General features: G+C 41.0%; 2 protein-coding genes and 2 long non-coding RNA genes across 33 annotated transcripts in view; 1 reads left to right on the top strand and 3 right to left on the bottom strand.

Annotated features, from left to right (window-relative positions):
• Nucleotides 1–58,274: 58,274 nt before the first annotated feature.
• Nucleotides 58,275–62,624, bottom strand: LOC140703086 (uncharacterized). 2 transcript variants are annotated; one of them, XR_013540756.1, is made up of 3 exons: nucleotides 62,352–62,624; nucleotides 61,258–61,372; nucleotides 58,275–60,534 (listed from the first exon to the last, which is right to left on the bottom strand). It is a non-coding gene; the product is annotated as an uncharacterized LOC140703086 (long non-coding RNA). The 2 variants fall into 2 exon arrangements; XR_013540757.1 differs by having other exon boundaries at nucleotides 62,490–62,624.
• Nucleotides 62,625–62,817: 193 nt separating this feature from the next.
• MOB2 (MOB kinase activator 2) lies at nucleotides 62,818–215,745 on the top strand. Of its 6 annotated transcripts, none has more exons than XM_020788788.3 (5): nucleotides 62,818–63,101; nucleotides 198,403–198,563; nucleotides 200,356–200,449; nucleotides 212,602–212,726; nucleotides 214,427–215,745. In XM_020788788.3, the coding sequence occupies exons 1-5, from the start codon at nucleotides 63,085–63,087 to the stop codon at nucleotides 214,747–214,749; spliced, it is 720 nt and encodes a 239-aa protein (XP_020644447.1). In that variant the 5' UTR covers nucleotides 62,818–63,084; the 3' UTR covers nucleotides 214,750–215,745. The 6 variants fall into 6 exon arrangements, 5 of the variants coding, with proteins under 5 accessions (XP_020644447.1, XP_020644446.1, XP_078239813.1 ...); XM_020788787.3 differs by lacking the exon at nucleotides 62,818–63,101 and adding an exon at nucleotides 121,235–129,948; XM_078383687.1 differs by lacking the exon at nucleotides 62,818–63,101 and adding an exon at nucleotides 166,539–168,285.
• On the bottom strand, nucleotides 97,884–125,469 carry LOC144586053 (uncharacterized). The gene is made up of 2 exons (XR_013540761.1): nucleotides 125,397–125,469; nucleotides 97,884–98,743 (listed from the first exon to the last, which is right to left on the bottom strand). It is a non-coding gene; the product is annotated as an uncharacterized LOC144586053 (long non-coding RNA).
• A 28,057-nt stretch (nucleotides 215,746–243,802) lies between the features above and the next one.
• BRSK2 (BR serine/threonine kinase 2) overlaps nucleotides 243,803–276,030 on the bottom strand; it is a 536,847-nt gene continuing 504,619 nt past the window's right edge. For 9 of the 24 annotated variants that reach the window (XM_020788805.3, XM_020788810.3, XM_072985646.2 and 6 more), the window contains 4 exons: nucleotides 275,537–275,717; nucleotides 270,898–270,987; nucleotides 259,722–259,769; nucleotides 243,803–247,059 (listed from right to left, as the gene is read on the bottom strand). In XM_020788805.3, coding sequence (XP_020644464.3) covers nucleotides 246,836–247,059; nucleotides 259,722–259,769; nucleotides 270,898–270,987; nucleotides 275,537–275,717 — 543 coding nt within the window. In that variant the 3' untranslated portion in view covers nucleotides 243,803–246,835. Of the gene's footprint in view, nucleotides 247,060–253,692; nucleotides 259,432–259,721; nucleotides 259,770–270,822; nucleotides 270,988–275,536; nucleotides 275,718–276,030 lie in introns of those variants that run through there. The other 15 variants (XM_020788806.3, XM_078383680.1, XM_020788813.3 and 12 more) reach the window with 7 other exon arrangements.

Here is a 276,030-nt window from a genome sequence, read left to right as displayed (position 1 = left end):
GTTGATTGCACTGGACTATTTTTCTCGCAGGGCACAGCAGAAGCACTTGCCCCATAGCTCCCAGTACACAGACACCCCCAGTGCTGCTGCTTTGCCTTTTGGGGGCAAAGGCACAAAGCTGCCTTTCTTAAGGTTAAAAGCACATCCTTCTTTTTCTGGTTTTGCATCTGCTCCTTTTCAGACCACATGCTGGTTTTTTGAGCCAATACCTCAGGGTTGCTTCTGTTGTTTAAAAGGAGAAATTATTTGAGATTCTTTAAGTTTATTTCTTCTGCCATTTTTCTTGTTGAACTGAAGTTTTTTAAAATAAGACAAAACTAAAAATCATACACAAGACAACAAAAGTAATCTCAGGTCCAAAACATGCAAACACACACAAATCACAGGGAGCAGCAATAACATGTTTTTCAGTAGGTTGCCGTTTTCCTGACCCTAGTAATAGTTGTCTCTTCTCTACAGATACACAAGGCAGAGGTCTCATTGTACTTACTTTACCAAGAAATGTTTCTATTAGATGCTGCAAGCTTAGAAGTGATCCTGCAGACTTGTACAGTGGTGTTTTTATAACGTAGTGCTTTACTTTCCAGTTTGTCAGAAATAATTAAAATGATGTACTTCTTCATTTAGAAAACAACTTTCAGGTGCAAGACAATACTTTCCTCCTCTCAGCCTCGTCTTTGCCCCTGTACCCAGAACAGAGCAGGAGACAACAGCCTGAGCCAGCATTTAAACCATGTAATATTCCTTCTCCACCATTTTGTGGACCCACATTAGGGATGGAAAAAGTGCTCAGTACAGTCATGATTCTTATCAGTTCGAACTGTCTTGAGGAGACTTCTTGATAAGGATTTTCCAGGACCTATTCCTCCAGGTGAAAGTGAGAGAGAAAGTGCTATCTTTTCTTATCAGAGTCCCTGTAATCTTTGCAGAGTGTCTCTGTGCAAAGCTACTGTCTCCCTCTGAGAAGCTGGGCACACGCACAGCAAGCATGAAACAACAGGTTGATTATTCAAAACAGAGGCAGACTTCTCCATACAACAAAGCTTCAGATCTTATACTGTGCATTATTTGTATTAAAGTGTTATTTATTTAATTTACACCCAAAAATGTACCTGTTCTCGACCTTATTCTCTTCTCTTGCTGAGAGTGCCACAAAATACCTCACCCTCTTGCAGGGTAAGAAGAATAACGTGTTTTTTTAAAAGTTGCGAGTCCTGAAGAAACAAGCAAGAATTTACGCCCCAGGGCCACGTGCCCCATAACTAAAAGAGTAACTAAAAAATTATATCAGAAAAATAATAAATTTATCCCTTCTTAATTTGCAATTGTAATGTATCTTAGTGATTTGCAGCTAATTTAACACTTGATTGATTCCTCTAACTGATAGCTTTCTCCTTTGTATTAAAGGATCTAAATGGGCAAAATGGTAAACTCTCCACCCACAGTCTAAATTACACCAACCTGAACCAAAATCCATGCACTTCTAAAGAATCCTAGAAAATGTGAAAACTTTAAATTGGTTGTGCTTAAATGCTGGTCCATTAAAAGCTGGAGTCTGTATTTATGCTTTGCCTCTTTTTCTGTTGAACCAACAGCAGGAAAACAGGTACTGCTATGGGACAGAACAGTTACAGAGGTATGCAGTGGAGCATTGCCATTGTATAAGGCAAAGTAAGGTTCACAGTGCAGTAAATGGGAAAGATGAAACCTCTAAGGCTCTTTAGCAATCCTGTGTTCAGCAGTGAATCCCCAGGGTATCTTTCTTTCACAAATACTTTGATAAAATGTCTACGGTGAGGCGCCAGCCAGTCACAAAATACATTTTTCAGGAAGCAAACTAGGGAGACCCAAACTTCTCCAAGAGCCTAAGTTCCAAGACACAAAATGATTAACAGAAGGCAAACTGATGAGACTCAAAGATAGTTGGCCAAAGAACTTAAGTACAAGAACAAACAGGAGTTTGAGTCCCAAACACTCCTACAAGCACAACAAAGTTCCCATTTGGCAGAAAGTAAATGGGTGATGGTGGAACACACCCACAGGCACATCGTCATCATCGTTGTCACTTCCAGGCAAAATGCATACTCCAAACACAAAACGTAGGCCAAGACGCTACACCAGCTCCCCCTCCCACCAAAAAAAAAAAAAAAAAACCCGCAGGCAAAACAGAGACACACAAAGCAAAGGAAGAACACCCACCCACACTGCCCACTAGCTTGTCTAAACTCCAGGTTGTTCTGGAAAAACAAGAGCAAAAAACCAAACCAAAAATATCAGTACGAGCAGTGAGCCTGGCAGCCACCTAGGAAGATGTCTGCTGGTACAGTGGTGCTTATGGGCACCATATAGGGTGCCAAAGGCCTAGACAAATCCTACCTCATTTCCCTGGCAGCTGCTGCCTGTCTTTGACATGGAATACTATTATCCTGACATGGAATACTATTAACCCTAACCCTTAACATCTGCATATATTGTGGATGCTTTTGTAACATCACTGCACTGCAAGTATATTTTTCTTTGGAGGCTGTATAATCCCCAGTTTCTACTCTAAACCAGAATAGTCCAACTTTTACATCTGCTTAGTTGCACAGATTTGCGACTTTTACTTCTGATAACAGTACTGAAGCTCTCGGAAATCTGTTCTTCATTTCAAGTGTAGCAGTGTCTTATTAAGGCATTTTCCAAAGAATGTTATTGTCAACAGTGAGATTATGCAAAAGCACTACAGTTCATGATGTCAAACAAAAACCGTGCTCGTTTTTTCAGTGCCACAGCATCAGTCTTGAATATCCAAACAACAAACAGTGTCACTTCAGGAAAACATAATGAGTGGCCAGTACCTTTGAGGAGCTGCCACCTGCTGTTGTTTTAGAGAAAAAGCTCCACTGTAAACTGAAGGGAAAAATAAAGTACATCTGGGTACTTAAGGTAGTCCTCCCAACATGGTACAGCATTGCTGATCATTTTCTTTAGCAGAAAAAAAAACCCACAACCTGGCCAATTGAAGGATGTTTGAAGAGCTGAGCCAAGCCAAAATTTCTACTGGGAACTACTTCTGTGAAAATCGGAAAGGGGGAGGAACTGTTGAAGGGCATAAAAAATAGGAATTTATGGGAGCACCAAAAAAAGAATACAAGGTAACATTTAAATAGGTGAACCTGACCTTCATGGATGTCCTATAACTTCTTAGGAATATCTGTACTTCAGTTTTAACTTGCCCCTTTTTTCTTGTCAATGAATAAATGTGCCAGGTGATCTCAACATCAGTTTCTCATCTGTTGTCAGTTCTTTCTCTGCCTTATTATTCACAATAGAATTGGCTATGACTCAGTAGCAACAGAAATAAAAACCAAAATACCATTTCTTAGTAGAGATACTGGATTGTAGAGACTACAAAGAGATTATGGACAATCACAATAATGGAGGGAAATTATTGGTATGTGCCTAAGAGGCAAGTGTCTTAAGAGATACAGACGAGGTCTCTAGGCTTTGATAAAAGCTAAGGAAGAAAAAGGACCCCAAATCTTTAGATGTTGCCCCCTGACCTTGTGTAGAATATGAATTATGTCCCCCAACCCCTTTTTAAAAACCCATAAAGATAGTCATATAAAGTCAAACTTCATATAAGGCTGAATGTTTGTGAGACAGTGCAGGTTGGTAAAGTTCATAATGCTGATCTTCAAGGCCATGGCCAGCTTTATCATGAAGCAGATTGCTTTTAGTGTCAGATTCTGGAGAAATGTCTTTTTTTCTGCCTCTAACGCTCCTATCTTTCTTCCTTTTTAACAATTGTTGAGTTGTACCACTTTGACTTTAGTTCATATGTGAAACTGTCTAAACGTTTCAACATCCAGGTCTTAATACGGTGAATTTCTGGCTTGCAGCACCTTCTTATGACAAAAAAACAACAACCAACCTTTTGTTTTGTGTTTTCAGTTTGTGCAGTGTTTCTTTGCTGCCCACTTGTCTCATGTGTGTGCTTGGGTTTTATTTATTACTTATTTTCCCTTTGTTTCTTCCTGTAACCCATGTGCATGTATTCTGTCTCTGCTGGACACCAACCCCTTAAAAGAAGATCTTTCCTGCCTTCCCCTTGATCCTAATGCTAATGATAATAAGCTATCAATGTTGTAATTGCAATGTATGAATTATAGATTTAAGTATTTATTATTATATTATTATGTCATTTTGCTTCTATGGATGTTGACCTTTGTTTCCTTGATGTGAATAGATACAGACCTTTCCCAGCTCCGTCTGCCCTTTTGCCTTCTATGGCTCAGATCATAGGTTAAGGCTGGACAATACTGTGACATGTTGGTCATTGGATATTGTGATCAAGAGAAGGTGAAGAAGACCCACTTCTTGTTGGAACAGGAGAGGTGTGAACCCTTCAGAGTTCTGCCATAAACAAATGCCTTCTCAAATCCAGTGAGGTCAGTGAGGAGTAAGTTCTAAAATTGAAGTAGTACTTTAGGTGATACAGAAATTATACATTTGACATTTCCTTCATTATCAAGCATTTTTCATGAGTCCCCAGATATTGTTAGATTTCGACTTCCATAAACCCCAACTAGCCTGGCCAGTGCTAAGAGACTCTGGGAGTTGTAAGCCAACTGCATCTAGGGACCAAAGGTTGGAAAATGATGTCCTAGAAGATGTGTAATCCCCAAACTGATTTCAGTGCAATGATTTTCCCCACAAGGAACTCTTGCAATTCTAGATTCATAATGGCTTGTGTCTTAAGAAGTTTTGATTTTCCAGTATAATCTTGGAATTTCAGATTTGTGTTGGGATTATGTTAGTCTAAACGGACTGGAAGAGACTTAGATCCTGGTCCTTGATTTAGCTTTCACACAAGAAATCTAGTCCTCCCTTCACTTGGTTTCTAATGCAAAAAAGGTATCATCCTGCTTTTTCCTCTGCCTTGATAATGATCAGAAATTTTCAATGGACAAAAGAAGTTCAAGGTGTATTGATTGTGAAGTCTTATTGATTTCACTAAATCTAGATAAACCTGATAAGGATCACAGTCCCCATAAAACTAAAACATCCAAGTTATCTTCTGTGAAATTCCAGGCTGTAGATTAATCTGGCTGGCTGTAAAGCATTTCTGAAGTACTAAAGAAACTGAGGCCTGTTGCTACATAGGAAAGTTCTCCACATTTCCATCCAGAATTCCAAAGTTACCTTGGAATGTGGGGTGGTCAAAACTGAGGAGGAGGAGGAGTCATCCACGTGTATTTTCTGGCAACTAGTATCTTAACTTTGCTACATTGGTAACAATAAAAACAAACGTCGTTTCCCTTCATAGCATTGGAAGAGAAAGTCAGAGTTTCTGAAAATGTCCGTGAACTAAAAATGTTTGCCTGGTTCCTTCCTATAAATCACCTTCCTGCTACAGTACTTTCCTTCTAAACCTCTGTAGGAATCAGTTTAGAACAGCCATCAAACTGACTTTGTGTTGCAATTAAAAAAAAAAATCTGGGGAAGGAGCTGCAGAATTAGGTGTTTCCATTGCAGTATGTTGTGTTTATTTATTGTTGCTCAGAACACTTTGGGGAGGTATGGAGCAAAGGTATTTTAATCTGTTTTCTCAGGAGGCATCCGTAGAATCAGCTTTGGTCTTTTGTCTACAGATCCACGTTTTTACTCCCAAGTGTTCTACTGTCTTGCAGACATTCATGGGCAAAGAGTACAGTAATTGGAGGATGATTATTGCTATGCCCCTGATACAAGTGCACAATGGAAGGTCTGAGTCTGTGACAGTCCTTGCACACAAGAGGTGAACATGATGCTCCGAGGCTGGGCAGTTTGTTTGCAAGAGTTACCTACAGAATAAATAGGTATTTGATATAAAATTCTGTGTGTTCTGGGAATGAATTCTAAGTACTGTCCAGGGTGGGGCACAGGTTAGGGAGGGGTGGGTGGTGGATAGATGCCTTGCATCCCGTTTGTAAGCTTGTTCCCTTCCTGTTCTCATGAGTCATGGTAACCAAAACGCATCCCCTTCTGCCTGCTAAAGGAATGCTGACATTGGATGTTGCCTGGCAGGACTGAGTGGTACACTCAGGCCCTGCTTTGACTTTATTTATTTATTACTGGAGGCTGTAAACAGCAGTGCTTTTTTACCCTCTCTTTCTTTTCCTTTCTTTTGTATTTGGGAACAATGTGTTGTAATAAATTCCTAATAGATGTTTTAACAGCCGGTGTCTTCATTCTTTAATGGGCCATGGGAGATTGAAAAAAAGGCGACTGAGAGGAAGAAGTCATCAGATGATCCCATCTGCAGGGCAGCAGGAAACCACAGCAATGAGTGCCATTCCTAGGAACGCTAAAATTGTCTTTTAATAGCCCCACAAGTAAAGCCCATCTTCTCTCGGGTACAGCAGCAGCCCACAGCCTCCCTTCATTAGAGGCAGGAGAAGCAGAGCAGTGCAGCTCTCATCAGATGCTGCCCCCTTACTTCCTTCCTTTTCCGTTCCTTCGCTGTTGGCTGCAGCTCTCCATCATTGTCCTTGGTCTCCAGCCCTCTTTGGAGAAGAACCAGCAGCAAAAAAGGGCTCACTTGTTTTAAAGCAGAGGACAGCTGTACTTAAAGCACTCGGGCTGCTTTGAGTGGCTGGTGCTTATGCACAAGGGTGGTAGGCTGACCATCTGTCAGGCAACTCCAATGAAGAAACGAAGGAGTTCTCACTGCCAGAGCATGGAGAGCAAGCCAGGCAGCAGTGAGAGGGAGGTGGCAGTGATGGCAAAGTGAAGCGAAAAACCAACAGTGAGAAGAGACTCACTCAGCCTAATGATAGGACCAGCCCTGGTCAGGTAACTAGTCTCAGGATGGGAGTACGCCTTTCTGACAAATGTCAGCAGGGCAGGTTCCTATCCCAGAGGACATGATGTGCTCCTTTCAGACGAAAGCACAGATGTAAAGCTTGCTATCAACAAGATTTTTCATTTTTGTGAATGTTGCCACAAAGTTCTCTGCCGCTTAAATTATCGATATATATCTTGATGTGTGTATTTGGAAAGAAAATTTACTATGAATGTTGCAGCACAATTTGCTCCTGTCTGAAGCATTTGTACATGGGTTTAAACATGAGAAGGCACACAGTGGAACACATTTTAAAGTATTATTTGAATTTTTAAAATAACTTAGGCAAAAGAATGGAACTCTGTATTAAAGTGTGCAAATATGATAAGAGGCCAGAAATAGACAAAGTAGTACATTTTGGGGTAAGGAAACCTAGTAAGTAGGTTTCATATACTTTCTGCCCATGATCCATGGAGTTCCACATTATTCAAGGTCTAGCAAAGCTGCAAGACCTTTTGGTTTGCCAAACTCAGGGCAAGGTTACACTATGGAAATAAATTGGGAGTTGGATCAGTGTTTTTGAAATCAGTTTTAAGGTGCATGGTAGTCATGTGGTTTTTGGGTTGGTATGTGCATCCTCTTGGGACAACTTTTCATGTGGGTGTAGGATATGTGGTATATCAATTCAGGGGGCTACAGAGGCTTTTAAAAATCATTTTAAAATTTGTACTGCGGAGGTTCCAGCTTCTTGTGTTTCACCCTCCTGAGGCCATGCATTCCCAGAACAAAACTCCGCACTGCTGTAGCTACAGGGAACACTGGTTGTTGGCACATCATCTTGGAACCACATTTGAGGTAGGTAGGTATTTAACTAACTTATACTGCACATCTGGTTAGTCAGGCCACTCTAAGCAGTTCAAAACAAAATAAACCACCATAACATAATAAATCATATCCACAAAACATGGCCACGATATAAAAATCAAATAAAGATATCAGTGAATTAACTTAAAAAGCAACATAAAAACGATTAATGTAAAATTAAAACATAACCATTAAACATAAACAAGCAAGATGGCAGAGCTGGTAGTTTAAGGGCTGAAGGCACGTTGTCGTGCACTCTCCTGTCCTTGTGTGGCTGCCGCTCACAGCCACTCACCATCACTGCAAAACCTGCCCCCCCCCCCCAATTGAGGTGACATGGATGGCAGGAACAAAAGCCATGTTCTTCTGATGTGGTCTGATTTTTAATAATTGTTTTTATTGTTTTTATTTTCTTCCAACTCGGATAGTACTAGGTCAATGTTACAATTAAAAAAAAAAATAGACTGTAAGCTTATCTTTGCATCACCCCCTTCTTCTCCCCCGAGGGACGTGGTGGCGCTGCAGGTTAAACCGCAGAAGCCTTTGTGCTGCAGGGTCAGAAGACCAGCAGTTGTAAGATCGAATCCGCGCAACAGAGTGAGCTCCCGTTGCTTTTTCCAGCTCCTGCCAAACTAGCAGTTTGAAAGCATGTAAATGCAACTAGATAAATAGGTACCACCTCGGTGGGAAGGTAGCGGCATTCTGTGTCTAGTCGCGCTGGCCACGTGACTGCGGAAACTATCTTTGGACAAACGCTGGCTCTACGGCTTGGAAACGGGGATGAGCACCGTGCCTTAGAGTTGGACATGACTGGACTGCATGTCAAGAGGAACCTTTACCTTCTTCTCTTATCTTCTTCAGCCAGAAGCCAGCTGCCCCAGGCACTCCGGTTTCCTGGAGGAAGAGAGAAAGAGCAGGCAGGCCAGAAGGGGTTAAAGTGATTTTTTTTTTGTCCTTCATCATGTTTTTTTTACTTTTTCAAGCTTGGATAGTGCTAGTTAGTCTTACCAATAGGGAAAAAAAGTAATAGATCAGACTGCAAGTCCAGAAACTCATGATCCTGGAATCCAAGCCCCACAGACATAATTTGCTCCAACACAGGCAATTGAAAGTAAATTGTGTTCATAATAGACTTAAAATAAACAAGCTCCTAGTGAAAACTTATTTTGTGAACAACAATGACCAAAACACACTCCATGGCTTTAAAAAAGTGCTTAGCTGCATGTCATGTAAACATATATTTTAAAACAGATTCCAATCATGCCAAATCCAATGCAACATGTAACTGCACCCATACATTCTTTCTAGCAGGTGCTTACTGAGCAAAGGTTCCACACACACCCCATAATTATTGAAAGGCAGTTCTACCACATCTTGGCAAATTTCTACATGGACAGCTAGGTATTGCAACAATCTTGTAGCAAGGAGACATGCAACATGGGGCTGGAAACCAAGCCTTATGAGGAAAGGCTGAAATAATTAGGCATGTTTAGCCTTGAGAAAAGAAGACTGATAGCACTTTTCAAATACACTCTGTCATACAGAGGAGGGGCAGGATCTGTTCTTGATTATACCAGAGTGCAGGGCATACAACAATGGGCTCAAGTTAAAGGAAGCCAGATTTTGGTTGAATATCAGGGAAAACTTTCTAACTGTTAGAGAAATAGAACAATGGAACCAGTTACCTCAGAAGTTGGTGAGTGCTCCAACACTGGAGGCATTCAAGAAAAAGATAATCACCCGGCAGATATGCTTTGATTGTATTCCTGCATTGAGCAAGGGGTTGGACTTGATGACCTTGTAGGCCCCTTCCAACTTCACTTTTCTATGATTCTATGATTTTTGTGAACACATATAAGTACTATGCATTGTGTTAGTAGCACTAGTAAATAGAAATGAGTTGTCATAAAAGCAAAGAGCTACTTAAACCCGCCCCACCCCGCCCCACAGATAGACACAATTCCTCCATTTACTAAGAAGCAGAAGCAGAAACAGTCGTCTGAAATACCATTCATAGCTTAAACCAAGCCTTAACGTACCATCCATTCATCCCTGGTAAACAAAATATCCCCACCACAATTCTCAGATGGGGAGACACCCAGCCTACAATCACGCATGCTCTAGGAATCACAGCAGGAACACTTTGTTTACACTACAAACAGGATTTCAGCCATTGTCACACATTTCAAATATCCCACCAATCTAGAAAATGAAAAACATAATGCACACAGCTAGGGGGATTTGGTGAATCCGCCAGTATCTATTATGGACCAATCATAAAGGCCTCAGTCAGAGATAGATAGATAGATAGATAGATAGATAGATAGATAGATAGATAGATAGATAGATAGATAGATAGATAGATAGATAGATAGATAGATAGATAGATAGATAGATAGATAGATAGATAGACAGACAGACAGACAGACAGACAGACTGACTGACTGACTGACTGACTGACTGACTGACTGACTGACTGACTGACTGACTGACTGACTGACAGACAGACAGACAGACAGATAGAATGTTTTTACACATCATTCCCCAAATGGCTAACAGCAATAATTAGTATAAACTAATAGAACAATGGAGAAAGTCATGGTAGTACCAAATGGCTAAGATGGAGTTCAATGCTGGAGAACTCAAAGTGAAAAAGGAGGCACAGTACCAGGAGATTCATGACATAGCTGAACATTCATGCAGGGAGCAGCAGAACCTCTCTGGTGCCTGCCATATTGTGTGTGGATTTAGTTTTCTACACTGCACTAGAGCAGAGACAAGGAACTCCAGATGTTGTCACAGTACAATTTCTGTTTTCCCTATCCACGCTGGAAAATTGTGTGTGATCATAGGAGGAGGAGTTTCTCAGCATCTGGAGAGCCAAAGGTGTGGTTGGCATTCTGAACCAGAGAAATCCCTTGGAGCAGTGACATCAGTTATTACTCTCTTAACCTAGTCAAGGAGTCACTCAGGCGGCTTTGAAGTTCTAATGGAAATCATTTTATCTTCAGAACACACTAGCAGCTTGTAAGCAAAACTCCAGTGAGAATCAATTCTTCGTTGTTGCAGAACGGCAGTAAAAACATTTAATAGCTCCTCCTTATGTGTTTTTAAGACACTGACAAATGAATCTACCCTGAGCCCTCAAGACAAGGGGAGATATTTCTCCATAAATAAATGAAAGACTATGTCCTGTCATGGCCATGGAAGCAGCACTTATTGCATATGAGCATCCTTTTTCCAGCACTCAGGCTCTTATTGACTCAGAATGGCTGCCAGACCTATAAATAAATGTTCTTGAGCTAAATATAGAAGCTATTGAAACAGGCTGCTGTCTATTTATTTAGCCTGTGCCTCCATGAGAGCCTGCCAATATTAAATCCAACATGGTTTTGCCCCAACCATGCTGTGACCACCCATGGAGGGCAGTAGGCTGAGGTGCCACAGTGGCTTCAGTGAAGGAGGTTGTCCTTTTGAATCTCTGCACAGAAAACCTTTCCAAGGTACCACCTTCACACATCCTTTTCTCACAGGGAGGGTTTGTCAGGCCAGTCATAGACAATTGGTACTTCCACATTTCTTACAGGATCACGTGGCCCAGGAGCATAAGAGGTTTTAATGCTATGGCCCTTTCCCCAGCATAGCATTTGGCTTCCCCAGTGATCTCCCACCCATATATTAATCAGCTTGGACCTTGCTTAGCTTCTGAAATCTGATGAGCTCAGCATGTTCAAGAGGGTATAGCAAAGACCTAAAGTGAGGAAAGGTTGGAAATATACGGTAGTCCTCCTTTCAGCCTGTGGCCTTGTGCTATTAATGCAGACTACTGTGCCACCTTCTCTGCTTTCTAAGCTCCCTCTGTTGACTCCACAGAAATGTGGCTGCTTCTATAGGAGTGCAAGGCAGGAAGACTTACCTTGCCTCCCAAGTGTTGTCTTCTTCTCAACAGCAGATTTGAAACAGAATAAGGAACATTTTTCTAAATAATTCATACGGAAGAACCTAATATGATTCATGTTTACATGGCCTCAGCCATAGTGTCTCAGTTTTATATGTCACTATTTGGAGCTGTTTAGAATTAAGCCCAGCAGAAGACCGAATCCCAGTCACAACTTTAAAACCTCACTTTGGGATTGCGTGCTTAGGAGCTGAAGTCACAAGGGTGTACTTTCCATCCAAGTAAATGTGAATAGGGCTGAGCATTTGTGATACTCCTGCCAGATTTCTACACCTGTATCTTTGGCAAGGGAAGAAGAAATGGAAACTTCGGATCATAGTTGTAGGTTCCAGCCAAGCCTAGATAGTTCACTTTACATTTCCCCTTGCCATCAAAGACTTTGTAGGTCAATTAATGTAAAAGTAGGTTTGTCATACTTCTGGACTTCACAAATGTTCTTTTGGCACTTCCCATTCGGTGTCTGAAAAAGGATCTGATGATGTCACAGAAGACAGCTACAATTTCTATTAGATTTCTAAGCTTGGACAACAAGCACTCCACACCATTAGACATATTATTTGAGAAACCCTGGTAATCTGGTTTTATTGATTGCAGGTGACCGTAGGTAAGTGGATCAGTGGATACTGATTCAGTGAATACTGAGGTTCAACTATACAATGAATTCTCAACAGAAAGCATATGTAGCTATTTGGGGCACTGAAATATAAGCACATGTATATATGTGAGAACCAGTGTAGTATAATGGTTAGACTAGGACTCAGCAGACTTTGGTTCAAAAATTTATTTATTTATTTATTTATTTATTTATTTAACTGGCCAATGGTGAAAATTCACTACATTGGGTGGTATGCAAAGAGGATTGAGTCACAACAAATACTCTAACCCCCAAAATTCAACACAACGCAACAAAATAGGACAAAATAATATGACAAACACATTGGAAAAATAACATATTACTAAAGATGTGCCAGAATCAATAAAATCAACTGGTGATGAGAAATTAAGCTCTGAAGAAGAAAATAAAGAATATCGAACTCAGTAGCAAGAAGTTCATAAAGTCCTCTTTATGAAGTTCTGTTTTCATGCATTTTCTGAAAATAGGGAGGGATGGGGCATGTCGGGTTGAAGAGAATTCGAAAGAGGCAGGGCTACCACCAGGAAGGCCTGGTTCCTAACTCATATGTTCTTGGCCTCTCATGGTGTGACCACTCTTAAGAAGTCAGGCTTGGGAGGAACGTGTGACACAGGTAGTGGTTCTTTGGGAGAGACCTTCTGATGCTTCCATATCATCTTTAACAGTAGCTCCACATAGAAAGCATTACTGTAGTTGGTTCTTGAGACTAATAATGCATGAACCAGAGTCATTATGGATTACATTTCCAGGAAGGGGCACAGCTAGGTGATCTGCTAAAGTTGGTAAAAGGCCAATCTAGCCACAGCAAATATTTGATATTAAAAAGAGAATGCCAAGTCAAAAAGCACTCCTAAATTACGAACATGGTGTTTTAGGGGGATGTAAGCCTCTCCAAGCCAGGTAAGCGCCCCCCCCCCCCAAACTGGTCAAGAGAACTTCCCAACAGCAAAGTTTACATCTTGCTAGGATTCATTTTCAACCTTCAGCTGGTTGAAAGTGGAGTAAAAATATTTTCAATAAAGAAATAAATAATATACCTGTTATCCCTTGTCCAGTCCATTATTGAAGCCAGATAGCACTCAAGGGTCTGGAATTGAGATGGGATGTTTATATTCATCTCCCAGGGGAGACAAATACAAATATCAAGACCACAAGTGGCCAGGCCGATTGGAACCTCCCCCCAAAACCAGGCTCTCCACTTACCACTTGTGGCACAACATGTGCAGCCATTGCTGTTTGCATCACGCCAATCAAACAGGTGCTGACCAATCTAGCATGGAGGCAGGATGATAAGTCTCCTCATTCAGCTGCTGAATGGTCAGCAGCACAGGGAGGTGGGGAAGCCCTGGCTGGGCTACTTCCACGATTGGCATGGCATGAACGATGATGGCTGTGTGCACCACACCACAAGCATTAAGTAGACGGCCTTGTTCTGGGGGGCATGTCAAATCGGCCCAGCCATCTGTGGTGGAAGTATTTGTATTCTTCTCCCCTGCATGACAAATATGAATATCCCATCTCTAGTCTGGACAGCATCCAAAGCAGATGAAAGAAAGGAGAGATAGAGCTGTGTGTCATCAACATATTGATGGCAGCAAACTCCCAATCTCTGGAGTTCACCCAACAGCTTCATGTATATGTTGAAGAGCATTGGTGATATAATCGATCCCTGTGGGACCCCATATTGAAGAACTCAAGGGGTTGAAAGCACATCACTAAACTGAACCATCTGGGTATGACCATGGAGGAAAGAGCCAGTGAAGTGCAAGCCCTCCAATAAAAGGATACTATAGTCAACAGTATCAAATGCCACTGAGAAATCAGGAACTACCAGCAAAGTACTTAAGAGGTTATCATGGGTTGCAACCAGAGCTGTCTCAGTCCCATGAGGTGTTCTGAACCCTGGTTGAAATGGATCCAGAGCACCAGTGTCCTCCAAGAACATCTGCAGCGGGTCTGCCACTAGCCTCTCAATCAGAAATGGGATGCTAGTGACGAGTCTGTAATTATTTTCTGATGCTAAGTTGGCTTTCTTAAGAATGGGTCACACAATAGATTATTTCAAGCAGGAAGGCACATGCCCTTCCTGAAATGATGAATCAATAATTTGATTGACTTATTCAGCTGTAACATCGTTGGCAGATTTTAATAGTCAGGACAGGCAAGGATCTATTAGAGAGGTAGAGGATTTGCAGTGTGCAAGCAACTTGTCAGCATCATCAAGGATTACATCTTGGCCATGGAAATTCACAAGGTGTGTGTGTTGCACTGGTAAAACCACTCCTTATGTATCTCATATACCTTGAAAGCCCTAGCAGAACAACCATAAGTCACATGCAACTTAATGGAACATAACAATACATATGTGTATATACCATACAAATCCATCTAAGGGCAATCCTTTTATTACGCCAATGCAGAAGTAAAAAATGTGCAAGCTTTTAAAATCATTACAGTACATTTTTAAATCTAAAAGGAAGCTACAAATTGCAACAGGAGAAGGAGAAGTTGGCTTCATGTTGAAGCATTTAAAGTTTGCAAGGTCAAGATCTTAAAATACAATGCAAAGAAGATGCAAACTTTCCTCAAGCTACACACACATTTATATGTATAGCAGCCACACCTCTACTTCATAAATTGCACTGTTGCTGCAATTAACTTGATAGCACCACTCTGCAGATTTCCCTTTTAAAGAATGAGCATACCTGGAAATGGAATAACAACACAGGATTACACTGCACGATCATCAGACACCAGTCCAACAATCACTCAAAAAGATAGACATAGTATTACTGGGCTGCTTTGCAGGATTGATATAAGCCACAGTTTCTCAGCTACAGTCCTACCTTCTACTGTATTGGTTTAATAATGATTCGTTTTAACTGCATTAATTGAAAGGGCAATTTTCAAAACTAACCATTTTAGGAAAGGGGAAATGCCATTTAAAACACTTGGGGAAAATTATGAATTCTTGGTTTTGATGCCACCATTTGAGGGACGGGCAGACACATGACTGTACTGGCTATTCACAGGAACTTTAAATTTAGATTTTAAAAACCTGGGACAGCAGACACTTCCTAACTGGAGAAGAAATACAGTTCTTGAAAATGGGCTAGGATGTTTCTTCTCCAAAGGGAGGGTGTGGCAGTCTTTGCTATGACTTCATTCATTGACTTAAACAACCAAAGTAATTTCCTTGCTTACAAAACATATGGGCAGAACAGGGACTGCATATTTTGCCTCATCTCTTATAAAAGGTGGCTACTGCTGATGAGCGCAAGAATTTGCCTGAAGTATGAAAACACTATACCCCGTAGCAGCTCATGTGACCTAAAATCACCAATCAATTTTTCATGCACTGTGAACACTGACATGCAATACTGAATGGAATCCAGCAATTAATATGGGAGATTAAATGCAATCTTCTTTGACATATGAACACAAAGAGGCAATTCAACAATGATTGGAAAACAAAAAAAAAAAGATTTCTTGTGGAGATCCCAAAGGTGTGGACAAGGAAGTATTTTGTGGAAATAAGAAATGATCTTGTTTCTGATCAGGTGAAACCCATTGGCATAGTCAGTCTTATCCAAGACCAAAATAGATTAGACAACAAAATACAAAGGCACAGTCCAATATACAGCAGGAGCCGGAGCCAAGTCTTAGTTAGAGACATGCCAGCTCTAAAGCCAAGTTCAAAATGGTCCCGTTTCAAGAAGCAAGCAAAGCAGAATGATAAAAAGAGAAGAATCACACTGCAAAAAGATGAATTGCCCAAGGTCATAAACAGAAGAGTAATCACAACAAGAGTTATAATAATCATATGTTTCATTGCAAAATGCAGGCAAAGATACACAATGTTTCCAACAATCTATTCAGTTTGCAACTGCAGCTTTCATGCCTGAACTCAATGTAGGGCTCAATATAGGCCAGCCTAAGGACCTTCCTGATGAGGCTTCCCCTTCAACTTTGCCAGGTTGTCTTCACCCTTCCTTTTGGGTGAAGACACCATTCCCCACCACTCCCTTGAAGGGAAGATGTCATCTTCTAACTTCAAATCTGGGCTCCTGTCCCTTCAGGAGGGGTCTCTTACATTCATTGTCAGAATCCAGGCTCTTCAGAGGCAGTCTAATTCTCTGGATTGGCTGATCTTGGAAGCTCTGAATCCTCCTCCAAAGAGCGTCTCTCTAGCATACACATGACATGCACTCCTACCCGATCCAAACAAGCATGATGCAGACTAGAGATGGGAGTATTCCTATGCGAATAAGAATACCCCCGCACAGCTGGACGTAACAAGAGCCCACCCCCTTGGGGCCGGACTGTCCACTCATGTGTCCACTGCTGCTGGCGGCTGTGCTCTCCCTTCCAGTCGCTCCAGAGCTCGCAGTCGGTTATCCACTCATTAGCCTGGCAAGGAGACTTGTCTTCCCTCCTTCTTCAGGAGTAGATAGTCGACAATGAGCTCTGGAACAATTGGAAGGGAGAATGGAGCCAGTGGCAGCAGCGGATGATTGAGTGGGTGGTCCGGTCCCAGGCGGCTGGACCCTCATTACATCCAGCTGTGCAGGGGTATTCATATTTATTTGTTTGTTTATTAAATTTATACCCCGCCCATTTAGACCCAAGTCTACTCTGGGGGTATACAAATACGAATACCCTCATCTCTAATGCAGACATTTGGACGGCAACTGTGAATGTGCCACAAACAGCACACTCAAGTACTGACATTAACCATTCAGAGGAAGCAATAATCCTCCAGAAGACAGGAGAGTAATGAAGCCATGGGAAAAGAACATGGAATGATGAAAGTTGTGGAAAGATCAAAGTGGCAGACAAATGATTAGAAGAAAGTAGGAGAAGGGATGGTCATAAAGGGAAAAAAGTGTGATATTATTTTAGAAACAGCTGTCCTGCTTCCCACACCTTCAGCGTGCCTGAGCTCTGCAAGGCATCAGTTGGAAACAGCCTGTGATTAAGAACAGCTATGCTGTGGCTCCAGCATAGATCTGCTTCTTCAGTGATTCACAGCTGGCTGATGGTGCCATTACACAAAGATGCCCATTACTCATTTGTCTGCGCTCCTCCAGGATGGAGCCTGTGCTGCACTTTCTGTACTGTTTCCAAGATGCATTTATCTATGTTCATATTGTTTTCAGCAAGGTGACCTAACAGCCCCAGTCCAAAGCTTCATCAACAACAAACACCAAATCAGAACGTCTTGAGTCCAGCCTTTTCGCATTCTCATGATGGCAATATGCTTGTTTTGCTCAAAGTCAGAAACCTGCTCTAAACCACATTGATGATTTCCTGGGGTGTCTGTGGTGGTGCTGTGGGCTAAACCGCAGAAGCCTTTGTGTGCTGCAGGGTCAGAAGACCAGCAGTTGTAAGATCAAAACCACACAACAGAGTGAGCTCCTGTTATTTGTCCCAGCTCCTCGCCAACCTAGCAGTTTGAAAGCATGTAAATGCAAGTAGATAAATAGGTACCATCTCGGTGGGAAGGTAAAACGGTGTTCCCTAGTCACACTGGCCACGTGACAGCGGAAACTGTCTTCGGACAGGCGCTGGCTTTTTGGCTTGGAAACGGGGATGAGCGCCGCCCCCTAGAGTCGGACACGACTGGACTAAAAATGTCAAGGGGAACCTTTACCTTTACTATTGCCTTCACTGCTTGTCAAGTACAGTGATTATAGGCAAAACAGAACTGACTGATTTGTTTTTTAAACAAGGATAAAGTTCATGCAAACTACTGCAGTTTGCATCATCATTATTTGAATATTAATTATTTTACTGTAGAGTTAGAAGTATATTCTCTGAAAGTTCACCTCAGCTGGGTGAGGGGAGTCCGCAGACTGCAGAGTGTATTTGGCCCCAGTAATTTACTCTGGGCTTCAGTATCATCTGATCCTCTGGTCACTCTTCTTTTGATCTCTAGACAATACTTTGGGAATCTATTGCTGTCTAACTGTTTTGTTTGTTGATATGAGAGAAAGAGAAGTAAAATGTAGTACCTCACTCAAGAGTGTGGCTTTTAGGCATACCCTGTATCCTTGAAACCATGCAATGCACGAATAGCTAATGAACTGAAATGGCTTCTCCTGCCCGAGGCATGATAGACAGATATATTCTGGCAAACTTGGGGTTGCTGGGTGACAACCTAGATACCACACTTGTCTCTTTACAGCTCCAGAGCAAAGAATAAGAAAACAGATGGAACTATGGCTTCTCCCATTGATCTCTTTGATTCACTGGGGAATTCATGGGTTGATACAAGAATGGGAAAAAGAGATGAACTATATTGTTTTGTAGAGCATTTTACAGGTTGTTTTGAAATAAATATATCCTTCCTCCTTTCCTTCTCTTAATAAATCTTTCCTATCCAGGCTATGGCACTGGCGTGGTTTGAGGCGGGGCAGCTGGTGACTTGAGCTGCAGTTCCTACTGAACTATTTCAGTCTCTGCAGGATTCTTCGTTCTGCTAAGGACGAGACCTTCTCACCCAAGCAAATATCTATCCGACTATCCAGACAGCTATAAAAGAGTGGGTATGCAGAAACCAGGGCAGGGGGGCTTCCCAACTCTTCTCCACGAAAGGATAAACCCCTTGCTCTTTCCTGAAATTTTGGGAGGGGATGCCCCCAGCTCTGGTGCCTGGATTTAGGTAATGTTTACTCCTCCCATAAGAGATGGGGGGGGAGAGATTTTGGGTATTAGGGCTTCTCATGCTAGCAGCTGGAAGGTGTACAGATGTTTCTTAATCAAGATAAGGGGGGAGGGTTACAAGTAAAGAATAATGTCATGTGAAGCCCCCATCAGATTCAGTAACTTGAAGCAAGGCAAAGGTGTGATAAAAGATTCATTGGGAACTGCTATATGTCTGGCTTTCCAGATGATGGGGGAGGTGATCATTTGGGAGATATGAAAATATTCTTTTAGCTGTTGAGCAATACACCTGTATCCAGTACTCCAATGTCCTTTCTGTTCAGCAAGAACCGGGAAATTGCCTGACACTGCTTCATCGCTGGTATCTAACACCCAGTATGTCTGTTATGTAGACATTTTGACGAGCAACTATTGTCATAGAGGTTGTACTGGCCAAGGATCCTATATCCACATATCTACATAGCAGTTCTGTCTGCGGTCCAGTATATCTGGTCATTGGTCTTTAAATAACTTTTACAAACCAAAAGTTGGGGCGGGGGGAAACACACATATTCATTGTCACCTGCACTGAGTCTGCTGCTGGATTTCACAGGAGATAACTCCAAGGGGACGTGGTGGTGTCACAGGTTAAACCACAGAAGCTTCTGTGCTGCAAGGTCAGAAGACCAGCAGTCATAAGATCGAATCAACGCGATGGAGTGAGCTCCCGTCCCTTGTCCCGGCTCCTGCCAACCTAGCAGTTTGAAAGCATGTAAAAATGCAAGTAGATCAATAGGTACCACCACGATGGGAAGGCAACAGCGTTCCGTGTCAAGTCGCGCTGGCCACATGACCACAGAAACTGTCTATGGACAAACACTGGCTCTATGGCTTGGAAATGGGGATGAGCACCGCCCCCTAGAGTCGGACATAACTGGACTAAATGTCAAGGGGAACCTTTACCTTTACCTAACTCCAATGCACCATATACAGACTGAACCACCTCTCTGTGCTTAGCAATTCATTTAGCTATAGCCTCCGGCTGGAAGGAAATCAAAGCCCACAACAGAATCTGAAGATGTGGCAGACTGTCCTTATGGAAAAGCACGTACAGCAAAACAAAACAGAAGTACTGCAATACCTTATGACTAATGGATTTATTTCAGTGTGAGATTACAATTCAAGTCCTCAGACAGGTAGAGTATAATATTTAGGCCACAGATTTATATATATATAATGTAGATGTCATGGGGATAGGGACAGAGTGAAATGAGATACAGACCCTGAGTAAGTAACTTTTGAGATGGCAATAGAATTATTAACACAGGTAATGAACGACTTTTGGAACTGCTCATTGCATCAATATAGGGAGAATAATTCATTTATGTGAATTGTCTGTAAGCAAAGATTATGTAGGTTGCTGTCTTTGAAGGTTGGTGCTATGGTTTTTTATTTTCATGAATGAATTGCTTGTGTTGAAGATTGGTTAACAAAACCATCATCACACTTGGCTCTTATTCCTACAACCATGTACTTTTTTAAATGTAAATGTCTGAGAAAGTGGAGTGTAATCGATGAAAGCTCACACTGAAATCTTAAAGGCAGGATAATTTGTGTATATAAATCTTTGGAAACACCTGCTAAATTGAGAGGTTTTCCACTGTCTCTCCTGCCACAGGCCAGGTTCCTGTTGGACAAACACTGCTTGTGCAGCATAAGCCAAAAATCATGGCAACAACATACAGTTGTTGTATGATCTGACTGTCCATTGCATGCTCAGACATGCCTGGGTTGTGCACTTGGTTACACACTCAGTTTTTGTTTAATATACGTGTAACAGTTATGTTTTGTTGATTTTGTTTGTCGTTGAAAATTTTTTAAAGTTCTGCGTTTAGGCATGTGACAGATGGCTGGCAAAATGTGAAAACTGCTTCTATGGTTATCCTCATGTGTGCATTATTTAATGACATGATATTTATCATAATATTTTACCTGCCTATTCTTTTTATTTGCCTTGTCTTAGTACTGAATGCTTACTTTTTCATTTATTATATGTGTCATTTCTGGATATGAAATTTTAAAATGAGAGGAAAAAACCTGGTGTTCATTTAAGCACCAATTCAGGGGACAATGTTTCTGTGCACCTCTAAGAACTCTGCAGTTTCCCCACCCCACCCCACCCCACCCCAAACATCTCTCCCTAACATGGGGGCTGATCTCACCTGATAATGGGCCTGGCTGTGTTGTCTCAGTGATTCTAGGAGATGCAATTTGAAAAGTTCAGATTTTGACATTCACGTTGTGCAAAGTTAAAAAAAAAAAACCTCTGTGTTTAAAAGGATAAGGTGTTTGGGTTTGTTTGTTTTTCAATTGCTGGGTTTTGTGGCTTTTAAGACAGGTATGAAAAGGAACGGGCCCGTCAGATAGGCTCCTCTCTTTTCAGAGCTTTTGCCTTGCCTTGTGGCTGAATAAGAAGCAAACACTTTGGCTCTTGCACATAGAGCAGTGAAGTCATTGCCAGCCTCCTTCCAGAAAAGACAGATTACATCAGCGTAGTGGGTCTGTGCCATGTAAACAAAACTGTACCGCCAATGCAAATGAAATCGATGGAGCCTTTGCTTGCACATCACACATCACACGAGCCTGCTGTATGCTAACATCCTCTGCCAACCTGCCAGTGCCATCAATGGCCCATTAATCCTGGGTGCAGCTCGTGCACTAGAACACACTTTTTTTGGAGGTAGGTATGGTGGACAGGCATGCTGTTTGCATCAGGTGAGCAAAGCTTGTTTGAGGATTCCAAAATTACTGCATAGGCTTTCAGGTGCTGCTTTCTGTTTTTTAGGCATCCTGGATATTGATCTCAACAAATTAGGATGATCTTACAACAAATACCTGAAATCAAGTATCCTCGATTTCTTTATATAAAAAGCACATCTTTAGGAACCATGTGCGTAACAGAGATTCTTATTCATGAAAGTAGCACACTGAGTTCTGGGATGCAGAACCCGTGGCCAACACTAGATGCAGCCCAATGGTCATGTATGACAAGTCATGGGTTGCTCAGTAATATATTACTGGAGCCAGAGTTTGGGAATTCAGTTCTCCACTGTGCATCTCAGAAGTGCCAGCCTGTGTAGCTTTTGGCAAGCTGCACAATCCCAGGGTGTCCCCAGAAGAAGGGAATGGTAAACCACGTCTGAGTAATCTACACCTAGAAAAGCCTGGAAAGCATTGCCATGAGTCAGAATTGACTTGACTGCAAAAAAATTATTATTCATTTATCTATTTGCATCTGTGTCCCTACTCTGCTGTGGCAATGAACAGCTCCATCACACACACACAAATCAAGTAAAACAACAAAGCAGGATGTTAGTGAAAAGAGGTGATATAACAATGAAAAGAGCATGTTTCTTTTTTTCTTCTGCCTGCATGTGGCAGGGTTGAGTTTGATTTGTTACACATTAAGCAGGGCAGATCAAGCTCATTATTATCCTAGCTTTTTCTGTTTCTTTATTTTGTAAATGTACGGTTCGCCTTTCTGTGTAAAAATGCTCATGAAATGAAACCACAACTTGCTTTAAAATGCAAAATACATATTGAGACCCTAAAAACAGAACAATAGCTTTTAGGTCCTGTTTGTCCTAGTCACCAGTATTAATCAGTGGGTGAAGATCAAGATCAAGATTCAGGAAGTACAGGCCTTCACAGACCACATACACACAGTGGATCCAAATATTAAGTTCACCAGGGAAGATACCAAAGACAACTAGCTGGCTTTCCTGGACTGTGCAATCTTCATAGGAACTAACGGCAGCTTAGGAATAGAAATCTACAGAAAAACAAAACACACTGATCAATACCTCTCATCACCCATTGCAACACAAACTAGGGGTTATCAGGATGCTAAACCACACAGCAAGAAACATTCCCACCACCACAGAACCCAAGAAGAAGGAAGATGGACATCTGACAACATCCCTTAAGGCCTATGGATATTCAAAATGGGCCTTTAACAATGCAGTGTCCTGAATGGAACAGTGTGAGACCCAGAGCTGATGGAAGAACCTGGTCATTCCTTACATGGGTTTGTGTGTGTGTGAGAAGCTCAAAAAGATTTTTGGTAAACACCAAATACCCGTGCATTTCAAACCCACAAACATACTAAGGCAGAGACTCCTCCACTCAAAAGACCAGATACCAAAACACAACGGGAGCAATATAGTATATGCGGCCCAGTGCAAAGAGGAGTGTTCGGAGCTCTACACTGGAGAAACCAAATAGCCACTAAACAGGACAATGGCCCAGCACAGGAGGGGCAACGGCTCAGGGCCACAATCAGCAGCGTTTCTTCATTTGAAGGACAGAAGATACTCATTTGATGGCCAAGATGTACTCATTTTGGACCAAGAAGATGGGTGGTTTGAGAGGAGGGTCAGGGAGGCCATACATGTGCATATAGAAAATCCCTCACTCAACAGGGGTGGAGGCCTTAGATACAGTCTGTCTCCTATTTATCATTCTGCTCTTTCTTCCATCCCAAGAAAGATTAGGACCACACACTCTAGAAAGATCGCTGTTAATGACCATTAATGGCCCATGGCAATGGGTGGAGAAGGACTGCAAAAGTGGGATTATCCCTCACCTCCTGTCCTCTGTCCATCTAAGGAGCCTATTCAGACCATGGGAAAGTGAAACCAAGGTGGAGGATATATCAGGCGATCTCCTACCAACTCTCCTCAGACTGAAGAAGTGGCATGTTATATTATATTGTTAATCACTATTATTTTCCTGAATAGCAAAAATTCAGGTGCAGTACTCAAGATGTTAGGGGGAAGAAAGCTCAAGGAATTTCTACTGGGAAGACATGATGCTCTCGTTGGGCTGGTGTCACAGTGAAACCTTGCATACAAGTGGCAACCACTCTGCAGTTCAACCCCCAAAGAGGTACCAAAGGATCAGAAGACATCCAAGGCTAGTGGATTTTGTCTAACTCTGGGGTTTCCGAACTTTTCACAGTGAGGGCCACATAATATATTTTTGAGGGCTGAGGGAGGGTGTGTGCATGCATGTGTATGCACGCACTCCTGCCTGCCCACATGCACACACTCCCACACATCTGCACACCCGCATGCATGCAATCCCACCCACACGCATGCATGTACTGGGTAAAAATATTTTACATAAATACATTGAGCTGGGAACCTATTTATAGTCCACACAATACATCACCCAAGTAATCTAAAAATAGTTTCAATAAATAAACATAGATGATGTTTCTATATTTACCATAATGCATGGAGTGGAGCTGGCCACAACATATCACCAGTACAGTAGGACCTCTGTATCTGCAGGGGATAGGTTCCAATGTACACACACTCTGTGGATGTCTGAAACTGTGGATAGTAGCAAACACAGCCTTCCAAATGCAAATGGTGAGCAGGCAAAAGGCAAGGAGCATGGCACTGAGGAATGCTTGAGCTGCTGGCAACCTGTCCTGCTGGAGAAAATGAAGACTTAGCTCCATTCCTCAGAATAGCCACAGGAATGATGCACCACTGCTCCCTGGCCTCAAGGGTCAGACAGGAGAGACCATGAAGGAGGTGCCCTACATTTCAGACCTCTGAATGGTTTCAGGTGTGAACAAGTTTGATCACATGTTTCCAGTTCTGCTTCACCTGCCTTGGCTCCCTGTTGCATTCCAGACAAGGTTCAAGGTTAGTTTTTAAAACCCTGAATGGTTTGGGAGCCTGTTACTTGTTGGAATGTGTTTCCCTAAAAATATCAGCCTATATCACCCAGTCTTCACAGGCTTCAACTTCTTAGGGTTGCCACACCTAGAGAGGCAAAGAAGAGTGCCTCCAGAAATCACGCCTTCTCAGTAGTGACCCCTTCCCTTTGGAACAGGCTCCCGATAGAGGCCCATCAAGCTCCCTCTCTACCATCTTTTAGGAGAGAGCTGAAGATGGTCCTCTTTCAAGAGGTGTTCCATGATATTCTCCTCTAGACCTATAGTGTTTTGTTTCCGCCATTCTTTGGGATTTGGGAATTTTTTTATTGTTGGTATATGTCTTATTTATTGATGTATAATGTGTAATCCCAAACTGGAATTAAGACTTCCGGAAGAAATATCAACAATCTCCGATATGCAGATGATACCACTCTGATGGCAGAAAGTGAGGAGGAATTAAAGAACTTCTTAATGAGGGTGAAAGAGGAGAGTGCAAAAAATGGCCTGAAACTCAACATCAAAAAAACTAAGATCATGGCCACTGGTCCCATCACCTCCTGGGAAATTGAAGGGGAAGATATGGAGGCAGTGACAGATTTTACTTTCTTGGGCTCCATGATCACTGCAGATGGAGACAGCAGCCACGAAATTAAAAGACACCTGCTTCTTGGGAGGAAAGCAATGAGAAACCTTGACAGCATCTTATAAAGCACAGACATCACCTTGCCAACAAAAGTCCGAATAGTCAACGCTATGGTTTTTCTTCTCATGATGTATGGAAGTGAGAGCTGGACCATAAAGAAAGCAGACCGCCGAAGAATTGATGCCTTTGAATTGTGGTGCTGGAGGAGGCTCTTGAGAGTCCCCTGGACTGCAAGGAGAACAAACCTATCAATTCTAAAGGAAATCAACCCTGAGTGCTCACTGGAAGGACAGATCCTGAAGCTGAGGCACCAGTATTTTGGCCATCTCATAAGAGAAGACTCCTTGGAAAAGACCTTGATGTTAGGAAAGTGTGACGGCAAGAGGAGAAGGGGACAACAGAGGATGAGATGGCTGGACAGTGTCATTGAAGCAACCAACATGAATTTGACTCAACTCCGGGAAGCAGCGGAAGATAGGAGGGCCTGGCGTGCTCTGGTCCATGGGGTCAAGAAGAGTCGGACACAACTAAACGACCAAACGAACGAACAAACGAATGTGGCTATGGAGTGGATGGGTTTTGATTTGTTCTTATTGTTCATTATTTTCTATTCTGTTCGTCAACCAGTTAGAGTAGTGCCCAGCACTAAGTCGGAGGTGTAGAAATTTATGATACAAGCAAACAAACAAACAACCATCTACTACTGTAGCATGTTAGGGTTGGCTCAGACATGTTAGGCCAGGGTGTACTATGGAGAACCACCACACATCTTGATTTTATACTTTGCTGTCATCAGAAGGACTTTCGTTAGTCTAGGCATCCAAGAAAAATGAGCTGTGTTAAATGGGGTTGAATTAGGTGTTTCTGAATATATTGACATACACTTGCTGTGTCTCTTTCACACCTACTCCCATCCGTCATAAGGACAGTGAAGTTAGTAGGTTTATTTGGTGACATTTTTACAATTATCTGGGTCAGAGTCTGTGCCACACAAAGTGATGGCAGCAAGCAGATAGATGGAGGTGACCACAGAATCAGCTAAGGCAGCAGGAGATCCATATGATTATATTATGGGAGAAAAGTTTATAGGTTCTGAGAAAGGCTTGAGCCATACATTTCAGGCAAGATTCTGAGATAGGAACACAGTGCCAGGCACCAAGCGTTATCTGCACAAACTGGAAGCCATTTCTCAGGGTATGTAATGGTCTGACATTACCTCACTGTGTCACTCCAGCTTGGAAGATTACTTCACTAAGAAAATATGCACAAACATGCACATATGTCACCACTTAGGTCCCTATCTTAATTCACGCCTGATGCGAGTGCAGCTGTATGCCAACCAAGACAGAGATTTCCTATCCATTTCCTTGTATATCTTCTGAGGAATCTGTAATACATGCAATGGGGGGGATGAGGAGGGTGGAATTTGCTGGAAAGTAACAGCTTCCTGGACAGTTGAAAGCTGCTGCTTTCCCAAGATCCTCACACAGACACAGGGAGGGATGATATACCAAAGGTAAAGAAGCCAGAAATGCATAAGAGACCCACCATTGAGAGCATTCGCAGTCGGCATAAATTGACCATTATCCCTGGTCAGACGTGTTGACCTGCATTGCTTGAGAATCTGGTTGAACTATTGCATCAGACCCTGTTTTGATGCACAGACAAATGTGGAGAGAAGCAGCTGCCACTCCTCATCCAGAGTTGCTTCCCATGCTCCTGGTGAGCTTTCAGCCCGTCATGTTAAATGCTCTATCTTACCAGATGGCCATTTTATTTTGTCCTTAATGTACTGAATCAATATACTGGTTGCATTCTGACAACCAATATGGGATTTAATTTGATTTCATAAAAGCCAAGTGTTTACACAGACAGACAGACATCAGGCAGATGTAAAAACCAATAAGCCTGCCCATAAGCAGTCAATCTTTTCTTCCAAAGCCATCTTTATAATGGCCATCATTTCATCTTGGTGTTTTGTAAGCATGGGGGAGGGAAAACTTTTGCATATGAATACAGGTGTTTCCCCTGAACCTTTTCCAATCAGCTTCATTGGGTCACTGCAAGATGTAGCTTTATAAAAGTTCCAGTGTTATAAGGGGAGACAGATGAACACTTGATATTGCTCAACTCTTTATTATCTCCTATTACATCCTCTATCTGGTAGAATAGTTCAGTGGTTTAGGTATCTGACTGCAAAGACAGAGGTTGGGAGTTTGATTCCCCACTGTGCCTCCTGGGGGAAGAGCCAGCCTGTGCAGCCTTGGGCAAGCTGCGCAGTCTCGGGGCAACCCTAGAAGAAGGGAATGGTAAACCACTTCCAAGCATTCTCTACCTCAAAAACTCTGGAAAGGATGACTGTAAGTCAGAATTCGTTTGCTAGCATGTGATTATTTTATTATATCCCCTCCTTAGTCATTTTCACTTCCAGATTAAAATGTTCTGAAGGTTCTAAACTTTCCTCAGAACGAAGGTGGTTTCAGTTCTTGGCCATTTTAGGAGCAATCCTTTATATGTGTATCTGAGGAACTTCCTTCTGAGTGTGACATGCATAGAATTGTTCTGCTTGTGTCCTTTGCTCTTGTTTCAAACTTCTATCATACTCTTTTTCAGATGGGGAGATTGTGAGTGTACACAGTATTCCAAATGCAGCTGCAGGATAGATTCATATAAAGATATAATCCTGTTACCTAGCTAGGCTGCCGTAACATCATTGGAGTAACTTTCAAAGGTGAGGTGCCTTAAGTTGAGAAATCACTGTAGGTACCTGTTGCACACTGAGTCCTGCACCTCAGCGTGCAGCAGATGATGGCCAAATCCCTGTTGTCTGGTGTAGCAAACTGCCCACTGAATCAATGGTGATTTGGTCAGTCAACTCCTCTGCAAGTTCTGTTGATTCTAATGGGCCTACTCTTAACAGTGATTTACTATGCTAAAGTAAGTCACTGCTAGAGTAGGCCCATTTGAAACAATGGACCTTACAGAAGAGTTGACTCACCAAATCCACACTGATTCACTGGGCCTATTCTAGTGCAGTTTGCTGTGCTAAATAACAGGAGTTTGGCCAATGTCTATAATAAGTTCCTAACCAGTTCTTAGCCAAATTCCTCTTACATAGCTAAGCAAATACATAAGAGGATTTTGGCACCTGTGCTATTCTCAATCTCTTCCCTGTTGCTTCGTTAGGTGCTATGCAATTTACTTTGGAACATCCATGGGTTTTTTTAATTATAAAAGCCAGAATCAGGTATTTTCGTTTAAAAAGAAAGGTTGTTGTGGGTTTTTCCGGGCTTCAGGGTGGGAATTTCAGATGAGGGTTTCTCCTCATCTGAAATTTCCACCCTGAAGCTTGATAAAGCAGCTTATTAGCAACACCTAGCGTCAGTACAAAGCAAGTGCATCTCATATTCAAGAATAGGAAACTGCGTTCTGAATTGCCTGTGGCAAGTAGTGCTCATAAACAGTATCTCTTGACTACCCTGCTAGGACCCTCAGCGTGGCATTCATCCATCCCCACCTGATTCTGTCTTCACTACAAGCCTGTGAGATAAGTTTAGCTCATAGACTGTGGTTGCCCCTATTTCTGAATTCAGCCTCATGGCTGAGGGGGGATTTGAACCCACATGTCCCCAGTCCAAGTCTGACACTATGTGACATGTGTAATTTGTTATTTTACTCATCTTTAAGTAAGTTATAAGAAGATTCCAGAACCACTGAGTGAGCATTCAGGCATTCTCACATATCCCAGGGTCCTTGCTTACATGAGTAGAAAGCTCTGTTCTTAAGATTTGTCCCTGCTGATGTAGAGAAGGAAGCCATGGAGGAGGATGGCACCAGAGACCATTCTCCATCTCCAAGGACATGCGGCAGAAGCCTCTCCAGAAACACCCGTGGCCATTATTGGAGGATTCTCAAACTTATTTCACCTGAAACAGAGGCCCCACTCAAGAGAAGGCCAACAAACAAATGCTGACCTTTTCTTATCTTGCCTTGTGACCCCCCCTCCCCAAAAAAGCATGCCTTCTGTTAACACTGCAGTAAAGCAGCACCACAGCTACTAAAACCAAAGTCGAGAGAAGGCAGAAAGATGCCGAGCAACTGTTTGGCAGCGCCACAAAACGTTCAAAACAATGAGGAAAAATAGTGAAATATAACCTTCAGAACACTGCCAAAGAGCCTGAAAAACCCACAACAACCATTCACTAGGTTACTGTGTGTGGTGGCCTAAAAAGACAGAAGTTTGAGTGCCTTCTGCACGTACCCTGAATGCAGGTCAGGACCTCCATACATAATAGGGCAAACTCAGCAGTCTTCTGACCTTTAGGTATTAAAGACAGAAGCAGCTGGTGCAACCCCCCATTATGCAAAGGCAGCTTGAGACTGGGGAAGGAAAGGTGTCCCTCCAAAATTTGGGTGAGCCCCTTCCTATTGGGTCTCTGATCCTTCCCTGCCATGGTGGCTACCCCTGCTTCTCTTTCCCCTGACTTTACTCTTTGTAGACTTCAGGTTTTGTTGTGGAGGGAAAAACCACTTGCTTGCTTGCTTGCTTGATTGTCTCCTTCACAGATATATGACCCCTGGCTTAAGCCCTTTGCTGCTTGAATCCCACATGGGGGGGGGGGGCTGCAGTCTCCTGGCTATTTCTCCCAGGTGGAGCTGTGGACAGGATATCTGCAGGTTTCTAACTTGAGCTTAAATTAATATGTGCACTTAAATTAATATGTGCACTGTTATACAACTATGTGAGGATGTTTCCACACAACAACCTATCTGCTTTAAAGTCTCTGTTTCAACTATCTGCACAACTGCATGTGAAAATAACTGCTTGGCACTGCTAAACCAGTCCAGTGTCCTGTGGAGAGTGACATTGGATCACTGGCTTCTTTGTCCAAAACAGCCCACAGGGAGAGCCGTTGTTGCTTCATATGAGCATGAGGTCATTCAATTTGCATGTGCTTGTCCTTCGCCCACCATGTAATTGCAATGTTGGGGCCACATTTCCTAAAAATGTACCAGCGGGGTATCAACTGACTGTACTTGGCAGAAGCAAAGAGGCTGTCTCTAAGGAGGTAACTAATATCTTGAATACTGTGATTTTGATAGGAAAGATCTTGCAGTCTCATCTAGAAGTAAACTCATCGAGTTACCTGCTTCCTTAGTGCAACACTTGACACTTTTATCAAGACTTTCCAGACATCTTCCAAAATAAGCCGACTGTAAGCTGGCCCTACAGCTAAGCACCCCCTTTGTTTTTATCACCATATCCACAGCACTCACAGAACCATATGAGTGCTGTGGCTGTGAATGTGTGCATATTTAGTCAACAAATGCCTGTCTTCAGCTCTGTTATTAGGATGGCAGGTATTTGGCTGCAGGGGCGTCGAGGTGGTACTAGGAAAATGTGGTCCCCCGTCGGTTGTTTCCTTCTGGCACAGGAGAGAGAGCTCTGTGTGTCCTGTATCTTATTTTGTCTCCACCGAGCAAGCCCTGCTGCCTGGTCCTCTCACCACTGATGAAGTGAGATCCAGCTACCACCCTAGTCCATTTCTAGCTATGGAACACAGGAATGGGCAACTTGACCTTTGGCTCAAGCCGCAGCCTATCTTGTAGTGGCCCTGCACGGTACCTGAATTAAAATAAATTTTGTCAGGGACCTCAGGATGTGAGGAGGGGCTAGTCTAACACCACCACCACCACCACAGCAGCTGCATTACTGTGTTTCAGTTTCAGAAAGACTCAGAAGCTATCACAGGTTTTGTTCCATGAGCTGGCTCAGGGACCCCCACAGGATTCCTGAAATTGGCGTCTGAAGCAAAAGTGCTGTATGTGCGTGTCTGTTTATCATTGCCATTACTAGTATTTATATTCCAGGTAATCCAAAATTTTAGTAGGCAAAATATAAACTGCAAACTAACATTTTAACATTGTGTTGTTGCAGCAGCAGGCAATAAGACAATATGACAGCTATGAAAGTGATTCAAAATCCAGTCAAAATTGGTTCTGTAAAACAGGCATATACAACAAATCAAGCACCTTTTGGCACATGTATTCTGTGGCTTCTGACTTCATGAAAATGGGGACACAACCTGGATAGGATATTTAAAGAAGCCTTGACTGCAAGAATAAGGCATCATCTCCTGATGAGTCAGAGCACCAGCCACCAAAAAAAAAAGGTGAGGAGAAACAAGTAATAACTCATTCGTGCCCATGCCGCCATGTTTATAAACTGTCCACAGTGAGGTTTTTTCCCCCAACAAGCCTGTCCCCTTTGACAAGACTTGCTGGAAAGAATGCTGCAGAAAGGTGGTTTCAGGCCTTCTTGTCCAAATTCTTCTTCAGCTCATCAGGCTGCGTGTCAACTGCCGCAAGGTGACCGTTACCATCACCCTTGTGTTCCACAAGAGGTATCGCATCACTCTGAGCACAGCACTCTGCCAGCCTGCCTGTCTCTGAGAGATGTGTGAGCTGCCATAGTTGCTGACAAACAGAGGCGTGAGGAAACAATACCCACGTTCTTCCTCTGCCTGAGCCAGTAGGTGCCCTTGGGTCTGGCATCAATTGTTAGCAATGAGGTCATCCTTCCATTATAGCTGACTTGGAGTGTCTGGGAGGCTCTCGGAAGCTGGACTATTGATCAGCCTCCACTTAAATGTCCCTCTGAGGGCTTTTGTTTCAGGAAATCTCTTCCTTCTCCCACATACTGTATATACTCTGTGGTATTATTCTGTGAAGGAGGAAGTGAGACTCGGATTTAAAGGAACCGTAGCTGAGAAGTGCTGATATCAAGAGAACATTCGCAAGTGTTCTGGTGAATATTAAATGTTTCTGGGCTCAGCAGTCACTTGAGGTGTGATTCTGAGTCCAGAAGTATGTTCCTTCAAAAAAAGTGGGTTTGGTCTCAGGAATGGCAAATACCCATTTTCAGTTGTGCTGATGACAAATTGGCTTTGGCTGCAACTAGATCAGGATACTGGTAGGAAAAAAAATGCTCCAATGGTTATTTATTTTTCTTTTAACATCAGCCTTGAGGAAGATGGCTTCCATACTAACAGCTGCTGGGGCAGAAATCTTGAAAACTCATTTCTCCATATTGGGCCTTTTGATGCAAACGTTTGTGAATGAAGCAAAGGGTTATTCATAAAACATGTCACTTTTTAAAATAAAAACCTCCAGCATGTTCTCTGAGAGGTGGGTTATATTTTATGACATTGTGAATGTCAGTAGGGAGTATCACTTGCTTCAACAGTGTGATTTTCCTCAGGATTGTAGAGAGGGAAGAAAAAGTTAAACCTTGCCTCCAATAATTATCAATCCCCAGCACCCTGTACCCTGTTGTACCCCAGTACTTTTTGTCAGAGCCTTCATTTTTCTTTAAAGATAAACTTCTAAAATCTTACAGCCAGCATGACTAGTAACTTTCCAAAGTCTGACTTTTGCTCACCCTTACCCTCATCTCAAGACACGTTTAGTGTCCCAGGTAGTTTGGCTGGAGACAGTGGGAAACAAAATGGCTCAGGAAAAAAACTGAGTGAAAGGAGAAGGAAAGGAAAGAAGCTACAGTGGAACTGGAAAGGATTGTCAAACAAGATGTTGCATTTTTTAAAAGGTGGAAGCTAAGCACCTGCTCCGAAAAGTCTACTCGTATAGCAACAGAAGAGAACAGTCAATGGCTTACACCAAGTACTAAGACTTCTGTTTCATCCTGCTCCCAGACCTGTGGAATGTTTTTTACTGATAGAAGCAGAACTATTAGAGAGAGGCAAACAATGGAAAATTACACACAACCTTTGGAAAAATATGGAATGCTTTAATCATGGAAAAATCTAACTATTCAACAGTTATTTACAAGGAGATAAAATGGGCAGGAAAGAAGCAGGAAGCAGGGGAGAGTTTTCCACTGAGTGGGAATCAAAAATGGATCACACATCATAATTTTACAATTTTTCTGTTTTTTGTTTTCTAAATCTTTGAGAAACTACACTAAAGAAACTTCTCCGATATGGGGTTTCTACATTTAAAGAACAACTTTTACTTGATTTATGGTAATTTGTTTTATATCTATTTTAAAGTTTTGAATTTTTCAAAAATAGTGTATATATTTATATTTATTCCACATCAAATTGGAAGAAAACAAAATCAAAAACTATGGGTTGGTAATGCCTTTATTCGGATCAACTAGAATGTCACAAAATATGAAAGCATTTGAATTTTCCAGAACTCTTTATTGGGTAAGATTTAAAAAAAAACAGGGGAAAGAAGGGGAAAAGGACAGGAATCCAAACAATTCCATCTAGCTATTTTAGGCCATGGAGATCTGCATTTGAAAGTTCCAAGATGGAGAGTAAGACTGGTAAGTTATAAAGTTGTGCCAATATTGTGCTAGAAATGCAGATTTCTATGGCTTAAAACACCTAGCTAAACTTTTTCAGACTCCCATGGTTTTCCCCCAACTCCTCCCACTTTTCTGCAAGTCTGCTGAAGAGATCTGGAGACCTCAGAAGTATGCACATTTTGTAAGTCGAGGAGCCTCATGGCACAGTAGTTAAATCGCTGTACTGCAGCTAAAGCTGTGCTCACGACCTGGGGTTCAAATCCCAGGTAGCCGGCTCAAGGTAGACTCAGCCTTCTATCCTTCCGAGGTCGGTAAAATGAGTACCCAACTCGCGGGGGGGAGGGGCAATGTGTAGCCTGCATAATTAACTTGTAAACCGCCCAGAGAGTGCTTGAAGCACTATGGGGCGGTATATAAGCAGCACGCTTTGCTTTAAGTCTGTAATTCATCCTAGTAAAAGCATTGTCCACTTGTGGGATGGGGTTTTTGTTTTAATCCTATGGTTCAACTTGGATAGTCCCTATTTATTTTTTTTTTGGAAGTTTCAAACTGGGATTTAAAAACAGAAGATAGAAGACAATGGCCAGTACCCTGTTTCAATATTTAGGTGCTTGGAACTCCATCTGCAAAGCTGCAGTGGCAACCAGACAGACTGGGCACGTCACAGCACGCAGTTGGCAGCTTGTCACACTGCCACGTAGCAGCAGCTAGAGTTAGAGTTCTGTGCATGCAGATATTGATAAATGATCAGCCAAAGCAATGCAGGAAAAAAACACCCTAAATCACAGATTATATAGGTGAAACCATAGAATATAATGGTCCATTATATGAAATAATCCAATTTTATAATACCTACAGATACCCAGTGTGGTGGACAGAGTGAAGGACTAGGGCTCACAAAGCTTGGGTTTGAATTCCCACTCAGCAATGGAAGCTCACTGGGTCTGTGTGTGTGTGTGTGTGTGTGTGTGTGTGTGTGTGTGTGTGTGTGTAATTAGTAAAACCATTCCTTAAATATCTCACCTTGAAAGCCCTATAAGGGTAGCTATAAATCGGTTCTGACTTGACAACACCCAACAACAAATACTACTTATGGAGGGATTCCCAAAAAGAGGTGCTTTCCCAATATCTCCCGTGTTCCATCAAGTGTTTTGCGATCATTGTGTGCTTGATCCTACTTGTAAACTGACTGTCTTTTGATTCCACTGCTTGTCCCCTGATTGCCACAGCCATTTGCTTAGCACGCGACTGCATAGAATGAGACTCTCTGCACAGCTGCTTGGGTGCAGATTGCAACCTGCCAGTGTGTAGATTAAAAACAAAACAAAACAAAGTGGATTGAGGCACTATTAGAGTGAAAAAAGAGAGAGAGAAGGCAACCCATAATAGAAGACGGGAGTGGCTGCTGCAGCAGTCAGAAACTTCCCGATTCTTGGCAGTTTGGGCAACTGCAATGCTACACCTCTGCTACTGTTGGAAAGTGCCTCTTCTTCTGAATAATCCTTTCTTACCACAGGACTGTGCACCTTTTTAGGTGCTCAGTCAGCATCTCCCCGAATGAGGTCCACTCCACATTCCAAGAGCCATTACGTACAGAATCTCTTAATCATTTCACAATGCAGATTCCAAATAGTTATCATCATTATACTATGGATACTGATTTTACACAAGAGAGTTTATTATTGTGAGTATTTTAGATGTGGCAATGGAGTGCTAATCTCGGTTTTTGCTGGGAATTAGAAACTAGCCTTGCAGCTGTTGCAAAAATACTTATCTGCATCCAGAGGTACTGGCTGCTTCAGCTGGATCTGCATATGTCTGACATCAAATAGAGTGATCGGACGTTTTAGACAATCCATCCTTCCCCAGACAGTCTAGTGCGATCCTCGGCCAGTTGCTTTCTGTTTCCAGATATCTTTGCACTTCTGTAGAAGAGATCCTCTTCCTTTGTGAGCTTTGATTACTCAGCAACAACGCTTCCCTCCTTACATTCACCTTGCAGACTTGCCTTGATTTCTCAGAGTCATCCCAACATTAACAGAAGAGCTCATAAATCTACTCATTCATTTTTCACATGACCATTAGATGGTGCAATTGTGTTTTATTTTTCTTATCATTAAAGCCATAAATAATTAACATTTACTTTGGCCAAAGGGAGAAGAAGAAAGTCAGCTTAGCTGTTGGGACAGGTGATGCCAATGGCCAGTTCACACAACCCATCAGACTGTGTGTGGCGTACTATAGAGGGGCACTAATGAAAGATTTCAGCAGCTTCCATGCTTCTAAAGACTGCTTTTTCTTTTGTTATCCCAAGCTACGAGCCCATTATGAGCACACCCTGTCTGATTTACAACACTGAGGATCAACATACTGTTGTGAAAAGATGATGGCTGGATGGCAGTGAAATCCTTGGGTACATTTATATGTCTGCATCAACTACATATTAAAATCTCTTGAGAAGGTTGATTGTGTGAACAGTGTGGATTTCAGGTATTCCTGTGACATCATTAACTTATTTGGTTTTCATGGGATGGTACATTTCTACTGTAATATGAAACATGAAGAAGCAGCAAATGAATATTTAAAAGTAGCAGTCAAGATGAAAATAAATTAAATAGCCTGGCTAAATAAAAATGTTTTTGCCTTGTCCTCAAAACAGTTTGATGTAACCTGTCACAGCTCAGCCTTTTTTTGGATGGGTTCCATAACTGAAATGGCTCCTTTTCCTTACATACGTTTCTGGTCACTTTTTATTAATTTTTCACACATATCAGCCATCTTTCCAAATTTGCTTTAGTCACTGTACACAGAACTATTAAAACACAGAACTTTTAAAATAGCATTTAATGGTAAAGTTGGGGGAAACCCAATTTACTTTAAAAGCATTTCTAAGAAACCCAGATAAATATTTAAAAAGAAGGAGCAAAGGAGTTCACAGAAGAGTAAAATTCAGAAACACTCAAGGGGATAGAAAAGTCCCAGAAAAGTCACGTAGTATTTGGGACTTCATGGGTGTCTTTGGGAACAGGGCCGCATGGAATGGAATGTGCAATAGAAAACGCCCACCCAAAATAGTAGTCAAGCTCACTTCCTAAACAGTCTGCACATGCTGCAAGGTTCAGCTGCAGATTGAAGACTAATCCTTGTTAGCTTTGGACTTCAACTTCCAGAAGTCCCAACCAGCATAACCAGTGGTAAAGGATTGTAGGAGTTGTAGTCCAAGCCATCTGAAAAGCCAAAGTTTCCTCACCAGAGGCTAGACCAGAGAGGGGGAAAAACACTGTCCTTCAGATGTTGTTGGACTGCAGTTCTGGTCATCCCTTGCCATTTGCTGTGCTGGATAGGGCTGAAAAGAATGTGTCCATTCCTGGGGCTGTGCCCACTCAGAAGATGCACAGCTACTTTCAGGATGGCTTTCAAAGATGGCAACATTTGTTATGTGCAACACAGCATTCCACCTTGCATACTACAACACAAAAATTCACCTGGCACAACCTGAGTGTCTTGTTTCCAGTAAGGAACCAGAAATTAGTTTAAAGCAGGACTCAGTTTCTTTGGTCTAAGCAGAGAGAAACCACCAGGCCAGGAAAATTGTGCAAAATGTTTACTTCAGTAAAACTGAACCGTGGTTTAGAAAGCAGAGTTTGGCACTGTGGGCCATCTCTTAATCTTGATTCAGTTTGCACGTGGATGGGTTGTAAGGAAGATTTGCAGTCTGGATCAAAAGCTTTGACAAATTGACTCCAAGCCATGAAGACTGTCTGAACCTCAAGAGTAAATGAGGGGGATGTAGAGCATTCCCAACAAGGGACACATCTGAACTTTCAGTGCCATTTTAGTCCCTTCCTTCACAAGTACTTCTGTCCTTTTGAAATCATATAGATGATTGGTTCTCAACAGGGGGCTCATTTACCACCAGTGGGGTGCAGAGTTACCCTAGCTGTGTGTGTGTGTTTAGTCGTTTAGTCGTGTCCGACTCTTCGTGACCCCATGGACCAGAGCACGCCAGGCCCTCCTGTCTTCTACTGCCTCCCGGAGTTGTGTCAGGTTCATGTTGGTTGCTTCGCAGACACTGTCCAGCCATACCCTAGCTGGGAGGCAGCATTTTCTCTATTCCTAAGAATTCACTCATTTAATTTATTACAATTTAATTTTTGCAGTTTAATTACTACAATTTTCAACTACTAATGGAATTACTATTTTTGCTTGTTTGCTGCTATGATTTTTCATGTCTTTGAAGCTCATTGTGAATATAATAAGAGAATGCATGAGAGCATCGCTTTCCTGGTCAGAAAAAGTGGGCTTTTTGTATGTATCAAGGTGGAACCCAGGTTCTTTAGCAGAGTTTCTGGAAAGACATAGCATATGAAAGGTTAAAAACCATTATCACCTCTAGTGGTCTAGATTCAGCTTCATTCATCCCATAACAGGCATTGTTCAAAGTGAATACTTTGTTAGTCAGATCACTTGTTAAGGATCACACACACATCTCCTCCTTTTACAAGAGCATTATTCCAATCATGTGAATGTTTCAGTGCTAGTCGACTAGAGACAGCAAACATGTACATGAAGTCATGCTGTCTGCCAGTTACAAGGCAAGCTTTTTTTTTTGCCAAATGCAGATTGAAGCTAGCTCAGAACAGTTTTTTTCCTCCTAGTGGCTCTGTGTTGCTTCTACATCCAAAATCAGCATCTTGATTAGTGAAACTCATTGTGTCCTTGAAAAACTGTGACATTAGTATTTAGCTGTTTTTATCAGTTAATGCAAAAGCTAATTCAAATGCTTAAGTGTATATTTTGCCAGTTTTGATACTAGTTGTTATGTCTTTGGTTGTTGTTAGCTACTCTGGATTTTGCACAGAAAGAAAAATGGTCTAAGTATTTAAAATAAACGTTAACTTGTTCAGGCACTGGCTCCAGGAATTCACTATTGCTCCTAGAGCCCATGAAAAACAAGCATGCTCTCAGCATATTAATGTAATCATGATCTAAGCTGCTGGTGAATCCTTCCAGCAGTTGCATCTGGATGCTACTAGGAATAAGATGTATATGGCAGGATCATACTATTGGTGAAATATTTGGTACAGCAGTTGCCATTCAGGCATTTGCTGCTTTGCGTATTTTAACCTAAACATACAAATAGTACCTCTTAAAAAAAAAAAAAAGAAAAAGAAATTAGAGCTCCTAAAAACTCCCTTAAAGTATGGTCTCTAATGTTTTCAGGCTCTGAAATTCTGAACACTTAGGCTACAGCACCAAGTTGGAACAAGCTGATTCATGTCAGAAGAGCATTAGCATGAGAACTTTACATATAGTCTATAATGTGCCGGGGGGACAGCTAGAGGGCTTGAAACATTTTGCCTGTATGGATCTAAATCTAATCCTGTTTATTTTGCATCCTTCCATTATCCTGAATAGAACATAATGACTCAGGGGATTCTGTGCTAGACAAAAGTGCATTAGTGCATCAATCCAATCATCATGGCTTGCTTTTTGCAAATGAGTACTCCTTGTTCCATAAGTTAAACATGCACATCAGTAGGCTCTTCTTCAGATAAGGCTCAATATTTGCCTCACATGATCCAGCACCATGAACAGAAGAAGGAACGGAGTGCAGACACTGTTTATGAAGACAAAAGCGACTAAAGTGGACTGAGCAGAGATTAAGAGTACCTCAATGTTATTTCGGTGGCACTAGATCACTGTTCACGGGCCTTAAAACAATTGCTTTCTGCATTGTTTTAGAATTAGTAAATGGGGTAGCAGTAAGTTGTTTTGAAGGCAGTATGGTAGGATAGCTGTGTCGAACTTTTTCCCCATCTGAGCAACAAAGCAATTCTAAGAGATGTGGAGATATTCGAGAACACTAGACACAAAATTGAAGAGACTGGGAATCCACTGTGTGCCCATTAGAGGTAGACTTTGGACTGCAACTTCCCAACCCCCCCCCCCCAGGCAGCTATGGGAGTTCTAGTCCAAAACCCCACACACCTCCACCTCTCTAGTGTCTGTGTATACAATGGAAATCAGAGCTGCTTGACAAGTTCCAGGCAAGGCCTGCTTCCTTTCTAGTTAAATTATATTTCCATGAGGCAATTATCCAGGGAAGGGAATCTGCTTTATTGCCTGCTCATATTAGATTTATTGATAGAAATCTAATTTTTACGAGAGCAGAACACACAAAGACGCTCTGGTCCTACCAGATTTTCTCTGGTATCAAGAAATGATGCCAAGCTACTTCTTCCACAAAACGTGGCTCTGAGTGTTCCTTGAAGACAAGGCTCAGTGGGAGAGTTGAACAAGAACATAGCATGTATACCCTCCCACAGGCAAGTCTTACCAAATAAGCTGGGTGGTGGAACAGGGGAGTGAGGCCAAAGTTTCTTTTGGTGGCATGCAGGGAAGCAATAGGCAGTGCTGTGACAAGTTCACTGCCTTTACTGTTCTACGAGTGCATGTTACTGAGCTAAACCTAAAAATGAACTACATGACCAAAAAATAAACAAAAGATAAGCAAAGGCAGATCTCCAGACCCCACCTAAATAAGTAAGTCTTGTCCACTAGTTAAGGCCTGACAAAGACCATGTGTCTTGTATTCACCGATGCAGTTAACAACCATTTTTATTTTGTATACTCAACTAAGCTGAAATCTAGCAAACAGATCCTTTCCCATATCTAGGTAATTGCAACTGTTATGTAATGCTGTTATGTTGTGTTCTGTTAATGAACACCTACAGGATAAAGCAGCTTGCAAATCCAACTATGTTACGCTGCTAAGCTGGCTCTTTTCAGATTTAGGTCATTTTGACCATATATGAATTTCTGAATTCTGTCTACTGCACTGCTGTGAGTTTAAATATTTTGGTTTTCTCAGTGGTGTTGGTGTAAAGCTAAAGGGAACAGTGTTGTTTTTGTTTGGTTGGTTGGCTTTGTTTGAATGCTCTTTTTATATTAATTCAAGATATTGGTTAGCCAGGAATGGAATCTATTATCTCTGCCCTGCCACTAAAATAAGTATAATGGAATTCCTACATGCCCTGTCAATAGAAGTAATTTCACCTGGAAACTGCAGCAAAAACCGCTGGATGAAAGTCTACCAACACTCAGCATTATTATTATTATCAGGCTGCAACTGATCTGAAAGTCTTGGGATTCACATTGTCAAATGACATTGAATCAGCTTCCATTTTTTGTTTAAGATAGGTACCTTTGACAGACCCTTTCCTTGCCTCAGCACTAAGAAGGCAGCAGGAAGGAATGAAAGAGTGATGTGGCTGTCAAAGAGGGTGGAGTGAGAGAATGGGAAGTGGAGCAGTGTGGCATAAAGTTAAAGGGAGCAGTTGGGAAGCAGTCAGGGAAAGTTTAGTGGAATTACAACTGTGACAGAAACGGAAGGGCATAAGAGCCTCCAGCAAGTGTAAAGCAAAGGGGCATGGGGTCATGGGATGTTTGCTCACAGCCAGTGTCATGCTGTTGCTTGGCCACCAGTTTGACAGAACTTTCTTTCCATCCACCCCACAGACTTTCAAGGGGCCTGGAAGCCAGCTGTGAAGGTTCCTTAGCCCTCTGGAGCTGATGGAGGCATGGCATATTCCCAGGACATCCCTGCCTTCTGCCCTGTGGACTTGACACTTAAGCATTTGTTTATTTAAATGAAACATACCTTCTTTTTATCACAAATGTTGCCCTCTTCCTACTCTATTACTGGCAGCCCTGCTGAGGAAAAAAAAAGCCTACGGTTTCATTGTGCCAGCTCCAGTCTGAAGCCTAGCAGAGTGCTGCTGCTGCTGCTGTAGAGTTTCTTGCTGGCATCGTTACACAGCCATTTGCTTGCCAATCAAGTGTCCTTAAATTCTGCATGAGGCACGGAAAGCAGCTGTAGTTATTTATGGAGAGGCAGAGTGGCCTGTTAAGGCTATGAAGTGGAGTGTGAGGAAGTCAAGGTGAAAGCTTCGCAAAGTTTCCTCATTCCCAATAGATCATTTTGCCCTATACAGTACAATCAAAATATCTAGAAATATAAAGAACTTGGAAAAGTTACTCTTTTAGACTATCACTGTGGAGGAGATATGAGTGAGAGTGTGCCATCTGTAGTGATTGAAGCAGTAATGGAGGAAATGGAGATCAGTGGCACGAGTGAGCGTGGGGGAGGAATGATGACAGAGGCGGGAAAACAAGAAACGGTAGCTGAGGAGAAAAGGAGGAAGGCAGAAGTTTGTTTGGTGGAAGAGAGGGCAAAAGGAAAGGGGGAGGAGCAAAATGTGTCAATGTGGGAGGAAAGTATAAATAATCAGGGTGAGCGTTGGTTTGGAGCAGAATTAGAGAATTGGATGAAAAAGAAGGAAGAAGAGAAACGCAGAGAGCTGGAGTACAAGGAAAATCAAGAATTGCTTAAGGACTTTCCTAATCTTAAGTTGGGTGGGTTACTTCCGGACCCTCCACTTAAGGTAGAAGGAGGGACAACATTTGAAACACAGGAGTTGACGGTTGTAGTGTTCCCGAGGGGACAGGGGCATGGGAAGCAAGTGATCCGACCTGATGGGAGATACAACACCCCTCCAAAGGAAGGTGACTGGGCTTGGCACCCATGCTGCAGCATCGTCTGTGCGGTGCGGAGTGCTCCTCTCCAGAGACCTACGGATCAGAAGCAGTTTGGCTGAGCACCCTAGTGAATGCGTGTGAGTTGGGGAGGGAATTTGTGTCCCCTAGTTATGGCCTGTTGCCAGAATTAACATGTTTTGACCAGATTATGAATACTGTTGAAGATTCTGGAACTAATAAAATAAGACATGAGCATTGTTAAAACGTCTCCGATTTTATTTTCCGCACCAAAAGAGGAGTTGCCTGAAGTAGAAAAAGAACCCGATCACAATCACTCCCAGAAACCCACAGCCAAGATGGTCACTTTTTCCTCCAAAATATGACAAGAGACAAAGAGAAAGAGAAACAGAGTGAGAACAAAATGTGTTTTCACCAAGTTAAGCTATACACAACCTGAGGTTTCTGCAATACTGGATCATCAGCTGTTCTGCAAAGAACATTCTTTGCACAAGAAACTGATTGAATCCAGCATCTTCTCTCCTTTTTCAGCTAGCAGGGGGAAAGGGAGAATTATTAGCTCTGCCTGAATTTGGAAAGGATTTCACTAGCCAAGAGGAAGTGGGAACTCAAGTGGAGTGGTTTTCTTCTTATACAATTGCTATTAAATTTCCATTCAGTGGAACCAAATCTAATGGCTGGATTCTGAAATTAAATGACAGACATCAGTCCTTATCTGACCTGGACTGTTTTTCTTGAATCCCAGGTCAGTAGAAGTGGATTGTTGTTTAACATGCTGGTTGTGGAAATTTGGGGGCTATAATATAAACAAGGAACTTTTCTCAGCTCTGTGCTTGATTCGAGCCCAAGACCACAAGCTACTGAACATATTACGTATTTTATGTGTACTTAGAATGGTGATGCTGAGAATTCTTGTTTGATTGTAATATTTTTTCTTAATATATGTAATAAAACTTCATATCTTCTTAATATCTTCTTAGACAACCTGCCCAGTGACTTGTTTGCTCTGTACATGTATCAGAGACTTTCCTAGTGAAGGAAAGGACAGGCCAGTTTTGGGGCTTCTATTTTCATCGACCGAGTCTCCTGAAGACAGGATGGGAAACTTACTCCCACGACAGGTATGCTTCTTTTCTCTGCTGTGCAGAAAAAGAAAGAAGGGCTGGTGGCAGCAGTTGTACTACTGAGACTCTCCGGTCTCATTCACTGGTGCTTCGAAGAGCTTGGATACCACATGTTGAGGTGCCCATTTAGCCTCTGCCCATTTTACATGGTTTCTTTAACCACAGAAACTGTCTGAAAGGGAAGGCTGCTGTACGTTGGTAGCATCTGTATGAGATCCCCACCCCACTAGAATTCTGGCTTACACGTCCCCATTCCCCACAAGGCAGTTGGATTGTGGTGATTGAAGAGATGACATAAAAGGTGGGGCTAGTGAATTTTCCTCAGCAGGTGTGCATACCGCATGCTTTAACACACCAGTGCTCCAGGGCTTTATCGCTAGGCAGGGTGATTATCATCCTCTCACTGCTCAATTATGGATGGCTTCATCATGTTATTAGATTCAGTTCTTGTAAAAGTACAAGTATAGCCTCATCTACTGTATTTGAGAAATTGATACAGAATGGTGTGATACAATATGTAATAGTTTCTACAAGACTGAAATTATTAAAGACAATACTAGTAAGAACTGTGTGCCATCAAATCCATTCCAACTCCTTTCCAGGGTTTTGAGGTACAGAAGACTTAGAAGTGGTTTACCATTCATTTCTTCTGAGGGTGCCCTGGGACTGTGTGCAGATTGCCCATGGCTGCATAGGCTATCTCTTCTCCTAGGAGGCACAGTGGAGAATCAAATTTCCAACCTCTGGCTATACCACCTAAACCACTGAACTCTCCAGCTAGCTATTAAAGAAAAAGATTTTTTTAAAAAACCATTTTCAGCAACAGTGCTCTACAAACATGCTTAGGAGATTGTACAGTGGACCCTCGACTTATGAAGGTCCCTACTTACAAAATTTCGAGGTACGAAAAGCTCTGGCCGCAAAATTTTAGTTCGACTTGCGGCCGGAGCTTTGATCTACGAAAGGCAGGGGGAAAAGGTGGGACAGTCAAAGCCACCCCCACTGCCCTCTGCTTACCGTCCCTGCTGCCCTCTGCCTTCTGTCCTCACAGGGACAGAAAGCAGAGGGCACCAGGGACAGGAGACAGAGGGCAGCGGGTGCAGCTTTGGAAGCCCGGGATTTTTTTTTTCTTTGCCTGGAACGGATTAAATGGTTTTCAGTACATTCCTATGGGAAGTGGACCCTCGACCTACAGACTTTTCGACCTGCGGCCACTGTTCCAATACGGATTAATTCCGTAAGTCAAGGGTCCACTGTACTGTAAATTATGTATTTAAAACATTGCTGATCTGCTCTTCTAAAACACATTACTAGGGATTTTGCAAAGAACAAAAACAAAGCAAAATAAAGTTAAAAAATAAGCAGTATGGTTGGAATTACAGTTGAGAAGACAACGAGGGCAAAATCACTGTTGTAAAGCGGTGGCGGCGGCAGCAGCAGTTAAAAAATGCATATAAAAGCTGCTGGGAGACATGTACCATGGAGCCGAGGTGGTGACTATCTTCCTTTGCAGTTTGCAACATATCATCATTGCCAGCATGGAGAATCTATTTAATTGTGCATGGCACACTTACTGTTTTCCAAATCAACCATGGATTAAAATGTGTGTCACATAACTGACTGTCCTATTCTTACTACAATGCTATGCTCAGTAAAACTGGAGAGAACCTATCATTTCTCCCCCTAACAAAAATACTCTTAACAAAGGGTAACAAGAAAGCATAATTCAAACAAGGGACATCTGTTCTCTAGTGTTTGCAGATAATGATGGATCAAGTCTCTGCATAAAGGATAATTATTTTCAGCAGATGGTTTATCACTATTTAAAAAATTGTAATAAGTAGGGAAAGGAAAATGATCCTTGCAGTAAATTATATGATTTCAGCAGAATGTTTTTTTCTCCTGTACAGGAGAAAGTAATTTGCAAATGAATTGGTACTTGCTCTTTAAAACTGAAAGAGGGATCATTAGTTGTGATCTCATGGTTTGTCACGTGGGGGAAAAAACTGGTGTTATTCCTCATTCATTGGGATTTTTATGCTGAGATAGCCCTCTTCTCATAAAGATGCACCTATGCTTGGGAAGGGAGGCACACTATTGTTTACAGAATGCTATTATCTGCTTTCATCTGCAGCCTGTCACTGAGCCCGGCATTCAGAAGAGAAGGAATTGCCGCTGCTGGTGGGGTCAAGGAGAAGCATTACCTAAGATTTCCAAATGAAAGACTCAGCATGCAGCTGTGACATCTGTGCTGATTTTACGGAGCCACAGGGTGGGGCAGCCTGTATTACACACAAGGAGGCAATGCCCAGAGTTAAAGGAGGGGCAGCCCTTAAAGCAGGAGATTTAGGGCCATCCTAGCAATTATTTAAATTGAAGGATCCAGACTGTGTTGCTATTTTCCCCATCTGTCAGAGATGGGCAGTGCTCTGTAATGGAGCTGCCTAACAAATGCTGAAATGCAAATGGCCAGAATCCTGTTGGTTAGTAATGGTGAGAAAAGGGCAAGGGTGTACACTACAGTGGCAAATTGCCAGTTAACGAGTTAGCACCTGACTTGATGCAGTCATGGCAACTCATTAACTAGCACCCATTTTGGCACAGTGACCATCTTATTTGTGTGAATCCTCTGGCACACACTGGACAAAATCCAATATTCTGCAGCTCAAACATCCAGAACTTTCCTCGTGTCCCTTCTGGTCTGCAGTTCCCTGCACTGTATCCAGACTAGAGCATTTCACTGCCCTCTACACTTTATTTTATGCTACATGGCATTTGCAGTGGGGAAAGGGGATCACCCTATTCCTGATTTTGCTGGATCCTATCATTTCACCAATAGATGTCCAGCACTGGAATAGAAATGTGTTGCAGCTGGGAGGTGCTGTTCTTGCTACTGTTGCTGAGTCTTGAATTTTTGGTTGAATTTCTCTAGCTGCACAGCAGAATTGCGAGAGATTCACAGAGCAGAGTAGCTTCAGGTTCCCCAGAACAGTTTACCCTCATTTCTCATCAACTGGCACATACAGTCTTAATAACTCACTCTGAGACATTTGTAATAGAAGGAACAAAAATATTTAATTTACTTACAGATCAACAGCAAATTGACAAACATAACTCTTTTTCAGCAAACAAACTTCAACAGACAATAGGGGAGGAGAAGCAACAAAGAGCAGAGAAGAAGGACTCTCTTTGAATAACACCGCTGCCCAGTAATTGGCTGTGGCTCTCTATGGATGCAATACATCTTTTATTTGGTCTTCCTCTTTTCCTATTTTCTTCAACTTTTTCCAGTGTTATTGTCTTTCCTAATCATTATTGTCTTTGCATGATGTGCCCAAAGTATGACCGTCTCAGGTCATTTTTGCTTCTAGAGAGAGTTCAAGCTTGATTCACTTTTTGGGGGGGTCTTTCTGGCAGTCCAAGGCATCTACAAAGGTCTCCTCAAAACTGGGAGATAATGATGCAGAATGTAAACATTAAGAAAGCTAGTTACAACAACTCATAATCAGCTCAGAGGGCCACAGTAATTTCCACTGGGAAAGGATTCTGTGACCTTTCTCTGCTTTCCTTTGATAAAAATATGTGTATGTGTGTATTTTATATTTCTTTATATACTTACATCTGCCCTAATACAGTCACAGTTGTCACATGTTTTATAATACTGTACTGTGGGGACCTCTTTTTTTATGTGCCATAAATCCTTATGCAAGTTTACACATATATTTAGTATGATTTTCAGCATTAAATGTTTGTCATGTCTATGATTCTCTATGGATATATATCCACTGATGGAAAAGGCTTCAGGAGTTAACCTCGAGGCAAAATCCGGAGCTGGAGTCCCGAAGGCAGCATGTGTCGTTCTGCCAACTCCTGCGACATTGCTGGAACCAGTTGTATTTGCTCTTGCCTTTCCATTGGACCATTTCAGCAATGTGTAGAGGGGGGATCTGCTGCTTGGGTAACAGCCTATCCTCTATATTACCTTACCTGGGCTTCATGCTCTGGAGAGGACACTCCTCGATTCAGAGCATGTTACCATAGTCTCTCGAGACTGAAGGATGCCTATGCTATGATTCTCTATGCTTCGGATGACAATTCAGCAAAATGGGCTATTTACAGGAAAAGTCTGTCTCAAAAGGTTGCAAGAATCATAGCATTCCATAACATGTTTAGTATCTGTTACTCAGTGGGTTCCAGACCTAATGCTCTTTCTGAAACCAACCAGCACTTCACTGTTGGTAGGAGAAAGCCCTGTTTCTTATTGACAGAGAGGAAAGACACATGTATCTTACGTTGATTGACTGATTATGAAGGAAAAAACAAGGGATAACCTCCTCCTTATGGATAGTTATTCTCACAATGAAAATGTTGTACTTCTGTAGTTTTCTAATAGAAGATGTTATGTCTTAATAAAACCTCAGTTCTTTTCAATTATACACCTTATCTTATCTTTAGATGCTTTGTATCTATGATCCATCTGTATTTACTTAGATCTTGCATGAGCTGGAACAGAGCTGGAGCAGGGGAATTATACCAGAAAGATTTGGATATACCAGACAACCCAGATAATGTGTTTGCTGACCTTGAGCCAGACATCCTGCAGAGTGAAGTCAAGTGGGCCTTAGAAAGCATGGCTAACAACAATTCCAGTGGAGGTGATGGCATTCCAGTTGAACTATTTAAAATCTTAAAGGATGATGCTGTTAAGGTGCTACACTCAATATGCCAGCATGTTTGGAAAACTCAGCAGTGGCCAGAGGATTGGAAAAGATCAGTCTACATCCCAATCCCAAAGAAGGGCAGTACCAAAGAATGCTTCAAATACAATACAATTGCACTCATTTCATACATCAGCAAGGTTATGCTCAAAATCCTCCAAGGTAGGCTTCAGCAGTATGTGGACCGAGAACTCCCAGAAGTACAAGCTGGATTTCAAAGGGGCAGAGGAACTCGAGACCAAATTGCTAACATGTGCTGGATTATGGAGAAAGCCAGAGAGTTCCAGAAAAACCTCTACTTCTGCTTCATTGACTTTGCAAAAGCCTTTGACTGTGTTGACCACAACAAACTATGGCAAATCCGTAAAGAAATGGGAGTGCCTGACCACCTTATCTATCCTCTGAGAAATCTATACGTGGGACAGGAAGCAACAGTTAGAACTGGATATGGAACAACCGATTGGTTCAAAATTGGGATGGTTCAAAATTGGGAAAGTAGTACGACAAGACTGTATATTGTCTCCCTGCTTATTTAACTTATATGCAGAATACATCCTGCAAAAGGCTGGACTGGAGGAATCCCAAACCAAAATTAAGATTGCTGGAAGAAATATCAACAACCTCCGATACACAGATGATAACACTCTGATGGCAGAAAGTGAGGAGGCATTAAAGAACCTCTTAATGAGGGTGAAAGAGGAGAGTACAAAAATGGTCTGAAGCTCAACATCAAAAAACTAAGATCATGGCCACTGGTCCCATCACCTCCTGGCAAATAGAAGGGGAAGATATGGAGACAGTGACAGAGTTTACCTTCTTGGACTTCATGATTACTGCAGATGGTGACAGCAGTCACGGAATTAAAGGACACCTGTGTTTTGGGAGGAAAGCGATGACAAACCTAGACAGCATCTTAAAAAGCAGAGACATCACCTTGCTGACAAAGTTCTGCATAGTCAAAGCTATGGTAAATCCAGTAGCGATGTATGGAAGTGAGAGCTGGACCATAAAGAAGGCTGACCACTGAAGAATTGATGCTTCTGAATTGTGGTGTTGGAGGAGACTCTTGAGAGTCCCCTGGACTGCAAAGAGAACAAACCTATCCATTTTGCAGGAAATCAACACTGACTGCTTACTGGAAGGACAGATCCTGAAACAGATGCTCTAGTACTTTGGCCATCTCATGAGAAGAGGAGACTCCCTGGAAAAGACCCTGATGTTGGGAAAGTGTGAAGGCAAGAGGAGAAGGGGATGACAGAGGACAAGATGGTTGAACAGTATCATTGAATCTACCAACATGAAATTGACCCAACTTCAGGAGGCAGTGGAAGACAGAAGGGCCTGGCATGTTGTGGTCCATGGGATCATGAAGAGTTGGACACAACTTAACGACTAAACAGCAACAAGCATGAGCCACTTTGTTGCTGTAAGTGAATTTATTTGGCAACCTTATGTTATGGAAATCTTGAAAGTTCTACTGCTGTAGCCACCTATCTACACTGGTGCAAACCCTATGGAAATTACTACACCTGTTTCTGCCCCTCTCCTTCCTGAGAACCTGTGGTCTGAATAGCCTCAGGCCTTGGCCTCTGTTTTTAAGATAATGCTTGTGTTTTTCTTTATTTTCAGCAGGCAAAACAAAGACAAATAACTAATGTGAGAGAACAAAGGAGAACAGCTAATTAGAGAACACATGCAGACCAAAGAGTTGACCACTTCCACATTACCCAGAAACAGAAAATACACCACCTCATACAAAAAAGGGACAAGATTTAACATAACATTTGGACATATGGCATTCATTCCTATCTATGGGAAGTTGGTAGCATGGCAGCATCAGAATGACCAAAGTTTATATATGCCATATATTTTAATTGCTAAATAATAGTATTTTATATAATAGTTGTGCCAGAGCTAGAACTGGTGATATTTAATATTTGTAAAGTTTCTTTACACTATCAAACTCCTAGTTTTGAATAAATGTACATTGAAACTGTAGATTATTTTTATAGCTCTCAGTGAAGGATAGAGCTTGATGATTTATTAAAAGGCAGAGTATGTACACATGTTTAGTAGCATGTTGCCTGGTTGACTATCTCAGCATGAATTCCACACAGGAGGTCAACAATCAGACGGCTCACTGACATGGCAGTTCCTTCTACAGATGTTGTTTCTACTAATACTTTCATAATCACTCCCCTTCTAAGACCTTTCTCCAGTCTATGGAAAATAATATAGCCCCTGCCTGACCAAACCCCTCTCAGCTAAAATGTCTTAGAGTGGAGAAGACAGTCGGTGACCAAGTCATCTGTTTGCCTTCTCAGTGTCCACTAAGAGGGCGTCTGTCCCACTGTTTGGTATGCTGATGAGTCAGGTCGGTCTGTCCTTTTTTTTTTTTTCCAGCATCCTCATGTGACGTGGCCAAAGCTGGACTAACTTTATTCCAATCCGCATTTGTTTTTGAACCCATCAGGGTTTTTTTTTTGCTATTATAGTACAGGATAGATGGTTCCAGTTTAGTCTGTCCCCAGTGAGTATTTAACAGACTAAACTAGAGGCTTGCAGCTCCTTCTGGTGTCAATTTCCAGTATTCTGAAGTGGCTTACAAGCTGCTTCAGGATATCAGAAACGGGTTTGGGGAAGTGTTTTGTTTTTGTTTGTTTTTTTGACATCTGCTAGATAGCTGCTGATGCCATGAATCACTCTATTGAATTTTTTTTTATTGTTTGCCTTTCTTTGTGTAGCTGATTGAAACCATGGCTGTGGCCAATTTCTCGATTGGCAATATGCAGACAGGCAAAGAATCTTTTTTTAAAAAAAATTAACCAAGCGATTAATTGTATCTGTAATGATCTAGAAGATGAAAAGAACTTCCCCTGACCCTCCACAGACAATCAGGGGAAGAGCTTAATTGACAGTAGATTGGGCTACAAAGAGTTATTTGCCGTTTGGTCAGGAGGAGTGTGCCAAATGCTACATTGCTCCTCCCTCAACTCACTTGAACCTTTGTGGGCCAATTTAGTCCATACCAAAATGGCCAATCTGGACAGGCCCTCAGTGTATTCTCCAGGTACTAACTGTTAATGGACAACTTCAAGCCCATGTTCTACTTCCATTTGAATTGTGACTTTAAAGTAGATTTAGAGTAGTCAGCTATTCAAATAGATGACTCTTCACATAGTGCAATACATCTCTTATTTGGACTTCCTCTTTTCCTGTTAGTGCCCTCTTTGAAGGATGGACACATGGCCACCCTATATCTGACTTACACATTACAGTGTATATCAGCCAGGCAAGAGAGCATCATTACACTGGGAGTGGCCAATATATGGTCCTTATTGAACATGATCCCCTACCCATCTTGTAACTTTGACTGATGAATTTCAAGGTCTGGTCACACCCAATTGCATTTTTGTTTTAAAACAAGATGCACAGAGTGTGCATGCTTCGCTTTAAAAAAAGAATTGTCTCCTAGAAATTTTAAAAAATAATACTTAAAAAACCACAATTTTTTCTTAATTGTAAGGTTTATGCCACCTGCACAAAATCAGATGGTTTTGTTCTTTTTAAAAAAATGTTCAGGTTCAAGGCCCACCAGAGGGAATGGTAGAACTAATGCCATGCTCATCTTTCCTTTAAACTGCAACATCCATATTGGAGGCAAAAGAACAGAAACAGAAGGACTGACAAAAATCTGTAAGGATGTCAGTTTTTGCACTCTGTGGAGTCTTATGGTGAACAGAAAAGAACAGGTTGCTTACCTGTAACTGTGGTTCTTCAACTGGCCATCTGTAAACTCACACCAATGGGCTCACTGTGAATATGGAATTCATCTTGGAGCCTTCAAGAGCTGAGTTGAGGCATTTTAGTGGGAGTTCTGCCCCCTCTAGAGCAGGGGTCAGGGAACTTTTTTACCTTTTACCCCCCAAAAAATTTATATATGCCGACATTACCCCCTTGATTTGAAAGGAAGTAAATAATACATTATTTGAATTAAAAATATTATTGAATCTACACAGGCCGTGTACTGAACTAGCAGGATGCACCAAATTTGATAAACATGTGGACTATTTTTGCTGGAACACATTGCACTCCAGTCATGGTGTGGTATAGGGAGTAGTAAGGTGTCCAACGTGCCTAGCAAGTTGCATTAAATTTTGGCTAGCTCGCAGAGGATTTAATCATCATCAGTGGCTGCCAGAGTGGTGCTAGCAATGACATGCTTGCTAGAGACAGCCAACGCAGAATTGGGGGGGGGCTTTCCCTACCACTTTAATCATTCCATGTCTGGTGTGCAAAAAGGAACAAACCAGGCTAAAGATCATGTCACACACTCTGGTGCCACAGCCCAATATCAAAGGACCAGTGTGCTTTTTTTTAAATCATCAATGGAAAACTCAACAGTGGTCAGAGGATTGGAAAAGATCAGTCTACATCCCAATCCCAAAGAAGGGAAGTGCCAGAGAATGCTCCAACTACCATACAATTGCACTCATTTCACATACTAGGAAGGTTATGCTCAAAATCCTACAAGACAGGCTTCAGCAGTATGTGGACCAAGAACTCCCAGAAGTACAAGCTGGATTTCTAAGGGGCAGAGGAACTCGAGACCAAATTGCTAACATGTGCTGGATTATGGAGAAAGCCAGAGAGTTCCAGAAAAACCTCTACTACTGCTTCATTGACTACACAAAAGCATGGCAGAAAGTGAGGAGGACTTAAAAGAACTTCTTAATGAGGGTGAAAGAGGAGAGTGCAAAAAATGGTCTGAAGCTCAACATCAAAAAAACTAAGATCATGGCCACTGGTCCCATCACCTCCTGGCAAACAGAAGGGGAAGATATGGAAGCAGTGAGAGATTTTACTTTCTTGGGCTCCATGATCATTGCAGAGGGTGACAGCATCCACAAGATTCAAAGATGCCTGCTTCTTGGAAGGAAAGCAATGATAAACCTAGACAGCACCTTAAAAAGCCACCCTTCCCCCTCGCCTTAATTCAAAGTTTCTCTTTTGCTTGCCTGTTCATTTTCAAAGTTTTGAGTCAGTCTCTCTCCCTCTCTCTTTCTCACACACACACATCCATCCATCCATCCACACTCCCTCCCACCATTTCCTCCCTCCCTCCATTTCCTCCCTCCATTTTGTATATTTAAATAAGCTTGATGAAGTCCTCGGTCTCTCACACCTTTCTTCCCTCCTTTCCCTTGCTTGCTCCTTGAACCTCTCCCTCCTCCTGCTTGTTTGCAGTCATTTCCGGAGGAAGCAGTCATTCAGAAGCCCCAGATTGATTTATTGCCCAGGGCTAATACCCAGCTGTAGCCAATTAGGGAGGCTTATCTCCGATCTGTAAAATAAGGGAGGATTTACTAGTGCCCTGCTGCAACGAAGGAAGTAACAGGGAGAGGTGGCTTACAATTTGATGTTTGGCTGCAGAGGGTGGGGGTGGGATGGAGGGAGGTAGCAGTCTGCTCATTACCTCCAGGATTCTCACTTTTACCCAATTTGGAGTAATTTACCCCTGTTTCCTGACCTATGCTGGAGGGTATGGCCCATTCCATCCTGTTCGCTTCAGTTTGGCTCCACCATAAAGATAGGAATATCTGGGAGGGGAGGTGGTTGAATTGTGTGAGTTCACAGATGACCACTTTACATATCACAGTTCTAGTAAGCAATCTGTTTTTCTTTGTTGTGTGTCATGAGTGCTTCCAAAGACCTGGAACCTGAAGGGTTAACTGTGGCTGAAGAGAATGTGGAGAGATCAGAAACACCTGAACCACCTCCAGATTCTCCTTCCACAGCAGACAGACTTCAGGGAAAGACTTAGGACCAGAAGATCAGAGGATCGCTCAAAGGCTGTCCACAGAAACCTACGTGCATCTAGTCCTGAGTATCAATAGGATAGAAAGCTTTCCAGCAGCTCAAGGAGCTGTTTTACTATAAAACAGCTCCCAGTGAAGCCAGAAATTCTGTGGAAACAAGGAGTCAAAACCTTGGCTTGCATCCACGTTTCTTGTATCGTGTTCCTGACCCTGAACTCTGGACTCTGCCCTTGAACTACGCTGGTATTGGACTTCGGACTCTGACTCTGGACTACGCTGTGTATCGGACTCTGGACATTAACACTGGACTTCCTTCTGTGAGTTGATTTATGGACATTGGCTTTGCATTCTTGGTATTCTTGACCCTGGACTGGTTTATCGGACTTCGGCTGTTGTAACCCCCAGGAACGTGACATTGTGGTCTCTGTGAAAACAAATGGGCAAGTAGCGAGCTTACCTTAGAGAGAAGAGTATATGTCACTGCAGAATGGATGACAACATGTCCCTGCCAAAACGTGCATCTAGATGAGTCCTTCCGTCCAGGAAATAACAGGGCCCCTTGGTAAGTGTTTGGGTCCTAGACTCAAATCCGAGTCCAAGTCTTTGGTACCAAGTCCTGAGTCCCAAGACCAAACTCTGAGTCTCTACTGAAAATAAGCTCCCCCCACCCAGAAAAAAGGAGGGGTAGGAGGGATCCAAATCTCAAGTCAAGTCCAAGTCATTGAAAAAACAACAACATCCAAGTCTGGTCTGTGTCAAGTCACTGGTGTGACTTAAGTTTTGACTTGACAGTGAGTTCCATGACTTGAGTCCCCTGGTGTCTTTTGAAGGTGCCAGACTGACTCCATGCTGCTACAGCATATATCTAGTAGGGGAACATCTCTAAGGAAGGCTGTTGATGCAGCTGTTGCCCCAACAGAATGGCCATCATAGAAAGCATGGAGGAACCATATATATGGGGGCCTCATGCAAAGGTGGGTGAAGGGAGTTCCCACCATAGTAGTCTCTCCTGTGGGGAATATTAAGAAAAGGACGCAGGGACAATGATGGGTAATAGAAATCAGCTCCAACACAAAGGCACTGTTGTAGCTTTAGATCAGAAGTGGGTAACTTGTAGCCCACTAGATGCAATTGGACTGTAACTCCCATCAAGCCTAGCCGGTACAGTCAGTGGTTCTTCAGATGACAGTGAGAACTGCGTTGCTTACAGGATGTATTTGGCACACTAGGGACTTCTGGACACCCGTCCCCAGCTTTTCCAAAATGGAATTGTCATTACAGCAACCCTGAAGCCTCCAGGCCCACGACTGGCTGTTTTAAGGCCGCCCTGACCCCCATACACTTCCTGTTTTAGGCCTGACATGGACTTTAAGCAAAATGTTGGTTTGCAACTAAAGAGCAGGTGAAACCTGTTGAAGCCTCAGGATGAGTGGCAATGTGGCAGGTGGACAGTGGCCCACCCTTGCCTCAGATGATCAGAAACTCATAGTGGCCAACTGAGAGAGTGTTGGCAGCAGATTGGTTTTTAAGAATGCTTTTGCCTAAGCCTCTTCTACTGGGCGGGGGAGGGGATGAGAACATAGGGATCAAACTTACCCCTCCCCATAGAAAACTGTTTATGTGGCAGAAGAGGTGGCTGTTTGTACAGGCAGCAGTAGCAATAGTTTAAGGATTCTGCCTAGTATTCACTGACAGAGCTGGCCAGATAGCTCAATGAGTTAGGGGTCTAGCTACAGAGCCAGAGGCTGGGAGTTCAGTTCCCCGCTATGGATCCCGGAAGAGCCAGCCTGTGTGGTTTGGAGCAAGCTACACAGTCCCAGGATATCTCCAGAAGAAGGGAATGATAAGCCACTTCTGGTTTACCAGTCTCTTCTCTTTATACCTAGAAAACCCTGAAAAGGTTTGCCATAAGTTAGAAATGACTTGAGGGCTCATGATTCACCAATGGATAAGCCAGACTTTGGAAAAGTTACCTTGCTCAGTAGAACTCCCAGAATCCTACCTTGAACATGACCACTGGCTATTCTAGGAGATTCTAAGAGCTGTAGGTAGTCCCCTCAAAATCAACATTTTCACACACTGTGGGTGGAGATCATGGCCATCCGTTTTCCTTCATATTACAAAGAAAAACAGTGCTCCCAGCCATTCACAATCAGCAAGTGATTACGAGAGAAAAGATCGGAAAATACCATGGCAATATAAAAAAGGCAGAAGGAAGATCAAGCATAAAAAGAAAAACAAGACCTTAGTTTTCAGAAGAGAGGAAAGTCATTAGTAGTTTAAATACAGGAGTTGCACAGTGGAGTTGTACAGTGATGTGACTTACATATATATATATGCACATATATATGTGTGTGTGTGTGTGTGTGTGTGTGTGTGTGTGTGTGTGTGTGTGTATATATATATATATATATATATATATATATATATATATGTATGTATGTATGTATATGTATGTGTGTGTGTGTGTATATATATATATATATATGTATGTATGTATATATGTATGTATATATGCATATATGTATGTATATGTGTGTATGTGTGTGTGTATATATTAGGAAGGCAAGGCAGCTAAGTCATAATTCGAGACAACAAATTCATAAAGTTTTCAGTCAAGTGTACACAGTGGTAAGTTCCGCCAATGGGACTTACCTCCGCTTAAATGCGTAAGACGGTAATTTCTAAATGACAATGAAGGAACAGAACAGAGTTATAAGCAAGGGCAGAAGAGTTCGTTTTTCAAAACAGGGGGCACAACCAGCCTGTTCAAATTAAGAAAGAAAAACATAGCAGCAGTTATAACAGATAAGATACCCAGTGTGTGTCAGACAGAATGCTGGACTAGGATTCAGGAGATCTGGGGTCAAATTCCAACTTCTTCGCAGAAGCTCACAGGGGAGTAGCGGGGTGGCAATTCCAAACCACTCCTTAAACATCTCACATAGAGTGGAAGGTACCGTGAACAGCTATAGCCAAGCAATGCATCAACATCACCCACAAGACTGTGAACTGAAGACAACAACTTCATCCATCCAGCAAGTAAATACTGTAGTTTAATTTTGCCATAATTGGTTTATCTAGTATGTAAACTAAATTTCACTCCAATTTCTTTGGGTGCTTGCCCCTGAGCCATAAAAGAAACTCTGTGTTTCAGTCTTAAGACAGGCATAGTACTTGATGACGGACAGTTCTTTGTCTAACCAGTTTGGGGCTTTCTAACCCGCAATGAAATCTGCCATCTCTGAATAGGTTTTTCACCCCTCATTTGGAGATTATTTAAAAGTAAGAACCTAGTCCAAACATCTGGCTATGGATCTTGGCACTTTCCCCCCTGCAACACCCCCAATTCTGATAAAAACTCATATGGAATCAAAACCTAGTCTCTCTTTGTAAGATTTGAGTGGTCTAAAAAAGGTATCACAGGATTGCTGAGGGGTTTAGATATCTACCTGTGAAGTCAGAGGTTAGGAGTTTGATTCCCCACTGTGCCTCCTGTGAGTAGAGCCAATCTGTGTGGTCTTGGGCCAGCTGCACAGTCTCAAGATGCCCCCCCAGAAGTAAACCACCTCTGTGTATTGTCTACCTGGAAAACCCTGAAAAGGTTCACCATGTCAGAGTTGAGTTGATAGCACACAGTTATTATTAATAAAGGTATCATCCACCCTTGTCTTCAGATTGTGTACAAACGCCACACGGTTTTTATCTTTCTGGCTCATATGCTTTCAAGAACCTTGTCAGCTCATGACAAGTGACAAATACAGACAGCAAGCTGTATACATGTTAAGTATAACATGCTGGTGTTTTCACAATCATGGAGTAAAGAGAAATACAAATGAAACCAAGCGACAAGAATTCCTTGTGTATGGGTGTGGTTTCTTTGTCTTTGTAGCTGTAGACCACACCTTCCTTTATGAGCCTGCTCAAGTGTTCAGATAATCAGGAAAGTCCTTCCTCTCGGTCTCTCCACCTTCCCAGGTGTTTGGTGGACACAAGAGAGGTCTCTCTCTGTTACTGCTCTGAGACTCTGGAATCCCTTCCCATAAGAGGCCAGGCTGGCCCCATCATTACTGTCCTATCGCAAGCAGGCAAAAACCTCTCCTTGAGTGAATGGCTGCCAGGTGGGCCTTTTAAAATGGATCATTGTACCTTATTCCATTGAATGTGTTTTGGTGTTGCTTATGATTTTTGGTACTGTATTCACTGATCTTTTTAATATTGTATACTTACTGTTGTTAGCTTAAATACTGTATTTTAATTGTTGTAAGCTTCCTTGGTCCTTTTAAAGGAGAAAGGCAGGTAAAAATAGTTTAAATAAAAATTAATTAAAAATTAAATAGATATATCATTGCACTTCACATATTTGCATGCATATTGAACAAATACAAGAATTAAAACATCCAAGAACTAGAGACAGCAGATCTAAACCACAAATCAAGGAATGAACTGAAACATTTTATAAAGAATAATATTGGAAAGAGGAATGTTTACATCTAGGAATTTTGTTGGGAACACCCCTTTTCAGCCTTTCATTTCTATGCAGATGTAACAAGGGTGTGATGATGTTGCAGAAAGGGCCAACAATGAGTTCTCACTTGCTACTCCACCAATTTATTCCCTGTATGCAGAAGCACAAAAAGGACAAGGGAGGTCTGTGTTTTGTGATGGCACCAGTGCAATCGTTGTTAGTGGGATTCTTGATTCCACTGACATGGCAGAAATTCATCTTGGTCATTTCCTTCTTCTAGCAAATCTCTCTCATAGCGGATCTGTGCATAGTAGCATACCTTAAAGTGAAATTCTCTCAAGCTGCTACACTTCTGGAATGGTCACTTACTTGCTACACCCAAATATTTGTGTCCCACAGAGCACTAAATGCTGTGTTTCGCATTTTAAAGTATGTTGTGATCTGCCTTGTGAAGCAATTTACCATGAAATGGTGACTATAATTGATGAAATAAACAGCATCTAATAGGTAACAGAAGGGCAGACTGGGGAGAAGGATGATTCTGAAAACAACCCAGATAGCCAATAATATTACAAAATGGCATCCTTCATGTACAGTGGAGTCTTTGATTGCTCAGTTTAGGGAAAGTAAAAAGATTCTAAAAGTGAACAGCAGACTGGAATCAGAACTTTTAGATATCCAGCTTCCCTATTCTTTTTAACAGAAAAGGGGAGCTGCATAGAGACTAATTCAGAGACCTAATAAGACTTTATCTGTTTTTTTTTATGGATCTAAAAATGGTACCTGTGCAGTTCATGTTTCAAAATTTATTCTGAACCTGAAATTGGAGGGGAAATGAACTTCTATCTCCTGAACCTAGACTACTTTTAGTGGGTTATATGTCCTCTAGTATTTAGGAATCACAACCAAAGATGGTTTCTGTTGACTTTCTACCTAAGGAACCTGAGATGAATTTCCAGCTTAGAAACCAGGTTTCTATTTAAAACTTAACTGCCCCTTATGGGACAATGCTTACTTAGCATATAGCCAATCTAAGAGACAGATGGTAATAATAATTAAAAAGTATTGACATTTTTAGCTTTTAGCAGGAGTTAATTATATCACTACAACAGCCCTGGGACCAAGTTTAAGACTGTTTCAAATTCCAGATATTGTCATTTTTGGCATGTTTCACCATATTGCTACTCTTTCCCATCCTTTCTCATTTTGCTTATCCTCTGTCCTAGTAAGCAACTTTGGAAAACTCAAACATTTGCTCACCACTTTGTGACATGCTGGTTGGTCCTAACAAGTATTGCCTTGCTCATAATTTTAATTCCCTCTTCCAGTGGATTAACAGACCTCTGATACTTCTTATCCCCATAGTATACCATTATTTATGGAAAACCTGATAGCATGTCAACATCCTAAAATAATAGAGTGAAATAGATTCTTCCTGAGATGCATAGTCGAGGTCTCCAAGTATGTGTTGGCTACTGCACACTATCATAATTTAATCTGTCTTCCTCTGCCTTCCACTGCACCTTCTGCTGTAGTCACTGCCAGCTGCTTTTGTTAAAATGTCAGAATAAACAAGTCTGAAGCTCTTGACTAAGGGAAAATAGTTTGGTTGGCCAATGATGCAGGGAGAGGTTATGGTGGAAAGCAGTGGGTGGGTAAAAAGATATCATCTCACTAAGTCTTCCCATACATCATCCCCCATTCAAACACTTTATATAGAAGGAGCAAGTCCAGGGGTTTCAGATTCATGCTGACTCCATGAGCAGTCCAAAATGTATTTCTGAAGTAGGCCCCATGGATTTCAACAAGATTTATTCCCAATTAAATATGCACTGAATTCAGTAGAGATTGGTGGATCATTAATAGGTTTAAGTTTGTACTTTAGAGAACCCATCTAAGGTGACGAACTTATTTTGGGAAGAGGGTTCAGTACCTTGGATAGCCACTTTAAAATCTGGACCAAATCTTGGCACAGTTTACTGATGTTGCAGCCACCAGTTCCCACTGGCTGGATTCCAATGCTATTATACTTGCAGAAGGAAACAGTATGATCTGTTCACAGGACTACAACATATTCTTAATACTTTTTGTCAGTTGCAATAAATTTATGGTATTCCATAATATTAATCTCTCTCAGTACATAAATGAGACAAAAGCAACATGGGAGTATGGGAAGCTGTGAGAAATCTGGACGTCTTCTATTTTTAAATCTCCACACTTGAGAAGATGATCTGAAACAGAACAAAACAAAAGGTTAACATGTAGTATTTGCATCTTCAGCACATCTTGGAATATTTAGAATCTATTTTGTTTAATTTTATGGACCACAACATGCCAGGCCCTTCTGTCTACCACTGCCTCCTGAAGTTGGGTCAATTTCATGTTGGTAGATTCAATGACACTGTCCAACCATCTTGTCCTCTGTCATCCCCTTCTCCTCTTGCCTTCACACTTTCCCAACATCAGGGTCTTTTCCAGGGAGTCTCCTCTTCTCATGAGATGGCTAAAGTATTGAAGCCTTATCACAAAAACCAAAAACCAAAACCAAAAAAGCAAAAACTAGAAGATGAACTGGATTTTTCAATTACATGAATGGTATAATTAAATCTGAACTATATCGACTAACGATAAACTGATATGTGAGATTAAGTTTAAAAAAGCAGTGATAAAGATTAATAAATTTAATGAGACATGGGACGACTTTATAAATGCCATATTGAATAAAGAAAGAGGACAAACACTAGGTCAAAAATATATGTATTTATGGAAAGGATAAGGGATCTTTTAAAAAAATGAATGAAACATAGCTGTAAAATATATATATATATGTAGTGTATTGTATTAATGAATGGTCCCTGGGGTGAGGGGTGCACTATTGCTTTGTTTCCCCCTCCAAATGTAAACAAATTAAATTTAATCAAAATATATATATTTAAAAAACACATAGTACTTGCTTTGGTTTGGAAGGTTTCTGAACACTCAGAAAACCTGTAACAAAATCTTCATCTACACTGATTTCAACCAATTTCTCTTCCAAGCTCACAGCAGCTTTGCAGCAGGGAGGGTAAGCTGATGAACAGGATGAAAGAATATGTATGATTCATATAGTTCACATTATTTTGAAAAAAATGCTAAACATTAAACTCATATATTTAGCATTAGTGTTTTCTAAAATCTTTCAGACACCAATTATAGTTACATCAAGGCACTGGATTTAGGGCATGGTTACACTTTTAAAATAAATTGATTGATGGACTGGGGTTTTTGAAGTCAATTTAAAGTCATGTAGTTCATTGTGCTGCTTCCCATTCTGCATGAATTTGTAGTACAGCTATATGAATATAAAATATGCTCAGAGATAGATTAGAGTGAAATAAAATAAAATTCCAACAGAGTGTCATAAAATGCAATTCATGGTGCAATTCTAAGCATGTCTATGCAGAAGAGAAGCTCAACTGAGTTCAAAAGGAAATATCGTCTAGCTGCCTAGAGTACAGAAAGATAAACAGTGTGGTGTAGTCATGGATAGAGTGACAGACTAGGATTCAGGAAGCCTGGATTCGAATCCCTGCTCAACCACAGAAACTCACTGGGAGAGCAGAAATGGTAAAACCAATCCTTAAATACAGTACTGTACCTTACTTGCCTTGAAAGCTCTATTAAAGTCACTACAATTTGATTCTGACTTAATCGAACATAACAACAACAAATGTACAGAGGATGGGAACCTAACAACAAAACCTTCCTTTCATTAGCTGTAGTCTTGAAAGTTCCAGTCTCCAATTTTCATTTTTCCTTTTGTTTCCTCAACTAGCAGAGGTAAGGTACATACACACTTAGTGCAAGCATGTGCCTGTCTATTCAAAATGAAGTACAACCAAATTCAATGGAATCTAATCACGTGTGTACAGTTGGTGCCACTTTAAGTACTTAGGAAATAGTAGAATTAATTGCATGTGCATGTAACATTCTAACTGTACAATCTTAGTATAAACCACTATGGAGGGATAAATCCCACTGAGGTCAATGGAATTTAACATCTACCTACGTGATTATAGGATTACAGCCCAGTCAAATAAGAGTACACTTGACTGCATATATTTCCGCTTCTTAGAAGGTAGGGTACCAACGCTTCTGCGAGTCGCACCTTTTCACTTGGTTTCACACAAAATGTGAACACACCCACCTGTTACAACGCAGCCTCCCCTTTTCGCCTGCACGGTCCACCCACCCCTCTCTCTCTTTTTTGCTTTGAGTTTGTGGCTGGACTACATTTCCCAAGAACTTTTAAGAAAGGGGTCACTTCCGGGTTGCCGTAGCCGGGCCTTGGAGAGGGAGGGGCGGGGAAAATGGTGTAGGAAAGGCTTGTGTGTTTACTTCCGGCCACCCGAGAAGAGTTGCGAGTGCTGCTCGCTCAGCCCGGCTGGTTGGCTGAGGGAACCCGGCGGGCGCTGCCTTGTGGGCGGGTACCTAGCGGAGCCGCCCGGGGTTAGGGGAGAGGAGGAGGAGGAGGAGGAGGAGGAAGAAGAAGAAGCGGCAGCAGCGAAGAAGAAGAAGAAGGCGGCTCTGAGAGAGAAGGGGGGGGGGAGCAGCGCCAGGCGCGGAGAAGGTCCGGGCTGGGACAAGCACCCATGAGCCGCCTCAGAGGCCGGAGCGGGCGGTGAGGAGCGGAGCTCAGGCGGGCAGGCAGCTACCCGGAGCCGCCTGCCTGCTCGCTCGCCCGGCCGGCCGGCCCAGCACCGCGGCGGCGGCGGCGGCGACCAGCAGCAGCAGGCGGCGTCATGGACTGGCTCATGGGGTAAGTCGCCTCGGTGAGTTGGTGGGTGGGTTGGCCCGTCGTCCGGCTAAGCGAGGCGAGGGAAGGCGGTGGGGGGTTGCGCTGAACTTCCTCGTGGAGGGCAGGGTCGGAGGGTCTGTGTAGTAGCGGCAGCAGCCTTCCTGGTCTGAGCTGTGGAGTAGCGGGATGGGGGACGCCTCACCGAGGCTTGCCCTCCTCCTCCTCCTCTTCCTCTCTTATGCCTTGGGTTTGGCTTTGGCTTGCAGCTGGGTCAGATCTCTGTGCAGGAACATGTCAGTTATTCCGGAATAGTGTTCAAGATGACTTGACTTAGATGAATTCTCTTGCTGCTAAGTAATTCCCCCGTTTTCCTGTTTTTCAGTCGAGGTGGCCTAAAGAGTGTGTCTAGGGAGATAAACATGCCGCTTTTCTGTGCATTTGTATTTATGCGTTGTGCACATGGGCACCGAATTGGTTAGTGTCCATGTCTGTATCAAATGATGACTTCACTTTGAGTAGTGCGGTGTCAAGAATTGGACAGTAGTTCTAGGATAAACGCATCGTGTGTTAAACGTTATGATCTTCTGTCAGAGTGTTTTGGAACTTTTTTCCTGTTGTTTAAGTATGTACCTTTCTGTTCCGTCCTTTAAGAACCAGGGATTATACAGGAAAACACAAGGAGTGTGCTGTGGATTATGGGGGAGGGGGCTAGGAAGAAGGGCAACAAATCTTGACTCCAAGAGGAAGGTGTAGGTAGCTGAAGTTACCATGGAAACCTTAACCCTGATACTGCACCAAGTTGTCAAGGAGGAATTACTGTACTAGTCTTGGGAGTCACAGTAAGGGGCTATAAAGGTGTGGTAGGAGCAGCATGCAAAGTGCTCACTTGGCTAGGAGTCTGCTCTGGGCTTTTTTTGGGGGGGGGCTCTGGTGTATTTATTGTTTAGAAAGTGAAAGATTGGCTCAAATGCCAGTAGGTGATATTTTCTAATCAGAAAGCATGGAGCATCACAGCAGTTGGTTTGGGATGTTGTGTTGCTGGACACCAAGAGATGCAAAGTGGTCAGTAACGCTTGTTTTGTTTATATATTGAAACATTTTAAAATTGCACTTCATTTTTGCAAGTACTAGGGTAGTGTACAAATCTAATTAAAACAGCAAAATCATTAGAACCATCCCCCCACATGGTTGAGACAGATTTGTGCTGTAATGAGAGGTTACTTGGCAAAGAAGTATTAAACACATACAACTTATTCAGGAGATTGAGAGTTACAATGTTCAATCACACTAGGAGGGAAATATTTAAATATTAGTGCTCATAAAGGTGCAAGTGGGCTGGAAAAGGAATATTATTTAATTTGTAGAAGGAGAAAAGAATGTAGTATACAAATCTTGCTGAAACTCATCAATATAGTAATAACTTGGATTCTGATAAAGCAAGTCTCAGCACATTTCTGTCAACTTAAACTTCTCTTTTTGCACACCATATGAAGGTGTGACTTCATATCACACCTTAAAAGTTATTCAGCAGTTATCTATTTAGAATTTAGGAGATCCTGTTGGAGGTAAAAAGATAAGTGAAGAATTCTTGCTGGCTATGTTGGTATCCTTGTCCTGGGCAAATTATTATACTGTCAAATGCATCAGTTTATGATATGTGCTGCCAAGTTTCTTTGCTTTATACAGTAAATATAGTAAAGCCAAATTACTTGACTTTATACAGTCCAGATCTTATTGGACTCTTGTTCCCATTAGCCCCAGCCAACCTTGCCAGTGGTGGGAGAAGATGGGAATAATAGCCCATCAACATCTGGAGGGCCACAGATTTCCCATATATAATGTATAATCACTATATCAGAGTATTGAGAAGTATTCTATGTTCGTCAAGGGATGAAGAGTACTGAACAATTGCAGAAATAAGCCGAAATGAATACCATTTTAAACATTCTGTGTTTTTTTATCTAGAATGTACTAAATTAGTGTCTGTCTTAATTTGCACATATAGAAATGTGTAGTGGTCTGTATTGGATGAAAATTTTGACTAACATATTTAGAAAGTGTTACTTGCTAGAGCATTTGTTTTTGCCCGTCTTGCTATCCTTGTGTTTTTGTTTTCTATCCATCCTGAATTCAGTACTGGAGTATGTTCTGTATTCTGACTTCATTTTGCCTGTGTGTTTGGCTTTCAGTGGCAAGCATAGATTGCATTTATATTTTGAAATCAGGAGAATTTGCAATTTTTCTTATTCCAGGTTTTCAGCTTTCTGAGGCTGGCAGTCTCCAAAATTAGCTTTTGAGTAATTATTGAAAATCTTTGGGGCAGAATATCTTGATTGTGAAGTCAGTCCAGCTCTAACCACAGTTAACAGATTAGAAACATCCAAAGGCTAAATTGTTTCTGCCCCTCTGTCTCTTGCACATGAATTCATTCTTCAGAATTAAGCATATCTTAACACTGTATTTTCTCTTACTTAGGTTTGATCAAAATTTGAGGGTTGTTTTATTAGCCCTGTATAAAGCAAACAATGATTAGAATTTAAATGCAGCACATTATGTAATACAATGCCATAGTCTAAAACTGAAAGAAAAGATGGATGGAATTTGTGTAGGGGAAAAGTGTGTGAGGATGCAGACCACATCTTAACCTTAAGAAATAAGGAACATTATTTACACCAAGCCTAATAAGAGGAAGAAGAATTTAAAGGGTTCTTAGCAGAAAGTAAATAAGGTGTTTTGTGCTTTGTTTTAGGAGACATTTATGCATTTCAATGAGCATATGTGCTGCATTTACAGTACTAAGAAATAATATGGTTTGCTGACCAGGCCTTCAGTGTATATTTTTTTCTCCCTGATTTGCTTATGTTATTGGGGGAGTGAGTTAGTCAGCCTCCTGCAAGCCACCAAATTGTCATGACCTTTCATGGCACTGCTGAACAGTGTCATATTAATGTCAAGGTTACTGACTTAAGGGTGTGTACAAATCCTGTTAGTCTGTGCAGGAGTTGCACTGGATAATGGTGATACAGTATGTTATATAATATGCTGCACTTTTAAAATGCTGGGAATTCAAGTGTTCCAATTTTTTTTGTAGAAAGTAAAACATTTCTTTCACTGCAATTCAGTGTTGCTTCAGGGTATTGTGCACTTAAATCTGATAACGGATCTATTGAATTGTCTTTGTTTTATTTTGGAAGAGCATTGATTGGGCTGAAAGATTACTGGTTGGTAGCTGCTTCAAGAGTCACAGATAAAGACATCTTGTTCTTTGAGTTATGTAATTTTTCTTTATTTGGATTCAGAGAAAAAAACTTACTGAAAATTGTAAATACTGAATGTTTCAAGAGCATAGCTGTGTTACTGTGGAGTTCCTGGCAAGCATTGGGCAGCTTTCATTTCCAACACAAAGTTAGGTCAGAGCTTGGCCTATTGTAGGCCTTGAAGCCTTCCATCCCAGTCTTTCTCCAAGTGAGCAAAATTTAGGTGTGTTTAGATTTGGGTCTCTCAGGTGGAACTCTCAAAATGGACAGTTTTGGGATTTGGAGCTGAAAAAAAATGGAATGGTGTATCCCTAATACACAGCGTGAATGATTCCTGTTTCCTGTGAAGTGTTTCATCACCCGCTAATTACTGTCCTCACCATTCCCTGGGCCTGTTGAAGACCTTCGTACCCTGTTGGATGGCAGAAGCAAAAAAAGGTTAGACCTCATCCATTTCTGCAGTGACTACCAGGTGGCCTAAAAGAACTGTTTGGACAAACTCTGCCCCACCTTCCCCAGACTTGTTTAAAGCTTATTAATTGTGAAAGAGAGCAGGACACGCCTTGCCTAGCCTAGACGACTTGCCTAGACATTTGTGCTATCAACTTCTGAAGGAACTGTAATTCTGTTTGAGAGAACTATGTTCTGTGCTTCCTGCCATGCTTATAGGCTGTGTTATGAGAAAGAAGCATTAAATAAGTAACATTCTTGTACATATTCATGTTTTGCTTTCAGCACAGATAATGTTTGTATTTTAAAAGGCTTGAACTGGTCAGTATGTATTGTGGTTAACTTGCATTAGCTATAACGTATAACTGAATAATTAGAACATTGAAAAACACTGTTTAAACAATTCGAAACCATATCCTTGCTTCTGTGATAGAAATATCTAGGGTGGTGGTAGGCAGCCTGTGGCCTCCAGACAATACTAGAATTCAGCTTGCATTGGTTAAACCTGGAATAGCCTGTAGTTAGGATTATCAAAGCTTTTGTTCAGTGGCACCTGGAAGAACACAGGTTACCCACTCTGATATAGGACAGCTTTTTCTTGCATTTTGCATGTCTGGCATCTTCAGTCTAATCTCTCTAGTGGAACTGTGAGGTAAAATGGAAAGTGTCTGTTGAGAGCTGTCTGCCCCTGGGAGTAATCTGTTGAGGCTTGCATGCTGACAGAAAAACTCCTGATTTTTTTTTTTTTTGCTAACCCCTTTCCTTTCCTCTTTGCCTGAAACTTATGGGAAAAGGCCAGATTGCAAGTACTCAGTTCAAAACTTAGTAGATGGTTTACCCAACCTTCTAATGCTCTCTCAATTGTGGCACTCCAGTTTTCATCACTCTTGCCTTTAAGCCTTTGCTTTTAGAGATCTTCTTTGGCTGCATTGCTCAAATGTTCCCCAATTCCCTGCCCTCCTCTTCCCCATGTTTCAATTCTCTAAAGTGGAGCAACCATTTAGCTATCATAACTACTAGACATTAACATTCATTTTCATAAATTTCCTGGGCTAAGCATTTGTCTTTATTACATATTGTGACAGCAAATCCTGTATGTATTATGCCCTGTGTAACATACTTTTGTCTAGCCTAAATCTGCTGGTAGTCAATTTGTATTTTGTCAACTAACACTTGAGCTTCTTTTGACACCTCTTTCTTTGTCAGATGTCTTGGTTGAAAAAAAAAGCTGTTTAGGTAAAGCATCTAACCTATTTCATATAAAAGACAGATGCAAATAATGCAGATAAATTGAATGATAATCTCCTTGACTTCTTCTTGCAATCTCTCACTTTGATATCTAACGTCCCAGCCACCTCCCTAGTGGATATCCTGCTTCTGATTTTTCCTCCTGCAGTTTATTATCAGAGTACTACTCCTAGTCATCTTGTGTCCTTATTTATTTTCTTCATTTGAATAAGGCCTCCACTGTTACAGGTAACTGTCTTGCCTTGACTTTATTGCTTCCTTGACTTTGTTGTTAACTACTCTGGTGTTCTCTAGAACTCAGCTAAACCTTTCCTAATTTATAATCTATAATAAACATTTTATATGAATTTCATTAATCTGGTTTCAAATAATGCTCAAGTATTTATTTATTTATTTATTATATTTATACCCTGCCTATCTGGTCATTTCGACCACTCTAGGCGGCTTACAACATAAAAACAAGTTTAAGAAAAATTTATAACAAAACCTTCCCAATTCTCCCTTCAATTTTCTTTTAACAGATCCCATCATTTTTTTTAAAAGTTCCCTATCATTAAATCTATACATTTTATGCTGGACATTTGACTCATTTTTCCATTCATATGCATCTTTAATTTGAAAGTCATAGTGACTGTTCTTGAGCAGTTTGACAATGTTTGCAACATATAAGAGAGTGAGGGTTAAGACAAGATTGTCTCCTTTTAGACAATTCTGTTATTTCTCTTTTATTGCATCTTCATTGAAAGTTCATAATGTTACTTCCAGCTACATCAGTTTCCCTTGTGACTGAAGATATTCATCAGTGATCAGTGGTATTGCATAAACTTGTTCTTCTTCCTTTGATCTTTTGTTACTGCTTCTGCCATTATTAGGAAAGCTAAAAGTACCCTAGATATGTAAAAACACTGTTCCTTTTCGTGTGTGCAGTTAATGACATCTAGGTTGATACAATCAAAGTGATTTTACATTGCAAGAAACTGAACTTTTAATTTTTTTAATTGGAAAAGTATTTCTAGTAGGATACTAATGGATTCCTGTCATATTATTTTCTGTTATTCTCTGTGTTGGTTTGCAAGTGTGTGCACGTATGTCATTGAGAAACCTCTTGATCATACTGTGCTTATTAAAATAAATATCTACAGAACTGTCAACATTTTAGAATTATTTTGAATGGTTTTAATACTGTGTGTAGCTAAGAACAGCGAAGGAGTGAATCATGTAGTGTAATTTGCTATGAGCCTGGCAGCTACCCAGAACAGTTTAACAGATTAAAGCCAAACTAAATATGTACCTTGTTTGAACATAACAGCAATCTGATAAAGAAAATGTGGAACTGAATCTTTAAAGGTGATTAAGAATCTGTACATCTGTTGGGACATTTTATAAAGCTAAAATGTATTCTGAAGAGCAGATTGGGAATTTATTTGAACACAGTGGTAGGGTTTTGCCACACTTTTTTTCCTGCTTGAAAGTGATTCTAATCCAGGTTAGTTGCTGCAGTGAGGTGGCAATTACTTCAGAGGACTTTTAGAAAAAAAAATAGTCATTTTGTTAGTAGAAGAAGTTTCCAACCATCTTAAAGTAACTTACCCCCTGAACATGTAATGCTATGCCAAGGCCATTTTGATTACACAGATGGTCCATAAATGTTATCTTTAAATTTCAGTTTAAGCAGATGTTTTCATCTTGTGTTTCCCTTGCCTCTGCTGTTTTCATGGGCATTCTTTCACCTTTACAAGTTGAACTTTTAAATATCTCAAATATAATATCTCATTACTGGAAAGATTAATTAATGAAAATGTATTGACTGTCATGTGCCATTAATGTTCAATACAGTATAAGAGTATGTAATCAACTTTAGTGATTAGGGTAGCTTATTTCAGGGCTTAACTTTAAATCTTTGCTCATATCGCTGTTTTGATCTTTGCATTTGAAATCATTAAGTGATTCCATCAAACACTTTGCTTACCAGTTCTCTCTCTCTCTCAGTCTCTCTCTCTCTCTCTCTCTCTCTCACACACACACACACACACACACACACACACACACACAGAGAGAGAGAGAGAGAGAGAGAGTGTACAGTATTTGTATTTACAGTTCAGTATTTGTATGTACATCAAGAACGTTGTGGAACAATGGTTAAACTGCAGTGAAGACTTTGCTCACAACTTGAGTTTAGTCTGTAGACTTAACCTTCTGTCCTTCCCAGGTCAGTAAATTGAGTACTCAGCTCGCTGGGGGGTGGGGAGCAGTGTGTAATTAAATTGTAAACTACCCATAGAACAGTTTACTGTATATAAGCAGCACATTTTTATTTAGTGCCAAAATAATATGAAAGTGATAAAATTCTTCCCAGTGTGTGGAAGAAGATAAAGATGAGGTGGGAGAGCAGATCTGAGATGACAAAAAGGGTGGATGCTTTGATTGAGTGATTGATTGATTGCCATTTGTGGGCTGCCTTTCTCCTGATGGTGAAGGGGGCACTGGGGACATAGAGTAGGAATGTGAGGGCTGCTAATAAGGAAAACCACTAAATTTGTTCTGATTTAGTCATTATAGTTAATCAGGGAATTATGCTTTCTTGGAAGAATGAGATTTCCTAGTGTTCAAAATACTGAGCATCAGCAATGTATTTTTCTCTTTTTTCCTCCATTTTTTCCCCTTAAAGGGCCGAGTAATAAATTTTAAAATTGGTACAGTGGTGCCTCAACTTACAACCGTTCTAAATACGACTATTTCGAATTACAACCAGCTTGGGCCGCAAAATTTTGCTTCGACTTACAGCTGAAGCTTTCAGTTACAAACACAATAAGGCAGAGAAAAAAGGCAGGAAATTCAGAGTGCTAACTGTAGGTAGCGAAGAGGCTGCTTCTTTGGGGCTCTTTCGGCCCAGCAGTTAGAGAATGTGCAATTGGAGGAGGCTGCCTGATAAGGTAAGGTGCTGCTTTCTGCTTTTTAAAAACTGTTCTTGGTGGATTTTGCAGTGTGGTTTTGGTCTGGGAGGATTATGTTTCTGTGCTTTGATGGGTTTTGGGGGCTTTGCTTGTTTTTTGGGTTCCCCCCATTTCTGATGGGTCTTGCATGCTTCCCTTGCTTTTTGCTTTGTTTTCTTTGCATTTCCGATGTGCGCCCTTTGTTTTCTTTGCATTTCCGATGTGCTCCTTTGTTTTCTTTGCATTTCTGATGTGCTCTCTTTGCTTTTTTCTTTTTGTTTTTGCATTTCTGATAGGTCTTGCATGCTTGATTGCTTTTCTCCCCCCCCTTCAGCCGCAAGGGATGGGTCTTGCAGTGATTTTTTTGTTTTTTGTTTTTCTTCGGCCAGAATGGATTAATTGCATTTCAGTACATTCCTATGGGAAATGGTGCTTCGATTTACGACCAGTTATGTTCATCTTCTGGGACGGATTATGGTTGCAAGTCGAGGCACCACTATATATCAATTGAGTGTTTAATCTGCATATGATTTGTTCTGCTTTTGTTTTTGAAAAGTTTGAGGAGCAGTCTTCAGGAACTTTACTGTCATCCACAACAAATTTGCTGTAAATCTGGGCATGATTCTGTGTTCTATGTTCAACTGTGGGGATCATCCCAAAGTCAACAGAGGCTTACCAGAGTGTAAGATAAACCAGGAGCAGGAGCAAGTCAAACCATACTAAAGTTATGCAGGCCAACAGAGAGAGTCTGTAAACATAGTCAGGCAGTCCAAAAGTCTCCTGCACAACAAAGAATAGTGAGCTGTCACTTAATTGGACAGTATAAAAATCAATTAACTTATTAAAATAAAAATAAGTTGTTATGTGCCGTCAAGTTGCCTCTGACTCATGGTGACCATACAGATCAGTCTCCAAAATGTCCTCTCCTCAACTGCCCTGCTCAGCTCTTGTAAACTTAAGCCTGTGACTTCCCTTAGGAAGTCAGTACATTATTTTGAATCTTCCTCTTTTCCTGCTGCCTTCCGTCTTTCCCAGCATTATTTACTTTCTCAGCTAACATTGCCTTCTCATGAGGTGCCCAAGGTAGGACAGCTTCAATTTCAGCATTTTTGCCTCAAAGATAGTTCCATCTTGATTTGATCTAGGACTCACTTGTTTATCTTTCTGGCTTTCCAGGGTATCTGCAAAACTCTCCTCCAGCAGCATTTTTCAAATGAATCTATTTCCCCCATGTCAGTTTTCTTTACTGTTCAGCTTTCACACACATATATAATGATTGGGAAGATGTGCAGACCCCCTACTTTGGAAAAAAAAACATATTCTCCTAAGGATGTATTCCCTGCATTTGACTGCTTTGTCTTGTAGCCTCTCTGTCAGCGTTTGTCTTTATCCTTTGGCATTGACATGGACTGCAGGGGAACACTGTGCTCTTATTCAGCTCTAGAGTTATTCCTATCTAGGAGTTCAGGTTCCTGGTCTTCCAGGTTCCCCTGTCATCTGGAAATTTGGCCTCCCAGGTCTCTTTGGGTCAAAGATTTGGCAGTTCTTCATCAATATTGGGTTCAAGGGTCCCTGACCCATTTTTACTTCATGATGAATCTGATGTGCTGCATATTAAAATACTTAATTGTTAATCTAAAATTTTTCAAAAACTGCTTTTTGTTCTTATATAATTTGTATTCAGTAAATATCAGTCTGTATTTCTGTTCACTTTAAGTTGTGATGTTTAGACAGAACCCCTTATATTCATTTATCTGATTTTAGTGGAATTTCTGGGAAAAAAACAAGTACAGTCTTGCAAAGTTAGGGAAGAATTTTGACCTCTGGAAACCTCTTGTTTCTTGGTGTATACAATTATGCACTTACTGAGAAGTTTCTCTTAGTTTAGCAAACTGCAGAAATGTAGTGGTGTTTCACATATGTTACTGGCCACATTTATTTATGATCAATTAAGGTTTCAACCAATTGAGGCTTTTCTCTGGTAAAAATGCTAAAAAGCATAATGTGGATGCCTGGTGAGTCTTACCAGGGAAAGTGTTATACAAACAGGGTGTATCCACTGTGTACATCCTGTACTTGTTTTTTTTCTGCCATACTTCAGATGAAAGCACTTGGAGGACAGCCTTAGATTACATGTGTCCTTAGATGCACTTTTCATCTCAAATACACAGTATACCTGATGATACCCATTACCAGAAGTATATTGCAAGGGACAGTGCAATTCATATTATGACGGAACTGTGAATAGGAAAACTCTTCTAATATGTAATCATGGTGATTTCCACAATAACAAAATGCAGAAAACTGGTCTGGCATCTCATTAGGATACCAATACTGCATTTGAACACTATCTGGTTTCCTCTTTTGCATGTCTTAATCACATATTGGGATATGTGAATAGAACTTCTGACCTTGCAGCTAATTACAGTGAGTAGACTGTATCAGCATAAGATGGTTGTGAAAGAGGGCTCTCTGTGTTACAATTTTTTTCTGCTGTTCTTAATTGCAAACAGTGTTGTTTCTGCACACTTCTCAGGATATGCACCCTGAGACAGGAAATGGTGGTGTAGAGAATCAAAGAAATATTAACTAGTTCTGTTTACATCTGACAATGCTTTTTGTGACTGTTGTTTCTAGCCTTATAAAGATAGTTGCAAGACTTGGAAGCTACTTTCTGCTTGTGACTTAATAAAAATATCCTCCATCCTTGTCCTATGACATGTTAGATAAATGGCAAAGTCCTTGTTGGTCTCTGAGGTTGGTAGTCAGAGCTGCCTTGGCTTCCTTTAAGGAGAAAAATGAGGTAAAATATTTTGAATAAATAAATAAAATTAGTAAATAGAAGTTCTCTTTTGAAAGAAATGGAAGCAATGCAGTTCTTGACCACTATGTGGTCTCAGCCGAAGAAGTATCCTTCTCATGTTGTTTCTTTTCTAGCTCTTGGTTGAAAAGAAAGTCCTTTGTATGAAGATATTCTTCACATCCAGTTTTCCAGCCTTGCCCATGCTGTTTACTTTGCATTACTCATGGATAATCTTTACAGGGCTCATAGCACAGTTTCCTGCTGGCTTCATGGGAGTGCCTGCCAGAGAGAGTTGATGCCTATGGCTGTTTCTTCTCATGTGGTTGTATGGTTGGTCTATAACCTCTTATATTTTATTATCCTGTCATAGGTCCTGTTTTTAGGCTTGTGGTTTTGACAAATTGGGATGCCCCCCTATCTTTTTAAAAAAGTATCTAGGAAATCTATACCTTTTAAATTTTGATATTTTTGCCATCTTGGATTCTTACTATAAGTTTATTGGTTTCACTGTTTTTAAAAATTTGTAATGTCTCCCAGAGTAGACATTTGGTCTAGATGGGCAGGGTAGAAGTCTAATAAATAAATAAATAAATAAAATTATGGTTCTAGGCTGATGGAGAGCTACATGATTTATGTTAATATCTCATAGCCATACATTTTCTGTTAATGCTCTTATCTGCAAGTAAATATATTAAATTTGGATCTTTTATGTCGAGTTAGAGACAGCCAAAACATACATGTGGCTATTGTGCATTGAGTGACTTCTAGTGCACTGTGTGGTTTTATTTTCATGTTATATATGTGTGTGTGTGCATGTGTGTATAGTTTTGCTTGAGATAAAATGTAGTAGTATGTATAGCAATCAAACTTATTTATTTATTTATTTATTAGATTTGTATCCCACCCATACTCTTAACTTAAAAGTAATAGGTATATTAAGTATTTTCACCTCCCTCCCTATCCTTAATTTTATGGCTTCTAAAAATGATTTGTACATTTTAGAAGGGTTTCTTGGATGATCTTGCAGCAGTTCTGTTTTTTTGCTGGTCCATGTAAGATTTGCATCTGTGGAAAGATGGTCCAATGTTTATCTCTCTTTCACACACAGAAGATGTACTAATGAATGATTTAACTGTTCAGATGGCTTTGAGGGACAGGACTACATTTTAATTAATTCAAAAACTTTTGCTAAAGTTGGTCATAGAGAGATGTACATCTTCCTGAAAACTTTTAAACCATAAGGGGATTTTTTAGTTGTGTTCTTGGACACATTAAAGCAGGGGTATCAAACATGCGGCCCAGGGGCCATTTGCAGCCTTCCGGATGATAGTTTGTCGCCCCCACCTTGCCTGCCCCCCCCCGAAGCACTTACATGTCCTCTGCTGTCAAGAATCAAAAAAAGCCTCACCTCGCTCACTGGCTGTTCTCCAAGACAGTGCCTCTTGCACCCTCTATCCAGAACTGCAGCCTGCCAGCCTGTCTGTCTGCCGGCTGGCAGGCTGCAGTTCCAGATGGAGGGTGCATGAGGCACTATCTTGAGGGAGAGCTGGCGAGCGAGGTGCGCTGCCAGCCCTTTTCCCCGAGCGCCCCAGTGTGGAGCTTGCTTCCGGCCTGTGCTTGAAGAGCGTCTCCAAGCTGCCAACAGCAGCTGCCGCCGCCGCCGCCTCTTCCAGGGAAGCGGCTCTCTGGCTCTCTTTCTCGGCACCCCCAGCACCAGCCTGACCAGCAGCCACCTCAACGTCCAGAGGTGCTTCCTCTTCCTCCTCCTCCTCCTCGTCCTCCTCGTCCTGCTTCAGCCGCTTCGGCTCTGGAGGCTGCCTGGGCTCGCCTCACAACGTTTGCTCCTCTGTCGTGGTGGGGGTGGCTGCTGCTGCTGAGTGTGCCTTTTTGAGGGGGCCCTCAGAGGAAGGTTGCCAGACCTCTCTCTCTGTGTGTGTGTTTGAGTTCGTGCACGCGCATCTGTGGGGAGCCTGTCCCATTCTGTTTAATTTCGTGGGTACTGGTGGAGGCTTTTCTCCTTTGGCAAGGCGAATTCTGTGAGGGTTTGTTAAAATTTTATGTCTTGCCCTCCCCTCCCCCCACTAGGCACTTGCCTGCGCTCCCTCCCTTCTCCGCTTCTTTGTCCTGCTGCTGGTGCTGGTAGTGAAGAAGGAGCCAGAGGGGGTCATGGCCGGCTACAAGGGCTCGTGCGTCCCTCCTCCTCCTCCTCAGAGCCCCAGCCGGGCTAAGGAAACTCCTGGGCGGCTTCCTCGGGCTCTTGTTCCGCTTGGTGGAAAATCTGATGCAGCCCAGCCTCATCCAGACTCTGCCTCCAGCGGCCCCCAGGTAAATTGAGTTTGAGACCTCTGCTTTATTTGGTCCTGAATGGGCATTGCCCGATCATAGTTCCATCTTTGTGCTGACAACTGCTTGACTGATGGTACAAGGAGTAGAGTGCATTTCTTTTTATTGAAATGGCTTTCTCCTTACTGTTTATTAGCATAAGGTGTTGAAGATTTTGAAATAATACACTATTTAGAGATTACCACAATAACATGCTGTCAAGCTGATTCCAATTTATGACAATACTTTTCAGACTTTTCTCAGGATAGGGTACTCAGTGGTTTAACAATCCTCCATTTTGGAGGCATTTTCGGATTGTGCAGTTTACACAAGATTGTGCAGGCTGCGTCATATCCTGGAAAACACATGAGACTCAAATTCCCAATGCAGCCAGGTACTCGTCTCACAGAGCTATTTAGCCAGATAGAGGTTAATATAAATGATAACAAACATAATGTTAAATGAAAGGCTAAGAGATTATTCTTAGACTAAGTACAGAGACGAGGGAATCCTGCTCCCCGCCCTTCTAGCGATCAATGGAAATGGAAATTAATTGTTATTTCTTGAATTGCTTATATAGTTTTATATTTTTTTAAGGAGAATATAGCACAGGAGAGTTTCCCATAAAGAGTGAAACTAGTGTGGCTGTTAAAATAATTGTTTAATGTATGTAGGATTTCCTTAAAATGGGACAAGTATGCTCAAGAAGTTGCACACTTCCCCCCCCCCCCCCGCCACAAGCTGTTAAGCAGGGTTCTCAGGAGAGCACTGTATTCGATTTGGCTGCTGACCAGGAGATTTTCAGACCTGTTGAAATGTAAACTGAACAAAGAAAATAAGTGAACATATATTTTTTGTTCTATTTTAAGAAGCTTCTGAGTGCTGAAATGGTTATATCTGCTAGTAATGGTAAAATATATATATATATTTTGTCACAATGAGAAATGTTTGCTATACTGTTAAATGTTTTCTGGAGAACATGGGCAACATACCCCTACAGAAAAAGCAACTGAAAGTCTAGGCTTTTCTGGCTATGAATGGAGATGGAAATATTAATATGATTTTGGCTTGTAAAATAATAGTTCAGAAATTTCTGTTAATCAGATCCTGACTTTTACAGATCCATATTTTGTACTCAGTCCTTTTGAGACAGTCTTTTAGAGCTCTTATTTGGTCTTCTGCTCTTTTATCACTTTGAATTATTTATTATTCTTTCAAAGCACTTTACCATGATAATGAGTTTGGTTCTGACCTTCAGCTTTGCAGTACATACTAGCCATTTGATCTAAAACTGTTAATTTATCTTACGTGCATTTGTCACAGAGCAGCTCTTTAGTACTACTTGGTGCAGATTGGTATCCTTGCTGTTTTCTAGGCAGCATTTTGTGACCAAAATCTGTGCTTTTCTGAGCATCCAGAAGAATTATATTGTAGGTCTTGTAAAAATGATGGCTATTCTTTATGAATGCACACCAGTATAAATCTGGAGTTACTGTTGAACAGAAAATGAAGTCTGTTTGATCTACTTATGTTTGAAGGAAGGGGACAGGATAGAGAGAGAACCTAAGGTTCATTGCAGCTTCTTGCAGTTCACCCACATTATTTGTTTTAAAAATTGGTAGTCCTCATTTTCACTTATGTCATTGCATCTGAGTTGGCCCATTGTAGATGAAGTGACAAGCCAAACTGTATACATGGCTTGTCATTACATCCTAACTGGGCTAGTGTCACAGGTGAATGGAAATTTCTAGTACCAGAGTTAGTATTATTCTCTGTACAGTATTGCTTTTCTGAATGCACAAGTGAAAAGTGCTCTTGTTTCTCAAAAGCATCTGGTTGGCCACTCTGTGAACAGAATGCTGGACTACATAGGGTTTTGGTCCTATCTAGCATAGTTTTTCCTTGTGCCATTAACATAAGAGGTTATTATCTTGGTTTCAGGTTGTCTATATGAGCTGTGGATACTGGAGAAACTATAAAATTATATAGCTATGGCTAGAATTTTCTGCTTTTTTTGAAATTTTGGTATAGTATATAGGGAATACAGTGGTGTCTCGCTTGACGACGTTAATCTGTTCCAGCGAAATCGCTGTAGAATGAAATTGACATCAAGTGAAAGTAAAAAGCCCATTGAAACACATTGAAAACCACTCAGTGCGTTCCAATGGGCGAAATACCTCAGCGTCCGGCAAAGATCCTCCATAGGGCGGCCATTTTCTGGTGCCTGTAATACGAGGAATCTGTCCTAAGCACAGCAGGGAGCCATTTTGAACAGCGGGCGGCCATTTTGAAATCCAACAATCAGCTGTTTTCTGATCATTGTAAAGCGAAAAATCGGTCCCCGAAGCAGGGAACCGATCGTCATGAAGTGGATTTTCCCCATTCAACCATCATTTTGCGATCGTAATAGCGATCACAAAAACCTCATCGTGAAGTGATTTCATCGTTAAAAGGGGTAATCGTCAAGCAGGGCACCACTATATATCTATGAAGATTCTCAGTCATCCAGGTGAAGCTATCTGGAAGCTGAGTCATGGCAACTGGGGTTGAAATGTTTCACTACTCATCCAAGTAGCTTCTTCAGTCCAAGGAGAGTTGGTCGGAGACCCCTGATATTTTCTCCATGGTCGCTTCACTTCCCCCTAATCTGAATAGTCTCTTTAGATGGAAAAAGGACTGGGTTGAGTGAAAATCCTACTTCTGCAGTCCTTGTCCACCCATTGACATGGGTCGTTAATAGTGGCCTTTCTCGTATGTGGTCCTGATCTTTCTGGGCACCAGAAAGGTCATTTGATGATCAAGATCTACTCATTTTGGACTGAGAAGATAGGTGGTTTGAGAGAGGGGTCAGGGAGTCCATACATTTTTCATATAGAAAATGCCTCACTCAACAGGGGTTGAGGCCTTAAATACAATCTGTCTCATATTTATCATATTTATCATGCTGTCCTTTAATCCCTCCCCAGAAGGATCAGGACCACACATACCAGAAACACCATTGTTAACGACTGTCAATGACCCCATGGCAATGGGTGAAGGACTGCAGAAGTGGGATTTTTACTCACTACAGTCCTTTGTCCATCTAATAAGCTTATTCAGACCAGGGGGCAGTGAAACCAAGGTGGAGGATATATTGGGAATCTTCTACCAACTCTTCTTAGACTGAAGAAGCTCCTTGGATGAGTAGTGAAACACTTCAGCCTAATAAGAAAGAAGTCCAGTTGTCATGACTCAAATTCCAGATATATAGGAATTTTTTTGCATAAATCAGAGCAGTAAGATATTCTATCTTCTTTCTATTTGTTGTATGTTAGCTTTATTTTGGCAGTAGCTGCTCTTGCATCTCATAGAATCATAGCATCATGAAGTTGGAAGGGGCCTATAAGGCCATCGAGTCCAACCCCCTGGTCAATGCAGGAATATGAATCAAAGGATATCTGCCAGGTGGTTGTCTGAATTTCTCTTGAATGCTTCCAGTGTTGGAGCACTTACCACCTCTTGAGGTAATTGGTTCCATTGCTGTACTGCTCTAATAAGAAGTGTTTCCTGATATTCAACCAAAATCTGGTTTCCTGTAACTTGAGTCTCCTTAATATTTGCATATTTTATAACCCATAGGCATGCTGTTGCTTTCGTTATTTTCCAGCCTCTGTATTTTATGTAGGGAAGACATGTCTGTGCAAAGCACCTCCTGTTCACCCTGTTCTCAGACATTGCTGTTCTAAGATCCTTCTAGTTAGAGTGTGGCTTCAGTATACCTGTTGCTCTTAAACTGCTTAACAGTAGAATAAATTAAAATGCTCATAATGTAACAGTTCAATCACATATAAATGTGCCCATCTACACAGTGAAGGATATGGTATTGGACAGAAAACTAAACGACATTCTGTTTAGAGTTCCCTTTAGTCATCTAAGAAAGCAGGAATAATACTTATTTTATTTGTAGGCACAGTAAACAATACTTAAGCATTTCTGGATTACTGCCTCTTGATGCAATCTTGTCGAAAGGAATTTACAATTTGATAGAAATATACAGATATTTGATCACCTTTTCAGGCCAAAAGGGCTTACACCTCGGCTCATTTAGTTGGGATTTGAATGTCTGACACTGTGACTGACTGTGAACTGAATTCCTTGTTAAGTTTTCAGTTTAGCATTGGAAACATAATTGTATATCACTAGAATTTTAAGACCATATTTTATTGATACATTTCTGATTCCTTGTATCTTAAACCTGTTGTTCCTACCTACAGAGTCAGATCTGAAATGTATTCAGTCAGTCTTCTGCTTGAATGCTGATGTAGCTAATTACTTGGCTAACTCACTGTTTTGGTTCTGAGGAGGTGGTGTGGGAGCTATAGAGAAAAATTCCACGGATTCTCTCATCAGCCAGTTTTCTGATATTTTCAGTGTATAAGTTGCATTTGTGAAAAAACTTCTAAACTCAACAATTCAAAATAATTGTAGCAACTTGAGCAATGTGTGCTCTTTTGAAATGGATACTGTATTTATAAATTATACAGATTCTGCAGCAGTGTAAACTAATTTCTTCAATTTTTCTGTGTATGATTTGTTAACATGGCTCTGAATGCTCTTAAAAGTAACCTTTTCATTGCTTTTATTTAACAGATGTTACTTGACTGAGACATTTTTAAGAAACTTTTAAGAAAAGTTGCTTAAATCCCTCAGTGCAGTTCATAACAAAAACCAAATGTAAAGGCGGTATTAGATTTCAAAAGGTTAGTGTTTAGTGTAAAGTATTGCTTTTGGTGGGAGAGCTAATCACATACATTAGGAATGACAATACTACCAGAATGTCAGACTGTCAGTCACCCAAATGTAATATTGATTATTGATGTTGTGTAACTTTATACCTCAGTTTTGTTACAGTCAAGTAAAACACTATGACTAGTATCCAGCTGGGAGTGAGCAGAGAATATTGATGAACCTATGGAGCTGCTGTAGCAAGAGCAGAGATCACACCATTTAAAAGCAGTGGGGCTTCTATTCACATAGTGAGTGCAAGCTTCAAACAGGCTTAGTTTCTCACATAATAGACCACTTTTTGAGTGATAAGAAGGAAGATGCTTTTTCCTTGTGTTTCCCAACTTCCTGTGTGAAAGTATTTCTGGGCCTCAGTGTCTGGCTGTCTCTGTTTAAATAGCTTTCTGAAATAATAATACAAAGATAGGAAACAATGAACTTGTAGAAAAGGCTAGGCAAGAAGAAAGAAATGGTTTTCCCATAATAAGTATTGCACAACAGAATATTACAGCATGCTTTTTTAAAAAAAACAACCACTAGCCTTTTTTTCTCCAGTGCCACCTTTGCAGTTGATAAATATCAGTGTTTTTCATCTTAAATGAATGGGAAGGTGAACTGCAGTTGGGGGCTGCCAGCAAAGGTATTGTGAAGTGAATCTAAAAGTCACCTCCACATTAACGCATGTCTGATTTGAAACAGACACACTAGTTGTGTGTATACTTTGGTGAACTGTTGTGATTTTAATGCTCATAATTAAATTTTAATGCTCATTTCCATAGAAATTGACAGTGAGGCAGGATTTGTCACCTAGAAGAGTCATGACTGCTGAACAATGAAAAACCTGTATTTTTCACTCCATAAGACGCACCTCTCCATAAGACGAACCAAATTTTTAGGAGAAGAAAACAGGAAAAAATAATCTGTTTTCTTCTCCTAAAAATTGGTGAGCCTTATGGAGAGGTCCATCTTATGGAACACACCCTAGGACCCTTTCGAGGCTCACCCTGCCCCCCCGGGGTCAGAGGGGGCAAAATCGCCAGCTTCTGGGAGTCTTCTGAAGCTTCCTAAGCCTCAAAAGACTTCCAGAAGCTGGCAATTTCACCCCCCTAGCCCCATGGGGGTGGGGTGGGGGGAGCATCGCAAGGGTCCGAGTGAGCCTTCCAGGACCCTTGCTACATTCCCCCCACCCCCGCACGGGGCCAGCGCGGGCGAAATCGCTAGCTTCTGGTGCTCTTTTGAGGCTTGGGAAGCTTCAGAAGAGTCCCAGAAGCTGGTGATTCCCCCCCTGGCCTAGTGGGGGAAAGAGTGAGCCTCCAAAGGGTCCTAGGGTGTGTTCCAGGACCCTTTAGAGACTCACCCTCCCCCCCCCAGGGTCAGAGGGGTGAAATCGCCAGCTTCTGGGACTCTTCTGAAGCTTCCCAAGCCTCAAGAGTCCCAGAAGCTGGCGATTTCGCCCGCGCTGGCCCCGTGCAGGGGTGGGGGGAATCTAGCAAGGGTCTGAGTGAGCCTTCCCGGACCCTTGCTATGCTCCCCCCCCACGGGGCCAGCGGAGACAAAATTGCTGCCTTTGCTCCATAAGACGCATAGACTCCCCCCCACATTTTGGGGGAGAAAAAGTGCATCTTATGGAGCAAAAAATACAGTATTTGCAAACATATTAGAAAATGGTTGTTGTGGGTTTTCTGGGCTGTTTGGCCGTCTTCTTAAGGCTTCTCTTCCTAACGTTTCGCCAGTCTCTGTGGCCAGCATCTTCAGAGGACAGGAGTTAGAACTTTTAGAAAATGCTTGATGGATAGGGAAGTTTAGGAGATTTGAGTACAGTAGTTCTTTTTTGTGTGTAAATGCATTGGTTACTTTATCAGATATTCGCTGTAATCTTGTGCAGTTCTGTGACTTCAACACAGGTTTCATCAGGCAAATAGCTATCAATAAAAGGCATTTTTGGGGTACAGGTGACAAAGCCATGTGCACCCTGAAATCACCAAAAATCACTGTTTTATCAACAGTGAATTTGACAATAATGATGACATCAGTACAGTTGAGAATTTGATCAATAGGATTTCAGCTGCTAAATGAATTTCGCTGTTGGTGGTTCCAACCTCAAACTTTTAAACTATCACATAATTAGATAAATTAGCATTAGTCCACACTTTCATGTGCTATTTGTTTGGGCCCACTAACAGCTTAGATTATGGGCATGGGGAAGGATTTTAATTGTCTATCATTTTCAAAAGCTCTTTTTTGATAAATTATGTTTACTTGCTGTAGTCAGCCAAGCAAGTAGCATATATTAAACCTTAATTTAGTGGAATTTGAAAAGTGAGTTGGGGGTTTGGTGAATGGAGGAGTGCTAAGAAGTGAGTGCTTAAGGTCATTTTTATTTAACGCATGTGCCAATCTTTGTTTTATTCCAAGGTGTAAGATGACTTTCACAATCTAAGTTAGGTGGGTCTTTTTTTAAAAAACTTACTAGTTATTAGGACTAACATGCAATTGTGAAACTTGTTGCAATCAATAAAAGATATAAATGCATACATTTTCATTTACTGAAAGAAATGGTTAACTATGGCTGGGCATTTAACTGTCAATGAATACTTAGTTTGAATCAATCATATTTGTCAAATGATCTTGTCAAATAACACTGGCCAAAATCCTGTTGCTTAGTGTAGTAAGTTGCATCAGAGTAGGCCTATTAAATCAGTTGGGATTTAGTCCTTTAAGTTTCATCGATTCAAATGAGCCTACTCTAAATATGACTTACTAGACTAAACAACAGAATTTTGGTCACAGATGGAAAAAGAGAGGGAAAGGGAGAGAGGACATTACCACTTACAAGGGCATTCATGGCTACAGAGGCTTGACTGTGATCAAACAGACCTCCTCCCAATTTTGTGTTTTGAGCAAGGTTCCCTCTAAGCTGGGTGCACGCACGCACACATACACCTTTGCCTCTCTCTGCGCAGCTGTCTTCCTCATCTGTGCAGCAACTGCATTAGGTTCTGGTCTTGACGGAACCCTGCATGTGGGGGCGGGGTGGAGTCATGTACGCGCACAGGCAAAGTCGCAAGAGAGAGAGAGAGGCAGAGCCCCACCCAGTGGAGCTGAAAGTTAGAGGGTACATTTGTTTTGAGTAAGCATCAGTAATCTCTGTCCTGATTCCTATTGCTTTATCTGTCTTGACAAAGACACAGCATCCCTTTTTATGCCACTAAATACCATGGTGCTTCTATAGGGCTTCTATAAACTGATGACAGCACATAACACACAAAGTTAGATCATTGTTGCTGCACCTCAAAAAAGACATTGTGGAAATGGAAAAGGTGCAGAAGAGAGCAAGAAAAATGATGACTGGGTTAGGGCACTTACCTTATGAGGAAAGGCTTTAGTGTTTGGAGCTCTTTAGTTTAGAGAAAAGGTACCTGAGTGGGGACATGAGTGAGATGTATTAGATTAGGCAGGGGGTGGATAAAGTGGATAGAGGGAAGCTCTTTTCCCTCTCATACAATACTAGAACCAGGGGACATCCATTCAAAATGTGTGTTGCAAGAGTGAGAACAGACAAAAGAAATGATTTCTTTACCCACGTATTGTTAGTCTGTGGAACTCCTTGCCGCAGCATGTGGTGATGGCATCAGGCCTAGATGCCTTTAAAAGAGGATTGGACAGATTTCTGGAGGAAAGCCCATCACAGGTTTCAAACCATGATGGGGATGTAAAATCTCCAGGCTTAGAAGGAACATACCTCCAGATGCAGGGGAGTGGTATCAGGAGACAGGTATCTAGTTGTCTGGTGTGGTCTCATAGTCATCTGGTGGGGCTGCTGTGAGATACAGGGAGCTGTACTAGATGGGCCCTTGGCCTGATCCATCAGGGCTCTTCTTATGTTCTTGTAACAAAATAGATGATATCTGAAGATCCTCCCAAGCCTGAAGCTGCATGGTAAAGCTTCATGTGTAGTGAAATAAATAACCAAATGCAACTGTTTCCCACAAAGTTATGTGATGCCTAGAGTTTTAAGTATGATAGTCTGACATCTTACTCAAGCCTTAGCACTATAGCTGCACAGTGCTTATGGAAGAGAGTCTTTATTTAGCTCACTAGAATGATTAGCATTTTGGATAGAAGCAAAACACTTGCATAGCATTCCAGTATCTTCAGGGATAAAAATAAACTATTCTATTTTTACAGAGTGAGTGCATGATCCCCAGGTTCTTTTGTGACACTTTTTAATAGATGTGATCCAAGAAAAATGTTACCCCAGTCTTTCTGAACACTGTTTATCTTGAACGCACTGTGTACTTTTGATGGAATAGCAATATCTAATAGACTCTAGACATCCTTTGTTCAAAATTGCTGATGGTCTCTGTAGACTATCTAAATATAAAAACTTTTGTTTTTATATTTATATAGTAATAATTTTACCTCATAGTGGTAAAAACAGCATCATATTCCACCCCCACCTCCTTGCCCCCCAAAAAGGTTTCCGTTTGGGACTTTTTTAACCTGATTGGTAATGTGGCCCTGGTTGAAACAGCCACTTGTACCATCATTTCTCCTGGCCAGCAAACTGAATTCTTCACATGTCATTTCATTTCACACTTCTGCTACTCATACTCCACATGATACTCTGGTGGAACGTACCTGGAAGAGATTTACATCTCCTCTCTTTATCCACATGCCTTAGATATACAAGTCAATTCAATCAGTTCTTATTTAAGGTTATAGACTGGCATTCACTGTTGGAACCTTGAAAATGAAACAGGTTGAAATCAACCATATTATTTAGGCTAGGAAGTGAGTTAGGAGAGGAGATGGAGAATAAATGCTCAACTTGCCTTCCCTCTGTTGGTATCTGTAGTACTTTGTAATTCCTCCTGTAGCTCTTGCTGGGGGATATGAGGAGCAGGAAGGAGTGATCCTGATATACCAATAGATTTGCATGCTGCTCCCGGTAAAAATATAAAAGGCTGCACCAAGGTTTGATGCCTGCAGGCCTTATTGTAAATAACATGTTTTTCCTTTAATTTCACAATAAAAACCCCAGTTCTTCTATATCTTTTCTAGAAATTGAAAGGAGGGGTTGCAGGATACATCTATTCAGCACACACAGAAGCTGTTCTTATGAATGTTTTGGTTTCTTGAAGTTGAATTTGTTCTGGCTGCCTTGTGGAGCATTTTCATTTCCCTTGCCACTTCTAAACTTTTTATACTGCTCCGTCCTCCAGGCTGACAAGCAGTCATCAATACACTTGTTACAGTTCTTAAGTGTACTGTGACAGTTTCACAGTCCTCCAGTGTAGTGTAAAAAGGAGCAGCATAGGTTTATTAGAAGCAGCTGTTCCTATGCTGTAGACAGCTACATGGATGTAGTAGAAGGGGATGGAGCTGGTAGTTTTTACAACAGATTAAGCAATAATTAGTGCAACTTGGAAGTGTACCCTTGTTAAAGAGCGACACTTAAAGGCAAAATAAATTGAGTATCATTTCTTTCAGCTCTAGCTTTGGACAATTTTGCAGCAGTGCTACTTCATGATATAGTAAATCTCCTACATTCCAAGATTTCTTTCAGTGAATGCTTTTTGTAAGATAATGGACCTGAGCTATAAGAAGGCAGGTTTAGGCTGAATATCGGGAAAAACGTAACTGTTGATCAGTATGATAATAGAACATATTACCTCAGGAGGTGGTGAGCCCTCCAATTCTGGAGGCATTCAAGAAAAAATTGGACCAACTATCTTTCAGATCTGCTTTGATTTAGATCAGTGGTTCTTAACCTTGGGTTACTCAGGTGTTTTTGAACTGCAACTCCCAGAAACCCCAGCCAGTAGAGCTGGTGGTGAAGGCTTCTGGGAGTTGCAGTCCAAAAACACCTGAGTAACCCAAGGTTAAGAACCACTGATTTAGATTCTGCATTGAGCAAGGGGTTGAACTTGATGGCCTTATAGGCCCATTCCAACTCAATTATTCTATGATTTTATGATTTACATATTAAGCATGGGCCTTGTTGGGCTCTTGGTGAAATGATTTTGGAATATAGTAACTTGGTTGGAGTGCTCAAAGCAACTGAGCCTTATCCTGGGAGGTAAGAAGTCTGTTCAATTGTATTTTTTCTTCTCAAATGGAGGTGCAGAGTGTTTCCTAAACCTGTGAATGCATAGAAAGTAAGGGTATTAAATAAGTGATGGATTATTTCAAGAAGGCAATTTGAGAAAAATCAAGTCTTTTGCTTGCTTTGAGAAAAGCTTTTCGCTCAGATGCTTTGTCTTCACACACTTGTTACTAGCTTTACTCATACAAATTTAAATGCAGATTTGCTGTACCATTCTGTACTTGTAGACAAGTAAGCTTACAATACTCTTTCAAAACAACACTACTAATTACACCCAAAATTCCTGAAAGTTTTCTGTACCTTGGTTCAGTCATCAGTCTCAATGGAGGCCGTAGCTAAGAAATCAGTGGAAGGTTCTCATTTGGCAAGTCAGCATCAAAGAATTAGAAAAGACCTTTAGGAGTATGGATGTGTTAATATAAGGCCAAGATCATTTGTCCTGTGGTATTCCTGAATGCATGTGACAGCTAGGCAATAAAGAAAGATGACAAGGGGGAAATGTTCCAAACAAACTGTGATATTGGAGCAGAGATTTATCCAGGGATGGGGAATTGGGTCATGGGACTTGCTGTCAAGTCAGGCTTAAGTCACACTGGTGAATCAACTCGGACTCAATTCGGTTTTGTTTTTATTCAGTGACTCATACTCGACCCATGATCTGAACCAAACCCAGGCCCTCCTTTTTTCTGGGGGAAAAAGCTTGTTTTTAAGAAGGACTTTGGCTTGGGACTTGGGACTGGGTGCTTAAGACTTGGACTCAGACCTAAAGACTTGCCAGTATCCTTGGATTTACCCTGGGCTGCCAAAAAAAGACAAAGAAGTGGGTATAAGAACAAATCAACCTTGAACTTTCTGTAGAAAGTGACTATACCAAGGGGTATATTATGAGAAGAGAGGATGTGCTGTGGGGGGTGGGCAGGGGGAAGCAATGTTGGGGAAAGTTCAAAGCAGTAGAAAAGGGGAAAATTGAATATGAGTGTGACCTATAGTTTGCTGACATTAGTAGGTATGTTAATGATAGGACATTCTGGAGGTCATAATTCATAGATTTTCAATATACTGAAAATGGCTTGACAGTCTACAACAACAACAACTAATTATACAAGTGTATAATTTAAAAACCACCTATTTAGGCTTATCTAAAAATCTGTTTAAACTTGCATGGCCTTCAAAGGAGACTTGAGCTTTGACTCGGGCAAGACCAGATATTAAGTGTGTCCTCTCTATACTCTTTTCATATTTTACATCCAGAAAATGCTAACAAAAGATTTTCATATTTTACATCCAGAAAATGCTAACAAAAGATAACTCCGTAGTGATGGGAAGGATGTGGTCTATATAGTATGTAGAGGCTGAAATATTTCAGAACAGTCTATAGAAGATAAGAATTGTACCATTATCTATACTGCTTTTCTTGAGTTGCCAAAGCACTTTACATCAACATATGTTAGAAACCTTAGTGCATCAGTCCATCTTAGAAATACTAGAAGATGGTTCTAATACAATCCCCATAATACACGATTATTTGAGTGTGTGTGTGAGAGAGATGCAAGAGTGCTTGTTGAATACCATAAAATTAATTCTTATAAGAGTGTTGAACTGGGGATGTCCAATTATTTGCCCATGTTCTTGATGATTATGTTCTAGTTGCTGTGTCAAATAAGTTCTTATGTAAAATGATTTGTAGTAAAGGTAATATGAATACCCCCCAATTCACTTTTTTCTGAATTATTTGTCTTATTTATTTATTTATTTATTTATTTAATTTAATTTAATTTAATTTAATTTAATTTATATCCCACCTATCTGGTCGGTTAAGACCACTCTAGGCGGCTTACAGCATAAAAATACACAAGAAGTATATACTGTATATATATATATATATATATATATATATATATATATATATATATATATATATATATATATATATATATATATATATATATATATATATATATATATATATATATATATATATATATATAAGGTTTTTACATAATAGAACACATTTCAACATGATGGGGCAAACAGTGGGGAGAGGAGGAAAAGAAAACATCAGGAATTGACTGGAGGGAAAGCCTGCTGAAACATCCATGTTTTTAATTGATTTTTAAAGATACCCAGCGAGGGAGCCACGCGAATCTCCGGAGGTAGGTTGTTCCAGAGGCAAGGAGCCACCGCCGAGAAGGCCCGATTTCTTGTCTTTTCCTTACGGGCCTCCCTCGGCGTTAGGCTCCTCAGCCTCACCTCCAGATTCGCACGAGTGACACAGGTACAGTTGTGTTCAAAATTATTCAACCCCCACTGAAATTGAATGTTTTGGCCATTTTGACATTGATTTTGATCATTCAGTCATCTTGCTTACATTTACATGAAAGAGGCACTTGTAGGTCAGAGAAATATAACCTTAAGTTTATAATGAAATAACCACAAATGTCTTTTCTGTGCTCACATCATTATCAGTTTTTATTCAACCCCCAAGTGACATTCAATCTTAGTACTTAGTACAACATCCTTTTACAGTTATAACAGCTTTATACGTGAAGCATAGCTTGACACAAGTGTCTTGCAGCGATCTACGGGTATCTTCGCCCATTCTTCATGGGCAAAAGCCTCCAATTCAGTCAAATTCTTAGGCTTGCGCACTGCAACTGCTTTCTTTAAGTCCCACCAGAGGTTCTCAATCGGATTTAAGTCTGGTGACTGCGATGGCCACTCCAAAATGTTCCAGCCTTTCCTCTGCAACCATGCTCTAGTGGACTTGGAGGTACGCTTGGGATCATTGTCCTGTTGAAAAGTCCAACGTCTCCCAAGCCTCAGGTGTGTGACGGACTGCATCACATTTTCATCCAATATCTCCTGGTACTGAAGAGAATTCATGGTACCTTGTACACGCTGAAGCTTCCCTGTACCTGCAGAAGCAAAACAGCCCCAAAGCATTATTGACCCTCCGCCATGCTTCACAGTAGGCAAGGTGTTCTTTTCGTCATATGCCTTGTTCTTCCTCCTCCAAACATAGCGTTGATCCATGGGCCCAAACAGTTCTAATTTTGTTTCATCAGTCCACAGAACACTATCCCACAACTTTTGTGGTTTGCCCACATGACTTTTGGCATACTGCAGTCGACTCTTCTTATTCTTGGGAGACAGCAAGGGGGTGCGCCTGGGGGTTCTGGCATGGAGACCTTCATTACGCAGTGTGCGCCTTATTGTCTGAGCTGAAACTTCTATACCCACATCTGACAAATCTTTTTTTCAGTTCCTCAGCAGTCACATGGGGACTTTTCACCACTCTACGCTTTAGGTAGCGCACAGCAGTCGAAGTCAGCATCTTCTTTCTTCCACGACCAGGTAGCATTTCAACAGTGCCCTTTGCCTTGAATTTGCGAATGATGCTTCCTATGGAGTCTCTTGGTATGTTTAACTTCTTTGCAATCTTCTTATAGCCATTGCCCTTCCTGTGAAGACAAATCACCTCTTCTCTTGTCTTCCTGGACCATTCTCTTGACTTCACCATGTTTGTAACCACACTAGTAAATGTCTAGAAGGAGCTGAGTATCACAGTCATTTTAAAGCTGCCTAATTGGTCCTTATTATGCTTGATTGGTGCTCGGTGACATCCACAGGTGTTTTCAATACCTGATCGAAAACACCTGAATGAACCTCTCTTCTTCAGAGTGGTAGTCTTTAAGGGGTTGAATAATTGTGGCAATGAAGAAACCACAAAAGAAACATTTACTACTGTATTACATAAACAATTGATGTTATTTTAGTTGCATTTGGTTCTTTAAAACGTCCTTGTAGGATTTCATTCTGAATACAATTCCAAATGTACACTATAGTCCCTAAACCCCTTTACAGCATTGGGGGTTGAATAATTTTGAACACAACTGTAGATCTTGGTGGGAGTAGGCTTTCCGCCAGGTATCGAGGTCCCTAAACGTTAGGGCTTTGTAAGCATCAACACTTTGAAGTCGATGCGGAACCAGATGGGCAGCCAATGCAGTGTGGCCAGAGTGGGTGAGATGTGTTGGTATTTTTTCACTCCACTAAGTAGCCTGGCCGCTGCATTCTGCACCACCTGGAGTTTCTGCAACAGCCTCAAAGGCAGCCCCACGTAGAGCGCATTACAGTGGTCTAATCTTGAGATTACGAGCGCATGCACCAAGGTAGTGAGCGCCTCAACATTGAGATAGGACCGCAGCTGGGCTATCCACCGAAGATGAAAAAAGGCGGTACGGACCACCGATGCCACCTGAGTTTCCATAGTGAGCGCCGGGTCCAGAGGATCCCCAAGCTGTGGACCCCATCCTTGGCGGGAAGAGTCACCCCCCCCCAAAAGAGAGGGAGTTTCCCAGGCCCCCAACTGTGGGGGCGCCCACCCTCAGTACCTCCGTCTTGTCCGGGTTCAGCCTTAGCCCGTTTTCCTGCATCCATTGCAGTACAGTCCCCAGGCAGCGCTGAAGGGACAGAACGGCATCTCCTGCAGTAGGTGGAAAGGAGATGTAGAGCTGAGTGTCATCTGCATACTGATGACACAAGGCTCCACACCCCCTGATGACCCCACCCAGCGGCCTCATATAGATGTTGAACAGCATTGGGGAGATAATTGACCCCTGTGGGACCCCACAATTGAGATTCCACGGGGCTGAGAAACTCTCCCCAAGCTGTACTCTCTGGGGGCGGTCCTCCAAGAAGGAACGGAGCCAGGCCAGTGCCAGGCCACCAATTCCCAGCTCAGAGAGCCTCCCCAGGAGGATACCATGTCAGTGGTATCAAAGGCCGCTGAGATGTCGAGGAGGACCAGCAGATACACTTTGCCCTGTCAGCCTCCCTCAACAGGTCATCAAACAGGGCGCCCAATGCCATTTCTGTACCATGGCGCGGCCTGAAGCCCGACTGAAATGGATCCAGGGCATCTGTTTCATCCAAGTGTGCCTGGAGCTGGTCGGCCACCACCCTCTCGACCACCTTGCTTAAGAAAGAAACATTGGCAACGAGCCTATAGTTGCCAGTTTCGTCCGCCGCCAAACTGGGTTTCTTCCTAATGGGCCTAATGAGTGTCTCCTTGAGGGCAGATGGAAACCTGCCCTGAAGGAAAGACCCATTGATTATTACAGTGGCCCATTCCGTTGTTGTAGGCCTGGCTCCTTTGATTAGCTAGGCCGGGCAAGGGTCAAGGGAGGAGGTGTTGGCACGGCAGCGATCAAGCACCTTGGCCACAGAATCAGGCGTGACAGGCTGAAAGGAGTCAAAGGTTTCCGGGCAAGACAGAGCGCTGGACATCTCTGCTCGACTCACTGTGTTCAGTTCCTTCTAATTTTCAGCCCCACTGGGCAGGGCTCTGCCTTCATGGAACCAAAGGGACTGGAAACGATTGCTGTGTGTGCATGGAGGAGGAAGAATGCTATGCAGAGGGGGCAGAGTCATACACATGCGTGCAGCTGTACACCTTAGAGGGAACCTTGATTGCAGGATGTATACATGGATCTTTGAGCCATGTATACATAGCAAAAAAAGTAAGGAAAAATGCTGCAGAAATAAAATCCCGCAATAGACACAGAGAAGAAATAAAGTAGAAAACAGGGTATAAAGAGGAGAAATGGGTCAGGTCCTGTTCCTGTGATCTGCCCTACTCAGATTTTGCATGGGAGACTCAAGACAACCATGGCAGATTCACACTTTACAGACATGACATTTGCAGTCATGTTTTAATAGCCTTGACACTGTTGTTGTTTTGTTGTTTAGTCATTTAGTCATGTCCGACTCTTTGTGACCCCCATGGATCAGAGCATGCCAGACCCTCCTGTCTTCCACTGCCTGCCGGAGTTGGGTTAAATTCATGTTGGTCGCTTAGATGACACTGTCCAACCATCTCATCCTCTGTCGTCCCCTTCTCCTCCTGCCTTCATACTTTCCCAACATCAGCGTCTTTTCCAGGGAGTCTTCTCTTCTCATGAGATGGCCAAAGTATTGGAGCCTCAGCTTCAGGATCTGTCCTTCCAGTGAGCACTCAGGGTTGATTTCCTTTAGAATGGATAGGTTTGTTCTCCTTGCAGTCCAGGGGACTCTCAAGAGCCTCTTCCAGCACAATTCAAAAGCATCAATTCTTTGGCGGTCAGCCTTCTTTATGGTCCAGCTCTCACTTCCATACATCACTGCAGGGAAAACCATAGCTTTGACTATTCGGACTTTTGTTGGCAAGGTGATGTCTCTGCTTTTTAAGATGCTGTCGAGGTTTGTCATTGCTTTCCTCCCAAGAAGCAGGCGACTTTTAATTTCGTGGCTGCTGTCCCCATCTGCAGTGATCATGGAGCCCAAGAAAGTGAAATCTGTCACTGCCTCCATATCTTCCTCTTCTATTTGCCAGGAGGTGATGGGACCAGTGGCCATGATCTTAGTTTTTTTGATGTTGAGCTGCAGACGGTTTTTTGCACTCTCCTCTTTCACCCTCATTACAAGGTTACTTAATTCCTCCTCACTTTCTGCCATCAGAGTGGTATCTGCATATCAGAGGTTGTTGATATTTCTTCCGGCAATCTTAATTCCGCTTTGGGATTCCTCCAGTCCGGCCTTTCGCATGATGTATTCTGCATATAAGTTAAATAAGCAGGGGGACAATATACAGCCTTGTCGTACTCCTTTCCCAATTTTGAACCAATCAGCCTTGACACTAGCCTACCACAATGCATTATGTACATGACTTATTCTTCAAACTAGTGCTCATGCAGAATATGGCTGCCTATCAGAAATACAGCAGCGTTTGAATAGCAGCTTTCTATCGCCTTCCAAACAAATTCAAATCCTTTGAATTAGAAAGTCAGGTATGGAAATCATTCAGAATCCATTGTTTGTCACTTCTGAAGTGAAGCTCAAATGAAGCTAGCACTTTCCAAAGCCCTGAATAATCCTTTGGTGCTTTGGATGTTTAAATAGTTGAAACCGTTCCTGATTGGCATAAAATTCAGAAGCAGATTCAATGATTTTAAAGAATTTGTAAATGAAAGAATGCAGTGTTTTGACCTCTTACATATTCAAGTCCATAGGTATATAACAAAAAAATTATTTTAATTAGAATTTGATCAGAAGATGTCATGGATAGCAAATTGCAGAACTGTTTTTGTAATTTACCCTTCTCTGTTTTTTTTCTTCCTGTGTTTGGAGAATGAATAACCAAAGTTGACTCTTGACATACCACTGATAATCAAGGAGTTCAGAAAATTTAACTGTTGAATTGGATTACAGTTTGGTTTCTGTGGCTTCCTGGTTATATGACAAATATATATATTATACTGTTTTAGGTACCGAGTTTAGTTCTTCCTGTAGGATGATGTCTCTTTCCCTCATATTAGGAGGGAAGGAGAAGCAAGACTATAGGTTATGAAAACATTTGTTACATGTTCAGTCAGACTGTAAACAATGTTGTGCATTGCATTTGATGCTGTCCAGGCAGTTTAAAAACTGAGGTGAAGCAATGTGCAAGTAGTTCCTCAGTAAGGTATGTTTGTAGCTGAGGGATTTTGGTAAATACCTGGAGGAGCTGTAGGGTGCTTTTTCGTAAAGAAATTACAACTTTGAAAGAAGTAGCTATCAGAGCTGCTGTTGAAGGGGCATGTTCCTCCTCCAGAACATAGATTGCTGTCTCATGTTGCCTCAAAGCGAGGCTGATCTTTACAACACTGTTTGGAAAACTGGTATTTTTCTTTGCCGTGTTGCACGCACGCACGCACGCGCGCGCGCGCGCACACACACACACACACACACACACACACACACAGAGGTATTTTTCTTTGCCCTGTTCCACACACATCCCTCAGCGAGCCCACATTCAATCCTGTCAGAATTGGAACATTTTACAATAAGTAATGAGCTTGGCAAGCACAAGAACTCTGCTTGCTGCCAGAGTAAAGCATACAAACAAGGAAAACAACAGTATCTCCCTCCTTTCTCTCTCCACCCTTTACAGTGAGGTGGCTGGCACCACTGTGCCCATGCTGCAAGCAGGATAGAATGTCCTGCCCATAGTTTCATACAGATGGCCTGGAATCAGTCCACACTGAGCAAGATGGGAGTATCACCCACTGTCCAGCCTGCTGTTTGCGATTAAATGGGAAAATTGTGCGTCTAATTGTCTTGTTTGTTTCAAGAATATTGGTGTGAACTGTTCATTAGCAATATATTCTACATGCAAGGAGTCTATCTAAAAACATCCAAGGGATGTTTTTTGTAACTAGAGGGTCAGATCATAAGTGCTCATGGAATTGTGATGAATCATTGAATTGTTTTAGACTCATTTCTGATCTTGGTAAACTGCAGGAGGTTAGAATTAAAGGTACAGCACAGCCAACCTTATGAAGAACAATAAACCAAGTTGATATCACTCAATTTTGTATAATTATTTGAAGACTTTGGCTTCTTAACCACTTCTTAGCAAAATTGAGATCCATAGCTGTGAACCAATTTAGTTTAGTGTTTATAGAGTTCTGGGATAGGATTAGGGGAGAACCTGGGTTGAATCCTCACTTAACTAAGCTATTAGACCTTGGGACACTTGCTGTCTTGACACAACCTATCTCACAGAGTTGCTGAGAACTGGGGTAAGGAGATAACCATTTATAGCATTTTAATTTGCATGGAAAAAAGATGGTTTGTGGAAGATGGGCACATTATGAAAAGGCAGGATTCACTTGAAGAAACTATAATGTTGAGAGAAGTTGAATGCAGCAGGAAAATAGGAAGGTCAAATAAGAGTTTGATAGACTAAATAAAGAAATTCATAGCCCTGATACTGGAATTGCTGAGTGGGGCTGTTAATGGTAGGACTTTTTGGAACTGATAGAACTTCTTAGAGGTCCCATAAGTCAGAAGTGACTTGACAGCTCATTAAAAACAAAAACAAAAACAACAGTAATTTCAGGCATCTTAAAAAGGAGCAGAAGGCAAAAGACTGTAGTTATTATCAAGCTATGATGTTAGCCTTTTGAAACAAAGGAAATAAGAATATTTGCTTTACAATATATTTTTAAAGACTTCTTACCATACAGTAGGACCCCATGTCTGTGGGATTGGTATCTGCGGTTTGACGCTGCCCTCTCTATAACATACAAGGATGACCCCTTGTGGCCTTTGTCCCATCCCCTTGTATGTTGTATATACTTTAGGGTTCCCCTCATGTCCACAGTTTCAAGCATCAATGGTAGAGCGTGGTACTGATCCCTGCAGATACAGCGGTCCTAATGTAGCTTCTTTGATTGCAAAGCATCTGTGGTTTTGTCCTTGTTTTTCTTATGATTTGCACATTTGTTAATGTCATAAAGACAAAAGTTTTAACTATTCTAGTAAAAATAAGGACTTAAGAAGGACTCGAGGCATTGAGATTAATAATAGTTATATGCTGCCAAGCTGCTTATAACTTATGGTGACTCTTCTAGTATATTCTTAGTATAAAGTGCTCAGAAGTGGTTTGCCAGTCCCTCTTCTGGTAGCACTATGGGACTGTTCAACTTGGCCAAGGTGGCAGAATAATTAACCTTATTAATTGCAAATGTTCCAGATAACTTCAACCACTCCCTCTTTCAGGAGGTACAATGGGGATTTGAACTTCCAGACTCTGGTTCTGCAGCCCAATGCTCTTAACTCAGTGATCTAAGCCGGTGTTCCCCAACCTTTTCCGGTCCGTGGACCGACTGGGGAAGGCGGGGCACCCCCCCCGCTCACGCACATGCGCAGACAAGTGCTCTCTCTTGCACGGGCGGGCGCGTGCCTGCACAAGCGCCACACCACCATTTGTGCATGCACGCGGGCCCGCATGAGCGCGCGTCGCCATTTGTGCATGCACACGACTCATGCACATGCGCAAACAGCATGCGCTCATGCAGGCGCATGTGCAATGGTGTGGCACTCGTGCAGGCGAGCCGGAGCGCGCGCACAGGCGCAAATGGGTGGCACAGGGGTGAGTGCGCACGGGGGCGGGGGAAGGTCTCTCTCGGCGGCCCCATCTGGCCCAGGCCAGGGACCGGGACCAGACCGGGGGTTGGGGATCGCTGATCTAAGCCAACTCATGCATTCGGATCAGCTACAGGTTAATACTGTCTCCAGGACAAGGAATAGGAAGATGTACAAGTTATCACATAATGAATATAGAGTGTTTGAATTCCTTATAAAGGTGAGGCACTTTTGCTTGTCAGGACTAAAATCCACCTTCAAATTTTGGACCTTGATTAGTACTGGCAAATTAGTTCATAACAATAAAAAGGAACTTTCTGCTACTGTCTTGTAAGTAGGAGGACAGATCATAAATGGTCATGGAATTATTTCATAAATTGACTGGGAAGGAAATGTGGTCATTCTTGTTCTGACTATCTTGTGTTTGCCAGTTGCTTCACACTTAAACCTTATTATATTTTACGCGCTTTACACCTAAACCTGATTATATTTTAAGCTTTAAATGGCTGTTTAGCTTTCATTTTGCTGTATGGTGGTCATATAGTCCTGGGGTGCACTTTGGAGATTTATATAAATACAAATTAGTTGAGATTCAGCCCAGTAATGTGAGAACAACTGAAAGTAAATGTCTCTAATGGATGGTCCTGGGAACACTCTCATTGTTTTTTGTTTCAACCAACTTCACAGCAAACTCCCAAAATTTTCTTTTAAAGTCAAAGGATTTTAAGAAGTGCAATTAGCAATAGAAGACTCTTTAAAGTAATTTTGATTTGCTGGCTAACTTGGTAGTCACTACATAATACTGTACTTTGATAATATACATTTCACTCAAAAGAAAAAAATGAACTGAATGGGAGTGTGGATATTATCTGGTTCTGATGTTAAATGTTCTGATCACTTGGAATCAGCAGTAGTTACTTCTTTCTTTACTGATTTGCACATAGATAGCAAAAGTCTTTTTTCCTCCTCTTGCAATACTTACATTTTTCTGAACACTGTAGAGGAGATGGTATGACCCAAATATGCCTTTTGGTAGAAGCACAGGTTCCTCCAGAAGTTTTTAAACAGAGATTGAATAGCTATATTTAGGGGTGCTTTATCCTTCAACAACACCTTCTTGTTCTAGTAGTCACCCATCTAGTCTTTCAGAGTACAGTAGTGCCTCACTAGACAGTTACCCCGCATGACAGTTTTTTCGCTAGACATTGACTTTTTGCGATCGCTATAGTGATTCGCAAAACAGTGATTCCTATGGGGGAATTTCGCTGGACAGTGTTTGGTCCCTGCTTCACAAACCAATTTTCGCTAGACAACGATTTTGACAGCTCCCTCCGTGCTCGCAAAACAGGTGTTTTCGGGACCTAAGCGATTTAAACAACTGATCGGCGGTTTGCAAAGCGGCTTTCCAAAGGCCAATCTTCGCTAGACAATGATGATTCTTCCCCATTGGAACACACAGGCTTCAATGCATTCCAATGGGGAAATGCTTTTCGCTAGAAGACGATTTCACTAAACAGCGATTTCAGTGGAATGGATTATCATCGTCTAGCGAGGCACCACTGTATATATTAATGGGATGTGGGGGCTGGGGATTGTGAAAGTTGTCACCTCCTACTGATAAAAGGCACTCTTCTGTTCACATAAGGCTTTTGCTGGGCCCAACCCTTTTCATCTGTTGCCCACATACCGTATCTTCTCTAGTGGAGGTTGTTTATTCACAGGATCGTCAAAACTTGGAAGCATCTTGGTGTTGCGTAATGACATCTCTAGTAAAAGGGTTCTTCATAAGCGTTGTTCTGTTAGGTGTTTTGATGGTCATTCCTCTGTTTCTAAAAACACAATGATTTTAGGATGCTTTATTATATGCCCATTTAGTGCACTCTAATTTTGACATGAGTACTTTGAGCCTAAACATGGTGCGTTTTTGAGACATTTTTATCCCTGTTGAAAGAAGATGTTTCAAAATAATAGATGTGGCCTATCTCTTTGCAAAGGTTAGATTAATATTGATGACAAATGCATACACCCCCTTTTTCTCTAAAGAAATAGTAGATGACCTTGACTTTGTGTTGACCTGGGCCAACTCCAGTTGCAGGCTGCAGATCTCCTTGCAGCTCAGCTTTTCACGAACCATACTTTCTTGAATTTGTAACTAGAGACACATGCTCCTCATCTATATTCAAAATGTGTTACTTTAGAATTTGTGGAACATCAGATTCAGAGCAGCTACAGTTGCTTAGGTGCAGAAATGAGAGCAGATAGCTTAGGTGCAGAAATGAGAGCAGATAAGAGATGTAGTTATCTGTAAGAAAGTATTGAGTGGGATTTCTTTCACTCTCTGTTTGAAGGTAACATTAAGACTGCTTTTGATACACTGAAATTACAATAAGGAAGTGACAAGAAGAATTCAGAGATGTGCTGTGGAATGTCATTTTTCTATTATCACTGTTCACACTCTCAATGCTGCTAGGAATGCCACTTTTGGAAATTAAAGAACATGCACTTACAACTCATTAATTTATAAAGTTTGAACCCAACCTTGCCTACAGTCTGTAACTTTCACCTGGAGCCTATCTGCTCTTGACTTGAGGTTTTATTCACTCAGAAAGCCAGTAGTTGTGTTGTGTGAAGATGCATGTGTGGAAAAATAAGAGGAGGAAAATTCCTGTTTATATTGGAGATACATACAACAGTCATATCCAAAATAGATTTTTGCACTTGGTTGATGCTGTCCTTCTCACACAAGGAGGCTGTAGGGTTTTTCATCATTTTTGGATTTCTTTTTGCCTTGTTTTGATAGCATTTTAGGAACGTAAGCCATGATGGATCAGATCAAAGCCTGTTTCATCTAGCGTTGGGAAAGTATCAACAGGATATGAGTGGGGCAGCACTTTCTCTTTCACTTTCTCCAGCACTGCTTTCTGATTATTGAAGGTGATACAGAGTCATGTCTGACTAATAGCCACTAGTGGTCTTAACCTTCATGAATTTATTCAGTTTCCTTGTAAAGTCATGTAGATTCACGGACCCAAAGGATTATAGAATTAGAAAGAACTCCAAGAATGATCTAGTGGAACTTGTACTGATGCAGGAAATTCACAGGCAGAGGATCTATAACAGATAGCCACACAATTTCTGTTTACAAACTTCTGTATAAATTCTTCTTCAGCTGTTTCCTATTTGACTCTGTCTTGGAAAGTCTTTTGTTCCATGGTTTCTACCATGAGAATAGAAAGAGTGCCCTTGGAGACTGAAGTGTTCACAGCCTTTTTTTTTTTTTTTGGAGTATTGTTACTTCTAATGCTATATTTCTGTTCATTTATTCTTTTGCATAAGGACTGATTTATGTATGTAACATGCAGTAAAGCATGACTGCCAAATTATGCCATATGGATTTACTATGCTAAATAAAATTTGTTAGGTGCTGAGTAGAGATGGGGGTATTCGTATTTATACGAATATGAATACCCCCACACAGCTGGAGTTAACAAGGGTCCGGCCTCCGGGGCTGGACTGTCTACTACTGCTGGCTGTGGCCCTGTTCTTCCTTCCAGTATTTCTGGAGTGCTCAGTCAGGTAGCCGCTCATCAGCCTTGCAGGGAGACCGATAATCCCTCCTTCTGCCAGGAGTGGCTAGCTGACCGGGTGCTCCAGAGCGATTGGAAGGAAGAGTGGGGCCATCAGCAGACGCTTGAGTGGATGGTCCAGCTCCGGGGGGGCTGGACTCTCATTAACTCCAACTGTGTGGGGGTATTCGTATTCCTTTACAAATACGAATACCCCTATTTCTAGTGCTGAGCAATTTGAGAAATGTAATTCCTTCTTAATACAGAACTCTTTTTTTTCCAGCAACAAACTAATTTGGAAAAGCAACCACCTCAAATTGTTGAAATTTCCATGTAACTTTCTGGAAATGTCACCCAAGGAAGTAGGCAGTGTCCACAGAAACCTGCATCATAATAAATATTTCAGTCTTTCAAATGCCATAAAACTCTTCATTGTTTTATACAACTAAAATAGTTTCCTAAGAAAGCTCTAAGCTCAAGAGTCTACTGAATTTCATGCTCATGTTGTCCACTATCATCTCTTAACTGGCTTCGGACATTTTGCCCAAAAATAGTAAGTGGAATTCTTGTCATGTATATGCTTTCCTAATTCCACGGGGTCAGTACCAGACTGTTTGCCTGATGGAAGTATTCGCAAAGAAGCATTTTAAGTATTTATTTCAACTGTTTATATGTGTCTTTTCTGAGAGCCATTGTATGGAGGACTGGACATAGATTTGGAAATTCAATGAGGGTTGGCATTGGTAAAATGGTCTTTGACCATTTCATATACAGTACATTAAAAAGTCTTCTAGGCTCACCACAGGTTGAAAGTGAGGCAGTGACACATAGTAACAATGTCCTATTTGTTCAGGCATAACTTACAATTATAAATAAAACACAGTGAAATGTAAAAATAAGGTTCAATACAGACTTGTTTTTTCCTTTTCGTTTTTTCCTTTGAAATCTAGAGCTCCTTTGCTCAGATCAAGATGTTTCTTGGAGAGCCTGGTGGTAGCAATAGGGAGGGAGGAGGCCAGGAGAACTGGAAATCCAGGAGCTGGAGCATAGGCAGCACACCAAGCTGTGCAGTTTCTCTCATCCCCCAGGGCGCTGAGTGTTTGGTGCATGTCAGTCTCCCTGACCCACTCTATAAATAAGATACTCTGTATAATGACTCAGCTGGATACAGTCCTCTTTCTCCTTTGAAACATTCTGATGCTAAGTGCTCTAGATTTTTTAAAAACCTCTTCTTTTCTTTCTTTATTGTACAGAATTGGCTGAGATCTACCATCTTATTTAAAATCTGATTTCATTGTGAAAGGACAATAAAAAGTGTTTGGAAGAAATGACACATCACTTTGGAAACACCAGCAAACCAATAACGGAAGCTGAGGTTAAACCAAATGAGAAGCTATTAATATTTCTTTTGCTTTTTAAATGGTATTTTTCTTCAGTAATTTTTTTTATAGATGAGCACTCATACACAACAGCATAGCTTGTATTTCAACTATCAGGTTTCACTTTTCTTCTCTGCAGTTAATGCAGCAATTTTTAATGCAGCAATTGCCATATGCAAAATGGAAACAGAAGGGCAAAAAGAGTTAGAGATTGGACTTTATTTATTTATTAAAAATATTTATACCTTGCCTTTCTCCACAAGAGGACTCAAGGCAGCTTACAGTATCAAAATAAACAATATAAAAACTGGAAATATTTTTAATTACTTTTTACTGTTTTAAAGTATATCAAAATTCAGATCTTAATTTCCTGTGTGATATAATTATTCAGTAATTTGATATCACTTCTGTGTGCCCATATTTTAAGATTAGAATATAGTCTTGATGCTATAATATAATTCTCATTAAAATTCCAACTTTTACTTTCCATTTGAACTTCAGCATTACCCAGCAGTAATGAGTTTTTTTCTCATTTTGCCAGTAGTTGAATGCAGATTTTCTCCTTGAAAAGTGAAAAGGGGCAGAGGTTAATAGCTGAAATGCTAGTTATAACACTACTGAGGCACTAAAGGTTTCTTTACTGTTTGGAACTATCTATGAATTTCATTTGCTATTTCCAGTTATCTTTATTACCTGGGATGTGTGACATTTTTAACAGCAGAAGTGAGAGCCTTCTTAGCCATCTACTCCTCATCCAGCCCATTATCATTTTGTTGTTCAAGTAAATAACTGTTGAAACTATTAAATGTTGCCTGGGTTTGATAATGGGCTGGGTGAGAGTCAGCAATCTGAAATTAAGCCCAGATAAGATGGAGGTGCTCTTAATTGTAGAAAGTCTGGCTCAGGGAATGGGGTGTACTCTGGTCTGGAAGGACTTGCACTCCTTCTTAGGTTGATGCACAACAGTTTTTTGAATGGTACTCGTGACACTGGATACAGTTCAGGTTTTGGGATATAACATGATATGATCAAGTATTATGTTGAAACTGTAAAAGGAAACAAAGTCAGGTAAAAATCATTCACAATAACTAAATACAGTGGTGCCTCGCTTAAAGGGCGCTCCATTTAGCGACGAAACCGCATAGCGATTACGTTTTTGAGATCGCAAAAGCGATCGCATTGCAATGTTTTAAATGGTTTTTTTTCGCTTTGCGATGATTGGTTCCCTGTTTCGCTTACCGATCATTGCAAAGCGATGATTTTTAACAGCTGATCAGCAGTTCCAAAATGGCCACTGGGTAAAAAAAATGGCCACCCGCTGTGTGTAGGGACGGATTCCTCGCTTAAGAGGCAGCGAAAATGGCCGCCGTGTGGAGGATCTTCACTTTAAGCTGAGTTTTAAGCCCATAGGAACACATTAAACTGGTTTTAATGCATTTCTATGGGCTACCACGAGGTAGCCTCGTGGCACAGTGGTTAAACCGCTGTACTGTAGCTAAAACTGTGCTCACGACCTGGGGTTCAAATCCCAGGTAGCCGGCTCAAGGTTGACTCAGCCTTCTATCCTTCCGAGGTCAGTAAAATGAGTACCCAGCTTGCTGGGGGGGGGGCAATGTGTAGCCTGCATAATTAAATTGTAAACCGCCCAGAGAGTGCTTGAAGTGCTGTGGGGCGGTATATAAGCAGCATGCTTTGCTTTTTTAAAATCGCATAGCGACAAAATCGCTTAGCAGCAATTTTTGCTGCACGGATTAACGTCGCTATGCGAGGCACCACTGTATACTATGTATCCAATGAATTGGGTATACAGTAGCTGGACATCAGTGCAGAGGTTTTCATGACATTTGCAGGAAGGTACTGTATGTCAATTGAGGCCCTAAGAACAGAAATAGCTTGCCAATCACCTGCCAGTTCATTCACATTCAAATATTGTTACACCCCAAGGAAGGTGCTTTTATCCTGCATATCTTATTCACATTAGTGTTCAGTGTTGTATTTGTATCTTTCAAGAAGTGTTAAACTGCTCACTTGTCAATTCTAATTATTTTGACCCTCATGTTTTCTCTACACAGTACACACATGCCGTGGAGCTATATATAGAAAAACAAATAATGCTCGCTTATCTGACATCTTCATTGCCATTTGATCAGGCAACGAATTATACCAATGCAGTCTCAATGTTGCTTGTAGTAAAATAATTCATGTTACAGTAAACAATGGCATTAAATTGTTTTTTTCTGTTCTGATAGCTACTTTTAAGAGATGAAAATATTTAATGCTATAACAGGAAGGGTTATCACATAATTTGCTTGTGAAATGTGGGCAGAAACAAAGGCATACTTACTGCAGGTTATATTTAGAGAATGATAACATTCCAGAGATTTTGTCTCTCAAAAATTGTGTGTGTAGCCTTTCCCTCTATAAAGTGCTAAATGTTTTTTGTTCACTAGGGCAGTGGTTCTTAACCTTTGTTACTCGGATGTTTTTGAACTGCAACTCCCAGAAACCCCAGCCAGCACACTTGGTGGTGAAGGCTTCTGGGAGTTGCAGTCCAAAACTCCTGAGTAACCCAAGGTTAAGAACCAGTGCACTAGGGGGCAATCAATATTAATGCTCATCAGCTAAGTTATAGTTCAAACAAGCATGAAATCTTTTCTAGGATAAAGAAAACTATTCATCTCCAGACTATTCATTTCCAGAAAAATTGGATTTTTTTTGCATTCAAAATTTCTAGAACTTTTACATATCTAATAAAGTGAAGAGTTGGCTGCTGAATGTTTCTCATTGAGGGATTTTGTACTCTGCTAAGAGTGAGGTTTCTAAACTTTAGGAAAATAAAATCCATACTTCCAAAATAGCATATTCATCCATATTTGGCAGTCTTATGAAGTGCAGACTTAATGGTGAAATATTTGAACTTGAATTCAATCATCTTCCTCAGTTGAGTAATATAATGAGGTCCTATTTTGTATTGTAAGGTCACAAAAATTACTAGCATACAATAATTTTTATTAGGCCGTTCATGTCTGTTAATCATTTATGACTTTAAGGAGAAACATCTATGTGTTTCCTGCTTTGCTGCCTGTTTTTTTTTTTTTTTTCAGTTACAAGCTTTTTGGGGTCTATTTGCAGTCCAGTTTTATATACATCAGTACCATTAAAGAGAAATATTCAGGAGCTGTAGAGTGGGTTATTATTAATGCATCAAAACTCTTAATACAAAAACGTGACTCTTTAGTATTTGTTATATACATATATATACACATATATACATATATATACATATGTGTGTGTGTGTGTGTGTGTGTGTGTGTGTGTGTGTGTGTATAAATATATAAACCGTCGTTATGTGTTATATCACTTTTCATTGTGAGTTGAAAATGAAACACCAAGATCATTATATATTTTTGAAACTGTGTACTAGCAATTCTGCATCATTCCTTGATTGTTGTGTGTGGATATATTGGGAATGTGCAAATAAGAAGAATGCCCTTTGTTAAAACATTAAAACAAAAATGCCTACATAATGCAAGGAAGGGTGGGAACAGTTGACACAAATAGCATTTTTAACTTTGGCCTTGATTCCCGAATGTTTGGTTTGCTCACAACTTCCAGTTGGGAAGTTCTTAATGGGATTAAATTCCTTTTCATGGAAGTCCAAATGTTGAACTGTTTTGCAGATGTTACCTACTTAAACTTGAAAATACCACTTTTCAATTAGCATCTATTGTAATGATTATAGTGGACTTGTGGAATTCCAGGGATGCAGTGGAATGGGATCCAGAAGCTGTTTAAATTTAATATTGTTACATTTTGAAGGAATCTGGCAACAAAATTATGCCTCTGTTTTGCTGATACTTATCTTAGTTCTCATAGTTCTCCTTGTATATTTTACAACTTTTTACTTCTCTCTTTTTTGTTATGTTCCTTTGTTTGTGGTTTTCATTCTGTGCCTTTTTGCACAGTGAAATGGAAAGCTATGAAGTGGCAGAATAAGAAGAGTTTGTTGCTCCAAATTAGCATATTCCTTTTTTGACATTTGTCCTCGGAACCCTGAAACATATGTATTTCTCCGAAGTATCTCAGCTACATTTAGAAATAGTCCACATCAGTGGCTCTTATCAAGTTGTATCTAGAAACAGATTGAGAGACTGTGTGTGGTTCCAGTTACATCTAAAAGTCATAGATCTTTCTTGGTGGAATAATTTTGCTGCCCATTAAGCACCTCAAAAACCTACACTCACCCAGAAAGACCTTTGCCTGCCAGGAAACACTGGAACAGTTTCCTTGTTTTTAAAGTAGAAACAAGATGAGGTACTGAAGGCGGTATGGAAAGCTGGCCTGTAGACTTGTGTTTCTAGATTTCTGCCTGGAAAATTCCAGGAGCATTCTGGGAGTTGGAGTCCAAAAAATCCAAAAGTCCAGTCTTTATTCAGCAGTTGTTTCTCTCGCAAGAAACTAGAGAATTAATCAAGGTTTGAATGTATTTCCTTGGTTTGTTGTGAGGGAAATAATATGCATCAGCACATTGCTCACAGTATATAAGCTAGGACTCATATAGATACCTGGCTTATCATGTGGCCAGTGTAACACTTGGGTACCATTATCATACAGTTTAGCTGTATGATAGTTTCCCTGTGTGTATGGTATTAGCTGATGGTGATAACGAGTTTGCTCTTTGGTACAGCTTATAAATTTGCTATAGGTGGTGATCAACTTCTAGTAAGCTTTATCCAGTGAAATAGAGCATTTGCACACCTTTAATACAGTAATCAAATTCCAAAAATTTTAGTACCTATATGGATGAATTTGTGTCCACAGTTTTTCTTTCTTTCAGAGTCTAACAAGGAACTGCAAAACAGTAAAGGGTTTTCTAAATAGTATGTGTATGTCAAAATGAACAAAATATATTATATATAAAGAACTCCATGCTTAATTATCTTGCTTGATTGCTTTCTTTGGGCACTAGAGGGCATCAGTGAACCCAGTAAGTTATAGAGCCGTTGAATAAAAACGGTACAAATAAGTATCTGAGTGTCCTTAAAATTAAATGTAAGTATTTTATTAAAATCTACAGAAGTTGCTCTACAAAAATTCTCTATAAAAGGTTGTTATTTTATTGAAGAATTGAAAACTCTGTGATACAAAGGTTTAAAAATGCACACCTGATCTTTCTTTCTTTGCAAATTATGTCATGATTTTGTGGCATGAGTTTTTGTTTTTTAGGTTTAAGCATGCAACTTTTGAATCTAGTGACACTAAAAAGGCTGGCAAAATGCAAGAGAAACAGGATTAGACAAAATCAGAATTCATTATGTTCGTATATCCTGAAAAGTAAATGCAGTGGAATATTGGCAAATACTGTACAAGTTATTCTATTTCATTATGAGTATTTCAGTAGATTTCTCAACCATCTTGAGCCTGAATAACTTTTGAAGCCCATGAACCCCGGGCACTTCCTGTTCATACCAATAGTATTCAGCATAAGATCTTTGGTACAGCTTACATTTGATACTTTAAAAATTGCAATGTCTGCATTTTTTCACTTGGTATGGCATATATTTCCCACAAGATGGGGTACATTCTCTGTTCTGAAACAAGATTATGTAATTCTTTGTTGGAAAAAGTCTGAAATAGATTGTTGGGAATTTCCGTTTAAAAAAAAGTCTAAATAAAACATAGGCAGTAGAACGTTTTGAAGACAAATTGTTTGGTGTAAGCATTACTGATGTGGGACAGTCACTTTAAAGCAGTTTACTCCAATCTGATGCCTACTTAATGTGTTGTATTAAAGTGCCCATACTCTTGCAACAATCTTACTGCAAGTCTGCATGTGTATTGCTGCTTCTGTAGCAAGAGAATTTAGTCATGGAAATGCAATCTCATGCTCAGTAATAATTGTAGTAATAACAACTGAATTTGTTTGATTCCAGAAGGCATTCATCACAAATACAGAGTTTCTGTTAAACATAGTTTATCTGAGGTTTTAATTTTGAGAACTCACTGAACTTGTTACTGCAAATTACAAAATGGTGTCTTAAGGGAGAATGCTATCAAACCCATTTCTCTTATCCCTGAAATATTGCACCATCATATCATTTTATTTTTCATTATTTTAGTGTGGAAAGGATAATAAGATATAAAGAAAACTATCACCTCCTAGTGCTGGAAGATTCTTTTCTAGACCTCAGAAAAGAATTTTCCAGCACTAGATGATAGTTTTCTGTATATCTTTTGCACATTTCTGTGAAGCTCATGTTCAAGAAGATTCCCTTAAAATAAGGAATTGATATCCTACAGGTGGTGTATTTTTTGGTATGGTAATCAGCTTCATCTGTACTACTGCCATTTTCATTTATCCTTATTGAACTGTGTAGAGCTCAACAATAAAATTCCTTTTTGACAGTTGAGGATTATTTTCTTTTGGGCACTGCTGTAACTGCTATCTGTTATAATTAGCAGGAGGCATCTTACATTCTCGAAGTGGCTCTCTTATTCTTGTACAGGCAATTACACATGTAAAATGAAAGAAAAGAGTAGTTGATTGTGTCCTGTTTGGCCGTACCTAGCCTGAGTACTGGGGGACCTAAATATTACCTCATAATTCACTAAAATAACTGCATTTATACAAGGTGAATGCTTGGAGATTTAAAGCTATTTGCTGTGTGAAATAAAGCATGCAATTAAATCTTGATTTGTTGTTGTTTAGTCATTAAGTTGTGTCCGACTCTTCATGACCCCAAGATTCTCTGTGAATCTTGATAGTAGATATGAAAGTCTGGGCCACTTTTACATAAGGCCTAAGTTGTTTCTGTTAGACAAAATCTGTTTGAATCAATGTTCTTGTTGCAAAGGATGGTCACAACTTATTTGTTGCACCTACTGGGGTAATGCAGTGTGTGTGTGTGGGGTCAAATGGCTGCAACTTAAGAAGTTAGTGTAGGCATTTGCTGTTGTGTTACAGTTCACATGATTCAATGTACTTAAAACCAGTGGGAGTCAACAGAACTTCTTCATTTAACAGAAAGCATACCTGTTCCTGTAGAATCAAACTGAGTAATTCTACTGATTCCATTCAAGGTTCACAATGTTGCATTTCAAAAATAACTCATATTACTTACTAAGTCTTCATCACCAGGTCGCCTTTGTTGTTGCTCTGATCGCTCAGGAAATTGACAATGTTGCACATTACTAATGCATTGTAATACAGAGGAGTAATCTCTGGTTCCCGTTAGTGGTCAGTCTGATTCTGTGCCTCAGAAATAGTTATAAAAATACAGAATGCAAAACCAAAAGAATTGCTACTTATGACAACTGAATGGTGTAAAATCTGAAAAATTCCTGTCGAAATGCCTTTTAAAATGGCTTGGAAAGCAACATTTGAAAGTACCTTTTACTCATTATAGCTAAATAGTAACATCACAATTATTTGTTACATTACTCACTACCCAAAGGAAATGTCTACAGGCAACCACATTAACTTGTGACTAGTTAGCCCCTGGCCTCCCAAAGCTTTCCATTCCATATTCACATAATTCCTGAAGTGCTTCCTTGACTCCAAGGAACAGCTTTTTAAAAGTAGATGGAGCTTGTACAATGGAGCCATTGTTGACTGCAGGGCAAAAGATCCAATAAAAACAGTGCATGATGGTTCATTAGAACCAAGTTGTTGTGTTTGTTGTGGCCTTTCTCATTTGCTTAGATTCTGGTTGTTTTAAAGAAACATAATGCTTTAATTCCTGTTACACAACTCTTAAAGGTGTAAATGGTGATGATGTCACCACTTGACAATGTTAATCCTTAATTCAGTGTAAAACTTCCTATCTCATCCTCCTTTCAGGTTCTAAAGCTCCCTAGGGATTCCTTTTGCCCTGGGAAAGTCTCTGGGAACCCTGGAATTGTGGGGTGGGGTGGGAAATGAGGTTTTAATATTGGAAAATTGCTGCCAGATAACCAGTGACAGGTTTGGATCCAACTGGTGGTAATTTCTGTTATTAAAAGTTTCCCACTGTCTATCCTAAGGCTCCTGAAGACTTCCCTATGGCAAAAGAGATCCCTAGAGAGCTTTGGAACTCCAAGAGGGAATAGGAGGTTTTGAGTTAAATTCAAATAATATTAATGTCTCTAGGTGGTGAGAGCATCACCATTTATCTGCTATAGTGCCAACTGGTTGTCAGCCATTATATAAGAATCTTAATAAGCACGGGATGCGTAAAATATGTGTAGCTGAGATAAGTATTTAAACCTGAACTTAAGGATTCAGGAGAGCTACAGGAGCAAAAAGATTGCTATTGAACCATGGGAAATGGGACACTGCATACTGTCTGCCTGTTGATTCAAAAATAATCGAGCATTTTCAGGATAGCTAAACTTATAATAAGAGCCAGTGCAGTATAAGCAAACAGAGTGTTAGACTAAGACTCAGGAAACCTGGGTCCAAATCCCTGCTCAGCTATAGAAAATCATTGGTTGTTGGCAATGGTAAACCACTCCTTGAACATCTCACATATCTCAAAAACTCTATTATGGTTGCCTTTAAGTCAGAAGTAACTTGATGACAGACAACACAGACTGACTTAAGAATACTTTAAATACTTTTTGTAGTGCAGTTGTCTTCACTTAAATAAAAGTATAATTGTCCTTATCTCACATCAGACTGTGTGTTTGTTATAAGTTTATTTTTATCCCTGTAGCTTGGTGACATTGCCTACATCTTGTGTCATGTAGGTGCCTGACCTCTACAGTATTACAAAATAACTTTCTTCTTCTCTTGTCCCTGCCCTTAAAGCCTTCTATGCATGGGAGGCTGCAGTGGAAGGGGGAGATTGTCCTATCCCAACTCCACTGATAGAGGCAATTCCAGCAGCAGTTGTATTTGTTAAATCCTGGCTATCATTTAAACAAACAAATAAACAAACAGAAGATTCCTAAGTATATCTGTTTAGGTGTGATTGCAGTCTCTTTTTTTCTTTGGACCAAATAGGAGGAGTAGTTCTACTGGTCATGGTGGTGAAGGGAGGCAGTGGTTGGGTTGCATGTTTGGATATATTTCTGGAAAGTGCTGTTAGTTATGTGGCTCAGACCTATATGTCATTTTCTGACAGATACAGCACGGATGTCAGGGCAGTCTAAATGACAGAGGATGACTCTGATACTTAAAGATCATGGTTGTCTAGGAGAGACATTTTTCCTGGTTGGTTTATTCGAAAAGGTTTTGGTCTGATAAATTAAAATAGCAACCCTGACATGGAAGTCCACTGTCTTCCTGGGGTAAGTTGCTAACTGCAGCCCAACTCCCAGATGAGGAGGGATTTTATTTCAAGAGAAACAGCAATAATATGTGGTTAACCTTTGGTCTCTCATTTGTTCATCCAAATGTCTTTTCCTGCAGAAGTCATCAACAATGGCAAACAGAACATTGTATGTATTTCTCTCCATGTGTGAATCTCACAGTTTAGCCTTATATTAGCTGAATAAATTACTGACTATGTATTTCTTTAAAAACTCACCTTAATAATACATCCAAAAGCTAAATTCCTTTGCTTCTTATTATATTCACTTTCTTACAAATCTGACTTAATTTTTAAAACTCATTTATTGTTTATCTACACTATGTAACTCCAGCTATTGCTTTAAAAATTATATCAAAAGTAAATCATACAGATGTGGCTTTCATGATACCCTGTTTCCCTGAGAATAAGACTTACCCTGAAAATAAGCCCTAGTGTGTGTGAAGGAGGAGGATGTGTCAGTGAGCCATCCGTAGTGATTGAGGCTATTGAAGAAGAGAGAGAATGCGAGAAAACAAAGAGAATGTAGGGTTGACAGTTACACCAAAGGCGGGAGAAGTTGAATCCAAAGAAAAGGCAGGAAAGAAAGAGGTTTTTCTGGTGGAAAGGAGGCGAAGCAGGAGTTGACAGTTTGGGAGGAGGATATAAATGAGGAGGGTGTGCGTTGGTTTAGCTCGGTAGTAGCAGAGTATGAGAACAAGAGAACTGAGCACGGAGAAAAGCCTTCGAGAATATAAGAACCCAGGGGCCCTAGAGAGATTTCCCAAATCTAAGAGTTGCTACCAGAACCAGGTGCAGGAGAAGAGAAACCAGTCCAATATGTGACTAGGGAATGGACAGTGATTGTGGCGCCAAGAGAACTAGAACTACAAAGAGAAGCCAAGATCGCGCACAATTGGTTCTACGATTGTCCTGATGAGAGAGGCTGGATTCGTCACTCCTGTTGCGGGACTGTTTGCGCCCTGCGGAGCACTCCTCGTACAACCGACTACAAGGAATGGCGTGGGAAAACTCACCATTGAGTCTCTGGGACTATGGGAAAAGCTTTGGTTCCGTGAGTTATGGCTTGTTGCCCGAGTTAAGGTTGTTTGATCGTATAAGTAATTGCTGGAGGAAGAAGGTGTCAAAAGTGATAGTTTGAAAGTTATTAATACGTCTCCCTTTTTATTTCCCGCGGAAATGGAGGAGCCACCCAGTGAAAATAAAGAACCCATTTACAGTGTGATTTTTTAGAATGCTCGTAATATAAGACCTACCCCTAAAATAAGTCCCAGTTAAGTGAGACCCTACTCTCCACCATTTTGCGGCAATCAGAAGAAGATGGTATTTGCATAAATGTAGATTGTTGTCCATGAAAAAAAATCCCCTGAAAATAAGCCCTAATGTGTTTTTTGGAGCAAAAATTAATATAATACCCTGTCTTATTTTCGAGGAAACATGGTAAAAAGTCTAGAAGTAGCCACTATGAAAGACAGCGACCAAGGAATTTGTTTGTCACTACTGCTGTTTTTTTTCACTAGCACATAACTTAATGCCTTATATTTTCTCTCTGTAGGAGTTTGTAGGCTTAACTGGGTAAGAACAAAATATTTTTAATTTTTTAAAAGTGCTTTTGCTGGAAAAGTCCTGGATTGTCCTCCAAGGGCATTTTAGGCAATTTTGCATCCCAAAGCCCTGGCCTCCCTGCCAGATCTTTTTACATTTAAAAAAATGTTCACAAGAAGAAAGCATTGAGGAATTTTTCTGTTTAAAAACATTCTTTTAGTGAAATCCATTTTTTTCAGTTAACAAAAGATGATCATAGCAACCTTTACAGTATATAACCAGAACATTTAAAATGTTTGTTTAAATATATAAATAAGTGTAATTGGCTACACTCCTCCCATCTTAGCTTCAGTCCCTTGAGAGTATAGCCATGAGATTCCTCAAATCTGAAAAACAGCTCTTGGCCCTGCTGAAATTGCTGACCCCAGCTGCTATACAAGGATATCTGCAAGCCGGATCTGAAGGCCTTAGGAATGGATCTCAACAGATGGGAAACCCTGACATCTGAGCATTCAGCCTGGAGGCAGGCAGTGCATCACGGCCTCTCCCAATTTGAAGAGACCCTTGTCCAGCAGGCCGAGGCAAAGAGGCAGTCCCGGAAGCAGCAAAATCAGGGAGCTGGACAGGGGACAGATTGTACTTGCCTGCAATGTGGAACGGATTGACACTCTCAAATTGGAACACTAGACGCTGTTCCAAGTTCTCCATACAGAGCACGTTACCATAGTCTTTCGAGACTGAAGGATGCCTAATCAAGTCAAGGAAGTCCATAGCAAGAGAAATTAAGTACATTTTTGAAGGCACAATCATAGCATTTTGGAAGATGATGCCTTTTTTCAAGCCCATTTGATGTAGTATGGTTTGTCTTCACTCAGATATCTAATATATTGCAATGCCTGCATTGTGGTGTTCTGTTGAAGATCAACCAGATTGTAATTTCAGAATGTGATGATTAATATATGTTCTTTGTACATGTTTAGCATTGGGGCTTCCATGCATCCATGATTTAATCCCCATGTAGGTATCTTATTTTGAGTCATACAAAGATCACAGTAGCATCATATGGACAATACTGTATTGTTATAAGTGTGGTGGATATGTAGACAGAAGCGTCCGAAATAACTGCTCTGGCCTGTTGCTTCTTAAGCCTATTGTGGTTCAGAGATTTGTGCTATTTTGACATGCAGAAACTTCCTGCAATGGTGTGGATGTAGTTTATATACTGTTATGGAGTGGGGTGTTAGCATACAGCAGCATGCTGTGAGGATTTGGTGTGTCTCTGTGCTTAGATTTCAGAAGCATTTGTGAAACAGTATGCTTTGCCACTAAAGAGCACAACCAATTGTAGCCATGTGGCAATAATGAAGTCTTACTAAATAACCCTTCTGAAGACCTCACTGTAATATTGAGTGAAAAGTATGAGTATAATGTGACAGTTCTTCTCTGGTCCATTTAACTTCCCTTTATAGTAGTCACCTCCTAGTTGTGTGCTTGGGTCTGTGATCGAGAGATTGACAAATTCTTCAAAATGGATTGCTGTTTACATAATCAGGCAAAAGTTTGACATGTGATCGACAAGCGGATAACATGCTCCTACTATAGGAAAAACTGTGTGCATGAAAAGTTTACAGCGTGAATACAGTATCTTGTTATCCATTCATATTTTGAAAGCATTGTTCTGATGAGATTAGACATGTATTTGTTGACATTTTAAAATATGGGATTGCATATTTGCCTTTAGAATTGTTAGCTGAATTGTTAGCTGACCAAGTAATGTTGATTTTTCTGTCTACTTGCCATTGAAAAAAATGAGCTTGCTCCATTGCGTGGATTTGATCTTACAACGGCTGGTCTTCTGACCTTGCAGCACAGAGGCTTCTGTGGTTTAACCCGCAGCGCTGCCACGTCCCTGTTGACTATAACATTAGCAGTGGCCCAATTCCTATTAGTTATTTACATGCACACAAGAAGAGCAGTGCAAGTTACTGTGACTACTTGAATAGGTGCTAGTTGCATGCCTGGCAGCTTCTGAGGTCCTTTTGTGTGCACGTAAAGAACTGGCAGGATCTTCACCACTGTATGCTTTACTGATCTTTCTCTTCCTCAGATATTGGTACTGATGGCATTTAATATCTCAACAAGGCTTAATACATTGCACATCATTAGAAAGTAGCCTGTGTATAGGAAGCATGTCTCAGGTCCACATACTGTACAACACTTGATATCTGTTTCCATTGAAGCCAGAATTCAGTTTTGTTTTGCAGATTCCTGGATCATGTGTCATTTAAAGCAAAATAGGAATCATGTTCAGCCAGCATTTTAATTAAACAGTATTCTCTAGCTGGCCACATGAGCAGCAGGACTTATCAATATTAATGTTTTAAAAATTGTTTTCATATAGGATATTTTATATTGTGTTTTAATGTTTTTAAGTTTTAATATTGTTGTATGCCACCCAGAAGCCACTGGTAATGGTGCAGCTAAAAATACTATAAATAATGAATGAATGAATGAATGAATGAATGAATGAATGAATGAATGAATGAATGAATAAATAAATAAATAAATAAATAAATAAATAAATAAATAAATAAATAAATAAATAAATAAATAAATAAATAAATAAATAAATAAATAAATAAATAAATAAATAAATAAATGGCGAGTATACTTTGTTCCCCATTGCCATTGAAATTGGGGCATTCATCTCCCTCCCTTTTGCTTGGCCCTCTGTTGTGCTAAACAGCTTGCTTCAGATAATCTCCCAGACTCATGTATAGGAGAGCTGCAGAAGAAAGGGAAGTCGCCGAAAGCATTCAAATCCAGCAGAAATAAATCATTGGATGCTGTCCAGTAAATCCTGCCTTGTTTTGTTGACTTGTAATGGCACTCACACACTGCCACTACCTGTGTGTGCTGCCATGCAAATAACAACCATTCCAAATCACAATGCTGAGTTTGGGGCTGGCATTTAAACTTTTGAACAGAGATGTCTTTTCTTGGATTATCCCTATCATTAGTGCAGGCAAAGAGCCAGCGTTCCCATTTTCTCATAGCTGTAACTCTGCCAAAGCTAAGGGCTTACTTCAAACTGCCCTTTTAAAAGTGAGAATGTTTCTGATGAAATACAACTTAGTTTACTTTGTGGATGCTACATAATCTGTGTGTCATAACAGTGACCAATAGTATATGTGAATATACAGTATATGTGAATATAATATGTTACAACTGCTATCTATAAAATAATAAGCAGAGCTCATAAACTTGTAAGGGTTTTATATTTAAACCACAAATGAATTAAAAGGTTCATTGAGCAGGTAGAAGCAAAATATAAGTATTTCAGGATGTAAGGTTCTTCAGCATACAACCATAATCTTTTACTTTTCCTCCCTGTAATTTAAACACTTTCTCTTCCATAGATAGATAGATAGATAGATAGATAGATAGATAGATTGATTGATTGATTGATTGATTGATTGATTGATTGATTGATTGATTTCCCCCCTCAGGAAATTTCAGTGGGACATGAGATGAAATTTTGTCATTTGGGGGATTCCAACACCATTGGCTGCACACCAAAAATGTACATTAACTTTTTTTTAAACATGAGACGTCTTTTTTCAGTTAAAAATTCATTTTAAAAACAAAAATATTTTGGAGGTGTGGATTAGATGGAGTAGTTGTCATAATGGCTTTTTGAAGCTTCCGCAAAAGCTGGTGGCAGAATAAGACAAATGATTAAGAAGAGAATGCCACAATAGTTTTAAAAGATCAAGAGCTTGTCATGTTCCGTACAGCCTTGAGCATAAATTCATGACCACCCACGGCCATTGTTAAAACGAAGGCACCCTCCTTTTGCTGCATGAATCAATTGTTTATCTGCATTAGAACTGGTTTTACCACCTGAATAACCTGCTTTTCATGTTGTTGGATGCCTTTTCCTCCATCCTTGGCACTTCAGAGTACTATCAGGCACAACCTGGCTTTTATGAATATTTTTAATAATAGAGGCTGATATGGTAGGGCTACTTAAAAGTCATTTAACTTGGACACAGTTCATTGACAGAGAATAAAAAAGTGTACTAGTTTGAATTGCAGTGAAAATTGTTAAGTGATGAAGGAAGAGTAGGAAAGGCACAAGATAAGTACTGTATATGAGACTGCAACATCCTCCTGTTTAGACTGATAATGCTTCAGTAGAGTTAGATGAAATCTGATAGTTCCTCCATTCTTCTATGGATCAGTGAACACAAGAAATTCCTGTTTTTTATACAGGTCTAAAAGTACAAGAGGCAGCACTTGCATGAAATCATGTCTTTTGTGACTTGTATACATTAGTTTTGTGCAATTTTGTTTCTCTGGTGATCGTTTAATTTACATTGAAATGACTCAATAAAATGTATAACACTTAATGACTGGATAATATCGGCACAATATAGTGGAATGTACCTATGGTTTGTCCAGTATTGTCTTTTGAACTTACATTGTGGATGAGTGTCCAGAGTAAATAAAATGTCAAGAATCCTTGGTGTCCATTGAACGATTTTTGTCTGTGCTATAAGAATTTGCTAGAATATGCCCAATAAATTAGAAGGCTAGATTATTGCTATGTTTTTTGCCCGCCCAAGACATAAAGTGACTTGCAAAAAACAAAGTAACCAAATACAATTAAGGAGCCAAAATGATGAAATCAAGAAAAATAAGGCAATATTTACACTGTTCGAAAGCATTTTTTGTTCAATGATTAGTCCTTCCGTGTGCTGTGAGCATATGTGTAAGAAAAAAAATCTAGGGAAACATTATTGAAAGTTTTATGTTCCTTCACTGAACCCTGCCATCTGGACTGGAGATGAATGGGCTGTTCCTGGAACATACAGAATTCCAGAGGGTAAAGATAAGGTCCACTATAGTCAATGGAGACAGGGGTTTAAAACTTGAGAGGGAGAGATGACTGAAGCAGCAAGGAGAGTGAGAGTAGCTGAAGTCTTTCCTTAATGTTACCAGTATATCTTCTAGTTTCCTATAATGTCAGTGCAGTCAGTGCTATGGCATGCTTCCTTCCCAAAATAGTGGCTGAAATCCTACTGCAGTTACTCAAACAGCGTAACTTTTGGAAGCAAAATAACCAAAGAAAATCGTGTGATCTTCACACTACAAATATGGAAAAAGCTGTAAGAAATCTCTGTAGATGTTTTCTGTTACATTCTGAATCAGGCAATTCAGTACACAACAAGTAAGGTCTACGGACTTTAGTTTATGACAGTTCACCTCTAAAAGTTATGCCATTTGTATAACTGCAACAGAATTTCAGATGTCGTATAGAAAAAAATGGCTTATAGTTTCAGATTTGAAATTCAAAGCATAATATTCAAATCTTCCTATGTTGTATTAATTATATTTTTAAAAGGTATATTATACGGAACATAAGACACTGTTTAGTTGGAGAGACTGTTCCTGAAGCAAGTCAAGAGCTCTGTATGTAAATGATATTAGATCAATAATAAAGGAGAGCCACTCTGTTTAGTAATTAGTGTTGGACTAGGACTTAGAAGACCTGGATTCAAATCCATTCTGACCCCGAGAAATTCACGGGATGGGAGTGGCACTGGTAAAAACAGTCTTTAAATAGCTCACATGTCTTGAAAAACATAGGAGAGTTGCTGTAGATTGGATGAGATCTGATGGTACATGTAGTGACTGCCCACGTCACTCATGCTATTCATATTCATGACCTAATTTGCATTAACCTATGAGAGGGATGGAGAGGCGGAGTCAGCAGCTACATGAGGCTTGGCGGAAGGAGGAGTAAGATAGAGCTAATTAGGAAAATAGGTAGAGAAGGTGGTAATGGGATTGCAAGAGAAAAGTATGTACTGAGAGAACTGTTGATGAATTGCTTATGCATAATGTATATTTGAAAAACTTCTGTTATTATTCCGTCTGCTTCACTTCAGCAAATAAGTTCTGTTTCTGTTCACAAGACAAGTGTTCTGATGTACGTCATTTATGCTGTGGATTGAAGTAATCCATTGGTAGCAGCGAAAAGAGAATGTGACGTGTGTGTTCTAATGATACCACACTGATTAGAAAACTATAGTTACTTGACTGTATCTCATTATTTTCTGTAATAAGTCTATTTTAATACTTCTGTAAATCAATAGAATATGTTGTAAGATATTTATACCTTAAAATGACAAATATATAGTAATAAATGTGTTTTGTCAAGTTGATTTTGACTTATGGTGACCCATTCCAGGGTTTTCTAGGTAGAGAATACACAGATGTGGTTTGCATTTGCATCTTCTGGGGATTATGCAGCTTACATAGACAAGAGCAAAAGAGCAATTTGTGTAGCACAGAGACACATTTTGGGGAAGAGAGGTTTCTGTAGGTTAATTCATGTTTGCTTTTTCAATTAATAATGCATAACTACAGTTTTCTAAAGATTGCTCTTTCATAGCTCGTAAATGTCTGTTTATTACGGTACTTTTGTCCTCCTTTCCCGTTGTATGGTTGTCAAAGCAGCAGTTGGATCCAGAATTAAAGCACTCATTTTACTTTGTGTTCAATAAAATCATTGTATTAAAAATAACAATAAAATACAAAGAAAAAATGTAAAGAAATCTAGCAGTGACTCAAATTAGAAAAGGCCTGCCTTGTTTGACACTACCTTCCTTGCCTGTGTAATAGGCATGGAGGGGGGAGGGCACATCTCAAGAGGCATTTGCAATGTGGCAGCTGGAAAGGCTGTCTCCTGGAGGCAGTTGCCTTTGTCAGCTCACTGTGAGGCCTTCGAAGAGGAATAAAGGTCACATGAATGTGAGGAAAGTGGTTCCTGAGATGTTCTGGTCTCATCTGTTGAGGTCTTAAAAGGTAGAAGTCAGCTTCGTTAATAAAAATTTACAAGCAAACACTCAACTAATGCATATGATAAAACTAGAATTCTGGTTATTTTTAGAGAGAGGTTACGGTACTGGAGTCTTCCCCAGCCTAGCACCTTCCAGATGTCATGTATTGTAATCTGGTACATCTGGAGTATATTAAGCTGGGGAAAGGTGGTATGCTACATTTCTACGTGTAGTGTGTATTGCTGCTCCTCTGTTGAGGTATAACCTGTTCCATACTCCCCATTTTAGACTGTAGAACTGACAAGTTTGAAGCAAATGAAAGGTTTAGTCTTCCTTTTAATGGTTGTGCCCTTTCCCTCAGATAGGCAAGATGCCTTCCAGATATTTTTCTGAAAGGTTCTCTGCTCAAATGTGAGCTAAAGGGAATCGGGCAACAGTTCTTCTTTCTTCCTAAGTCAGTTTTTTGCTCTCTTTCCACAGTACTGAATGTTCAAACATTCCTCCTCCTGGATTGTGTCACTGGCTATATTTTGCAGCAGAGCCTTTTATACCGGCTGGGAGTACTTGGGTGGAGCAAGTTGGCAAACTACACAGCTTCCTGTATCTGGGCAAATGCTGCGCCTGTACATAATTACCTGATTGTTACTTTTCTCTGGTAGGAGGTGAAAAACCCTCCAATAGATTGCAAGCTCTACTCCCTCTCCTCCTCTCTACCAAATTCATGAAACGTTGTGAATTTTGCTCTCTCGCGAATAGTAGTTTAACATCAGGGTTATGTTAGCCACAGTCCAGCATGCTGTTTATCATATCAGTCTGTACTCCTAGTGTGACTTAGTTGGTGGCTGCAATTGGATCTCTTAAACATAAGACTGTAATTTCTAAGTAATTGTGTTGTGAAGTTGCACATTTTTTGAAAAATCCTTATGGGCTGCTGTGTTGATCAATTTATATTGATCAACACAGCAGCCCATAAGGATTTTTTAAAAAATATTATATTATATTTTAAAAATATTATAAACCTGTAAATATTATAATCTGTCATTCAGTCTTCAGGTAGTTTTAATATGATCTGCATTAAAAAAAATAAGTTTGGCCTGTCTGTTGTGTCAACTTTTAAAACAAATTATCCACTGATAATAGGGTGCTGTGAAATTGAACCTTGATGGGGAAAGTGACATTTAAAAGTTTGTGTTTTTTAACACATGCCAGTTCTACAAAATACATTTTCTGTTTGTCTTTTTCAAGCTAGCAGTTCTTAGTACTTAAATATACAGTGGTGCCTCGCATAGCGAGGTTAATCTGTTCCGGATTAACCTTCACTATAGCGAAACATCGCTAAACGGAAATAAAAAAGCCACAGAAACGCATTGAACTTTGTTCAATGCGTTCCTGTGGCTTTAAAACTCACCGTTAAGCGATCTTCCTCCATAGCGCCGCCATTTTCGCGCCCTCGGTAAGCGAGGGCAGGGCGCGAAAATGCGGCGCGGACCTTCCGGCGGCCATTTTGGAACCGCCGATCAGCTGTTCTCCCCCGCTTCATTATGCAATATTCGCTAAGCGAATCACTTAGCGAATATCGCGAAGCGAAAAAACGCCATAGGGGCCATCGCTGAGCGAATGCTCCAGCGATGGCCCAGAGCCCCTCGTTAAGCGATTTAATCGCTCAACGGGGCACTCATTAAGCGAGGCACCACTGTAGAAGTATCTCATTTCATTCATGTGAAGCCTGCCATTTCACTTTCTTAGTAGTGGTCTCTGTGAATGCACACAAATGGGTTATCCTGCGCCTGCGCAGGAACGTCTGGAAGATTCTAGAGCTTAAGAAAAAAGAGTCAATTAGCTCCCCCCGCGGGGTATATAAGCCCCACCTCCTCCATCTTCCTCTCAGTTCCTCTTTTTCCACCATTCCTGTAGGACGTAGGAAGAGCAGAGCTATCGACCGTTAAGTACTTAGCTAGCTAGCTACCTTTTTCTCTTGTTTTATTATTTACTTTATCTTACTTTAACGGTTATTTGACAGAACATGCTGATTTTAAGTTACTTCTTTTGTTCTGTCACGTTTTTCTCCCCTTGATCAACGATCCCTCTTTTTCTTTTTTGTTTATGGCTCCTCGGGGCTTCAAGCAGTGTGTCGTCTGCTCCGAAAAAATCCCTTTATCAGACGGACACGATAAATGCTTGTTTTGTCTTGGAGAATCGCATCAAGATCAGTCTTGCTCTGCTTGCAAAGGTTTTTCAAAGCAAGCAATTAAGCTGAGGCGCCAAAGACTTCGAGCTTTCCTTTACGAAAAGACACTGTATCCAAACATGGAAAGCGCCTCCCTCACAGCACTGTCCCCTCCGCGTCCTGAGGCTTCTAAACAGGACTCTTCGGCAGACCAATCGCTGCTTACCGTCTCTGTGCCGGTTAAGGCTAAGGACGCTTCCAAACTGCCAAAAGCCAAAAAAGAAGGCTACCGATAAGCCTAAGAGAGTGAAAAAAACGGCTAAGTTGCCTGTTGTACCTCCTCCCACTCCTTCGATATTGCTCGAGGAGTCTTCGAGGGAAGCAGTTGGACTCTGATACAGAGGAGCACATTCCTTTAGCCCAGACGGCTCAGGAACATATGTGCATGCTACCAAACTCAGGCCGATTTGAAGCTGAGCCAGACACCAGCCAGGCCGTTGCCCATTCAAGCCCTCGATACTCAGGGTGGGCTGATACCGAGTCTCCATCTGAATGGGAGTCTGATCATGAAACTCCTAGGAAGCATACCGCAAAGCGCAAAAATATTGCTCCGTACCAGCATCGGGATTGAGGCGATGAGTACCGTCCACAAGGACTACCACAGTTTGGCCACTCTTTTTATGCTGCATTCCAACCGTGTCCGTACCCAGGCTACGCCTATCAGCCGGAGCCTCAGGCACAAGTACTGTGGCACCATACCGTGGCTTCCTCTATCCCGTGTCAGCCACATACTCAACAGGAATACTCTACACCTCAAGCACCATCTCGTAAGAGGCAGTTTCCCATGGTACCTACAGCACTTCCCAAGCATGCTAAGTACAGTGGAGGACATTCTTTGGTTCAAGCCACAACGCTCTACTCTGGTCCTGATGCCCATGATACCGTGCCCTTCTCCCAGTCCACCCATTCGGATGTGGAAATGGCACCAGAAGACGCAGTACCGAGGTGTTCTCCTTCGATTGCCTCACAGTCGTCTAATCCATCTACGGTGTCCACCGACTCTGACACTGCTGTCCAAGGCTCGTCATCTCAGCCCTCGTCAGAGAACTTTTCATCTTACGCACAGCTGATTATGCGGATGACGAAAACCCTACAGCTTGATGCACAAATTTCTCAACAAGAACGGGACCTTGTCTTCCATGATATGGAACAGGACAAAACCTCTCCTCCTAGCCTCAGTCTCATTCCTGCTCTGTTTGAGCTGGTAAAATCTTCTTGGGACAAACCTCCTACATTGGTACAGGTGTCATGCAAGCTTGAGCACCACTATAAGATTCATGGTTCAGACTCTGACTTTCTGGCCAAGCATCCTTCACCCAATTCCATTGTGGTCGAAACTACTCAGTATAAATCCCATACCAGATCATCAGTTACACCTGTTGACAAAGACGGAAAGAAATCGGACACCTTTGGTAAGAAGCTGTATTCGTTCGCTGAAATGCTGATTAAAATTGCTAACTACCAGGCCGCCATGGGCGCCTATCAGAAGCACTTGTGGGACAGGGTAGTTCCAGTACTGCAATCACTACCTGACCCTGCAAAAGCAGAAGCCCTTAACGTTTATGAAGAGGCTAACACCCTTAGCAGGCAACAGCGATTTGCTGCAAAACACACAGATGACATCGCTTCTAAATCCATGCTGACTGCCATTGCTGTTAGACGCTACGCTTTGCTTAGAACAGCCAACATCCTTGAAGAGACCAAAACCAAGATCGAAGAACTTCCCTTTGATGCTGCGGGACTATTCAACTCTAAAACTGATGAGACTATGGACAATATCCATAAGATGAGAAAGACAGCGAAATCTTACGTACCATACCAGCCATATAGGTATCAAAAGTTTGCCTACAAAAAGCCACAGTACCAATCGTCTACTCAGTACCAGCCCTCTCGGTACAGTAAGCAAAAGCAGGACTGCACTTACCAAGTTCAGCAGCCTCCTACACCGCTGTTCAAGCAACAACGCTTTTGTAGCCCTAAGCAGTCCTTTCACAAGACTCAGCATAGGGGTAAGCAATTCTCATGAATCTACCTCCTGTACAAGATTATCTCCATTCTTACGAGAATGGAAAAACATCACTACTGATAAGTGGGTCCTTAGTATCATTCAACATGGATACAGAATAGAATTTTTCCGCATCCCTCCACCAAATTCAATCAGGCCTACTCCCTTTTCCAAGCCACTGCATTTGGAAATCTCATCCCTGTTATCTAAAGAGGCCATAATCCAAATTCCATCTGACAGTACCGATGGGTTTTTCTCACACTACTTTGCAGTCCCCAAGAACGATGGGGGTATAAGGCCCATCACGGACTTAAGAGACCTCAACCGGTACATACTTCACAAGAAATTCCATATGCTCACCCTTGACTCCATTCTTCCCCTCTTGTTTCAGGGAAACTGGTTTGTCACCATCGATCTGCAGGACGCATATTTCCATATCTCCATCCACCCGTCTCATCAAAAATTCCTCCGGTTCCGGTTCCACCACGATACCTTCCAATTCACTGCCTTACCGTTCGGGCTTTCAGCGGCCCCCAGGACATTCACAAAATGCATGGCACCAGTCGTTGCGTACCTACGAACCCAAAGGATAGAAATCTTTCCTTACACTGACAACTGGCTTCTGGTGGCCCGATCCTATCACGAAGCACTCTCAGCCACAAGATTCACCCTGTCCATTCTAAAGAAATTAGGACTAAAAATCAATGCAAAAAAATCCAATCTCATACCTTCTCAAATAGTCTCCTACATAGGAGCAACCTTGGACTCTGTTCGCACAAAGGCCTTTCTCCCACCAGAACGGATTTGAAAGATCAAAGCAGCCGTGCGCAAGCTCAAGCTGTGTGCCATACGTACAGCGCACTACATCCAACATGTTCTAGGGCTCATGGCATCCACTACCGCGGTGGTACCATATGCCAAACTCGAACTCAGACCCCTGTAGTCTTGGTTTATCATCCAGTTCAATTCCGTGACAGACCCGCAGTCCAAGAGGTTGAGAATCCTTCCTCAGGTCACGCGGGGCCTCGCCTGGTGGTCCAGCTCCAACAATCTGTCACGGGGAAAACCGTTCCGCTCTCCTCATCTGTCCATACAGGTCGTCACTGACGCCAGCCCCTCAGGTTGGGGTGCACATTGCCAGAAACTCCGTGCTCACAGTCTTTGGACCCCAACTCAAAAGACCTTGCACATCAATCAGCTAGAAATGCTAGCCATCATGAAGGCTTTTCAATCCTTCCTCCCTTGCATCCAAGGCCATGCCATGCAATTAGTAACGGACAATACCATAGTGATGCACTACATCAACAGGCAAGGTGGAATGCGATCACCGCGTCTCCTCCAGCTGACCATCAAGTTTTGGAAATGGTGTCGCTCCCACGACGTTTTCCCACAAGCGATCCACATCGCTTCCAAAGACAATTCTCTGGCGGACCACCTGAGCAGGCTCCCTATCAGGATGCACGAGTGGGCATTGAACCACACAGTCTTTCGCGATATCTGCGCATGATGGGACAGCCCACCCTGGACCTTTTTGCATCCCACTGCAACACCAAGTGTGTCCGATGCTGCTCCAGGGCGGGCATGGACGCCGCCTCATACCATGGTTGGGGGAACTTATGTACCTGTTTCCTCCAATACCGCTGCTTGTCAGGACTGTGACCAGGATAATGCGGTACGGTACAGATGCAATCCTCATCGCCCCTTGGTGTCCGAAGCAACCGTGGTTCACTCACCTATCAGACATAGCACAAGAAGTTTACCACCTTCCTCAGATACCATCCCTCCTGTTGCAGAACAACGGGGGCTCTCTTCCATCCCAATGTTTGGTTCCTTCGCCTGACGCTTCTGCGAGCTGCTAGACCATGCACGAAAGCCCTCTACCTCACACATATGAAGGTAAATGGAAAGCGTTTACCAAGTTTGCCCAATCTAAGGGCATGACCACGGTGCCAGCTTCCCTACGCACGGTACTTACCTTTCTGCTGCATCTCTTCAATTTGGGACTTAAAGTTTACATTTCAGCGATTGTAGCACACCAGCCTCCTTGTTCATACTCTGCGAGGCTTTTTTTCCAACCCTACACTCAAAAGATTTTAAAAAGTTCTCCAAAACATACAACCACCCTCCCAAACCAATGGTCCCTTCCACTGGTCTTAGGGGCCCTTATTAAACCTCCATTTGAACCAATGGCTACGTGCTCTGAAAAACTTGTTTCCTTGAAGACAGCTTTCCTAGTAGCCATTACTTCAGCCAGATGAGCAAGCGAGATTGCTGCCCTAAGGTTGGACCCTCCGTACCTGCAGATGCACCCAGATAAAGTTACCTTATACATGGACATTTCCTTCTTACCAAAGGTGGTGTCAATTCCATGTCAATCAGCCTATTGTGCCCCCAACCTTTTCCCCGTCTCCAACTACACCGCTGGAGCATAAACTTCGTTCTCTTGATGTTAGAAGGGCCCTTGCCTTCTACCTACACCGCACCAAGTCCTTCCAACGCTCTCCGCGTCTCTTATGTTACCACGGACCACGCAAAGATGCGCATGCTTCTTCTCAATCAATATCATGGTGGATTGTTCAGCTCATTCACCTGGCTTACCAGCTGGCCAAGAAATCCCTTTCAGAGGGCTTAAAGGCACATTCCACTAGAGCGGTTTCCACCTCGACAGCCCTATTTAAAGGTGTCCAACTGCAGAACATTTGCAAAGCAGCCACCTGGGCTACTCCTCTGACGTTTGCCTGACACTACGGACTGGATGTCAGAGCCAGAAATGATGCGGCATTTGGACGGGTGATACTGTCATCAATGATATCATGATGGCCCTCCTGCCGGTGAGTACAACTTGCTATTCACCCATTTGTGTGCATTCACAGAGACCACTACGAAGAAAGTTAGGTTACTTACCTGTAACTTTGGTTCTTCTAGTGGTCCTCTGTGAATTCACACATCCCTCCCTTCCTCCCCTCTGTCCGTCACGGTACCGTTCTATGATACCATGCTTATCTAACTTAGGGTAACAGTGGATTAGGAAACTGAAAGGAAGATAGAGGAGGTGGGGCTTATATACCCCGCGGAGGGGGGAAGCTAATTGACTCTTTTTTCTTAAGCTCCTGAATCTTCCGGACTTTCCTGCGCAGGTGCAGGATAACCCATTTGTGTGAATTCACAGAGTACCACTAGAAGAACCAAAGTTATAGGTAAGTAACCTAACTTTTTCAGCACTTCACAGTACTGTACATATAAGTACACTTTGTGTGCATGTGTTTGTGCAACCTCCCCCCTCATAACTGATTAGGTTTTGATTAGGTTTTACACCCTCACTCTCCCTGCAGTGTTTAACAACCAAAAGAACATTTTTCAAAAGTAGGAGTGGACTTCTGACCACTTCCGGTTTTGTTATTTTTGTCTCTGCATTTTGGGCAGTCTGTGTACTCGCCAGAGGATCTTAGCAGCATAAAATTGATCCCTAAACCTGCAAAGTTGCTCACTGCTCTGCTAAATATTGCAAAGGGGGGAAAAACCTATGTGTTTCTTGACTGATTTGCTTTTGGCTTCATGTCAAAGTTCTTAAATTCTCTATGAGAGTATACTTTCTGTCATGTTGTCACTATCTTATTATATACTGTATTAGGTGAAATAAAAAGAAAGAAACCAACCCAAATTCAAGTATTCCTATTCGTTGAACTTAAAATAATTAGTGTTATTTCTCTTCAAGAGATGTGGAGTGTGGCTGGCAGAAGCTGAGATCCCTGCTAACCTCTCTCCCCTCCCCCATATGCTTTCCCAGTCCCTTTTTTAATGTTTTTCTTCGGAGCCAGCTTATATAATTCTGTGTTGGCACACTTTGCAGCATTTAGCAGAGTTTTAAGTCAGTCCAGGCGGTCCAGTGGAATGACACACACAGAGGCAGCTTCTTCCCAACACCATGTATATTTACAAGTATATACACAAGTTCTAGCAGTGCATTCCAACAGCATAACAGCATAGCACTCATCAGGAAGAGATCCAACACTTATACACATGTCTTACACATTTATGTTGGTGTACATTTACACACAGCCAATCAGGAAGGACATTACATCACTAAGACATTACTTTATATTACAATACACATCTTGTGTCTCAGCATGGAGTTCTATATGTAGTGTTGTCCGGTAGCTTGGGAATATTCATTCTGAACGTAATGGTAATTAATGAAACATTCATAAATAAACAAACAAACATGAATGTAACATTCAGAACAGCTTGAACAATTTACTATTCCTTGTGGTTGAAAAATATTGCATCCTTCTGCCAACTGTCTGGGCTGTTCCCATATACTGTATCTCTTTTTGGTTCTTCCTGTAATTTTGTTCAGACATGACACATAAATATGGGGAAAGTGTCAAGTAAGAAAGGATTCTACCTGTCCATGGTTTTCTAAGTCACACAAAATGAAAATATGTGCTATCCACTTCCTGTTCTTTTTATTTCCTGTTCAAAAGGAGGCCTAATTTTGCAGTGTACTCCTCTAGATCAGACTCCTTGTGCTACCCTGTCTGTCCCTTACTTGTATCTTTTCCTTTGGTTTCATTCTTCTTTAAGCAAGTCAAGACTTGGTCCTGAATAATTCTTTATGTGAAATGGGGATATAAAAAGATGTTATTCTCATACTGATATTGGAGCATTTTCTAGAAAATGGTAAAGTATTTTAAAGCTAGCTTTTAGTATTCTGTGAAGTTACACTTTTCTTCTTGTAGCAAATGATACACTCCCAAGGTTGTTAATAATCTGGCATCTGCATCATCTGAGTTGCTTAATGGTTAGGGCACATATAATCTTACCACTTCTGAATATTTTTTGCCCTCAGAACCTTGTGAAATGTGGTGTTTGAAAGTTGATTTCCCTCAGTTCCAAAAACATATTCATTCCAATAAAGAGAGTCTCATTTATACTGTTCTGGATTCTTATCAGATAATACTGAATTACTATGCAGAAGGTACTTTGGTGTAAGGATTGTTGTAAACTTCTGTAGACAGACCATAATGTCCACAGATCTCTCATCTCGGTGTTTCCCTCTTAGACATATTTATTGCCCTCTTGCTATTTTCCCCAGCATATCATGCTATCTGTATACGTATAGTATTTGGTTTAAACTCTTCTACAAAGCGTCTTTGTAGTGTGAAGCAACCCCTCGTACTATGATTCTAGTGCAGCTGTTGTAGCTCTGTCTCAAAATAGAAAGTCTTGATCTGTTCATGAGTATTTTTAAAATTATGTAATGGCTGCAGTTTGGTATTTTAGATACTGCATGGATCGGTGGCATAGTGTTCAGTAGTGGGGGGGGCAATGGACTTACAGTATATAGGAAGAGAATCTGAGTAAACTCATCAGAGACAGTGTGATTCAGTGTGATTTATGCAGGGGCAGCTTGCCCAGTACTAGCATGCAGATAGCATTCCCTCTCCCCCACCCCACCCCACCCCACCCCACCCCACCCCACCCCACCAGTATGGAAGAGCAGTCTATATTGTGCATTAAACAACAGCTTACATTTTGCTTACAAACTGAGTCCTGGCTAACACTTTATCTAATTACTCTATCCCACTGTACTCTCCTTTCTGATTATCCTCAGCTTTATCTCTTTTTGACTTTAAAGAATAAAGGTGCAAGATATTCTACCTTTTGTCTCTTTTGCCTTGTTTTCCAGCTCTTTGAATAATAAGTCAACCAGAGTAGAGAGGAAGAAGAATCTTTGAAGCTGCTTGCAGGGTAATTAGAAAAGGGAAGGAGAACATATCAAACTCAATTTTTCTGCAGGGTTATCCTTTGAAACTTTTGAGAGGATATAACATTTTTTCATCTCTTCCTTGCCCTTTGCTTCAGCTGCCAAGTTATTTTCCTTTTTGGAAGAAGTTTAATGGTCCTGCTCATAAAGAGGTGGAGTATTTTACATCCTCAGGCTCTTGTTTTGCCTGTGGTGATTTCCTTCCTCCTAATTGGTGGGTTTTGATTGTTCCCATCTGATGACTTTCTGAAACAGGAAAGAGATTCCCTAATCAACAAAGGCCTTTCTGACAAACAGGTGTTTCTGTTCTCAGAGTAGGACAAGCTCATTTTGCTCTGGATTTTTTCCCTAAAATTTCTTTCTGCTAGCATGAAACTGAAGAGGAATGGGTCTTATACACTGAACAGGTAAGGAAATATAGATATCTCCATTATTTCCCTGCTGCAGTTAACATTAAAAATTATGAAAAATTGCTGGTGCCCAAAATTAAAATAAAAAATGTTCTTCTAGAATACAAAAAATGTTTTCCTGAACACATTACAGTTTCCACAGGAGTAATCTGTTTAGAGTGTGTCTATTCTGTTTCTGAATTTAGAATGAAGTATGCTTAAAAACTGTTGGAGTTTTCTTTTCTCTTTTTCTTTTTCCTTTTCCTTTCCTTTTTCCTTTTCTTTTCTAAACGCTTTACAATTTTTGTGTCCCTTAGCAATGACTCATGAGTTACATTGCCTTATTAGGCCCCTTCCAACTCAGTTCTTTTATGATTCTGTTGTTTCTTGCAGAAAACCAGGGTTAAGAGAAAGTTTGGCCATGGTTACACAGTGAGTTCAGGGCAGGTTAGGCCACATTGGTTCTTCTACATCAGGGAGTGACAAGATGTGTTGGTAGTTGAAAGGAGACTAAAAAGACTTAAGAGTTGCTGCTTTAATATAAGCAGTTCAGACTTGCCTGCCAGTTTTGTACGCATGTATGCAATCCCTATACTTTTTTAACTTCCAGAACAATTATGGAACAGAGAGTACTTTCTGAAGTTATAACCTCCTAGAACTTAACCTGAGACTTTGAATTTCAGGAGAGAGATTGAGATACAACTGGAGCCGATATAAAAGTCATATTCATTTAATTTTATGTTATATCTATGCTATACTTAGTATACATACATTTTGTATTGTGTTGGCTGATAAAAGCAGAAGCATGTTGAATCACAGGTTGTTTGAAGTGTGGGGAACACCGTATTTCATTTCAGCTTCTCATCATGACTTAATGCTCACCAATTTCAGGGTCTGCAAATTGCATAATCTTGGAAATTTTAAAATAATAAGTGGAGGTCTAGAGAATGGTCTATTTATGAAATTTAGATACCTTAAAATGATTTTTAGCATTTAGAATGTTTTTAATGTTGATTAATATTTAATTGTATTTTAAAATGTAATTTTGTAATATATTTTAAACTTATTATTTTGCAGTTTTAATTGTTGTAAGTCACCTTGGATCCCTTAGGGGACAAAGACATAATATTAAAAATATAATAAATACACTTTATTCAGGAGTTATAGCACATATAGATATTTGAAGAATTGTAATCATTCATTTTTGAAAGAAAGCTTTTGCTGTTATGTGGCACAGACTATTATGTGCAGAAACATATTTTAATTGCTGAGTTTTTTAGCCTCCTGAATACCAAATACAGTTTTACAGTAAGAAGTATTTCGAGTAGGTTGTTTAAATCTTTGCCTGTATCTTCCATTTTGATCTGAAGTTGTCATATCCATTTTCTTCTTTTAGTAAAGAATGTTTATATTAATACTAATGTTCTTAACTTCTGTGCATAGCAAATATAATCAGAGGGGTTAATGTTTCACACATCAGCAGTGGACACAATATTCATAGACCTCTAGTCTGTAAAGACAGTGAAGATAACAATTAGCAGTTGCAAATGGAACCAAGGCTTTGAATCCATGAATATGCACGACTAAAGAGCAGTTTAAATGGATAGAATCCAGTTGCCAATTTGTACTCCATAAGTGAATGGCAGAAGTTGGAGTGACAAATTGTTGTTAATTAACAAGATGCTGCTTGCATTCCTAGGCACAATCCAAAGTCAATTCTTTTTCCTTAAGTGTAGCATGCATCTAGATAGTCTTATATTACTATGGGCATTTGTATAAGGGACTGCTGGATAGCTTGGTGGCTTAGGTCCTGGCTGTAGAGCCAGAGTTTGGGAGTTCAATTCCCCATTCTGCTTCCTTGACAGGGGCTGGACTTGATGCAGTTCTAGGATGATGATTATCCCCCAAATTTGTTTTTGTCTCATGTCATCATTGAAAAAAAAAATGTGGATCAGACCATGCCAGTCCCATAACATTTTCTGTATTTTTTTGTTGATCTAGTCACAAACTCAGTTTAAATTTGCCTCTCTTTTGGTAAGATCCTCAGTGTCATCTTTAAAATCAAGTGCTCCAATTTCCATTTTGCTCTGAGGCTTTTGTTCTACAGTCATACATATGTATTGTCCCTCTCAAAATGTTTCTGGCATGCATACTTTTCCAAATAGTTCTCTAGCCTCTTTTAGTAGGATCATGTCCTGCTTACTGCATAGTTTTGCACCCCAATTTATGAATGTTGCCTAATTCCTACTGGCTTCCTTCTATAGATCATTTTAAAAGCAGAAGAAAAGCCTTGCTGGATCAGACAAAAACCTGTAGTCCCTTATCTGAACCAAATTATTGTCTGTGGGAAACATATAAACAGAATCAGAATGCAGTAGGATCCTTCTGTTTCATGTTTCCCACCACACAATTTTGAGGAGAATGCTTCCTCTGATGCCTGATATAGTGTATCCCATCATCTGAATTAGCTGTTGATGACTTGATCATACATGAAATTGGTAGTCTTATTCTCTAAGCTGTTCTGCAGCTTTTAATATTAAGCAGCAGTAGCTGTCTGGTTAAATTTTAATTCAAGTGGAGCCAATATCTTAATGCAGGGTCAGGTTCTTCCAGATAGTCACCAGTGCCTAGGAAATCCAAATCTTTCTGAAAACACCATCTCCTCTGTCCACTAAGGGCTTTTCTCACTTCCATCTCTAGTTGTGTATCGACTCTTTCCAAAAGTATCATGGTGACAGAATATGATAACTTGACTGGCCTACTGACTGCACTTGCTATAAAATGCCATTTTGAAAATTCAATACTGCCAGATTTTCCTGTGTTTAAGGTGCATGGCTCTAGTTTTAAGAAAAATATCTTGTTTCTAAGTTAAGCGGTTTATGTAAGAGAGAGATTCTCAATTAAATTTACCCATAATTTATGTTTATTTCATCACAGGTGGCCTCATACGAGGCATTATGTAACATTATGTAATGGAAAAGGTGCCAAAGAATATAGCTCTTCTTGTTTAGCTAAAGCTTTTAACTTGTCAGCAGAAAGACGGTTTGTCATTGCAAACTTTGTCCTCTGATATCCCATGTTAATAACTGGTTGCAGGGAGTTGCAGGGGTTGGGGAAGGATCCTGAGCAGCTTGATAGATGGTAGGAAAGCTGAGGAGAGGTAGCACAGGTTAAAAAAAAATCTGAACTCATCATCATCATAATGATGTGTTGTCAAATCAGTTCTGACTTATTGTGACCCTTTTCAGGGTTTTCCAGGTTGAGAATACTCTGAAATATTTTTCAAGCATAACAATCCTTTGGTTGTTGTGGGTTTTTCGGGCTCTTTGGCCGTGTTCTGAAAGTTGTTCTTCCTGACGTTTCGCCAGTCTCTGTGGCCGGCATCTTCAGAGGACAGCACTCTGTGCTCTGGTTTGATCCCTAGAGGAGTGTGGCTGTCCTCTGAAGATGCCGGCCACAGAGACTGGCGAAACGTCAGGAAGAACAACCTTCAGAACACGGCCAAAGAGCCCGAAAAACCCAGAACAACCATTAGATCCCGGCCGTGAAAGCCTTCGCGAATATATAACAATCCTTTGCATGTTTCTCTCAGAAGCAACTCCTGTTCAATTCAATGGGAATAATTTGGGGTACATACTGAATATAAAGGATTGCTTCTAAAATGACAAAAATTAAATGGTGTAAGCTACCCTTTGGGTAGTGTGAGCGGCATATAAGTTAAATAAATAAGTTAAATAAATAAATAAATAAATAAAACCTCAAAACACCTTCATTTTGAGGAATGTCTAGGACCTTTGGAACATTTTAATCTGAAAGTGAAGATGACTAAGGAGGGGATATAATAAAATAATTATGTACCATTGCATCAATTCTATACTTATGGTGATCCTTTCCAGTTTTTTTTTTGTTTTTTTGTTTTTTTTTGAGGTAGAGCACACTCAGAAGTGTTTCACTATTCCCTTCCTCTGGAGGCATCCTGGAACTGTGCAGCTTTCCCGAGGCCAGACAGGCTGGCTCTGCTAGCAGGAGACACATAGGGAATTGAACTTCCAACCCCTGGTTTTGCAATCAGGTACCAAAACCACTGAGATATCCAGCCAGCTACAGTGTTTCATATGTATTTGTGAAACCTGTGTCTTTTCACCTGGAAGACTGCCTCACTGCTCCAATTCCATTTTCTTCTAAGAATGGTATTGGAGAATGCAGAGAAAAACTATTGAAACGTTAGTTACTTTTTGCTAGTAGAAATCATTAAGCCAGTCACTCCATTCCTTTACTTGTTTGCAGCTACATCTTCAGATAGTACAGTATTTGTTTCTGCATATGCTGCATGTTAGAAGGATAAGTGAGCCCCATCTAGGTATGGTAAGGGCACTTCAGTTTACCAGAATTTTTTTACAGAGGTTTTTTAATGGTCTTTAGGAAAGCGCCTGTGCTTGGAAGGAAACTGAAAACATCAGGTCCTTTTTGATACTTGCCCCACTTCTAATGACAGGTAAATGTGGCTGAAACTTGCTTAGTTGGAATAACATGAATCAACATGCTTTGGTCCATTACAAAAAAGTGTACAACTATTGTACTTTATGAAATGCATATAATAAATTTTATGTCAGCTTCCACACAGGAAGAAAAGCTAGTAAATGGACCTTAGATGAGATATGAATGTGGGTGGGATTCTGAGAAATGCAGTGAAATCAAAACTTGTACATATTTGCATACCTAGTCTGCTATTTACTTTGCTTTCCAACAGAGATTTGAATATTTCCCCTGATTTTTGTCTTTGAAAAGTTCACAGCATTGATTGTTTTATCTTTTTGTTTTAAGATTTTTCAAGAGAAAGTAAGGTACAGCCATGCAAAACATCGTCTGATTTGTACAACTCATGACACTGCAGAATGTGAGCCATTGTGCAATATGGTGGAGGGGTAATACTTTACTGTGTGTGGTATTTCCTTGTTTGCAATCCTCTGATACAAAAGATAAGCTAGTCTATGAATGACATATGGTCAAGACAACAAAATGACTATTTATGCCTCTCTGTGATGCCTGTTAAGCATTAGAAATCTTGGGCCACTTTCATGAGGATTTTTTTTTCTGTTCTTACTGAACTCTTCACTTCGTCATTTGTCTAAGATTTGTAACCAGTTTATTATTATGAATGTCACCTAACATCATGGACAACAAACCACAAGTCCAATTTCCACCCATGGAATATACCACAGAAATGAAGGGTGCCTGGCTTTGCAGTGGTGCACAAACACTGATCCAAGGATGGCTCCTCATGGATCCACATGGTTTTAACATAAGATCTTCTCCAATCTACTGTCCAATCTGTGGACAGAGATTGTGCCTATGATTGAGATTGTTTTGCGGATGATGCTACATACAAATTATGGGGATCCATGAAAATCTGTTTCTCTGATCCATTTTTTTTGCCCAAAGAAAGCTCTTTGCTCCTTCAACCCTACATTGGACTGACTGCATCCTCCCCTTCCTCTCAGTTTCTACCATATGTTACTGTGAGAGCATACATTCAGTTATTTGCATACCTCAGGTTGACATTCATGGCAGGTAACTTATGTGTAACATAATTTGCAAAACACAAATTCAAGAGAGTTCCTTAATTAAATAGTCGCTGATCCTTTTCTTCCACACAATGATTCATAGGCATCCTTGTCTCAAGAGACTATGGCAATGTGCTCTGTATGGAGGACTTGGAACAGCGTCTAGCATTTTGATGCTGTACGCGAAGCTGGAGTGTCCTCTCCAGTGCACGAAGCCTGGGTAAAATAATGTGGAGGGTCGGCTTTTACCCAACCAGCAAATCTCCCCCTCTCCACGTCACTGAAATTAAACATCTTTAAAAGTGGGCAAAGCAAGCTAATAAAATATATGTATGCTTTTAGTTTTTGTGGATTTCTTATTTGTAATTTTCCTTGAAAAATTTTCAGTGGTTCTCCATTATGAATTGTAGCTAATCGGTATACAGTATTTCAATATACTGTAGCCCAGTTTTCATATTCAGCTATCTCATGTGAAGAGAATCCTCACAAGGTAAAGCAGAGAGTTATGTGCTCACTCTGAGGAAGTGCATACAGTATTAGCCCTACCTGCTCCATTATGTTCTTACTGTTGGCTTTACCACTCTCCACTCATGGAAGACTGAACAACCACAGGGGCTCCCTTGTATTTATGTAGGCTCCTCACCTGTTAGACTGCTGATTGTGCCAGATTCTGATTTTTTTAGTGGAGTCTACCTGCAGACAGAAGACAAATGCCTACTACAAATGCCTTCTGATGAAAGTGTGGCAGGGGTGGGACTAGTATACATATCTCCATTCCCCTCCTGCAGTTCTAATCATCCAGGAACTGTGCTCCTGAATACAGCTAACGTGTCTTACAGATATGGTGTGTATTTTCCATACATTTTATTTCAAACATGCAAGGAAGGCAAGGAGACAACAGTTCTTTCTTCCCTTCTCACATACAAACAACTGTTTGTGGGCATGGGGGATTAGGCTCTGAGCTGAGGTTTCTTCTTTGAACCAATTTCCTTCACCCTCCCCCTTAAACTTTAGGCAGTGTACTGGGCATCTACTTAAAAATGTGAATATGTGGATCAGTGCATAGAAAAGAATGGTAAGTTTTAATATTCTTACCTTATTCTAATATTGTACAGTTGTTTGAATACATAGTAGGTTCATATTTAATGGATGCTTCATATACCTTGTGTGGCCAGCAACAGAAAAAAATAGAGATGAGAGAAGACTAATAGAGGTCTGAAGTGGGAAGCTGCAGTCCCAGCTCTGGCTTCTTTTGTGTGTGATGGAGTGAATTTGCCACCTATGTAGCTGTAGAACTATCTGGTAGAAGTTGCCCCTGAATTGTGAAACTTTTGGACAGTATTCTGTGTTGGTTAATAAGCTAATATTTTGGAAACCAAATACGACAGTTGCATTCTTCAAGTCCCCTTCTATTTCGGATGTTTTAATTAATGTCTGTTAAGTTTTTTTTCCATAAGACCAGCAGTGGCCTGGGTTCTTTTGCCATTTGAGTTGGGAAGCAAAGAGTGTCCCCTGGCATTATCACTGTTATGTGCCCTGAACAATGCTGGAATGCTTGACAGCACCACTGGCAATCTACCAGTGACACTACCTTCAAAGAAAAAAAAAAAACAGCCCTCCCACCATTGGAGGTAGCAGCAGCTCTTCATACTTCCCCACATTCTACCACCAGCAAAGAAGGAAGAAGCAAATAGCATGGCATCTTTAAAAATATATATCTGGTTGGTTTTCCCCTCTATTTTTGAATTAATTCTGAAATATATAGAAGTACAAAAGGAAAAATACAGAAAAAGAGAAATATTCATCCAGGACAATTGACAGTCCATTTACATAGCTTATATACCCTTCTTATTTTAACATCTATACCAGTGGTTGGGGAACAGGGGTAAATTACCCCAAATGGGGTAAAAATGAAAATCCTGGGGGTAATGAGCAGAGCGCTACCCCCACCCCCCACCCCATGCAGCCAAACTTCAAACGAAGCCACCTCTCCCTCCTTCCTTGGTTGAGGCACTTATAAATCCTCTGTCCTTTTAGAGATCAGAAATAAGGATGTTTGATTGGTTACAGCTGTAGAACAGCCCGACCCAGTCAATCCGGCTTGTGAATGACTGCTTCCGCTGGAGGTGACTGCAAGCAGGAGGAGGGAAAGCTCCAGTTAAGGAGGGAAGGAAGGTGTGAGAGAGTGATGGGTGGCTTCATCAGCTTGTTTAAATATATGTAAAAAATTGAAGGGGGAGGGAGGGAGGGGGAGCGAGGGTGTTTGTATATGAGAAAGAGAGAGAGAGAAACTGACTCAAAACTTAAAAAAAGGATCAGGCAAGAAGGACGGAAGGCTTGAATTAAAGGGGGGAAAGGGTGGCTTCATCAAGCTTGTTTAAATGTAATGAGAGAAAATGGACATACTGAACTGAAGCAACTAATTGTTGAAAATTGAAGGAGGAGGGTTTTGTGTGTGTGTGTGTGTGAGAGAGAGAGAGAAAGACTTGACTCTTTAATAAAATCATGAAAAAGGAACCTTCTAAAATGTAATCTCCACTGCATTTAGCTCTGCAGTTTCTGCTGAGAACGGCAGAAGTCTGAAGTGTGTAGTAATCACGTTTCTCTATTTCTCATCCCCACAGCAGACAATAGTATCATAGTTTATTCCCGAAATGTGAATCCCAGTCTTTCTGCTCCTGGTCCTACTTTGACTGCAGCACCAAACAAAAGACTGTGGGTTTCTTTATTGAGTCAATCCATCTCATGTGCACTCTTCCTCTTTTCCTACTGCATTGCACTTTTTCCTGCATTGCTGCCTTTTCCAGTGAGCTTGTCTTCTTATGATTCCACTGTAGTACAGAACCCTTTGTTTGGTTATTTTAGCTTCTAGTGAAAGCTCACACTTAATTTGCTTTACTTACCTTTCTAACAAGTCATAATACAGGGGTGGGCAATTAATTTCTATAGGTGGGCCACATGAAAAATCTGAACTGTGGGGGCCAAACCAACTTTACTCAAAAATAAAATGAAACAGTGATATTATTATTGTTTTTATTTTAAACTTGTTAATCTTCACAAATACTAAAGAGGTTTTTGTGGTATGTTAAAGATAAGCAACTGATCAACTTTAGACAAAAAGCTATAAATGGTTTTGATGTTTAAAACTGCCCGTGGGCCGGACAGGAGCAACTCGCGGGCTGTATGTGGCCCTCGGGCCGGACTTTGCCCAGGTCTGTCATAATAGGTTTGTCATCGCTTTCCTCTCAAGAAGCAGATGTATTTTAATTTTGTATGTGCTGTGACTATCTGCAGTGATCATGGAGCCCAAGAAAGTAAAATCTGTCACTGCCTCCATATCTTCCCCTTCAATTTGCCAGGAGATGATGGGACCAGCGACCATGATCTTAATCGTTTTTTTATGTTGAGCTTCAGACCATTTTTTGCGCTCTCCTCTTTCACCCTCATTAAGAGGTTCTTTAATTCCTCTTCACTTTCTGCCATCAGAGTAGTATCATCTGCATATCTGAGGTTGTTGATATTTCTTCTGGCAATCTTAATTCCGGTTTGGGGTTCATCCAGTCCTGCCTTATCAGTTGTTCTATATCCAGTTCTAACTGTTGCTTCCTGTTCCATATATAGATTTCTCATGAGGTAGATATGATGGTCAGGCACTCCCGTTTCTTTAAGAACTTGCCATAGTTTGTTGTGGTCCACACAGTCAAAGGCTCTTGCATAGTCAATGAAGCAGAAGTAGATGTTTTTCTGGAACTCTTTGGCTTTCTCCATAATCCAGCGCATGTTAGCAATTTTGTCTCTAGTTCCTCTGCCCCTTCAAAATCCAGTTTGTACTTCTGGGAGTTCTCGGTCCACATACTGCTGAAGCCTACCTTGTAGGATTTTGATAAACTTGCTAGCATGTGAAAGGACTGCAATTGTACGGTAGTTGGAGTATTCTTTGGCACTGGTCTTCTTTGGGATTGAGATGTAGAGTAGTCCTCTGCAAGCTAGCAAAAATTTAATGCCACTTGCTAGGCATGTTGGACACCTTACTACTCCCTATACCACCCCATGGCTTGTTGTACAATGTGTTACAACAAAAATAGTGCACATCTTTATTAAATTTGGTGCATCCTGCTAGTTTGGTACATAGCCTGGCAGCCATTGATACTGATGATATATCCCGCTAGTTTGGTACACAGCCTGTGTAGATTCAATAATACAGTGGTGCCTCGCTTAACGAGCGCACCGTATAACGAAGAATCCGTATAGCGATCCCTTTTTGGGGATCGCTATACGGAGCTGCCCCAATCACCGCACTCGCTTTGCGACGATTGGGGCGTCCGGCGGCCATTTTGGAGCCGCCGAACAGCTGTTCGGCGGCTCCAAAATGGCCGCCGGACCAGCGAAAACATCGCTGGAGGGGTAAGTTTTGGCGCCTATTGGAACGCATTAAACTAAGTTTAATGCGTTCCAATAGGCTTTTCCTGCCCCGTACAGCGATGTTTTCGCATAGCGAAGGTTAATCCGGAACGGATTAACCTCGCTATGCGGGGCACCACTGTATTTTGAATTCAAATAATGAATTATTTCCTTCTTTTCAAATCAAGGGGGTAATGTCGGCGTATATAAATTGTTTTTGGGGGGAGTTAAAAGTAAAAAAAGTTCCCTTACCCCTGATCTCTACTATATATATTATTCTAAGCAGTGCCGTGTTTTAGTTTTTGTTAACATTTTAGAATGTCTGATTCTGAGGGGTTGTCTTGGAACCAAGGCTCAGTGTTAAGGGCATCCAGAGAAGTTGCCTGAAACGGTGTAGATTTTTCCTAGACATCCTTTCCACCATGAGGATCTCTCAGCACTAGGAAGAAAAAAACCAAGAGGATCCCTCCAAACCAGGCAGAGTTTTGTCAGGTGCCACAGTGTTTGCCTTTTCCTTCTCTGATGGCCATGTGCAGGAGACAACATTCCCTCTAAGCTGTGTGGCTGTTCAGCTGTGCAAGGTTGTATTGGTAACGCATACCCATAGTTAGTGTTGCCGCTCATTTTATTCAAGTTGTGGCCAGAACTTGCATGTGCAAGGCGGGGTTTCTGCTCAGTGCTGGTGGAAAACATTGGTGGAAGGTGTAAAGAGGTAGTAGTAGTAATGGAATGCCAGCTTTTACTTTCTGGAAGAACAATTCATAATGGATTCTGTTTGAATACCTGGCTATCGGGCCTTATAAGTGAGAGCAGACAAATTTTTAAACAAACTGGGAAATGGTTGAGAATCTCTTTCCTTTCACTATGGAGACTTTATATTTGGGCCTAGGTACAAGCATGGTCATCTTGCCTTTTAATTTTCTTTTGCCAACCTGTTCACTTAATGACAATCTGGCATTCAAACTCAAGCCCAAGGCTTCCACCAAAATTGAAGTTCAGTAGCAAAATGGAAATTGAATAGAATGAAATGCAAGTAATTCTGAGATTGCCAATACTAGAAATTTCAGATTTAGTGTTCTTTCTCCTAGTCTAACCTAAACTTCAAAATGATCTGTAGTTTTTAGGAAGCAGTTAAGTTCTTGGTTCCCTTTCCTTGTATATATTTGCATTTAAAAGCTTTTATTGTTCTTTAAAATGTGGAAGAAGGCTAAAAAAAGTGGTGTTATTTTCTATTGTTTTAGCATGACTCTAGTAATTTCAGGTTTAAAATGCAATCTATATATGGTACTCCCCTGTTTTAAAACTAGCCAGACCAACTTTTTAAATGTAAATTTGAACTTATTATTGAAAGCAAATATACCAAACCTGAAATCCATAGCAGTGAGTTTATTTAACATTACATCATGTGCTGGCTATTTATAATAGTTTGCCCTAAACAATGCTCTGGATGTCACCTTAGCTCCTAAGGATACTTGCTAATGACCATCCGCCCACCAATAATTAACACTCTTTTATACTGATTTCTGAACTGTTTTCAAATTGAAATAATGCTACTTTAGGGAGCCAATTTTATTTTCTTTATTATGGAAATAGACTTTTCTATCACATATACATGATGTCAAGTCTTCTGGTATTTGCATAAACAGTAGCCACTGCAAATAATTGCTATAGTATGTTGGCATGCCAACATGTGAATTGATGTTAATAGCACTTGTGTTCACAGGCTTCATGATAATTTTTTATCTTCAAAGCTAATTTATTGCACCATATAAGTTATAACCTGGTTTCGTGTGTGTGTGTGTGTGGTTCGTTGGCTCTTTCTGCATGAACCTCTGGGGTTTCTCTCTGGATTGGTCACTGCAACTGCAGTTGCTTGAGCCACAGTGGGCCCATTGCAGCACAAGTGATTCATTGGGCCTGATGGCAAGGATAATGGAAGTCCAGGTAGGAGGATGTTGTATTTGGTATCTTGCATTCTATTAGTTATGTTTTAGGTATTATGATCTAGATCAGCCATAAATCTCTTTCTAAAGGAAATTTTAGTTTATCTTTTATTTGATAATAAAAGATAAATAGTTTGTATGTTGAAAAAACATGACAGATGGTAGCCAACATATTATTTATCACTGTAACTATCAAAAGATAACTTAAGGAATCATTTCCAATTTATGGTGACCCTATGAATTCATGACCTCCGCAAGAACCTATCATGAGCAGTCCTGATCAGGTATTGCAGACTCCAGGACTTCCTTTATTGAATCAGTTCATCTCATGTTCCAGCCTTATATATTGTTGTTATCTTCAACTTTTCCAAGCATTATTGTCTTTTGAACAAAGACAGTGTTATCTTCTCAAAATATGACCCAACATACAATAACCTCATTTCATTGACTTTCATTTTTGACAGGTCAAATTTGATTTGATCTAAAACTCACTTGACTTTGACATGTCATTGGTACCCATTAGACTCTGAATATTTCCAATGAATTGATGTTTTTTGCTGTTATCTTTCTTTACTATTCAGATTTCACACTTATATATAATAAGTGGGAACACAATGCTGTGGATGGTCTTGGTCTCCAGAAGCACTGCATAGATTTTCTTCTGAAATTCTTTGGTACACACCCATAGCCAATATATTTTAGAGTATGTACTGCTTCTATCTTTTCTGAATTCTAAATTCTAAAGTATTGTTGTACTTGTCAGTGGTGGAGCATATGTGCTAAAGCATGTTGTAAAATCAGTTTGCATACCTTGCAAACCTTTTTTCCTTTTTTTAAAAAAAATTGTGTCAGGACAAAAAGTGGTTCTGAGTGGAGTTGGAAAAAAATGTTGACTGCCGTGGGTTCACATGCCATATTTATTTCTTCAGAAAATCTGTAACACCATGTGTAGTGCAAATGCAGCATCTAATTGGTGAGCATAGGCTCCCTTCAAGGTAATCTGCATTTGTTTTCAGCTAAATAGTACAAGCTGGTAGGAAATAGTTCCCAGTTTGTTTGTTTTTTAAATTTAGCAAAGTTCTCCTTGGTTGTCTTAGTAACAGACTGAAACAACCTCCTAGCAATGCAGCAAACTAAAAATTGTAAGGGAGAGTTCTGTTACACAATTTTGTCAGCTTCAGATAACCACACTGTAATGCTGTGACAAATTAAGTTCTCTATAAAACGCGCAACGAGTATTCTTCCCCCAACACACTTTTGAGCTGGTTGTTTTGAGGCAGGAAATGGAGAAAAGGTGAAAGTGTAGCCAAAAGCAGTTTTGTGGGTTGCAGACTGTAATTCTGGACTCAATTTTTAGCTCAGATGATGGCAGGAAGCTGAGTAGTGTCCAGAAACCAAAATGTTCCTCTGAAAAAAAAAATGTAAGAGTGCAGCTTCCATCTAGACTTGTACCCAGAGTGTGATTTTGTAGATTTCTTTTATAAGAAATACCACTATGATAAAGAATTTTTTTACAGAGTGGTTTCATAATCATACTTCAGTAGATGGAGAGCAAAATGAGTGCTCACATGCACTACCCACCTTTGCTTCCTTCCCCACTTCCATTTCATCCAAATTAGAGCACTTGTTTAATGTCACTAATCTTCAATCTGAAACAAGACTTCTGCTTTGTAGTGTAATATTAAGCTCATGCACCTTTATTGCATAAAAATTTGGGAATCTACAGTTTAGCAAACTGAAAGTTTTCAGTTGCAACAGAGAAGCAAAGGGAGGCTACTTCTTAATTTAACAAACTACTTGCTGTCTGCATGAAGGGCTAGATATATGACAAAATCATGGCATCTTTTACATGGCATTCAGTATATTTTGATCAGCTGATAGAGGGTACTACTATTTTGTGGCAGTTCATTCACATTGCTTTGCTTCAGTTTCTGTGTCTGTCTTGAGCCAAAAGGAGTGGGTGTCTTTCTTTATTTTTCTACTTTTTAAATTGTGCTATCAGATTTAGCACTGTATCACATAAATGGTTTTAGATATCTACAGATTCCTCACAGGAAAAATGGTGCACCAACTGTACATTCTTGTAAAGGTTACACCCCTTTCCCCAGATCTTTCTTCCAGAACAAAGCAAGAGAGACCAAATATAAATAGGACCTTGGTTTAACTTTCTGTGGGGGAGGGCAGCTGGGAAGAGGGGAGCATTGTATTGGCTTATCTGTCATCTGGACTGCAGATCCAGCTCCCATAGGTTCCTAAATACATAACTCAGCTGAACCAGCAACATGTTCACTCCAATCAACATTCGCTGGCCACCTGAATCTCTGCACGCCAATAGGGTGGTGCTGGGCACTCAGGTGATTCACTGGAGAGACACTCACTTAAAAAGAAGAGCCTTACCGGTGCAGTTCAGCCCTGAATTAAGAAAACAGAATGGAGAGAGTGACTTATTAGAAAAGTTAGTTAGGAGCACCATTGGCTTGAAGTTAAAGTAGAACAGTTTAAATTTGGTTTTTTAAAAATTACATTGTAATGTGTCAAAAATATAAGAAAGTAGAAAACGTATCAGGAAAAGCTGGAAAGGACACAGAGGATACATAGAGATACAGCAATAATAGTGAGATCTATATATAGGCTTATATATAAGGCAGTTTCCTTATATGTAAGCCTGTTGTGAATGCCCAGTTCTCCTGGGCATTCACAACAGGTCTCAGCCTGTTCTCTGTCAGTGGAGGGTCTCTCCCCTGTCTCGAAAGTTCCCCTCTCATCTCTCCCTTTGTGCTACAGCTAGCTTCCTCTTTCTCCTTTCCTTCATCTCTTTTGCAACAGTGACAATTCAGCTTCTTACTGAGACACCTGCAGTTTTCCCCACTCTCCTGCCCATGGGCTCTCGAAGTTCAGCCCACTCCCATCCCTCAGACAAGACTTTCTACAATTTATTTTCATTCTGTCCAACCCGACTCCTCTGCTCCTCTTCCTTTAAATCACCCCCATATATTCTTCCACCTTCTCCTCCCCCTCATGGGTGGGATGTAGTCTTCTCTTGCCTCCTTGTTCACAATATCATCAAAAAAGGAATGTACTGTGTAACCTGGCCTGAACCCTTAACATAAATGATATAATGGTTGTAGCTACAATTGAGTTACATTTTTAAGTATTCTGCCTTTGACTCATCCAGAAGTTCTATAGTTTGCACTGAACTTACAGTTACATAGAGTAGTTATCTCTGACCTTATGGTTGTTGTGGATTTTTCAGGCTCTTTGGCCGTGTTCTGAAGGCTGTTTTTCCTAATGTTTCGCCAGTCTCTGTGGCTGGCATCTTCAGAGGACAGCACAGAGATTGGTGAAACATTAGGAATAACAACCTTCAGAACACGGCCAAAGAGCCCGAAAAACCACAACAACCATTAGATCCCAGCTGTGAAAGCCTTTGTGAATACATTTCTCTGACCTTGATCTTGCTGTGATAGGTAACCAGTTGATCACTGTGGAGATAATAAGCCTTGTAGTCCTGACAGACTGAAGTTGCACAGGAAAACTGTTTCCTGTCTGTTAAATATTATTTATTTGACTAAGTACTTATTTTATCTGAAATAGTTAAGATTATATTAACTAACATGATACATATAAATTTTGAGTTGAAACACACCAGGAGATCCATCCAAGTAAGTGCATGTGTGCATTAGTTGATCTGCTTCAAAGAAGAGTATTTATCTCATATGAATAAAAAAGTAGCAAGACTTTCTATGTAAGGCAAGTTAGCTTTAAACAAATAAACCAAGTTCTCCTTGACTTCCTTAAAGCTCCGTAAACTGCTGGATGGAACTAAAGGATTTGCTAGAAAGGGATTTAATTGTACATCAAGCTCTGAGCCCTGAAATTGCACGCCCGAGTACTTCCAAGTTGACTTTTCTATAGAACTAACCTTTCTGGCATGTGTTAGTGATAACTAGGTCATTGGATGAGATTCAAGCCTTTCCTAAGCCTTTCTGCTTGCCTTGCAAACATGCCAGCACAGGAAGACTGTCCAAACAGGTTTTACCTTGAGGTTATGAAGCTATCCTTTCCTGCCTTTATATACAGTGATGCAAACAGGAAAAATCTCACATGGTTCTTTTATTCTCATAGATGTGGAAAATATATATGCTCTTTCTGAAGAGTTCACTGTTACATAACAGCACTGATGTTACCTGTCTGTCATGGGTTTGGAGGGAAAGTTCCATCCTATGGGGAGTGGAAGGCGGGACATCAGGAGGAGGGGCTGTACTGTATAAATATGTGATGCCTGTGTGTGAGAGGGAGATGCTGAGACAGACTGTGAGACACTGGGTTGGGACGAAGCAGCAGCTGGGAAGAAGAAGCTGTTGTGGGAGTCTGTGTGTCAGACAGGGTACTTCTGTGTGTCAGAGTACCAACCTGATAGGTTCAGGTGTCTGTTGGTTAGCCAGAACTGATAGGTTCAGGGTCTGTGCTTTAAGTTAAAGGTTCTAGGTGAACCAAACTGTATGCTTGTGTGTGTGAGAATAAGCCACGTTACTTTATTTTATTCACCTGATTGTTTTATTTACCCTGTTTGTATTTAAAATAAACCTTATTCTTTTGTTGTTTAAAAATCCATCCCTGGTCTGTGTGACTTATTATAGGGAATGGTTGGTGGCAGCTTAGTAACTGTGTGATAGATCCCAGTAGGTCTGGGTTTGTCACATTGATTGGTGTCCAGCGTGTGGGATACGACTGGTCCAGTTGTCCAGCGGTCCAGCAAAGCCTTGGCAGGTGTGCCCAGAGCAAGGGGGGTCTAGTCAGGGACAGTCTGAGGCGCGTAGGTAATCTTCTAGGTGTACCTCACGGGGAGGTGCGCTAGTAGAAGAACGTGCCAACTGGGGAGACTTAGATTAAGGTGCTCTGAGGCAGCCTAGTTTTGGCGGGAAAAGCTGAGGAAAAACTGCGTAGCAACAGCGAGCTAGCTTGCCAGCTGAGAGGCCCAGCAGAGGGGGGTAGGCTCTGACTCGATACTGTTGCAACTTTAGTGCTGAAGAACAGCAGCAATCTCTAGGGAGAGCTGGTTCTGAGGTAAAAGGAAAAAAGTGGTCGTTTTATTTTGAGGCTTGACTTTTTAAAGCAGCCTGTTCTGAGGGGGGGTATGCCCTTGACTCGAAGCCAAGTAGCAGACATGAGTGAGGTGAAAGACCCCCAGATTGACCAAGGTTCTGAGGATGAATTTGGCTCAGTGCAAGGTGACAGCACAGGAGAGCAGGACCCAGAACTCAGAAAAATACTCCTAGCCCAACAGCATGAACTGAGGGTGAGGGAAATGGAGGAAAGATTAGAGAGAGAAAGAAGAGAGGAAAGGGAGAAACAGAGACAATTTGAATTGGCATTGGAGAGAGAGAAAATGGCGTTTGAATTAAGAAAACTGGAACTGATGAACCAGAACAATAATAATAATAGGGATTCTGAGGGAGGCCAATTGTCTAAGGCTGACCTGAAGAAATTCCCTGTGTACCACAAGGGAGATTGTCCTGAGGTGTTCTTTTCCTTAGTGGAAAGAGCGTTTGTGGACTTCTCAGTAAGGGAAACTGAGAAGATGACCATCATGCGGTCTTTAATCAGTGGTAGCCTGGCTGAGGTTTATGCCGAGATGCCTGAGGAATTGATGAAAGATTTTGCAGAGTTTAAAAAACTGGTGTTTGCCAGACATGGGATAAATGCAGAGCAGCTGAGACAAAGATTCAGGTCCCTCACCAAGAAACCAGAACAGACTTTTACCCAAGTGGGGGCCCAATTGGTGAGGCTGCTTGAGAAATGGCTATCGCAGGAGGGAATAGAGACCTATGAGCAGCTTAAAGATTTGATAGCCCTGGAACAGTTCTATTCAGTCCTGCAGGGGGAATTGAAATTCCAGGTGAGGGAAAGGAAACCGAAATCTGTGGCAGCAGCCGCAGAAATCGCGGATTTTATCTCCCAAATAAGAAAGCCCTTGGGTGAGGGGAAATCTGTAGGTAAACCCAAAGAAACCTACAGCAAGTACTCTCAGGGACCAGGGAAAAGCCAGCAAGGGGGAGGGGCCCATGGTGAAGGGAAGCCCTCAGGCATGAAACCAAGCCCTCAGAATTTGGAGGGAAAACCGAAACAAGAGGAGAGAGAATCCAAATACACTAGAAAATGTTATTTCTGTCAGGGAAAGGGTCATCTAATCTCAGAGTGTGAAAAATTAAAGCAGCTAAAAGGAATGGTGCCTCAGAATTCTAGTGGGACCAAGCCAAAAGCTGTGTTCTGTGTCCAGAAAGAGCAAGGCTCAGTGTCACAGAGGGAGCCTGTTGCCATGGCTACTCAGTCTGGGACAGCTGCCTCTGCTGATCAGGCTGAGGAAAATGGTCCTCTTCTGGAGGTAAAGCGCTGCTTGCTGATAAAAACAGATTCTCAGTTGTTTGAGACAGCAGGGGTGGACGTAGGAATACTTGACCGTCAGTATAGGGGGCTGCGGGACACTTGTTCCCAAGTAACCCTATGCCATCCAGATATCATCCCTAGGGAGTTTATAATCCCAAATGAGAGCATGAAGGTGGCAGGGATTGAGGGGCAGATAATCTCTCTGCCAGTAGCAGAGGTACCTGTCAACTTTCAAGGCTGGAGGGGAGATTGGCGGATAGCGATTTCATCGACTCTGCCAGCAGCCGTGCTCGTGGGAAATGACCTGGCTGAACATGTGAAACGGGTGCTAGTGCTTACACGCTCACAAGCCACCACAGGGACAGTTCAGGGGGGTAATGATGAGCCAGAGACGGAAGCAGGTGGGGGGAGTTCAGAAGCTGTGGTGGAAACCTTAACCACAGACAGCAGATTTGGACAGGAGCAGAAGGCAGACGCCACTCTCCAAAAGTGTTTTGAACAGGTGACTGACGCGCAACTAACACCTGAAACCCCAGTGAGATTTCTGGAGAAAAAGGGGATTTTATATAGAGAAACCCTGAGAAATATCTCAAAAGGGGGAGATGGGATCAGAAGTCAGCTGGTGGTACCTGAAAAGTATCGCCCCATGATCTCAAAAAGGGGTCACTCTGACATGGGTGCTGCACACTTAGGGGTGAAAGGGCCCCTTGATTTGATCAAACAAATTTGGGAGCAGATCACCCAGGATGACCCACAAGACGTTGTGACTTACATAGACACCTTGATGAATGACCTAAAAAGAAATCTAGAGCTGGCAGCAGAAAACCTGCAAGCGCAGAAGGTCAAACAGAAAACATGGTATGACCGCAAAGCTAGAGAGAGGCACTTTGACCCAGGGGAGGAGGTGCTTTGGCTTAGGCCCTGCAGAGAGAATAAGCTGCAGCTCAAATGGGCAGGACCATATAGGGTCATTTCCAAGATGTCAGACCTGAACTACCTAATAGAGCAAGAGGAGAACCAAGCAAGGAGGGTGGTTCATGTGAATGCCCTAAAACCCTACTACAGAGGGGAACAGAGGGTTCTATTTGCTATAAAAGCAGCTGAGAGTGAGGAAGCTGAATTACCCTTCTGGGAGGGTAGAGGGGAAGTAAAATACAACCCAGAGGAGGTAAAGATCAGTCCTGCACTCACCCAAGACCAGCAGCAAGAACTAAAAATGCTGCTTAATAAATATCAACAGGTATTTTCCAACAAGCCGGGGATAGTGAAGGGAGTGATGCATCGGATCCACACAGGGGATGCACCCCCGCAGGCAGTATCCCCATACCGAGTAACGGGACCCTATAGGGACAAGGTGCGGAAGGAGCTGGACGAAATGCTGAGGGAGAACATAATCGTCCCCTCTTCTAGCCCTTGGTCCTCTCCAATAGTCCTTGTGGACAAGCCTGATGGGAGCATTAGGTTTTGTGTTGATTACAGGAAGTTAAACCGTGTAACCACTCCTGATGCCTACCCAATGCCCAGGCTAGACAACCTGATTGAAACCATAGGGGGTTGTCGGTTCATCTCATCATTGGACCTGGTAAAGGGATATTGGCAATTAAGAATTGATCCCAGGGATCAAGAAAAGACTGCCTTTTGCAGCCCTTTTGGTCTCTATGAGTTTCGAGTCCTGAGCTTTGGTCTCAGAAATGCACCAGCCACATTCCAAAGGCTGATGGACCAGACCTTGGCAGGGCTCAGTGACTTTACAGTGGCCTACATTGACGACATAGGGATCTTCAGTAATACCTGGGAAGATCACCTGATACACCTGGAGTTAGTGCTGCAGAGGTTAAGTGCAGCAGGGCTAACAGTAAAGGCCAGCAAGTGTCAGCTGGGTAGCCCAGAAATAAAATACTTGGGTCACATGGTAGGGGGAGGAATGATAAAACCCCTGGAGGCCAAAATAGGAGCAGTTCGTGATTGGCCTAGACCCAACACCAAGAAAAAGGTCAAATCATTTCTTGGGTTGGTGGGCTACTACAGAAAGTTCATCCCGAGGTTTAGCGAGATTGCGGCTCCGCTGACCGATCTGACGAGGAAGAAGGCTGATGACAGCATCCCGTGGACCAGCGACTGTGAGGAGGCGTTCCAGAGGTTGAAGGAGGCGTTAATCAACTATCCAGTCCTGCGTGCTCCAGACTTTGACCGGGAGTTCATCATCTACACCGATGCGTCTAACAGCGGGGTAGGAGCAGTTCTGTGCCAGGAGGATGAGAATGGTGACCAGCATCCAGTGTCCTACCTGAGTAGGAAACTCCAAAAAGGTGAGAGACATTTGGCAACCGTGGAGAAGGAGTGTTTGGCCATAGTCTACGCGATCCAGAAGGCCAAGCCTTACATCTGGGGAAGACATTTTATTCTGTGTACTGACCATTCACCATTGCAATGGTTAAAGACGATGAAAACCCACAATAGCAAACTTATGAGGTGGGCTTTGAACTTACAGGACTATGACTTTGAAGTGAAGGTGGTCAGAGGGTCAGTGAACTGTGTTGCTGACGCCTTATCAAGAAGACCTGAAGACTGAAGACGGCGAAAGAACATGGACTATATGTATATAATGAAAACAAAAAGTTAAAATGTACCTGGTTTTGAATTTGGTTGGTATTAATAAAGGTAAATTGATGTACTGTATATGGTAAAATGTTTAAATGCATATTTGCTATGGTTAACTTGGAGTGTAAGTATATGTAAGTATTATATGGTATGTATAAATGTTGTTGTGTATTTTATGCAGGTTGTTTTTTTGGTGAAAAGCACTTTTAGCTTTCCCCCTACAAAACAACTTTTAAAGAGGGGAGGTGTTACATAACAGCACTGATGTTACCTGTCTGTCATGGGTTTGGAGGGAAAGTTCCATCCTATGGGGAGTGGAAGGCGGGACATCAGGAGGAGGGGCTGTACTGTATAAATATGTGATGCCTGTGTGTGAGAGGGAGATGCTGAGACAGACTGTGAGACACTGGGTTGGGACGAAGCAGCAGCTGGGAAGAAGAAGCTGTTGTGGGAGTCTGTGTGTCAGACAGGGTACTTCTGTGTGTCAGAGTACCAACCTGATAGGTTCAGGTGTCTGTTGGTTAGCCAGAACTGATAGGTTCAGGGTCTGTGCTTTAAGTTAAAGGTTCTAGGTGAACCAAACTGTATGCTTGTGTGTGTGAGAATAAGCCACGTTACTTTATTTTATTCACCTGATTGTTTTATTTACCCTGTTTGTATTTAAAATAAACCTTATTCTTTTGTTGTTTAAAAATCCATCCCTGGTCTGTGTGACTTATTATAGGGAATGGTTGGTGGCAGCTTAGTAACTGTGTGATAGATCCCAGTAGGTCTGGGTTTGTCACATTCACTATAGTAATCATTATAGAAATACTTCTGTACAGAGAGCTTGGATCTGGAACAAAAGAAACTTAAGCAGTTCCAACAGGATTTCAAAAACTTTCACTTTGCTATTGACTGAACTAACTGAAGTGTTTCTGGTCATTACTGTGCAGTTATCTGATGGAGATGCTGTAAGAGATCCTTTTACTTGAAACCTGTTAAACACTGTAGCTTGCTGGATAGCTCAGTGAGACGGAGCATCTGGATGTGGAGCCACTGATTCCTCACTATGCCTGTGAAGCCTTGAGTGGGGTAAATTGTTCCAGAGAGCCACCAGAAGAAGAGAATGTAAACCATGTCTGAGTACTCTGTATCTAAAAAAGCCTGGAAGGGGCTTGCCATTTGCATTATTCAGAGAATTATCACTTATGACTGCTCTTCTGAAAGTTCACTGAGTTTATTTGTACATATACAATTTGCCACTGCATAGAGAATTATCAGTATACTTCTTGTATTTCATTTTTGTTTCAATCCAATGCTTGCAATTAATTTACTACCCAACTAGCCACTGGGGATCAAAAGCCATGCATTTCAAGAAGCCCATGAAAAGATATACCATAACAAACTTTTTTTTCCTAATGATCTTTTTTGTTAGGCAAAGTTTTGCATAGATATGAATTTCTACTTGTAAAAAATATTTGTAGTAATTTGTAGTATTCGCATGAAGTGGTAGTATGTGTGTAGTGTAATATTAGTATACAGATAGCATTGACATGGACAGAGTTGTTTGTAACACCAGTGGGAAGTAAATGCTGATTATGACCTATCTTCTTACTGTCCCAATTTGGTTATTTTCCAGATTAAAAATAAACAAAGAAGAGACATAATGGAACTACGATTAAGGCCACTAGAAGTGTGCATATAAGTGTATTTGTCACATTTTTTTTTCAGTTAAAGTGCTTCTGCAGAACTCTCGAACTGCATTTTTAATTTTGTTGTGAAAAAAAAGTAGTTTGACTGTGGGAGATTTTTTAAAGGGTTTTATGGGACATAAGATGTATGTATGAGTACCATTTCCCTTGTAATAGCTATCGTGCACAGCATCCATTTTTTGGGTGTGGGAGGAAGGAAAAGCTGATTAGGGTTACATGAGATAGACTAAAGAAAATTCTATTAAGGCAGCAAGTTTCCCTGATTTGTGATGCTTGTGTTTCTTTTATTTGGGAATGAATAATCTGTTTGTGTCTGTATCTGTTTGTGTCAGTGTCTTGTTGCCAGTTTTAGTACTGTTGGTCCTAAAATCCTCAACAGTTATCAGTTTATCATTTAAAATACAGATGTGCATACATATTCAAGCATGTGTGTATTGACAACTAAGTTGAACTTATTCCCTCAGTACACTTTTCTACACATTTTAAACCAAAACTGCACGACAACTGTGATGAATTTTCAATAAGGACCTCTTCATGACAGTTATGATTCAGCTGATGGCTGGAAGCCTGCAGTTGGCCTTGTGACTTAGTATTTGTTTGAAAAGTTTGAATGAATCACAGTAGTACTTGTTTCAAAAGCCATCACTTTTGTGATAAATTCCTTTGGGGAGTTTCAAGACTGCTTCTTGAAGGTATGGTTTCCTCCTTTAAATATCTTGACAATGGCAACCCATAGACCAGTTCATCTGATTGACAAAAGTTTGTTAAACTATCCTCTTCAGTATAAGAATAAGAAAGGTACATGATGTTTAGAATGTTTAAATTACATCCATAAGGCATGTTTTAGGGGCATATTTGTTAAAACTTTATTTTGGTTTCTCTTTTAATATGTATGATTCTTTTTAATGATATGCAACAAAATAAAACAAGTTTTAAAAGAAAAAAAGAGTAACCATGTCCTAATCCAAAATCAGATCATTTTACTTAGAAAAGGGGATCAGGTGAAATCTTTCAGGGTCTTTAAGCTTATTGTGCTTGTTTCCATCATTCCATGAGTATAATTTCCAAGAAAGTGCAGAACACATTTTGTTGCAATCTGTATAAGATAACACCATTGCAAAGATGTTTGCACACCAGGTGTATTTGAGGGGAACTATCAGGTGATGAACTTGGGAGTCTGCAAGTTTACTGTATAGTACAACTTCAGACATTAATTGTCAGCCTGTTAGAGAACATATGTAGCAGTGCAGACTAGAAAATATGTAATAAATCTTACTCCTTGGTGCAAGTTAAATGCCTGACCTTCTGCCTGTTGTGTATTAAGTTTATGTTTGATCCTGAAATATGAATGTGAAAACAGTAGTGTTGTAAAAAGTGAAGTGAAGGGGTTATACTATATGAAATGAGTAGCTGACACTGTATTAATTGATCCCTGGAGAGTACTCTTAGCCAAATTTTTGACACTTGATGCATTTTATATGAAACTTGTAGACTATGTACAATTAGGGTTTGGGGAAGGGGAAGATATTTCAGATATTAGACTGGTTATATTATTTGTTAAAATATTTTCAACTTTAAGGATAGAGAAGCAAAATGTTACAAAAGATAGTGTAATCTAGAAATCAAAATCAAACTAGTAATAATGTGCTATATAGTATTGGCAGCAAAATAGGAGATTGAAATAATTAATCCCTTCCCCAGCAACTCTGGAGAGATAAATGAAGAAATTGTGTCTTGATTGGACAGAAACTGAAAGGAAGTCTGTATGGGAATAATAAATAACCGAAACACTCCTGTCTGCACTACTACTGTCCTTTCCAAAAGCTGCATTTGAATTGCATGAGGTTCTTTTGACACTAGTGTATACCGAAATCAGATTAATTATATTCTCTGCAGCCAAAGATGGAGAAGCTCTGTACAGTCAGCAAAAACAAGACCTGGAGCTGATTGTGGCTCTGATCCTCAGCTTCTTATAGCAAAACTCAAGCTTAAACTGAAAAAAGTAGGAAAAACCACTGGGCTAGTCGGGTATAATCTAAACCAAATCTCTTATGAATACACAATGGAAGTGAAGAACAGATTAATGAACTAGATTTGGTGGACAGAGTACATGAAGAACTATGGATGAAGGCTCGTGACATTGTACAGGAGGCAGCAACAAAAATCATCCCAAAGAAAAGGAAATGCAAGAAAGCAAAATAGTGATGTATGGAAGTGAGAGCTGGACCATAAAGAGGACTGACCGCCGAAGAATCAATGCTTTTGAATTGTGGTGCTGGAGGAGACTCTTGAGAGTACCCTGGACTGCAAGAAGAACAAACCTATCCATTCTGAATGAAATCAACCCTGAGTCCTCATTGGAAGGACAAATCCTGAAGCTGAGGCTTCAATACTTTGGCCATCTCATGAGAAGAGAAGACTCCCTGGAAAAGACGCTGATGTTGGGAAAGTGTGAAGCCAAGAGGAGAAGGGGACGACAGAGGACGAGATGGATGGATCGTGTCATCAAAGCTACCAACATGAATTTGACCAAACTCCGGGAGGCAGTGGAAGACAGGAGGGCCTGGCGTGCTCTGGTCCATGGGGTCACAAAGAGTTGGCCATGACTTAACGACTAAACAACCACAATAACCAGACTAACTTGTCTGCTGTTCTCAACAAATTTCTGCTTCTGAGAGGGTGCTCATTTGAAAACATAGTATGCTACTGCTTCAGCTCATTCTTTTTTGTGACTGAGTCTGTCTAACGAGGAGAAATATGGTGAATCAAGCTGAGATGTCCAGCACTCCGTCTTGCCCGGTAACTTTTGATCACTTTCAGCCTGTGACGCCAGATACTGTGGACAAAGTGCTTGATCGCTGTCAGGCCACCACCTCCTCCCTTGACCGTTGCCTGGCCTGGCTAATCAAAGCAGCCAGGCCGATAACAACAGAATGGGCCACAGCAATAAATAATGGGTCTCTCCTTGTGGGCAGTTTTCCTCTGCCCTCAAGGAGACACTCATTAGGCCCATAAGGAAGAAACTTAATTTGGCGGCGGACAAAATTGGCAATTATAGGCCCGTCGCCAATGTTTCTTTCATTAGCAAAGTGGTCGAGAGGGTGGTGGCTGACCAGTTTCAGGCACATTTGGATGAAACAGATGCCCTGGATCCGTTTCAGTTGGGCTTCAGGCTGTGCCATGGTACAGAAACAGCACTGGTCGCCCTGTACGATGACCTGTTGAGGGAGGCTGATTGGGTAAAACGTCCCCGTTGGTCCTTCTTGACATCTCGGCGGCCTTTGATACCGTCGACCACGGTATCCTCCTGGGGAGGCTCTCTGAGTTGGGAATTGGTGGCTCGGCACTCACCTGGCTCCGTTCCTTCTTGAGGGACCATCCCCAGAGAGTGCAGCTTGGGGAGAGTGTCTCGGCCCCGTGGAATCTCAATTGTGGGGTTCCACAGGGGTTGATCATCTCCCCAATGCTGTTTAACATCTATATGAGGCCGCTGGGTGGGGTCATCAGGGGGTGTGGGGCATCGTGTCATCAATATGCTGATGACACCCAGCTCTACATCTCCTTTTCACCAACTGCAGGTGATGCTGTCCTGTCCCTCCAGCACTGCCTGGGGATCGTACTGCAATGGATGCAGGAAAATGGGCTGAGGCTGAACCCGGACAAGACGGAGGTTCTGAGGGTGTTTGCCCCCACTGTTGGCGGTCTGGGTGACTCTCATTCAGGGGATGACCCTGGCCGCAAAGAATGGGGTCCGCAGTCTGGGGATCTATCTGGACCCGGCGCTCACAATAGAAATGCAAGTCCGCACCGCCTTCTACCACCTTTGGCGGATAGCCCAGCTGCGACCCTATTTCAATGTGGGGGCGCTCACTACGTTGGTGCATGAGCTCGTAACCTCAAGATTAGATCACTGTAACGTGCTCTGTGTGGGACTGCCTTTGAGGCTGATGCGGAAACTCCAAATGGTGCAGAATGCGGCGGCCAGACTCCTTAGCGTGGCGAGAAAATTCCAACATATCTCTCCTAATCTGGCCACGCTGCACTGGCTGCCCATTCGGTTCCGCATTGACTTCAAAGTATTAATGGTGACTTATAAAGCCCTAAACGGTTTAGGACCTTGATATTTGGGGGAACGCCTACTCCCACCAAGGTCTACCCGTATCACCCGCACGAGTCAGGAGGTGAGGCTGAGGAGCCTGACACCAAGAGAGGCTCGTAAGGAAAGAACTAGAAACCGGGCCTTCTCGGCGGTGGCTCCTCGCCTCTGGAACAATCTCCCTCCAGTGATTCGTGTGGCCCCTTCGCTGGGTACCTTCAAAAACCAACTACGGTGGGGTCTCGACTTACGAACGACCAGACTTGCGAACAATTCGAGTTACGAACCTGCCCTATAGGGAAAGTAAGGACTCTACATGCGAACTTCCCTTGAGTTACGAACAGGGAAAAAAGTCCCCCCTCCCTCCCCTTAGAGGCTTCTGGAGGGGGGGAAAGGGTCAGAAACTTAAAAATAAATACTGTACTGTTAAATAAAGTCACTTACCAGGCCTTGGTAGCCCTCAAACCACAGGAAAAAGAGCAGGAAAGAGCTAAAAGCCGACACCCAGAAAGAGCCTGGCAGCCATTTTGTGGTTTTCCCCGCTCCTCTCCCCGCCTAACAGCTGATCGGCTGGCTCTGAGCAGGCTTCCGGAGGCTTGCTCAGCACCTAAAAAGCCTGCCTGAGTGCCTTTGTGCTGAAAAAATCAGCACAACATGCTTTAAAACATTATTTAAAATTGGCTTCGTTTAAAAAAAAAAAGAGTTCTAAAGTGCTGCCTTTAGTGTTCCCTGCCTTCCCTGAACCTAAGGGGGAAAAAGAAAGAAAATATCCCCCTCTAGTGGCAGAAGGCAGGATAGCAGCTTCCCATTAGTTTCTATGGACAGAAAAGAGCAGATACGGATTAAATGGTTTTCAATGCATTCCTATGGGAAATGCAGATTCGACTTAAGAACTTTTCAACTTGAGAACCACCTTCCAATACGGATTAAGTTCTTAAGTCGAGACCCCACTGTAAAAACATGGATGTTTGTGCAGACCTTCCCTCCAGTTAACTCTTGATTATTTTCTTTTTTCTCTTTTTGCCATCTTGAATAATTTAATAATTTATTAATTTACCAGTTTATATTACAATTTTTGTGCTCATTTGTGTGTTTTATCTGTGTATCTGGAAGCCGCCTAGAGTGGTTGTAGGACCAGATGGGTGGGGTATAAATAAAATTTTAAAAAAAGAAAAGATTATTTGTTTATCATTGTCATATCCTCCTCCTCCTCTTTCTTTATTAGCTCATTGTCATCCCGTATTGGATATGGGCCTCCCCTTTTTACTTCCACAAATTTCTGTTTTGTGTCATTCTAATCCATGTCAGTCCTGGCAATCTTTTAATTTATTCCATCTATAGCAATTGTCAACCTCATCTTCCTCCTTTGGCAGCTATTCCTAATGTAGAGACTCTTAGCACCTATTGCCTCATCTCCTTTTTTATTGCACTTTTCTCAAAGAACGGAATCCATATTACAAGGATTTTTTAATCTCTTTTTTTTTGTGCATCAATGGAAATTTATATATGACTTTTCCCCACCTCTGTAGGTTCTTCTGGAAGTAGGAAAAACTATAGGAATGTCCTTGTGCATCATTATTATAAAAGGGATAGATAAGGACAGCTGAATCATGGACAAACTGAATTATATGCAGGAAGCCAAGAGACAATTGTCCAACTCTAAATTTTTCCAGCTTCTTATCACAGAACCAAATGCCAGATACCAAAAAAAATAATTCCCTAAAATGCCCTGAGCAAGGAGTTGGGCTCAGTGGCCTTATAGGCCACTTCCAGCTCCATTATTCTGTGATTCTATGATTCCTAGCCTAGCATGTTTGTTTGGACAATAGCATAAGCACACTAAAATAAAACAGAAATAGCAATTAGCATTATTGACCCATTTGTTTCTGTTAAACTGGGCTATATTCTGAATAAGCTGCAATTTAAGTTAAACAGGCTGTCTTGTAAAACTCTGCAAGCATTTGTTTGTTTCCTAAATATTGCTCTGCATTTTTAAACAGACAGAAGAAAATAACTACTTTTAATTCTTGAAGTAAGATGGTGGGTTATAAAAAACAAACAAACATAATTCATACACACCCCAAGCCTCCTACTATTAATGTTCTGTGTGGTACTTACGTAGTGCTTTATTTTTATGACCATTGAAAGAGGCAAATAAATAGCTAATTGAGCAACAGTTAGTAGCAAAGTGGTTTTGTAAAGTGTTATTTCTTATTAATATTTCTCAATAAATACAGTTGGTTGTGAATAGACCATTATTATTGATGGGAAGGAGTTTAAACAAAGCTCTTACTGTGTGTTGTAGTGCCTCTGATCTGGATGGAAAGTTTTCTATCATATGTGCACGAGAAGATTTCTCTGTATAACATAAAGACTGGGGAGAAGAATTTTTGCTGTAGCATACATGAATTTTTATTTGATGGTGCCATTTGTATTCCTGAAGCCAAGTGATAGAACCTGTGTTTACAGTCATTGTCTACACATTTAATGCTGCTTTCCTTTGAGTGTGTTCGTATGATAGTAACAACTGTCAATACCCATCTCATAGATATTAATGTTTAGGCAGACGCCCCATGTGCTTAACCACATGAAAGTACTAATCTCTCAAAAGGGGCACAGCAGCAAGAACTAGAGAGTTTAATGTTTTGAGGGAACACAGCATGGAGCTTGACTCCACACTAGAAGGTGTGGGCCATGCAGTAGGTTAGATAGTTTGTGTTGTTTTATTCTCTGCAGGGAAGAAAATTGTGTATCATAGATTATGTTTCCTATTGAGAAGCATCTTCATCTGGTGTAGCCTCTTTACTCTCTCTTTTTCTTTTTTCTTTTGCAGCATGTAATGCAAATTAGATGGTTTAGTAATTTGATGAGAGTATATGTGTTTTTAGAGGGTATGTTGCATAATCATGCACCATAGTCTGCACAGCAAGCTGCCCATATTGGATTTGTCACTCTTAGTTCCTTAGGAATTATGTTTGCTCGTTATATTTACTCATCCTGGAAATTTATGTTACATGCTTCTACCTGTTGCCACAATTTCTGGCTGGATAGCTTAGTGAGGAGGAACACCTGACTCTGTTGTTCTGTTCCCCAATGTATTTTGCCATCAGAGGACCCAGTCTGTGTGATTTTAGGCGTTACACAGTCCCCGAGCACACCCATAAGAAGGGAATAATAAACCACTTCTACAAAACCCAGGAAAAATGTCATGAGTTGGAATTCATCTGATGGCATGTAATCTTTATTATACTTACATGATTGTTATAATGTTAATGTTATGAATACTTGGAATGCTTACTACTTGTGTTAATAATGCTAAGTCATCCTGGAAGTTCATTGCCAGATGTTATGCAGTTGACAATCCACATGTTCCCATCTTCAGACTTCATCTGCACATTGTCCCTATTTCTTAGGCATCCTTCAGTCTCGAAAGACCATGGTAATGCACTCTGTATGACTGTCCTCTCCAGAGCACAAAGCCTGGGTAGAATAATATGAAGGATAGGCTGTTACCCAAGCAGCAAATCCCCCCTCTCCATGTTGCTGAAATAGTCCAATGTGTATGTCTATATTGTGTATAAAAAACTGTAGCCCTGATACTGTACTATGCTCGCTGTTTCTGAAGAAATAGGTTGTAGTCAACAAAAGTCTACATTGAAATGGGAAAGGCACAACAATACTACTGATTTTTTTCTGTTATCATTTTGCCGGGGGGGGGGGGGTGCTCCTGGGAAGAATTAGAATTGAGCTATTCTCTTGTAAAACCTTTGCTGGATTCCCATACTTACTTCACCATTGATTATTTTGGTAGGCTGAGATTCATAATACCAATGAACATTCCTTCTTACATTTCCTTTTATTGTAATTAAAAAATAAAAGGAAAAAGTCTATCCAGTGCTTTGTTGCTGTTAATACAACCGTGGAAGATGTTTCTATTGGAAATATTGCTCTACTTAGCTATTTCTATTTTAGGAGAAGAAGCATAGTTCTTCCAGCTTTCTTGTTATCCACAGCTGTCCTCCGATGCATTTCCTGGTATGCTTGCAACTGAGAGTTCTAGAAGCAATTAAATTTTCTTTTAACTTGATAATCTTCATGATAGAATACAAAGCCTACTGTAGAAGCACACTTCCAGTATTAGATCTTACAGTAGGCCAGTTGTTAAGTTCTAGGACAAATAAAACCTTTGTGTTCAAGAAAGGCATGTGTTGTCTGGTTTGTGTTGATGCATGTAAACTAATACACAATGATTACGTAAATAAAGCTTTTATATGGTGTTCCCGTTGACAGGCATTATTATTATGCCATGTCTACTTGAACATGCATCTAGGAAAAGTCCTTAATGGAAGCCTTGTGATACAGGAGAAATTGGAAAGTGGTGCCCAAGATAACATTATAACTTCTGAATGAGTGTCTTCTGTGTGTGAGTTGGACACATTTCTGAAAAGGTGAAGTAATTTCCAAGATAAACTGGATTCATTTCAACATAGTTATTAACTTCAATGTTGATTTAGCTTTTCAATCTTGAAGAACTGTTCCAAAAAAGGGGGGGGGGGGCAAGGCAAGGCAAAGCAGCAGAGTTGTAAAAATATATGGCCATAAGTTTCTCTGCATCATATCTGGATTACAGATGTACACTAGCACCAGAATTTGGATTTGGAATTCAGATTTGGAATTCATATTCAGAATTTTAAGAAAGTTTAACATTGGTTTCTGATCATAGTTAACCAGGTGTTATCCAGCCTCTGAACCAGTTTACCAGACTCTTCTTGCCCTTTCTCTCTTCAGCTGTCTCACAAACAGTCCAAAAATCCCTTCCAATCCAAGATACTACTTTCTCCACTCAGCCGCTGATATTATAAGTATTTATCCCATGCTGTCCCAAAGTCCTGCACCTATGATGTCACAAGATCTTGCACCTGTGATCTCAGAAAGCATCACTTGCATTTCAGAGGTTTGGGACCTGAAATCTGAGGCATTGGGATGCTATTGACCTGACAACCATATGCATCACAGAATACTATATTACTGTCTTTTGTACACTGACACTAACAGCAATGTCAGTAGCAATTCTGGTTTGAAAATGAGGCCTGGAGAAAATGCTAAGATCAGCTGCTTTAAATTAGACATGGGTAAGGATTTTTTTCTGGTAGGGATATGGTGGCGCTGTGGGCTAAACTGCAGAAGCCTGTGCTGCAGGGTCAGAAGACCAGCAGTCGTAAGATCAAATCCACGCGACGGAGTGAGCTCCCGTCGCTTGTCCCAGCTCCCGCCAACCTAGCAGTTCGAAAGCATGCAAATGCAAGTAGGTAAATAGGGACCATCTCGGTGGGAAGGTAACAGTGTTCCGTGTCTAAGTCGCACTGGCCATGTGACTACGGAAGATTGTCTTCGGACAAAACGCTGGCTCTATGGCTTGGAAACGGGGATGAGCACCACCCCCTAGAGTCGAACATGACTGGACAAAAATTGTCAAGGGGAACCTTTACCTTTACTAAGGATTTTTGATAAGAACTTTCCAAGATATGCAAAGTCCTTCACAAATCTGACAGGTGGAACTTACCATTCTAGGAAGGTCAAATGTGGAAGAAAGCAAAACAGATCAAAGCTCTCCTGAGTAAGAGAGTAGGAGCCAACAGATGTGGGAGATCTAATGATGGGTCTCATGTATCTCAAAGGTTTTGAATAGGAATGTGCACTAACATAAAAATTTGAATTCAGAATTTAGAATGGCAGTCCTTCGGATTCTGAATGTAAAACATTCTAAATTTCCGCATATCCAGAACTCTGTTACAGTCAATATACAGACTATATAGTCATTATTTCTGCCTTAAAAAAAAGGCAAAACATTTTTAAAGGATTTTCTAGTGTCCTCTGACACTTTCCCAGTGATTGTGCCAAACAAAAAGAGTGTACACCAACAGCCAGCAGTGCCTAGGTATTAGAAAACGACTGTAATGGGCATACTAAGTGGACCTTGAACAGAGGGAATGTCAGCAGACAATGCCAACAGCACTGGGGAAGCAGAGGACTGGGGAATGGGGAAATACTATGTGCAACACCGTCAGGCAGATTGGAGCAGCAGATAACCTGTGGTGTGTTGGAACTGTGCTGACAACATTGGGCACAGTACAGTTGAATGAGTGAGCACAATCTTAGAGTAGTATTGGAAGAATGAAAGAGACAGAAGGAGTGTGCAGCAGACAGAAGCATGACATACCTAGAACTATGAGTAGAAGGTGCCATTCTCCCTTACTTGAAAGGGGACTTCAAGGAAGCTCTTCAGAGGTAGGTTAACCTTAGGGAAAATACGTTTTTCTACTGATCCAGATTCCAAGTGTGGGTGGACTATGTCCCCTGCCTGAGATGACACTTTCCAACTGGGCACACTCATTGGTAGGCAAGGCAGCAGTCCCACTGCCAGACCTCCCCAAAGAGATTCCTCCTCAGCCAGTAAGACAAGTGATCACTCGCTTTTCGCTTGCAGGGCTCCTGGAGGACAGGGTCCTGCCATGCTTGTTAAGACAAGTGTCCAGAAAACTTGCCCTATTGTTGTAGGGGTGAGGGACTTGGATCTAGAATAGAAGTGTTGGTATTCCTGTTTGGATTGCTACGAACACTACTAAGTTCCTTCCTACTGTGTGACTACTTGGTGGTAGCCAGACCTCCTTCACTAGTTTTTGCTGCATGTGGTGGGAAAATGGTCCTTTAGCTTGCTAGCCATAGCTACTTCAGGCTGGAAAAAATGCTGTTTTTTCTCTTTTCTCCCCTATCCACCTAGACCAGTGATGGCAAACCTTTTTGATCCCGAGTGCCCAAACTGAAAAACAAACAAACAAAAAAACCCCGAACCGAGTGGTGGTGGGGGGGCAGAAGTGGAAGTGGCAACGGAAGGGGAATCCCAGGCATGGAGGTCCCTCCAGACCCCAATCTGCATCCACCTCTAGTTGTGCCCAACCCCACCACTGCCTATAGCTCGGCCGGCCCGCCAGCACCAGCTGCTCCGGATCCTGGCCTGCCACCTCTCGGGGTGCTAGCACCGCAGCTGCAGTTGCCTCCTCAAGTTTGGCTGCCGTGGGTAGCAATCCAGCTTCTTATGGCTCGCATACCCCTAGAGAAGGCTCTGCATTCCAGCTGTGGCACACATGCTGTAGGTTCGCCATCGTTGACCAAGACTGTTCCCTCATTATTCCCTCTATGGCCAAGCAATGGAACATTGGGATCACCTGGCTAAGGATAGCCGTCTCCCTACTAAGGACCTTTGTTGTACCCGTAAAGCTTCAGAGGATATAAACACTTGACCCATAATGTCTGACCCTTCTCTGTCTAGATAAGAACAGCCACACCAATGGAAGTCTCCAGGACCAAATCATGGAGTGCCCTTTGATGCTTAAGCAATCTTTCAAGCAGGTAGAAACCATCAGGTTGCTACATCCAGGATTAAGTGGTGCAGTGGCAATCCCAATTTTTCTTTTCTCTGTTGCAATAGCTCACTACTCTGGACACTAGTGAAAATGCCATGCCACCTTTCTAGTTCACTCAGTTCTGTTAGGTGTGCATGTATCTTCCATAACTAATAAAGCACTCCAAACTACAGGTTGAGAGTCTGTGCCATACACCCCGCCCTTTCATCTTCCCAGCCTGCAATTGCTGCCATCATGTTTGCCCCATTGTCTTCAACAAATAGACCTTGCTTTTTTATAACTAGACTCCACTGCTTCAGCATGTCCCTCAGAGCCTCTTAAATGCTGTAATCTGTGTGCCTGCCCTCCATCACAACCACATTCAACAGGGCCCACCTGTATCCTCCTCTTGTGTGTTGCCCTATACCTGATGCCTCCATCTCCCACAAGTGTCCTTTCATGGAGAGGCATGTTTTGCACCCTGACTGCTCTAGATGTCACTTGTAAATTGTACCACTTGTATCCTGCCCAACTGCTTCTGTACCAGTTGTCTGACACCTCAATATAAATCTGGCACCACCCTGCAGGTTGTTTGGGATGGCAGTTGGTATGGGATGCCAGATATGCCACAGACCTGCAGAAACCACTGTTTATCACCAAAGAATGGCTGATCATCCAGGACTATCATCTCCCATAGGTAATGAGTAATCCTGGGATTTTTGTGTCTGCAAAAGGCCTTTTCCTGCATCCCTCCACTCCTCCAGGGTAGCCTGAAGATGTGAGTCTGGCATTTGCTGCTTCCCACCCCTTGCCATTTGCTCATCTACCTCCCTGATTCCCTGGGCTGGTGGCTCATCCTGTACCCTCTGATGACTCTTATGGTTCACTGTAAGGAAGGCACTTACCCCCCACAGTACCCACTCATTCATTAACAGAAGTATAGTCTCCAAATCCCATGAAATACTAGTTTCTCTCCGTTCAGCATTGGTTAGGCCTCATCTTGAGTACTGCTCAGAGGAGGGCAACATGGATAATCAGGGGGCTGGAAACAAAGATTTATGAGGAAAAACTGAAAGAATTGGGCATGTTTAGCCTTGAGAAAAGAAGACTGAGGGGATATATGATAGCATCTTTCAAATATTTGAAAGGCTGTAGAACAGTGGAAGGGCAGCATCTGTTCTCGATCATCCCTGAGAACAGGACATGCAACAATGGACTCAAGTTACAGGAAGCCAGATTTTGGTAGGATGTCAAGAAAAACTTCCTAACTGTTAGAGCAGTACAATTGCCTTGAGAGGTGCTGAGTGTTCCAACACTGGAGGCATTCAAGAGAAATTCAGACAACCACCTGGCTTTAGTTTTTATTCCTGCATTGAGCAAGAGGTTGGACTTGATGGTCTTATAGGCCCTTTCCAACTTCATGATTATGTGATTTGTTAGCATCAATGCCGTATGTTGACTTTTCAGGTTACTAAGGATGCTACTGGAGAAGTAGCCCAAATCCTGCCCACAATTGAACACCTTGCAGTGCATGAACACAGTCATACAAGCATCAGTTACACCCTGTTGAAAATGCTTCCGAATTATTGACTTCTTAGTTTTTTATTGCATGTTCTTGACAGGGATTGTCATCACTACTCATTCCAGCAGCTGGAGGGGCAAAGTTGATTTCAATATCACATGCTTCTGAATTAGTGCTCATCAGAGTTCCCTCAGTCCCCTCCTCCCCCATGTCCCACCTGGAACCAGAGACTTGTATATACTTGAAGGAGAGTTGCCACCCCCACCCCCTGTGCTACTTTGTACAAGAGAGATTTGTTGGGAATGGGGGGGCTGTGGATAAATTCTGCCTTGAATATGATGGAGCTCCATAGCATGGATATGGAAGGCAATGCCTATAGCTTTTCATCCGTTTCTTTTTCAACCACAAAAGCAGCAGCAATGCTGCTGCTGCCCAAGCTGACAGTGTCAGTGAGTGCTGATGCTATCTCTGTTCTTCTCTGGCACATGAGCCTTCTTCACAGTCTTTTTTGGCCCCTTGCCCTGGGTAGATCGCACAAAGACATTATTAGAATATGTCAGAGGTGAACTATCTGTTCCACCTTAAAGCAAAGGCTTCTCTGTTGCCTCCTTGGCAGAGAGACACATACCCTATACTGCTGCCTGTTGCTCTTTCATAGTGTCAGTGCTGAACAAGATTTTATTTGGGGGTCTCACGATAGCATGAGGATGTCATTTTTCCTCTTCCACTTCTGTCAGTAGAATCTATTGCAGAGGGTGAAGGCAGCATTCCTGCAGTCTTACCCAAGTGCCTACTTCTACCATACCAATATTTCATACTGTTTGCAGACTCTACCCCAAAAAATCAAAAGTACAGTATATTATAAAGTGGAACACAAATCATTCCAATGAAAATCACACATGCACACGCAGAGAGACATTAAAAATCTGTTAATTTAATATAAAGGTAAAGGTTCCCCTTGACAATTTTTGTCCAGTCGTGTCCGACTCTAGGGGGCGGCGCTCATCCCGCTCTTCAAGCCATAGAGCCAGCGTTTGTCCGAAGACAATCTTTCCATGGTCACATGGCCAGTGTGATTCAGACACGGAATGCTGTTTACCTTCCCACCGAGGTGGTCCCTATTTATCTACTCGCATTTGCATGCTTTCGAACCGCTAGGTTGGCGGGAGCTGGGACAGGCGACGGGTGCTCATTCCGTCGCGTGGATTCGAACTTACAACTGCTGGTCTTCTGACCCTGCAGCACAGGCTTCTGCGGTTTAGCCCACAGCGCCACCACAGATATATTTAATATATCTGTCTCTGTATGACAAAATCTTATTCCCCTGCCTGATATACACCAAAGGGATCAAAATTTAATAAGATATTTCCCTGTTGATTTATACGGTGTTAGGAATCTACTAATCCTAAATGTTCTTCCTAACTATATTAAGTCAACAAGATACAGTGAGGTGTAGAGAATATAAGTGCAAGTTGAGAGTTCAGAAAAGGACACAGAGAAAACTGCACCAGAGCGTATCCTAACAGCAAATGCTCAGCAGCCAGGCCCAATTTTCAATTGGGAAAAAAACTAATGTGAAAAAAATACCTTCTGGTATATGTGCCTGCTTCTAAATTTCATTGGTGCAGACATACATTTATAAGCTTTGCTCCCATCCCAACTCTCCTCTCTTGGAAAACTGCTCTCTGCCCTATTATCTTTGGTGCCAGAGTGTGTTTAAGGTTCATTTCTCCAAACATTAGGATGCCTGAAAAATAGGTTTCACTTTTGTTTCTCCCTGTATCAAGCAGAAACCTAGCCTTTTGCTTTCTAATCTATAGGAATAAATGGGACTCCACATTTGGATTCAGATGAATTCAGAACTATCCAAATGTTGCATTATTAGGCGAATTCTGAATCCAAAGGCACATCCCTGTTGTGGATGATTAATATATTATTCACCACCATGGAGGGAATATTTGAAATTGATGGTATCAGAGAATGTGTTATGTGCCATCAGGTTGGAACTGACGACTCTAATAGGGCTTTCAAGTTTAAGTGAGATATTTAAGGAGTGGTTTTGCCATTCCCACCCTCCCAATGAGCTTGTGATCAGGGATTCAAACCCAGGTCTCCTGAATCCTAGTCCATCACTCTGGCAATTTCATCACACCTTAATTACCCAAAGCTCTTTCCTGCTTTGGTATTCTTTAATCATTTGTGAGCTGCCTTAGCTCCCTCCTCTTGGAGAAAAACAGCATAGAAATGAAATAAACCTTTTGACCATATTTGTTATCCCCTGTGGGATTTGACATGCTAGGTATTAATATGTCTTCACTGAGTTAATGTTTTGCTTAGTGACATGCATGTATGTACCACAAAGAAGATGCATTCAACACAGATTCTTCTACAGTATGTTTTTTTTAAAATTTCACAGATCACAGGAGTTTAAGTGGGAAAGAGTTCCCTCCTTTCCTCTGTTCAGGCAGTATCTCTAACACTGTACTGCAAACAGAGTGCTTGAAAGAAGCTTGCTTATCCCTCACACTACTTCTCTTGTCCTGTTGCACAGCCGGCGCCAGTCTGAAAAGGCCAATTCAAATGCTTCCTTATTGGCATTGGCTCCTCGGGCTTGGCTTTAGCTTAGGGTTCTTAAAAAGGAGCAGCTGTTTGTGTTTTCCAGCGGAGGGTTTTTTTTCCCTTTCCTGTTTCCCTTGCTGTGCTGTCATTGGCTGAAGAAAGGAGGGAGGGCGGACTAGAGTGAAGTAAGCTGTGTAAACTCTGTGAATGTGGTTGAACTAGTTTTTTGAGGAGGGAAGGAGAGAGATCTGGTAAAGCGACTCAAGTCTGTACTGGCAGTTCTCAATTTCCCCCCCCTTTTTCCTTACTTTCTGTCTCTTTCTCTCTCTCTCTAACATGGTTGGGGATCATTGTAACCTCAGCGGCGAAAGACCTGTACTTTCTCAAACTCCCAAAACTGGATTAAGCTGCAAAATGGTTCTCCAGGCAGTGGGCAAAGTGTTAAGGTAACAACTTCTAAAAAACATACCATCTTGATATGAGGGAGTAGAGAGAAAGCATATACAGTATGTCACTTTTTCATTCTGAAACATGTTTGGCTGTTAAATCTTCTGCGTTGTTATCTGAACCTCATAGAGGTAAATGGCAAAACTATCACTGGCTTTAAAGAGGGCAGGAATGCAGCCTGGGTTCCTTGAGTAAAAGGGTGTGCAAGATTCTCCCCCCCCCAAAAAAATCAAGTTAAATACTATGGTACTTTCAAGATTAGCCTGTTACATTTAACTTGAGTTTCAGCAAATTGATAGTAACTTTAGCGGCTTGTTTTTTCTCTGACATTTTTGTTCATTTTTTAAAAATTGGAGTAAATTGAAAAATGCCATGTATGTAATTTGCCCTAACTTCTCTTTCATTCATGCTTGAGCTTAAATAACTTTGTTCCAAATCTTGCTGCTCTTGAATAAACTGCATGACTATATATTTAAGTTCTGGCTTTTTGTAATGTATTTAACTGAGGCTGCTCTCCTAGGAACGTTTTGGAGAAGGTCCTCCTGGAAACATTATGTGCCTTGTATTTGAGTGAGGGTGAACAGAATTGAGCTACAGGTTGTTTTGTCTGTCTCAGAGACACCTTATTTGATTATATTTGTTCATCAGTCACAGAAATTAATTAGGCTCTTGGTTCAGAGTTTGGGTAATGTGAATTTTGATCAGCTAAGAAGGATGAAGATCAGAAAGCATTTTCAAAACACTTAGTATTCTGTAAGAAATGTGAAACAGGGACAGCTTTCTGTCTATAAATTGTGCTTCTGTACTGTAACATTAGGAAAATAATTACACAGACATAAAATGGAAAATTACTTTTCTGTATTTTTTCTTACTTGAATTGAACATCGACACAATTATGAATAAATAAACAATGTTGTTAACAATCAGTATGCAATTGACAAGCTTATCCTAGTGAAATTTGTTTGGGGCAAAATATTGACTGGTGGTTCCTTTTGTATTCAAGACTAATTGTTAAAACAGTTTGTCTATTAGCATAATACACCCTCTTTTCCTTGTTTGTACTCAGCTATCAGTCTATGGTATGAAGGTTTGGATTTTGTGAATGATCATGACCAAGGAGTGGGAAAGACTGGGTGTCAGAATAGGTTTCTCAAATTTTATTAGCCTCGGAATTGGAGTGAATAAATCAGGTTTTTAAGACTACCAGATCTTTCCTAACTGCATTTGATTAAATATAATTTAAATTACTAAAAGTCATAGAATGTAATGTAAAATTGAAAAAGGTGTAATTTAACTGGTAAAGTACAGTGCTACTAGTTCATGTTAATTTCTCCAGTTCAACTTGGCCTTTTCTTTGTTTAAACATTTTAGAGTCAGATTTTAAAACCTGTAGAGAACATGATAGCATCTGCTTTTAAAGGTTTGTTGAAAAAAAAATTGTGCTAAATCTTAATAAAGATGGGTTATGTCTTGTAGCTGAGTGTGTTCATTTCCTATAGTTGATCATTTTCAAGTTTTCATAAAACTTTTTTATTTCTCCCATGTTCTTTTCTCTATAGAAAAGATATGTATATGTTCCTTATCCATATCTATGGGAGTAAATACATATATTTAAGATGTATTTTCTCACAGATAAAAAATTTATACAATTTTCAAAGAGGTAGCAAAGTGAGTCTTTCTCATAATGTTGACAAAATTGGGGCTGGGGGCTGAAAAAAGAGCAGGTTGCAAGAGACAATATATTGTGGCATCTTAAAACATTTGTTTCTGAGGAAATTGATATTCCCTGAAACTTTACACTGGCTGATTTCCGATAGTAAGTCACAACTAAAACAGGCCAATTGAATTGGAAGGGGGGGTGAACTATATCCTCTGTACATTCCATTGGCCTACTTTAATTGCAAGGTACTACAGTACTGGATTTCAGTTGCTCAATTGAATCTGTTAGTCTTACTATTTTTTGTTCCCCTCCCCCCTTGAATTTTGTCAGCAAAGTGACATGGCAGTGTTTTCAGTAGGAAAGTGATGAGTCTTGATGGTACAAAGTATCTGTGACTTGACTGATGGAGAAAACTTAGGTGATTAGCAGTGGCAATATTATAGGTTGTGAGTAAAATGCTAATAATATGGTATGTATGTGTGATCATCTCACTGAGAGTTAACTCTAATGACTGCTTTTTGGGGGTGGAGTTGTGGCTTGCCTGACAGCGTGGGCTGCCATCTTTTACTGAAGCCAACTTCGGTTTACAAAGAACAGAAAAATGATATCACCAAGGAGTTGTTTTATCATTCTTGACTGCCAGGCCCTTTTAAATTGTGCGTCTGTGCTACAGGTTCACTTTAATTCCTCCTCACTTTTTACCATCAGAGTGTGCTATCATCTGCATATCTGAGGTTGTTGATATTCTTCTGGCAATCTTAATTCTGGCTTGGGATTCATCCAGTCCAGCCTTTCGCATGATGTATTCTGTATATAAGTTAAATAAGCAGGGGGACAATATACAGCCTTGTCGTACTCCTTTCCCAATTTTGAACCAATCAGTTGTTCCATATCCAGTTCTAACTGTTGCTTCCTGTCCCACATACAGATTTCTCAGGGGATAGATGAGGTAGTCAGGCACTCCCATTTCCTTAAGAACTTGCCATAGTTTGCTGTGGTCCAAAGGAGGACACACATTATATCAGCCAGTTCGTAAACTATATGCCAGCTTTGGGAGGATGCACACCTCCACTGTACATGCTACAAAGAAATGTGGCACAAAGGAGCACAAAAAGGCTTAATTCAAAAACTGACAAGTTTAGCTGGTAGCTTTTATAGTGAGGCTGTATATGAAAACACATGAGTGATGCCTAATGAAATTTCAGAAGCCTGAGAGTTTGAGTATGATTCCCAGTATTCCTTAATAGGATGTTGATACCTTCTTGACGCTCCTTATGGGTAACAGAAACCGGGGTGGGGGATTCTGCAGAAGAGCTCTTCTAAACAGGCTTGCTTGGTATAATTTGTAAAAATCATATAGCTGTTCTGTCCTTGCCATAGAGTTTGAGCAAAATGGAGCAGAATTGTTCTGTTGTGTCTTTTTCCTTTATTAGCGCTCTTCAAGAGGTCTGATGCAATGTTGAGAGAAATTTCTTCCTTTCCTTTGACTTTTGAAAAAAAGTTGAGATTAATTAAAAACTCACATGAAATAAGATAGGTTTTATGTATAAAGGTATTTAACTAAGGTGCCAACTGGAAAGGAAATGCCCAATTAAATCTTTCCACATCTCTTTGCAATAGGATGTTCTGCATGTAATTATTCTCAAGTCAACAGAATTTAGGGTATAACTGCTTAATAGCTCTATTATAGTAAATAGGCTTTGACTGAAAAGGATTGATATAAATGAGAATAGGCTAGACTGCTCAAGAAAATATATGATGTAGGTAGATTGATGGCACTGTGTGTACATGTTTGTGCCAAGAAGGCTGAAAATTAACGATTTGTACAATGAATTCTTAGGAGGAATATAACCAATCTGGCAATCCTAATCTAATGTAAGTAAGTTAATTAGATTCTGCAGAACATTTCAGTATTTTTATAATACAAGTTCTACTTTTCCTTCTAAAGTCAATTATTCAGATATGTGCCATCTCTGAGTTTAAATTTATGCCAACTGTCTCAGGATTTTCTAATGTCAATAATTGATTTACTATTCTCATGATCTTCTGGTGCTCTGAAGTTGTGTACCTTGCCCCTAGCCACATAGGTGGCAAGGCATATAATTGCCATTAGCCACACATGCTCCCGGTAATCTTGACTGGACCCTTTCTAGGAGATAGAGAAGGACATAGAACTCTCAAGCCATGGCTCTGCAGCCAGTTGCTCCTTTTCACAGAGCAATACCAGCTCTATAGATGTACCTTAAAACTAAATCATAGCAAGTTTTTTTTAAGAGCAGAGGGCCAGATGTTATTTCTAATGCACCTCGTTTAGATTTTTGTATGCCTAGACAAAAACATTCTTTAAGAATAATCTGTCCTGGTCCATAAACATTATTAGAAGTCAGATAATCTAGAGCTTGTTTAAATTGTGTTTTGAAATGGGCTGGAAACCAGTAGGTAAAAGGCTATTTGGGGGCTGTTTACACTATTTTTGTCTTGTTCTGTTCTTTTCTCTAACTTTCCATTGGACTAAAATAGTTTAGCAGGGAAAATGTTTGATGGAGAGCAAATTATTGTCTGCAGCTGGAGTCCAGTGTTTTTTTAATCTCTCCAAGTTGAAGCCTGATTGCCTCTAATTAGAAATATATTAAGTAGTACTTGCCTCATTAGGTCTTAGCAAACCATTGGCAGGAAGACAACATTTACTGAATCCTGTCTGGTAGAAATTTTAAAGCAAAGTTTATATGATACTTCAAGCAGTGTATGATAAAAGGCATATGTATTTTCTGGTCCAGAGCTGTTCTGTGCCAAGGGAAGCCCAGTGATACAGTTGCTGTTTAGATCTATATACTGTATGTACTTTGATCCTGCTGCTGTTCATGGTGTGAGAGACGAAGAATTGTATGTGGTAACACTGAAGCATCACTCTCTGAAAATAGAATAGCCTGCTTAAAGGTTTCATTGCTCACGTACTGTTAAACACATCTGTACAATTTTTGAGAGCAAGAAATGTGTACTTAAAAATAAAGACACATGAGATGTTTAGGATGATTGATTTTGTGCCCAATTCAGTTTTATGTTCTTATTCACTGTTAGCATAGAACCATGGGACACACAGGTCCTTAACTAGGAAGAATATAAAATGGATTTTTTTGAATATTTTAATGTAGGTTTTGTTGCAAGGTAGCCTAGCTGTACTCATAATAACAGATAAAATGTATCTGTGCAAAAGTAAGCCATTTTGGAAAAACACAGCTGGCAGTGCTACTTTGCCACTGAGTAATATTAGATTTGATGGAATCCTCCCTAGTTTTAGCAGGCATATTAAGGGTGCAATCTTACATATAACTGGGAGTCAACTTACTCCTAAAAGATATATGAGAATTTTCTTTGGTTCTGTTAAAATCCTTTCCCATTTCGTTCTAAAGGAGAAGTACTACTCTGGGAGGATTCCAGAAATTGCAATATTTTCTTTCTTTCTTTCTTTCTTTCTTTCTTTCTTTCTTTCTTTCTTTCTTTCTTTCTTTCTTTCTTTCTTTCTTTCTTTCTTTCTTTCTTTCTTTCTTTCTTTCTTTCTTTCTTTCTCTCTTTCTTTCTTTCTTTCTCTCTTTCTTTCTTTCTCTCTTTCTTTCTCTCTTTCTTTCTCTCTTTCTCTCTTTCTTTCTTTCTTTCTTTCTTTCTCTCTTTCTTTCTCTCTTTCTTTCTTTCTTTCTCTCTTTCTCTTTCTCTCTTTCTTTCTCTCTTTCTCTCTCTCTTTCTCTCTCTCTTTCTCTCTCTCTTTCTCTCTCTCTTTCACTCTCCCTCCCTCCCTCTCCTCCTTCCTAGGTGATTGCATTTCTGTATAATGCAGAAATTATTGCTGTTTACTGTGGAATCAACTGCAAAGTAAATGCTGAAAGATGAATTGGTGAACTGAATTAGAACATGCTGAAAGACGAAGAAAAGTGAATAATCATAACTCTTATTTTAGAGTTTCCTGTTTTGTGAAAATATTTTGGGCGAAGTAGTTCTGAATTTTTCTTTTCTCCTTGTGTTCATACAAGTACGTATGGCTATTTCAGCAGTATTGTTTTTAATACTTTGTCTAGAAACAAGGTATTCTTAATTTGGCTGTTCAACACTGAATTGAACTAGTTGAACAAAACTGTCAGCCACTCAATTGGAAGTCAACATTCAGAACTAAGTAGGATAACTAGTGTATGATCTCTGATCTCTCTCTCTCTCTCTCTCTCTCTCTTTTTTTTTTGATAGAGTTACAGGCTTGATAGATGAAGGGAACGCTGTGGATGTAGCATATCTTGATTTCAGTAAGGCCTTAACGTTCCCCATGATATTCTTGCAAGGAAGCTAGTAAAATGTGGGCTAGGCAGTGCTATTGCTCTGTGGATTTGTAATTGTTTGACTGACGGAACCCAAAGGGTGCTCACCAGTGGCCTCTTCATTCTGGAGAGAGGTAACTAGTGGGGTGCCTCAGGGTTTTGTTCTGGGCCCTGTGCTATTCAGCATCTTTATCAGTGACTTGGATGAAGGAATAGAGAGTATGCTGATAAAATTTGCAGATGATACCAAATTGGGAGAGGTTGCTAATTCCCCAGAGGACAGAATTAAAATTCAAAATGATCTTGACAGATTAGCATTCTGGGCCAAAACTAACAAAATGAATTTCAACAGGGAGAAGTGTAAAGTCCTACACCTAGGCAGAAAAAATGAACTGCACAGATATAGGATGGAAGACTCCTGGCTAGATAACGGTACCTGTGAAAGGGATCTAGGAGTCTTGGTAGACCACAAACTCAACATGAGTCAGCAGTGTGATGCAGCTGCCAAGAAAGACAATGTAATTCTTGGTTGCATCAATAGGAGTACAATGTCTAGATCAAGGGAAGTGATAGTACCACTCTATTCTGCTTTGGTCAGACCTCACCTGGAGTTTGTGTCCAGTTCTGGGCACCTCAATTCAAGAAGGATGTTGACAACCTGGAACGTGTCCAGAGGAGAGCGGCCAAAATGGTCAAAGGTCTGAAAGCCATGTCCTATGAGGAGCAGCTTAGGGAGCTGGGAATGTTTGGCCTTACAAAAAGAAGGTTAAGAGGGGACATGATAGCCATGTTTAAATATTTTAAGGGATGTCATGTTGAGGAATGGACAGGTTTATTTTCCGCAGCACCAGACATTAGGACAAGGAGCGTTGGTTTCAAACTACAGGAAAAGAGATTCCACCTGCATCTCAGGAAGAACTTCCTGACAGTCAGAGCTGGTCGGCAGTGGAATATGCTGCCTCGGAGTGTGGTGGAGTCTCCTCCTTTGGAGGTTTTTAAGCAGAGGCTGGATGGCCATCTGTCGGGAGTGCTTTGATGAAGTTCCTGCATGGCAGGGCATTGGACTTGATAGCCCCTGTGTTCTCTTCCAACTCTGTGATTTTATGATTCTAAATCCTACCAAACTGATGCTCAGATTCAAGTGTGTGTGTGATGTATGAAAATAGTTTTTGGTTTTAACTACGTATCATCATAATAGGCATCCTTCAGTCTCAAGAGAATATGGTAACGTGCTCTGTATGGAGGACTTGGATTAGCGTCTAGTGTTTTGATGCTGTACGCGAAGCTGGAATGTCCTTTCCAGGGCATGAAGCCTGGGTAAAATAATATGGAGGATAGGCTGTTACCCAACCAGCAAATCCCCGCCTCTCCACATCACTGAAATAGTCCAATGGAAAGGCAAGAGCCAATACAGCTGGTTTCAGCGACGTTGCAGGAGTTGACATGATGACACGAACTGCTTCCGGGACTTCGGCTCCGGATTGTGCCTTGAGGTTAACTCCTGAAGCCTTTTCTATCAGTGGATATAGCCACAGGGCAGTGGAGGTTTGAAGTCAGAGTTTTCCTTCTCCTAGAGGGGCTGCTTTCCAGGGCTGAACAAGTCCCACCTACCCAGCCTGTTCCCTCATGGCATGGACGGCGATGGTGGCACCTCAGTAGGGGTTTGAAATCGGAGTTTTCCTTCTCCTAGATGGGCTGCCTTCCAGAGCTGAACGAGTCCCACCTACCCGGCCTGTTCCCTGGAATGAATTTCAGTAGTTTGTTAGCAGAGCATTATACAGCCATCCATTATTATAAGAACTTTTCATTACTTAACTTCTGTGTGCTCCAGTCTTATGGAGTGCAAAGAGATCACCAGGGCAAAATCTCATATTCGATGAATAGGCATGGGGTGAGCAAGATGAGATGCCATGACCAGATGTGGAAAATGTCTGTTTTCCCCTCCACTCCCACAGAACAGAAACCAGATCTCTTCAGCTCTGAGCACTTTTCGTGCCTGTATGGCTTTGCTGGCAGGACTAGGCAGGTTTGAACGAGACAGCACTGTTACTGTTTCTCCCTCCCTCCAGGGAAACTAAAACAGAAATAAGAAGACTGATTGATCTCAGCTGACATGTTATGCTGTGTTGAAAAATATTTGTCCCTCAAAAAAGAGCTCAGCTCTTTGGATGATTGTTCCATGAACTCAAAACTGTGGGCCATAATAGGTGAATGTGATCTTCTTTGTTTCCTACACATCATTGTTTTATAATCTTCATCCTTGGATGTGGTTGTAACTACACCTTCCCACATCCAACATCTAGTTTGCTGCTGCACAGATAACCTAGGTGGCAGATCGGAGAGAGGTTAACTCCCCAGCTTCATCCAACTAGATCTCAGCATGCTTATCTAGGATCAGGTCCTGGTTGGCTGGCATTTCTTCCTTTCCCCAACCTGGCATTCAACAATTATTATTCATGTTGTATACTCCATAAATGTTTTTTAAAAAGATATCATTAGACTTCACTTTTTACTGCTTTGATGGTCTATAGTTCCTGTAATTTTGGTTTAGTTTTATTGGTTAAAATATTATCCCTATTTGCTGCTTATCCTGTAGTACTGTATCTTATATATTCTTATTTAGCTGAAGCCTACAACTATATGGGCTCAATATCTTTCCCACTGGCATATTTTAAGCCACCTTCTAAAGTCCATCTTGTTAATGTATGTCATGTTTCATACTGATTTGCATATGTGTGAGCATGCATGCTGTTATGATTACTTCAAGTGTTTCATGTGCTGATCATGTTTATTTTGAATAGTGTTCTGCCCAGGGTAATACTCTGTTGCTACCGTTTCCCTGAAAATAAGACCTAACCTGAAAATAAGCCCTAGTATGATTTTTCAGGATGCTCGAAATATAAGCCCTACCCCTAAAATATGCCCCAGTTAAGTGAAACTCTGCCCTCTACCATTGCGCAGCAACCAGAAGAAGATGACATGACTGTATTTGAATAAATGTAGGTAGTTATACATGAAAAAAAATCCCCTGAAAATAAGCCCTAATATGTTTTTGGAGCAAAAATTAATATAAGACCCTGTCTTATTTTCGGGGAAAATGGAATGGGATAAAAATGGAATGAATGAATTAATCCTTTTAAATACTTTAACTTATTATTCTTTGAGCTCCTAGTTAAGCTTTGTGTAGAAAAATGGTGCAGGAATATTTATTTGTTTGTTTGTTTGTTTGTTTGTTTGTTTGTTTGTTTATTCATTCCATTTATACCCTGCCTATCTAGTCATTGCGACCACTCTAGGCGGCTTACAACACAAATACAAACACAAATGTGTATGTGTGTGTGTGTATGTTTGTGTGTGTGTGTAATTCTCATAATGAGAAATTTAGAAAAACTTCTACAAGATGGAGAACCAGTGACATAATTCATAATAGGAGAAGGAGGGAGGAAAATCAAGAATTAACTGGGAGGGAAGGCCTGCCGAAACATCCATGTTTTCAGTTGGTTTTTAAAGGTGCCCAGCGAGGGGGGCTGCGTGAATCTCTGGAGGCAGATTATTCCAGAGGTGAGGAGTCACTGCTGAGAAGGCCCGGTTTCTTGTTTTTTCTTTCCGGGCCTCCCTCAGTGTCAGGCTCCTCAGCCTCACCTCCTGACTTGTATGAGTGACACGGGTAGAGCTAGGTGGGAGTAGGCGTTCCGCCAAGTATCGAGGCCCTAAACCATTTAGGGCTTTATACGTAAGCATCAAAACTTTGAAGTCAACATGGAATTGGATGGGCAGCCAATGCAGCGCTGCCAAATTAGGAGAAATGTGGTGGTATTTTCTCGCTCCACTAAGGAGCCTGGCCACCGCATTCTGCACCATTTGGACTTTCCGCGTCAACGTCAAAGGTAGCCCCACGTAGAGCACATTACAGTGGTCTAATCTTGAGATTATGAGTGCATGAACCAAGGTAATGAGTGCCCCCACATCGAGATAGGGCCGCAGCCGGGCTATCTGCCACAGATGGAAAAAGGCGGTGCGGACCACCGACACCACCTGAGTCTCCATGGTGAGTGCCAGGCCCAGATGGATCCCCAGACTGCGGACCCCACTCATTGCGGCAAGGGTCGCCTCCCCAAATGAAAGGGAGTCACCCTGCCAGCCAGTGGTGAGGGCAACCACCCTCAGGACCTCCGTCTTGTCCGGGTTCAGCCTCAGCCCATTTTCCTGCATCAATTGCAGTACAGCCCCCAGGCAGCGCTGTAGGGACAGGACGGCATCACCTGCAGTTGGTAAAAAGGAGATGTAGAGCTGGGTGTCATCAGCATATTGATGACATGATGCTCCACACCCCCTGATGACCCCACTCAGCGGCCTCATATAGATATTAAAGAGCGTTGGGGAGATAATCAACCCCTGTGGAACCCCACAATTGAGACTCCACGGGGCCGAGACACTCTCCCCAAGCTGTACTCTCTGGAGACGGTCCTCCAAGAAGGAATGGAGCCAGGTAAGCACCAAGCCACCGATTCCCAACTCGAGTGCCTCCCCAGGAGGATACCATGGTCGACGGTATCAAAGGCCACCGAGATGTTGAGGAGGACCAACAGGGACGTTTTACCCCATCAACCTCCCTCAACAGGTCATCGTACAGGGTGACCAATGCCGTTTCTGTACCATGGTGCGGCCTGAAGCCCGACTGAAACGGATCCAGGGCATCTGCTTCATCCAAGAGAGCCTGAAGCTGACCAGCCACCACCCTCTCCACCACTTTACTAATGAAAGAAACATTGGCAACGGGCCTGTAATTGCCAATATCGTCCATCGCCAAATTTGGTTTCTTTCTTCTGCCCTCAAGGAAAGACCCATTAATTATCGCTGTGGCCCATTTGGTCATTGTCGGCCTGGCTGCTTTAATTAGTCAGGCTGGACAAGGGTCAAGGGAGGAGGTGGTGGCCCAGCAGCGATCAAGCACCTTGTCCACAGCATCTGGCGTCACAGGCTGAAAGTGATCAAAAGTTACTGGACAAGGCGGTGCGCTGGACATCTCTGCGTGACCCACTGTATTCAAAAAAGGAGAGCGCTCCCGGCAGATGGCCTCCACTTTAGATTTTTAAAATGCTGCAAATTGGTCCAATGAAAAACTAGGGGGAGGCCCATCACTCAGACCAATTCCAGATAGGTCGCGCACTATACGGAATAACTCCGCCTGCTGGTTTGATGCTTCGCTTATCCAGTTAGCGAAGTATGCTCGAGCAGCAACCTTCACCTTAGCCAGGTAAAGGTTAGTTGCGACCCTGGCAGCTATCCAGTTGTAATCCATCGGGTTCTTCCTCCACTTGCACTCTAGCCTTCTCCTAAATTGCTTCATCGCTCTCAGGTCCTGGTTGAACCATGGCGCAGGCCAAGCTCTGCGTTGGAGAGGGCGTTTAGATGCGATTGTGCCTACGGCCCTGGTGGCAGCAGTGAACCAGCCGTCAACCAGAGCCCCGACAGGAGCGCCAGCCAGGTCAGCTGTAACCCCTCTCATGGCATCCTGGAATCCAACCGGATCCAGTAGCCTTCGAGGGCAGACCATGGAAATAGGTCCCTGCTCCCTGCGAGGAGGGAGAGCCATTTTGAGGCTGCGCTTTATTAGGTGGTGATCTGACCATGACAAGGGGGCTGATTCAAGGTCACCATCAGACCACACTCACTCCAACTGGTGGAAAAACCCAGGTCATGCGTGTGGCCACCCATGTGGGTGGGGCCGTTGACATGCTGGGACATGTTCAAGGAAGCCATGGTTTCCAAGAACTCAAGAGCTGGTCCGGAAGTCTCTGCCCCCACGTGCATGTTGAAATCTCCCAAAACCAGCAGCTTCGGGGACATCAACAGTGCTGCGGAGGCAAAGTCCACCAGCTCCAGTAGGGAAATGGCTGGGTCGCGGAGAGCGCGGTAACCCAGCAAGATCCCAATACCATCCCTGGCCCCAATCGACACGTGGAGGGCCTCCAGACCCGACTTTACCACCCCGGAGCCCCTAACAACCTCCAAGTTGTTTTTGTCTATAATGGCTACTCCCTCCCGCCCCTCCAGTCTACCCTGGTGCTGGACAACATAACCGGGTGGACAGGCGAGAGCTAGGGGAGGATCCTCCTCTCTGCTAATCCACATTTTGGTTATGCATGCCAGGTCTGCATCCTCCTCCAGGATGAGGTCACAGATCACCTGGGTTTTGTTAGATACAGACCTGGTATTCAACAGTATCAGGTTTAGAGTAGAGGGCAGACTGGTCTGGCTACCTTGGTACTGAGGGTTGGTCACAGCCTTTAAGCATCTGCCCATCGTTCTTCTGACACACGTAGGGACTGTGCCAACGCCATATCTCCCTCTACCTGTGATCACTGAGATGTTCATAGGCCCCTCGCTGGGGGGTAGGCCTTTCAATTCATATCAGAGAAAAGAGGGAACCAAGAAAGGGGAGGGGGGAGGAAAGAAAAGAGGGAGAAAGAAAAAATTATATCAAAATAAAAATAAATTAACAAAATACAGTGCAATAAAAATATATAAATAATATACATAAGATAGACATACATAAACCAAATACAGTGTATTAACAAAGTAGCAATTTATACAATAAATTATATATTAAAAAGAGAAAAGAAAACAAAAAAAATCTATTTAAGAAATCTCACCATGATTATCCCCCCCCATATATTTCTAAACTGTCTTTCTCTATCACGTGGCCTTGTCCTTTTTGATGTTATTTGGCTTGGTGTTAGTAATGGCGGTGCTGGTATGAATCTTGGTAGGTAGGCAGGGCTCACTGATCATAATGGTGGACATAACTGAAAAGTGCATGAGCAGCATCAAAAACACCACAACCTGAACTGGAGAAACCACAGTCCCTTTCATTTTCCACCCTTGTGAGCCAGCTAGGAGGGCATCATTGTTAGAACTCAGGGAGCAGATTGAAGAGAGGAAGTTTGAGAAAGGAATTACCCTCCAGGTGTTCAACCTGGTGGGGTATTCAGGCTCCTCTCAGCAGCCATGGCAGACCCAGCACCAGTGCCCTTCCAGTGGTCTCCGCTCTGTCCTTCCAGCGCCCTTCCAGTGGTCTCCGCTCTGTCCGGACCAACTCAACCGGTCTCCAGACCCTGGATCCTCTGCCAAGGTGCCTCTGAGAGAAGCCCGGAGCCTCCAAGCTCCGCCGAGCAGTCTTCAAATGACACCCACGTTCCGAGCTCCAACTCAACCTGGCTCCGTCCGCTCAGCCCGCTTCATGTGCTCCTGCACCAGCGACCGTCCCAACACTCAGCAGCCTGGGATTCAAGGCTCTCCCCGGGCTCAGTCCAGCTCAGGTCAGGTAGGGAGAAAGGCAGTTTAGGAAGAGGGACGTAAAAATAACTAAAAAGTGCGAGAAGAAAGGAAAGAATGATGGAAGCAAGCCGGGGGGGGGGCGGCGGCGGCGAAATCGCTACCTGCTCACCACCGGCACCATCTTGGAGAAAAAAAATGGAAAGGTCATATAAAATGAACAGGGTTATGCACCTGAAAGACCAGCAGTTTCTAGCTTGATCTGTGTCTAAAACTGCTTCCATGTGCAGAATCTGGTATGTGAACATTTTTCATTGTGCCTTACATCTGGAGAGTTAGTGAATACACATGGAAATTGTATGTCTGTAAGCATTTGAGCACAGTGACACTATGATAAATTCATTTCATAGTTTTTTGTTAGTCCAACAAATTTGCTTTCATCCCTGGAACTGTACAGAATATATAAAGATGTGTTGTCCTGGTAATGCCATAAACATTGCTTGCCCCCAACTTGGACAAATTTCATACTTCATATAGGATGCTGCTGCTGTATGTCAGCTACTATGTAAACTGGCTTCTCCTTTTTTTACTCATGCTTGATCTGCAGGAAGAGAGCATTACTTTTACTTTCGAAGTGGTTCATTTCTTGTTCTAATAATATCCCTCTGCAGGGTCGATAAAAATCAATGATTTTTTAAAAGTGATTTAAATCAAATCCGCCCTGCCCCACTGCGAGTGAGAGATTCAGTAACTGGAAGCTCAGATGGTTGGTTTTGTCAGAGTGGTGGTGCCTGGATGGTAACTTAGCTGCCTGGTGTAACGTTTTGTGTTGGGTAAATAGACTGATTGTATAGGAGAGGAGATAGTGGTTGTAATCTGTTTTACCTCCAGTGATTTGGACAATACATTTGCAAGATTCTGCAAACCAAATTTGGGTCCTCAGGTCTTGAGACTGTGGGTCTTCAGGGTATCATTTCAGAATCTCCACTTGCTCCATGCGCAGGCCTGGTGATAGTTTCTTTGAACCTGTTGGAGATGGTGGTGTAGGAAGAAACATTTTAGCTGTTGGATGCACAGGGCAATGTTTTTGAACAAGTTAAGTTTGTGTAGAAAAGAGAATTAAATGAATTAAAAGTGTCGGACAGATATCTGCACCTGAAACAGGCCCACATCTCTATAAGTAATTCTGTATATTGTCCAGTAGGAGTAATAAGATACTAACTCTAGGGCTAAGTGGTAGATTAGAAGGTAGTCAGTCTGAGTAGTAGATATAATAAAGAGTTCAAATGTGGAAGTTATCTTAATGGGGAAAAAGGAAGGATACTTGGTAATTGAAAGTTTATAAAATTTGGTGTACAGTTTGGTAGTGATGGTCACATTCATTAGCTTAAACAACTTAGTCAAATTAGTAGTGGAGAAATCTCTGTAGTATGAATTTGCCTAATTTCCTTTTACCTGCTGTTAAATCTCTTATGTACAATAGTTGTTGGCTTGTTGGAATTGTGTTATCAACAAGGCATGTGGTCTGGTTAGTAAATTTTAACATAAAATCATAATTGCTTTTTCTGTCTTCTAGATTCTTATATTACATGTTCCTTTAAGCATTTGTTTGACTTTAAAAATGTGTAGTAAGACAGTGTACAGAGGAGGGGAGACTTTTATGCTACCTTGGAAGAAAGATGGGATATAAATGTTACTGCATGTGATACATGCCTCTGCATAAGTGACCTACAGGAACAAAAATTCCTATAGTAATGTTTTTCACTGAAAAGTAATTGCATCCCTATGCAGTCTTATTAGACAATAGCAGTTACTAAAGGATAACTTGGTTATGTAAAAGAGTTATGACATTGTTGGTGCCAGAGAATGAGAGACACAAAATCCATGTGGCAATATACTTTCTTAGCCCCACCTTTTGTGCATGTTCAAATCTATACGCTTTTAAACCGTATGTGAGAAGTTTTATGACTGGATACTTCTTAACACAATATTTCCACATTCCTATATCACAATAAATTAGTACCTGGCAACCAGCATGTGTGTTATGTAGTTAGTAAGAGATAAGTAACATGAAATGTTCATGTCAATGATAATGTGAGAACATACATTAAGCCAATACTTCATAAATACTTTTAAAAAAAATTATACTTTAAAAACTTCAAAATAAAAAAGTAAATAAATCAAATTCCATACTGCTTGTGATTTCTGTTTTCCATAGTTTGCAGTAAATAGGACTTGTCCATCCATTGTGTAGTGCTAGGCAGCCATCCCAAAGCATCAGATTTTTGTATTGGGAAAAAGATAATAAATTGTTTGTAATTTATTTTTCTTAGTCTGTTTTTTTACTGTCAGAGAGGGTAGAGGCGATTGTGGAATTTATGTGTTATGTGGCAAAATCACCTGATTGTCTTTTGTGTACTCTGCACCGTGATACCATTCAGTGCTCTACCTCAGGAAGCAAAATGTTTTGGGATGGCTCTGGAAGTAGCACAATAAATAGACCTTACCTTCATTTTGCCTCTTTTCACCCAGCATAAAGAGTATACTTGTAAATAAATTAGTTCAGCATTAAAGATACTTATAGGGAGGTAGCTATATGTCAACATTTGAAACAGTTCATGTATAATTCTGTTCAGTTTAAATGGTACGTATTCATTTTAAGATGTTAAATGCCAAGCCATTTCTCTGCTGCTTTTCTTGCTTTAAAACGTTCTCCACTGTGAATTAAAAGCCTCAGTGACATTTTTCAGGATACTCATAAAAATTCAATGTGTTAATCATCATTTCATCTCCTTTTCAAAGTTTGCTTTGCCCCTCCTCATTTCTGTTTTGAAGAATCCACTTATAATTGGGTTATAAATGATTACAAATAAAAACCCTTATACAGTAAAAGGAACTGTGGCTCCTGATGATTCTCTCTCTCTCTCTCTCTCTCTCTCTCTCTCTCTCTCTCTCTCTCTGTGTGTGTGTGTGTGTGTGTGTGTGTGTGTGTGTGTGTAAACCTGTCTGTGAGTGAATGAGCCTGCCTTACTGTAAATGAAAGGCCAGCTTGGTTATATGTAAACCATGTGCATTCCTAAGCCTGTTTTCCTGAATTGCTGCCAGCATTCAGAAGTTTTGGATTCTTCCATTAAAAATCATCTTTTTGTGTTAGTCTGCTTTTCTAACACTGTTGAAATACTGTGCATGTGATAGGCTCTGGACTTCTCGAAACAGCTCTGCTGAGTGGCTCTGTCTGGATGCAATGGTTGCAGAGAACAATTTCTTTGCTGCAACCCCTGCCATGGAGTAGACCTTTAAATGAGGTCTAGCTCATATTTGGGCAAATTCTCTGAGTTTTCTACTATTGTTGCTCTTGTGTCTCTCTCTGGTGGTGCATGATGATGATGATGATGATGATGATGATGATGATGATGATGATGATGATGATAAAGAATAACAGCAACAACAATAATAATACAAATACTGAGGTGAGAGGTGAGCTACAGAGGGTGCAGGTGGAAATTGTATTTTGAATGCCCCCCTTCATGCAACACATGCACAAACTGCATTGAAAACTTTGTCAGACAGCTACACTATACTTGATGTTCTGCATTTCTACAGGAAGTTTTTAATGCTTTCCAAAGTGACATCTCCTACCTGTAACCTGAAGTGATGCAGTCCATTTCTCATTTCATTTTGCTCTGGGGAAAACCATATCTTAATATATTTAATAAAAACGGCTGCATTTCAAGTGTAGATTCTGAAAAAATAACTTTATCTCAGCTATTTAAAGCAGCTGCATCCTGCTTTTCTGCATTGCATTTCCCTTTGCTTTCAGAAGAGCATTATCTTCTGCTCTCATTGTACCTTTTGTTTGCTTAGCAGTATTTACTCAAAATGTCCTCTCATTATTGGAACTGGATATAAAATCATGATTTTTTTTTTGTTTTGGGACTCAATCGTTATGCACTTTTATCTGAAAAATTAAGAACGTCCCTAGTCTAGCACATTTAGCCACAAGAATGGGCATAGCATGAAAAAACGTAAATTTTAACAGGCCCAGTTTTATCTTTATCCTTGGTGGTTAAGAACCTTACTTTGCATAGATAATACTCAGATGAAAGGGCAGCATTAGAAAGAAGGCTGTGCTACTTGTCGTCCTTAAAGTACTTGCCATCCTTGGGCACCAGTTGCTTACAGCCTAGCAGCATCTGGAGTCAAGGCAGAGTTTGCCTTTTAAGGCAAAGGACTACTGTGAGAATATGAAATAAAATCCTTTCCCGGGCATGCAATGAACTCTCTTCCTTCCTTCTCTTCCTAAATAAACTATAACAACCCTTTAAAAACATAACAAAAATTTGATGAAGAAAAAAATCAGTAGTTGGAGCCTGTTATTTTTTCTTATTTATTTGCTGTCATTTTTTCTTACATTTTTGTGGTGTTTCCTTTTGACTTACAGTTCACCTATGCCAGTAACTAGCTCATGACTGAATGATAAGCTGGGAAATTAGGTTCTGGGGTCAGACAGCTTGGCAAGGGGAGGTATCCTTCTCAAATACTATGCCAAAAGCTTTAGTAAACTTCCTTTTTGTAAAGTCAGAAAGGAAAATCCCAGATTGGCTGCAGTACTAGGGGACAATTTTTCAGACATTTGTCTTGCTCCATCTCCTGGTACAGCATACACTTCTGTACAAGGTAAAAATAAAATAAAATGCTGTACTGCTTATTTGAGAAGTGGCCTAATAAGAGAACTATTTATTTTTACTAATATTGTCATTTTTAAATTTCCTCTCAAAATACTTTGTATTGAGTTTAATGTGTAGTCTATGATCAGGGTTTGTGAGGTCGCCATCTTTTAGAAGTGCAGAGAAAGCCTGTCTGATCAACAGACAGTAATACCACTCAGGCAAGAAGGTCATACATGTCTCTCTGTTTCTCATGGCCATTTGTCTTGTTTGTCTACTCATACTTCACTATTCTGTTATTTTCTCTACCCCTTCTGGAATCATGGCTCTCAATCTAAATAAAGCATCAGGTGCAAATATCATCATCATCTTAGAACTGCAGAGCTGGAAGTGACACTATGAATCATAAGTCCAGCCCCTGTGAAGCGAGGAAACAAACTCCCAACCTCTGGCTCCCCAGTCAGGTGCCTAAACCACTGAACTATCCAGCATATATGGAATAATCAGCTGGCTGTGCAGGTCATATTACCCTGAATACAAAATGTGAAACTTTTTTTAACATTGTTATAATACTACTTAACAGTACAGTTGTTGATAATACTCTTCTACTACAGATGAGAAGGTGAGGGGGTATCACCTAAACCTGGTCTAGACTGGAAGCAAAAAAAAAGCAGATTTTAAGTCTCTGCAGTGAAGGAGGCTATAAGTGTAGGTAGAAACCATGCATTCTTACTTCTGCCTTTTCTATTTAAAGCAGTGGTTCCCAACCTTTTTTGAGTTGCGAGCCCCTTTTACAATAGCCATTACACCCCACCCTGCCACTTTTGCGTAAAAAGGCCTTTTTAATAGGGTAAAGTCATCCCTTCTCAGAAAGTAGAGCCATCTTTCTCCTCCGCCCTTCTTCTTTCTTTGGAGAAAGGCCAGCCTACAAATGAAACTAATAAATGCATGCACATATGGAGTGTTCACAACTATCTACTGACAAGTCATGCCCACAGTATAACTGATCTACAGAAAACAAAAGCAATGTTGGTAGATGTTTCATCAAGCTGGGCGGGGAGAGGAAGGAGTTCTGTGTTACTGCTGTACAATCTGATGAGGAGATACTCCTTTTTAATGGTGGAAGCTACAATATTGCTAAAGTAGGTGAAGTAGAAAAACAAAAATAATTATATGAAATGAGCAGTAACCTGTGAAAGTGATGACCTTAGGAAATTGTACATTTCTTAGAAAAAATTGAGTATATTATATACATTATTAGAAGGGACAGGAGAGCAGTTTATTTCAGGAAGTGGATACTGTGTTCTCTGTGGAATCCAAGAGACAAGGTGCATTCTGAACATTCAGTATTGCTATGACACAACTAGCTAGATACATTTGATGATAGTCCTCTTATCAGCTTATTCAGCAATATCTATGAATAGAGATGGTAGTTTTGTGCTTTGTACGAAGCATGGCACCACAGGTGGTGCTGAGTTCCATCTCCCTCCCCCAGGCTGCCTAGTCTGCTTACTGGGCTTCGCATGCTGCGGCACTCCAATCTCCAGGCAGGAGCTCAGCCAGCCTTTCCCCACCTCCTCAGGCAGCCAACCACTTTTGGGCTGTGCAGGGGAACTCCCCATCCCACCTCGTTGCCATCTCTTATCTAAGAAGCTATAGGTACATGGTTAAATTACTAGCAATGCTTGTTATTGAGCTTATGTACTCTTAACAGGGCTTCTTATGCATAAGAGCAAATTGTAAGCATGAAATTGTATTCCACCATGTGTCAATATAAAAAAAATGGGTTGCTTTTATACTGCATTCTGGTCTTTTCCCTGTTGTTTTGCTTCGTACCAGCCATACATTCTTACACGCACAATACTGCACTAGCCTTCAGTGACCCAAATCCTGTTGCTTAGTACAGTGGGGTCTTGACTTAACAACGGCTTGAGTTAAGAACATTTTGACTTAAGAACCACTCTCATAGGAAAATACTGACTTGACTTACATACTTAGATTTGAGTTAAGAACTGAAAAAAACCCACGTGGGAGGCAGGGAAAGTGCAAAATTTGAACTTTCAGTTAACTGTTGGCCAGTGAAAAGGGTGCTTGTCTGCTTCCTCGCTCCTCCCAGCGTTTAGAGAGTGGATTGGGAGACAGTCTTCAGACTGCCTGGTACTGCCTGGACTGTATTTTCCCTGCCTTCCCTGAACCTTTCTTGACCTAAGAAAAAAAGAAACAAAATATCCCCCTCTAGTGGTCAAAGGTGGAATAGCAGCTTCCCATTAGTTTCTATGGACGGAAAAGAGCAGATACGAATCAAATGGTTTTCAATGCATTCCTATGGGAAATGCAGATTTGACCTGAGAACTTTTTGACTTGAGAACCGCCTTCCAATACGGATTAAGTTCTCAAGTCAAGACCCCACTGTATAGTAAATCACACTGGAGCAGGTCCATTAAATCAATGAGGATGTAATGAGTCAACTCCTCCTTGAGTTCCAGTGATTCAAATGGGACTACTCTGGCTACAATGTGCTATGCTAAAGTCACAGTTAGAGAAGGCCCATTTGAATTAATGAAACTTATGGAGGAGTTGACTCTCAAATCCTTATTGATTCTGTGGGCCTACTCTAGTGTTATCTACTATACTAAGCAACAGAGACATCGAATAATACATCCCAAAACAAATGATGTGATACAGCAGTTGCAGATACATGTGCACGTGGAACTGAAGGCCATGGTTACAGTGGATTCTTTGGTGCTTTTCACCAGTTTACAAAAAAATAAGTTCTCCATATTATGGGAAATAGTATCTCCATGGAACAGCAAGTAGAAGAAATGTCACTTTCACTGGTAGGAAGAATGTTGTAACAGTGGACTTTTCAAATCCAGGTTTAGGAAGTAAAAACCAGAAGGTAATTTAATTATTAGGTCAAAACAGCAAGCAAGGTCTCCCAGGCTGACCGCTGCATTAGGCAATATGGGTGGCTCTAAAGGAGAGAAGGCCTTTTATAGTGGCATCTTGTCCCTTGAACATTTTCCCCAGACAGGCTCAACTTGTACCTACGTTTTTGATGTTCTGGCATGAAGTGAAGGCCCTTGTTGTCACAGAATTTTCAGAATTGTTTTTAGTGATTTCAGTTCTGATCTGGCTTTTGCACTGGTTTCATTTGTTTTTAATTACTGCAATGTTTTTTATTCTTGCTGCTAGTTTTATTTTATGTTGTTATTTGATAATTGTTTATTGTTTGTATTTTATGTACAATATGTAACATATTGAATTCTTTCTACTGGGACATCTTAAGTCTTAACAGGTCTCAGTTATAGCTGGTGGCTGAAGAGAAGGGTCACTGGTTTGTCAGTTTCCCCAAATACTGTAGTTTATAATGTATTTAACTTATGCTGCAAATGCTAGCAGTCTCAGATTATGAGGCAATAGTACTTACAAGCAGTTTGTCAGGAGTAGACTTTGCCTAAAAGGGTGGGATAGAAATCTAATAAATAAATAAATAAATAAATAAATAAATAAATAAATAAATAAATAAATAAATAAATAAATAAATAAATAAATAAATATTTACATATGTAAACACAGAGACTTTGTTGCATTCGTGCAAGAACAAGTTCACTGAGTAAGGAACCTGGTGTCACTCAAAATCTGACAAGAACTTTAAACAGCTGGCTGATCTGACAGAATCAAATTTCTCAGCCCTATTCAGGGAGCACTCAGTCTGCTTATTTTGTGGTTTCCTTGTTTCTTCAGAGTGGAGATTGGGTAGGCAGTCCTCAGCATTCGCTCCAGCATTCACTCTAGTTAAAAATGAATCAGGAGTTGCTGCTGTAAAGAGTTATTTCTGAAGACCAGGCATACGCATATAAACAAATCTTATAACATTGGTGGAAAAGCTCATCTGCAGGGACTAGAAAGAAGGAAAAAAAGGGGGGGAATGGGAGTGTGAACAGGAAACTTGGTGTGGAATTACATTATATCTTTATCAGATGAGTTTCAGAAAAAATAACCAATATACTTGGACTGCATCTTAAAACAGATATGCATTCCAAGGGGTGGCAACCTTGCCACATCCAGAGTTAAAATCTAAGAGATGCTTTGGAACTGTGGTATGTAAAACAGTGCCATTCATTACTTTTTATGTGCAGCTGTGCCTCTCTGAAATAAAGAACACAGGAAAATAAAGGACATCTGGCAATCCTAGATGTGATAGTGTATGGGAACAGAACCTGTAACTGTTCACTGTAGCCTCTTTGGATTTTAACAAGGTTGTAATTTATGTGACTAGGCTTGTGAGGCTCCTCTTAACCTTCTCAGACAGGTCAACTGCTTTGTTATGCATTTCCATGGATTGCTTGGCTAAGGAAGGAGCAAAGCAATGTGTGTGTGTTTAGTCGTTTAGTCGTGTCCGACTCTTCGTGATTAGTTACCTTGTTAAAAAAATTAAATTCAGAAGCTGGTATATCAGATATAGTTATACAGCTGACCCTCAAATCAGTTAGTTCTTATTTTCCTGGTTTTCATGTTGACTTGAATAAGCTTCTGCTGTTTTGCTTAGTCATCGATGCATGTGGTGTAAACCTAAATGTTAGAAGTACAGTGTAATATTATGGACTTATTCTTTTGGCATTTATATATATACTATGTATGGTGTGCCATCAAGTTGATTGTGATTTATGGTGACCCTTTCCAGGGTTTTTGAGGTAGCGAATACACAAAGGTGATTTTCTGTTCTCCTGGGGTGTCCTCAGACTTTGCAGTTTGCCCATGACTTAACAGGCTGACTCTACATGCAGGAGGCACAGTGGGGAATCAAACTCCCAAAGCACTGAGCTATCCAGCCAGCTCTTTTGTTGTTTGACTTTTAGTCATGTTTGCTTTTCTGGAATTTTGCTGTGCATCTGAATGATTTCAAATGGTTCTATTAATGCTATCTAAATATTCTCAACATCATCTCTCCTTGCTGCAGAAGTTAGTTTCAAGACTTTGTGTTTGGATATGTGGAGGGAATGTGTATATGAAACAGTAATGTTTTGCTTTTGAATACATGGAAATGGGGGACCAATCTTTCCTTTGTTATTTCCATGTATTATAAAGGGAGATGCATTGTGTTTTATAAAAGGTCTATTTATACATTCCTGAGCTTTTCACAATTGAACGGATACATGTTTATATTTCTCACCTTGTTGCCTGTGTCCAAACATAAAACTTCAAGTCCTAATGTTCTCTTTGGTCAAGAAATCAAAATTGTTAAAGATTTTCTATATTTTGGTTCAATCCTCAATCAAAATAGGGATTAAAGCCAAATAATCAGAAAAAGATGGAGACTTTAAAGGGCAGCTATGAAGGGAACTAAAAAAGATCCTTAATAGTAAGGATGTGTTATTGGAAACCGACACCAAGATCATCCACATAGTGGCATTCCTGATTGTTGTCTACAGTCATGAAAGCTGTGAAGTGAAGTGAAGATAGCTAACAGGAAAAGAAGTGATTCATTTGAAATGTGTGCTTAGGAGAGAACTTTACAGATATGAAAACAAACAAATGAATTCTAAAACAAGTCAAGCATGAATTAGTAGATGTTAAAACAACTAAATTGAAGCTGTTGTGTTTTGGGTATGTGATGGAGTGGAAAAAAACAATGATAATAGTGAAAAGTATTGTGAAAAGAGGAAAGTCTGGCTTGAACTATATTGACGGAATAAAGGAAGTCTGCAAGACAAGAGCAGGGCTATTAATGATAGGACCCTTTGGAGGTTCTTAAAGCCCTCATAAGTCATAAGTGCCTTGGTGGCATATTACAAGCCCAAGGTTTTCTCTATCAAAGTCAACCAGGAATATTGTGACACTAGCTCACAAATGTGGTCTGATATGCTCTATGGAGTTTATCGGTATTCAGCAAAGGAAAGGGGGAAGGACAGGGTAGTGGTGATGCAATATTTTGAAGAGGATATTTTTTAGTAGAGATGAGCACAAACCACTACTGCGGTGGTTCATGCTGATTTGTTTATCAGTGAAACAGGTTTTTGGCCTGCAGAGTGAAAGTGGTACAGAATTGAAAGTAGACTGAATTGCTCATCTGTAGTTAGAGCTAAGACCCCTTGACAGGTTACTTTTCCTCTGCCTATGTTTTCCAGAAAGGTGAAAAGATAAAAATGAAATGATCTGGTAAACATCAGGCAGTCTGGGGCAGGTAGCAGGTTGATTTAGGCAAATTACCAGCCAAAAACAGATAGGTTTTTAGGAGCTTTTAACAAAATAGCTCCTTCACGGACTGCTGTCTTGTTCTGGCGAAGGGGCTTGAGTAATTCAGAGAAGCTATGGGCTATGCTGTGCAGGGACACCAGAGACGGACAGGTCATAGTGGAGAGTTCTGACTACACGCGATCCACCTGGAGCAGGAACTGGCAAGCCACTCCAGCATCTTTACCAAGAAAACTCTGTGGACAGAAACAAAAGGCTAAAAAATATGACGCTGGAAGATGAGCCCCTTAGGTCAGAAGGCATCCAACATGCTACTGAAGAAGGGCGAAGGACAAGGACAAGTAGCTCCAGTGGTAATGAAGTGGCTGGGCCAAAGCTGAAAGGACGCTCAGCTGTAGACATGCCTGGAAGTGAAAGGAAAGTCCGATGCTGCAAACAAAAATACTGCATTGGAATCTGGAATGTAAGGTCTATGAACCTGAGTAAGCTGAATATGGTCAAACAGGAGATGGCAAAATAAACATTGACATCCTGGGCATCAGTGAACTAAAATGGACAGGAATGGGCGAATTCAATTCAGACGATTACCGTATCTACTATTGTGGTCAAGAATCCCATAGAAGAAATGGAGTAGCTCTCATAGTCAACAAAAGAGTGGGAAATCTGTATTGGGATACAATCTCAAAAATGCTAGAATGATTTCAATATGAATCTAAGGCAGACCTTTCAACATCACAGTAATCCACGTTTATGCACCGAATAACCAATGTTGAAGAGGCTGAAATTGACCAATTCTATGAAGACTTACAACAACTTCTAGAACTGACACCAAAGAAAGATGTTCTCTTATTCTAGGGGATTGGAATGCTAAAGTAAGGAATCAAGAGATAAAAGGAACAACAGGTAAGTTTGGCCATAGAGTTCAAAATGAAGCAGGGCAAAGGCTAATAGACTTTTGTCAAGAGAACAAGTCAGTCATCACACTCTTTTCCAACAACACAAGAGCTGAATCTACACATGTACATCACCAGATGGGCAATATTGAAATCAGATTGATTGTGTTCTCTGCAGCCAAAGATGGAGAAGCTCTATACAGTCAGCAAAAACAAGACCTGGAGCTGATCATCAGCTTCTTATAGCAAAACTCAAGCTTAAACTGAAGAAAGTAGGAAAAACCATTGGGCTAGTCAGGTATAATCTAAACCAAATCCTGTATGAAGGCACAGTGGAAGTGAAGAACAGATTTGGTGGACAAAGTCACTAGAGACCAAATTGCTAACATGCGCTGGATTATGGAGAAAGCCAGAGAGTTCCAGAAAAACATCTACTTCTGCTTCATTGACTACACAAAAGCCTTTGACTGTGTGGACCACAGCAAACTATGGAAAGTTCTTAAAGAAATGGGAGTGTTTGACCACCTTATCTATCTCCTGAGAAATATATATGTGGGACATGAAACAACAATTAGAACTGGATATGGACCAACTGATAGGCTCAAAATTGGGAAAGGAGTATGACAAGGCTATACATTTTCTCCCTGTTTATTTAATTTATATGCAGAATACATTATGTGAAAGGCTGGACTGGATGAATCCCAAGCCAGAATTAACATTGCTGGAAGAAATATCAACAACTTCCGATATGCAGATGCTACCACTCTGATGGCAGAAAGTGAGGAGGAAGTAAAGAATGAGGGTGAGAGCGCAAAAATGGTCTGAAGCTCAACATCAAAATAACAAAATCATGGTCACTGGTCCCATCATCTCCTGGCAAATAGAAGGGGAAGATATGGAGGCAGTGACAGATTTCACTTTCTTGGGCACCATGATCACTGCAGATGGTGACAGCAGCCCCGAAATTAAAAGATGCTTGCTTCTGGGGAGGAAAGCTATGACAAACCTCGACAGCATCTTAAAAAGCAGAGACATCACCTTGCCAACAAAAGTCTGAATAGTCAAAGCTATGGTTTTCCCTGTAGTGATGTACGGAACTGAGAGCTGGACCATAAAGAAAGCTGCCCACCGAAGAATTGATGCTTTTGAATTGTGGTGTTGGAGGAGGCTCTTGAGAGTCCCCTGGACTGCAAGGAGAACATATCTATCCATTCTGAAGGAAATCAACTCTGAGTCCTCACTGGAAGGACAGATCCCGACGCTGAGGCTCCAATACTTTGGCCATCTCATGAGAAGAGAAGACTCCCTGGAAAAGACCCTGATGTTGAGAAAGTGTGAAGGCAAGAGGAGGAGATGACAGAGGACAAGATGGTTGGACAGTGTCCTCGAAGCTACCAACATGAAATTGAGCAAACTCCGGGAGACAGTGGAAGACAGGAGGGCCTGGTGTGCTCTGGTCCATGGGTTAACAAGAGTCGGACATTACTTAACAACTAAACAGCAAGCACAGTAGCGTCTTGTGAGCTGATAGTAACCAAAATATTATCAGTGAGGTTCATAGAAGTTATTTGCAGTATTAATTGTCCTTTTGCCACTTGAGCTACAAAGAGAGAATTTTTTTTTGCAGTGGTGTCATTTTTGAGCTGAACATAAATGGTGTTTATAGCTAACCAGTCAGAAGCAGCAAAATCTTAAAAAGTGTAATGTTTCACATTGTGTCGGCAGTATTCTGTCTGCTGGTATTTTTCTCTGCTGTTTTTTCCCCTGTTCTCCTCTGTGGGGTGATTTGTGTCTTTGACATTTACATCAACAGTGGTTTAAGTTTTTCAAGTAACCTTTGCTTGAAGAGCTGCCTAAGAATAAGTTTGTTGTCTTGTTTTTACTGTTGAACATAGCTGATTTGTTACCTTGGACACTGCCAAAAGATTTGTTCTGGCTTTGAGAAACAAACGAAAAAAGTTTGCATTCCTCAAGCTGGGTGCTGCCTGACATTCAAGCATCATGAAGCTGGCTTTTCATTGCTTCTTTTACTTGAATGCAAACGTTTGTGTACTTCAGGGAAAATCTGATTGGTTAAATACCGGTTGAAGGAATATTTTGTGATGTAGAAGTGTATTTAGATGTTATAGAATCATTTATGAATAATCAGACTGTGGATACCTTGTTCCTCTTCAGCCAGGAAAGAGAGTTTCCTGTGATACTGAAATCTGGCAGAATTGGAAAATTGCATGTGGTTCACCCACTGCTTTCAAAATGTTTAGTGATAAGAAAATGTGATCAGTCTTGGGGGAGGATTTCTATGATATTTAATATTTCTCTGCAACTTACATCTGGCCTTTCTCACCATATTATTCATAAACATTAGCAGGTCCACCCCTAAACTTAAACATAGGTTGCAGGAAAAAATGTGACATGCAATATAAATCCTCCCCCAGACCCTGCTGCTCTGTAAAGCTCAGTTTCTGCTTTTTAGGAAGCCGTAAATTCAAAGGTTGGAAATCCTGAAAAGGGCTTCCAGAGGCAGTTAGAATTGCCACATTCTGCATTTCCTTCCAGGCTGGTCATGTGATATCAAAGCATGGAAGATACAGTTTGTGCATAGCTGCATTTTATCTGAGTGTGTGTGAGAGAACGAAATGCTGCCTAGTGCCAGCAGACTGATAGCTCAATAGAAATAAACCACATCCAGAAGGGTAGCTCGTTTTTATTTATTTCTATGTATAGTCCATCTTGGCTTCCTTTCATATCTGCCTTGGTGGGGATTTTGGCTTCTTTGCCTCTTGATAGGTTATATTTGACCTGATAGTCTTCTCCTCATTCTTATGGATGGCTACTCTTGCCTGTTAAAAAACCAGATCTTTTAAGTGTCAGCAACTTTTCCAGTCTATGTAGTTAAACATAAATATTGGGAAGAAGTTTTGGATCTTATTTCCTAATGTTTGGTGTTGTCCAGTGAGGATCAATTAGTATTACTTTAGTGATACGTCATGTTTTCTTTTCCATAATGGTGCAATAGCATTCTTGAACTTTTTCTCCCCAAAAATGCTGAGACCCAATCATAGAAACAGCTTATCTTAGACAAAATAAATCCAGTTGAAACTTTGTGCTTTGCCTCAAGCTAGTGAAGAAAGCATATCATGAGTTTGGCTCACTCCAAAGAGAGGTCTACCATGAGAAAAAAAAAGTATATGGGAGAAGAGAGTAGATCATTGTTTGAAAAACAGAGCACTGAGAAACAGGATACATTCACTGTCTTCTGCTTGAAGGCAATGGCCTGAAAGGAGTAATATAACTGAAAGATCCAGCCTACTTGTTGTTCATATACTATACAGCAGTGGTCCCCAACCTCGGGCCTCCAGATGTTCTTGGACTTCAACTCCCAGAAATCCTGGCCAGCAGAGGTGGTGGTGAAGGCTTCTGGGAGTTGCAGTCCAAGAACATCTGGAGGCCCAAGGTTGGGGACCACTGCTATACAGTACTATTGCCCTTTGATTGAAATATTGCGATGCCATGCTTCTGACAATTCTGTTGTTCATGTAATTTTCAAGTTTGGCCATCTTTTTTTCTTTTCTTTCTTTTTTAACTTTGGTTCATCCTAAATTCTGTTTGTTTTTCTGTTCCAGTTCATCCTAAATATTGTGTCTTAGTCTGTTTGCTTATTTTCTATACACAAAACTTTCTAAGAGAAGAATTAAAAGTGCACCATACAGAACTTACCTAGTTTGCTTATCATATCAAGGTGCTTACTTTTGCAAACTTCTCTTTGGAATGAGGTAAATGCATGGTAGTGTGGGCTTGCTTGAGGCAGAGTGCATAGTTTTAACTAGATTGTGCTGTTCACTGCTAGAATAAACTGGTTACATGATTGGAGCTTGGCATTCCTGGGGGAGGAAGATGTCAAGCAAATGGCTTCACGTTATTGCAGTTGGGCCACTCTGAGAAATAAATATTTAAACAGTACTTTGCATGAGTAGATAACTTGTAATATTCCTTCCTGTTGAGCAATATCTGATAGTTGAATCATGACTCAACATGAATGAGAACCAATGGAGGCATCTGTAGCATTCCCTGTAAGCCATTGTTTGGATGGGAGATGGTCTAGAAATCCTTTGTTCGTTGCCTCAGGTTCACTTTGAAAAAAGGTGAGGATATAACTGAAAAGCAGATGCAGCTAAAGTGAGTTAGTGTGAAAACATGCAATAGTTTAAGAGCAGGTGCAAATCATTACATTAATCTGAGTTGCAAACTTCCTCATGTAGGCCTTACTGGTTGTGTTATTGTGGCTTTTTCTACATTATGGCTTTTTCTGGTGTATAGTAGGTCTCTGCTGTCTTGAAGGCTTATCTTGAATTTCTTTCATTACCTACTGCATCTCAGTTTGTTAGTCTTATGGAAGTACCAAAGCACCCCAAGGATTTAAAATTTTATCTTTCCTATAAAAATTCAGAATATGCCTCCTGAATTTATATATTGTTCAAATATTTTAAATCAGTTTTCTTAAATGGATGCCTGTGTTATCGGAAAATGCCATTTGTCAACCGTAGAAGGAAGACTTGCTTGGCCGTGAAACCCTTCGAGAATACGTTAAATGAAACAATTTGCCATGTTTTCTAGTTTTCATAATTTGTTTGCCAGGGAAGAGGAAGGATGCAAAAGCATATGCAGATCATGTGTAACTGAAGAAATATGTCATTCCACAAGTTGCTCTTAGAAGCCCTGCCTATAAGGCACATGCTAACAGCAGGTTCCCTTCGATGACAAAGAAAAGTTGGATTATATAGTTGAAGCTAAAATATGGGTCAAGTCAATATAGGTAGTTGCGCATCACTGATGATTCATGGCACTATTTCTTTTTCAGGAAATCGAAAGGAAAACCAAATGGTAAAAAGCCTGCACCAGAAGAAAAGAAACTCTACCTGGAGCCAGAATATACAAAATCCAGGATTACTGACTTTGAATTCAAAGAGTTAGTCATGTTACCACGAGAAATCGACCTTAATGAGTGGCTAGCTAGCAACAGTAAGTACTGTGATATTTATAGGAAACAAAGTTCTTCTACTAACATGCTGTCAGCAGATCTTTTTTTCAGTTAAAAGGAATTGATGGGGGACAGGATTGTTCAGCAAGATAGAAAATGTTTAAAGCTACGTTTTAACATTTACATTGTACATTAAGTGTTTTAGAAGTCATTAGAGAGACCTGCTTTAGAAGAGGTTTCTAAAAACTGAGCCCTAGTTACAAATTGGAGGCAGCAGTCTAAATATGGGGATACAGCATTAATGTCTGTATTTCTGGTTAGTGTGAGAACAATGTGTTGAAGGATTTAGATCCCAAGTTTAGGACAAGACATTTGTATTTCTTTGGAAATACAAATATCCTACTCGTTGAGTGGTATGTTGATGAAACCAGTGTGCTGTGGGTGTTAACCCTAGCTGTGAAAGATTCAGGGCTATTTTTAATGAGAAAGTTCTTTACTTAAAATTTTGAAATGTATGTGCAGAAGTTGTCAGAAATTGGCCTTGGAAATAAATATTTCAGTATGGAATGTACAAGCATATTTTATTTTATTTATTCAGATTTCCAAGGTGCTAAAATTCTCCCTTGCCTGTTTTATTCTTATAATGATCTTGAGAGGTAGGATAGTCTAGGAGTGTGTGAGTGCCCCAAAGCTCATCAGTTCAGTTTCATGACTGAAGTGGTATTTAAATCTGGTCAGTCTCCTGATCTTTGTTTGGCACAGTGGTCACTACACTGCACTAGCTTGTAGGATGTTGTTTTTGTATATTTGTAAGCTATATGTTGGAAAAATAAAATATTTTTTTAAAAAAGAATTTCTAGTTATATGATCATTTAATGTATTTATTTAAAATATTTAATTATAGGGTGGTTTAAGATTGCATAAGAAATCAGAGAAATAAAACATCCAGTGTAGTATAATGGTTATAGTTTTGGTCTAGGACTTGGGAGACCTGTGTTCAAATCCCCAGTCAGCCATATAACCCATAAAGTAACCTTGATCCAATCTCTGTTTCACCTACCTCACAGGGTCTCATTAGGATAAAAGCGGAAAGGATGAAAGCTATAATTGGTGCCTTGAGCTAATTAAAGAAAAGGCAGAATATAAATATAACAAATAAATGATAAACCAGCAAAACATGTTCACCTAAAGTCAGGCACCATGAGAGAAGAAAAAAGAGCTTATCCTGACTTTTAAGGTTTAACATAGAAAGTGCTAGTCAAACATGCCTGGGGCAGATATTCCACAGTCTAAGTGTCATGGTTAAAATGACCCCTTTCCAGTCACTATTCACCTGCAGAAGAACCCCTTGACACTGCTTTGGAAATGAAGCAATTAGTGAATCACTCTCTGCTGCCCCAATTTTTAATCTCATTGTTGCTTCTTAGTTGTAGATCAAGCCTGCTCTATAAAGCCTTGTGTATGATCCTCCTACATTTTCCAAATTTAAGAATTAAGCAGCCATACTAAACGCCACTCTTAGATGAGCAGAGGTTGGGATAAAATTCCTAAGCTGACTCTTGTTTGTGTCTATACCAAACTGAACTATATCGAGTTGAAAATCTACATTATAAAAATGTGGGTAATAAACTTCATATGTATATTTTATTGCCATGGAAACCATCCTTCACCAGAAGGAAAGAAAAATGTTTGACAATATTGCATTTGGTTTGTGGAAATGACGAGTGAAACACCTCAAATGATGTATAATTTAAAATAATATATAATTGTGCAGCTCACAATTCTATATCTTCTGCAGCCAAAAGTATTAGTGTGTCTTTTTTTCTCTTTCAGCAACAACCTTTTTCCATCATATCAATTTACAGTATAGTACAATCTCTGAATTTTGTACGGGAGAGTCATGTCAGACCATGGCAGTGTGCAATACGTAAGTGACGGCTTTTTTGTGGTATTTTGATGGCTTGAGAGGTTATTCTGTTTCAGAATAAGAGCTTAAAAACAAGGTTTTAAAATCTGATAGGATAGGAAATTCGTTTATGTTGAAAATACAACTATTCAGACAACTTATTAGAGGATTAGGTGCAAAGTCAGCACTGAAAATAAGCCTGAAATTGTTATTAAAAGTTGAGCAACAAAACTGAATAAATTGAATAATGAAGTTCTCTTACCAAACCTTTTAAAGGAACAATGTCATGAAAGAAATGAGGATAACATAACAATTTCCTGTAATTTAATACATGCCAATTCCATGAAAATAAGTAAGATATTACATTTTATATGTGAATGTTTATATAGCTAATTAAAATTCTAATGTATCTAAGCTTGTGAATTTCATAAAAGTCCTCATCTAGAAATATGTGAATATCCCTTTTGATCTGAAAGAAATACATATTGTTTTCTCCCGGGCCTTCTGTTCTAGTGTTAATGAAATACCAGAAGGAACAGTATGAGAGAAGAGAAGGCATGTTTTGAGGCATAACGCGGAGGTTCCTTTTTTTACCTCAAAAATGAGTATCGGGCAGCAGCCCATTCTGCAGGCAGCTTCCAATTGATATAGCTGCCAGAAGTCTAGCATTGTGAGCCTGAGTTGGTGTTTTTGCAAGAAATAAACAATGCCGTGTTTCTTGACTGTTCTCTCATTTGAAGTTAATCAGGTCTTCTTAAAAATAATGAATTGTCTGAGAATGAAACATTGTTAGCACAGATGTAATGCGAATAACTCTGCATGTTACTGAACTTAGACTAGTATAACAAAAGTTAAGACAAGTGGTGGAGACTTTAATTCCACAATGGGTTTTCCACAATTTTCAGCAATATTTCTAGCTTGTAGATAGAAAGGAGACTTTTTGGGATGAGTCAGGGAATAGCTATTGGCTGGATAGCCCATTGAGTTAAACCCCTGGGAGAGGTTGCTACAAGTTGCAAAGTTGCAATTGATTTGACAGCAGGTTATTATTATTATTCAAGGGACGTGGTGGCGCTGCAGGCTAAACCGCAGAAGCCTGTGCTGCAGGGTCAGAAGACCAAGCAGTCGTAAGATTGAATCCACGTGATGGAGTGAGCGCCCGTTGCTTGTCCCAGCTCCCGCCAACCTAGCGGTTCAAAAGCATGCAAATGCAAGTAGATCAGTAGGGACCACCTCGGTGGGAAGGTAACAGCGTTCCGTGTCTAAGTCACACTGGCCATATGACCACGGAAGATTGTCTTCGGACAAAACGCTGGTTCTATGGCTTGGAAACGGGGATGAGCACCGCCCCCTAGAGTCAAACATGACTGGACAAAAATTGTCAAGGGGAACCTTTTCCTTTACCTATTATTTATTATTGCTGGGAAAAGTTGGAAGGCAGCGGAAAAATAAAAAGAACAAATAGGAAGCCACAGGAGAGCAGGGCCATTGAGATCAGGACATTTTGGAGATCACTCATTCATAGAATCATCATAAATTGGAGGTGACTTGATGGCACATAACAGTTATTATTATTATGGATATCCAGTGTGTTTGATTCCTCAGCTCTGCCATGGAAACTCACAGGGAGGATTGCTCTGGTAAAAAAACATTCTCATCACTTTTCCCATCTCCAGTCCTCCCTGTTCCACTGCTTCCATTTTATGACTTAGTTTATGTTTTCGTACAGCTGAATGTCTCTGGAGAGGGCTAAAAGAATTGCTTGACTCATACAGAATGTCATATTCTCATTTGCCATGTAACACCACTACTGATCAACTCCACTTGTATCAATCCTTAATGCCTCTCCTCTACTTTTCATGCCTGACTTCCGATGGCCCTACAAAGGCCTATCCTACCACCTATCCCTTCCTTGATCACTGCCAACACTTTGCTGCTTTCTTCAGTAGTAAAATTCAAAATATCCAGGTACCCTTTGTTCACCTTGGTCCCCTCATATCTCTCCAATATTCTGCGACTAAAGCCACTTACCCCCTTTGTTGCTTTGCTTATATGACTAGTCTCCTTAAATCCTTAAAGTGGCATTGTGCCTCTTCACTATCCAGTTGGTCCCTCCTGGTGTAGCACCATTCACACAGAAGAGATCAGCAAGCCTGGAGAAACCCCAGTGACTTGTGGAGGTACAACAGATTTTCATGAGAAAAATTCTTAAGCAGGAAGAAATCCTCAGAACAGCCTAATAAGTATGCTTAGTGGCTATAGGTATGCTGGTTAACTGGTAGAGAAAAGGTGAAAATGGGAGAGAAGAGGAGTGGGAATGAAAAAAAGTGTGACTGGCTGGCTGGAACCCTGAACAAGTAGCTCTCTACATTACTGGCTTCGCCCTTCTCCTTAAGACCCATCTTTTGCTTGAAGCACATATATACTGATAGTTTATGTGCCCTATTGAAGGAGTAGGAATCTGTGGTCCAATCCTTGACTTCAGTCATCACTGGCTATGCTTGCTGGGACTAGTAGGAACTACAGTCCACCAACATCTGGAACACCACAGATACATCACTGCTGATCTATGGGAATTCTTAGACACATAAGGTAAAGGTAAAGGTTCCCTTTGACATTTAGTCCAGTCATGTCTGACTCTAGGGCGTGGTGCTCATACCCGTTTCCTAGCCGTAGAGCCAGCATTTGTCCAAAGACAGTTTCCGTGGTCACGTGGCCAGCGCGACTAGACACAGAACACTGTTACCTTCCCACTGAGGTGGTACCTATTTATCTACTTGCATTTTTACATGGTTTCGAATGGCTAGGTTGGCAGGAGCTGGGACAAGCAAAGGGAGCTCACTCCGTTGCATGGATTTGATCTTACGATGGCTGGTCTTCTGACCTTGCAGCACAGAGGCTTCTGTGGTTTAATCTGCACCACCGCCACATCCCTCTTTAGACACATAATCTTCCTTTAAAAATATTTATACAGCATGTTGGAACTGGTTGAGCACAGTTTTTCAGAAGCTGTGTCTGCTCCTCAAACCTTTGAAAACAGTTTTGTTTCTACATGAAATACAGAATATTTCCAAGGCACATACTGCATTACAATATGCAGTGGTACCTCGCTAGACTATGACCCCGCTAAACGACGAATCTGCATAACAATGACTTTTTGCGATCGCTATAGCGATGCGCAAAACAGTCATTCCAATGGGTGATTTTCACTTGATGACGATTTGGTCCGTGCTTCGCGAACTGTTTGTTCGCAAGACGACAATTTCTACAGCTGATCGGTGGCTTCACAAAATGGATGCCCTGTGCTTTCTGGACCCATGCTTCACAGGACAGCCATTTTTACAGCTGATCGGCGCTCCGCAAAATGGCTGCCCTATGGGCGATGTTTGCAAAACGACAAGGTATTTTCCCCATTGGAACGCATTAAACGGGTTTCAATGCATGGGGGAATGGTTTTCACATGACGATGATTTAGCTAAACAGCGATTTTCACAGAACAAATTATTGTCATCATGCGGGGCACCACTGTATTTTGAAAACGACCCATCCCTCTTTTGATAGCAAGTGTAGGAATCGATGTTGTAAACATTCCTGTGGTATTCTATTATAGTATCTCAATTTTCAAGTCATGTCTTTCCTTTCTCCTTTCATTTTTTTAAATGGGCTGTGCATATCTCCTGCAAACATGGAGTGTGTTCTTGAATTTTACTCAGCTTTGTGGTGGTCAGTTCCATTTTTCACAAACAGAAGATAATACATCTGTATTTAGACTCCACCACCTCTGGATTAAGGTATAAATGACTGAATGTCTCCAAATAACAGGAAATATCTTTATTGGACCACTAAAATATAAAAAGATAAAATGTCAAGTCCTACTGGTGCCAGAGAAAGTCCAAAAAAACATCCTGGCTATATCCTAAAGAGCAAGTTCCAAAGCTGAAGTTCTGAGATCAGAATAAGATCACAGAGTCTAATTAAGATCTTGCAGGACTCAAAAGCTTACTTTTAAAATAATATTTTAGTGATTCACTAGAGATATCACTAGAGGAAGACAAGAGGGCTTGGCGTGCTCTGGTCCATGGGGTCACGAAGAGTCGGACACGACTTAATGACTAAACAACAAGAGGTCTCATGCAACCCTGTTTCTGTAATTTGCACTTGGACCATACAACATTATTTCTTTTGTTTTTCTAACTGCCGTAATGCCAGGGAGACATTTTAGTACAGTTGTCTCATTGACAGCCTGATTGTTTGTTTTCATGATGTTTTGTTTTCAGTGGAGGAGCACTTTGATCATGTGCATGCTGACTTGCAGACTGAAGTGGTGTAGTTCTCTTCATTGGAATCACTCTTTGCATGTACCTAGATGTTGCAAGTACTGACTCATACAACTTTAAGGAAGTAGAACATTAGGAAAAACACAGAAGAATAATGTGGCTGAAGAAAAGAAAGTGTTGGGATTATGAGTCATAGTTGAAATCACCCAGAATGCTTATGAGCAGTGTCTTGTACACATGGCCAGTGCAGATTGCAGTTGAGAAATACAACAAGATAAAAGCTGTAAGAGTCTGGGGAAGTTCCCCTACCATCTCTTACCCGCCTTCATTGTTCCATTCTGTCTCTTGGCTTTCTTCACCTTTTGGTGCATGGTTGGCCGGAAACATATATCATTATGCATTCAGAGACCCATTTTTTCCCACAGGTTTAAAGAATAGTACATGTAAACATATACAGGAGGGAGTTAATGTTGGAAAACGTGCTGAAGGCCAGTATCAACATTCCTAGCGTCATATATGGATTGCACTTGTGTGTATGGAATCTGTCAAAACCACAGTTACTTTATTCCACATGCTTGCATCTATTTCATTGCATTTATATCTGGCAAACTATAAAAATATTCACTTATTATTTATGTCACTCTGTTCTTTAAAGGGCTCAGTGTAGTATAGATGGGGATAATCCTGTTTTATCCTCTAAGGCAAGAAGGAGCAGGATTATGTAGAGAGAGGGTGGTTTGTGAGCCAGTCATTTTGCTTTGTTGCAGATTTCCCCTCGTCCAAAGCCAGAGCCTTGTCTGCTAAACCATACTGGTTCATTCAGTGATCCATAGAATTTCTAACCCTGGAGTACAGTATGCCTGTCTGGAGAAGCTTTAATTTTTGACGTCCGAGTAGACAGCAGACCTGGGTTTGCTAGAGCCTTGTGGGAGAGTTAATCTTAATGCTGCCATGGAAGAATGAGGATTCATTTTTGAATTGACTGAAAGTGGAATGTAAATACTTGAAATAAAAGAAATAATAAAGAGAATTCTGTGGCTTAAATATTAGCCAGTAGCAAGCTAGAATGTTGAGGATATTTTGGAATATCATAGAAAGGAGAATATTAGGACAGTTTTAATGCCATCAGTTAATCTGTGTTAACTGATGATATTAAGCTCTGAGGGCAGGGCTTCATCAGTAGAATTGAATACATCCATGTCATTATTGCAGTTCTGTGGGAAAATGAACTTGAGGCTGGGTAACAGGAAATCGCATCTGGGTGCAGTGTTGTTATGATAAAATGAAACCAAGTTTCTGTTTCTCTTGTGCCCATGTTTGCAAACTCCTGTACAGCTTTCCATTGTTTAATATTACTGCTTGATATTTTATCTTGAATAATCTCTTTTGTCCTTTTCCAGTTTGGGGGCAAGGAGGTACTTGTCTTCCAGCTAGCTGCTTCTGTACAAGCATAAGCAAAATGCATAAGACTAGGAGGACATGTTCTCAATTGTTTACTTCTGTGTTTCTCCTGCTTTGGTTGGGCATTCTTTCCACATGCATTTTGCTTTCTCTTCAGTAAGAGCATCTTCCACAGCCAGTTGCACATTTGACAATGAATTATTACAGCTGATGTGCTTCTAGTTTGCTTTGATTTTGCCCATTGTCTGCCTTTGGAGCCCTGTGGTCCAAATAAAAAAAAATGTGTCTCCCGTTTCACTCATCGATAGTGAATGGCAGTCTGATAGTTGTTAAGTTGCCTGATGTGATTTGGTAGTCACTGGCTTTTTAGCTGTAACTCAGGAGATAACTGATCCTATTACAGCTGCTTAAGAGTGCACCTGTGTGCAGCACAGTAAAGTACTAACATTCTACAAGACAGTTCTAAAAATGGGGACAGCCCTAACAAAAAAATTTACAACTTTGAAAATGGACTTTGGATCAGTACAAAGTTTTGTATAGATGTAGTAGACAGCCTGCTCTTGCTCTGTGCCAAGTTTGGAGAAGTCTGGACAAAGGGTTTTCAATTTATTGATTTTTTAAAAGTAAAAATTTCCCCTGTCCATGTAGAAACAAGCAACCTTTAAACATCCCCAGATTTAAAATAGCTCACCCAAATTGAAACAACTAATCTTGCTTATTTTGAAAGAGAATCTCTGGTTCCACCTACTTTTTTTAATTTGAAAGAAATTTAGGTCATAGGAGCTGAAATATTGATCCTCAAAAAAGGCCTTTCAGAAGGGAAAAAACACTTTTTTATAAGGCTAAGCATGTGTGGAACATTCATACCAGTAAGATTGTTCTGGAGTAGATACATTGTTGCAGTTTCATGGGCTGGGAAGGGAGGGAGATGTTTGGAGTGCAATGAAAGGTCACAGAAACAATTAAAAGACAGGTTTTCTTGGGAGATTTTTTAAAATAGTATTGCTTTAAAGAAAGTAATGAAGTAACAGTCCTCCAGAAAGGGACATTTTGCGATGTATCTCCAGGGAATTAACATATAGCTTTGTAAGACATAATCAAAGCATTTATGCATTTAAAATGCACAGAGCTGTTGTGTTTATCCCAGCCCTGAGTGCTTTCATTAAACATTCTCTCAGGTTTTCTGAGATAAAGCTCCTGAAACAAGTCTCCAAAAGAAAAATCAGCTCCAGGTCTGGGGCAGTCTGAACTTTCAGGAAGAGAATTTTTTAACACTTAGTGCTGGCAAAGGGATTCCATGTCTGGTTGTAAAAATATTTTAAAAGATAATTAAAAACATAGAAGACAAATATTCAAAAACTTGCTTGTTTTAAGCTATGAAATTACTGGTTTGGGGGTTTTTTGTTTGTTTTGTTGTTTTTTGTTTTTGGTGGCTGGGGATAGTCTTACTTGATGTTAGCAGAACTTTGGTACCTGTATCCTGTCATAATCACAACAATTCCACCTGTCTTGTCACTATGCATTTTTCTAGTAATAAAAATAAAAGACAAAACTAACAATATTTTATGTGCCATTAAGTCACTTCTGATGTGTAGTGACTATATGAGTTCATGATTGCCAAAATGTCCTGTCATTAACAGCTCTGATCAGGACTTGCAAATCAACAGCATCTCATGTTAGGCTGATCCCTCTTCCTATGCCCCCCCCCTTTCCTAACAATATTTTATTTCCCGGTAAGTTCTGGAGTCAGCCTATCTCATGTTAGGTTTTCATCTTTTCCTGTTCCTCCCTTCCCTTTCCTGGCAATATTGTCTTTTCTGGTCAATTCTGCATTCTCATTACATATGCAAGGTAAGATAGCCTCAGTTTACTCATTTTTGATCCTGTGAGAGTTCAGGCTTGACTTGATTGAGCACCCAGTTTTCTGCCTTTCTGTCTGGCTGTGGTATCTTTAAGACTCTCCTACAACACCACGTATCAAATAAGTTTATTCCTCCCTCCCCATCTTTCTTCCATCTTTCAGGTAGTATGGACCTTGGTTTCCAGTGACAATCTTTGCTAACTCCAGGCCCTTCCTTTTTTAAATTTCAAAAGGCAAGAAGACATTTTCTGGAAAAACATGTACACAAGATGTTCACAGAGCTTTTGGTCCAATATAGCTTTTCTTCCTTAGCTTGCCTACCTCAAGAAAATGGTTTGAAAATTGAAAGATAGCTTTCTAGTCTGCATTCTGCCAAATGAGCATGGCAGCATTAGTTTACTTGAGAGGTTTAAGGGTGTGTATGTTTCTCATTGTATGTTTTGGATCTACTCACGATTTTGCTTCACCATTTCATCAAATCCAGTGAGGGACTACATCCATATCCCAACTGGTCTTGTTTCTGTCATCTTCCAGCAGCCATAGTACAGGTCATATGTTCATCTTTTTGAGATCCTCTAGTGCAGGTTAATGAGAGAAGTTTCTGTTGGAATTTGTGTGTAGTGTATGTGTACTTAAACTTCCATTTAAAAAGCCAGGAAATTCAATTCTTCAAAAAAGTCTGGTTTATGAATGTGGGATATATTGTGCTTCTGTATCCACAATTCAGAATACCAGGAAATGGCCCAATATTGTTGGATAAATTTGTTCATGCATTGCCAGCAGGAAAAAGGATGCTAAACTTTACATAACAGAGAGCAGCCTGAACATTGAAAACACTGATGACAACTGTCAGGATACCTTCTTGTGTTCACTGCCCTTCATTCCTGTTGAAAAACAGCTGCTTTGCGTTTGCATAAAAGATGGTTAACTGATGAAAAAAGGAGTCAGCTTTTGGGATTTTCCGTTTTGTGGTGTCACTTTGTGAATGGCATTAAGCAGAAGAAGGTATCCTGTAGACCGTTTTGACTGCTGCCATTGATATTGTCAACATTCTGGCTACCCTTAGTTATGTAAAGCTAGGCATCCTTTTTCCCACATTCACAAGACAGAGGTGTGTTTTTTTAAAGGACTGAAAAACATACTGGCTGAAATCCCGTGGTGCAGTTAAGCAAATGATGCAATTTCTAGAGGCAAATTGCTGTAAGAAATGTCTTACAAAACATGTGACTCAGTATGCAGCAGACATACATTGATTTCTTAACTTATGGCAATTTGCTTCCAGAAGTTACACCGTGTTCTTTTGCCATGCAAAAAGATTCCAGCTTCTATCTTTGTTGGTAGCAAATTCATATAGCTTTTAAACATCTTTGATTTTCTTTTTCCTAATATGGACACTTCTGCTGTTTGTCCCAAGCAAGTCTTTCCTGTTATACTGTCAGGGCTAGAAGGCAGTATTGCCTCTTTCTGGCCTCTTGAACTTCTAGAATGTTTTTACCTGGAGTACCGTGGTTTGACCTTTGCAAAGGTGTGCTGTGCAAAAACACAAACTTCATAATTCTTGGCCTCTGATGTTGCCGAGCAAGTGAGTACCATGGATTCCATGTACTTACTCTCAAATTCTGACTCTGGTTCTGAACATGGCAATGTTAAAAGTAGTGCATGTATCCCAACATCTGATCAAAAAATTCTTCTTTCCACTGTTTTCTTGGCAAATATGGGCATGACAGGTAGGCTGTCTTCCCCCCAGCCCACCTCCTGCTAGATAAATCTCTTTACAGTATATAGGTCCTGATTCCCAGTGTGGTGTAGTGGGCAGAGTGACAGACTTAGACTCTGGAGAACAGGGTTTGAATCCCTGCTTGACCATGGAAACTCACTGGGGGAGTGGAACTGTTAAAACTAATCCTTAAAGATTTAACTTACCTTGAAAACTATATTAGGGTCACTATAAGATGGTTCTGACTTGACAGTGCAGAACACACAACACAGATCCTGGGAAAGAATCAGTGTCACTCAATAGCAGTAATTTTTAAAGAAGGAGCTGTGTTAGTCTGTCTCGGAACTTTGGCGAAAGAAAAGTGGGCTGAAGAAAACTCCCAAAATATTCTAGCACTGTAATTTATTTATTTATTTATTTTATATCCCGCCTATCTGGTCGGTTAAGACCACTCTAGGCGGCCAGTTTTATTTTAGTGTGAGCTTTCTTGGATCAAATTCCACATGAGCTCACACTGGGGAAAAAAATGGTTGCCATTAAAGTGTTACAATATGTTTGGTTTTTTTCCTCCTTTATTTTGCTAACTCCTTAGTGGTGACTAAGGAGAGTTCAGTGAGGCTTAGAATAGGAGCTACATGGGCAATACCCTCTATGGTAATGAAGAGTATGCAATGCCCTTAGATAAAAATTGTGATCTAGCGGCCCTAACCTGTATAGAGCTTCTAAAATGCAGCTGCTACTGTGATGAACTGTTGCCAGTGGCTAAGGAGACAAGATATCCAGCCTTGAATCCACAGAGCTCATAGTATCTTGGCTACTTAAGACTTGAATGGAACACACTTCATTAGAGATTTTGTCTGTTGATCTGTGAAAATAATAAGGGCTCTTTTTACCTTATTATGGTTGCTATATGGTACACGCAAAATTCATGATCTTTTAAAGCACTCTTTTGTTGTTGCTCAGTCTTTCCATTTTGAAGCAACTTCAGGAACGTCTACTTTGATGATGCTAACCTAAGATTGACATGTGACTGACTCTCCTCCTATTTCAGTACTTTAGGTAGGCTGAGATTGACTCAAACATCATATGTGAGGGTCATGCTAGGGCAGTCATTTAAGCTCACTCTGTCTGCTATTATTGAAAACATAAACTTTGCAGTCAGGTCAAAGATAGAACATGTCTATTGGAATAATTCTCTTTAATCCTTTCCTGAAAACTTATTGGCTGAGGAATGTCTGATAGCAAGCAGATTCATGGGCACAATATAGCGGTCTGATGAATTCCAAACAATTATGCAAGAGGCGCTTAGTCTTGAAGTTAGGAAGGAAACCTTGCCCTTTTGGAACACACAGCCTAGACTGATTTTATGGCTTCCTCAGTGACTCACTAGTACTGGCAGTCCTTGCCATCCCAACAGAGTGAATTGGGAGATATTCCTCCACTCTTTGTTTGGACTGATACTACTTTTAATACTTTCCAGAGAGCCAAATTCTTTATTGTCTGTATTTTAGTGACTTTGTTAACTACAATTGCTCATGGTAAACATTGCTAGAAATGGAATTTTACTGCTTGTGAACCCTGCTCCTTGAAACTAAAGGTCATTATAAACATCAATTTTTGGGATTAGAAATATGAATGTACTCTTCAAACAGAATTTAGTAAGAGACTGATGGACATAAATGGTGATAATTTGTACAACATTTAAGGACAAGAAGGTTTGGCTGAATACCTACTCCTAAATCATCAAGGGGAGGCTAAATAGTCAAGGGAATAATAATCATATTATTCCACAGGAGGTCACATTAAAATATAATAATCTTTTAGGTGCCACATGTTTTTGTCTGTTTTTGTTTTGTTTTGATTCTCTGGATTTTACCTGATATGCTTGCACAGAGTAACACAGCTATCTTTTCTAAAACTACAGATAATCAGATACTGTGGCACTGAGTTACTCCTGATAACCAGTTGCCATAGGTATAAAGCATTTCCTGGTTCCCAACAGTGCAGCATTTATACTGTTTTGTGCGGTGCAGTAGTTAGGGTTACCTCTGACAGTCATTTTTCAAACCTGTCAAGAGATAACACCAATCCAAGGTAGACATGGAGTTAAATGGGTCTTTACATATATTGAGGCAGAAGAAGATCTTATTTAATGTTCAGGTTCCTGAGCAAAGTCATTCACTGAAGCTGCTTTTTGCATCGGAAAAGAATCTCTCCTGGTCAGATATCCTCTCCCTGCCCACTCCAGTTCCAATAACTAGAACCCTCACTGCTATTTGCATTAAAACTGTGCATATTCAGTACAAAGATATTTTAGAAATACAGTAGGTCTAATTATGCCCAGCTAGTTGAAGGTCCTGAATCACTTGAGTCTGTTCTTGAGTGAGCTGCGAAAGCTTTGCTATGGCGCCACCTCCTGACAGTTTATGTTACTATACAGTGCACTATTCGGATTGGGCTTCCTCTTAGCCACATACAGTATTAATATTTTGTTGCAAGCAAGAGCTTAACATTCTGTATTTAGATATTGGTTAGGCATGCAAGGGGATGCAGCAGGGAAGGGGAACCATGCCACCCAATTACAAGAGGAGAAGATGTTCTATATGCAAAAAACTACAAGTAGATTTCATATATTTCTAATCCATTTGCACTTGCTTGTTTATTCTTGCAGTAGATTTTCAAAATCGTAGCTGCGATAGTGAAACATTGTATGATCATTGCATGACCAAAAGTTTAGCCTTTGATTTGAGTAAGAGCTTACAATGCCATGGTTAAAGCAGCATCCTGTACTGGGGCAAGTGGGATTAGGGCTTCTAGTTGGAACCTTTATCTGCTTTGTGTTTGCTCTAATGGGTTTGGGCTATATGGAATTAAATATCCAGGACAGAGGTTACCCTGCTGACAATTCTCTCCACAGGCAATACTACTGGTATGATGAGCGGGGAAAGAAGATTAAATGTACTGCTCCTCAGTATGTTGATTTTGTCATGAGTTCGGTGCAGAAGCTAGTGACAGATGAGGATGTCTTTCCTACAAAATACGGTATGCTGTCCACTAGAAAGACTTGTCTCAGCCAAAGAGTTTTTGTGGCTTTGACTTATAAACATTTTAAGTGTAAATAATCTAATAGGGATGCAGCCTGTACTGGATGGGATTACACTCCCACTTTGAAAACAGGTGCACAGCTTGGGGGTAATCCTGGATTCATTCCTGAGCCTGGATGCTCAGGTCTTGGCAGTCACCACGAGTGCATTTGCACAATTAAAACTAGTGTGCCAGCTACGTCCATCTCTTGAGAGATCTGATCTGATCACTGTCATACACACCCTACTTATTTCCTGACTGGATTACTGTAACACACTCTATGTGGGGCTGTCAGCGCAAAGTGTCAAGAAACTTCTGCTAGTCCAGAATGCAGCAGACAGATTGCTGACTAGGGCTGGTTACAGGGATCACATAACCCCTCTGTTACAGCAGCTCCACTGGCTGGCTGCCGATCAGTTTCCGGGCACAATTCAAAATCCTGGTTTTAACCTATAAAGCCCTAAATGGCATGGGTCCAAGCTGTCTCAAAGACTGTATCTCCCATTATGAGCCAGCTCAGGTGTTAAGATGATCAGGAGAGTCCTTTCTCTTAGTCCTGCCACCTTCACAGGTGCATTTGATGGGGACATGGGACATGGCCTTCTCTGTTAATTCTCCCAGACTTTGGAACTCGCTCCCACAGGAGACCAGACTGGGCCCATCTTTGCTGTCCTTCTGCAAGCAGGCAGACCTTTCTCTTCCCTCAGAAACTAGCTACCTGTGTGTAATTTTTAGAGCGATTATTACTGTTTTCCAATTTTGGGTTTTCCATTTCTCAGAGTGACTTTTTTTCTTTTTAATATACATATTGTTCCTACCACTAATATTGCCTTTTAATGATGTAAGAAGCCGCTTTATCTTCATCGGTCTTAGCTTTAAATATTGTCTTTTAATGATGTTAACCATCATTGTCTACTCATTATTTTAAACTTTAAATATTGTCTTTCAGTGTTGTAAGCTCCTTGAGTCCTTTTTGGGGAGAAAGGCAGGGTAAAATATTTTAAATACAATAAAATAAGATAGATAGATAGATAGATAGATAGATAGATAGATAGATAGATAGATAGATAGATAGATAGATAGATAGATAGAAAGATAGAAAGATAGAAAGATAGAAAGATAGATAGATAGATAGAAAGATAGAAAGATAGAAAGATAGAAAGAAAGAAAGAAAGAAAGAAAGAAAGAAAGAAAGAAGTGACATACCAGGGAGTAAAATGTCAATTAAACATTGCCCCCTTGGGTCCTTTTAATGAGAAAGGTGGAGAAAAATATATTTATTTTTGTTCAACAGTATTGATGTGGACCAAATGAAACATACTGGTAAATGTATACATAACTCTGATATTCCCTTTGTGTACACCACTGTTTTTGTTCTGTTAGTGGCTTGCCGTAGCACAGTGAAAAGCCAAACAGGAACTTGAGGTGGGGGCATATATATCTTGGGATCTGAGAGTGAAACATAGGTTTCTCTTATAGCCAGTCCACCTTAATTTGAGCACAAGAAAGACTCCTACGAGCTTACCAACCTGGAATGTGCCCCATGAAGTAAGAAGGGCAATTAAATATCTGGCCAGAAGAGATGTTCCTATGAATGTAGTGTTTCAGGAATTTAACCAAGTATGATGGCTTTTTTTCTCTTCTTTTTCTCATGGCAGGCAAGGAATTCCCCAACTCCTTTGAGTCCCTAGTGAAGAAGATTTGCAAGTATCTGTTCCATGTGCTGGCCCACATCTATTCCTCACACTTTAAGGAAACGTTGGCACTGGAACTGCATGGACATTTGAACACACTCTACATACACTTCATTCTATTCATCAGGGAGTTCAATCTGGTGGACCCTAAAGAAACCACCGTCATGGACGACCTCACAGAAATCCTCTGTAGCAGCAGTGCAAGCAGCAGCAGTAATGGGAGCGGCAGTGGCGGCAGCAGCAGTGGCAGTAACACAGGAGCACAGAACCACGTGAAGGAGAGATGAGTCTTCCCAACAGGAGCAAAACTAATGCTAACACTTTTTTTAAAAAAATACTCTATATTCTCTGTGTGTATGTGTATGTATATGTGCATATGTATATATATACAGACATACACAGCCATGACAGTTTAAACAATTATGCTGCCACCCCAGGACATGTAGACCGTATGGGACTGTATGGAGCTTTTGTTAAATGCATCATCCTTGGTGAGAAGTTGCACCAGTTTTATTTTATTCCCCCTCCTTTTAACCCTCCGCTATCAGATGGATGATGAGTGCTGTTTTTAGAGAAGAACCACATTTTTTGAGTTGGGCTACTGCTTTTGAACGTTTGTGTTTTTTTTTTTCCTGCCTACTCCCCTTTCTGTTGGGGGAGTCCTTGAACCCAAGGCCCTTCCTGTCTCTCCTTGCCTCTCTAGGATGGTGGCACTGCCATTTTAAAAATATTAAAAGAAGTGACTTGTGAAATGGCTTAAGATGCAGATGTTTGTTGTTTTGGGAGGGGTGTTGTTGTTGAGACTTCCTTTGTTTTTACTTAAATTGACACTTTCCCTTCTTCCCGCAGACATTTTGCATCTAGCCCTTTGCTGGCTTGTAATGGAAAGAAGAGTTTTGGCTCAATTAGTGTAGCAATAAGGCTTCCAGCGCACTTACTGGATATGGCTCTCCAGACTACCTAGTCTCAGTGTGTGAATCTTGAAAGAGCAACCACAGGCTTTTTCTGCTTATTGCTCCTAGTTTCTCTACCCAATCCTTGGCTCCTCCTTTCCCAGCCACAAACACCAGGATTGAAACGCTGAGGAGATGATAAAATGCAATGGTAAAAGCCATGACCATGTATGTTGCAATGTGGGGGAGAGGGCAGAGCCAAGATTGAAAGGGGCACACTCAGTCTATCACCACCAGTGCTAAAGAGATGGCTATTGGCATATAATTATATTGTTGGCTTATTTTAGTTCATCTGTCCAATAATAATAAAAAAAATTCTATCAGGCAGAAGCTGTGTTTTTCTGTTTGCAATGTCAGCAACAACTTTATTGTGTGCAGAGGCTAAATATTAGTTTCTACTTGCCTTCCCCAAATTTTGTGTCCTCCAGATTTCTTGGACTGTAACTCTCCAGACAGCTGGAGGGCACCAAGTTTGGGGAAGGTTGATTTTTACTCTGGGAAGTTGTTGCCATGCTATGTGTTGTAACTAATTACATAATAGTTGTGGGTTTTTCGGGCTCTTTGGCCATGTTCTGAAGGTTGTTCTTCCTAACGTTTCGCCAGTCTCTGTGCTGTCCTCTGAAGATGCCGGCCACAGAGACTGGCGAAACATTAGGAAGAACAACCTTCAGAACACGGCCAAAGAGCCCAAAAAACCCACAACAACCATTAGATCCCAGCTGTGAAAGCCTTCGCGAATACAATTACATAATACTTAGCTGCCTGCCAAGGCTCTACTATTTGGTATCTTTCAAGCTTACTACAATGTTTTTGCATACTACTTTTTTTTTGCACACTATAACCTTTCTCAGAATTTAAAAGGAACTCAAATTCAAGACTTTACCAATGAAATCATGTGCGAAGCTTCCTGTGAAGATCAATTGTTAGGGATATCATGCCACTGTTACAGTAGCCAATTACTACGAAAATCCATAGTATAGTGCACAATGACTTATGTGTAAGAAGAATTTTGTATGTGAACATACTCTGTCTAAAATCCAATAGTGTAAAGTTACAGATCGTAAACCTTATGATATCATCGGCACTGGCCATATTTTGTTAATAAAAAGTTTTCTCCCCCGCTTCCTAGGTTCCCTTCAATCTTCGGGAAGCCTTTGGGAACGAGAAATCTTAAATGTCTGAAAGTCAGCTCTGCCAGGGAAACTTTTCAGTGACAAAATAGAGCTGCAGCTGATGACATCATCAGGATTATGCAACATAAATGTACACTATTGGATTTCAGAAACTAATTCCTGATGTTTATCCAAAGGCCATGTTGTCAACTAGTCAGGAGTTTGAGAGAGTGGACAAGATGGACTGTACAGTGTTACGGTATGATTCCTTGAAATTTGTAGGCATCTGCAGATTTTGTTCATTGGGATTTGCCACTGTGTAGCACTCCCACCTTATGCTGAAATGAAGCTAGCATATACAAGAAGACAGTATTGCAGCTGCAATCTCTTCCAGAAAGGTGAGTGTTGAATAGAAAGACAAACACAGAATTCCATTTTCTTTACTGTGGAGCTGGATATGCAGCTATATTTTTCCATGCTTCAGAGTAGATTGCGCTGTATAATCTGCATATTTATTTAACACTATCTCACCTTTTCTTCTGAAAAGTACAGAGCTACTAATAAGTATTTTTTTTTAAAAAAAAAACCACCAAATTGCTAAAAACAGTAGAGTACGGAAAGTTCCAGGACAGTCATAGAAACAATAAGACATCTTGCAATAATAAGCAGGGCTTAGTGCAGGAACATAAAACCCTGAAATCCTTCTAAATGGAAAAATTGCAATCATGTGACAGAAGACCATGGTCTCTCTTGGGGAAGAAGTAACAAAAGAGCCTCGTGCAGTCAGCGAAGCATAACGAGATTGTGGTCCTAAACTGTTGAAATGTTTGTAACATTTTCCATATACATATTTGTTCATCTCTAACTTAATGCTGTTTAATTTTCAAGAAGGTTGAAACTAAAATTCATCCTCTTACAGGTTCCTCTGGGGAGAGGTTATGCAGGTAAGGCACACTTGTTTGGCTGAAGTTATTATCCTAGAAGGCATCACTAAGGGTGTGATCTTTCATATTTTTGAACTGCAACCCTGCAAATTCCCCAGGAGGTACAGCCTGGAAACACAAGTATAAAACCTGCTTTTCTGGGTATTTACCTCTGCCATTGATTGTTTCTACTTTCAAAAATAAAGAAGTTGCTGCAGAGCTACCAAGAGGTCACCATCTACTATCAATTAGCCACTCACACCATCACATTGCTGACCAGTAGGGGGTGTGCCCATTGAGGCATCAAGGATGCTGGGAGTTGTAGTCTTGGTGCCCATTAGACTCTATTGAAGGAACCTCCTGAAGAACTGTGACTTCCAGGAAGACCTACAACTCCCAGGTGGCAGCTTCCGTATGTTTTCTGCATTTCCCTTTTCAAAACCACATACGTGAAAAATACACAGAACTGAGCAGGATGCTCAGATGAAAACAAGACTATGAAAAGTTAGGAGGAAGAGCATGAGAAAGCAGCTTGTTGATAGGAATGTAAGCTGAAAATACTGGCCTCTGAAAAGATGTCATACAACAGATTTCCACCATTTCATTCTCCATACTTTGTGCTACAGTTTAGCTTCTAGGGACACAACACTGAGACAGAGAACCACAGTTTTATGCTAGTTTTTTTATCTACAGAGTCCAGAGGCATAACAGTTGCATGCAAAATCCATGAATTTTTTTGAGAATGGGGACTAGACAGTTTCTTAATGAATGAGAAGCTTAGTTAGACTTTTAAAAAAACCCACAGTGTTTCTTTTTCTGATCTGAAGAAGTATATGTAGCCAGCTTACTGTTCTTTCCTGGTTAAAAGCCACTACTCTAGTTTCTACTCCACTCTCCTACCATTGCTAAACAGGGTTACAAATTGCACAAAACACATTTTTGCATACACTAGTCCTTCTACAAATGTAACTTCTCCCAGACACCAATTTAAGTAAATATTACTTAATTTGTATCCTGCTCCCATTAGCACTACTCTGGGCGGGTTGTAACTTGTAAAATAGCAAAACAAAAATGAAAATAGAAATATTAACATATTTAACCAGGAGCTTCGAGCGATGAAGCGATATAGGAGAAGGCTAGAGCATAGGTGGAGAAAAAACCCGACGGCTTATAATTGGATAGCTGTGAGGGTCGCAACTAACCTTTACCTGTCTAAGGTAAAGGCTGCATGTCAATCATTCTTTGCTAACCAGATAAGCAAAGCGTCAAATCAGCAGGCGGAGTTGTTCCGTATAGTGCGCGACCTATCCGGAACTGGTTCAGATGACAGGCCTCCCTCTAGTTTTTCACCTGACCAGTTTGCAGCCTTTTTAAAATCTAAAGTGGAGGCCATCCGCCAGGAGCACTCTCCTTTTTTGAACACAGTGAGTCGAGCAGAGATGTCCAGCGCTTCGTCTTGTCTGGTATCCTTCGGTTCTTTTCAGCCTGTGACGCCAGACACTGTGAACAAGGTGCTTGATCGCTGCTGGGCCACCACCTCCTCCCTTGACACTTGCCCGGCCTGGCTAATCAAAGCAGCCAGGCCGATAACAACTGAATGGGCCACAGCAATAATAAATGGGTCTTTCCTTGAGGGCAGATTACCATCTGCCCTTAAGGAGACAATCATTAGGCCCATAAGAAAGAAACTTAATATGGCGGTGGACGAAATTGGCAGTTATAGGCCCGTCGCCAATGTTTCTTTCATGAGCAAAGTAGTCGAGAGGGTGGTGACTGATCAGCTTCAGGCTTACTTGGATGAAACAGATGCCCTGGATCCGTTTCAGTCGGGCTTCAGGCCGCACCATGGTACAGAGACGGCATTGGTCACCCTGTACGATGACCTGTTGAGGGAGGCCGACGGGTAAAATGTCTCTGTTGGTCCTCCTTGACATCTCAGCAGCCTTTGATACCGTCGACCACGGTATCCTCCTGGGGAGGCTCTCCGAGTTGGGAATCGGTGACTCGTCACTCGCCTGGCTCCGTTCCTTCTTGGGGTACCGTCCGCAGAGAGTGCAGCTTGGGGAGAGTGTCTCGGCCTCGTGGAGTCTCAATTGTGGGGTTCCATAGGGGTTGATCATCTCCCCAATTCTGTTTAACATCTATATGAGGCTGCTGGGCGGGGTCATCTGGGGATGTGGGGCTTCAAGTCATCAATATGCCGATGACACCCAGCTCTACATCTCATTTTCACCAACTGCAAGTGATGCCGTCCTGTCCCTTCAGCACTACCTGGGGGCCATCCTGCAATAGATGCAGGAGAACGGGCTGAGGCTGAACCCGGACAAGACGGAACTTCTGAGGGTGGGTACCCCTGTGGTTGGCGGCTTGGGTGACTCATGTTTGGGGGGGTGACCCTAGCCACAAAGAGTGGGGTCCAAAGCTTGGGAATACATTTGGACCCGACGCTCACCATGGAAACGCAGGTGGCGTCGGTAGTCCGTTCTGCCTTTTTCCATCTTTGGCAGATTGCCCAGCTGCGGCCCTACCTCGACGCAGGGGCATTCACTACCTTGGTGCATGCACTCGTAATCTCAAGATTAGACCACTGTAACGCGCTCTGCGTGGGGCTGCCTTTGAGGCTGATGCGGAAACTTCAGGTGGTGCAGAATGTGGCAGCCAGACTCCTTAATGGAGTGAGAAAATACCAACACATTTCTCCAACGCTGGCCGCACTGCATTAGCTGCCAATTCGTTTCCATGTCGACTTCAAAGTTTTAATGCTTACAAGGCCCTAAACGGTTTAGGACCTCAATATTTGGCGGAACGCCTGCATCCACCAAGGTCTACCCAGATCACCTGCGCGAGTCAGGAGGTGTGGCTGAGGAGCCTGACGCCGAGAGAGGTCCGGAAGGAGAAGACACGAAACCGGGTGTTCTCGGCGTTGGCTCCTCGCCTCTGGAACAATCACCCTCCGGAGATTCGCGCGGCCCCTACGCTGGGCATCTTTAAAACCCAATTAAAAACATGGTTGTATATCCAGGCCTTACCTCCAGCCAACCCTTGATTTCTCTTCTTACTTTCCCCCTATCCTTTTAGTCTATTGTAATTGTTACTGAATTATCATGTTCATGCTTGCGTTTTATTGTTTTATTTTGTATTGGAAGCCGCCTAGAGTGGTCTGGTAGTCCAGATAGGCAGGGTATTAAATAAATTAAATAAATAATAAATAAATAAATAAATAACCCTAGAAAATGAGTGTTCAAACTGTTTTCTAACAGAGAAATGTCACATGAGAAACACTTGAAAGTTGCAGTTTCTCTAAATTTATTCAGCTAGAATGCCAGTCCAAACAACTTGAATTCCATGTTGTCTTGTTCAAGCAGTGAATTCAAGAGTGCAACCTACTAAGCCAGCCTTCCCCAACTTAGTGTCCTGCAATTTCTCATGATCACCAGTTTGGCTGGTCATTTGGTGATGTTGCCTAGGATTGTTCTGTACAGCTGGAAGTTGTCAGTTTGATGAATGCTGAACTAAGTTATCTTTGTATATCATTTATGCCTACCTTGGTACTGCTTAGAATTGTAGAACTGGAAGGGAACTTAAAGGGTGATCAAGCCAAACTGCTGCCAAACGCTGAAATCCAAATCTAGAACCTTCCTGATATTTGGCTGTTCAAACCTTGTTTAAAACTCCCAGTGGTGAAAAGTCCACCATCTCCCAAATAGGATATTGCATTCTCCAACAGCTCTTACTCTCCAGTAGGTCCGCCTAGTGTTGGTTGAAATCTCTTTTCTTGTAATTTGAATTTATCAGTTTAAGTCCTACCCTCCAGAGCCATGGAAAACAAGTCGGCTCCATTCTCCATGTGACTGCTTTTCATACCCACCTCTCAGTCCTCTCTTCTCAAGGCCACATTCTGACAATATGTCATATTGCCAGATGTGAAAGCAAGCAGAAATTCATAGCTGTGGATCTCTGCCCTTTGAAATAGACTTTAACCCTTATCGGGCAGAATTTTAAAAAAAATACATTTGGTTTATTGTAGAGTGTTTTCTAACCACACTGGGATTGCCGCATGCAGAGGTGTGGAAGCATGTTCCAGCATGTTATGTTGGCTGGAACAAAAGTTCCCCCATTAATAAAAATGCAGTACTTTCCTTTGGACCCCCCCCCCCGCCAGCTGTTGCCTGTTTTTAAAAAATGTAAAATCTGCAAGTGGCCAGTGGTTGAAACTCAGGGCGATTGTTTACAACTCTTCAAAAACTAATGTATATACTGTTTGTCATCAAACCAGTTCTGACATGTGGCAACCCTTTCCAGAGTTTTCTAGGTAGAGAATACTCAGAAGTGGTTTACCACAGGTGAAGTTTGTCCCAAGGGCATTCTGCTGTCACCTGCCGTCACTAAAGGGCAAAACCATAAACTTTGAAGAATGATGTTTGAGAGGCTAGAGTAAAATTTCTCCTTTGAAAAGAGGATTACTATAACAGTTACTTATGGCGGCCACCTGACTGAAGTTCATATTCACATACAGATAAAAGCAGTGCTTTAGCAGGAATGCCTTCATTGTCTTAAAGTACTACAAGCATGTCACAGCAGACACTCCCAAAATAGACGTTCTCCCTCTGTGTTTATGTGCGAAAAGCAGAAATAAGCAAGAACATTCCACTTTCAATGTTGTTTGCCAGTTGCAGTCTATAAGTACCTGTCTTATTACTAATAAAAACAGCTGCCTGATTTATTAGATACTTTTTAGTTTGACTAGAAATTTATTTTAAAAAATCAATTAATCAGATAAAATGATGTGCAATCCATGCCTTGTTCTGGCAGATGAAAGGTGTTCTTTGTGCAATTTATATATATTGAGATTTTTATGAGCTCCTATGTACGCCAGAGAGCCTGCCAAGAAATTAATGGCCCGAATGAATAGAGGTCAACAGAGAAAGCAGCACTTCGAACAATAGCAGTCTAGAGCCCCGCGTAATCTAGAGTTTATAGAAACGCAAGAAAGGTATCAGCAGTAGCTGTTCTGAGCAGAGGACTGTGCACCAAATTGGAATCAACCAAAGTCAAGTCAATTGTTTATTGTTTTTTATAAAAAAAGTGGCTGAAGAGCTAACAAATGTCTCTCTTTTTAATCTAGCCTTACTTACATGATCAGTGGGGAGCAGTAAGCTGACATAAACACTGAACAAGCTACATGACCATCTTCTTGTTCATTAGGTGGATGCTGTTGTGTGGGAGTTTATTTTTAATGTAGAGGATGAGGGAAGGGAATAAGTGGCTTCAAATTTCTACTATGAGCCAGGTCTTGGGAAAGGTGCTTTCTTGCTTCATAAAAAGATGCAACAGTAGTTGAGGTCCTGCTCCGATCCTTGCTTAACATTTGGAAAACTAAACGCAGTCTCTGAGCCTGCAAAACCCACAATTCTGTAGCTCTTAAGTGGACACTTAAGGGCAGTTTTCAGTTATTTCAGCATCCTGTGTCCACTCTCCAGCAACATTTGAGAAATAGTGTACAGTAACTTGGATGGCAAGACAGAGAGGTAATATTCACAGAGGCTGTACGCCCACTCTGTCTTCAAAGTATATTTTACCCTCTCCCTTGTTTGCTGTGCAACACTATAAAGTATACCAGGGTCTCACATTCTCTTAATTTTCAAAGACAATGGTTTGCAACTGGAGGTGCACTGCATCGGAGGACTAGATATGGACTGCCCAAAGGACATGGTGTGAGGAGGGATGCTGATGACAAAGTAAACTTTCCCCCACCCTCTGAACATGTTCCTCAAGTTGTACTAACAGCTATACCAAAACATAGGATTTGCACCACTGCCCCAAGTGTTGCACTGCTTGTGGAGAAAATGGGATGTGTAGAGGGGAGAAGCAGATGCAGTAGAAGGGCTCTCAGTTCTGCCAAGTATGCAAACTGGACCTTAGGATTTAGGATTCATTTTTTTGACTTGACTACGACAATGATTGCAGTGCAGGGTGGTAGAAATTTATTTTGGTTTCTATACTTACATGAAATTATAGACATCACGTCCTTGGACTTCTATGTGTCAGGCCAAAAACTAAAGAAAAATGTAAAATAATTGATGCATCTTGTGTCTGCAGAAGTAGACCTGTTCACAAAAGCTCACATAAAATATTGCAGTTAGTCTTTAAGGTGCCACAATGTTTTTGTCTTCTATATTTTCTATTTTTCTTTTGTTTTTGGCTTGATATGCTAGCATGAACTAATTCAGCTACTTTTTCTTGGGCTTCGATGTTGTTCAGCAAATACTTCCAAATAAATGTAGTCATAATGAGTAGAGGGCACAAATCCTTATGTGAACTAGGTTTCCACCTTTTACTGACTGTACTGTTACTGTACATGGAAACTAAATATAGGTTGAATTGCATCTGAGTTGGGTGGGTAGTAACCATGTATCACTTATCAGTATGCCTGGTTGTACAGGGGATCTCCTTGACTCACATTCTCCACATAGCAGCATAGCAGTATCTCCTTCCAGCTCTGTATGTCATAGGGCATGCTCCTGTTCCTGTCAAATGTTCTTATCACATATTAATTGGGCTGCTTTAAAATGAGTTGCATTGTTAAAACTTCTATCACAATTTTTGTGCAAGTAAAAACAAATCAATCATCTTTTAGATTCTTCAAACTAGTCTAGTGGTTCTGTTTTTTTACCTGTTGCAAAATTATCAAAAGGCAAATAGGTGACACCACAGTCATAAATAGCATAGAATCACATAAAAAGATATCTAACTTAAGCAAGTTATCACTCTATGGTATTAAGTGGTATCAAGTGGTAATAAAAGATATTCACGGTAAAAGAAATCCATTTTAGGGAGCACATAAATGTCAATCAACAGAGTGTAACTAGAACTCTCTCAAGGAAAAAGCATACATCGTATTTGTAAAACTGCAATATTTTTCTCTTTGTGAAAAGCATACTATGGGATATGCAGCTGTGATCTGGAAGTGGCTAACCTAGTAATTTGTGAAAGAAGTGGAAGTAGGTGGAATAGACACACCCAAGTCAGTTTAAGAGCTGGACACATTTTGTTTACTGCTGAAAAAGGCTCAGCATGATTGTAAAACAAGCCATAACCCAAAACAAGTGTGTTGTGTTGCTTAGACTGTTGGACAGGACTTGGGACACTTGGTTTTTAATACCTACTCAGTCGTCAGCCTCACTGGAAGAGCTAGAGCAGGTGGTAATCCCCAGCCTGATGTACCTCACAAGATTGTTGTGAGGACAAAGTAGCAAGAGGAGACCCATGTACACAATCCTTGAGCTCACAGGAGAAAAAGTGGGATATAAATGTAAAGCATCATCAACACACACGCACGCGCGCGCGCACGCACACACACACACACACACACACATATAAAAAAAAAACCTGCCACAGGTAGGTTCCCCAAAGCGAGCTGGCAAAACAGCTTCCTTTGTGTCAGCAAGAGTAGCACTTCTTTCTTTCTTTCTTTCTTTCTTTCTTTCTTTCTTTCTTTCTTTCTTTCTTTCTTTCTTTCTTTCTTATGTACCTGCCCTTGTAACAGTTCCTTTATTCTACCTTGCTCACATGGAAATTTGGTGCTACCTAGTGGCCATAGCATCCAACAATGGATCGGAAACTTTCTTCTACCTTCTCTTTCAAAAACATTAACTTCTTTTTAAAAAGGAGGGTAGATACATTGTTTCTATTGGTGTAAGAGGAGCACAACTCCCATCAGCCCTAGCCATCCAGTTGACAGACAACAGGAAATACAAGGCCCCAAGTTGCCCACCCACACTCTAATACAACAATTCTGCAGGTTCGACTGTGTCCTGGGATTATGCAGCTTGCCCATGACTGCACAACATGCTGGCTCTTCTCCTACAAGGTATAGTGGGAAATCAAACTCCCAACATCCGGTTCTGCAGCCAGATATTTAAACCATTGTGTTATCCAGCCAGCTCTATTTAAGAACAACACTGTTCCAATATTTTAACAGTTCAAATATAGCAAAGTGATGGAAGGCCTAGAAAGTTCAGTTTGCATGCAGCTGTGTGGACATGTTCCTGTTCTTCACTGTTCAGCTGTAGCCTTGGTCACGTCAATACACAGCAACCTAATGTCCTACCCCAAGTAATGGTGAGGATGAATGCCATTCTATAACAACAAATTTGCATAAACAGGTCAAAGTGAGGAGCATCTTCTACAGTATTAGTCCATCAAAATTAGCTTGAATGTTTGTTTAAGTACTAACCACGGTATATAATATGCACTATATTTTGTAAAAATGAGTGTGCTTCACTCTACTGGATTGGAGTGGGGAGAAGGCAAAAGTAGCTCCTTAGTCCCACCCATACACTTTGTTTCCTGCATGTGTGAGTTGACAAGATACAGGAAAAGGCATTTTTACAGGATTGTCTGTTAACATCTGTATTGTTAACATTTGAACAATAAAAATATACTAAAACACAGAATCATAGAAGTTGGAAGGGGTCTATAAGGCCATCAAGTCCAACCCCCTTCTCGATGCAGGAATACAAGTCAAAGGATATCTGCCAAGTTTCTCTTGAATGCCTCCTGTGTTGGAGCACTCACCAACTCCCGAGGTAACTGGTTCCACTGTCATACTGCTCTAAAAGTTAGGACATTTTTCTTGATATTCATTGGAAATCTGGACTCCATTTTCTCTTCACATTAACCATGGGAGAGAGAACCTGTGTGAGGAAGTGGACTTTATATACAAAAGCTCACATTAAAATATAGTGATCTAAGGTGCCACAACGTGTTGTTCGTTATGTTTTTGTTTCTTATTTATAGTTTGTTGTGGGGTTTTTTGTTTGTTTGTTCATTGTCCTAATACACAGGAGATAGGTTAGGCAAAGACATATGATGGTGACCACCCAAGGTAATCTATTGGAATTTATGGTTGTGACAATCTGTGGGGTTCTCCTGTTACAGCACTTTAACCACTGAACTGTGCTTTGTATATTGCAGTGGCAGTGTTGACAAAGGAAGATAAGGCCAACTACATGGGGGTTGTGATGACAAAGCCTGAGCCAGTCTGAGGTTGTGCTGTTGTCTTCTGTGTTGTCTTGTTCTGTTATTAGATCTGCTGCTGCTTTTAACTGGAAGCCTAGTTATAAGTTTTATGCCAACCTGTCCCTTTTCTGTGTAGTGTCTAAGTAGAGACATAACCAGACAGCATAAGGCCTCAGAGCCTCAATCTTGTCTTCGTATAAAGGACTTCATTTCTGAGTTCCACAAAGTCTTAAAGGAACACAGAATGTTCATCCTCCATCAGCTGACTTTTTCAATCCATTAAGGGGCAATGGGGAAAGAAGCCAGATTAGTGGGAAAAAATCAGCAAGCACAGTTAATTGGCTCCTATGGAAATGGAGAGACTCAGACAGTACTCTGCTTCAGGCCAATGAACTAGCAGGCATGTGTCAGGGCTGGGTGGATTACTAAAGCCCCTGAAGCTTTGTGTTCAGATTTGCATTTCTTCTTTCTGCTGAAGCTTTACTCTGGTAAGGAGAGGGTGAAGAAGAATTTGGTTTACTTTATAGATGCCTTGAGGAACAGCTCTTTGGCTAGAATCCTGTTGGCATTTGCACAGCATAATACGTCTACAGAGTGACACAAACCAGAAATCTTCTCCATTCAAAGCAATCAGGATTTCTGCATTTGTAAGCAAACAGTGAATCCCTACGTATGCAAAGAGGATGAAAGGCAAACCAAACATGTAACCCACTCAACGTAACTGTTTATTTACATGTGGGAACTAGGGTCCAGCTTCTCTGTTATTTCTGTGTTGAGGGTTGTAGAGGTGTGTATATACAGCCTGGAAACGTGAATGCCTTGATGTACAGTTCTCAGAATCCCTAAGCCAGCATAGCTACTAGCCGCACTGGCTTAAGATTCCCATCAAATGTACTCTGAAAAGTAGCTTTTCCGAGCTCTCTGTATGAGAGTGGGGAATAGGGGAGCAAGGTTACTCTTGCACAGTAGAAATTAGTCAGCAGGATAACCAAAAAGTTCTAAGACTAAAGACAACAGCGGATGGCCAAAAATCTAGCTGCCAGGACAAGAATTCTGCTGTTCTATTTGAAGAATGTTAGAGATGAAATGTTCAGCATTTACTTGGATGTTAAATGTTACAGAATTGTACTGCAGCATCACTGTGGAGGGAGAACAAAAGAATTAATTGGTTCTGTCTAATGTTGACTTTATTTTCTATTTCCCTTGGCCACCCTACCCAACCAATCCCAGTGGACACTATCTGCCTTTGCTCCTCTTATGCTAAAGCTCCTAGTGGTGGTAGAGTGCATTGCTTTATTAAAAGCCTTCTGAACTGCCTTGCAAAGCACAGTGTGACCTCACAAGGCAAGTGCACAGTGCAGTAGCAAAGACAGAGTGGTTGGAGTGCCTGGCTGCAGAGTCAGGGGCCTGGAGTTTAATTCCTCATTGTGCCTTCTGGGAGAGGAGCCTGCCAAGAAATCCCCAGCTTGTGTGGATAATGAGCCTTGAAAAACTTGAACAATCTCAAAGTCCTGCTAGAAAGAGGATCTGGTAAACCACTTGTATTTCTTTACATGTAGAAAATCCAGGGATGATCACTGTAAGGCAGAATTTACTTGACAGTACATAATACGTATCACCATTGCAGAAAACCATATTAAAAACAAATTGTACCTTAAGAATTGTACCTTAAGAGAGAGAGAGAGAGACTCTTGAGAGTCCCCTGGACTGCAAAAAGAACAAACCTATCTATTCTTAAGGAAATCAACCCTGAGTGTTCACTGGAAGGACAGAGCCTGAAGCTGAAGCTCCAGTACTTTGGCTATCTCATGAGAAGAGAAATCTCTCTGGAAAAGACCCTGATGTTGGGAAAGTGTGAAGGCAAGAGGAGAAGGGGATGACAGAGGACAAGATGGATGGACAGTGTCATCGAAGCTACCAACATGAATTTGACACAACTCCGGGAGGCAGTGGAAGACAGGAGGGCCTGGCGTGCGCTGGTCCATGGGGTCACGAAGAGCCGGACATGACTTAATGACTAAACAACAACAAAAACCTTAAGAATAAGCTGTAGCCATAAAACTATAGTACAGCAGTTAAGACAGTACAGATTGCCATGAAAATGTCTTAAAGTATCTCTCAAAATATCAGCAATGTGGGTACAGTATTTACTTATTAGCTGGAGGAGGGAAGCCCATAAATATGGAACACCACACAAAAAAGTATCTGCTCTTTCTGCTTATCAGGATTGTAACTCTTTAACCAAAAACACAGCAGCAGAACCAAAGAGAGTTCTGGCCGCATCCATCTCTATTTCTATGAAAATATGGTGGCAATGTAAAAGTAATTTTATTAGTAAAATATCCCCAAAATTGGCCACAATGGACTTTAAAGAGCTTTCCAACCTGTCCTGTCATTGGTGCCCTGATACCATGGCTTCACTGGAATGAGCCCAATATCTATTAACAGTGTATAAATGAAACAGAAGAAAGCCTTAGTGTATAGCTTTTCATGGTTTTTTTGACTTGAATTTATTCTGTTTCATGGGTTTTAATGTGTAACATGCTAAACTGTTTCAGGGTTTTTCAAAATGAAAAGCAGCACAGAAATGTTTTGATAAGTAAATACACATGCAATGACATTCATTCCTTGATGTTAAAGTCAATTACACTGTTCTAAAAGATCTTATTTATTATTATTATTATTATTATTATTATTATTATTATTATTATTATTATTATTATTGAAAAAATTTATTTATTTATTTATTTATTTATTTATTTATCTGCCACCCATCTAGACATAGTCTACTCTGGGCGGCTCACAACATAAAAGATAAAAACAATTTAAAATATACACAGGTTTACATTAAAAAACAAAACGATATAAAATATAACATCGTTATAATTTTTACAATTTTAACAATTAATTTAAAGCAAACAGTCCCAAGATGGCAAGAATAAAAGAAGAGAAATAAGAAATAAGAATGACTTAATTGACTGAAGGGAAGGCCTGCTTGAATAGCCAAGTTTTCAGCTGGCTTTTGAAAATGCCCAGCGAGGGTGCCAGCCGAATTTCGGTGGGGAGGGTGTTCCACAGCCGAGGAAAAATGGTAAAGCAAAGTGAATCCCTAGGTCAATGTACCCTCCGTCATGACCAGAACCAAAGGGGCTACGCAGATGAAGAGGGAAATGGAGTCTCTCTCTTACAGCCGCACGCCTTTGAGGGATCCTTGCCCTCGGTCCCATTTACCAAGACGTTGGCTGGACAGCTCAGTTGTTTAGGCATCTGGCTGCAGTGCCAGAGGCTGGGAGTCTGATTCCCTGCTGAGCTTCCAGGGAGAGCAGCCAGCCTCTGTGGCCCTGGGCAAGCTGCACAGTCCCAGGATGCCCCCCAGAAGAAGGGAAGGGTAATAAGAATATTATGAATATTCTTTACCCAGAAAACCTGGAGAAGGGTCACCACAAGTCAAAATTGATGTCACATGATGATTATTGTTTACCAAGAAAATGTAATGGTGGTGAAAATCCTGAGGCGGATGTGTGCTCTGCCTCACTCAGTGAGGAGAAGGCAAAGCTCAGCCCTCCAGGTGTTGTTGTTCTGTCCTGTCTGGCACAGCCAACAGCGAGTAATTATGGGAGCTGCTATTCAGTGGGATCCAGAGGGTCACTCCTTGCCCTGCACTGACAGCTACTGGGCCTGTGCATTTTCCAACTGTAAGCCGTTTGCTTCAGTCTGATTAGATAAATTATTTTAGTATTTTTCTATTAGGAGAACATGTTATGTCTTCTCTGCCCTTGAAACGCTTACCTGCTTTGGCTAGGCGAGTAAGGTGACAATTCCTAACAGTGGCCTAAATTGTCCCAAGCCGCTGGAACAGGAAATCCCATTTCTCCAGTTCTTGCAAGCCTGCCAACCTTTCCTGGCAGCAATCTGCACTGTAGAAGCTGACTGAGATTCTGGCACTAAAAATAACTCCCATGATAAGCCATGCATTAAATGAGACGTGAGGGCTTGAAAGGAAGAGCTGTAGCTCAGTGGCAGGCCATGTTCTTCGCATGCAGAGGGTCCTCGCCCCAGTTCCCAGCCTCTCCAGTTAAATACATCTTGTTACCCTGAGATCCTGAATTCCATTCACGGTGGAATTATTGATGTCATGTTCAGAGCTCCCAGTTTAATCTCATCAGAGCTGACCTAACGGTCCATGTGATCTACCATCCCACTTCCAACAGCGACAAGCCAGATGCCTCCAGGAAATCTACAGTCTGTGTAACTTAATAACCATTCTTTCTTTCAGGAACCAAGAAATTACTAAACCGAGAACTTAGGGGGAAAACTGCTTTTTCACTTTTCTGGAACATGAGAAAAACCCTTTTCTGTACTGCGTCCCTCAGAGTACCCTAGTTTGTATTGCAACCAGTAGTCTAAACAAATTTTTAACTTTTCCAAACTTTATCTGAACCTGCTTAGTTTCAGCAAAGTCACTACTACAACATGGACTTTCAGAACATGGCCAGGGGCCTATTTACATTCCAGTGAGGCTACCTGGGCTCAAGTTAGAGTTTTAAGGGTCCATGTCCTTTAACTATAATTGGCATAGATAACATACCTGATATTAAAAACAAAACACAACAATGCAGGGCTATAAATGGAAGCAGCATTTTTCAACTGCTATGTTTGAATAAAACCCAGTTTCCCTACCAAAATGTTAAGCTTAGAGGTGCCTATGAAAAGACTTGTGCTTTATGCTAGCTGCCAACGCCAGCAGTGTGACTACAGTTTACATGGTACAAGCCGGAACAAATGCAAAATTATCCAATGCAACAAGCAATGTAATCCAAATTCACATACAGGTATACATCAGCTACAATGGATGTAGAATACTGTATAGAGAAGCCACTTGGGCCACTATCATTGTGCTATCATAAATTGCCTTTGTGCTGGCACAACTCCCTTAACACTCTGATGTCACAAGGCACAACCAGATCTGCCAGCAAAATGACTATGCTGGATGAAATCAGCTGGTAGAAGAGCCAAAGAAAAGGGAGGAGCTAAATTATGCCGTACCCAAGTCCCTCTCAGCCCAGAAGCACAGCTGCTGTGCTGGCACAAGTCAGGCCAGAGTCAAGGTAGCCTTATGTAATTTCTAATCTTTCTAAACTGGAAGAGCTTTGGCTTCAGCACAGCCTCAGCTGGCCTACTGTCAACTCTGCCATCTTGGCTAGTTGCAGCTGCACCCTCATGAGATGCTGATTAATATGTTTGGTTTTAATGTTTTTTTTTTAAAAAAGCAGGGGGTGGTGAGGCTAGAAAAAATACTGAGGGAGGTGCATATGAGAGCCTATGAGCCAGGACTGAATAAATGGCATTTTCAAAACGGGACTGTTCTCGCTTTCATTCTGCTTGGTAAATGTTTCCCTACTACTAGGTAAATATTTCTTAATTACTACTTAGAGAAAGAATACCACCTGCAGCTCTTTGATTACCACAGAAATGCTTACACTGCTCCAGCAATTTAAGTAAGAGTCCTGCTCTCCTAAACTCTACAAGACCACTGCTGCTGTTCCTGGCTATTTGGCAACTGATTACACAGAACTTTACTTTTTTCCATCAATCCTACTAGAAAGAGCTGCTCCTGAATACAATGTTGGGGTGGAAAGAGTTGTTTAAAAAGATTTGCATAGCAATGAGCTGTGAGGCATCTCAAACTATTGGGATAACTGACAGCCCAACTTGTTTTAAGCCACTGATGGGTAACTTTCTGTTCTTTTGTTGCGGAGTTCCTCTTTTTTTTTAAAGATACATTTTCCTGAAAACATATCAGTCATACCTCTGTACTTTGTTTTTCCTGCCTGTTACTCTTTAATTTCCTCTACTTACCTCTCAAGTCCTTCAACGCCAAAGTTTTAAAATCAAATGAAGTGTAATGCTGTTTCTGCCAAGGGGTTTTTGGGGATGTCCTGGAGCTGAAACTCATGGCTCCAAGGGTATCTCTACAGCTCAGTGCCTCATACTCATTAAGCAGTGCCTCAGGACACACTCGTTTTAACACAGGCTACCAATTCACTTCAGGATCCTTCCTCCTGCTTTCTTGTTTAAGGGTGAATGAGACTGACATTTTCAATATCACACAGAACTTTCTGAGTTCTTTTTAAAAACACCTAAGAAGTTTCAGGATTATCTCCCACAACAGAATGCCACGTTTCCCCTTTACCAGTAAATCTGCTGCTGACCTAGAAGGTGAGGCAGCCATGGCTTCATCTCTTGCTCATCCTCTTCTTGCTTTCTCTCCCACCTGCTCTAAGCAGCAGAATTCAGTCAGAACACACAACAGTGAAAGAGAGAGAGAGGTGGGTGGGTGGGTGGAAACCCCTGTAGGGGAGGAAAACCTCCAGCTGCCTCTAATATACAGTCAGCATCCATTTAAAGGTGCAAGTTCTTTTTTCAAGCTGCCTGTTGGCAATTCTACTCTCAGTTTTCCTCAGAATAACATTTATTTATTTATTTATTTATTTATTTATTTATTTATTTACTGCCCCATTAGTACTGTCCATTATTCTGAGCAGCTGACAAACTAAAATGGATCAACAAATAGAATAAAATAAAAAGTAAAATAAACATTTCAAACAAATCCCGTGACACTATGGTGCTGTTTATAAAATAATAGTTAGAGTTATGGTTTAAAATCTTTTACTGACAAAAAAACCCCCAATAATAATAATTAAAAAAAAACACAGCAATACTAAAAATAGATTCCTTCACAGGTGCTTCCTCCTTTCATCCCTGATTAAACTACGCCTTCCTCACAGGTGGGCCTTGCAAAGACAAATTCTCTATTTTTAAGTGAGGTGACTGACCCTTTAGTGTATATCCCTATGCGTGCCAACGATAGTACAAATGAGGTCGCCTTCCTCCCCACAATTGCACACTCATGGACAAGGAACACCAGCTGACCAGAAAAACAACTAACTTGTCTTTTGCTCTCAACAGTTAAAACTTCTGCTGCAATGATATGAATCCTGATTAGAGATGGGGGTATTCGAATACCCCTACACAGGTAGCAATAACAAGGGTTCAGACAACCCCCCCGGGGCCGGATGGTCCACTCACAATTCCACCACGAGCTCCATGCTCCCTTCCTATCACTCCGGAGCTTGCGATTGGCTTGCCACTCCTGAGAGGCAAGCCTCTCTGCCAGGTTGAAGAGTGGCTCACAGACCACAAGCTCCGGAGTGACAGGTAGGATCCACAAGCTCACGGCAGAGGTGGCACTGTGAGTGGACCGTCCGGTCCCAGGGCGCTGGAACCTCATCATTGCCAGCTCTGCAGGGGTATTTGCATTCATGTACAAATACCCCCATCTCTAATCATGATTTACCACTAGTGACAGTTTGTACAATAAGGAACAAGAAATAGGCTGTGTGGCCCCCAAGAGCACACAACTGCAAGACAAATTGTATACTCTTGTAAAATAAGAAAACACAAGATCACATGACTACTTCTTCGTAAGAGGAGGAGGAGGAGTAGAGGTTGTGTCCAATGCTCCGGACTTATTTATTGGATGAGTTATTTATTGGATAAGTTGCAGTTGTTGCGACCTGAGGATGTGGACAGGGTGCTTGGATCGGTTCGTGCCACAACTACACAACTCGACCCTTGCCCATCATGGCTAATAAAGAAATCTGCCAGGGGAGTTCGCACCTGGATCCTGGAGGTCATCAACTCCTCGTTAAGAGAGGGAGTGGTCCCTGCCCCATTAAAGGCGGCAGTGATTCGTCCACTCCTAAAAAAAACCTAATCTGGACCCAGGTCTAGTGATCAACTATCGACCAATAGCAAACCTCCCTTTTCTGGGCAAGGTGTTGGAATGTGTGGTGGCTGAGCAGCTCCAGACTCTCCTGGATGAAACGGATTATCTAGATCCATTTCAATCAGGTTTCAGGCCGGGTTATGGGACGGAAACTGCCTTGGTCACCCTGTTTGACGACCTTTGCCGGGAGAAAGACAGGGGCAATGCATCCCTGTTGATTCTCCTGGACCTCTCAGCGGCTTTCGACACCATCGACCATGGTGTCCTTCTGGACAGACTGGCTGGGATGGGAATCGGAGGCACTGTTTTACAGTGGTTCCTTTCCTACCTGGCTGATCGAGTCCAGAAGGTGGTGCTGGGGGACAGCAGCTCTGATCCATGGTGGTTGCGTCATGGGGTTCCTCAGGGCTCTATACTGTCCCCCATGCTGTTCAATATCTACATGAAACCGCTGGGGGAGGTCATCAGGAGGTTTGGGCTGAGGAGTCAGCAATATGCTGACGACACCCAGCTCTACCTCTCATTCTCTACCAATCCAGGTGTGGCAGTCACTGTTCTGAACTTGTGCCTGGACTCGATAATGGTCTGGATGAGGGTCAATAAACTGAGGCTCAATCCAGACAAGTCTGAAGTGCTGCTGGTAGGTGCCCCGCCAGATAGGTTAAAGGGCCATTTCCCTGCCTTAGATGTGATTACCTTCCCCCTAAAGGACAGGGTCCACAGCTTGGGGGTGCTCCTTGACCCCAGTATGACCTTGGAAGCCCAGGTGGACTCGGTGTCCAGGGGTGCCTTCTTACAGCTGCAGAGAATATATCAACTTCCCCGACGACTGCAACTGGCACAGAGCCGGGCTGCATGGCTGGTAAGTGGTGCCGCCACACGGACTCATATCACGCCGGTTCTGAAAAATTTGCACTGGCTGCCGGTTGCTGCTCGGGCCCAATTTAAAGTGCTTACTTTGACATATAAAGCCCTAAATGGCTTAGGACCTGGTTACCTAAACGACCGCCTTCTTCCATATGAGCCTGCCCGTCTTCTAAGATCAGGCCAGGAGGCCCTTTTGAAGGTGCCATCCCTGAAAGAGGTGAGGGGGATGGCATGTCGAAATAGGGCCTTCTCGACTGTTGCCCCCCAACTTTGGAATGCCCTCCCTATAGAGATCCGCCTGGCTCCAACACTCTTGGCTTTTCGGCGCCAGGCAAAGACCTTTCTGTTTAGCCAGCATTTTAATTAAACAGTATTCCCTAGCTGGCCACATGAGCAGCAGGACTTATTAATTTTAATGTTTTAAGAATTATTTTAACATATGATATTTTATATTGTCTTTTAAAATGTTTTTAATGTTTTTAAGTTTTAATGTTGTACGCCGCCCAGAAGCCACTGGTAATGGTGCGGCTAAAAAATATTGTAAATAAATAAAATAGAGCTGGAAACTCTGTCCCGCATTAAAATTCTTTTCCAAAATAGAGAGAACAAAAGTAGAACCAACCTAAGAAAAATGGTGGCGTTTGGAGGTTATTATTAACAGACAGGTCTCTGTCAGAGCAAGTGACTGAGAGACGGTCTCTCTAAGAGCTTTGTCTCTGCCACTTTCCTGAAGCAGCTCTGAGTTGTGTCCAACAAATGAAAGGAGAGAAAGAGTTGGGGAGGAGTCCAAACTTCTCACTGGTGCTTTGAGAACATGAATGACAAACAACATATTTCGCCAAGATAGCTTGCAGTCCAAACTGGACCCTGCCGATGCCTTGTCCTTCATGCTGTCTCAGCAGCGATTATGTCAACTTACACTTCCTTACAAACATTTAGCCAACAAGGAATCCTACATCCAAATTTGTTTCAGGAGGGAAAAAAGTAGCTTTAAAAGTATTTTATTTCTCAAAATGACGCCCACTGCAAATTCTGTGATAGGGTTTATCACCCTAATGTCATTCCCTCCCCCCCCCCATCATTTCTAGTTAAGGAATATCGTAGGGTGCAGCTACTTCAGAAATACACTTTTCTAAACGAGACCACAGCAATAAAGACCTTCTTCGACTCTCTTCTAGTCACTATAGAGATAGTGTGGACTTCAGGAATGTGGAAAGTACCTTTTTGGAGAATATCTCATAGAACACCTCAACCCACATGGCCAGTTATGTTTTTAAAAAGGTAACTTTCCCCATCTGTGAGTTCTACAAGACAAGAGCTGCTCGTCTTGTTAGAAATTCATATACAGCAGCAGCCTGCTGTTAGTCTTCCGGAACAGATATATTAATCAACTGCCCTTTCTATACACTACACAAAGTACTGTTATGCTTGGTCTGGCTATGGCAGATGATTGCACCAATTCCGATAACAGCACTCACAACAGTCCGTCCTGGCTATGGATGGATTTATAGAGCAGCTTAAACTACTAAGGCATGGCCGCTGTTAAATGATACAGTGACCTCTGGTGGCCACAAGATGCAAGCACATATATAGCCAGGAGTAAGAACTATGCTAATAGAGGCTGCTTAGTTTTCCTATCTTTTTGTTGTATTCCTAACCCAATCCATAGTAATGAAGTCCATGTGTAACTTTACATACAGGCAAATGTGCATAGAGACATAAAATACTGCTTTGCTTCGTCTGTCCTGTAGCTATAAGATTGCTTAACATTAGGTGTGTGTGTGTGTGGGGGGGAATCTGAGGCACTTCACATTTTTCTATTTCCTTTCAATCCCCCCCCCCCCAAAATAGTTCAGGATGGGATATGGACAGTAGAAGAGAAAGAGGGCAGCCCCTCCTAATCATTCCTTCGTGTTTCACAACATCGTGGGGAAAAAGAAACTTCTGCAGAAGTTTGATACCAAAAAGCTGCAGGTGAAACGTTCCACAAAGTGGAGCTAAACCGTCAGCTGCAAACAGTTGTCACTCAGAGGACTAGGAAGAGGAAAGTTCAGGAGATGGCAACCCAAACTAGGGCAAAGGGATGTGTTCCATAGCTCAGAAGCGCACCTCCCAGAAAGGATGAAAGAGGTCGCCTGTGACTCACATTTTTAAAAGTGAGAACTGTCTTCCTCCCCACTTTCTCTCTCTAATAAACGGAGTTCCTTTTTTGTAAGTACCAAAAGGGTAACAGAGAACATTGCCTTCAGCAACTACATTTGCCTCCTGCTGAAAACAGCCCTGCCCTGCTAGAATGCACACTCTTGAACAGAAATTGAGACAATGATTTTAATGCTTGCTTTCAATTATATTTCCTTCAAAAGAACTGAAGACATTGGGAGAGGAAGAGAGACAGTCTCTCTCTCTCTCTCTCCTGCCTTATGTTTCATAACATCTATGCACATCAAAATTAAACAGCTAATGCTCTCTTCATCATTTTCATAAGCCACACTGAGTTTGTGCTGGAAGTACAAAATGAAATTGCAAAGTACTAACTGCCAAGCAAATACTGAGGTGCTGATGCTTTCAGCAGTTCCTTGGGTATGTACAAAAGAGGAAAACAAATCCTGAGTTAATTTCCTCATACTGTTTGCAAAATCATCACCTCCAGGTTGCTTACCTCTCACTTCTTATAGGACAGAAGTGCTGGACATGCTGTTTTGGAGAATGCTTGGAAACCAGAGAAACAGAACTGCAAGCTGAGCATGGCAAAAAGATCTAGGAAAGGCCTTTCCTACTCAGTAAGCCACCTGCATAGATCATCTGGTAGAAGGGACAGAGGCTGCCTAGGCTAAAGCTCTCTAACAACACTAAATTAACTCGTGTACTGTTATAGTGTCCGTGACACAAAGTTCTCCTTGCTAGCGTCTCTTCTCCCTTTGCCCACTTTCCTCTGCTCTGAATTCCAGCTGCCCCACAAGTGCTGCCCATCCAAACCAGTCCCTTAATGAAAACTGCAAGGCCAGTACTTTGCACTTTCTGAAATCTTGCAAAACTTTACACCAAAAAGCTGAGGCCTATGCTTCTATTCAAATGAAGAAACTTTCCACATACTCCCTCTAGTTTACATAATTTATTCTGCTTCCATCAGTTATCCAGGGCACTGAAGCCTCTTTTCAGTTATTACACACAAGCTTTGAAGTAGCACTGTCACACGTAAAGCCCAAATACCTTAGCAGGACCTTTGGTGCTCCCAAGACCGCCCCCCCCCGCCCACCTCACAGATTATAACCCAAGACTTCAGGGCTATGAGGCAATACTCTTATTTGGGCAAAGAGGGTCTCAAATGAGTAACAGATGTTGAATTTAGTGGCAAAGCCAAGCCTCCCTCATATCATCCTAGCTCACAGTACTTTTTCAGTTAAAGACACAGGTGTAATAATTGCAGCATGCATCAGAGCAGAGCAAAACACATAACCTATCTGCGTATATCAGTGGTGCCCAACCTTGGGTCCCCAGATGTGCTTGAACTAAAACATCCAGAATTCTTCACCACTAGCTGTGCTGGCCAGGATTTCTGGGAGTTATAATCCAAGAACATCTGGGGATGCAAGGTTGGGAACCACTGGTTTATATCTAAGAAGGAAGTGCTTCCCAACAGGATGTTTAGGCTGGCAAGGTTTGGAAGTTGGGGAGATAGTTGTTTATGCTTGTGAGTGGATTTTCAATGGCAAGCACTAGCCTGGGGCAGCTGGCCTTTGATGGGAATGCATAGACACAAAGAAAACAGCTGGCAACTGGGAAAACAAGGAAATGCTTCTTTTTATTCCTCTTCTATCAGAGGCTGAACATCACTGTGGCTATTCCAACTTTGGATGTGGTAGCTCTAAACCAGCCATTCTCAACCCTTTTTTTGGCCATGGCCATAAACACAATATGAAAGTAATAAAAGCCAAATCAGGATTTTGTATGACATGCAACAAGACTTATACGGTGGTGTATGAAGAATTATATCCAGTCTGTCACCCCCTTGATGTGGCCCCTGTTGTGAATGGCTGTTATAAGCAACCACGTTGTGTTTGCAACCAAACCAGCCTCCAAGATTCTTGAGCTACATAATTCTTTACTTCCCGGCACTTCCTTTCCCATTTATCTTAATCTGCAGAATCAATTGTAATAATCTCAACTTTTTATTTCTTATATGATCAGAATACTCTAGCTTTCTGCATTTGTTAGGAGCCCAGATAGTTCTGTGGAGGGAGAAATGGCAGCAGATGTAGTTTGCATTAAAAGCTGTATCTGCTGACATGTAATCCCTGTCGATCCTAAGCAGCTCTTAGCTGACTAGAGAGTTCAGTGGTTTAGGTATCTGGCTGCAGAACCACAGGTTGAGAGTTTGATTCCCCACAATGCCTCCTGGGAGAGAGACCCAGCCTGTGTAGCCTTGGGCAAGCTGCACAGCCCCAGGATGCCCCCAGAAGAAGGGAATTGTAAACCAATTCTGAGTATTCTCTGTCTAGAAAACCTTGGAAAGGGTTGCCATAACTCAAAATTCACTTGACAGCATGCAATTGTTATTACTACTAATCAACTCTTAAATGTGCAGGAACCCTGAGCACAAGTTGTAGTTTTAAAAGAGGTTTAGTCTGTGAGAGCATATTAGGGCAAAATCCAAAGAAACAAAACCACACGCACAAAAAGACAAACATGTGTGGCACCATAAAGACTAACCATTATATTTTAATGTAAGCTTTTGTGGATGAAACAGGTATTTTATCTACATTTCATTCTGGCTCTTAATGTCTGACAAAGTGGATGTGTCCACGAAAGCTTATGTATTAAAATATAATGGTTAGTCTTGAAGGTGCCACATGTTTTTGTCCTTTTTTGGTATTGTATTGTTTCTTTGGATTTTGCCTGAGCACAAGAGCTTGAACCCCTCACCAAACTACAAACCCCAGCATTCCAGAAGACAGAGGCATAATAGTTAATATGGAATCAACCTGCTATGAGTCGTGCAGATGTACCCTCAACTATCTGTACCATCCTCGATACATGTGACTTTGGCTGGAGAATAAATATGAATAGCAAATGTACTGCCATTATGATTTTCATCACATGAGGGATTTGGCGTGCATGAAACTAGACTTTAGAAAGGGCTCTTTGTCCCAGTGAATAGGCAGCAGTAAAATAATAATAAAAATAAAACACACACACCTATCAGAATTTTTTAAAAAAATATGTTGTGTTATTTGAAATAAATAAAAACATGATGCAGTTTGTCTAACACAACAAGAGGAAAAATTCCATAGGTTCCCCACACATGTATTGCTCTACAAAGTGGAATCAGCCTGTGCACAAGGTCTCGCAACACCTTACCTGGTTTGACTGCCCTGAAGTGCTGCTACCTACTTGTTTAGGCACAAGTCACACATTCCATTTTCATCTGCTAGAGGTAATGAAGGGCCAAAGAGTGTAGAATGCTCATTACCTTTATTTGTTTCTTGGAAGAAGGAATGCAGAGAGGCCCACTTTATAGTTTGCCAAAAATTCTTTCTTCATCTACACAAATATTTAAGGAGATAAAAGTCCTGTTGCATTTAGTCATCCTAGGCAAAGCTAGTGGGTCTCTGTGAATATTTTAGTATTAACATTGTCATTCATAATATTTTGCCCTTATTTCATCATTGAAGAATCATAACTAACTGCAGCAAGTTAGAGAAGAGGAAACAGAGGAAATAATAAATTAAAAGCAGAAAAGACTCAAGGAGTGGATGGCTTGGGACTGGGGTATTATAACATTTTCAGGAACATGATGGTATACAAATTAAAGTTTCTTTTAAATAAAATAATGGAAGGTGAAAAGATTCCATTAACTTGGAAATATTTACTGACTATATTAATTCCAAAAATAAATATGGATGCAACTGACCCTGGAACTGATATGCCTATTTCATTAATAAATCAAGACACTAAGATATTTGCAGCAACATTAGCACAGAGAATGAACAACTTTATTACTAAATATGTCAAAGAAGATTAGAGTGGTTTTAGGATAGGAAGAGTAAAGGCAAATTTGACTAGAAGAGTTTTACACATAATAAATGCAATAAGAAAACAAAAGGAAAAAGCAGGAATAATTTCACTTGATATTTTTAAGGCATTTGATCACATGGAATAGCCAATATTAAAAATGATAATAAAAATAAAAGGTTTGGAGGAAGAATGTGAAGGTATGATAAATCAATTATATCCAGAGAATACTCCAGCAGTATTAACAAATGATGGAATAATAGGATAGCCTTAGGCCACAGTACTAGACAAGGATGTCCCCTTTCCCAGGTATTACTGTACAGTATTTTTCCATTTATAACACACACCCATTTATCTCTCTCTCTCTCTCTCTCTCTCTCTCTCTCTCTCTCTCTCACACACACACACACACACACACACACACACACACACTCTCTAACCCAAAAATTAAGAAAACATATCTTTGAGGATTCAGCCTCAGGGCTCAGAACACTGGACATTTTGAGTCTCCGTTGAATCTTGAGCCTACAGGCTTCACCTCCAAGGAGGTGTGTTCTAATTGGTTTGTTCAGGACATCAGTTCCATAAGGCTTGTGACTGGAGGAAGCCAAGTCTCCTGTATGTAGGAAAAGAAGCCTGTTTACAGAGGCAAGACATGTGCCATTTTGTTTCTGTGTAAAAGATGCCCCTCAATTTTTAGTGTAATGATTTTAGGGAAAAGTAGCATCTTATAGACAGAAAAAGATGGCATTTGCTTTAGTTACAGAATTGCTAGCAAATTTTATTAGATAGGATAAATTAATTTCTGGCATTAAAGATCGATGTAAAATTAGTTTATTTGCTGATGATGCTTCATTAACAACCGAAAACCCATTAAATGTCATGGGTAGAGTACAGATGAGGCTACAGATAAATTGACATAAATCAGAGTTTATGTAGTTCAATTATACATTAGTAAAGATGAAAAGAAATAATGAGAAAAGATTTTGATATCAATATTTGAAAGTCTCTTTAACTATTTAGGTGTTAATGTTCCAATAAATTTTGAAATATTGAAAGGAGAATTTTTAAAAACTGAAGCAAGACATTAAAAACAAGTTAAATGATTTTAGGAAAATTTGACTTTTATGGTTTAATAAAATAGTGGTACATAAAATGAAGATTTTGCCTAAGATAATTTTTTTATGATCTTACTGATAAAGATAACTGAAGAAGGTTTAAAAGAACGGGAAAACATGAGTAATAGATTGCTTCTTGTTGTTTTGAGTTATATACCACTTCATAGAGCCCTGAGTAGACCCTTGGTCTAGATGGGCTGGATAAAAATCAAACAAATAAATAAATCTAAAGCACTCTCTGGGCAGTTTACAACGTAAGTATGCAAACAACACTTTGTCCCCACCCAACCCCCAGCAAGTTGAGTACTCATTTTATTGACCTTGGAAGTATGGAAGACAGAGTCAATATTGAGCTGGCTACCTGAATCCATTGGGATTGAACTGAGGTTATAAGCAGAGGCTTGACTGCAGTAGTGCAGTTTAACCACCGCACCAGAGGGCTCTTATATTTGAATCCTAACAAGGGGAAGCATTGAGGGCAGGGATTGACTTCCAGGCCTTCCTCCACCAGGGCCCCCATAAATGCCTCTTATTAACTCCCACACCTCACCTTTTCACCTGCCCTCTTTCAGGCCTTACAAAGCCAGGAAGGTTGAGAATTAAGTCTGTGGCACTCAGCCGAAACACTCCTTTCCCTCCTCCCTTCAGCAGCTCTGAGCCAGGCCCTGCCTCAGTATTCGTTCCTGGCAGGAAACTGGCCAAGGCAAAGGGGCAGGCAAAAAACAAGGCCATCTGCCACTCAATGGGCCCCGGTGGGAGACAAACTAATAAATTTGCCTGTGATTTACTTTGCGCTATTCAACAACCAATGAGTTTCCACAAGTGGAAAGCCGCATGGTTACTTGTGTGCCTTTCCCACCTTTATTCAATTTTTTTCCATGTCTCCCTAAATATCTTGGTTCATATCCCTAGAGGTACGTGTACCACAGATTGGGAATTACAGTTCTAGAAGGTAGCTTTTTAAAAAAGGTAAACAATCCCATGAACAAATATTTCTCTCTATGCCTATCTTTAACTTGTTATTTTTAAGGAAATAGTTCTTCTCACTATTTGTGAGATTGGAAAACTCATGAGATCATACTGTAGGTTCTGGATAGTTCTTCTACTGCAAATTCTACAACTGGATGCCTAATTCCAGCATGCAAGGAATCAAAATATAACATCTGCATTGATGAAGTGAGGCCACTTCCCAACTAGTTCTGTTACTCTAGAAATCTCAAGTCTGTCCTTAAATCAAATCTGAGTCAAGTCACCAGGTCTACTTGAGACCAACTTGACAGTGAGTCTGACGACTCACGTCCCCATCCCTGGTAAACATTTCTAGTGAGCAATGCCTCTCATGCTACCCAGCTAGGTCTACAGCTCAGCACTTGCACATCACTTGTTCAGGATTTATATAAGAGCATTCTGCTCTAATGTTAAAAAAAAGTAATAACTGGGCTTAATAAAGTTTTGAAACAGTACTCACCTAAGCCTTTTTTTTTTATGATGAAGGAGATTCTGCCAAGCCAGTCTCAGACAGAAACAAAAGACCAGGAGAGCCAGTTTATTTTCTGAATGAATTTATTGTTTTTGAACTAAAGTTGCTCACAGTTATTTAACAAGGGATACATCAGAAGGTTCTTCTTTGTCCATTTGAACTGTTAAATAATGTCAGTTTGTGTCTGCATGTGTGCGCGTGTGTGCGTGTGTATTTGTGTCTTCAAAGTACAAAATAGGAAGGATAACAAGAGGTATTGCTTTCATTTATTCTTATGTCTTGTGTAAGTAATTCCCTTCCTGCTTGTACCATATGGGTTTTGCTGTATTATTATTATTATTAGTCTTAGTATTATTAGTATTATTCTGTATTGAAATCCCAGCCTTTTGTAGAGGTACAATGTAACAGAAGCATCAAAATCTATACACAAGGGAAGAGAAAAGAGGGGAAAAGGCTGAGGGTGGTGGAAGGGAGCCTTGGGGGAGAGGGAAGGAGAAGGTGGAGGCAGAAAAGACAACCAAAGCAAAAGAGACTAATTTACAGCAATATCATGCAATTAAAACTGCCCCCAAACCTCTTGTCTCTTCCCCTCCCTCCATCCCTAGCCATCAGCCTCTCAGTGTCTGACATGCACACAGCAATACAAGAGAAAAGCTTCCGATTAAGAAAAAAAAAATGAACGAACAAAACACCCTCCCACTTTTGTGTCTCTTCAAAAAAAAATATCTTTTTTTTCCAAACCTATGTACAAGAAAAACAGGTGCAAGAAGGGGCAAATAAATAAACAGATACAGAAATACATAAAGAACGAAGACATAAAAGAAACAAACAACCAAAACAGAACAAAAAACAAAAAAGGAAATAAGACTGAAGTAGAAATCTAATATTATCATTAAAAATCTTGCAGTATAACATACACTCATAGGAACCCAACAAACAGCAATTGAAGGTAATAAGAGAATTTAACACTTATACTAAATCTACATTTTAAAACATATTGGTAAAGTAGAATTTCTCCTGCTGTTTTTTTTTTGTCTTTGACACATATGATTATGGTTTAGGTATTTTTGAATGTGGGCCAGATCTGGATACACTTGGACAAAAAGAGAGAGAGAGGAAAAAAAGAGACATACATGGAAAAAATTGAAATGTTGGTGAGAGGAATGTTAAGTGGTTTTTGTCATCATTCTTTCCCCCCCTCTCCAAAATAAAAAAGAATCAGTGTCACCTCTACACAGTAATGAAAGCAGAAGATATATCTAACAGCTTAAATTTTTAAATATATATATTTATATATATATGCATTATAAATAAAAACCAAAACCTAATCATAACTTAAACACACACAAGAAAATTCCACCCACCCACCCTTCTTGAAAAAAAAAAAAAAGCTTAGAAAAATATCTTGCAATACTTTTAAAACTTTACAGTAGCTTTGTGTTTAGGTCGCCCATAGTGCTATCTCCTCCATATCTTGCTCAGATGAATCAAGGACCAGTGGTTGTACATGCATGCGCGTGTGCACGCACACACACATACGCACTCACGCACGCATACGCACGCACACACACATACACACACAGACAGGAGGGGAGAAATTACTCGTTTCATGTTCTTCTTTTGCAATAAAACACACACACACACACACGTGCACGCACACCCACCCACACACCAGATAAATAAATAAATAAATAAATAAATAAATAAATAAATAAATAAATAAATAAATAAATAAATAAATAAATAAATAAAACCAGCAAATAAAGAATACTGATATATCGATGCAGCACTAACGACACAATAGTTGCATCCAAATGCACGATGCAGCAGAGATTTCAGCTGGTAGAAGGAACTCCCAGGATGGAAGGAAGGAACTGAGGGAGAGACGGAGTTGAGAAGGAGGAACAGCAGCAGCAGCAGCAGCGATGATGGTGATAATGGCAACAGCACTTGGCAGTAGAAGAGATTGTCCTCAGACAGGTGGATTCTCCTCCCTCCTCCTCACTGCCGAAAGCTGCCCTTTCCCTAAGTTTCAGTGTTCTTATTTGTCTGACTTCCATTTTTGGGGTTTTCTCTTAGCTTATGTCCTGCCCCTCCAGGAGGTTTAAAAAAAAGGGTGGAGGTGGTTTAAGATAATAAAAACACAAACACAATTTGAAAAAGGGTAACAGGGCAAGGAGGAAAAAAGGGAGCAGGGCAAGGGGGAGAAAGAACCAGGAGGACAAATTTCCTCTTGTAAAACATCCCAGTTTTGAATGAGAGAACAGCCTGAATATGTCATGATATCCCATCTCCCCACCCGCCCCAACCCCCAGCCACGGTGGTCTGGGTTTGCCCGAGGGGAAGAGCTAAGATGCTTCTCCAGTATGTTCCAACTCTGAAAGGTTGTATCTGAGCAGTTCTTCAGCGCAGAGCACCAAAAGAAAAGCGTGAGCTGAGGGCCAGTGGACAGGAGGAGACCCATTTCCTGCAGTGAGAGAGGGGGAGGCTGGGTGTCCCCAAACAGAACCAGTCCGAGTAGAGTCTTACATCAGCAGCCTTCCGTGAACAAGTGTTCGCAGAGCACAGAAGGTGAAGCTGTTGGGTTGGCATGTTAACTTTTCGGGATAATTCCTGGTAGCAGAGTGGAAACAAGCGGTGGTGGTCAGAAACTCAGAGAGAACAAGAACAAAAATGGCAATGGGCGGGGCGGGGGGGAGGAGAGGTCAAAAGTGAGAGGAAGAGAAAAGAAACAAACCGGGAGGAGGGAAAAAAAGGGGGACCCAAGATTTGCCAAATGGGATTTGTCATCTGTGCTACCTTTTTTTTCTTTTCTCGTTGCTTTTGTGTTGCTTCAGAGATAAATATTATATCATATAAATATATATGTGTATGTGTGTGTTTTATCTATATCTATATATGTATATATATACAGTCATTCCTTCATACAAAAGTTGTCTATAGACAGTTTTGTATTGTTGCAGCAATGTATATACATCTGTCTATTTTAGAGGTTAGCTTGCTAAAGAATACTCATTCATTTGGTTTTCCTGACTTTTTCTGTTTAGTTATTTAATCTGTTCTTTCTTTCTTTTTTTTAAAAAAAGAAATTCATTTATTTAAGGTTGGTCTTGTAGGCCGAGTGACGAGACCATCTTTGCCTTCTCTTTGCCAGCGGGGTACTTAGTGTCTCCTCTAGACCCATAGTCATTAGCATCGGAATCGCTCCGCTTGCTGTTTGCGCTATGCTTGGTTGGCGTGCCGGGGGGATGGCTCACCTGCCCGTTCTTCTCGTCTGAAAAAAGTTGTTTAATTACGTCAAAGAAGTTACTCAATGGGCTGCCTGGGTATACAAAACAGAGGAGACAAAAAGGAAAAGAAAACAAAGAAAGCGAGAGAGAGAGAGAGGAGAGAGAGAGAGAGAAGAGAACAACAAACAAATGAACAATGGGGTTTCAAACAAGAAGAACATGATGAGCGGTCCAGAGCCACGTGCATGGGTGTGTGTGGAAGATGAAGACGATGAGCAGAAGAGGAAGAGCATCAGGATAGGAGCACTGCCCTGCCTAAGCATATGAAAAACTTGGGGTCAAGAATGCCACATCTGGTGGTTGGAATCTTGCAGTGCACAGCTAGAACACAACTTTTCCCTGGAGGGCAACTGAATAGCTTTAGACAACCTGCCATGAGTAAAAATGCCAGAAAGCAGTTAGGTATAGACACTAAACCTACAGGAGATTCTTTAGAAATATTTCTGAATGAATAAAGCCAAGACTAAGGTAAGTGACGGGCACTCTGAGCCTAAGCACACTTATTGGGTTGTCAGTTCCTATTACTTTCAGTGATCAAAATCCAATTGAGAAAAACCATGCACGTAAGAGTAACGCGACAGCAGTTTTCCTCTTCCAGCAGGCTATCCTTTACACTATCAGTCATCCATGGCCAATTTAAAAACCAATGCATGTGCAGAAGCGTGAAGGAGAGTCTACCAGAGGGAAATGCCTATATTATTACTCTTACATCATCATGTAAGGGAATAGGATTCTACGGTGGATCGTCCTTCTCGGCACATATGATTGAGCACAAAACCTTCTACTATAAAGGAATTTTGCCTGAACCACAGCTACACGTGTATTTCGACATATACACATAGCTTTTGCGTACACATACTGGCCCATTACTTCAAAAAGAAAAGAAGATCTGTGTTCATAAAAGAAAGAATTTGCTAATATGCTTCTTCACTTAAGTGAATGGAAAAACCCTTCTGGGTAGTCTTTTATTCCAGACATGAGAAATGCTTAACTGAACAGTTCCTCTCAGGGTGCCACCTACTATAAGCCTGTTGTGTTACTCAGCAGAAGAGCAGTTAGACTCAGAAAACACACACACACTGGAAAACACAACCAACAAATGATGATCAGCTTCTGTGAAATACACACAGCTGCCTCCTAACTCCTCATCCATAATCTGCATCCATTTTTTCCCCATGCTGTGGCTCCTATTTTCTTATGATGGGATCCCATGCTGGAGCAATAATGACTAAGTGCAGTCTTTCTATGTGACAGGCAGATCATAGCATTCAAATAACAAATAGACTTCTTAAGATGCTGTGGCCGAAATCAAATAGTCAATCACAACTGGAGGTGACCCATTTGAACCAAAGGAACTTAAGAAAGGAGTTGATTCATAAAATCCAAACTGCTTCAGTGGGCTTACTCTAGCTGTGACTTTCTACTGGATTTGTGTAAATGTCTATCTTAAAGGGATGTGGTGGCACTGCGGGCTAAATAGCAGAAACCTGTGCTGCAGGGTCAGAAGACCAAGCAGTTGTAAGATCGAATCCACGCGACGGAGTGAGCGCCTGTTGCTTGTGCCAGCTCCCGCCAACCTAGCGGTTCGAAAGCATGTAAATGCAAGTAGATAACTAGGGACCACTTCGGTGGGAAGGTAACAGCATTCTGTGTCTAAGTTGCAGCAGCCATGTGACCACGGAAGATTGTCTTTGGACAAACGCTGGCTCTATGGCTTGGAAACGGGGATGAGCAATGCCCCCTAGGGTCGAACACGACTGGACAAAAATTGTCAAGGGAAACATTTACCTATCTTAAAGACTCGTCCTATAGTATGACTTGAATTATATGCTACTGTTAAAGCATGGGATCTACCCAGAGAGAGTAGCTACCATGTTACATGATTAGAATATAGCTTAGCTATTATCATTCTGAAGTTGATTGGATGACAAGCATATAAAACAGAGTTGCTACCTTTCTTGAAAGGCATGAACTTTGCTCCCAATTTTGTGGGAAGCATAGGACGTAAGACCACATCCTGTCAGAGTTAAGCCAACTGATTTCAATGAATTGAAGGGTGCTTCATTCCACACTGGACTGTGACCACACTGTATATGCATACAATGGTGCCTCACACAACGATGTTAATTGGTTCCAAAAAAATCAACGTTGTGTGAAACATCGTTCTGTGAAACACCATTTCTCATAGGAATGCATTGAAAACTGGTTAATCCGTTCCAATTGGAATGGATTGCCATTGCTGAGTGAAAATCCCCATAGGAAACATCGCTGTGTGAAACAATGTTTCCTTCATTGGAATGTATTGGAGCCGACTCAATACATTCCAATGGCTTTGCGAAGTCCTTTTTCGCTCCTGTAAAAGTGTCTTACAGTGTTTGGAAGCTGTTTTAAATGATTGCAATGGTTAGTCCACCTCCTGAAACCTATGCAAACTGATTTTGGTGTTGTTCTGACACTTCATTAATTTATGATGATTTTTTGTTTTTTCCATTGGAAACCATTAGACAGACCATCCAATGGTTTCCAATGGAGAAAATTCAAAAAATCATCATAAATTAACGAAGTGTCAGAACAACACCAAAATCAGTTTGCGTAGGTTTCAGGAGGTGGACTAACCATTGCAATCATTTAAAACAGCTTCCAAACATTGTAAGACACTTTTTACAGGAGCGAAAAGGGAGATCGTTGTGTGAAAATCCCCCATAGGAAACATCGCTGTGTGAGGCAGCAAATTTGACAGAAAAAGGCATCGTTGTGTGAATTCATCGTTGTGTGAGGCACTCGTTGTGCGAGGCACCACTGTATTTGTTAGTCAATGCCATTCATCAGTGGGTTCATGAGGAATGTTGATGCTGGAAGCCTGACAGATCAAGAAACTATATTTTCTCTTTAGGAAAATTAAGTACTAAAGTTTCTCTAGGAGAAACCTAGACGCCACTAGGAGGAAGGGATTTGCATTTTTCCTGAAACTCTGCAGAAAATAGCAACTCAGAAGTGCTTCACTGAACTGATCTGAACAATGCACTACATAACCATAGACTCCTTTCTTCTCAGGACATGTTCTATGCAGTTTACACCACATTCTGAACAAAGTTATCTTTGCTCGGTTGCAAGAAAGCAGCAACAAACTCATGCCTCCCACAGTTTTCTACATGATGTCACACATCTGGATTGTGGCACCTATTCATGTGGGGTGTGGCACCTATTCAAAGCTGGCATGCCAAAAGAACCTTACACATGAGTTAGATCCACAAGCTACTATATAAAGTAACTATCTGCCACTTCATTTTTTTTAAAAGGCCCCCTTCAACCCCATTAGAAATTAGGAACATCTTTTTTCAAAGTATGAATTTAACCCTGGCATATGTACACATATTAATTGATTTAGAAATAAGCAAATTCAAAATTTACCACTGAGTAGTACAGTACTAAGGTCTGTGTCAAGTGAAACTCAGCTGGAAGACAACTGTATCTCCACCTCCCTCCAATGTGCAGAGAATGCCATTAGTGTGTAGTTTCACTTATGCAAGCCACTACTAAATATTCTCTACTTAGAAAACCCTGGAAAGGGTTGCCATACGTCAGAACCAGCTTGATCCTTTTTGTAAACATAAGTCCCTTTGATGAAGGTAATTTGCAGTAAGATATAAAGTCCAGTCTTTAACAGTACAGATTTGGCCATTTTGGGTTTTATCAAGTTGGACATGGAAGCCTTTTTGTCTTATATAAAAAAAATAAACCAGTATGTCCAAAATTCATTCAGCAGAAAGAGCTTGTGAGCTCCCTGATTTCAGTGTTCTTAACTGCATTTAATGCTAGAACAAATTTGTGATTACCTAGACTAGGACTGATATGAAAAATTAAAGAAATAAAATTGGAAGTATCCACTAGGAGTACTATGAGTGAGGCACAATCTCCTCACTGCTCCATCCTTGCTGCTAGAGGTAAGAATGGATATATAACATTTTCAAAACTGTTGGGGTTTTTCAATCCCCCTTTTCTTCCTTCTTCAAACCAACCAAACCTAAAAATGTAATGTGTTTAATATATGCTGGCCTTTGTGCTTCCATATATGTAACTGCACTGCTATTTTAATCACACATTTTATTTTGATTTTTTAAGTTTGACCTTGTTTTCTCAGTCACTCTAGAAACACTGCTGATAGGCAGTATATAAATCTTACAAATCAATAAATAAAATAACTGCATACCTGTGCATGGAGATAAAGGGCAGTGTCGCAGAAATGCTGCTGTTGGGTCATGGGACATGCCTTTCTTGACTGTGATGCTCAAATCTTGGAACAAGTTCTCCTACAAAGTAAATCTGACTCACTTCCTCCTGACATTTTAATTCCTTCTTGTTTTGGTTCTAATAAGATGATGTCAACAAACCGATTGAAAACGTCTTCCTATTTTTTAAATCCTGGTTCCACTTCTAGGTGGCTTTGTTTCAGGCAACAGTCCTTATAGCTGTTTATTTAGGACTGAGCACTGCTGAGCTTAGTGGCACTTAACTTCAGGGTAACAAGAACCTCCCCTTCCCACAACCGTGATAGGGCTGAGAAAGGAGAAGAGTGTAATTCCAACATCCTATTATCCCTTAAGGATGATGGGGTGTGGGGAAAATGAATGAAACAAAAATCTTTAATGAAAATCTAGCAGGTTTACTGTTGTATTTCATGCAATAGTTTCTTTTATACACTTTCTCAAAATTTTGTAGCTAACACAACTTTTTTTTCTTCATATGAACATCCATTGATGAGTGTATATGCGTAAGTTACTAATTAACTTTAATTGGGAACAAATTAACATGATTGTACTGTACTGCTTGAATGGAATGTTATCTGAAAGGATTAAATATGGTAGATCCTTTTTTTACAACAAAGCAAGAAAAGGAGACAGAGTCTCCCCAACGCTATGTTCATGCACGCTTATTACTTTTGGCTATACTGTACAGTACTGTATTTTGTTTAGAAATTTTTCTGTTTTCTGCCATAAGAGGGCTCCCTTCAATGCTGAAACATAACAGCATATCCATGTAGCTGCAGCTAGACATAGCCACCAAAATAGTGTCTTATCCACTGAAACAGACATGAAAACTCAGTCACAATATAATGGTAGTATTTCTACTACGAGTGAAGTAGCAATTCCAGAGTAGCTTATTAGACAAGACTTTAAACTTCCTATCTAAAACAAGTGCAGCACATGATATACTGCAGTGGATCTATTTTACAATGGATGTATTCCAATTACATTATATGGAATGTTTACCACCCAATTAGTTCAAGAGGCAACTGGAACACTATTATTATTGCTCTTGGATTCTCATACATGTTTCTCAGGGAAGGCAAAGAGTACTGAAAGGCTGCGAATATGCCCTGAGGAACAATATGCACGTTGCAGATTTTGTTGATTAAAGTTTGATCAGCTTACATTACCAAGATAACAGTAAGCACCAGTCGACAGCACAATGGCCATGTTAACTCACTGTCTATCCTAAACCTTGCCATATTTCTACTTTTTATTAGCCCAGCTACACCTGAACTTGTCTAAAGAACAGAGCATGCTAGTAGAGTCTTTATGTTTTTGTACCCCTCTTTTCCAAACATGGATGAGGTATTAATTATGGGTGGCTTCATTAGTATTTTGGTGATGTCAATTCCATCTCCAAATAGGCATCCACTGCAAGGATTACAATCTAATTCAATGTGAGACTCAAATATTATCTTGGTTTCTGAACTCTGAGAAAGCATAAGGATTATATATCTTGGCTGTACCTCCATGGTATTGAAGACAAAAGGTAATGAACCCCCAGAATTAAAAAAAAATATTCTTGAACTATAATGATCAGACTCTCCCAGCCAGCATGACTAACTAGGGGATTTTAGCAGCTGTGTTTCCCCTCCAAATCATTTTTCCCAAGCTGCCAATGTCTGCACCAGGCTTTCAATTCACTGGTTTAAGAGGAGGGGAAAAGAAGTATGAAATGTAGGATTTTTTTGAGTATGCCTGTTCCCAGAATTAAATAATCTTAAATTGTTACTTCACTTATGGGCACATGATTTACTTAACACCTACAGTCTTTTCGCAGACACAACAGTATTTTCGTTACATTTGCTGTATGAATATAGAACAAAATCCACATTGCCCAAATTCTTAATTCATATTTCTCCTTGTCCACATTCTCTTCTGCCTTGACAGCAACCAAGCAGGCAATAAAGTAGAGTATAAGAGAGAATCATGGAGGAAAGTTATGAAACAGCATGAGAGAATTTTAGTGTTGATAAATGAAAACTGAAGCACAAGAAAACCCTTAAATGTCTTGTTGTGACGAATTTAGGTTCCCATGTGGCTTTGGACCCCATGTCTTCATATGCTAAATGAAATAGGGAAACAAGAAGTGTGAAATAGAGCACTAAAAAGCTACAGGTGGTGCTTGGAAGGGCAAAAACATATACATTTACTCCAAAATATGCAACTAAGCTACTTATTCAGCAAGATGAGTTAAAAAAGGGATTGCAGAATAAGCATCAAGGGGAAGACAGGAGAAGCAGGTGCATAGAGAAATGCAGAAGACAAGCATGAACAAAACAATAAAAATGTTAGTCTTATTTATAACAAATGCACTGCATTTGGCAAGTTTTGAGAAATATTTTTGCATATAAAAGTACATGGAACATTTATATTTCCCCATCTTCCCCATAACTTTAAACTCTGTTGAACATCTGGAATGCCTTTTTTAAAAAAGTAAGAGCTGATTTTTATCAGCCCTGTCATGTATTGACATTGTTGGGGTCTGAGAAATTACTGGGAAAGTATTTCAAGAGAACAGAAAGGCTGAGGCGGCAAGACAGCACTTTCATGTGGAATTTGTTTTGGGAAGAAATGTCTTCTTGGAAACAAATCAACAAGGGAAAATTGTCCAAGGGCAATTTTGAGAAACCCTAACATCTATGGTACTTGATGTCCAACACAACAGTTGGTAGGAATGGAAGACTGTGAAAAGTTAACATGCACATTCTTAAAATCTGTGCAAAAAATTAACTTGTGTTTCAAGTATTGTATAGTGAAACTGTCTAGGTACTTCTGCTGACACTAGGTTCTGTCCAGTACATTGGGGAAAAAAAAATCTTCACACAACTTCTAGAATCATGAGAAAAGGTTAATGTAACACCAGAGCATGTTTAAAATGGTTTGAATGGTTTACATAAAGCAACCTGTCCTGAATATTTCTTCTCCAGCATAAAAATACACAAGATTGTGCAGTTAGGGAGGAATGACAAGCAAAAAGGTCAGAGCTGAAAGAGATACTTTATATATTTATATAAAACAGAAAGGATGGATGTTGTGGAAGTCACTAGGTAAAGCAGAAAATCCTTGGAGGAGGTTGGGTGCCAAGGAAGTAGAGAAGGAAGATGAGTTTGTATGTTTCAGTTCATTAATGTGGCAGAGACACCGTTGACAGCCAAAAAGAAAACCCTATGACCCAATGTGGACCAAAGAGAAATTCCACAGCACCAAAGTAAAGGAAAAATTCAAATGGGTTGCATAGGCAACTCTTTTTTAAAAAAAAAAAAAAACCTGACAGCTTTATCATTACTAGGGAACTATTGTACAAATAGTGTTACAGGCTACTGGATCAAAGAAGACAAGACATTCTACATTGTCCTCACCAGGACAGAGAAACTATGCATGAATACCATATACATGGAATCATGAGAAGGAACGAACACCATGAAGTTATTCAAGTTGTGTTTGGAAGCTGGCAAAATGAGAACTAATTCCTCCCAAAAGCAATGGACAAGAACTGTCATTGCCTCAGCTAAACCTTAAGGTTTTTCTTTTCCTTTGATGCCAACAGTTTGTCCCACCTCAGAGATCAGGGTATTTTGAATGCACTTGACCCAGAGGTATCTGAACATTAATTAACTAATTAAATAGCCCACCAGCAGAGATATTTTCTATGTATATTTTAATATGAAAAACTACTTCTAGTTCAGTTCTTAGGAGAAGCCTGCTACTGACAGAGTTGTTATGTCTCACTGGCAGAAGAATATGGGTCAGCTTTGAATTCTTATGTTTAAATCTATACAATTCCTTTCTAAATTTACTTGTTATCCTATTTTGGTATCATACTTTCCTATCTTCTATGTGTCTCTGCTTTCTGCCTGTATCCAGTTCTAAAGTCTTCTTGTCTCTGCATCAGCATTTATTTATGAATCTTTATGAGTATCAGAAAACGATTTGCATACATAACTGATGAACAAAACTCTGACTAGCAGCATGGCCTTCTTTATTCAGCTGAAGCTTTATCCATTTTTGGTTGCTCCAAATGATTTTTTTTTGAAGGGTACAGTGCTGGAAAAGATACTGAAAAGTGCAGGCAGAATGACTAACAAAGATGACTAAGGGAATACCTGACTAACAAAGGAAAGATGCATAATTAACTTTGGAGATTTTCTGCCAGAAGATGTGGTTTGGCCGTAGCTTAAATGGCTTATAGAAGGATCAGACAAGCTCATAAGAGTTCAGTCTTTTGAATGGCAACACATTATATTTCCCTTTGTACATAGTGCTACCATACCAATGAGTGCTAAATGCTGGAGGTAAGCTACAGGGGAAAGATTTCAACTTCTTTTCCTGCTTGCGGCACTTCAGATCTACCATGTGGCTTCCTCTTGGAGAAAGCATGGTGGAACAAGGTTCGGTCCAGGGCCCAGTGCTCTTCAACATCTTCATAAATGGCCTGGATGAGGGGATTGAAGGAGCACTAATAAAATTTGCTGATGACACAAAGCTGGGGGGAATTGCTAATACTTTGGAAGAGAGACTCAACATTCAGAAGGATCTAGACAGACTTGAACATTGGGTCCTATCCAATAAGATACAGTTCAGTGGTGCGAAAAGTAAGGTCCTGCATTTAGGTAGGAGAAACCAGATGCACAGGTACAGGATAGGTGGTACCTGGCTCGACAGCAGTACCTGTGAGAGGGATTTAGATGTCCTGGTGGACCACTGCCTAAGGATGAGTCAGAAGTGCGGCAACTGCCAAGAAAGCCAACGCAATCCTAGGCTGCATCAACAGGGGGATAGCATCAAGACCACGGGAAGTGATAATACCACTCTATACCATGCTGGTGAGGCTGCACTTGGAGTGCTGTGTCCAGTTCTGGTCACCAAAAAAGACGCTGAGGCCCTGGAAGGGGTGCAAAGAAGAGCAACAAAAGATGATAAATCCTATGAAGAACGACTAAAAGAACTAGGTATGTTTAGCTTAACAAACAGAAGATTGATGGGAGACATGATAGCAGTCTTCCAATATCTGAAGCATTGCCACAGAGAAGAGGGCATTGATTTATTCTCCATTGTACCTGAGGGTAGGATAAGAACTAATGGGTAGAAACTCATCAGAGGGAGATCCAACCTGGAAATAAGGAGGGATTTCCTGACAGTGAGACATTAAGCAGTGGAACAGTTTGCCTCCCGGTGTTGTGGGTGCCCCATCACTGGAAGTTTTCAAGAAAAGATAGGACAGCCATCTGTCCAAGATGGTATGACGTCTCCTGCCTTGGGCAAGGCATTGGACTAGAAGACCTCCAAGGTCCCTTCCAACCCTATGATGATTCTATGACTAGATGTCCACAGTTTCTGATCCATCAAGAGGAACCTTGTGTTTTCTGCCTCTAAATGTCCTAGAGTGATACCAGCTTAGATGTAGCCAGATCCCGTTGATTTACATGCATTTTGTGTTTCAGGTCCCTCATGTCGTTAAGTATCAACCATGGAAAATCGCTAAACTGATTATTTTGTTTATTGATTATTCTGTAAGTATTGTGTTTAACAATGCTGTTCAACAAGAGGAAGAGTCCCAAGAAAGTGATTGGGGGGGGGGGGATGTACCTGAGATGGGGAGGGGAAAATCACAATAGACTCTTAAGGTTATCACCTGAAAAAAGGCCAGGGCTCCTGTAATACAAAGAGTTATGTGGAAGGAAGAAGGAATTTTGTCAGATATAACTGGTGAAGTTTTATTTCATTTGCCTAAATGCTATAAGGCAATGGTAAATGTTAATATTACTGTGAGCCTGCCCTGGTCATGGCTGGCCAGCATAGTGGGCAGAGCTCACTCGTTGGGCGCAGCAGGCATGCTTTCTCCACGCTCAATACCCGGGTCTAGGCTGGGGAGCACACTGCCCTTGCAGGTGCAGCTGTGGGGATGGCTGAGCTAGAGATAAAAGAAAAACCGGAAAAATTAAGAGGATCAGTGGGAAGATGCAGAGGGCTGGCCAGCGTTTGAGGGAAAAGACGTCTGTACCGATCCACTTTGAGGGTAGCTGATGGCATCACCTGAATAAGCTGTCAGGGTAAGACGAGATGAGTGAGGATCCAAAGCTGAGGCATCTGGAAAGCTAAGGAGGTGTTGGGTGCTGCTGGAGATAATACAGACGAGTGGCTGACCCTTTCTCTCCCACCTTGAGCCCTGGGCCCTCCAGCCAGCCCAATAAGCCAGTTTCTGCCTGAACTCTGGTCATGCCACCCAGGAGGGGGTGTGAACAAATGTTCCTACTGTCAGAGCCCAAGGACTAGGGGTATGGCCACACAAGGGCAGTGTACCTCCTGCCTGCAAAACCTGCCTGTCTCTGGGCAAGAGATGCCCCATACCAGTTGTACTTATGAACTTTGGGGAGTGACCTAGCTCACTCACACCCATAAAATTGTGTAAACCCATTGGACTAGGGTCCGGGGTTCGTTGCAGGAGCTGGACCTTGTTTTGGACTTGTCTGTTACCAGCCCAGAAGGGCCTCTGTCCACAAGGACTTATGTTCCCAGCTCAGACAACAACTCTATTGCACCTGGCCTGGAGGGGCCCAGTTCTGCTAAGGACATTTTAGTTATCAGCCCAGAAGGTCCCAGGTCTGCAAGGGGCTGCATACCAGCTGCCTGTCGGGGCCAGCTGGTCTGTTTCTGTTCAGGATCAAGCTGAACCTGATCTGGTAAAAGACTTTTGGGGCAAGTTGTTTTCTCCCCTTCTCTATTTTAATAAGTCTCCTTCTTCTGCAAAGACTCACCCTCTCATCATGGAGGGGGTGTCAGGGGCAGCTCACAATTATCCATAGCTTTTCATATAAGCAAAAATACCCCTGCCCTTGATTTTGCAGGCTAAGCAGGATCTGGTGTGCTTAATATTTGGATAGGAAACCACCAGAATCTCTAGGTAATGCTAGGAAAGACTCCCGACTGATACCTTAGTCAGTCAGAACTGGTAACACTGGGCTGGATGGTGTTGCTTCTAATAACTAGGGCTTAAAGGGAGAGAGGATTTGGTATTTGATGTTTTTATAAAGGAAATAAAGATCTGTCTAGGATTCAGATGACTCTCCAGAAGGAGACTGGGGGCAATATATCCTGCTAGTAGAGATAATAAATCAAAGAAATATCCCTTGGAGAAGTGAATGGAAAGACCTCCCTCTGGCCGAGTGATGTGATTTTAATGACAAGGAGAGGAGACACCTCATGAATCAAATTCTATTCCTTCTTACACTGGTAGAAATGTTTCGTTCGTTCCAAAGCAGCTCCAGAGACATCATGAGTATGACTCTTCAGCTGAGCCATCACAGACAGCAGTGGAAAAGAAACAGCTATTTGTTAGCTCAGATACTGCTGAGAGGTGAAATTCTCAGCCATAAAGAAGTCTTGCTGCAAGTACCATCTTACCTCTAAACAGGGACTGGCAACTTTGGTAGAGCTGGGGGCCACACGGACCATTCAAAATGGCAGATGCCAAGCCTGGAGCAAAATCTGGCTAGAAGTCTTCCAGTTTTTAACATTGTACTTTTGCTTTTAAACAGTGCAGGAGGGTCTGCAAGACATTTGAAAGGCAAATAGATGCTCCTGGAAAAAGAGGGGCTGGGGAAGAAGTGACCCCTCCCAAAAAAAGCAGCCTTAAAAAGTCTCACATGGCTCCAAGAGAGCATGTTGCCTAATTCTACTCTAAGTCAAAACATAAGTCTTGCTTCCAAGCATCCTGTTCTGTTTTTGGAAAAAGGAAGCAGGGAACACAAATCTTTGGTAACTGAGGAGTAGAGGAAAGTAAGTGTTAGCTATGTCATCTTGAATCAAGCAGGACAAACGTTGAGTGGAAACTTGCTTGCTCTATGTTATTTGTAGGCCAACTTCCATCAAAAGCAGGACAATGAGGTGGGCCTGGAGTTAAGCTTATTTACAGCAGTTCAGTTTGCAGTGCTTGTGTAAGATATTTCATTTGCAGTGGTAGCAAAAGAAGGATCTCCCTAGATGGATCACAGCGAGAGTCAGGGAAATTAAGGCAGAATCTTACTGTCCTCTTTTTGGTATGCGGTGTGGGGAGCCAAGCAGTAGCACAGCAGCCAGGGGAGTGGTATAGGTCTGCAGAGCGGAGAAAGGGTAATTTGAAGGTGAAGTCAGAGTAAAGCCTTAAAAGCATCTACAATATCACCAAACACTGGGGAAGGGAGGGGTGTTAGCTGTGAGAAGAGGCGCTTACAAGACTGTGGAACAACATACACATGTGCTTGAAACATGGCAGGTTTGTGCACACATGTATGGTGGAGGGAAAAACTGGGCAGGGTGTGTCTTCAGAAGACAAGCAAATGGTACGTGGCTAATCATGTTCAGTGAGGGCTGGGAAGAAGAGAAGGTGGAAGGGAAGTTCTTACCACATTTGGAAAGTCTCCCAGTCATCAACTCCATACAGTTAGTGGTGTCTAGAGTATAAGAATGGAAAGAGGAGGGAGGGGAAAATATAAAAAAAGTGGTTTCCAAAACTCTATGTAAAAGGTAGTAATGTAGCAAAATCATCTCCTGCAGCAGAATGCATATAGGGGTTTAGCATTTCCACGTAACATTCTGGCCTTTCTTCCTCAACCTGTGCAACAGAAACCTTTTTATATCAGATGTATAGCATAAAGCAAACCTTTTCTCCACATTTCACATCCTCATACTTGTATATGCAATATCTATGTTACAACAGGTGCCTCATTTCTGGGCACTGGTAAAATCTCTCAGATAAATTTTGCAAATACTACAAAGTACCCTTAAAGGGGTAGCCTTTTCAGTCTACTTCAGCAGAAACAAACCTAAACTGAAATATTCTGACTCCTTTTCAACAGATTTAATTTCAGTGCCACCTTTTGTGGATCGCAATTCAATTCCTCAGATAAAAAATTCTGAGGTAGTAAGATTAATCCATAAAAGCTCACACTGAAATAATTTTGGGCTAATCCAGAATTGTTGCACTTCATAAGCAGTGATGACAACGGTATTTTTCCCATTGTCTGATGATATCAGGGCTCAACTGGTACCATCTATGTTTCAAACTACAACAAAAACCCAGGTTTTCATGCTTTTTACAATCACCTCCAGCATGTTTTCATTTCACTTTTTACTCACGGAACAAGACTCCTCTGTTTGAAAGCATACAATTTAGTGCTATTGCACTTACACAAACAACCACAAAAATCCAGTAGAAGATCATGCCTGTATTTTCCTCCAGGTTTTAAGAACTGTTATTTTTGGAGGCAGCAGATTCCCAAAGCAGATGAGCATCGGATGTCTGTTGTGTGGGGATTTTCAGTTTAGTTTTATTCCGGTTTTAAAATGAACAAACACAATAATGGAGCACAAAAATCCAGGAGAAGAACACTTCTAGAGTTTCTTCTAGATTTTTAAAATAGCGACTTTTGAAAGGAGCTGCTTTCTGAGGCAAATTATCAGTGGATGTTTATCATCATTAGAGCCTTTCAGTTTAACACTAGAGATTGGGGTATTTGTATACGAATATGAAAATCAATGCATAGGTGGAAATATTGAGGGTCCGGCTCCATGGGGCCAGTCTGTCCACTCACAATTTCACCACTGCCCCCGGCTCTGCGGAGGCTTCCTATTGCGCCATTGTCCGCAATCGATTAGCCACTCTGCGACCTAGCAGAGAGGCTTATCATCCTGCCTCCTGCCAGGAACGAGTAATCGATTGCAGGCAACGGCAGGATAGGAAGGCTCTGTTGAGCTCATGTCAGCGACGAAATCGTGAGTGAACAGTCTGGCCCCATGTGGCTGGACCCTTGTTATTTCTATCTATGTGGGAATATACATATTTCTATACGAAAACCCCCATCTCTATTTAGCAGTAATCTACTTAAGCAAAGTGGGGGGAAATGACATAGATGAAATCACAGTAGAGGTTTTTAAAGGGTTATAAAGAGTTTCTTTATATATATATGCCTAGTTCATGATTACTATTTTGTATATCTCCCCTCATGATTACTATTTTGTATATCGCCCCTTTCTTTCTTTCTTTTAGTATCAAATGAATAAAAATAAAATAAGCATTTCTTCATTTTTTTGGGCAAGATTTTTGATCCATTTCTGAAACAGACACCAATATTTTAAGAGAGAAATGGGATGGTGTAAACAGAAGTCCCAGTAAAACCTGTTTAAACCAGGACAAAGCAGGGAAGAACAAATGCTCCATCTGCTTGAGTTCTTAATTAATCTTAAAGGTGCCACAATATTTTGGTTGTTCCTGTTTTATTTTTGTTGTACAAACAATTCAAAGGAGGATCAATGAATAAAAGCAGTCATTTAAATGTGATTGTCAGGATTCTGCTGGGTACATCTGAAAGCTGAGGGGATAATATATGTTTTCAGTGTTTACCACATACAACTAACATTCACCATAGAACACAGATACATGAGAAGCTATTTGCAACTGTACTAACACAAGACATCCTTGAAAAGGTCTAATTAGCTAGTTCATATGCATGAATCCAGTATGATGATCTGAGCATCATACCAGTAAAATGTGAGCAAGGTATTATCCTACGTACATTCAAGGTACCACATTATCTTTCCCAAAAATTATAATTCTGGGATTGTAAATGCTAATATGTATAAGGCCTTTCCAAACACCTAATTTATTTTATTATCCATTAAATTGATTTCTTAATGGGAAACTTCCACCTTTCCTAAACATTCAAGGAGACGATCATAATGGGAGGAAACACATAAGAAAAAAAAATCTAAGTAACTCTTCTTCTGAGGCAACCGCTTCCATAAGCAAAGGCAGATGTGGGCAATTTGCCCCTTCACTTATGCCCTTGAAATTTGTCATGGCAGATTGGAACAGATGCAAAAGCTGCAGGAAGGATGTGAGGAAGTCTCACTGCACAGCAGACGTCCTTTCATGCAACACTGGATTCTTTCAGTATAATTGTTTAAAAGACATTCCTCACAAATAATTTACTTCTAGAATTTAAAAAGTGCTGGTCACCATTAAGTGGCAGAAGTGCTATCACCACCCCACCTCGTCACCCAACCACACCCTTCATTGCTATCATGTCATATAGATTTGCGGCTAGCCCTGGCTCATAGCTGGGGAGCAGTCCCTGTCCTCTTCCTGTTGTGGTCTCCGAAAGAAACAGAATGGCTCTGCTGGAGATGGAAGGATACAATCTGCTTGATGCTACATCAGGACACCATTCAATAGGTACCTCAATACCAGGACAATCATGGTAAAAAAAGACTGTGATGGGTATGCTTGATGGCGCAAGAACACATTTCGATACCAACTTTGTAGTCTAGGGCTTCTAAACATCTATCTGGCTCACAAAGAAAACCCTCATAGGTAAGGCTACGGACACACCAACTTTTTTTTCTGCCCATGTCAACTAAAATGCTTCTCCACTTGGGACTTTAGGTCTTGAAGGATTGTACTTCTGTGATGGGCCTGAAGGAAAATTAAACCTATGGGCCCACTTAATAAAATGCTATATTATTCATAACAACCCTGACAATGCCCATTGCCACGGGGAACATCCTAAGACATTTTTACTTAGAAATATGTCACATTCAGCAAAGGTTCTGCTTCAGTTACAGTTAATTCTCCAATTAGCACACGTTTGAGTCTTGCTACAATAGATTAACATAGTCATTCTTCTAGAACTTAATCCTGGTAACGTGTCATCCAAACATAACATCAAAGAACTAAATTCCATTTCATTTGATCACATGGGGGAAAATGTGAATAGGTCCATGAGATACTTGCAAAAGAAATCGCATCAGCACACTGTAAAAGAGATACTATTCAGCTTTTTTTAACTATTCTTTAGTTTTTGACAGTTGTGAAACTACAGTATTTCTAGGTCAAACTTCACCTTACACTAAAATGCCTCTAAGAAAAACCAACAGCTTTTTTAAACAAAAAAAGAGAGTTTAGAATAGTTATGTTTAACTCTCTTTCCATTTGTCACAATTTCCTCTCACTAGTAAACCTTCCATTCTGTGCGGTAATAAATATATGTTTGCAAAGATAAAAGCAGAGATTAAAGAGGAATCATAGTATCTCAATTTAGTATCAACTGAATCTTTTAAAAGCATATTTGGAAACTTCTTGGGGAAAAAGTGTAGGCTTTTCATCAGTGTTGTGAAAGATCTAGATAAGTGACTTCATGATTAATTTCCATCCTATATTGTTGGTGTTGCAGGAATATAATGCAATAAAATCCCTGAAGCTAATTTCTGGAATAGATTATTCCTAATGCTGTTATTTAATTTCTAGATCTTTTAGTTTAGCGTGATTATATTAGTGAAAACAGCACTTGTTGCTGTGATATTGCATGACCCAAGAAACAGACCCTGGTAATGTGTGGCCCAATGTGGTGGATGGAAAATTAAGAACCAAAATGTGGAGAGCAACTGCAGGCAAAGTGCTCCACAACTATTCCAAGGATCTCTGGCTTCTCATTATGGGCTAGAGGCCACCCTGTCGAAAATTATGGGGCTTATATGTGTGTAAGGGGGCAGGAAACATACCCCTACAAAACTGGTAAAAATAACAAGGACACACTCAATGGCCTACTGTGCACATGTGAAAAACAACCCTGATCTAGACCAAAATGGCAAAAATGTCTAGATTATAGATAATACATCTAGAAAGCAAATCCATAAAAAATAGCTCAGGGCAGACAGCAGAAGCTGCTGTATTATTATTCTTTATTATTGTTTATTCAATTTATATGCTGCACACATAAGAGTGCAGGTTAATTTAATATTCCAAACTAGTAATGTCAATAATATTGTTTTTGAGTATGGCAAGCAGCATAGAAACAATAATGTGCCTTGATGTTTGAAAGTGTGAAAGTTGGACAGTCAAGAAAGCTGACAGGAAAAAACCTGATTTGTTTGAAATGTAGTGCTGGACAAGAGCTTTGTGGATATCCTGGGCTGCCAGAAGGATGAACAAGTGGGTCCTAGATCAAATCAAGCCTGAATGATCTCTGGAGGCAAAAATATTAAAAATGAAGTACATCATGAGAAGGCATGATTCTCTAGAAAAGACGATGATGCTGGGAAAGGTTGAAAGCAGCAGGGAAAGAAAAAAAATGACCAAATATGAGATGGAAGCCACAAGCTTGAATCTGCAGGAACTGAGCAAGGCTGATGAAGACAGGATATTTTGGAGGTTGCTCATTCATAGGGTAGCCATAAGTTGGAAGCTACTTGATGGCACATAGCAAATTGCCTTGCTTACATCTCTCAAAATTATTGAACTCTAGTTTCTGGGCTTGTGATTTCATTAAGCACCAGCCACATTCTGGCATCTCTTAAAATTATGAATTAGCAGAGATGGTTGAATACAGAAGATGTCAGAAAAGGGCTAGTTTATTTAAATGTTGTGGGGGGGAGCAAAGCAAAAGGAAAGGTATGTATAAAACAATCTCAGGGAAAGGGAACTTGGAAAAGTAAGATAGGACTGGAGTAACTGTAGGTAAGGGAGCAGAAATAGAGATAACTTAATCTGAAGCAGAGCCCAGTAGGGTGTTAAAACTCTCACCAAGAAAGGTTGGTATCTCCCTCTCTCAAACAAACAAATGAATTAAGAACTTAATTGGAAAAAAATCTAGCTATTGAATATGTCAAATCAGAATCTGCAAAGAAAGTTAATGCAATGCTTTGGGTCTGTGGAACTCTGACATACACATGGAGGATAAGGCTGTTAATGACTAGTAGCCATTATAGTTGCAGGTGCAGAGGTAATACGTCCTGAATCTCAGTCTGTGGGGAACAACATTGAAAGATGGCCATCATATCCAGGTCTTGTAGATTTCCCACAAAGTATCTAGTTGGCCACTGTGGCACACAAGATGCTAGTTTAAGCAGGCCTTTGATCTAATCTAGTACAGAAACTAGATTCCTATGCATGGGCATACAACATTTGGGCATCTGTGCAAATATTGATGGGTGTTTCCAAGAACTAGTAATCTAGTTACTGGCCTATACATGAAGCAGAATGAAATGATAGAATATACTGCAACAGGTCAGACTGCAGATATGAATACCATTTTTCAGTGCTCCTCCATCTGAAAACTTCCTGCAAGTAGAAAACCGTAGTAATGAGGAAAAGGTTCTGGTCCAGCTTTCTCCATGGTAGTCTTCAACTTACAGAGAATTCTCTTTTTACACAAAGAAACATTCAAAAACTGTTTTGTGGCCTGAAATGATCCAGTCTGTTTTACAGAATTATTCATGAGCAGGTTGTGCTCTAGATACATTGTCACAAGATATAGTGTACAGATACAGTCATCCATGGGATGTTCATGGGACATCCCATGGCTGTAAAATACTGTCATCACTAGGGAGAGGATTTCTATGACATTTCACATTTTCTCTGTAACTGACATTTGAACCCACAAGCAAGTTCAAACATATTTATCTCACCTCGCCTTTCTCACTAGGTAACTCATAAACATGTTCAAACCTACCCGTAAGCTCAAATATATGTTGCAGGGGAAAAATGACATGCCATAGAAATCCTTCCCCTCACTCATGCATGCCTTGCACTTCTTCTTCCATCACATTTAATTGCTCTGTGTTCATAGCGAAGTTCAGGGTGGTCCCCTTTTGAAGTTCATGAACACACTTCAGAAGCAGCACCAAAGAAGAAATTGGGAGACCTCTGCTCTGTTGTTACTAATGTGCCATGCCCCGTTTCATTTATATGAATATATTCTGCAGTCCTGGCATACAGAAAATTTGCCTTGCTATGAGCTGTGCTTTCTGTTGTGCAGACAAATGAAAAATAAAATAAAAAGAGAAATACTTTGGGAATCTGTTCTCCGTATGTGTCTTTGTGTGTAGAGATATTATACAGTCATTCATTTTCTATGATGCCCACCATGTTTCTGCTGAGTCTTGAAGGCATGCTAAGCTGATTTTGCAGCAGCCACCAGCAGGAAGACTGGTACAATCTCTGAGTGATTCATGGATATCATTATTGATGGTGGCATCACAAATCAGAACAAGGGATGAAACCAATTTCCTTAGTTCAGAAAAGATGTGATTCTAAGCAGAACACATAACACTCCAGAAGTCTGGTCCTACTTTGTAATCTTAGAAAACATCGTACTTAGGAGAATTTCTCATAAAGCTAATTTTAAGAGCTTGCTGGAGTTCAATACAACACCACTATCACCCATAAGAGAAGATTACCACACTATTGTATAAACCTGGGATGACCAAACAACTGTTTCTGGATTGCAAACTGCAGCCCAAGCCAGCTCAGCCACTGCTCAGGAATGCTGGGAGTTGCAGTTCAACAACATCCAGAGGATCACACTTTCCCCACCCCTGTTCCAAAGACTGCTTAGATCCAAGGTCCTTCCGAGGGACAGGCTTCTGATCGGCGTATTTCCAAGATTAAATTCTTATGTTTCGCAGGCTTGAATCTCATTCTTATGTTTCAGGTCTTTGCCAAAAGCCAATTCAGGAGAAATTATCACCCCACAGAACATTTAAAAAATACTTTATCAAAAATAGCTCATCATTTAGGTTTGCATAAATACAAACCATACGGGTTGTTTTAATTACACTGGTGTTCCACTTCTTAACTAATTCTGGAAGAAAAAAAAACATTTGCAGATAGCAACGTGAGGTGCCAACTTTCCTCAAACACAAGGATAAGCAAAGCACAGCCCTCCAGATGGTGCCAGGCTGCGAAATCCCTCTGCCGTATCTGGCATAGGCAACAACGTGGAATGGTGGAAGCTGTAAGCCAACAGCATCCAAGGGCGACACATGGCCCACCACTGCAAAAAGAGGTTGCTTCACTGCTAGATTTGTGTCCCAGTGGTTTTGCTTTCCCTCACTCACACCAGCCATAACAAGTGGAGTGTTCATATAATCTCACAGCAAGTGGAAAAAGAAGTAACTAGAAAGTCCAGGCAGCAGATATGGCAGCTGAACAAGTGCCCTGTTGCATTGTTACCAGAAGTAAGAAGTAACGTTAGATTCTCTAGCTTGCAGTCTGACAATTATATTGTTGGATGCTGGAACCTGAAGCCATGGCTGACAATTTGAAAACAGATATGCAATAGGCTTGGGGAAAAGAAGGAAGTTCACTCCTAGGGTGGAATGACTGGTTGCTTAATATTGCCCACCCAGAAAGCTAATTATTTCCCAGTGGGGGGAACCTACTAGAGGAAAGGAACCTGTTGTGAAAGCAGAATTGACATAAACGGGGGAGGCCATAATCTATCCTTGCAAGCATCACTTTTTCCTAATTGGCATAGAATCCTTCAGACAGGATTCCTCTTTCATTCAAAGATCCATGGATGCAAGGATTTCTAGGCAAAACAAACATTCAAAAAGACATCCTCTCTGCTTCATTCTGTAAATCAGGAGTCTCTCAAGGTATGACGTTTTTGTGTCACACGGGGAAGCAGTGTTGATATACCTTGATGTTGATTGGCATTCAAGTAAGACACTGAACTTCTAGAACGTCACTTTCCTGTGCTGTTTGGTTTATTCTAGCTTTAGATCTAAAGTAATTTAAAAAGTATTAAGCAGAGGTAGTCCCAAGAAGAAGAAATGAGGATGAGAATGGAAGATATTAATTGGGATATGCAGGTGCGACACAGGAACATACCACTGAAATGAGGCATATGTGTGCACATGCACACACATACACAAATACACACACACACAAACAAACACAAACAACTAAATGTCTATTGATATTGGTATGGGCTTGCAAAGAATGAGAGACAATAGAAGAAAGTCCTGTTCTGAAACCCAGGCAAGCCATTTAATGGGCTAGCCCTGACCAAGGAGGGTCAGGAGACGTAGCAAGCATAGCCTTCACAAAATCTGGTGGTGACTGACTGGAGACAGTTGGGGGTCTAGAGCACATCGGTGGCAGTATTGCACCAGCTTTTCCTGCTCACAGTATATAACACTTGTTGACACAGAAGGCCCCAGTCACTCACCTGTAATGGTGCCTGACTTGAAAGGTGTGGGGGGGCATTACTTTGTTAGCAGGTAAGCTGTCTGAACCCCTCCAGAAGCCAGAATCAATACAGATACTTTGCATTTTAGTCTGTGAGCTACAGATTAAATTCAGGTTGCTTCTGAAGAAAGCAACTGTTCCTCACAGAATATAACTTGATTCTGAACTATCCAGGCTGAAAATATATTATGCAGAGCTGAATACATCCTTCTTTCCTAAACAGCAAAGAACAAAACAGTGGGTTTTGTGCTGGAATGCCAATAGCATTCCTCCTTGTGCACAATCAAAGCTCACTTGGTGTTGATCCTGGTATCAGCTTCCCATTAACTCCTGTCACATTTCAGAATGACTGGCAAAGCATGCTCTTTGCAATCACCTTTCTCTGGTGTTATTTTTGCTTCCATGTTTCCTCCTCAACTACAGTCTGGGCTTTCATTTAATTTTTAAATCACAGGGACACGAAATCTTTCTTGTCAAGGACTACATCATGTTACATTTTTAAAAAAATGTTTTAGCTTCAATTCATACCAGATTGTGGCTGCTTATTATCTCCCTCTGTGTAATCTATACACTGGAAACTTATTCTTCATCACGAGTAGCTACAAATTTGCAATGACATTACTGCACTCTTGCAATACTATGACAAAAGAGCTACAGTGGGGTCTTGACTTAAGAACGGCTCGAGTTAAGAACATTTTGACTTAAGAACCACTCTCATAGGAAAATATTGACTTGACTTAAGTACTTAGATTTGAGTTAAGAACTGAAAAAAACCAACATGGGAGGCAGGGAAAGTGCAAAACTTGAACTTTCAGTTAACTGTTGGCCAGTGAAAAGGGTGCCTGTCTGCTTCCTCACTCCTCCCAGCGTTTAGAGAGTGGATTGGGAGACAGTCTTCGGACTGCCTGGACTGTATTTTCCCTGCCTTCCCTGAACCTTTCTTGACCTAAGAAAAAAAGAAACAAAATATCCCCCTCTAGTGGTCGAAGGCGGAATAGCAGCTTCCCATTAGTTTCTATGGACGGAAAAGAGCAGATATGGATCAAATGGTTTTCAATGCATTCCTATGGGAAATGCAGATTTGACCTGAGAACTTTTTGACTTGAGAACCGCCTTCCAATACGGATTAATTTCTCAAGTCAAGACCCCACTGTAGCTAGCTTTGCAGCTCTTAGTCAGGCCAACTTCTCTGTGACGACCATCAACACAGGGGATTGGCTTTACATGTCGCTACAGTGAATCCACAAGGAGATATCCTGAAGTGTTGAGTCTTTGTATCTCCACCCTAATTTCCTCTCATCTTATTCAGCATACTTTGCTTCTTCCTTTCCTTCCTTAGACTAAGTAGACACCAGGTGAAGAAGCTCTGACAGTGTTCTGGCTGGCCAAATTTAGAGGTCAGAAAACCAGGCCAAAGCCGGTCTGCATTACTAGGTCTGAGACATATGGCAAGTATTTTCTTAGGCTTCAGCTTTAAAGGCTGCTCTTTCTTCCTCATTTATACTTTACATTTTCTTGTATGCCTGTCATGATAAGGATAGTTTTAAGGGACAGGATGAATTCTAACTAGCCTAGAGATAAATTCCTGAGAGAAACAGAAATACTCTTGAATTAGACATCTTCATTCTAGGTTTAAAAAAGTGATGTCTCCATTGCCAGCAGACTGCTGCTAACTGTGAAGCGTCCCTGCTTTGATTCTAGGTTGTGTGTGATTCATGCACAAGACTAAGTTATATGAAGTTGAAATCAAAGCAAGGGCTGGGTTAATTAGTGGCAATCTGCTGCTGTCTGTGACATCATTCCTGCTGCACACGTGACACAATGCAACAGGGTTTGGGTGAATTAAGAAAAAATATTTTGGATCTATTTTCACAATGTTCTATTTTCTTTCTCACTGACAAATGTCTCTGGTAGTTTTTGTTTTTGTCTGCTTGGATGTAGCAAAATCTGCTTTCTTCTAGTTATCTTCACTGAAGAGGCTTGTGGAAGTTTAGAGAGGCTCTGTGGCAACTGCTGTTAGAAGATCCCAAGACGCCAGTAAAAAAAAATCTAGGTAAACTTTCATCTCACTGATGAGAGGAGCTCAGAGATAATATCAAAATATTTTGATCATGGGTGTGATATAAACCCGAAACAAAGAAGCTACTTCTGTCAGTGCTCAATCACACTAACTTCACTACAAAAAGTAGTTTAAATGGCACTTGAGCTAAATTAGGTCAATAAAAATCTGTCGAGAGCAATCTTGTTATGTCTGTTTTAAGCAACATCTACAGAGTGGGAAAATTCTGGAATCACAGCAACCTGCTGATGACACTTCCTGTGAAAAAGGGACAGGTGGCTCTTGGAGCAGGGCAGGAGAGGGCCAGGTATGGTGCGGAAAAGATGCATTTAGGGAATGGGAGCCAGTGAAACAAATGGCGGGCGGGAGGGAGGGATGTGCAGAGGATTCTCACTGTTTAATCTTAGGAAGAATGTGAGGGGGTTATGTTGAGAGTTGCTTCCAATTCATGTCCTTGCCTGAAGCCAAGCACGGAGCTGTGGAAGCTACTTACCTGATAACTGCTGCACTGAAGGCTGGTCATGTGTGCTTAACAATTGTGCCTGAATGGTTTCTACTACCCTTTTAAAGCGACGGCTTGGACCTGTGAAAAGACACAACAGATTGTGAGATGGAGGAGAACCAGAGACTGCTGTGAGCTTAGTGTCTAGGAAGGAAGCAAGGAAAGGAGGAAGGGGCACCTTTCTTCAATTTTCCCACTCAGCATTGTGTCACCTTCAGATTTGTACTCCTCAATTTTAAAACATCTCCAATTCCCTGTAGTTCATCATATCTTTTGTTTGTAGACTTCCTTCCGTCCCCAAGTCCACATCCACATTTTTTCTCATTAGAATGCTACACAAGCCTGCACACTGCATTGTCACCTCCTTTCATCTCCTTCTCTCATTCCTATTTCTAGTCATCCTCGCATCCTGCTCCCTAGGCTTGGAATAACATCTACCACTCTACTCAGAAGATTGACTCTATTTTTCTCCTCTCCTTACTGTTTCTTCTGTTACTGCTGTCCTTTTTCTTCATCCTCATCTTATCAATGCCCCCCCACTTTGCCCATCTGCCAAAAGTGGCAAGATTTGCTAAAAGGGGATATTTTGTATCCTAGATTCTAAGATAATATTAACATGATAAAAGATAAATACCAGCAGCACTAGATCAGCTACTTGTGGCTCTGCAGATGTTCTTGAATGCAACCCCCAATATTTTTCACCATTGTATTCTCGAAGGCTTTCATGGCCAGGATCCGATGGTTGCTGTGGGTTTTCCAGGCTGTTTGGCTGCGTTCTTAAGGTTTTTCTCTGTCTGTGCTCTGATGCAGTTTGTTGAATATATATATATATATATATATATATATATATATATATATATATATATATATATATATATATATATATATATATATATATATATATATATATATATATATATATATATACAGCCTGCAAAAGGTCAACGAACTCTATCTAGCCACAAGGACCAGCAATCACTGCACACAAAAGACCAGCTAATGACACCCATAAATCACAGTGACAGATCATCTCTCCCCCTCATCACAATAATACACCCACAACAAAAACACGCTGATCACCCTAATCACCCAGTCTCCTGGAAAGGACAAAAGCTGTTCCCACTGCTGTAAATACTCAACTATCCAACAAACTGCAACAGAGCAAAGAGTTCTGACTCCTGTCCTCTGAAGATGCTGGCCACAGAGACTGGCAAAACATTAGGAAGAAAACCCTTAAGAACATGGCCAAACAGCCCGGAAAACCCACAACAACCATTTCTCACCATTGACCATGCTAGCTAAGGCTGATGAGAGTTACAATCCAACGACATTTGGAGGTCAACATGTTTCCCACAACTACCCTATATGATAAATATTACAGTTTAACATGGCTATATTTCCTTTCAAACTAGAACTTCCAGTTTCCTTTCCAAACCTGGAAACCTCCTTGAGCATACAAGCTTTGCTCCTATGACACCTGTTCCACGCTATGCCAACTTCGCTCAAGCTGAATCTTCCTTCCTTGCTTCCTTCCTTTTGCTCCCATCTAAATAAAAATATATATTCATAGCTTTTGCCTTCTTTTAAGGCAGGTCTGTCTGCATAACTTGTTGACCTATAAAGCTAAATACTCACTACTAGTCATCAATGCCAAGAGTGGATGTGCATGTGTGCGTGCATGTGCGCGCATGAGAGATTTAGAAGGATGTGGATTGATTTAAAGAAAAAGATAAGATTGTAAGGCCAGACACATCCATCTTTACAGGAGTAGAATTCAGATACAACTACCTTAACAAAAGCTAAAAATTTATTTGTCTTCCTAATATGAAGGACCACAATATTGTACCCTGCCCTCTGTATTTTGAGCACTGCCATTCATGGAATGTGGACTGCTAGTTGCCTGAAAACCTTCTATTTTACTTCTATAACTTTTCAATCTGCAAAATGGCCTGGCACCCTGAGTGGAGTGTCACTGCTCAGTTGGTCCTTGTGGGATTACTGTTGGCTGTGGTCCTGGTGTCCTCCATCGTTACTTCCTTCTTCCCTACTGTGTTTCCCCAAAAATAAGACAGGGTCTTATATTAATTTTTGCTCAAAAAATGCATTAGGGCTTATTTTTTTGGGGGGGGGAGATTAATTTTACAGTCATATCATCTTCTGGTTGCTGCACAATGGTGGAGGGCAGGGTTTCACTTTAGGGCTTATTTTTGGGGGTAGGGTTTATATTATGAGCACCGTGAAAAATCATACTAGCGCTTATTTTCAGGTTAGGTCTTATTTTCGGGAAACAGGGTACCTGCTTCTCCATCTCTATCTTGGATCCTTTTCTTTTTTGCCTTGATTTTTTGGGGTATTCTCCTCCATTTCTTTTTATTATTTTTGCTGCTGCTAGGCAGCTTGCCTGTTCCAATGTGCAACTATTTTCATCCCATGCCTCCCTCAAATTCTTTGGTGATCCCCTCCCTTTTCCCCACCCTTTTCTGGACTCAGAGAAAAGAAGGTATCAAGTAGAGAGAAATTCCCCATATTTTAGTAAAAAGGGGGCTTTGATTGGGTTCCCCCCTTTTCTCCTCCTTTATTTGCTTGCTTGCTCTTCTTGGTTTTGGGGAGAAGGGGATGCATGGTTTCTTTGTTTTTGTTCTTACTTTGCTATTTCTTTTTCTCCTTGTGTGTTGGAGAGTGTTTTCCTCATCTGATGATTTTTTAAAAAATTCTTTTGTTGTTGATTTACTCTGTATTTATTCTCTTGAATGTGTATATTTTGGAAGGGTTTTCCAGGATTGTTTTGTTTACTTCTGTGGTAATGTGTAGGCCAGGACTGTGGACTATGCCGGTGTGCCACTGGGTTGTGTGGATGTTGTTGGCCGGGTACAGCTTAGGGCATTTCTTGTGCTGGGTGTTACATTGTTGGTTGTTGCTTTGGTGAGTGGGTGTCTCTGTGTGCCAGGCAGCCAATGCCTGCCTTACTCTGTTGCCTTTTTTTCTATTGTGCTGCCCAAGTCTAGAAGGTCTGTTGTACTTGGTGAATGGCATTGAACTCATATTATTCTTTTGAGTGTGATAATATTGTATGACAATGTTCCCTCTAAGCCACATTGTCATACAGTATTATCACTCACAGTGTGTGAGTATACAACGATGCATTAGGCATGCACAACCAACCCAGTGTTTCCACTCATTTGCTTCTCATTGCAGCTGGAACTCTATATGCTGGGGATGGAGCCGCCACACAGCATTCCGAAAATTAGAGGGTATGTTGATGTATGAACCTGTGTGCGTAAGTCTGATGATGATTTTTCTTTTTCATGTACTATTGCCAATTTTTGGAGTAGATTGTTTCTCTGTTGCCTCGCCTTTGCTTTTTGGAGTAGTTTTAAAGGACTCTTTTTTTGTTTTGCTTTTGGAGTACCAGAAAACATGAATGGGGAAGTGTGAATGGGAAATCTGAAAGAGGATTTTCTTTTTTATGTAAAGTGAAATTACAGGGATGCAAGAAAAAGAAAAAAAAGAAAAAAATCAAAATAAGCAATTCTACACACACCCAAAAAACCAAATTGGAAACAAAAACAAAAAAGAGGCACCCTCCCAAAATGAAAGAAATACAAAAATGTTTGCTGTGCAGAATGCTAAAATTTATCATCGGTGTTAATCATTGTGATTGCCATTTTCTGTCTCACAATTCATTTGATCTCACTCCCATAACCATAACCAGCTTACATACAAACCAATGACTTGAATACTGTTCTCCATACATGTGAAACAGACTATTTTCACAGACGTTCGCACTATACTAAACTTGTTAGTTTTAAAGGTGCCACCAGATTGCCTATTTTGTGGCAGGAAACTAAGACTACTTTCTTGGAAACTTCTATTTTTGCAATCGTAGGCAAGAAACGAAAAAGAGTAAACTGAGCCTTTATTAGAAACTGATTAATTGAATCTTTATTGGATTATTCATACCAAGAGGCCAGTAATAGTTATGTTTAGCTTGGCACAACTCATGGCATGCAGGACTGTTCTAAAAAGAATGGAGAAAGTACCACTGGGTCAAGTCAGGGGGTTGCTTCAAGCAGCAGATTCATGAAAAGACAATAAGTTATTACTTCAATGCCACTGGCTGGAATCCTATTGGCATTTGTATATGGTTTCTATAACATGACATAGCTAATTGACAAGATGCTGAGGCATGCCTCAGTTACACAACTGGGTGTTTCATCAGGTATGCAAGTCAGACATTGCCTGGAATGTTGTCCGTTAGCCATGGCAAATTAAGCAAACCTTACATGAACACCAATAGCAAACTGGCCATTCTATTTTTACCACTAGGGACGAGGAGAGGTATTTGTAGGATTTCCAGTCTTACATGCCAAAAGAACTTGCCTGGCTTTGACTACTATGCACCTTGGTCTGAGATGGGGACACATTTATGTTCCTCACCATCAGTAAAACAGCCTAAATTTTCCCTGTCCAGATTACTAGGCAGCATTTACACAGAACAAAGCTGGTTGATGGACAAGTCTTACGCATATGTTGTTTGAACATTTCTGTACATAGGGCAGTCCTGCTATCTACAGACTAAGACGTTTACGCTTCCCTTCCTGAACATGGACAGAAAACTGGTGGTAGTTACCTGATAAAAGTGTGAAAGTGACTGAGTAGATCCCATTTTCTTTCTGTGCTTCCCCACCTTCTGTATATGTGATGTCCACTTGGAACTTCACTGGCTTCTGAAAGACAGCTGGGCCTCCTGTGGACTTGTACTCTGCACGGAAGCTTGTCTGTGAGATGACACTATGACTGAGACTAGGAATCTACATCAAAGAAAACAAGAAAAAGAGAAATAAAAATTGGAACCACTATAGACCCAGCGGAAGTATACCTATTTAAAAGCAAATTCCTTGCTAGGAGGACCAGTTTCTCCTTCCAAAAAAAGATTTTCACTTAAATTTGCAGAATCTGGTAATGGTACTTCAGCTGAATCTCATTTATCTAGGCAGGAACTAGATGATTGCAGATAACACACAGTGAGCTTTTTACTGTGTGTTATCTGCAAACTGGAGTGAAACCATGTGAACCACACATCTGTTTCTAAGTGTGTATTTCATGTGACTTGATAGTAGTGGT

Source organism: Pogona vitticeps, chromosome 1 (genome assembly GCF_051106095.1).
Source record: "Pogona vitticeps strain Pit_001003342236 chromosome 1, PviZW2.1, whole genome shotgun sequence".
NCBI lineage: Eukaryota > Metazoa > Chordata > Lepidosauria > Squamata > Agamidae > Pogona > Pogona vitticeps.
Note: the sequence above shows the minus strand (reverse complement) of the source record. Positions and strands in the feature narration are given on the sequence as shown.

Coding starts and splice junctions, on each gene's coding strand:
- MOB2 (XM_020788785.3), top strand. CDS start 168,437: ATGGTTGGGGATCATTGTAACCTCAGCGGCGAAAGACCTGTACTTTCT. Junction 168,547..198,402: donor GCAGTGGGCAAAGTGTTAAG/GTAACAACTTCT, acceptor TTTCTTTTTCAG/GAAATCGAAAGGAAAACCAA. Junction 212,727..214,426: donor TGTCTTTCCTACAAAATACG/GTATGCTGTCCA, acceptor TTCTCATGGCAG/GCAAGGAATTCCCCAACTCC.